This window comes from Ceratotherium simum, chromosome 20 (assembly GCF_057802395.1).
Source record: "Ceratotherium simum simum isolate JZ-2026a chromosome 20, ASM5780239v1, whole genome shotgun sequence".
Lineage (NCBI taxonomy): Eukaryota > Metazoa > Chordata > Mammalia > Perissodactyla > Rhinocerotidae > Ceratotherium > Ceratotherium simum.
The window spans coordinates 17,973,834-18,262,191 of record NC_141919.1 but is presented as its reverse complement, the minus strand read 5'-3'; the positions used below and the strand labels follow the sequence as shown (position 1 = coordinate 18,262,191).

At 38.7% G+C, this 288,358-nt stretch overlaps 1 protein-coding gene across 1 annotated transcript; it reads left to right on the top strand.

Moving 5' to 3' along the window:
• The first annotated feature begins 152,926 nt into the window (after positions 1–152,926).
• TMC1 (transmembrane channel like 1) lies at positions 152,927–270,053 on the top strand. Its single transcript, XM_004439650.2, has 21 exons — positions 152,927–153,059; positions 154,196–154,234; positions 157,505–157,552; positions 161,326–161,494; positions 167,316–167,438; positions 189,950–190,040; positions 195,599–195,680; positions 205,249–205,355; positions 208,657–208,755; positions 222,507–222,649; positions 229,762–229,906; positions 230,512–230,706; positions 233,254–233,433; positions 233,559–233,720; positions 240,684–240,812; positions 251,278–251,345; positions 256,248–256,487; positions 261,335–261,460; positions 264,908–264,986; positions 265,093–265,144; positions 269,260–270,053. The coding sequence occupies exons 1-21, from the start codon at positions 152,927–152,929 to the stop codon at positions 269,280–269,282; spliced, it is 2,433 nt and encodes an 810-aa protein (XP_004439707.1). The 3' UTR covers positions 269,283–270,053.
• Positions 270,054–288,358: the final 18,305 nt, after the last annotated feature.

Below are 288,358 nucleotides of genomic sequence, written 5' to 3'. Positions count from 1 at the left end.
ACATAACCTTTATTAGTGAATCTGTTAAAGAATAAATCGTGTGTATGTACATATCAAGAACAGTTTTGTTTAGAGTTCTGCTGAGAAACATAATGACTAGTCACCTTAAATCAGAACCTATGGTGACTTATAGCTATCTGTCAAATGCTTAACAATGAAATCAAATATTTACCAAATGTTTATTATGCTCAAGTCACTGTGCTTATCTGCAAGAATATAAAGGCAAATAAGATCTTAGCTCAGGCTTTAAGGAGCTCCTGAAATGCAAAAATATGACATCTAAATGTACATGTGGAATTACAAGCATATTTTCAATTACTCTTAGGCAGTAAATACCCTCAATAAAGGTAAGAGTTTTTTAAAATTGACAGATCTTCATTGTAGAATCCAAGAAAAATTTCTTGGGCTACTAATTTTTCCTGCTGTAAACATTGATTGATACTTGAGTTTTGGCTTCAAGATATATATGGCATTTCATGTAAAGGCTATGTGCAATCTTCGTAGAGATTTAGGTGGGTACTTATATCCAGAACAACCTATCCAGAGAATGCTCTAAATTCCTTCCTCTATTTTGCTTATTGTTATCTAACATATGTTTCATGAGAAAAATATAAAGGCTGAATATGCCAGAAACATAGGGGGCAGAAAGTCACGTAAGAGTTGGAAAGAGGTAAAATACTGTAGTAAAAACAGTACAGTCCTGGGAGTCAGGCAAGCCAGCCCTTCCACTTACTAACTAGCCAGCTTTAGTCATCCCTTGGCCTCTGAAAGTCTTGATTTTCTCCATTGTGTAACTGGAGTAATAACAATTCCTCCTCTATCTGTTTCACTGGGTTGCATAAGGCTCAAATGCAAAAATATTCTAAGTCCTGAAGTCCTACACAAGAATGAGTCATGATAGTTAAATGATGTTATAGGTTAGAGTAACTATCCTGGAAGATTTTCAAAGCTGTTGCTATTACTCTCTAAAAGTCTGAGTAGAAAAAGATAGTGTTCACATATTTTTATCTTTCAGATGGGTGTGGGGGTGAGGTGGGACAGAGGAGCTAGAGGAGAGAGTTCAAGTTGAATATGTGAAATTTATAACACACAATAAAATGCAGTGGACTAAAGGACTTTGAAAGGATTCACTACATTTTTTTTATCCCATAGTTCATGACATGCTTCCAACATATTTTCCCAAATTATCCCCAAAGCAAGCAAAGACACTGAGTGATCCAGGTGGATTTGAAAAATAACCTCTGAAAAAATTTAAAAATGCGTTAATGGCTGGTCTCTGGAAAGGAAATTTAATATAAAACAGACAACCATAGTGTATCTTCCATCACTTAAAATAGAGAGACTTGAACTATCCCATAACTTCAACCTTCATAGTAATCATAGCTGATAAGTAGGTTTGGAGAAAAACTAAATAAACTAAGATGTACTGCTCTCTATCCACACTCCTAAGAACAGAAAGTCTGAGTCATAAAATGAGGCCTTAGCCACTAATTAGAATTTAGGACTTGTCGTTTCTGTAGACTCAATTCTTAAACACGACGTATAAAAAAACTTTAGACATTTAATGCGTGATGTTTTTGAGGAATACATATGTGTATGTGTGTGGGTGTGTATTCTCACATGGTGAGGCTGTGTTTTTGGTGATTCTCCCTCCTAAAACATTTCAATCTTAATCAAAGTCACACACTCTACTATTTTCTGGCCTTGTTAAGTGAGGTAAAGCCAAAAAAACAAGTTATTTATTTATTTATCTTTTTACTGAGGAAGATTTGCCCTGAGCTAACATCTGTTGCCAATCTCTCTCTATTTTACATGTGAGCCACCACCAGAGCATGGCCACTGACGAGTGGCGTAGGTCCACGCCCGGGGAACTGGGCCCGGAAACTGGGCCGGGGCCACCGAAGCGGAGCGCGCCAAACTTAACTACTAGGCCACCTGTGCTGGCCCCCAAAACAAGTTAGTTTTGAGTGTGTGTCCTGTCCCAGCTCCTGAGTTTTCTACTTGATTGGTTAGTGGCTGGATTTTATTTACATGGCAACGAAAAGTCAAACATTACAAAAGTTTAATTGAAAGTTATCAGAGCAGATATTTATTGCTATTATTAAAAAATAAATATATATTTATTCAGATATAATCTGAATTATAGCGTAAATGCAGCTCTTTCACTAACCATGGGAGTCTGGAGCACTTGACCTTATGTGTGAAACACTTAAACTTTCCTTTACTTAACACCCTTAAGACTTACTAGTAAGGTTCTAGTATTTCTTCTTGTGAGGCCCCTCCTCCAAATAGTCTAAGAATCCCAGTTCAAAGATGGTGACAGTGGTGGCTATGGTGATGTGAGATATGACTATACTGCTATAGCTTCTTGCTGCTACCTCTGATAGACGCTACACTGTTGCTGTGATGGTCTGGTCCATCTGGGTCTTTGACCAGGCTTCATGTTGGGTCTTAAGGTAGAAAGTGTTCTGTTCCCAATTCCACTGTCGAGGGGAGTGTCCTCACACCACCAAGCAATTCTATAACACCAACTGGGTGTCCTACAATTCAACTCAATTCTGACACTGTCTATCCAGAGATAGCATCAGATTACTCAAGTTAAGGAGTCAGTCTCACAAGACTGGCCCCATCTGCCGTCATCATCACTTCAGATGCCAGTCACAAGTCCAGATTGTTCTCTGTGCTTCTGATCCACTGGCTGGCTATAGATTAGGGGGTCCTATGACCCTCTCCTTGAGCTTGATTAATTTGCTAGAGCAGCTCACAGAACTCAGAAAGACATTTTCCTTACTAGACTACTGTTTTATTAGAAAAAGATATAACGCAGGGACTGCCAGATGGAAGAGATGCATAGGGTAAGGTATGGGGAAAGGGAGCGGAGCTTCCATGCCCTCTCTAGGCAAACCACTCTTCCCAAATCTCCATGTGTTCACCAACCCGGAAGCTCTCTGAACCTTGTCCTTTTGAGTTTTTATGGAGGTTTCATTACAGAGGTATGATTGATTAAATCATTGGCCGTTGGCAATCAATTCAACCTGAAGCCCCTCTCTACTCTCCCCTCCCTAAACGTCAGTGTGGTGAGACTGAAAATTTCAACCCTACAATTACAGGGTTGGTTCCCTTGGCAACCAGCCCCCATCCTTAGGTGACCTAGGGGGCATTCAACAAGTTACCTCATTAGCATAACAAAGACACTTTGCTCTCTCTCACTGCTTAAATTCCAAGGGTTTTAGATGTTCTCTGCTGGAAATGGGGACAAAGACCAAATATACATTTCTTATTATAAATCACAATATCACACAGAGGAATCATACATTTCACTTCACACTCTCATGCTCAGTGACTATTCTCTGAAGTACAACTGCTGTGCTCAGGTGCCTAGGTTGGAAGAACTTCCAGCAGCAGTCATACTGCTCAAATGAGCCCTTCCTCATGAACGTTTAGGCACTAGTATAGGTTCTGCATCACCAGTTGCCACAGACACCCTGATTTTTTACTTTATTTTTTGTGATTAGAATTTTTTACTTTAAGTATCGGCTAGGGTTCAAGGGCTGGGATCTTTAGGCAGATTGGGCCGCCTCCATCCCAAGGAAAACCTCTGCTTATCAGGACATGGGCAAATTTACTTAGCTCCTGAAAGAAAACCCAAGGCCTTATACTCTTCTCCCAGGACGATGGGTGGATACTTGCTCTATATAGTTTTTTACCTGGAAGGGTCACTTGAGGGATTCCTTGCAGGTCAAAGAAGATTAAACAAACACAAACAAAAAACTTCACCCACTTCTACCCCACACAATTGTAATATCTGGAAGCATTTAGAAGAGAAAGATAAATACATATGCACTGAGGGCTACTGGCTTTCTATTGCTGTGTATGTCATTTTGATCTGACCTATAATGTCAAAGTGTAACCATACAAAATAAACTATTTAGTAAGTTCGATCATTGTAGATACCCAAACCGTATAATGAATGAAATTTTAGATACATTTGCTAGGAAATTGCTTTAGTGCTTTTTCCCATTCAGTCATCTGAAATATCTGACCTTTGTCTGATAATTTGTTCAAAGAGGAGATGCTGTTGCATTGCAAGACCAGAGAATTCAAAGCAGAGTGGTAAAGAGCCTCTCCCTAATTTGGGAACTGCACATACTCTATTTCTGACCTATTGAGTTATAAAAATTCAACAAGCTATTTTTATCTTCAATGAAATCTCATTGATACAACCAACATTAAAACTAGCTCTTGAAGTTAAAACTTGAATTTGTGGAGTATGTTGCATCACAGTCAATATTTACATGTGGCACAATTGCAGATGGAAATTGCTCAAACGAAAGCTGTCCATCAAAAACAGGGAAGTTCCTGTAATTATATTGGGTCTATAAGATTTGCTAAATAAACGAAGAAGGGAATGTGTTTTACTAGATGGAGAAAAACAAATGTTTTTGGTTTCCTGACTTCCTACCACTTTATTTTTCAATGAACGTCTAATTCAATTTCCAGCCATTTTTATGGGCATCATTTTCAGCAATATTCACTCTGTCAGTTTGAACTGAGTGATCCCGGATTTCTCTAAAGATGCAAATGCCAATAATTAAGATATTTCTTAAAACAATAGTTGTTGTCATGGAGGGAGTCATCTCTGATTCAAGGCTGAGTTTTGGATACTTAGGTGATGCAGAGTTAGAGGACACTCCTCTTCCTGGGAGTATATCCTTGTAATTACTGATTCCAAGAAGGTGTTGAGAAACTTTCCTGAAAGAAAAAATTAACAACTTAAGTGTAGTTCACAATCAGTGGTCAGATGCTGTCTGGCGTGTCTGGTGGATTTGAGGTTGGAGTGCGCACGTGTCCAAGGTAGGGGAACAAGGTGATAAATTTTATGAAGCCGGGTGGAGTCCCTGATACAGAATTCACCCATGAGGGAAATGTTCAGTGGAACAAGTCAGACTCAGGTGCAGGCCAAATGTCGGAGGGTGCGTGAGAATGAAAGAGATGTTGAAGTGTGGCAGCTGATACTAGAAATCAGCCCTTGTAAAAACATCCCATGTGTCAGTTGGAGAAAGAAAAAAAAAAGCTGTCTCACTATCTTTGCAACTCTGAGCCCCAGGACCCTGCTCCTTTTCACCTCCACCCACTGCTGAGCAGTGTTTCCAAGAGTCCACAAGGAAGGCATAACAAACAGGGCATGCTATTCCACCCACCACGCTCTATGAGCATTACTGCCTGGGGACAATCTTGGGGTGACAAAAAACAGTGGGAGGAGCATGGTCTGCAGAGTTCTGGCCTGGCCAACAGTGCCACCAATGTCGGGACCAGTGTGTGATGACCAAATCCTGAATGATTCTGACATACTGGGCAATGTGGGGAGGGAGAAGCACTCTGAAAGGGCCTGGAATTCCTTCAGGAGCACGTCTGAGTGTAACCGACAGTGTGACATTATTTGTACTCATGACTAAAAACGTCAAGAGACATTTGGGTGAATATTATTTGGTATCATATTATTAGAAGTTTTGGGATAACCTTTGTGGGACAGGTCTTGATCATCAAGACACGACTTACGCATAACTTCAGCTCATGCCTCCATTCTAAATTATGTAATAGCAATTGTGTGCATGCACACGCACACACACATATTCTTCTCAATAAGTGAGATGAGATGTTTCCATTGATTGTGTTATTTGCTAGCTGCCTTGGTGCTGTGCAACAAAGCCAATTGAATACTTATAAAAGAAAAGCAAAGCAAGAAGTTTTGTTGTGACACAAGATACAACAGAGGGAAAATATACATAGATATTGTAGGAAGATCATTTTTAATAAAAATTATAGCTATGAAAATATGGGGATGATTTTTCAAATATATATTATATGTCTACTTATAATTTAACAACATCAATACAACACTTAACATTTATCAGACATCTACTATATGCTTGAAACTGTCCTAGGGCCTGAGTTACAAAGATAATTAAGATACAGACTCTTCCGTGAAGGATTTCCCAACTTAAAAGAGAACAAACAACTACAATGAATAATATAATAACAAGCCTGGATGACACAGAGGAGAGTGAGTAACTGCTTTGGGGAAAGTGGTTTGGGACAACTTCTTAAAGAAAAGGCTCTCTCAGCCTGGGTTTGGAAGGTGAGTCAGGTAAGGAAGGCCATTTCAGTGAAGGGAAACTCTGTGTGTAAAAGCAAGGATGCATAAAGGATTTTTATTCACTGGATGGAAGTCTTGCAGTTTTTCCCCTGGCTATTCAGAAAGCCACAAGAAAGCTAGTATGACAAGAATTTAGTGAGCATTTTGTAGAGTGCTGAGGGCTAAAGTTGGAGAGGTGAGATTTCATCAAGTCATTGAGAGCTGTGGCAGGGGAGTTGGATTTTATATTGTAGGTAATGGGAAACCATTGAGGTGTTTAAGTAAAGAGTGACATATTCAGATTTATAAATTAAAAAATTAAAAACAGCACTGCAGGCATACTTTAAATGCCCCACTTCCAAACCTTCATCCCACTTCTTTGTGAAACCCTTTCTCATAGGCTCATTTGAATGGTACATGATCATCTTTTCTAAAATTTGTGATCATCTTAGCCCTTTGATATTATAGGTATTGATTGTCGAAGAATAGGTTACATTTCATGAGTCCATTCTTTTATTATATTGTTATAATGATTTTTGCCAAAATAAAAATGTTTTGAATTTAAAAGCTATGCATAGATTCTCATTTCTAAGATCATATTTGAAGTGGTGGAAATGTGGCTTGGTGGTGGAATCAAGTGTTTCACTATTTGTGGCGATAAATATGATCTCTTGGTTTTGCAAATACAGTGAGGACTGTTTGAGAGGAGAAAGGTTTTAAAGCTTTCCATTGTGGGAGGAAGATTCTAGATCTGGGTGAATTTACTGTGGCATGTGGGAATCCACAGCCCATTTTGGTTTTAGTATATTTTTAAACATACTAAATTCAGGAAACAATGTTAAAGACTATGTTTTGAAGAAGGCATAGCTTGCTTTATATTTGAAACACCAAACAGCAGAAATAAATGGGTACTTGAAGTAAATTAGCCTAGAATCACAAATTCCTACCCTAACTCAGAAAGTTTCTGATTTAGAGAGAGGTAACCTTATAAAAAGTGGTTACATTGACTATCATTTTTATGCTGACCACGATTTGAATAGTTATGTAGGAATTTTTGCCAGTATTGTGGACAAATTAAGGCCTCAAAATATCTGTTGTGTAGTTCCTGCATATAGTGGGCATTTAATAAACATTTAGTTGAATCGTAGCAATTCTCACCATAATAAATTTCTTAAGCTGGACACTTTTATTTAATACACACAATTTTTACAAGACCTTTGGAACTTGCTGATGATGGGGAAGTATTGCGGGCAGTTACTGTTCACTATTGTAAAGAAGATATTCATATTTTCTTAACAGACTCTTTTCACATCTAATGCTGTTCATATCCATAAATAAATCCCCTTAATGCTTCTAGAACTCATTTGGTTCCACATTTAGTTCAATAAACATTTATCCAGCCCCTGCTCTGTGCAAGGCACTGAGACATATGTAAAGAACACATTAATTGGCGCTGGGTTTATTGTTCTGTCTATACAGGTTTCTGTTGCTTGATACGTGAGTGCAGAGTCTTCCATGGTCTGAGAGCAGAGCTCATTTTTTTTTCTCATTTTCTTCCTTCCTTTTTTTCCCCTGCACTATCTTTTAACAAATTCTAGTATAGTGAATTCCAGTTGCATATCAAAAAATTGCAAGTCGCTTTTATTGAGAACACTTAGAAACCACAAGTAACTGGGGATTAGGTAAAGAGATGTGAGAAAAGGTGAATGATAGTCCAGCTTAGCGGCTCAGAGCTCTGCCTCTGGTGTCAGACTTGGGTTCGAATACTCCCTTTATCCCTCACTAGTTGTGTGACCTTAGATGAAATATTAAACCTCTAGAAACCTCCATTTCCTTATTCATAGAATGAGGATAATACTAATATCTGTCTATGAGGTGGTTTTAAGTGTTAAATGAAATAATGCCTACAAAACTTAGCACATTGTTATCACCCAATAGATGTTAGCAATCGCTGTTTAGAAATGAATCTGGAAGGAAGTTTTTCTCGTAAAACTTTGGAAGAAGTAAAGGAAGCTGAAGAAGCGACTCGTACCTTCATATCAGATTCTTTTATTTGAATGGTGAGAACTCAGATATGTTTCAGAGGGTCCTTTGGCCAGAATAACTTCTGGAAAGAGCCCAAGATATATTAACATGTATGTTAATAAAAAAGGTTTGCTCCTCAGTTGTGCAAAATAGGAGGGTGTATGGAGAGCCTTACGAGCATCCACTTTTAAACCTCTGTGTTCCTGAAATTGTAGTGTAAACGGAGACGATAGGAGTTAGAGCTCTAACAGAAAAGACCGGACACATTTAAACAATGCTACTTATCAGCAAGCAAGCTATTTGCAATAAAGCCACAATCTTATAATTTATGAATTATAAATTTAAAATTATAGTTCATAATTTCACTATTGAAACTTAGAGAAAGTGGTCTTCTGAAAAGTTCATAGTGAAGGAGGGATGAAAAAAATTACTTATATGGTATTCCATCTTATTAATTTAAGATGCCAAATGGCATCAACAATTTCTTTATTTCATCTGCTGTCTTTACTTTAGTAATGGTTAAAAAAAAGTCTGTGAAAGTTTTCTTAGAATTATCCACTAGCTCATGTAGCCAATAGATACATTTCTTCAATAAGGTCCCAATTTCCTCCTCTTTTACTACATTTCTTTTGTGAAGGAAGCTTAACGAAATTAATTCTTGCCCTTGGATATGGAAGAGGACACTACCATGCTTTCTGTGGGAGGTACTATTCTGTGTATTCGAGTACATTTCCCAAATATTCAGTAGGCGTGTGCGGCCCCACCAACGAACACGCGTGTATGTCCAGTGATCGCCTGAAAACCACCCCTATAAACATCTACTGGGTGATGTTAACAAACAGCAGTTACAAAGAGGCTGTGTACAAAAAAATGCATGCACTTCCATGTTTATTTAATCTGCTTGAAATTAAGCTTAGCATGTCTATAATATACAGCATAAAACATGTCAACTATTTTGAACTTATTAATGTGCATAATATATTCGTAAGCATTATAATTTTTTAATCATTTATTTTCAGGCCAAAGATTAAAAGTTTAAGATGCACAAAAATAGCTAACCTTCTGCAAGAACCCTTAGAAATGATTGAAGACATGCCAATGAGAGACTGCAGGAGAGAGCAAATAGCCTAGGAGACAAAACTAGAATTATAAGATGACATAGACAAAGAACATAGAAAAAAGAGAAGATTGATTGAAAATAGGGGGAAAAAAAGAAAACAATACAGGAATTATTAAAGAGAAGCATTGGATTTAAGTAACCAAAAGCTATAATCAAAGTAGAAGTTGACAGTATTTCGTTAGTCTTTGGGTGGTGAACATGATGTAATCTACAAAGAAATGGAAATATAATAATGTACATCTGAAGTTGACGTAATGTTATAAACCAATGTTACCTCAAAAAAAAAAAAGTTGACAGTATTTCAAATATGTATTATCCCTATGAGAAGTATAATTCTAGATATTAGGACCCTGAGTTTAACACATCAACAATATAATATTTTATTCCTAATTATAAAGATTTTCAAGAATGTTATGTTACTTATGATATATTTCAATACATAATTATGTTCCCCAAGGGCGCTGGGTATAATGGGTCTAACTAACTTATCTTTGAAAACTGAGCCCTTCCTCAGTTATAGGAATACATTGGAATAGTTTCTCCTCTCCTGCTTGCAGAAACCCACACTGGGATGGTGAACACTGGAAATTTATTGTTTTAGCCAAGTGAAGGATATGCCTTTTCAGGCAAGGAATTACTTGGCTGATTATCCTGAAGCAGCAGTTCTCAAAGTGTGGTCAAAAGACCAGCAGCAGAGGCAGCAGCACCCGAGAACTAGTTAGAAACGCAAATTCTCTGGTTCCACCCAACACCTACTGAATCAGAAACTCTGAGGGTCGGGGGCCGGCCTGGTGGCGCAAGCGGTTAAGTGCGCGCGCTCCGCTGCGGCGGCCCGGGGTTCGCTGGTTCAGATCCCGGGCGCGCACCGACACACTGCTTGGCAAGCCATGCTGTGGCGGCGTCCCATATAAAGTGGAGGAAGATGGGCACAGATGTTGGCCCAGGGCCAGTCTTCCTCGGCAAAAAAAGAGGAGGATTGGCGGATGTTAGCACAGGGCTGATCTCCTCACAAAAAAAAAAAAAAAGAAACTTTGAGGGTGGGCCCACCCAAATCTTAAGAATCATTGTCCTAAAGGTTCATACTTCCAGCTATGCTGGTCAGATGTCAGATAACGAAAGACAATATGATGACATGTGTGTGGCATATTTAAAACTCTTTATGAAACACGTGTGAAGACCCAAATCCCAGGCCTTCTCCTGGATGAAACATTCCCTGATCACATTAATGAAAATAAAACGATATTTCCTCTGTTCTATTGCTACAGAAATCTCTGTGGTTAGGATAGGCCCAGTTTCTTACACACTATGTTTTTTTTTGCAGTGCCCAACATGTCACCCTGTGGTTGATATGTTTAAAAATTAAAATTAAATTGAGTGGATGCCTAAGATAAACAAATGTGGGGCAATTTATTGCATTATATTCGAATTCCTATTTTACTGTGGAATTCAAATATGGCAGTAAAGGGGGGAAGAGAGTACATATATATAAGATAAAAAGGAGCAAAGGGAAGAAGTATGGAGAGAGCTAGATAGGAGGAAGTGTCAGGGAAAGATGGAGGGGCGTGACCTACCTTTACGCTGAGTATTGACTTTCCTTTGACTTGCAGAACATGCTCAAATTAGTTATTAGTTATTTCATAGAACTGTAGTAAGATGTTTTTCTATTAAATTTGAAAATTTAATTTTAAAATTGTTTGGATTCCTACTGAGCCCTGGGCACAGTGCCTGGAGCTGGTGGAACAGGAAGGGAACTCTGTCTGGCAGTTTCTCAGCCTCAGCACTATTGGCTGTGGGGCTGCATAAATCCTTTGCAGGCACTGTCCTGTGCATTGTGGGATGTTTAGCAACATCCCTGGCTCTACCCAGTAGATGCCAGTAGCACCACCCCCTTCTCCCAATCATGACAATCAAAAATGTCTCCAGACAAATGCTCCCAAGGGACAAAATCTCCTCCAGTTGACAACCACCGGGCTAGTGGAAAAAACAACAAAAGTACAGAAGTTTCTCACACACTGTGATAAGTGGCATGATGCCACAGGGCTGAGAGGAGGGCAGTGAAGGGACACCTCACAAAGACTGGGAAGGGACGAGGGAAATTAGGAATGACTTCGGGCAGGAAATGAAGTGGGGTGCAATCTTGAATACTGAGCATCAGGCTGTGGGAGAAGCGAAGGAGAAGGGAAGAGGAGGAGGAAGAAAGAAGGAAGAAGAGTGATGGGGAATTACTGGGCCAGGCTGAGGGCGTGGAATGAGAAAATGCACAGTGGTCTGAACCAGCATGTGATATTAAAGGAATATAGAAGCGGGTAAGTGCAGTGTTACTGAAGCATAAAGTGCGGAGGGGGGACAGTGGGCTTTGCAGCCACAAGGCTGCAGAACACATTTTTCATAGCCCAAGGTCAGTCTTCTATTACCCTTCACAGTGAGGTTATCATCATCCATTTTTCTCTTGTCACTGCTGGGGAGCCCATTAAATACTTGCCCCTGTACTTGGTCCTAACAGTTAATAGACTGTAGCATCTTTTATTTCTCCACCCAGCACTGAAATCAGGTGAGCTTTTGCAGAATCTTGGGTATATTTTTCTTCAGGTTTGGGGTTAGGACATTTAAAATGATGTGCAATACTTGAAAATAGAGAAGAAAATAGCTTTAGTAATTTGTTCGTTTATATGTAAACTTTTCATAAAGATAAAAAACAATTTTAAGGATAATTAAAATTTTTATCATTTTACTGAGCTCTTTGGATTTCCTGTGAGCCCTGGGAAGACAGGATCAGTGTCTTTTTAATGTTTAGCACAATGCCTGATACATAGAAGGTATTCGGCTAACGTTTACTGGGTAAATATATTTTCATTTATTATTAGTAATAGTAACAACATTTTGCCTTAGTCCATTCAGGCTGCTATAACAAAATATAGACTGGGTGGCTTAAAAACAACAGAAATTTATTTTTCACAGTTCCGGAGGCTGAGAAGTCTAAGACCAAGGTGCCAGGAGATTTGGTGTCTGATGATATCCTGCTTTCTGGTTCAGAGACAGCTGTCTTTTCGCTGTAACCTCACATGGCAGAAGGGGCAAGGGGTCTCAAGGGTCTCTTTTATGTGAGGCAGTAATCCCATTCATGAGGGCTCTGCTCTCACGACCTAAGCACCTCTCGAAGGTCCCATCTCCTAATACCACCATATTAGGGAATTACGTTTCAATGTATGAATTTTGAGGGCACACAAACATTCAGTCCATAGCACATTTCTGTAGAGCACAACACATGATAAACTTCTTAAGGATATGATCTCATTTGATGACTACAGCAACCCAATGAGGTAAGTAAGGAATTGTTTTATCTCCATTACAAGTTGTGTCTTATCCTTGATCTAATATCATCCAAGGCATATCTTCCTACCCCTACACTGAAAGAAAGTTGTTAACAGAAACATCTTGTATCTCATACAAGTGCTTATTCTTATGGTAGATATATGATGAAGAGGGTAGGCATTATAGGTGTACATTTCCAACATTCTTAAGGTCCTAGAATCATGAAACAATAAAGGAGGGAGGATCCTTAAGAGTGAACTTTTTGATTTCACAGGTGAGGAAACTGAGGTCCCATAGCTTCTTAGTGTAGAGCCAGGATTATAAGGCTGTGGTCTCTGGATTCTTATGTTTGGGTGGACACATCAGGATTTGCTAATAGGTGTGCTTACCTGAGAATTCCCTGTCTCTCTAAGGAGCAGGCCACCATACACCTGCACAGCAGAAGCCTGGATTGTGGAGGATTCTCTTGTGCAGTTTGCCTTCTCTAGATTGATATGTTCCAGAAGAAGGCTGACTTCAAGCACATAAGAAGTAGTGCACTCAAAAATTATACGTATGCCTATTCTTTCATACCGGTATTGAACAATGCTATCCAGGTGTCCAAACATAATAACGTGTCTGTCTTGTTTTTCCAAGAAGAGGAAGAAAGGGCCCAGACGAGTTACATTTTGCATAGGATTTTGTTAGCCAAGTCAACATCTGTGTGCTTACCAATGAGTCATCTCTATTCCTTATAAGTAGGGCAGGAGGGCAGCTGGAATTGCCCAGCTCACCCTTCAGTCATTGCTTCCTGTCTCTGCTGCTCCTTATCCTGCACGACACAACTTCATTGGCAAAAATAATGAAAGAGATACTAACCCAGGGTAGCTGCCTATACTGACTCAGATGCCTTGGGCTTGTGTTATGGTAAGTTTAGGGCAAAACAAATGTCTAACTTTACCAACAGTGTGAATAATTGAATCTCTTCCCAAGTTTTATTGCTCAATATTCCACCCAGAAAGGAACACTGATCATACTCAGTCTATCAAAGGCCTTTTGCAATTGACAAATGCAGAGCTTGTCATAGGTGACAAAGCTCAGTGGAAGGATCATTGCTGAAAGAAAGAAAAACATTTTGAGCTGTGTGCCTCTCTCCTTGTTCGCATAAAAGAACCAAAACACAAAACAATTTTTTTTTTTTTTGGGAGGAGATCAGACCTGTGCTAACATCTGCCAATCCTCTTCTTTTTTTTTTGCTGAGGAAGACTGGCCCTGGGCCAACATCCGTGCCCATCTTCCTCCACTTTATGTGGGGCGCCGCCACAAGCATGGCTTGCCAAGCGGTGCGTCGGTGCGCGCCCGGGATCCGAACCGGCAAACCCCGAGCCGCCGCAGTGGAGCGCGGGCACTTAACCGCTTGTGCCACCAGGCAGGCCCCCACAAAACAATTTTTAAAAGCAAAGACTAGACAAATATTGATGCACACAGTATCATTCACTAATCTTGCTTGTTCCTGAACCTTGAAAGCACTAGGCCCTCATTTAGGAGGGCGTGTGAGTGTGTGTGTCCCCCTCTAGAAGGCGGCAACCCTGAGAACAGAAAGAAAGGAACTTGTTGAAGATGCATTAAATTCCTATTGCAGTTAGCACTTCTGGAGCACTCACTTTAGTGCTTAAAATAACATACTCCCTTGCACAGCTGTTATTTTTGCATTCCACGTGTACAGCTTGAATTATCCGATGGCCTTGCTTTGAGGACATTCATCGTCTCTTATTGATCCTCTCATTGTCTAGGACAATAGAGAGCACAGGACAAATGCTCAACAGATACAACTTAAACTGAATTAACTCTATGAATTCAAAGTTTTAGGCTGCCACTTAATCATGCGAGCCTTGTTCTCCAAGGGAAAAATCAAGAGTTTGTAAAGTCACAGCAGGATTAAATTCTAGCATCCATTCATTTTATAACTGGCATTTTGACCCTAAGAGCTTTCTTTCCCTCTCTGTTTCTGTAAAACGAGACAAAACAAAAACTAAACTAAACAAACCCCCTGTGACTTCAAAAAAAGCGCCAAAAATAATGAGTAAGTCTCTAGTCTAGACCTGTAGATGTCCCTAATCTGTGGGCCCAGGGCACAAGTGCGGATGGAGGGAGAGAAGGGGGAGGCCCCCATCTCTTCCTACTGCTCCTGCCCCAGCATGAGAGGCTTGCAGAACACATGCAGTCAGCCAACTTGCAAGTCCAAGCTCCAAGCCCCTTGGCAACTACATGTTTGTGCCCCCCATGCAGGGTGGTCCACTGAGGGAACAGACCTGGGGAAGAGGTCCATCAGGCCCTGGAATTGGTCTCAATGTCATTTTGGCAGAAAATCCAAGGTCTTGGGTACCAGGAACATGGTTTGGGTGGGGGCTGCTTGTGCACTAGGTGGCAGGGGGTCCTGTTGAGCATGTTCCTTTGACCCCTAGGACACCCTGCCCCATAAGGAGCATGGCTCTCTAAATGTCAGGGTCCAGGGCAGGATTCCCAGTTCTCAGATCTATGGGCAGTATTACTTAAAAATTCCCTTAAGAACTTGTTTAAAATTCAAATTCTTAGATTCTTCTCCCAGGTATTCTGATATAGCAGTTCTGTGGTACGACCCAGGAATCTGCCTGTGCAAACAAAGGTGGAGATTCTGATGTTTCCCGGTTAGGTTCTGCTCATCTGGAGGATGTTTACCATCAGGAGAAAGGCCTCCTTCCTCTCCCCTCCTGCTCCCTCCTCCTCACGCCCTCCCCCAGGCCCTGAGTGACTCACACACTCCTCCTGTTGCTGGCCTCTCTTTGTTGTGGTTGCCAGCACCATTGCTGTGCCTTTTGCAGACGTTGCCGGCTCCGGTTCCCGTATGCTAGCACAGGATCTGTTTCCCTGCTGCCGCCACCCCTGTTGTTTGTTCTGTCCCTCACTTGTTGTGGGAGAACGTGTTATTTTTCCCATTGTCACTGCTATCAAGCTGCAACCACTAGGCTGTTTTTATTGCAAGAAGGGCCTTCTCTGCTATGCGTTCTTCCTCTATTAGCTAGACTTACCAACTCTGTCACTAAGTGACAATGGCACTATGGCACTTCCAAATATGGCCTCATGGTTCCCATCCCTCCATATAGTTCTTGTACCTGTTCTCTGAGACCTGAGAAAGGGCCCATGTCCTTCAGTATTCCCATTTTCTTGGGGTACTTTCCCCCCAGAACCTAGGGCAGCCCTTCTACCCTCCCAAAGTTTCTGAATCTGAGTACTCAAGATTTGGCTCTCTGTCCTAATGTCCTTCTCCTCTCTTCTTTCAGGGAGTCCATATTACTTCCTAAATTTCCCGGATTCCTGAGGTAGGTAGGCCTGCAAACCGAGCTTCACTATGACCTTTGCCACATTTACGTGATAAATTTCTTACGGGATTAAATAAACAACTGCAAAATCACTCCCTACTATTTTTGTGAGCTTACTTATAAAAGACTGGTGAGAAGCACGAAGACTGGACAAGGCCAAAAATTATATAATTATATATATATTTAAAAATATGTTAAAATATGGGCCCAGAACATCAAAAAGTTAGTGGGAAGACATTTAGGTACTGAACAAAAATTCACGACTTTACGAATAATAAATTCTGCTGTGGTAAACCTGTGCACATAAAATAATGTCTATATATTGTGTATATACATAGACATAATATAACATAATAAATATAATATAAAGGCATTTGTTAAAACTTCTGGCTTCACGTGTTATAAAATAATATTTTGAGATATTCATTCAAGTTTGTTCCCAGGTTGATTTTCTTCTTTCTATGCCTTTACTCTGTTTTATTCAATGGCATTCATTGCTTCTGGGAAGAAGTGACCCAGCAGAACACTTAACAGAGAATCAAATGGTTGTCCTTTGAGTAATAAATCCATTGGTCTGGTCATAAGAGAGAAAATTTGGAATAAAACTATCAGATTAAATCAGTTTTTCCCACCTGCAACTAGAGAAAAATTTCTAGGAGAAAAGAGAGAATTGGGAGAAAGTGAAGATTTGGATCCCTGGTAAGGGCTCTGCCCAAGTTCTGAAGATAAAGGAAAAGAGACACCCCCCAACCCCTCCCCACCATAGGTTTTTCTGAGTGAAGTTCAGAGGGACCCATAACATAAGGTCTGGGGAGCAAGGCAGAACTCAGAATTTCTACATGACTACCATAAAGTGGGAATAAAGAAAATGTTATTGAGGTGTATCTGGACAGGTGGGTATGAGACAGCCTCATGGAGTTTCTTCAGACCTCTCAGTAGCAGGAGAACAGCAGAATATTTTTTGTGGCTGAGCAATGTGTAGTCATGGAAGAGAGCTTCAGAGCTAAATAATCCTGCAGTAGAAAGCAAAGGATACAGCGGGGACAGTTGATTTTGTGTGGAGCAACAGCTGAAGATGAGATGAGAATGAGAATGTATAAGTGGATGCAGCCAGGATATATGATTGCCCACATCTGATGTTTCTTCCTTGATTCTTATAAATCATCTTGCAGTATGTATTTATGCAGCACAGTCTTGTCATAAATGCTATTTCATCAGTCCCAGAATAATCTCAACTATTGTTTCCTCAAATAATGCCTCCATCCCATTATCTGCCTGTCTTCTGAGATTCCAATTAAATGCATGTAAGATCTTCTCAACGTATTTTCTATCCCTCTTATTTCTTCTCTTGTATTTCTCATTTTTATATCTTTGTGTTTCATTCTGGATAATTTCTTGTGATCTATCTTCCAGTTCACTACTTCTTTTTTCAGCTGTGTCTAGTGTACTGTTAAGTCTATTTATTGAATTCTTGATTTCAATTATAAAAATTTTTTAGTTCTGAGATCTCTAATTTGCCACTTGTTTTCTGCCAGAATTTTTAAGTTTGACTTTTATCTCCTTGGACATAGCAAACACAGTTGTTTATATCTTTATTTAAAAATTCCAGTATCTGGAGCCTCTGGAGTCTATTTTTGTTGCCTGTGGTTTAGATTCATAGTGTCTAGTCTCCACTTATGCCTGGATACTTTGATTGTATGCTAGACTTTTTTGGGCAAATACTTTTCCAAACACAAAATGCACAAATAATTTGAAGTCTGGATTGATGTTTAGTCCACCAAAGAGGAAATTTAATTACTTTAGCCAGGTACCTGGATACACTAATAATTCAGAACAACTTAATCCAAGTTTCAGATTTGGTATTTTCCAGGCCACACAGTATATCTGTAGTTCATAAAAGGAATAGTTAACTTCTGGCTTACCCTTACTTCTAGGGTGCGGCTCTTTGGGCTACCAGTCCAAAGTGAGGGATAGTTTATGGAATTCCTACCTTGCCTGGCTCTAGACACTGATTTTTATCTTCCCAGCTCTGTGAAGGTACCAAAAGTATAGCTCAGCCTCTTGGCTGCCTCTCTCCAATTGGTAAATACCTCCAATTCAAAAGTGGCCCCAAGTACCATGCTCACCTAGCTGTATTCCCATTCCTTCTGCCTCTGGGAATGGTAATTCATCATATTCTATTGGCTTTTTGATGCTTCCAAGATTTTTTTCTCTTAAAATTTCATCCAGCTTTCTTAGTCATCTTTCATGAAAGGATTGGTTCACATTACCTAGTTTGCCAGCAGAAGCAAAAGTTTTGATTAAAAATGCTTTACCAGAGTTAAAGCCAAGACATCTTGAAGCTATGGCCATGACTCTGTGAAAAAAATTGGCGAGGTGGGATGAGGCAGACTCTCAGGAGCCGTGCTGATTTTGGACCACAGACCATAATGAGACTTTAAAAAGAGTACTGTAGTGTATTTTAATTTACTTAGGTTCAAATTAATCTTCAGAAATACAAAATGCAAATGTAGTCTTGTTAGAGCTTGCTGATGAGACCAAATTTTCTGAGAGTCTGAGGAATACCTAAGAAGGAAAAGGCAAAGCAAGCTATTTTTAATGACCCTATGGCTCTGAATTTCTAAATGGGAGTCTGTCTACCAGTCTGGGCTTGGGCCACTTGGCATAGAGGATCCTGTTTTTGTGACAAACTATCTCATCCCTTAATCCACATACATGTGGGAGTGGGGCTGGGGGTGAGGAGAAAGGGGGTGCTGTGCTTTGTAGGAGGAAGCCACATTCTATAGCAATGCCTTATTCTTCCCTGGCCTTGGAGGGGAGATGCTTATGAGATAGCTGCTGGATCAGCTCAAGTGCCCCTCTTCTTGCTTTGCCTAGCTGAAGCTGAGTACCTTGCTGTGGAGTGTACTCATGAAGAGAACTCCCACAGCTCATAATGCATAACGTGAGACAGGCTCGAGAGATCTTGAGGAACCCGAGAGATTTCTGGCTCTAGAAGAACTTTTGGGCAGCCAGAACAATTTACTTTTCCCCAGATAGATAATCCTGCTCCAGAGATTGGGGGATAAATTGAGGGAGGAAGAGGGCATGGCCTGGCAATCCACTGGTGTGAGCTGATGCATCAAGCAAAGACTGCTGCTGCTTCTCTTTGTTTTCTCCTGAACATACTCTACCAGAGCTATCTCTCAGCGACCGCCAGAGTTGGGACTGAGTAGACCCAGGCAATTGCGTGAGTCTGGGGTGGTACCAGCCACACAGCCTTGTACTGCCTGTCATGTGAGAGTTCTTGTTCCAGAGAGACAAACTCAGGGCAGAGGCCCATTTGAGGTGGCTAATGCAAACAATAAGAATTTATGATATGGATACAGACACTCACAACATCTAAGATAGAGAAACAGCTAAACCTCAGGAATAAACTGGACCAGAAACTTGAACATCTCTTCTCCTCTATGTGTCTGATTTCAGGCTTTTTTTCCCTCTCTCTCTGTGGTTTAGGTTTTTCTACTTTTCCATGCACAAATGGAAAAATACAAATGTATTTTCACAAATTGCTGAAAGTTACTGATGTTATATGTTCCACCTCCAGCTACCTGGAAAGAGACACCTGTCTCTCTTTCTCTTTCTTTTCCAATTCCAGATTCTGGAGTCAGATGTCTTCTCCTGGCCCAGCTGACTGTGGTCATGGGGTAGGGCAATGAAACAGAAGTAGGACATTAGGATTCATCCCTTTAATCATATGGATGGGCAGCAGTTCACAGGAAAGGTGGTTAGCATGTGGAGGGAGGTGCTGAACCGGTGTTATAAAAGGGCTCCACCAGAGAAAGCTCTTTGATATGATCCAATTTGTTTCATTTATGAACATTCTGGAAAAATTCTTTACTCATACAACCAAGAGCTGGTAAACAATGAATTAAAAGATTGTATCCAGGAAGAAATTATGACTGATTGGTTAATAGCTAATATAGATGTGGATTATGTAATTTCCTAAATTTGGGTTTAATATCTGAGTCTATATATTATTTTGGCATATACAGAAGAAAATCCCTAATACTTTGAAGGCCATCATCAGAAAAAATATTTATGAAAATATTAATGGAATCATATATATTTAGTTCCTGTGAGAATGTCCAGTTCAACTTCCTTACTTTACTGATGAAAAAACTGAGAACTCTAGTGACAAGATTGTAAAGATTTTTTTAAAGCTACTTTTAGGTTTTCATTCTAAATGCTTTAAAAATATCCCTGAAAATAGTGGTTAAGAAATAAAAAAATACCCAAGACCAATAATGTGGCTGACGGCTTGTTATAAAGATTTAGAGTATTCAGAGATATGGTGAAAGAAAAGGATTATTATTATTATTTTTTTATACCAGAGTAGAAATGGTTTATTTTCAGTATCACTGTTCTTGCTTCAGATGTGTATCTATTATCTGTTAAGCTGATTCCTGCAAATTGTTCCAATTCTTAGACAAAGGCAGTTGATTCATGGGTCTCTTAGAAAGAAAAACTAGTTGGGTGTGTTACAGCCACATAAATCATGTGGGATACTGTTTAAGCTGTATTTATCATGGATGAAAGAATGTTTTCAAGGGAAACTATGAGCCTACCTAAAATTACACGGTTCATCTCTGCTCTGAGGGACTCATCTTTTCAGTATGTTGTTGAATGTGCTTTTGTAAAAGTACCTTATAAACTGTTAGCACAGCAGGAATAAACTCTCTCAGAGTTGCTAGAAATCATCCTTGAAAGTTTGGACTGCCTCTGGAAGCTTGTGTTTCTATCATTGTCTTAACTTTTCTCGAATCCTATTGATGCCAAGTTACAAGTCTTCTTGCCTTGGCTGCATTTATTGCCTTTTGTCTCCCTCTAATCCAACCTATAAACCACAGTCAAGGGAGGGTACTTAATATGCCAATTGTGTCCTCTTACTTCTTGCCTCAAGAACCTTCAGTGACCCCATATTACCTCCCAGATTAGATTTCAGCCACTCATCCTGAATTTCCATGTTCCACAGTCTGACATACTTAGTTGGCCTTGTTTCTTCATACTTTTTAATACTTGTCCTTTACCTCATGAAGGAGATAGGAAGATGGGGTTCAGGGTGTGCCTTAAGCATTTGATACTCAGTCTCTAGTGTCAAATTTTATTCCGTTTATTTTTCTTTCAGATGCTGATATGACTCTTTGTTAAGACGCAAGGACAAAGGTAGCCACATGAGTAGTGAAATCAGAGGCAGCCAGACCAGCTTTCTGCCAGGAATCCGCCTCAAGGAGGCTTATCTTTAGCTTCACTTGCCCTATGACTGTCTTTTTTTTCTTTTAATCCCATCCCTTCTCCAAGCCAGGAGCTGTGTCTTTCCAGAACCTCTTCTCAATGTTTATCCTCATCCTTACTGTTTGGAAGCTGGCCCTTAGGGCCCCTTCTGTCTTTGCAATCTGACCCTGTCGCTGCAGTGACTTGTGGGTAGTCATTTATTCTTGTTTCTAGCCATCATTTCCAGACTTCGTCGTGGTCATTTTCATGCCCCTCCCTCTGACTGTTACAAACCACTAGCACTCATGTGAGAGTCCACATGGTCTAGTGGTTAAAGAGCACGGGCTCTATAACTGAACTATCTGGGCTTGAAATCCAGCACTACAATATGCTGGCTATGGGACTGAGGTAAGTTACACAACCACTCCATGCCTTAGTTTTCTTATCTGTAAAATGGAACTAGAATAGTAACTCCTTATAGGATTGTTAGGAGGCTTACTTGAGTTAATACAAGTATAGTGATTAGTTATTCTTCTCAACTTAGCCATTCTTTCTCCATTAATTCCAATCACTGATATTACTGCTTTTCCTTAAAACTTTCCTGACCCTTTTTTGGGCTTGGCCAGGCCCTGTGCTGGATTGGTTTTTCTCAGTTAAAATTTGCATCTGTCTTTCTTTTCAAAGCCAAACTGCTCTTTGATTTCCATCTCTAGCCCCATAATCTTTGATTTCTCTTACACACATTGATGGCCAACTTTTCTGAAATGTCACAGCCCTCACTGTACTAGCCACCCATTTTTGTGCCAAATCCTGTACTGACCAGCATTGTCACTTAACCAATTCTTACCTCTATATCTTAATCACTCCAATCAAATTTAAAACTTCTAGGTGTGAAAGATCAAAGATCATCCCTTTGAATCATTTGTAGCCTATAGAACAGTAGACACTGGATAAGTGTTCATCTGACTGAATTGTTTGAATAACTACACTTCTCTTAAAGAGCCTAGAAGCCTTCCAGAATGGTTTTGGGAGTATTAACCTTAGAAGACAAAGCTTGATGGATGAACATTTCCTGATTGTTAGTGTTCCATGTGCTTCTCAGGAATGAGGTATGGCTAGCCTGAAAGATCTGAAGGCAAGAAGAACCTTCTTAGCATCTGTCTATGCCTTTAGGAAGAAGTGAGTTCGTAGGCTGTGTTAGCAGACACAGCCTAAAAACTCAAAAAGGGTATAAAAGAAAAAGACTATGAAAAAAAAAATCCTAGGTGAAGTATTTAGAATACTAGAACCAAAGAATCTGACCAGGGAGATGACTTCTGATCCAGGCTCCGACTCATTGGAAAAGTCATCTTCCCCCTTTGGGCCTCAGCTTTCTAATGCGTAAAATGAAAATATGGACTAGATCCTGTCTTGGTGTTCTCTAATGAGGATTTTTTAAAAATGAGGGAGTAGCTTTACATTTTATCTTTATTTTTATACTTCATCTGTGAAGTTGCCTTTGAGCCTTGAGACAAGGATTTTCCTCACTAACCCACTTTCTCCCCCATCTCAACCCATGACACGGCCATCCACTAACTGTTTATGCCAGAAATCCGGGACTTCTTGATTTCTCCTCTTGTTTACTCCTCCCATCCACTCTGTGAGCAGATTCTATCAGTTCTGCCTCAAATATAGTTCCCAAATCTATTAGCCGGATCTCAGTTCTATCCACTTCTTTCTGTCTCTCTTGCCATCAACTTAATCTAAGCCACAATTTAGATTATTAAAATAATCTTCTTCTTGGTCTCCACATTTTCACTCTTGATCCTCGCCTGTCTATTGCACTGCAGCCAGAGCTATCGTGTAAAAACATAAATTTGATCACATCACTTTCCTGCTTAAAATACTTTAATATTTTCTTTTGTGCTTAAAATAAAATTTAAATTCATTGCCATAGCTGATAGTGTGCTATGTGATCTGGCCCCTGCTTGCTTCTCCAGGCACAACTCAAGACACTTTCTATTTTACACACTCTCCTTCAGCACATTTGCCTCATTTTAATTCCTCAAACACACCTTGTTTTTCATAACTCAAGGTCTTACCCTTGTTGTTCCTTCTACAGGGAATGATCTTAGCCCTGCCCTCCTTTGAATGGCTGGTTCTTTCTCATTCTTCAGGATTAGTCCTTTGTAATTATATTATTGTGTTTCTTAGAAAGGCAAAACAAACAAACAAACAAACAAAAAAACAAAACCCAGAAAAAACCACCTCCTTATGCTTATATATTGGTCTGTCATAATAATGTATGATAATATTACAATTTCTGTTTTCAAGCCTTACCTTGGCAAATTTATCAATGACTTTATTAAAATTGATCTTCTTTGAATATTCAGATTCAATAGACAGTATAACCAGATTTGTCAACCTGTCTTCACTCATAGTTAATCAAAGAATAATTTTTTTAATTTTAATTTCGAAAAGTTTCTTTTACATGAAACAACAGATATAAAAATAGTTCAGAAAAACTTAAACTGATACATTTGGCAGAATCATAAAAATACTATGCACAGTAATTTCCAGAAATTGTAAAACTGGCCATATCACTGCTTCTCCGAGATAGATTCTAGAGGCTTTCAAATGTCTCTTCACTCAAAAAAGTTTCACTGAAGTATCTTCACTAAAAATTCATTGTAAATTCATGTTACATTTGGTATGAACTTCTGAAGTTTTCTGTAAAAAGTCAGAGAAAATCAATGAATAATAGCAAACACTGACATTATTTAATCCATTGCTTTAGAACAAATGTTCAGTTCTTGGTAAAAATGATCAAGGCAGACAAACATTGCTCTTTTGATTTTGTGGTTGCTGCTGGTCTTCAGAATTTGATTCTTTTTTTCCATGTAAATGTCCATTTTCTTACATTTGTTGCTGTATATTTATTGGCCTTCTCCCCAATTTTTGTACACTGATCTTCCAGGAAAAATTTGACAAGCCTGGTGTTTCACACACATTGTTCAAAGCTGATTCTGTCTCTTTGCAAATGTGCTTGTCTGACTAATCTTATTTAAAAGTCCACTCCAGAAAAAAAGTTAACTCAGAAAAGAAAAATAGCCTCAGCAGAGAGGAAAATCTGACTGATCTTCCTGTGTCCGCATTTTCTTTTCGATTTTATAGTACTTCAAAGGTTGGGATTAACTTTTCAAAATTGGTCTTTACTCTGCGTTCAGCTTCAAAATGAACACACCATTGTGTCTGGGAAAGCCTTTCACTTAAAATCTGCAGCATTTCCCATCAATGACTCTTTTCAAAATTGATGAAAAGAAGGGAGAAATTTTTTTAAAGTTTCCCCAAATCATCATATGTGAAGAAAAACTTTCAAAATTGTGGACCCTTCAATGGTTTGGTGGGTGATTTGCACAAGGCACAGATAAGGACTGGGATTAACCTCTGATTTTATTTTTTTTAATAATTTTATTTATTTATTTATTTTTTCCCCCAAAGCCCCAGTAGATAGTTGGATGTCATAGCTGCACATCCTTCTAGTTGCTGTATGTGGGAAGCAGCCCCAGCATGGCCGGAGAAGCGGTGTGTTGGTGCGCGCCCGGGATCCGAACCCAGGCCGCCAGTAGCAGATTGCGCGCACTTAACCGCTAAGCCACAGGGCCGGCCCTAACCTCTGATTTTTTTACCCAAATGCCACAGTAATGGCCATAGTTGTAGCATCGTTATATCCTTGATCACAATAGAGGTTTATACCTAGTCCTTCACCACCCGGAAGAGTTGTGTTGCGACTTTTGTGTGAGTGCAGCAGCAGTTATCCCAGAAATAGGAAAGAAATCCAAGAATGAGTCCTTTCTTTCAAATTTGCCATCTGCACTATCGGCATAACCGAGAACTTCATGTTTGATCAGGGTGTGAAACATCGGGAAGATTAAGCGCTTTGAAAAAGAACCAAAGACTTGGAGACATGAACAGAAACCGAAGCTAACTCATATTGTTCTACACCCGTCACCGCAGCCCCCCCACCCCGAACCTAATGTAGAAACAAATGTGTATAGCTGTGTGTCTTAGCTCAGGCTGCTATAACAGAATACTGTAGACTGCGTTACTTAAACAACAAACATTTATTTCTCGTAGCTCTGGAAGCTGAGAAGTCCAACATCAAGGTGCTGGCAGATTTGGGTCTGGTGAGGGCCCACTTGGTGGTTTGCAGATGGCCATCTTCTTGTTGTATCCTCACATGGTGGAGAGTAGAGGGTGAACAGATCATCCCTCTCATATCTTTTCTTATGAGGGCACTAATCCCATTACGAGGGCTCCACCCTCATGACCTAATTACCTCCCAAAGACTCCATTGCTAAATACTACCACACTGGGGATTTGGGCTTCAACATGAATTTTGGGGGGCACAATTAACTTCCATGTAGACTTTGGTGTGTATTAAAGGATAAGTAATACAAATGTGCCAAATTATAGTTTACATATATATTATTAAAACTCCACAGTGACTGCAACAATTGTTTAGAACTTAGATCAACTGATCTTTTTTCCAGAAGTATTTTATCATTGACTCTGTTTAGAATTGTGAGTGCATAGTGATAATAAAAAGCAGATTGATTTTAGTCATTTTTATAACTGCTTTTAAACTTTCTAAAGAGTGTACTGCCCCAGCACTGGGTACACATGTGCTCCTGAGAGCAGTCTTCCTTAGGTTTAGTACTTATGCCTCCTTCCTTTAACCTCAATCTCCAAATTCTCTTTATCTCCCATAGAACATTTATAACACTTTGCAATTATATATTTGTTTGTTTATGTGAGATGTCTATTCTTCTACTAAATGGTAGTTTATATTCTCCATGATGGAAGAAACTACATCCCTTCTGGCCATCTTTATATTTAGAGCCTTCCACAGTGCCTGGCTTTGAAATAAATGTTACAGGCAGGCAATACATATTTGTGGAATAAATGAATGAAGGAAGATTTTAGCATAGGTCATAAGAAGCAATACAACCCCAGACTAGTGTTTTAAAGAAGCAACTTTACTCACAAACATCTCCTCTCAGTTTTATTACTCACTAGAAGTGTGTTGCAAGGCCTCATACGCTTGAGTGTATATGGCCTTACACAGTTATATGTTCCCATCAAAGGTGATGATTAGAAATTATGTTTCATTAAAGACTTTGACTGTGCTTTCTCTTCTTTAGTAAGTCCAACCATATTACATTTTAAATGGAGACAGAATATCAACTTGAATTTGCTGAGGGAGTGCAGGGCGATTAACCCTGATATCCTGACACAAAGGTGAAGCAAGACCTTTTTGTAATTTAGGATTTGAAATTATAGCTTCCAGTCCCAGGAAGTGAATACAGGGAGTAAAAATGATGGTGGGTGTGGTAGACAGAATAATGGCCTCCCTAAAATATCCTTTCCTAACCCTTGGAATCTATGAATACGTTAAGTGGAAAAGGAACTTTGCAGATGTCACTAAATTAAGGATTTTGAGATGGGAAGATTATCCTGGATTATTGGGTGGTCTTAATGTAATCATGTGGGTCCTTATAAAGGAAAGAGGGAGGCAGAAAAGTTGGAGAAGGAGATGTGGTGATGGAAACAGAGATCAGAGTCAGATTTAAAGATTCAATGAGATTTAAAGATGCTACATTGCTGCTGGCCTTGAAAATAGAGAAAGGGACCCTGAGCTAAGGAATGCAAGTGGCCTCCAGAAATTGGAAAAGGCAAGGAAACAGATTCTCCCCTAGAGGCACCAGAAGGAATGCAGTCCTGCTGACATCTTATTTTAGCTCAGTGAGATTGATTTTGGCCTTCTGACTTCTAGAACTGTAAGATCATAAATTTGTGTTATGTTAAGCCACTAAATTCTTGGTAATTTTTTATAGCAATAAGAAACTAATCTAGTGGGCTCTGGAACCAATCTGCTGAAGCTCTCCTGTGGCTGTTTATCTGAAACAAAAGAGCTGATTGCAGGGGGGGAAAAAAAAGCAACTCCTTGAGCTTGGGCCTGGGAAGAGCACTAAAAGCCCACGACTAAGCACATTACTGGGATGTCACCTTCCCTCATTGAATTGCCAGAACCCATGGAAGCAGATGGAGTAGAGGATTCAGTGTCTGCCACTGCTTTCTTGACTAGACCTTTGGGGAGAGCTTGGCTGGTGTGAACCAAGCTCTATGGCCTTCTAGCCACTGTTTTGAGGCATTTCAACCATAATGAGTGTTGAGGGTTGAATTGTGTCCCCCCAAAAATAGATTGTAGTCCCAGCCACAGTACCTCTGAATGTGATCTTATTTGGAAAGAGAATCTTTGCAGATGTAATCAAATTAGAATGGGGTCATACTGTATTAGAGTAGGCCCCTATACAATATGACGTGTATCATTATAAGAGGAGAAGAGTCACAGACACGTGGGGAGAAGGCCATGTGACGATGGACGCAGATTGGAGTGATGCACGTGTGAGCCAAGGAATTGCCAGAAACACCAGAAGCTAAGAGAAAGGCCTGTAGATTAGCTGCTGCAGGAATTCTGTGCTTTGGACAGATTTGCCCTTGCCTCCCAGACTGCAGTGTGTGTACTAAGAAAGGTCCAAGCTGGGAAGGAATTACCCCAGAGACTTGAAAGCATCAGGGACCTCTGGAGAACTAACAGGGAGGGGGTTAGACCCTCTGAACTTCTTGTTATTGCTTGAATGTTGGGAGAGGGGTGCAAATATTTTATTCAGGGGGTGTATCACAGATCCTCATTGGCACCTTAAACTGTGACCGGACACTCTGGTTATGCTATAACTTTGTTAACATGGAGCACAAGAGACCTGGAAAAGTAGTTTACATTAATCAGATTAGGATTAGCTAATTTTTCAATTAAAGAAACAGAGAATACTTCACAGCAAAGAAATGATAGTTACATTGAATTGCTGGCTATTTGCAAAACTAACCAACTAACTGTCTATATCGCTTGTACCAAGGTATGATAATAACTATATTTTAGCATATTATCATTAGTTCTGTTCTGATTTTTATGGTTGTTCTATTTATCATTAAAAAAAGGGATCAGGGTCAGCAAATCTCAGTGTTCTGTATCTTCTTTTTACAAACGATGAAATTTGTAAATATTAAAATTTAAATATTAAATATATGTGTAAATATACATATATATACACTCACATAATTCTCAACATTGCCTAGAATGTGCTTTTAAGGATTCAATTCTGTATATTTTACAACATAATGTTCCAAGATACAAAGCATATTCACGTATCAGTTGTCGTGCTATTGTGGGTTGTTTTTGCCATTTTAAACCACCGCAGGATGAAGAAAAGTGAATGTAGAATTAGACATCTCACTTAATGTCTACTCTATTCAAAAAGAAATCTGTTTATTTATGAAATAACCCAGTTATAGATTCTCTAATCTTCTCTATTGCTAGATTTTGGAAGGACAAAAAAGGAATAAAATGAAGCATGAGATAGAAGAGAAAGTAGAATTTATACCACGATAGCGTGCTCCTATTTTATCAGAGCTTGCCTATACTTCTGCTGATACATTCTTCCCCCATCTTGACATTTTAAAGGCTTGTTTTAAATTTATCTCTCCTGTATCAGGTGAGACGTGGCCGATTCAAGGTATAGAAACTACTATGGCTACTTTTATCTAGATTTTTCTTAAAGGTATTCGGGTTTCTGGGGCCCTAGACACAAAATGATTAGAAATCGTGCTACCGTTTCTATGTGGAGCCGTCTCAATTTATCCTTTCTACACATTTTTTTTGTGTGTGTGTCTAAGTACTGGTGTATTCCTACAGCTATTTGAAAATGAGTTCAGCTTTTAAGCTAACTGAATTTTATGCCTGAGTATTCCTTTTAACTTTTACAAATGGAAATCTTTTTAAAAAAATTCATTTACAATTGCTTTGCATTCTCAAAAATGTCAGAAAACACCCAACTTAATATTTCTTCATCATCCATAGCACACACACTCTTGACTTCTGATTCTTCAAAGTCTTGGTATTTTATAAGCATTAGTTCCCATTCTTTTTTTTCCATGCAAGGAACTGGCTGATACCATTGTATTGGGTGTTGTCTTTTGGTCTTTGGCTTTTCTCAGCTGAGCTCATTTGCTGCTGAATAATTAAGTACGGCTATTCCCTACCAAAAATACTTTTTAGGTTAAAATTTTTTTTCCTTGAATTTTTGCCCCAGGGTCCTTACGTCTGGATCCAGTGTTGTTCCAGCTTGTTGAGCATTCCAGAGGGCTGGTGTCCAAGTTAGCAAAGGTTTTAAAATGTTGACCATGTTGACCTGAATTCTTTCCAGATGCGTATTTGCATACTTTCAACAAGAGTGGTTATTTCTCATCGAAAGACCAAGATCTGGAAATAGTAGGACAAAACTATGCATTTTTCTCTCGGTGAGATCTTGATCTTAGCATTTTATTCTCCTTTCCCAGTTAGCAGCCTGACCTTTGGAATTAGAGGAGAATAATAGAAAATGGCACATGAGAAGCAATGGGGTATGGCAGAACAATCCCTGGAGTGAAAGTAGGGGAAGTTGGCATTAGGCTGGCATCGACCGCTAGCGAGCTTGAAGGACTTTGGTATATGACTTTCTGGGTACTGCTTTCTCATCTATGAAACAAAGGAGTTGGATCTGGTGATTTGTCAGGGGCTTCCTTGCTCTCTGATATTGGATGGTCTATGACAACAGTTAAAGGCTCCAGAGAGTAAAGGAAGTAGAAAATTCCTGAAATTTACTCAACTCTTTTGTTCCTAAACATTGTTAAACTCCAAGTTGGGATCTCTTGGATAAATGCCTTAAGCAACTAGATTTCCCTAGACTTAAGAGAAATGCACACAAGTTGACCTTTCTTAATTTAATTATTAGTGAAAGGCATATGAATGACATATTGGAATGTCAGGAAATCAATAGCTTCATTTTTCATGTGTATGAATGTTTCTTATCAAAATTAAAATGCTCCACAGATATTATCTCATCTGTCCTCACAATATTCGGATGAGGAAGATGGTAGTAGCAATCCCATGCAAATAAGTGGAGTCCCCTTAGGAACTGCTTCCTTGGGTCCTTTTGGCTTTGGGCCTGACTATTAGATGATGTTACTCAGGTAGATGAATTCATGACTAAGGTTAAAAAAAAGTGGGACTATTAGCGACATCCTATTTCATTGGGAAATTTTATAAAATCTAAGTGACTCATTTAGAGTCAGATAGGCCGTAGATTATTAATCAATGTCACCAAATGAACACTTCTATGCTTTGGGCATGACTCTGCCTGCTATATTATGCAACACAATGAAGATGGGGCAGGAAGCGGAGAGTGGATTTGAATAGGAGGAGTGAGGGTTATTAGGGAAGGATGCAAAGGATCTTAATGCTATTTGCATAAGTGTTCTCTAAGTTTTTCATTCATTCAAAAATATTTATTGAGCACCTGTGTACTATCTGCTGGGTATTGTAGGGAATAGGGATACAATACAGCAGCGAAGACAACAGACACATTCTGGTGGGGGATAGAGGAAAGAAAGATAATAAAAAGAAAACTAATAAATATGATTATTTTGCTTAAGCTATAACAATAAATACTATGAAGGCCATGAAACTGGGTAATATGATCCAGAGCGACTGAGGTGCAGGCAGGGGTGGCTCCATTATTAAGGTGGAACTCTCCCTGAAGAACTGACTTTGGTGATGAAACCTAAGTGATAAGAAGGAGCCAGGCACAGGAACATGGAGGAAGAACATTCCCGGCAGAGGAAAGGGCAAATGCAAAGACCCTGTGGGCAGAGTTTGGAATGTCTGAGAACAACCGTAGGGCCAGTGTGATTGGAGCAGAGGGTATGAGGGGCTGGCAAGACTTAAAGCCTTGTAGGCCAGAGCAAGGAATTTGTATTTTTAGTGTAATGGAAAGCCACAAGACGTTTTAAGCAGAAGAGTGGCATGGTCTGATTTACATATTAAAAAGATAAGAGCTCTGCGAAGAATGGATTATGGATTGTAGGGGAGCAAGAGTAGAAGCAGAGAGACTATTCCTTTAGTCCAGATGGAAGATGATGGGGGTTTGAATTTGAATAGAAAAAATCTCCAGGAGACAAATTTAGGGCTGATACTTAGATTAATGGGTCAGAACAAAGAGGGAAGAAAATGTACCCTAAATCACTGGATTATTGCCTTATAAAGACAGAAAACTAACAGGGAGCAGAAAAAAAGAAAAGCACTAGCTTCTGAAACACAAGAACTTCTGGGAATTTCTTGAGTGCCACTTAGCAGAAGGAGTGTAAGTTAAGAAAACCAGATTTTCTTTTAGTAAAATAGATCTGTCATCACCCACGAAACTGGCCTTTTTGGCCAGGGACGAGTGTGAAGAGCAGAGAAGAATCACATCTCATACTAGGAATGATAATTGAGTTGAAATTCAAAAGTCACAGACAAAGACAGTTTTGATTGTGTCCCATATATGTGACTATCAAGTAAGAATACAAGAATTATACAAAGAGAGCCAGCCCTGATGGCCTAGTGGTTCAAGTTTGGTGCTCTCACTGCTTCAGTGGCTTGGGTTCCTTTCCCTGTCACAAAACCCTGTCAGTTGCCATGTTGTGGCGTCGGCTCACATAGAAGAACTAGAAGGACTTAAAAAAAAGAAGATTGGCAACAGATGTTAGCTCAGGGTGACTTGTTCCCTGAAAAAAAAAATCAGACCAAGAGAAGAGTGGAAACATCAGTAGATCAGAAACTCGGTGGATCTGACCACAAATCCACTGTGTGACTTTGCACAAATCACTTCTCTATGAGCCTTCTCACTGGTGAAATGGAAGCTTAGACTAAGTTCTTCCTAAGGAATTTCCTAAAACTTTCCCATATATAAATCTCAAATTGACACTCTTGTGTTCCAAAAATATACTATCTGAAGCAGTTGTTCTCAATTGGGGCAATTTTGCTCCCCTGGTGGCATTTGATGATGTCTGGAGACATGTTGGGTTGTCACAATTGGAGGTGGAGGTGGAATGCTATGGGCATCTAGCAAGTAGAGGACCGGGATGCTGCTGAACATCCTACAATGCAGGTGACAGCCCCCCACATACCCACAACAATGAATTAAACTGTCCAAAATGTCAACAGTGTTGAGGTTGAGAAACCCTGGTCTCAAAGAAATGACAGAAGCGTTAACACATTGCTCCTGAAAGGGATTATGAGTGATTATTTTCCTGCTGTTTTAAAAAAGTTCTGTCCTTTCCAAATGTTTAATATTGAGCACTTATTTTATAATCATTAAATGAACAAACAATCACACAAAAAGTTTAACAACTGAAATGCCAACAATACCGCCACCAAACAAACATCTCCCCAGACCTAGGTCATGCGTCTCCTGATAGCAGACATCAGAGGCAACAGGCTTTACAGGCCTTGGCAATGTGAGTCATGGCCGGCAGCGGGAGCAGAGGCCTGAGATGTTTGATCTGGGATGCTGCAGAAGACCTTAGCAAACATTCAAGGTTTCCAGTGAGTCATTTGCCTGTGGCTTTCCTCTGCTTGCTCAAGTCCTCCTGTGTTTTGGTTCAAGAGAAGCTCAAGAGGAAAAACAAGCTGTTTTGCTTCTCTTTAATTTGCTCTGTCATTGAGCAATATGCAGAACTCCGGTTGGTGCCCCTTGTTCTGTGGGCCTCTACAGCCGGGCCAGTATGGAGGGCGTCAGAACCTGGAAGAAGAGTTGCTGGGAGTTAATTATTTTAATACTAATTTTTAATATTAACTTATTTAAATATTAAATACCATTTCAGGTCGTATTTACAGAGATTATATATGCTTCCCTAGCAGCGTAAGGGTAGCCAGGAGTAAAATAAAAATGCTTCTTCAGTGAGGAAAGTTGTCCAAACTGAAGACATAAGAAACATTTCTAACTTGCCAGTGTATTTAGTGAATACCTTTCTCTCTTAGCAAAATTCTCTATCACTCATTACTTCAGCCCAACCAGATGAGAATTGAATCTTTCCCCCTTCCTGTGGAAAACTAGCATCTTGGCGGCCCATCTCAGTAAAGCTAAACATAAAGTTATGAATTTGTTAAATAATTCAGGTTACATTGTTTTTGAGATCCCAGGGTCACAGGAAAATTATGAACTGAATTATTTGGATGGACAGTCACAATTGGGCACTGCTTTGTCTTTTCAAATTTGGCAAATGCCAAGCAGCAGTCATCCAACCGGTCAACCTGGACTCTAGCTCACACAGCAAAATAGAATTTCAGGCTCAGTGGTTTCTAATCTGTTACCACTTGCCATTTTCCATTGGAAGAGCGCAGATTGCTTCACTGATTTCTATTTCTATTTCATCTTTTGAAAAATTGGGTTGATAATGGTTATCTGGCATACATGGTTGTCAGGAGGAGTTATTTTAAAGCACTTTGCAAATATAAAAGTGCTTGACAAAATTGCAGAGTCATCCAGACACTGCACCTCCTGTCTCCTCTAGGAAATCCATCAAAATCCACACCCCTCCCCAGCAGACTTTCTGGTCCTTCTCTCCTGTTCTCTCTTTCATGAAAAGATATTTAGATTTCCTTTTAAAATGTTTACGTGTGTGTGTGTGTGAGATCAAAAAGAATTCTGCTAAAATACTAATATCTTGAAAATTGTTTATATGTTAAACCTTTTATTTTGAAAAGTTGTGTAATTTCCCTTTTCAACAGTTCTTTTGAATATAAAAAATCCAAATAAAGTGCACTTTTCTCTCCAAATGGAAGAGTCTACTCTGCAATCACAAGAATTCTTGTTTGAAAAACTGAAGGACTAAGGAAGTTGTGTAACTTTTCAGTTTGATGCCTTACTGAATTCAAATAAGCATATTTTAAGGAATGAGTTGAGAATCTTTTTCTTCTATAACTCTTTTAAAATGAACTTCATTTAGATTTGAGACACTAGAATGAAAACTAACAAATTTCCTTTAGAGGAAAACATTTCTTTTACAGAGGGCAAGCTGGAATAGACAATAGACTAGAGATAGACAATAGAATAAGAGATATAATTTTGTACAAACATGACTTCAATTTTATACCAGAAACTTTACACGACCCGCTTTTATCACTTCCTTAAGGAATCAACTCCAATACCACCTATTCCACAACACCCTCTGAGGACCAGGTCCTATTCTGCGCTCCATCAGCACTCAGCAGTTCTCATATGAAACCACAGTCATGGGTGATACTGCTTAGCAGCAGAGAATCCAGAAAGCAAAGAACAGGGCCTAGAAAAGAAACAAATTTTGGAATGGACAAAGAAGAATCCACAAAGCAGACACTAAACTCACAAAAATATGACATGATAGTGACCACAAAAAGAAAATGGTTAAATTTTGGAAAACTGAAATGAAGAAAAATCATTTATCCATAATCTAAATAAAAACACATGAAAAAAAGAATGGCTAAAGATAGAAGGTAGTGGTCAACCATGTCAAATGCTGTGTAGATTAAGAAGCATCCAGATGGATTTAACAAGAAGGAGGTCATTGATGCTGGATGCAAACACCAGACCTCAATTGTCTAGGAAGTATTCGTTATTTTGAAACATGCTGATTTCAGGTTGAATTTAAGGAAAAATCCCCTTCCCTGAAAGCTGTATTTGGCTGAGGAACATTAATTCTTTCTTAAACAAGTGTTTTAGAAGGAGCCTCTGGGTCTGATGTCTCCTTGATTATAAGGAAAATGAGTAATAGTTTTGTCTGATATCCATGACACATCACCCCACATTTGTTTCTAGCTTTCTACAGCTCAAAACATTGTTGAAAACACTAATTATTGAAATAACCCCAAGAGGCAGGTGTTAATACCTGCCATATGCAACTGTCAAACTCTGATGGTTGGATGGAAACAATTATGTCACGAGTCATATGTTACTACTACTTCCCGAGAGTCAAATTACACAGGTGTCTGACTGTTGAAGCAATGCATGGAAGTATCATGGAATTCCACATGCAAATATAAACATTTCTGGCCATTGATCTTTATCTAACTTTAATCAGATAAAAGTTAATGCACTCCTGTGTCCTTATATAACCTGACTCAGCCTTGTGCACCCGAACTTCACCCTAATGTATTCTCAATTTGTAAGTATCTTCGATAGAGTTGTTGTCATTTTTCCCCTCTGGGTGTTTATCTCCTCTCTGCTTCCCCAGGTGGTGTTTTGCGTGTTTCACAAGATCTGCTTGACTAAACTTCACTTTACCACCCAAGCAAACTTGATAATTATCGTTTTACTTTTCTGATTGCATTGGGCCTCTGTAGGGACACCGATCAGTGGTGCCATAAAACCCCCATAGTTACCGTTCTTCCACTTGGTTGCCCTTGCACATTGATTCACTGTTTGAGTTGCACTGCTTCCTGCCCTGACTATACCCTCTCATATACTCCAAGGCAAAAGTTTTGCAGGTTCTAATAAGAAAAAAGCACTTTTTCTTTGTCATGGGCTTTACATTACACCATTCTTTTTAAGCTCTTGTATGCACTCCATCCTATACTGAGTCATATGAACCTCTCAACTTGCTGTCTGACAGATATCATGGAAACAGTGCTTTTGTGTGATTTATATAATTTTTATGTAATTTACATTGTATCTATTTAGCAGTATACATTTGTGCCAGGGTATATTGTTTGAGAACCAATCTATTTTTCTGATAGTTGGAAGGTTAAGTGAGATTATACATGAAAATCACTCACATTTGTTATCACTAGGGGAGGGATAGTTAGTTTGATTCGCAAACATTGGAATACTCATTGTGCCAGACGTTGGATTAGGAGTTGGGAATACACGGAAGATACAACCTAATCTATCAAAGAGTTCCCTTGTAAAAAAGTAATCATAAAGGGATAATTGGTATAATAACAGTTTGTTAACTGTGGTATGGAAATACAGAGGAAAACCCAACTAAATCTTTGGGGATTATCAAAGAAGACATAACAGAGATGTGGCATTTGAGCTATCTTTCAGATTAAGAAGAAGGTTACCAGGTAGACAGTGGGAGTTCAGATGCAGGATTTATAAGCAGAAAGTACAGCATAGAGATATAACAGAATTATTATTTTTTTTTTTTTGGGAACAATGAGAACTTTGGGGGTGGTCAAAACTTCGACTGCATGGTTATGGTGGTGGTATGTGATGAGAGGAGGTTGGAAAGTGAATTGAGATTGGATTGGATTGAGAAAAGTCTGGATGAAAAAGATGAAAAATTTGGCCCTTATTTAGGCAACAGGGAGCCATAGAAACTTTTAGATCATCATTAGCTTTATATTTTACAATAGTCATTTGGCTTGCCATAAGAAACATGGATTTGAGGTTGATAGGAGCAGACTCCGAGGGACCAATTCATCAAACTCAAGTGCCAACAGTTCAAGACACAATAAAAGTCAGAATTAGCACAGTGACCATGGATTTCAGAGGCATTTCAGGGATTTCAAATATGGGCTTTAAGAGACCATATGGAATGGGAGAAAGATAGAAAATGAAGGAAGAAAAGGAGCTGATGTCTTCAATGATGGATGGTGCTTTTGCTAAGATTGGGAATACCGGAGGGAGAATAACTTGGGGGAGGAGAGAAAAATATAGAATTCTAATTTAAATGTATTGAGTTTGAGATGTTATTGGGACATCTGAGCACCTAGGTGCTCCTTGGTTGTCATTTCCTAGGTCATCATGTCAAAGTCCTGGGGAAAACTCCAATCACACATTTCAGTTGTGGGTAAGGAAGAAACTTTGATTCTTGTATACCAAGCCTTTACTCTGCCATTTAGAAAAATTGTATTTTTACCAATGCCAGTTTTTTTGTTGTTTGATGAGATCAGCTAAAACATTCCCTATATTTTCCTAATTATGGTAACCTAGGGAGAACATTAAATTGTGTTGATAAAATTGTTGGCTACAGTCTGGCTGTAATGATAATAGCTTAGAATCATGAAGCAGCAATATTCTAGCCCAAGAGAAAACAAACTTTACCCTGAACACATGTGTTCCTTTGCCTTTCTCATCTGATGTTGCTTGAAAATTTTATTTTTCCAGTTTGAATAGTGGATTCTGCCAACTGTTTTAAAAGTTTTTCTCCTTTTAGGGGAGGAGGGGAACAGTTTTTCCTCCCTTTTGTCTGATAGCTGAGGAGTGAAGATTTAATCGGTGAGAAAAATATACACACTACAAACCTCAGAATGTTCCTGCTGCTTTTAATGTTTGATCTGCCTGACAGATTACCCTTTCAAAACAGGATAATAGGATAGGTGGTGCTGGAAAAAAACTTTTCCATCCAAGGCAAAGCCTCATGGACATTGAAAAGAATTGATATTAGCCTAGACATGTGGGGAAGGTGGAGGCACCTCCTTGGGGCACAGCTTCTATAGTGAAACGATTCCATCTCTTTAAACACACACTCCATGCTCATTCCAGAAGGTATAATGGAAAGAACAATTGAGCAAGATTCAGTAGACTTGGCATCTATTTCTGACTCTCCCACTTTGTAGGACTGGGCAAATCTTACTCCTCTCTGTGCTTTAGCATCTCCATTTGCAAAAATTAATGGGTGCATTAGATAATTTCTGAATTTAACCAAAAATAAATGCAACATATTTTTGAACACCTGCTGTGTAACTACTTTCACTGATATTTTTGCACTCAATATAAATTGATTATGAAAAAAACCCAAAGAAACTCACATTACCCATCATTTACCGATGAGGAAACTAAGGCTCGGAGAAACTAAGAGATTTACTCAGTACCAGGCAGTTAGTGTGCATTTTTGAGGCAAGGTCTTATTTTCACCAGTGTCCTTTCCATAATATTGCACTGCTGCTATACAATTTCTATTATTCGACTCGAAGAATATGACATATAGGTACATCGGAAACAAAACTACCTACTATTCCTTACCTCAGGCAGAAACAGAATGAAGAGCAACTTTGACTAAGAATTTAATGAAGTCTTTAGGACAAGTAATCTCAAAGCTTTGAATAGGTGCTTGGATATCTAGAAAGTGACTGTGAAGGGCTTGTCAAGCCAGGCTGTGGCGGCGTCCCATATAAAGTGGAGGAAGATGGGCAACTTTGACTAAGAATTTAATGAAGTCTTTAGGACAAGTAATCTCAAAGCTTTGAATAGGTGCTTGGATATCTAGAAAGTGACTGTGAAGGGGTGTTATAACTCAGCAACAGGCCTTTCCTTTTTCCTGCCAAGACTGAAGAAGCACAATTTGAAAGCTAAGGAGGAAGTAAAACACTGAATCTATTGTGCGAGAGAGGCACCTTGTAAATTATGAAGTAGTTAGGAAAATGTTTAGCTTTTTCCTTATCATTTTATAGACTATATATCTTTGAGGATTACTATTTGTCCTTTGGGGGGGTGGGTCTGCATTCAAGCGTTTTGTGTGTGTGCTTGTACATGCATGTGGTTATTTCAATAGTGACCGATGGACCATCTGCAGAATAACTTAAGAGAAGGGACTGATTCGTACTCGAGGTGAAATCTTAGAAGAGACCAGTTTCCTGGAAATCCCTTCTCCACTGCTTCATCTGCCCTCAACACTTCTGAAGGTCCTGGGGAGTCAAGGGCTATCGCTGTCTTTTCTATGGAAGCCCTCAGGAAGCCACTCCATAATGAACATCTTAGGCTTTGAGACGTGTATAGTATTGGGGTGGGTGGGAAGGGGAGAGACCAACCCTCCGGATTGGGGGGCAGAGGATGGAAAGTAGACCACAGATGTTAAAAGAACACACCCTTTGTGGAAAGGGGAGATTCAACACTGATAGAATGTGAAGGCAGGAGAAACAGGAAGAGGCTATAAGGAGACCACACTGTGAATAACTGAACATTTTGTGGTCCTTGGACTCTGATAAGAAAGCTTATTCAGCATGCAGCTTTAGGTTCTTCTCCTTACCCTTGTTGATTCTGCCACAGACTTATCTTTCAAAATAATTCCATCTACTTCTGTCTAATCTACTGCCACTATTTTAGTCCAGGGACCCCCTCCTCCTTCCTGAGGTTACCACCACCAACTCCTACCTGACTTCCCAGGACCAAGTATCATTTTCAACTTTTAATACATTCCATATAATATAGCCAGAGAGATCTTTCTAAAAATACAAATCAGGGGGCCGGCCCGGTGGTACAAGCGGTTAAGTGCGCTGCTGTGGTGGTCTGGGGTTCGCCGGTTCAGATCCCAGGTGTGCACTGATGCACCGCTTGTCAAGCCAGGCTGTGGCGGCGTCCCATATAAAGTGGAGGAAGATGGGCATGGATGTTAGCCCAGGGCCAGTCTTCCTCAGCAAAAAGAGGAGGATTGGCAGATGTTAGCTCAGGGCCGATCTTCCTCACACACTAAAATAAATAAATAAAAATAAAATAAAATACAAATCAGATCTTGTAGCATCCCAATCTTGAACCCTGTCGTTGCCCTCCACTTTGCCCTCATGGTCAAGTTCAAGCTCTCTAGTGCGGGGACATAAGTCCCTTTGGGATTTTCCTGCTTATTTCTCCTGTCTCAGGCCTCACCACCCTCCACCTCACAGATGATGTCACAGCCATAAAGAGCTCCTAGCAGGACTTTGTTTCTCTTTCTTCTCTGGCCTTAAGGCTGTTCTCTCTGCTACGAGATTCTCTTTCCCCTTCCCATGACAACTCCCTGTAAACTTTTCCTGAATAACATGTATTAATCCTTCAGATTTCAGAGAAGATGTCACTTCCCCTGGGAACACTTCTGTGACTCCTCACTGCAAGCATATCACTCCTCTTTATGTTCCCCTGGCACCTGGTGATCACCCCATGGAAGGATTTATCACACCTTCTTGCAGTTGTCCGTGTGCTTGTCTGTATTCTCCACTATACTCCAGCTCCTTTTCTCAAATTTACTGCTTCCTCCTCCACCTCTTCTCAAACCACCAAGCTCAGCTTCCTTCTTCACCATGATCTTCTCTGCCCCAGACTCAATCACAAAGCTTTACCTATGGAGAAAATGTATTCCTTGACACAACAGAGGTAGGAACACCTACTCTAAACATGTTTCTTGAACTTTTGTCTTGATCTAAATTCTCCACTTTCCAAGTAAAATGGAAACTAGATTAGAATCATATTCTAGTGTGGATATGATCAGAACAAATAAAAGAAGAGGATAGCTTCGAGAACTTCTATTAATGTTGCAAGGAATCAACAACTATCAATTGAGCTGTGCTGTGAGTTGGGCACTGTGCTAGGCACTGCCGGTTCAAAGATGTAGAGAACATAGCCTCTTCCTCAAAGAAGCTCACACTGTAAGCTTCACAGTTATTATAAATAATTATTGCTGCATTACAATATTCTTGATCTGCATTCTTAAATATTTTGGGTCTTGAGAAATTTGTTTATTTCTCATTATTGTGCGATGTCTGTTAGCTCAGTGGATTCTAAAACAGTTGGCTAGCCTTCTGACCCAAGATAGCATACTGAACATTTGTATCTACTCATTGTAAGTATCCCACACCTCCCTGAAATAAAAGTGTAGATGTGCAAAATGAAATAAACCTGTACAGCAAAGGGAAAGGAAGGAGACATTATCAGCAGTTGAGAGATTCCCTCCAAAATTTTAGGAAATGAAAGATAATTGGGTAGTAAGACATAGAATTATCAGACATGTTTAGAAAACCAACAGCATGAACAAGACGATCCAAGAAAAACAAACTGACCCTTGTAGAAAATGGAAGTAATTTGAGAAATATAGACAGGAACTAAAATGTAAATAATTAAAACCAACAGCTTTTATTTAGTATACTCAGAAAGAATTGGGAAATCATTAAATGTATAAAATAAGAGTAGGGTGCAGTGAAAAAAGCTGGAGTCTGTGACCAACTGTGTGTGTGTTTGTGTGTGTTTGTGTGTGTGTGTTTGAGTATATGTGGGTAAGAAACAGGAAGATGTTGATAAAGGAAGTGCTGGGCTGAGTCTATTGGTAAATTAGATGTTCTGTTCTCCAGGTGGAGAGGGGCAGGGCATTTTAGGCAGAGGAAGCAACATAAACAAAACACTGGGTGAAGTCCAGGAAACTACAGGTAACTACAGAGAGCTTATAGGGCTGAACTGTGCATGGAAAGAGGTCAGCCTGGCAAGGTAGACGGGAGCTAGCTCATAGAGAGCTCCAGACTTTTTTTGTGTGTGTGAGAGGAAGATCAGCCCTGAGCTAATATCCATGCCAATCCTCCTCTTTTTGCTGAGGAAGACTGGCCTTGAGCTAACATCTATTGCCAATCCTCCTTTTATTTTTCCCTTTTTCTCCCCAAAACCTCAGTAGATAGTTGTATGTTATAATTGCACATCCTTCTAGTTGCTGTATGTGGGATGCCGCCTCAGCATGGCCGGACAAGCGGTGCGTCGGTGTGCACCCGGGACCCGAACCCGGGTCGCCAGTAGTGGAGCCTGTGCACTTAACTGCTAAGCCATGGGCCTGGCACCAAAGAGCTCCAGACTTTTGAAGCCATGCTAAAGAGTTGGTATTTTATGTTGTCAGTAATGAGAAATACGGACACATTTTGTGGAGATGATTGAGGAAGGGATTTATGATCAAATGTGCTTCAGGTTTATTGCTGTGAGCATGGTGTGCTACATGGATTTCAAGGGTTAAGGCCTGAGGCAGGAAGAAGAATTAATCAATGAGAGATTTTGAACTAAGGTTGTGGCATTGGGGCAAGAGTGGAGGGTGGTGGTGGAATTGATTGGACTTAATGAGCCTAGTAGCAACATTCCTGTAGACAGAGAATACAGGATGAGGAGCAGATTTCAGAGGAACATAATGAGCCCTTTTTTTAGCTCTTTGTGAATGTTCAGAAATGGCAGCTGGTGTTGCATAATTGTAAAATTGAGGCTTAGCTCGTTATTGGCTTCTAAGAACATAAACACATTCCTTTTTTCCTCTGGCCTACTCTTTGAAAATTGACTCCAAGGGGTGGGGCTCAAAGGGTGTTTTTGAGTAAGGACCTAAATGTAAATGTCTTTACATCTTTCTTTATCCCTTCTGCCCCTTTTCAACATGCTGGCTGGTTGTTCTGATTAGAATCATGGCAAAAGTTCAAACAAAACAAAACTGTGGAAAGTAGAGAATAAAATCCCTTAAGTATCTTTCCCAGAGACAACCATTATTAACAGTTTGGTCTACAGTCTTCTCAATTTTTTTTTACTGTATATCTTTTTATTTGATCGCTCATTATATTTATGGGATCTTGCTATAACACTGCTTTTTAATTAATTTCTTCCATTTTTAATTTGAAAAATTTCAAATATACAGAAAAGTAGAGAAAATAACATAACAACTCTATACCCAGTGCTTAGATTTAAGAGAAATCATGTTGCCAAATCTCCTTTTTTGTAAACAAAATTTTAGTGATAGTCAAGCCACCCAATTGCTATCATGTCTTTCTCTCTTTCTCTTTCTTCTCTCTTCCTTTCTATATCCCAGAAGTTTGCACTATCCTGAAGTTGGTGTGAATTAGCCTCTTGCATGCTTGTTTTTTAAATAACTTTCTAAATATGTATATATATATAACCAGAAATAATATATAGTAACATTTTCTACTATTCTATTATTTACATTAAATGTTTACAGTAGTCCCCCTTTATCTGTGGGGGATACATTCCAAGACCCCCCAGTAGATGCCTGAAACCTTGGATAGTATCGAACACTATATATAGTACTACGTTTTTTCCTATATGTACATATTTGAGGTGCGACGGGAAAACTAGCACAAATTTCTTTTTTGCTTCACCGCAATTTCACAGATAGAAAATTTGTTCTTACCATAGATCTTAGCAACCTCAGCATACGATTTTTTTTTTTCTTTATTAAGTGGAGAACTTTCACCTTTTCTCTTAAGGGAAGCACTTTATGGCTTCTCTCTGGCGTATCTGAATTGCCAGCATCACTACTCTTGCGCTTTGGGGCCATTATTAAGTGAAGTAAGGGTTACTTGAACACAAGAACTGTGATACCATGACAGTGGATCTGGTAACCAAGATGGCTACTAAGTGACTAAGAAGCAGGTAGCGTATACAGCATGGATTCACGTCCTAGGCGGGATGGCGAGAGATTTCATCATGCTACTCAGAACAGCATGCAATTTAAAACTTATGAATTGTTTATTTCTGGAATTTTCCATCTAATATTTTTGGACCTTGGTTGACCGTGGGTAACTGAAACCACAGAAAGTGAAACAATGAACAAGTCAGGACTGCTGTATGTTCATGGTATCATCTTGTATGTATCCTTTTTCAATTTGCTTTCTTTAAATGCAATGCTATATTTTGGAGATTTATCTAGTTGCTTCATATAGATTAATTTTACTTTTTAATCTATTCTATAATACACAATTCCACATTTCTTAATATTGTCAACAGTGTCATAAAGTGTATCTTTGAACATCTCTTCTTGTATAAATATAAAAGACTTGATAGAAGTGGGACTATGGAGGTGCCCATACTCAACTTTACTAGAGATTGACAAATGGCTTTCCAAAGGGGTGATGCCAGTTTACATTCCCACTACCAATTTGTATACTTTCCTAATTCCTTTCATTTCTTGGCAACACTTGTCTTTTTTTTAGATTTTAAGTTTTTGTCAATCTTCTTGTTAGAAAATAGTATCTGTGATGGTTAATTTTATGTGTCAACTTGACTGGGCCACAAGGTGCCCAGATATTTGGTTAAACATTATTATGAGTGTGTCTGTGAACCTGTTTCTGGATGAGATTAATATTTGAATTGGTAGACTGAGTAAGCCCCACCCCCTTATGGGTGGGCCTCATCCAATCCGTTGAAGGCCTGAGTAGAACAAAAAGGAGGAGTAAGGGAGAATTCTCTCTCTGTCTGACTGTCTTCAAGTGGGGATGTGGGTCTTCTTCCTTCATAACAGGACTTAAACTAGACTGTACACCATTGGCTCTCCTGGTTCTCAGGCCTCTGACTCAGACTGGAATTATACCCCTGGGTCTCCAGCTTGCTGAATACAGAGCTCGGGACTTAGCCTCCATGACTGCATAAGCCAGTTCCTTAATAATAAATAAATAAATAAATGAATAAATAAATAAATAAGTAAAATCTCCTATTCATTCTGTTTCTCTGGAGAACCCAGACTAATACAATATCTCATTATTGTTTAAATAGGCATTTCCCTTTATAACTGGTAAGGCTGAACATTATTTTTCACATATTTATTAGCCATTTGGATTTTTTCTCTCATGAATTTTCTCTTCATATACTTTGCCCACTTCATATGTGTTTAGTCACAGTCCATCTAACTGTTCTCTCTCTCAGATACTTCACTTTAGAGTGATCCTTTCCACCTTTACCCACCTATACCCAGAAATTTCATGTAGTATCTGTTTGAATATAAACTGAAGAAAATGAAGGCTAATTCAGAATAAAGAAGGCAGATGGATAGTGTGTCCTTCTATAAATGGGGGTTTTAGAATAAGAGGAGGTAGAATGAATGTGCAACCTCAAAATCCACCATCCACGAATGGCCTCATAGTACAAGATGACATTGATGTGCCGTGCCAGTACTTCTACCCACCACAATGACCCAGAACGAAGGATAAAAGGGATGCTATTGCTAAGTCCTATGTGTGGGCCTTGGAAGAAAACATACCTCACTCTAAGCCATTAAGGAAGCAGAGAATAGTTTTCCAAAATGGCGAGTCTTATTCTCCTTTGTATGGTTTATAATGATCGTAAATAACTCTCAGAAAAAAATCGCACTCGTTTCATCCTTTTTAATTAGGATTTCTGTTTCTGTAACATTTTAGTGGAATTTGTGTCAAATGTTTACTTTTCAGAATATCTTTCTTTTTCTGTATTTTTTTTTTCTGTTTTGATTAGGCTATACCATGCTCTGTGCTCCACATGAGTGTTCCTTGGAAACAAAGCATTTTTGAGATGGCAGGATTTGGACTAGTAAAATAGAACAGAAAGAGCTATAAGCAGAGTCTCCTCTAGTACAGATGGTTAAAGAGTATTGATAGGAGAGTGTGTTGAGTGACCTTCATTTAATGGGGTGCCCAAGCCATTGTATGCTCCAGCATGGGTGGCCATCCTGACTGACCTCTTGGCTCAAGAACTGCCATAGCAATATCAGGGATGCAAAACAAATATCTGAGTTATGCTGCACAGACTGCTTCCATTGCAGAGGTTGTACTCATTTGGACTGCTCTCCAGTTGAAAATTTTCCTTTGCTAAAGTCCCAATCAACCCAGATTAAGGCGATGATCCAATTTCTTTATTTTTTTTTTTATAATTTTATTTATTTATTATTTTTTCCCCCAAAGCCCCAGTAGATAGTTGTATGTCATAGCTGCACATCCTTCTAGTTGCTGTATGTGGGACATGGCCTCAGCATGGCCGGAGAAGCGGTGCGTTGGTGCGCGCCCAGGATCCGAACCTGGGCTGCCAGCAGCGGAGCACGCACTCAACCGCTAAGCCACGGGGTCGGCCCAATGATCCAATTTCAAAGACTGTTTCCTTTTACAAAAGGCATTTAACAACACTCTTTCCTCCAATAATATGGAATCAGTTTTGAAACTTGACTAGAGATCTTACCCATTCACAAGGAGATTGTAAAAGGCGACCTGCAAACTATAGGAAGCCCAGACTGATACAGAGTGCCAAGTTAATTTCAGATCACTTTCTGTACCTATCCTTGCTCTGCAATAGGGGTCATGAGAAGTATGATGCATGCCAAAAGTGAACCTTTAGAAGTCAACTCCTCTGAGGAGTATTCTCTGACCACTCACCCTTTCTACAGTGCCCACATATGCTCCCACATCTCCCTGTGTGTTAGGGTTTTCCAGAGAAATAAAACCAATAGGATTGGGGCCGGCCCTGTGGCTTAGCGGTTAAGTGCATGTGCTCTGCTACTGGAGGCCTGGGTTCAGATCCCGGGTGCGCACCAACGCACTGCTTGTCCGGCCATGCTGAGGCCACGTCCCACATACAGCAACTAGAATGATGTGCAACTATGACATACAGCTATCTACTGGGGCTTTAGGGAAAAAAAAGGAGGAGGATTGCAGTAGATGTTAGCTCAGAGCCGGTCTTCCTCAGCAAAAAGAGGAGGATTAGCATGGATGTTAGCTCAGGGCTGATCTCCCTCACAAAAACAAAACAAAACAAAACAAAACCCAATAGGATATATTGAGATATATATAAAAGGAGATTTATTATTAGAATTGGCTCACACGATTATGGAGGCCAAGAAGTCCCATGATCTGCTGCCTGCAAGACGGAGAACAGGAAAGCTGGTGGTGTAATTTAGTTAGAGTCCAAAGGCTTGAGAACCAGGGCAGCCAATGAACAAGGGAAGGAGAAGATGGATGTTCCAGCTCAAGCAGAGAGAGCAAACTTGCCCTTCCTCTGCCTTTTTGTTCTATGGAGGCCCTCAACAGGCGGGATAATTCCCACCTGCATTGACGAGGACAATCTTCTTCACTCAGTCTACCAATTCAAATGCTAATCTCTTCTAGAAACACCCTCACAAAACACGCAGCAGAGATAATGTTTTACCAGTTATCTGGGAATCTCTTGGGCTAGTCAAGTTGACACATAAAATTAACCATCATGTTGTGCTCACCCCCCATTGTTGGAATCACTCACTCATTGCAACTGTTCACTTATCTGTCTCCACCATGAAGCTTAGACTCCTAGAAAGTTAGGCCCAGTGCTGATTGTCCGATCCCTCAGACCTAGCACAGTGCCCCCATGTACTTGTGGACTGATTTTAGTGGCTAGAATTGAGTGTGGTGAGAGGAGCCCATTGTCAACTGTCATGAGGCTCTTGTACTTCTTTTGGTCAGGCTTTTCTTCCCAGCCCCTACCCTGACCTCCCTTTCACATCCTTAAAAGGAGATAAATAATCATACATTTTTACACGGGTTTACATGTATTGTCTCATTTGTATTATTATTCCAAAATAATAGATGTGGTTTAAAAACTAAATACCATGTTCTTAAATTTGCAAATCTCTGGACAGAGTACTGGGAACAATGACAACATTCTGAGCTCCCAGAAGGTAATAACTATGGGGAATTTTGTGGACATCTGAGAGAAGTACAGGCACAGATGGTTTGCCTTTTATTGGCCCATTCCTGCCCAGAAGGCAACACTAACTGAAACAAAGGAGCCTTATACCAGAAAGCTGTGGGGTCACAGCAGCCTTCAGGGTGGCCCTGTGTCCTTGCTTTGGTCTCTTTCTCTCTCTGATCTGTTCTGTATTGCTCATCTTGTTACTTCACAACCCAGGGCTTGTGACATTTTTTTTCTTTAGAGTGGAAATGACAGAGCTATAAAGCATTAGTTTCTGATTGATATCTCTGAGTCAGGCAAGAGGGCTGGGGTGATCAAAACTGGGCTCACACATATGTTCCCATCAGCTAAACAAGTGTTCGGAAGAACAGGAAGAAGTGGTTAGGGGAAGGCCCCAGGAAAATGTTTTCGGTGGTAAAGTCTGTGGAAATAAGGCAAGTTTTCTTTGTGCCTAAAGAGATGCACCACTCGAGCAGGAGCCTTGTGGCAGAATCTCCATTAAGATGTCAAAGCAAGCTGGATGAAATCGCTTCTAAAAAGTAGCTCAGATGCAAAAAGAAGCAAAGTCCAATTTCAAAGAGCAAGAACTGCGATCAAGAGTTGTGTCACTCAGCTCCCACAACTATAGCAGTTGGCCGGGAGGGTAAAAATACACTTGAACTCTGAGGATCCCCATAAATATCTTGGATAATCTCAGCTCGTGTGCCAAATGTGTCACGGTCTTGCCTCTCTCCTCTCGCTCCTCCTCTCCGTTCTCTCTTTTTTCTCTTTCCTCTCTGACCTCTCTTCTCTAGACTTTCCTCTGGACCCTCTTCTTCCTGTTCATTCCCTTCCCTCCTCTATCTTCTCAGATCTTCCCTTCCTCCTCTCCTTCAAATGCTCAGCGCCCTTTTGCTCCAAAACACATATACCAAACTCCTGCTTGTGTCAGTTACTGTGCTATGAGCTGGGGTGTCAAGATGAATCAGTGCTGTCTCCTGCCCGGCACCAAGGGATGGTTGGGTGGGTTTTGCTCAGCCCCTCCTAGTACCGCCAACTTCTACCTCCTGGAATGCTCCATTCACCAGCCTCGGCATTCTTATTCTGTAATAAGGATAACTGAGATTTTTCTCAATGTTCTCAAAATTATCCTCAGAGACACTTCACCTATAGCTATAGTTTTTTATGGACCTCTAGCATATAATCAAAGGATAAATAATGTGCTTACTGTGCAACCATCATTTCAAGTCAAGTCCCCTGAGTACAGCCTCCAACTGCTCTTTTCCAGTAACATCTCTGCCCTTTGCCCCTCCTCTTAGAAATTCTGGAACTACATTGCTGTTCCTGCCCTCAGGTGGCTCACCACCTACGGGAGCCACATTTAGATTAATTGCCTCAAAATTCTTTAATCACTGTGAGAATGGATATGAAAAGCAGGCGTAGCTGATTTAGAAACTCCCACCCTAGCAGACTGTTGTGCTTGGGCCCACGGGGATGGGTGAGCAAAGGAACGAGACGGCAAAAACTCTCAGGGCATTCACTGGGATTGTATAAAAGAGAGAAGTGTCAATTAACACTAGTACTGGCCAGAACACCTTGCAATGCCTCCATTTCTAGTCAGATCAAAAACAGTTTACCCTGTAAATAAATAATATCTTAGTGTCTGCAGCAGCCTGCTCGAGATCAGCTAACCTCCAGGTGGAGTGCACCTCTTCCTTGCTAAAGCTTTTTGCAAACTCTTTTCAGCTTTATGTGAGGGATTACGTTAACTGTTGCAAAACTGGTTCACCAGGAACAATGACTAAGTGGATTTTTTAAGAATCCAGCATATTGTGTCTGAGCAGATATAAATATATTTGCAAGCTGGAATTTCAAGCCTTGCTGGAAAACAAGCCAACTGAGTTACAGGCCTTCTCCCAGCTGGCATACTTGGTTTTCATCTTCACCTCTTGCAATTTTATTTTCTTTCTCAAGGACTTTGATTATGTCATTTTCTCTTTAACACTAATAATTTCTCTTCACCCTACTCTCGGGTGTGTGTGTGTGTGTGTGTGTGTGTGTGTTTGTGTGTTCTGATCTCACCACAGGGGAGTGGAGACTCCCACGCAGGTATGTCCATGTTATTAAATGTACTATCTGCTTATTAACCTCCACAGTGACGAAAGCCAACCGACAAACAAGCAATGCTCTTATCCCTCATTTTCAGGCGGTGAATCTGAAAGCCTAGAGAAGTTTTCTTTCAAACAGGAAGCGTTTCGGAGTCTGAACAACTCTGCATGTAGACAGTGAAGCTTTCAGTTCTGGATCTTGGCAATGGTGCAGGCAGAGGGTTTGCAAATACAGACTTTGCCATAGGGCAGTATTTCCTATGGCACGTTCCTAGGAGTTAGCGACAGGAGGGATGCTACAAACGCCTTTATTGAAATGGGGATTTCCAATAAGGGAGCTTTCTTAAAGTATTAAATATGCCAGTGCGCCTTGGGTATAGTCAAGGATGAGTTATAATATGTGTCGTTTTTCATATTTATCATTGAAACCACATCACCCGCAGCCTTTCTGTAAGCCTAGCCTTCTGAGAAACATGCTTTTGTGGTGCCTGAGGGCCTAGGGAAAGAATTGAATGAGTGAGGCATCCCAGAATAGAACAATCCTCGGTGGTAGTTCCTGTCGATGTTGGTCGGTGGATAATTTTCCTCTTTCCACAGTTGGAATTGATCTGAGGAGAGCAGACTTGAATTGGCGACTGCCGTTTGAGGATCCAAGCCTTCTGGAATTTTCCCAGTTCCTTTTTACTTCTTACCCTTCTTTGAAAAATCAACATAATCCATTTGATTACAGAGCTAGGCCCTTCTCCAGAGTGAGGGGTTGTAATCATGTGTATATTTAGGCATTATCTATAATCTGTTCATTATCAATAATCTGCCTTTTTTAAAGCTCAAGTCAAAGTTTGGTAACCTAAGCACACACTCAAACTGATCCTTTCACCACTCCCCTTTCTTCTCTGCAAGCTGCTTTCTCTGGTTTCTCCTAATTCCATTACTGCCCTTGAATTGACAACAGTGTCTGTCCAGTTCCCTGCATCACCTGTGTGGTCTCTGCTGTCCAGGACTCTTCTTGGAAGTCTCAGACTCACATTTCTCTATGTCACTGGGCTCAACTCTGGCTGGCCTCAGAATCACCCAGGCTCTTCGTCTGTCCCATTGAATCCACTTGGTCCTTTGACTCAAGAATGGGGCCCAGAAATCTCCACTCCTCAATGGCACTCCAGTTGATTTTGATCCCCATCCAGGATTGAGAAATGCTGCTCTAGATCCCGGGTTCATAGCCCCCTATCCTTTTTTCCTGGAGCCTCTCCTGGGTCAAGATTCCACTTCCCCTACCTCTGCCCTCAGAAGGGGTAGAATGGAAGTATTTGTAAAGTTGCTACTGTCCCAGGTGCCTTAAATTCGTTATTTCATTTACTCTTCACAACCCTCTTGTGAAGTATATAACATCATCTCTATTTTAAGGACGAGGAAACCAAGATGCAGAGAGTCTGGGTAATTCTCCCAAAGGCACACAATTAGGAAATGGCAGAGCAGGGGTTCAGACTCAGATCTGTCAGCATCTACAGTCTTGCTACCTAAAAAAGTGTGGTCCCTGGACCAGCAAAATCAGTGTGCCCTGGGATCTTGTTAGAAGTGCAACTACTTGGGTGCCATCTCAGACCTACTGAATCAATTTCTCTGGGGGTGGGGTCCAGAAATCTGTATTCTATCAAGCGCCCCCCAACCCCCAAGTAATTCTGGTGCTTCTTGAAGTTTAAGAAGCACGAACCTAGAATACCATGCATTTCCCCACTATATTGTCTTGTCTCTTTCTCCTTATTTCTTTGCTCGAAAGAATTGCCTTATTTCTCTCCCAGCAACCCTATTATCAGCTCACTGTGCAGTCTCACTCATATCTTTCTCAACCAGCAGTTTTATTATACACATCCTTCTCATTTCCTTTACAACATTCACGGTATCTGACTGAGTGAGTATGGGGACACAACCTGGCTTCTGGTTTTGCCCCATCTTGCCTCAGTCTCTCATTATCTTCTCTTGCACATTTCAGGGCATGGAAGACATTGACTTTCAACTCCACTTTTCTAAACCTGGGGTGCACATGTCCATGAGGGTCTACACCACACACACACACACACACAGGGTTAAGTTTGATCGCACCAACTGGCTACTTCACTAATTTATATACACCACAGCTGGCAAATCCCTTCTTGTGGTCGACTTCAAGCTTGGATTCCCAGACAGAGAACTGCAAACATCCAGTGGCCTTGGCAAGTTTCATTTAGCATTGAACTGTATCTCTTCAAAGTGAAGCAAGGGTGGGGAGATTTCTGAACATGGATCTGCTTGATAACATGGCACCTCCTCAAAACTATAATCTCATTCAGGGTTGGATGACATCCAAGTCAAACAAGAAACGCTCCCATTCTACTCTGTCCTTAGTCAGAGGTTTCAGGGTGGCAAACACCTCTTGCTGACTCTGCCTCTTTCTATATGTGCAGAAAGTCCAGGTTACTGGGCAAAAGTCTGATTACTCTGTACCCTAGTTTGATCCTAACTTCAAAAGAATTTTTATGCTATTTGGACTACATTTGAGAAATGAATTTATTTCAATATCTTTAGCCTCATAAATAACGCATAATGATTGGTGAAGGATTAGCATTTTGGAGTTCAAAATACATAAAGTTTCCTTGGATGGCTGATACATCATTATTAAATAGAATAAGGGGAACTAGAAGGTTGACAAGGAAAACTTAGTTTAGGGGCCTTTCGTTATTTATTTTTCTTCAGTTACATTTAGCTGCCAAGATTCTTTCTTCAATGCCACCTTAAACAAGAAAATTCCATGAATAAATATTAGGTTATATGTCTGGCTGTCTGTAATGGTCATGTTATTCTGTTCAATGGCTTGTTCATGGGATTGTATCCTAACTGGAATTGCAGTTGGTACACTGAGATGCATTGGCTACATTTATATTTTTCATTTTCCTTTCTAAATGGATTCTCATTGGATTAGAGCTCCTATCTGTGGGTACACTTAGGTCAGCTTAATGACTAAAAGAAGAATTACAGTTTCACCATACAGTGACCTTGCAACAAGTATCAATGCAGCTCGATTTCAAATTCTGCTTAAATTTCAATTTATTCTTGGTATACTTTGCTTAGCAGTTTATTTGCCTTCTCATCTCCAGTGTTTTTTCTGAGTAACAGCACAGAACTCTATAAATAAAACCCAATAATGGGGAGTGACTCAAGAGTCTGGTTATTTTTATTAGTAAACTATTTTAGGGGTGAACACTCCACATTTTAAATTCTCATGCTCCACAGCACTGTAAATAAGTCTGATTTTTTTTTCCCTTGGGTTCAAGAGAATATTTTGGAGATGATTGGTAGAAAACAGAATTAGCAGAACAGTGCTATCAATTTTCATGTTGAATAACTTTAGAGGGAATGATGACATCTTATACATAACAATAAACATACAAGGATTTGGAAAAGTTGGCAAACTAAGAAAAACACATTTAGAAAATTATGCTATGATTTAATGTTCTGGCTATACAGCTGATTTACTTGTTTTTTTTGCTAAATGTTTAAAATGAAATTTAAAGCACAGTTGATCTTGGCTTGGAGAGGCAGCCTGTATGTTAACTGGGGATTTAGTTAATATCCAAAGGCTGATTTCCTTCTGACAGTGATACCCAAATAGTCTCTTGAAGTTTCCAAAGAGGTTGACTAGTCTTTTTAAATCCTTCTTTTCCCCTTCTTGTTGGCCTCTGCCTTCTCTAGCTGTATGCTAATTTGCCACATAGAATTCTGATTTTCTGGAATTGCTGCCTCAGTGTATAGAGGGAAAACAAAATCTAATAAAACCCTTGATTTTGAAAATCTTGAGTTTTTCACATTAGATTTTTTTAGGGGAAATCATTTTAATTTATTTCTGTTTTAATAAACTCCATGGGTTAATGATTAAATGTAAGTTATTCAATATCGTTTTTTAATATCCTACTTGTTAACCCATGCTAAGCCTCAGAAATATTGAGTCAATGATCTACAATTCCCCACTGAAAATTTCCACAAAGCAGAAACATAAATGTCTTCACTGTTATTACAAACAAACAGACGAGCAAAACCAATGACAACAACAAAACAATTTTTACACCTACTTCTAGAATGCTATGTTAGGCTTTGCATGGGTTTTATTTATTCAACTTGTTCTAATTATCTTTGTTATTTAAGAGCAGATAAAATAACTTCACTATTTTAACTAATCTGTTTGGCTCTGCTTCTTACCACATGACCCTTCATTAACAGTCCCAAGAACAAATTATGCACCAAAATTCCAACTGACAGTCAATTGTTTGCCTAGTCAAGATCCCCTGTGAGAAATACAAGAGCTTTTGTTTTAGAACTAAGTGCCAGGAAAATTTTGCTTCCCCCAAGCAATGGCATGTTTTCTCCTTCTAGACAACGAGAACAACGCAATTGTACATATTTTCCTCTGTGCTTTGGCTGCCAGGAAGCTCAGAGCCGAATTTGTAGCCCAACTTTTATGGCTATATAGGATCCTATGGCCCACATATCTGGGCTCTTCCTTTCTCCTTCACGTTGATCTTCAATCCTGACTTTAGTTTACAAAATATGCCATTATAAAAAAATTGTATAAGTGTCTATAGGCTGCCTGAAATTATTATGGAATAAAGTAGGCTATAAATAAACCAATAAGTCAACTGCTTGAAAACCAATGCATTTTTGTAGGGAGTTAACTTTGTGAGTGGTCTTTAGGTTTTTAGTCCAACCCACAGAAGCCTATTTCATTTCAGTATACATTTCATGTGCATTTACCGTGTCCCAGACAGATGTGCTCCCAGCAGGGCGGTTTACAAGTGTTAACAGGGCTCAGCGTCTCAAGTGCCTTGGAGGCTCTGGGAGGAGAAACAAATACAAATAATGCAAGACGAAATGCAATAGGTGTTAAATAACAACAAAAGCAACTTGACATAACGGTACAGAGGAAGGCACAATTCACTCTGCAAGGGCTTAAAAGATAAAGAGGTTTTTCAAAGGCCAAAAATTGAGGGCAGCTCATATCAAGCCAAGGAGGCTGCGCGAAGAAAGCATCATGTCACTAAATTGCAGTGAGAAATGACAAACCATGTCGCTACAAAGCATTATTAATAAGCAATAGATTATCATTAAAACTGCTCCTTGAGGAAGACAGATTTATGTAGAGGTGAGTAGAATTCTTTAAAGGGGACTTCTGGGAGTTTCACTACGCTAGTCCTTGCCACATCTATTTCAATTTACGAATTATATTTCTCCTTCTTCTTGATAGAGAAGTATCACTGGGCCTTCTCTAATGTCTATCAATCATGATTGGGGCTATTTCTGAATTAATAGCCGTAATGAAGAAAGGAAGCAAAAGAGGAAAGGAGAGGACAATACAAGAAGAAAAGGGAAGGAGAAAATGATGACAGAGATTAACTGTATTTTCTGGAGGTAGAGGGAGGGCGTCAGGATAAAGAGCATATGGAAGTCCTCAAGAGAAAGAGTTTCTCTAGATTGGAATTGAACGGAATAGAGAAGGATGAAGTGAATATGGCATATGGCGACTTCTAGGCAAAGACGTCAGTGGAGAGGTCATTGGGTCAGATTGCTCTGCCGTCAGGCTGGAATCTGTGATGACTGACAAGCAACACAGTTTGATACAATGAAGCCACCGAGCATCATAATGTGTGCTGTGAAGGGATGGGGAGGTGGGTATGGAGTGGTCAGGGTGTAGGAGGAGGAGTAGGAGGAATCATATACCCTGGGGCTTGACCATATTGATGTTAGGCTTCCACTGACCATGGCCCCACTCTGCACTGTTTGACTTTGGTAGCTAATTTACAACATCAAAAGGAGCTGCTTGAGCAGAACCAGAGGGAAATTTCATAAACAGCAATTGCATTTGATTCCCCTTGGCTGTGTGCTTTTGGAAACAATTTACACAAGGGCTGATTTCAACATGCACTAATGTATACAGTTTAGCTGGCGTTTTACATGGAAACTTTAATAAATAGTTCTAATTGTTGCTTGATTTACATAAATTAGAGAGTTCCACAGGCCCACACATTAGGGCTTAGGGATTTTGGGTCACTTGATGTAGATGCCAGTTTGATTCAGATAAATAACCAATGTTAGGAAATCTTGCTAAAGTTTACCTGATACAAACTAGAGAGTCTTTTTTTTTTAATGTCCCATGTTATTTACGTAAGCAATGATTGTAATAGCAAAAGATTGGAGACAACTTAAATGCCCATTAATAAGAAATATATAAAGTATGTCTATCCGTAAAATTAAATATGTGCCTTTAAAATAATGAGACATGTAATGATAAGGCACACTGTCTAAGGTATATGTTTAAGTTAAAAAAGAAGATTCAGAACAATGTGTAGATTATGCTAACATTTGTGTCTTAAGAAGAGGAGAAGCCCTATATATACATATCACTTGTATATGCCTAGTATTCTTCTGGAAGGCCACAGAAGAAACTAATAACAGTGGCTGGCCCTGGGAGGGAATATGGGAGTCAGGAGTAGGAAGGAGACTTACCTTTTCACTGTCTTTCTTTTGAAACTAGACAGTCTTAACTTGAATTTCTTTTACTCACTCTTGTCTAGTGGCTTGAACTAGCTTTTCATCTCTTTCCAAGATTCAGGACAAAAGGAATCCCTGTGTGAACATCAGGCAGGAGAGCTTTGATTTTCCTAGTCCTGTTCTAGGTGGGTATATCCCAGATTCCTCCACAACCTGGGTCAGAGCAGTGCTGGCCTTGGTGTGAAAGTTTTTAAAAGACTCTTCTTCAGACAGATGAAGGAGAAAAACTCCCACCCTCCGTGTGGAGGTAACATACTGAGCAGAGCGGGATGAATCTCTGTCACCACTGTCCCTGTGGTTGGATACTGTTGTGCAGTCTGTGCACTGCACAGCCATTTGCGGTGGCCCTGAACTGGCTCACCTTTTTGGGAGACACTGTGAGTTCTAGCCACCTCAGCTGAAGCATCACTAATGGAAAACTCAAGGTCTAGGTAGATCACTGCACTGGCCCTACTTTTCCACCTGCTCTCACAGTCTTCAGAGTGACGGGGTCTGAGGAAGTAACTGTAATTCAGTGTAGTGAATGATGTAAGAGCTGTAGATGAGTGTCTGTGAAGGGCTTTCAGAGTGGGAAGAGGATGCAACTCGTTCTGCATGACGGTGGTTACATCAATTGGAGTCTTCCAGGTCAGTAGTTCTCAACAGGGGCCCCTTCTAGGGGATGTTTGGCAAAGTTTGGGGACCTTTTTGGTTGACTCAACCGGGAGTGGTGGTGCTACTAGTGTCTAGTGGGTGGAGGCCAGGGTTGCTGCTGAACATCCTACAATGCACAGGACAGTATGCCCCAACAATGAATGATCTAGCCCCAAATGTCAGTAGTGCTGCCATTTAGAAACCTGATCATATGCTGTGGTAACAAATAACTTTAAAACATCTCAGTGGCTTAACCCAACAGATAGTGATTTCCCCCTCATGCTGTATGTCCAGCATGGGTTGGCAATGCAGCCCTGCTCATCCTAGTCCCATCAGGGAGGCTGGCTGATGGAGATGCATTTCCCTGTGGGCTTCTACCATCACTGTGACAGGGGAAGGGAACATAGCGGATTGCACAGTAGATTTTAAAGCTTCTGCCCAGAATTGGCACATATCCTTTCCTACCACATTCCATTGGCCATAATCCTATCATATGACTGTGTCCAAATTCAAAGCAGGTGGGAAGTGCATTTTTGTCTTGTACCCAGATGGAGGAGAGAATGGGAACAATGGTGAACTGCCCTCATGACAATCACACTGATGGTAGTGGTGGTTGTGGTGTGGTGCGAGGATCTAAGGAAGGTTTCTGTTCTTGTTACCTGTTGCTGTATAATAAACCACCCCAAACTTAGGGGCTGGCGATAACAACAATCATTTAATTTGCCAATGAAGCTGAAATTTGGATAGGACTGGATGGGAACAGCTCTTCTCTATACCATGTGGCATCAGCTGGGGCAGCTCAAACATCGGGGGCCAGAATCATCTGGAAGCTTGACCACTCCCATGTCTGGCAGTTGATACTGGCTGTAGACTGAGACCTCAGCTGTGCCTGTCAGCTGGACCACCTACACATGGCCTCTACATGGGGTTGTTTGGCTTTCTCAACATAGTGGCTGGCTTCCAAAGCAGCAAGTAAATGCTGCCAGTTTCTTAAAGCCTGAATCTGGAAACTAGCATAGTGTCATTTCTGCCATAGTCTTTTCCTCGAGGAGTTACAGAGCCCAAATTTAAGAGGAGGAAACATAGACTATGTTCCAATAGAAGGAAGGTCAAAGAATCTGGGTGCCATGATATTTTTTAAAACTGCTTCCCAGGCCAGTGTCAGGGTTAAAGAAATGGCAAGATTTCTGTAGGTGGAGTTTGGGGAAGGAGCATTCTGGACAAATTAAACAGCATGAGCCAGGGCACATCAGAGCAAAATTCATCTGTTTTCTAGCTGATCCTGCCTCATAGCCACTCACTCCCAGTGCTGACATAAACCTTATGAAAATGTTTTGATCCAACTATAAAATATATATTCAATACATTGTGTTTCATGAATGTGAACTGCAATCTAGGTTTATTCTGATTTGTCTAAAATTATACACAAGTCGTAATGTAAACAAAGGAAATTATTAAAAAAACAAAAAAATCCCGCTATCAAATTGTTCTGTTATATGTTTATTTCTGTAATAATAGTTTAGTTTACCTCAGTTTGGGGATTTAGTAGATTAGTGGCATTCACTCTGCTTTGGATTTATTTTGCTTTGAACTTCATGGTTCAATTTAGACTTCAAAGCAGGCTGGACTTGACTTGAAGCAGTTTTTACCAGGAATCAGATGCAGGAGGGATTGAGGAATAGCACAAAGGGGCCATCTTTTCTCAGATTTTGAGAAGAGGATTATTATCAATATCCATGCGTGTTCCTATCTTTCTGGAGTCAATCCTAACAGTATTGGCTGCGGGTCATAAAACCATAGAATTTGAGAGCCGAGAGCATCGTTCAAGGTCATCTAAATTGAACTTCATCATTTTGCATATGAGGAAACTGAGAATCAAAGAGGCAAAGTGACCTCCTGGAGTTTCAACTCCCTCTTACGCTCGAAGAGGAAGGGCAGCTGGTACAAGTGGAGGGAACCGCTGATGAGCTGCAGGGAATTGAGTGTTTCCCCCTGGGTTGGTGTTGAGAGAGAAGCAGCTTCTTAGCTTCTGCCCCATTGGCTTCTCTTGTGACCTCTGTCCCAGCCCTTGGCTGCCACTCCTCCACGTCCCCAGGCTTGGCCCATTCCATCTGCCTCCTGATTATGCACTGACAGCTGCCTTTCCCCTCAGCCTTTGTTCTCACTCTTTTAAATCCAAGGGGGAGTTGCTCCACTGATAGCATCTGAAAGCAGCTCATGAAAAATTCTATAACAAGTATACTTGATTGTTTGATCTCCGGCTTCTCCCACACATTTGCCCTTTATACCCTGAGAGCCGCAAGCTTCATTTCCTTGGAGCAGATTGCAATTTCAATGGAAAGGAAATAACTGTGTAGCCTTCAAGCTGAGCTCAGTTCTAATAAAGACCAAGCAAAGCTCAATCCTGGGCTACTGTGGAAACTCAGGCGCTGAATCAGGCAGTGGGAGTCTCTCTGTAAGGACAGCCTCATGGTTACGACGTTGACAAATATCCGACCTAGGTTCAAATTCCAGCCTCACCATACCTGCTGTGTGATCTGGGCAAGATGCTTAAACACTCTAGACTCAGTTTCCCCTTATATAAGATGGCAGCGCTAATTAGTGCCCACTTCAAAAGGTTGTTCAATCACTCAACAAATATTTGTTAGTGTCAAACTCTTACAGTTTACAGTACAGTGAGGAAGATGGAAATAATCACAAATAAATATAAAATTATAAATAAATAAACCCATAAACTGTAAGTCCATAAGTCAGGACTTCCTGGGCAAACTGGGATATCTGGATCCTCCTCACCCCACCCCCACCCACCCCACCCTAATCATGATGAGGAAGGCTGGGAAAGACTTCCCCGGGGAAGGGAAGATGGAACTCAGATCTACAGAATAATTACTAGGAGGAGTACTTGGCACGAAGGGTAAGACAGAGCAACTTAGGCCAAGAGAGCAAGCAGCAAGTGCAAACCCCAAGGCAAGAGGAAGTATGGAGCCCACAAAGGACTGAAGACGTCAGTGTGGTAAAAGACCCCAGGGGTGTTGGCATTAAATGTAGGCGCTGGAGCATTTGCCTGTTTCATGGGTGTTAGGAAGGTGAGCTTGATCCTGGCTGGTTTTAAGTAGGGGAACTGCAAGACCACATTTGCATTTTTAAGAGCTCGGTCTGGCTGCAGAGTAGAACAGGTAAGAGTTGAGTAGTGGTTCTCAGTCTTGGCCTTCAAGGTGAAGCTTTTAAAAATGCCAAAGCCTAGGCCCCGCCCCCAGAGATTCAGATTTAGCTGGTTTAGAATGGATCTCACTAGATTATAATGCATGCCAGGGGTGAGATTTCCCCTAGAAGGAAGCTTTAGTGGATGTGGGGAAGAACAATTGTAAAGCTGCTGTAGTAGCCTCGTTAAGAAACGATGGAATAGGGCTGGCCCCGGTGGCCTAGTGGTTAAGTTTGGCATGCTCCACTTTGGAGAGCCGGGTTCAGCTCCTGGGTGTGGACCTACACCATTCATCTGTGAGTGGCCATGCTGTTGAGGCAGCCCTCACGTACAAAAAGAGGGGCGCGGATGTTAGCTCAGGGAGAATCTTCCTCAGCGGAAAAAAAAAAGAAATGATGGACTAGGTTAGAGCAGTGGCAGAGGGGCTGCAGGTGTAGGGCAGTGGACTTCCAATCCCCTGAAGGGTGCGTTAAAATGCAGATTTGATTCAGTAGGTCTGGAGTGGGGCCTGAGAATTTGCATTTCTGACAAGTTCCCTGGAGATGCTAATGCTTATTTGGAGACCACACTTGGAGTATCACTGATCTGGAGAAAAGTTATCAGATTTGGTAGACAAAATGAACAGGATTTGGTGGTAGATTGGCTGTGGAGCTAAGGGTGAAGGAAAATTCAAAGATTCTTTTTGGTTTTCTGAATTTTGCAACAGAATATATGGGTCATGCCCTTCTCTGATATTCAGGGAACAGCAATCAGACAGGAGAAGATCATGAGTTCAGTACTGCACATGTATCTGAGGGTGCCTTTGAAACAACTAAGTGGATATATCAAGTAGGGACATACGTATGGAACTTGGAAGAGAAGATGATTAGATACATAAACTTGGCGGCCACTATATAGATGGTCATTGAAGCCAGGTTGGGAAAGTATTGATACTGACGAATCAATAAGGATCACTCAATTCTCCTCTTCTCATTTGCTCTTATTCTCAGGTTCAAAGCTCTAGCTTCTCTTTTTCTTGGCCTTTCCAAAGCGCCATAATCCTTGCAGCCTCAGTGCCTTCTTACCCGTCCGTCCTTCTGTTTGGGAGAATGCTTCCCCTCCCCTCTTCCATAATTTAGCTCCTTTTGCTCTTTTGGATTCCATCCCTCAGGATGGTCGTGTGCGGCATTAGCAACCAGGTACCTCTGTTTCTTCTGGAGCACAAATCAGAGTTGGTGATGATGTGTTTATTTGTGTGATATTTGCTAAATGGCCATTTCCTCTACTAGATTCTAAGAGAACACCACGGCACTTAAAGGGCTTAGCTCAACAACAAACCCTCTGAGAGAGTTGCTCAGTGTCTAGCAGGTCAGTTACGGAGACGATAGTTGTTAAAACAATGGCAATTTCTCCGGAAGGGGGAGAAGCAGTTATCTCTGGAAGCAGTTGCTGGTCTTTTGTTCTGTAGAGATTACGTTTTGTAGGACACCGGGTGTGTGTACCAGCAACAGCGCCATCTGGTGGAAACAAATGATGCAACAACTATAATCTCAGACTGTATTCAGGGTTGTTGAAACAAATGTTGCTCTGAAAGAAAAGACTCCTTTTTTTACCCTTAAAAAATGAGAGTCAAATTTGACAGAGGGAAGATAGACTCTCTTTTGGAGAGAGCTAGTTGGAAAAATTGGATATTTATTGAAAATAGTGTTCAGTTTTCAAAGAAGAGAGACACCGTAATTACGAGGGGTTTATTAAAAGGACACGTGAGGAAATAAGGAAGTTAAGAGATCTCCCCCCAAAGCCAGCACCACAGAAAACGGGAACTGGCATATCGCTGGGCTTCTCTGACTGATTTGCATTTTAGAGCTGACTATCAGTGACGATATTGCTTCTCCAGCCAGTTGTCTTGTGACCCCCTCCGTGATAGGCGCGGGCCTCAGTTACTTTCTGAGCTGATGCTTCGCCATTAGGCGCCTCCCTCCTGCAAAGGCGTCGTGGCAGGGGCTGCGTGATACCACGGAGTGGGCGTATAAGAGTGGACTCATATTTTTTCTTTATTTCTAATTTCTCTCATTATGGGGAAGAAATGTGGCTTTTTAATTCTGTGATAGAAAACTAAAAGTGTGACTATATCCCACAATTTATGTGATTGATTTCATGTGCCATCATGTCTATTTCATATTCTATCACATTTTTCTAACTCATAATTTTTCAGTGGAATGCTGGAGAATTTAAGAAATGGTTTGGGGGCGTAAGATGATGTTGGTGGGAGAGGGGCATACTCCACAATCTCCCCTCCCCGTCTAGCTTGCAGCTCTCCTCTGCTTCTAATTCAGTTGCTCCTGCTGCTACCAGTAGACTCACTGCAGGACTTGAAGACTCAAATAGAGTGATTTTGGTGAATCACTTCCCTGGATATGTTGCCCCTATTGGACAGAGCTTTTCTATCTGGCTACTTCATAGAGCACTGCCCAGCCTGCATATTGGCTCAAGGGTCTGATGCCCTCTTGTTACCAAACCAAGTGGGCTCGCCTTGAGTTAAATAAGACTCTATATCAGTTGAAGATGTCTCACAAATTAAAGTGTATTTGCAACAAATAGGAGGCCATGAGGAATCATTTCCAAAGTCATGGGAGAATGCTTTCCCAGAGCAAAGGGAAGCAGGAAATTTTATTTCGGTTGGGGAATGAATATCGAAAAGGGAGAGGCAGGTATTCACTTGCACAGGCTCAGTTGGAGCACAGGCTTCGGCATAATGAGGCCTAAGCTCCTCCTGGAGAGATCTTTGCATTAAAAATAAGGCAGAGGTCATGGGCATAGCTCTTGTGCTGAGTCTTGGTCAGTTTCAGGATGGCTGGTGGTTATATCTCCCTTGAGTTTGTCGCTTGGTCAGTTTCAGGATGGTTGGTGGTTACATGTCCTTAACATACAAAAAGAAACAACTTGGAAAAAACAGTTAATTGCTTCCAAACCCACCTTTGAGTTTCTTGAGGCGCCTGGTCGGTGACACTCTCTTATTCCATTCAGATATTGCCATTGTTGGGAGTCACATAATATAGAACATAATCACTGTACCAGTTAGGTGGTTTTGATTCAAATAGGCTTAAATTATATGAGAATTTATTTCTTAAATATTTGGAAAGTCTGCCATTAAGATGACCTTCAGATAAGAGTTGATCCAGTGGTTCAAAGATGTCAAGAACCCGTTTCCCTTTCTACTGTGCTATCCACAGCGTTGGCTTCATCCGAAGGTTGTCTTCCCTTACAGCCATAGGTTTTATATCAGACAGGATAAACTACATTATGCTATAGTAGTGTTATAGATTGAATGCTTGTGTACCCCAGATCCATATGTTAAAGCCTTAATCCCCAATGTGACGGTGTTAGGAGGTGGGGCCTTTGGGAGGTAACTAGGTTTAGATGAGGACATGAGGTAGAGCTCCATGATGGGATTAGTGCCCTTATGAGAAGAGGCAGAGACGTCAGAGCTTCCTCTCTCTGTCACGTGAGGATTCAGAGAGAAGGCAGACATTGTCGGGAGCCTGGAAAGCGTTGCTACCAGACACTGAATCTATTAGCACTTTGGTTTTGGACTTCCCAACCTCCAGAACTGTGAAAAAATAAATATGTTATTTAAGCCACCCAATCTATAGTATTTTATCTGGCAGCCTGAGCAGCCTAATACAGAAATTGGTACCATAAAAGGGGGTGCTGCTGTAACAAATACATAAAAATGTGGGAGCGGCTTTGGAACTGGATAATGGACAGAAAATGGAAGAGTTTTATGGTGAATGCTAGAAAAGCTGAGATTACCATGAAGGGACTATTAAAAGTATTTCTGATGAGAGCTCAGAAAGAAAAGAGAAGAGCTGTAGAGAAAGCTTCCACCTTCTTAGAGAGTACATAAATAATCACGAACCGAATATTAGTAGAAATAGGAATGGTAAAGGCCGTTCTGATGGGATCTCAGAAGTCAATGAGGAACACGTTATTGAACAATGGAGAAAAGGTAATCCTTGTTATAAAGGGGCAAAGAACTTGACTGAATTTTGTTCATATTCTAGTGTTTTGTGGAAGGTAGAACTTTCAAGTGATGAAATTAGATATTTCACTGAGGAGAATTCTAAGCAAAGCATTGAAGGAGTGGCTTCGTTCCTCCTGACTGCTTATAGTAAAATTCAAGAAGAGAGAAGTGAATCGTAGAAGGAATTGTTAAGCAAAAAGGAACCGGAACTTAAAGATTTGGAAATTTCTCAGCCTATCTATATTGCAGAAAACACCAAGGGTGTGGTGGAACAACTGTTTGATAGGAAATTGGTATGGTGTGAACCATGAACCTAATCAGCCACTCCATCAGAAACGCTGCCAGTTTGAACTAAAGGTGGTGGTGATGGGATGAAATGAAGAAAGGCTGCCAAACTTCTTAGATCCTACAGGACTGGACCATAATGCTTTTCGGCTGTGAAAGTGTGCTGTTCTTTAAGACAAGGGAAGAATGACCCGAAAGGCCATTCAGAGATCATCAGAGCTACCTCCTTGGTTCTCTTCCCTTCCTTTCAGGCATTGTTTCCTCCTTCTCTGTAATATTCTTCTTTATGCAGATGAAAGGGATCAGATTCAGTCACTACAATAAACTAATTGCACTAAGGCATTGGTGCTACACCTACTTATCACTCTTTTCACTCTGTGGTCTACGTGGGAAAAGATAGCTGCTCACTCAGCTCTCCTTCTCTTCCTTTCTTTTCCTGCAGCTAGAAGCAGAATCAACAGTTGTTTTTCTGAGGCTATTCCCAGGATTTTCTGGTGAGGATGGAATAGTTAGTGTTAGAAACTTTTTTGAGTCACGGACATGGGGGTCCAACCGCATGGAGTCACGGTCCCCCTACCGATAGGGATACTGTCCTTTCTGATTCCTCCTCCAGGCCTCTCTCTTTCTATCCTTTTGCCTAAGGACACATAAGTTTTTCCTCCACTTCTTTCCAGGGCAATGAGGTGCTGATGACTCAAGAGCAATGCTTGTAATTACCTCTTTTTCAAGCCCCATCACCACAGAAACGGAGTGATAGTTTTTCCAGCCTCTAAAACATGAAGATAGTGTTCCCAGTAACTGTCATTGCTTTTTGGCACGTAGAAGACCTGTTAAAGAGTGGATGTAGGCCACAAATTGGACTTAGAAGAAATGGATAAATTTTTAGACTCATACAACCTCCCAAAACTGAATCAAAAAGAAATAGAGAATCTGAATAGTCTAGTCACAAGTAAAGAGATTGAAACAGTAATCAAAAAGCTCCCAAAAAACAAAAGTCCAGGACCAGATGGCTTCTCTGGAGAATTTTACCAAACATTCAAAGAAGATTTAATCCTATCCTTCTCAAACTATTCCAAAAAATTGAAGGAAGATGGAATTCTTCCTAGCTCATTCTAGGAGGCCAACATTACCCTGATACCAAAACCAGACAAGGACAACACAAAGAAGGAAAATTATGGGCCAATATCACTGATGAACATAGATGCCAATATCCTCAGCAAAATATTGGCAAGCTGAATACAGTAATACATTAAAAAGATCATACACCATGATCAAGTGGGATTTATTCCAGGGGTGCAGGGATGGTTCAACATTGACAAATCAATCAATGTGATATACACCACATTAACAAAATGAAGAATAAGAATCACATAATCATCTCAATAGATGCATAGAAAGCATTTGACAAGATCCAACATTCATTTATGATAAAAACTCTCAAGTGGGTATAGAAGGAAAGTATTTCAACATAATAAAGGTCACATATGACAGACCTACAGCCAACATCATACTTAATGGTGAAAAACTGAAAGCCATCCATCTGAGAACAAGAACAAGACATGGATGCCCACTCTCACCACTCATATTCAACATAGTACTGGTGGTCTTGGCCAGAGCAATCAGGCAAGAAAAAGAAATAAAAAGAACCTAAATTGGAAAAGAAGAAGTGAAACTCTCACTGTTTGCAGATGACATGATTCTATATATAGAAAATCCTAAAGAATCCATCAGAAAACTGTTAGAAATAATCAACAACTATAGCAAAGTTGCAGGGTACAAAATCAACTTACCAAAAACAGTTGCATTTCTATACACTAACAATGAACTAACAGAAAGAGAAATCGAGAATACAATTCCATTTATAATCGCAACAAAAAGAATAAAGTATCTAGGGATAAATTTAACCAAAGAGGTGAAAGACCTATACACTGAAAACTATAAGACATTGTTGAAAGAAATTAAAGAAGACATAAAGAAATGGAAAGATTTTCCATGCTCATGGGTCCAAAGAATCAACATAGTTAAAATGTTCATATTACCTAAAGCAATCTACAGATTCAATGCAATCCCAATCAAAATCCCCTTGACATTCTTCACAGAAATACAACAAAGAATCCTAAAATTTATATGGAACAAGAAAAGACACAAATAGCTAAAGCAATCCTGAGAAAAAAGAACAAAGCTGGAGGCATCACAATCCCTGACTTCAAAATATACTACAAAGCTATAGTAATCAAAACAACATGGTACTGGCACAAAAACAGACACACAGATCAATGAAACAGAATTGAAAGCCCAGAAATAAAACCACATGTCTATGGACAACTAATCTTCAACAAAGGAGCCAAGAACATACAATGGAGAAAGGAAAGTCTCTTCAATAAATGGTCTTGGGAAAACTGGACAGCCGCATACAAAAGAATGAAAGTAGACCATTATCTTGCACCATACCCAAAAATTAACTCAAAATGGATTAAAGACTTGAATGTAAGACCTGAAACCATAAAACTCCTAGAAGGAAATGTAGGCAGTACGCTATATGACATTGGTCTTAGCAGCATCTTTTCAACACCATGTCTACTAGGGCAAGGGAAACAAAAGAAAAAGTTGACAAATGGGACTACATCAGACTAAAAATCTTCTGCAAAGCAAAGGAATCTATGAACAAAACAAAAAGGCAACCCACCAACTGGGAGAAAATATTTGCAAATCATTTATCCAAAAAGGGGTTGATCTCCAAAATATGTAAAGAACTCATACAACTCAACAACAAAAAAAAAACAAACAACTTGATCAAAAAATGGGCAGAGGATATGAACTCACATTTTTCCAAAGAAAATATAAAGATGGCCAAAAGGCACATGAAAAGATGTTCAACATCACTAATCATCAGGGAAATGCAAATCAAAACTACAATGAGATATCACCTTACATGGGTCAGAATGGCTATAATTACCAAGACAAAAAACAACAAATGTTGGAGAGGATGTGGAGAAAAGGGAACTTTTATGCATTGCTGGTGGGAATGCAAACTGGTGCAGCCACTATGGAAAACAGTATGGAGATTTCTCAAAAAGCTAAAAATAGAAGTACCATACAACCCAGCTATCCCACTACTGAGTATTTATCCAAAGAACTTGAAACCAATGATCCAAAGAGATTTATGTACCTCTATGTTCACTGCAGCATTATTCACAATAGCCAACATGTGGAAACAACCCAAGCGCCCTTCTATGGATGAATGGATAAAGAAGGCGTGGTATATATATATACAATGGAATGTTACTCAGCCATAATAAAACCAAAATTGCCACATTTGCAACAACATGGATGGACCTTGAGGTATGATGTTAAGTGAAATAAGCCAGACAGAGAAAGACAAATACTGCGTGATTTTACTCATATGTGGAAGATAACAAATACGTGGACAAAGAGAACAGATTAGCAGTTACCAGAGGGAAGGGGGTTAGGGGGAGGGTGAAAGGAGTAAAGGGACACATATGTACAGTGATGGACAGTAATTAGGCTACTGGGGGTAAGCACAATGAAGTCTATCCAGAAACTGATCAACAATAATGTACTCCTGAAATTACCCAATGTTGTAAACCATTCTGATCTCAATAAAATTAATTTGGGGAAAAAAAAGTGTGGATGCAGGAATTCTCAGGAATCTCTTAAGCAGAGGCATCTGATGGGGCCAGGGTACAGATATGTGCTGCATTTAGTTACTCATGCAAGTGTTTATTTAATTTAATTTTGCCTACTAAAAGTGGAGACTAGTTTGTTTATTTTAAAGCAATATAGCTTAAATGCAATAAACAGCACAAATCTTAAGTGTACAGTTTGATGAGGTCTGCACATGTGCACATCTATGTAACTACCATGCAGAACAGATAGAGAGCACTCTAGTACCTTGGGGAGCTCCCTATGTCCCTTCTTGGTCAGAATATCCCCCAAGATATTTACATTTGAGAAGAATTATATTACAAATGTTTCAAACATGAAGTATGGAGGACAACAAAATGTACCCCCGTACATATATCATCCTTACACTTATCACCCAGACACAGCGACTCTCAAGATTTTGCCACACAATATTCATCTCTTCCCCTTCCCTTTATGTGTGTGTGTGTTGAGTATTTTAAGCAAATCCCAATATCATGTCATTCTATTCCAGCATGCTTCTCTAAAAAGATGGAGATTTTCTTACATAACCATAATACCACTATTATCCATAACTAAACAATAAATCCTTGGAATGATTCAACATACAGTACACATTCCTATCTCCCCCATTGACTTTGCATAATTTATTTTTTCAAACTGGGATCCAATCAAGGTCCAGAGTAGTTCTCTCTCTTTCTCTTTTTTTCCTTGTCATTGACTTGTTGAAGATACTAGTGAGTTGACCTGTAGAATGTCCTATGTTCTGGATTTGTCTGTTTCCTCGAGATGATGTTTTACTTGTTCGTCCAGCTGCCATTTTCTTTTTCAACTGGAAGTCAGCTCTAAAGGTTTGATCCAGTTCAGGTTCAGGTTTTTGCAAGAATATGAAGTTGTGTACTTCACATTGCATCACTTCAGGAGGCACATTATATCTGGCTGTTTCAATTTAATGATACAAATATTGATTCTTGAATTAAAGTATTCACCACCTGACCTTTCCATTTCTTTATCAACCTTTCATCTAATGGTTTCCACATTAGCTTTAAACATTTATTCTACAAATATTTATCAGAGCTTCTATTGAGTACCTTTTATATGAAAGATGCTGGGGTTACAATGAACATAGGAGTGTGTATATCTTTCAAATTAGTGTTTTCTTGTTCTTTGAATAAATACCAAGGGACTGCTGTGGTAATTCTATTTTTAATTTTTTCAGGACTCTCCATACTGTTTTTCATAGTGGCTGTGCCAATTTACATTCCCACTAGCAGTATGTTCATTGTAGCATTATTCACAATAGCCAAGACTTGAAAACAACCTAAGTGCCCATTGACTGATGAATGGATAAAGAAGATGTGGTATACATATTCAATGGAATACTATTTGGCCACAAAAAAAGATGAAATCTTGCCATTTGTGACAACATGGATGGAGCTTGAGGGTATTATACTAAGTGAAATAAGTCAGATGGAGAAAGACAAATACCATACAATTTCACTCATATGTGGAAGATAAACAAACAAACAAACAAACACATAGATGCAGAGAACAGATTGGTGGTTATCAGAAGGCAAGGGGTAGAGGGAGGGCAAAAGGGGTAAAGGGCCACAAGTGTAAGGTGATGGATGGCAACTAGACTTTTGATGGTGGACATGATGTAGGCTATATAGAAGTCTAAATATAATGATATACACCTGCAATTTATATAATGTTATAAACCAATGTGACCTCAATAAAGAAAAAAAAAGATACTAGGGTTTAGAAAGGTGGACAAAATAAACCCGTTGCTGACAAGTACAAAGACTCTTCATGTATCTTGAACCTATTAGTATACCCCCAAAATTTGTGGTTTCTATTTTTGGAGCAGATTTTCTAGCCAGAGAAAGATGTGAATGGAAAATGCGATGGGAGCCCGGAGCTTCCCTAATGTCTTAATCAATCCTGTTACCTTCCCTTCTTTCGTCTCTTCCTCATTCCATTCTTTTACCTTCCCCCTTCCATTTTCCATTATTATGCCCTTGCAGTGTGCTGAGTATAGTGAGGATAGGTGTTAGAGGTGTGGTGCACTAAATTATTCTTGTCTGTATGCCGTGGTGATTCGTGATGGAGCTAGCAGATCATGCAACTACCTAATTTTGTGAAAGAGAAAACTGAGATACAAAAACCTTGTTACTTACTCAAGTTTACACAATAATTGATCCTGATCGTAAAGGACTTCTTTATTGAAATTACCCGGTACCACACCTTCTGACAAGCAGCAGGGACTCTTCTAAGATGAAAGATAGTCAAAGTCACATAGTGTAAATCTACACCATAGCACACTCGATAAGGAATTGTATCCACTGTCCCCTCTGGAAACCCAGTATACTATGTATTTTACGTAGTTGCATTGGGCAGCTTAAAGTAGTTAAGAGTTGTGTATCAGTAGGCTTCCTTTGTGGAATTCAAATGTTAAAGGCTTTCATTCCACCTTGAAGAAAACACGTAACTAACTAGAGAAGTGAAAGTTTGAAAAGTAGGAAAAAAGAACAAAGAAAAAACCCTTAGAGTCTCTGGAAAGAAGTGTGTGAGATACCTGCTTGTTGGAGGCTTATATAGCATGCACCAAGAAAATCTCATGTTCCTACTTCATTTAGTGAGAATGTGGGGGGCACATCGACCCCCAGCAATCCTGGCAAATATTTGTGGATTTGAATCTCACAAATTGAAATACAGTCTGCTGAGGGCTTTGCTGCTAGCGTTACAGAGCTTTAGCCACTATGTCAAAAATGCCACATGGGAGACTTCTCAGATGACGAGATGTGGAATTCCTAATAAGAAAAGTTTATTAGAAGAGACTTTCTAATGCTGCCTCTTTAGAAAAACACAGTTTACCTTTGTATTGGGCCAAAGTGCTAGCCACTGAGTTTTCTTCCTGCACAGACAAGAAAGAATGACACAAGTGCTGTTCACATGGGGCAAGAGAACTGTTCTTGCCAAGTGGGTCAGCGGAACACGGGGACTGCATGCTTCCCAATAGTGCAGGTTGGCTCAGATTTAGTCAACTCTGTGGAGTTACAGGGCTCTGTGACAGATTTCACTTTCTGGAAAAAGAAGGGCCACCTTGAGGGCACCTGCTGTTCACTCTCCATTAGATTAAGATTGAAGAACCTTAGTAGCCGTTTGTAGCAACTGGCATGGGGTGATCCTGGCTACCCACGTGTCAGCCCCAGGAAATGGCCACATTTTCCAAGCTTCTCACCAGGTGGCCCTGAGTATGAACAAAAGTTAGTGCTTATTGGGGGCAGATAAAGGGTTGATAATGATACCTCTCACAAGTCCCTGGCCCAGATATAGGGACCACCTTTGATGTTACTGGGAGCTGTGCTGTGTGTGTTCTGGTTGACTCCCTTAATGGAGAATAATAAGAATAACAACAGTATTAATAGTAAAACCTAGATGTCAGTGCAGACTCTGTTTTCTGTCTTCTCAAGCTTTCTAAACATTCCCAGGAATGAATGTTGGTTCAGAACTGGCTCCTACTTCCCGCTTCTGGGAGAACTCATTCCCTATTCCTAGCTTCTCATCTCCCACGCACGTTCCCTTCTTTATCTCATGCTGAGCCAAATGCCATACTCATCCCCCCCCTTTTTTTTTAAAGATTTTATTTATTTATTTTTTCCCCCCAAAGCCACAGTAGATAGTTGTACGTCATAGCTGCACATCCTTCCAGTTGCTGCACGTGGGACACGGCCTCAGCATGGCCAGAGAAGCGGTGCATCAGTGCACACCCGGGATCCGAACCCGGGCCGCCAGCAGCGGAGCGCGCGCACTTAACGGCTAAGCCACAGGGCCGGCCCTCATCCCCTTTTCTTTGAATTACATGAAAAATATACCCTCATGGGGCATTTATGTGTAACGGTCTTTACTGCATGTTTGAGAACACAGATGGGAGTTTATATCCTAGCAGAGCAAACATCTTAAATAGAAAATGGAAAAAACAAAGTGCAAAAAACCAATCCTCAGCTTTCCTATTATCTTTTTGCTCCCTCCTTTATTTCTGTAGCTTCCTCCTCAGAAATAGAAGTAGACCATATCCTCAGTCTCTGCTCTGGGGATCTTCTTATAGATCCAAAGACAAATGAATGTGCTCTTGCTCTGCTAAACCATCTACTCTGGGTGTCCTTCTCACCCACCAGACTCTGCAATTGAAAAGGGGCAGCATAGAGATTTATTTTCCCAGTGACAGGAATTAATTCCTCCCCTTGTTCTTCCAATTTGGAAGGCACATTTGATTATGGTCAGTTTTAAGTTATTATTCCTCCAATAATAGAATAATGGAGCATTGTGAGGTGCTGATTGTTCTTTGTTTCATAATGTTATCTATCATAACTAGTATCCTTTTCTGCTCCCGGAGATTGCCGAATAGTGTAGCAAATACAGCAACACAGAGCCCTGATAAAATTACTGCATTCTCCAAGGCCGATGGTCTAGGTTTAGGTCATGAGATTCCTAATCCTTGCTTTTCTACTGTTGGAAAGGCTAAACTGGTTTCACAATCTTTATCAGTGTACCATATTGAAAGGGGACTGGGAGAGAGGAAGATGATGTCTTTTGGGAGAATGCAGAATTCATATTGTAGAAACTATTCTTCCCTACACTTCTTCTTGTAGGGAAGAGGGACTTTGGACTTTTTCCTCTCCTTTTCCTGTACATTTGGGGATGTCAGAGCCGTCTTATTCCTCCTCTCCACTTGGTTAGCTGCTGACAATGAGCTCTTGTCTTAAAGTTGCTTCCTATTGGACCAGCAGAGTGTTTGAAACTGATGGGTCTAGAAGAAAGTGGTAGGAGAGACTGGCTCAACTAGGAGAGGAAAAACCAGTGGACAGCTGCATTTCCCACCATTTTATTTGCAAAGACACTTGGATTTTCCTCCATTAGGTGGATATCAAAGAAGATGGTGGTATGAAAGCCTTCTTGCAGATATCTCCAGAAAGGGCTGACCAATGGGTGAGTGGATCCCAGTTACAAAACTTCTATAAGTTGAATTTCCCAAGGAAAGGGCTGGGGAGATGAGTGCCAGGAAGCCAAATCGAAGCTGGATTTTCCAAACCAGAGACTGTGCAGAGGAAAGCCCCTTTAGGATCCTCCAATGAACCAACAAATGCATGTCCAGTACCTGGACACCTGCCGTGCAGAGGAGAACAGTGGCCCTGACACGTTGGGGGAGAAGAAGCAGCAACAAGCACCAGAAAGGGATGTCAGGGTTGCCATCAGCGGCTTGAGGTTTCTCAAATAAGTCAACGTTGCCCCCTCCCTCATCGATTGCCTGAAGTTTTGGGGTAGACACAAGTTGGAGAATTGGAGAGGAGAAAGGGAGAAGGTAGCCATGAGAAAGTAGACCATGACTTCAGTGACATACTGGCAACAGTTCATACCTGATCATGAGACTAACTTTAAATTTTCAGATATTTTGCCAGTTGTTCATTGGTAGCTTGAGTCAGCCATGAAGGGAGTATTCAGTATAGCGCTCAATACACAGTGGAAATAAGCCAACACTACAAATTGGGGCTTTTAGATTTTCTCTTCCCTGGAGAGCAGGTTTACCAGCACGCCACTGCCTTCTTCCCACCTGCAGCAGGTGCCATCAGGAGACAGCAAGAGCCTGAGGTGGTAGCTGGGCTGACCGTTTTAATAATCAAAAGAGATTGAAAAATTTTAATGCTAGACTGAAACATAAGCAGTGATTCTTGCTCCCCAGCAAGAAAAGAGAGGTCAACAAAACAAAATTGTGTCAGTTATTAGAAAAACAAAATATCCTTCTATATTTTTACCACAGTGGGTTACTATGCCTTTGTAGGGGAGGAAAAATAATTTCCCTCTACCTTTCTGAGATATAGCTGACACTCTTATAATAATAGATAGATTAACAAGAGAAACACAAACAGGAGTTTATTAACATGTATACCTCATGTTTACATGAGAGATACCTAGAGAAAAATGAGTAACTCTCTGAGGTGGCTTAGAATTCAGACTTAAATACCATCTTAATAGGGAAAGGGCAGGGGGTATGTAGTCCTTTTCAAGGAGAGTAAATGATTTTTAGGAAAGATGAATGAGCCTTTAGAAGAATGAGCCCTTAGATGGGAGGTATGATAGTCTGTGACAAAGTTTGTCTGGGTGTGGTGTCGACTTCTAGTCTCCTCTCCTGTGATAGTCAGTCTTTTCTGGTTGATGAAACTCTCTGGAAGGGGATTTATGACAATTGAGTCCTTTTTGGAGGATCTGTCTTTAGGCAGATAAAGGGAGTTCAGAGAAAACCTCTGCCTACCTTTGCTGTTTTTCAAGTATCAATAGCTCAAAACAATCAATATACCAAAGTTGCATATTTTGGGATAACATGTCCTAGACTCCTACAGTCGTATTTTGGAGTGACATATTCTGTTACCCTTCACCTCTGTTATGGATTGAATGTGTCCCCCTACAAGATATGTTGAACTCCTAACTCCCAGTACCTCAGAATGTGACTTTATTTGGAAATAAGATATTTACAGAGGTAATAAAATTAATATGAGGTCATTAGGTCCTAATCCAATATGACTGGTGTTCTTATAAAAAGGAGACACAGAGACAGACACACACAGAGGGAAGATGATATGAAGACACATAGGGAGAAGATGGCCATCTGACTAGAATGATGCATCTATAAGCCAGGGAACCAAGGATTGCTGGCAACCGCCAGAAACTGGAAGAGATAAGGAAGGATTCTCTCCTAGAGGCATCAGAGAAAGCATGGTCCTGCCAACACCTTGATTTTGGACTTTTGGCCTCCAGAACTGTAAGATAATAAATCTCTGTGTTTTAAGCCAGGTTTTGGTACTTGTCATGACAGCCCTTGGAAACTAATACAGCCTCCAAAATCCAATTGCAATAATAACTACCATTTATTGATTATTTACAGGGTGTGTGGTGTGTGCCAACACTTTGCTTTTGATAAAAATAATAAGAGTAATAAGAAGTTTTCACATATTGAGGTATATGGGGAAGCCATTCTGGTTTAAATCTGATTCGGCCTAAAACTTGTTTTTCCCAGTGCAGCCTGACTTATGGCCCATCAAACATGCAATGCACTTCTGTTTCAGACATCTTCCCAAAGCAAGGAATGCACTCTTTAAAGATAGGGATGAATGTCTCCCTTTCTCTGATGCCTATACCACTACTTCCTTGAAGATAAGCTTTTGTTCCCAGAGATCTAAGGTCAAGTTGACCTGCTGTGTATGTGCTAACCTGCAGCAAAACATCCCCTTGTGACTTTGGGGGGAAAAAAGTATATTCTTCTGGTGCTCGATGTATGTTCTTTGTTCTGAAATAGTATACAACCATGCTGTAAACCATGCTTCCCCGAAGGGCTTTCTTCCCTGGTGGAGATAGTGCTTCTGGGCTAGTCCTCAGCTCAATATCATTCTTTCTTAACTGCAGATTGGTTATTGATTATTTGCATTGATTCTTTATTTATATTACCTAAATTAGTCCTTACATAAGCCCTGCAAGGAGGAGAAAACTGAAGCATCTATTGGTCGTTGCAAAATAACATCACAGAAGTTCCCAGGGAAGGAGGAGCCTCAGACATCTCAGAATCAGCAGCAGGGAATTGTCAGTAGATTTCTCAAGGCAGACAGGGAGGAGCCGGGTACTTACAGGGAGAGTTATCGTCATTCCATCTAAACTCACCCATTGCTCTAATTCACTTAAAAACTGGAATCTTTTGGCCTAAGGGACATGGCAGTAGACAGGGAGATGATCATAAACAACCAAACAAATAAGATATTCTCAAACAATTTGCAGTTAACTCAAGGTATTGTAACTCTGAAGCACTGAGGGCTCCAGGGAAGGAACTGGCTTAGATACTTGGTAGTGTATTCTGGCTACCCAGGGCCAAATGCTTCAGGCTGAATGATTTAGCAAGAGTAAAATACCAGGGGCACAGAGCAGAGCTGAGTTGAGAAGGGAAAGTATTCTAAAATGCCAATCTGAGAGGGTGTGAAATGGTAGCAAGGCTGTGAGGGAAATCAGATGCAGAGTGGTGAGTTGTGGATGAGCAACTTATTACCAGGGTCCCGGAGCCAGGAGGAGTACTCAGTAGGCCAGCAAATGCGGGGGCAGCTGCTTTTAAACTGCTACACCAAGCTCATTTTGCAGCTTTGACTTAAGTCTTCAAGCCATAAAGCTTATGATTTAGAGCTTGGGGTAAAAATGGAGAGTTTCAATCCAATATCACCTGATGTAGTAACTTTGGGGTTCAGAACGTCTTAAATGAAATGAGTTTTAGTGGCTGTCAGAAGAGAGTGGCCGGAGATGGGATGTTCTGTCTTGGAGGCTGTGTCTGCTAGAATGAGGATGACACCGGAACCTTGGAAGTGGCAGAGCTTTTTCTCAAAATTCAAAGATTTTGACGCTTATACAGGTGGAGGGAGGCTCCAGGCGATCACTGGGTTATCCTGGGCTGATCCTCTGACCCATGCATAGATATCACATTTTAGACCCACAGAAAGTCTGTATTTACTAAGTGTCTCTTTTGTGCTGGGTTTTATGCCAATTGCTGGGGACACAAAAATGAAAATGCACTTCTTGCTGTCAGTAAAAGTTAAGTACAAGTCTTGTCGAGAGACAGACATTCAAACTACAGTCATAATATGATGTGAAATTTACTACTAGAGGTCTGCACATGGTCATCAGGAAGCTTTGAGTTAGGAGAGACCCATTCCCTAGTGATGGGGGGGTGGGTCAGTGAGGAAGGCTCCATGAAGAAGGTGTCATAGAATTGGGGTCCGTGCAGTAGCCAGATTACAAGGGCTCTCATGTGTCAGGTTTAAGGGAGCCATTTAAGTCTTTTAAACCATACAGTGACATGATTAAATGTGTACTTCAGTAAAATCTCTATGGCAGCAGTGTGGAGGATGAAGAGATAAAAATATACATTTTGGATCACTTTGTTCTAAATGGCAATTTTACCTTTAGCTATGTATACATCTTATTGACTATATTCAAGCAACAAAATGCACAGACTTAGAAATCCTGAGTTATATGCCCGTGTCTAGCTTTGTCACTGATTCAGCATATGCCCATGCTCCAGTCTCACAGTCACACAATATCGTTTATGGAAATAGTTAAGATTAATGAGTAATAGGCTGTGTTCCAATGTACAATCTCATGATTATCACCAATACTGTAGGCTCTCCCTCCTTTACGTGAGTTTTTCCATTGTATCTTTGGCTTTACAAAATACATGAACACAATTCAATAATAGATCTCTTGGAACACAATTGTGTGGTGTGAAGTAGTCTATCTAGCAAAGTCAAAAATTAGATGGTAAGAATTATCCTACTGAAATCCTACTGTTCTCAAGCCATTGTTGGAATTCTTTTCCTCGTTATTTAGAAAAAATAAAATCAAGCATTCTCTCTCATTTAAATAGTCACAAAAAACACAAAAGTTCTTAGTAATGAATTTTAGAACTTATTTTGTGTTTTACCCTATATTCTATAAGCGTGATTCTCAAACTTCAGTGTGTATCAGAATTACCTGCCGGGCTTGTTAAAACAGAGTGCTGTGTCCTACTTCTAGAGTTTCTCATTCATTTGGTCTGGGGTGAGGCCCGAGAATTTGTATTTCTGACAAGTTCCCAGGTGATGTTGCTGCTGCTGGTCCAGGGACTACACGTTGAGAACTGTTGCTCTGAAATAATAATGACTAACTTTTATTAGGCACTTTCTATGTTCCAACTGTGTTCTGAATACCTTACTCGTATTAGCTCCTTTCACCTTCATGGCAATCCTATGATGCAGGCATTTTTAGTATCACATGGAAGGGTAACAGAATATGCTGGCCCAAAATACGCCTCTTGGGCATAAGGATTATTTTGAGCTGATTATTATAAGAAACAGCAGACACAGGAAAAGCTCTGAAAACAGAGTAGAAGTTCCCCTTTGTAAGGAAAATTACATTTATACAGGAAATCTCCATGTGTAAGGGTGGTTCCCTCTCTGTACCAGGAAGAGAAGGATGACTCTAAATCACAAGAGAATCTTAGTAATGGAGAAGGCACCAGACTTCTCTTATGAATCTTTTATTACAGGGGTCTCAGCTAGAACTCAGCTAGAAGAACTCAGCTTTTCCTCAGAAGAAAAATTATATTTCCTTCTCTACAAAATTATTGCAGATGGAGAAACGGAGACTTGAGAAAGTAAGGTAACTCATTGAATGTCACTCAGCCAATAAGTGATAGGCAAGGATTGAACCCAGAATTCTATATGAGAGTGAATTGCTGTGATTTTCCTGATGATGAATTCCTCTCTCCCAAGCATGCCACCCATCCAGAGACTATGGAACCCTGAGAACATTTTGTTGATGTGTATTGTGACTAATATTGCCTTGTTCTGGGATGAACATTGTTCTTAGTAAAAACATTCACATTTTTAGATAAAAATTTACTTTATCCCCAATGAACATTTCTGACTATAGAGAAATTGCCAAGCTTCCTGACTCAAAACAAAAATAAAGAGCATCTACTATTTACTTTATGACTTTTAGTTTTGGGAGGTGGTAGGAGAAAGAATAGATTGCCACCCACTATAAATCATTTTATTCAATGGTGTTTACAGTACTGTGCATGGAGGTGGTCTTGAGAGCTTTGTGGAGATTATTTTTTCAACAGTACAGATGGCTCTGCTAAATATTTAAGGGATCTTGGGGATGATACAAGAGTATGATCCTGACTCAGGGGAACTTGGTCATGTAAATCATTTTGTTTCAAGTGCTTTGGACTCTGAACATCTAAGATGGACACATACTTTGGTTTATTAACTCATTTGGTTTATTAACTCATTACTGGAGTCACTGCAGGCCCAAGTACAACTTCATGCCTGACCACACACCAAGGACTTTTTATTGCTTATTTTTCTGGCTCTTTGCCCATTCTCCTCTCTCTACTCATAACCATGTATGTATAATGTCCAGTAATCTCGCTGTCTCTCTCACATACACACACACACACACTGCATTTTTCATGGATATGTTAGGTCAGAAAAATATCCATGTTCTGAAGCTAACTATAAAACATATCCTCTGACCATGGTAATGTCATGTTTACTTTTAAAACTATTATTGTCTCAGAATATAATGGACACAAAGGCCATCAGCAGTTGGTGATAGTTTCCTATAATTACAATCTCATTATCAAGGAGAAAACATTGATACCCAATATGCTTTTAATTTTTATGCTAATTGAAGACATTTCAAGTATATACAATTCTTCTGCTGATAAACTCTCATTGTAATCTGAACATAACTGCAAAAAAGAACTACATGTTGAAATAAACCATGAAAATTAGCTTAAAAATGAATAGCACTGAAACAAGAATATACCCTCACCCCTGAAAGTTTACAAGATATACTAAAAATTATTAATATGGTATCATTTACAAGAGACTCCTCTACTTACCAGCCCAACATCCTCCCATTTCTACTCACCATCCAAAGGGAGTTGGTCGTGGCCAGAAATGTTTCTAAGTGTTGGTGTGTTATTTTTATGTGCTTATCACTATCCAGCATATTATATATTTTACTTATTTTTCTTGTTTATTGCTGTCTCTTTCCACAAGCTCCATGAGCAGAGATTTTCACCTGTTTCATTTACTGCTATATCCTCCTGTCCTATAAGAGTGCCTGATATACACTAGACATTAAGCACCTGCTGAATGAATGGATAATAAACAAATCAGTGAAGAGATGAAATATGTTGGTTTAATATTCATCATCAGAACTGAAAACCAGTTTAAAGACCCTCTATTAAGTTATGTAGAATGAACAGTGATAAGATTGGATAGAAACATTTCCTCTATCTCTGAGACTTTCCTTTCAAGAGGAAAATAGGATAAGAAGTGTTTACACATGCACTGTTAAATATCTAAAAAAGTAAGTCAGATAGAGAAAGACAAATACTGTATGATTTCACTTATATGTGGATCTAAAAAAGCCAAAGTCATAGAAACGAAGAGTAGAATGGTGGTTCCCAGGGGCTGGGGGGGGAGTGGGGGAATTGGGGAAATGTTGGTCAAAGGGTACAAATTTGCAGGTAGAAGATGCATAAGTTCTCGGGATCTCATGCACAGCATTGTGATTATAGTTAACAATACTGTATTATATATTTGAAAGTTGTTAAGAGACTAGATCATAAATGTTCTCACCACAAAAAAGAAATGACAATTATGTGATGTGATGGGGGTGTTAGCTAACGCAACTGTGGTTATCATGTTGCAATGTATAAGTGTATCAAATCAGCATATTATACACTTTAAACTTACACAGTATATGTCCATCATATCTCAATTTAAAAAAATAAGCAATAAATATTAAAGGGAAATTTTGTAAAATTATAGATTATTTTTAAGGTATGTATAGTTTAATCCATTGTTTATGTGCTATTTTCTTCCCTTTAAAATTAAATAATGTGGATGGAAAAAATAAACTCCATGCATAAATAGTTTCTGGGCAATTCAGACCAAAAAAAATTTGTCTGTAACATTTGCCAAAAACAATATGGCATTTAATTATAGAACAGATTTAGGAAGGCAAATCACTTGTCACCATACCACAAGGAATTTAAGCATTTAGGTCTTATCTATTTATCTTATCTTACTTATCTATTGCAGAATAAGAGATTACCCCCACATTTAACAGCTTAAAACAACAATCACTGATCATCTCACAGTTTCTGTGGGTCAGGAATCTAGGAGCAGCTTAGCTTGGTGATTCTGGCTCAGGAGGTCTGTACTGGTTTGCTAAAGCTGCCATAACAAAATACCACAGACTCAGTAGCTTAAACAACAGAAATTTGTTTTCTCACAGTTCTGGGGGCTAGAAGTCCAAGAGCAAGGTGCTGGCACGGTTGGCTTCCTCTGAAATCTCTCTCCTTGGCTTGCAACAGCTTGCCTCTCATGCCTCTTCATGTGATCATCCCTCTGTGCACACACTCACTGGTGTCTCTTTTTGAGTCCAAGTCTGCTTTTATAAGGACACTGGTCAGATTGGATTCTGGCCCACCTCAATAGCCTCATTTTAACTTTATCACCTCTTTGAAAGCCCTATCTCTAAATATAGTTACATTCAAAGGTAGTGGGAGTTAGGACTTCAACATATGAATTTGAGTGGGACACAATTAAGCCCATAACACTCTCTAATGAGGTTGTAGTCAGCTGTTGGTTGGGGCTGCAGTCTCATCTGATGAATTGATTGGGGAAGGATGATCTTCCAAGCTCACTCCTGTGATTATTAGTAGGCCTCAGTTCCTTACTGGCTAATGGCAGGAGACTTCAGTTCCTCCCGTGTGGGTTTCTCCATAGGCAGGCCAAGTGGCCTCATAACACAGCAGCTTGCTTCTCCCAGAGCTAGTGATCTAAGAAAGAGGGAGAGAAAGAGAGAGAGAGCATCCAAGATAGAATGTACAGTCTTTTTATAACTTAATTTTAGAAGTGACATACAATTACTTCTAATTACTTCTATATTCTATTGGTCACACAGACCAACCCTGGTAAAATGTGAGAGAGGACCATTCAAGAATACACATACCAAGAGACAAGATAATTGGTGGTCATCTTTCAGGCTGGCTGCTGCAATTGGATTTAAAATAAAAATTCGGACTGTAAAAATTTAAGTATTTATGTTACTTAAAATATTTTGACCAATTAGTGAAATATGACATTAAACTATTTTTAGCTACTCTGATAATTGAGTAGGAATTATACTTTCTGGGGCTGAGTTATTTTTACTAAAAAGACATTTGAAATTCTTTGTCAAACAAATTTATAAATGTTGCAAATATTAGTGCCTGCGAGTGTATTCTTCTAAACAAAAAACATTGGGAATTAGCATAGTTTTGACTCCAGTCTCTGGTGGTAGAATGCCAAGGTTTTTTTGTCTATTTGTTTTTTTTTGTTTGTGTTAATAAATTTAAATCAACTTTATTGGGGTATAATTTCCATATAATAAATTGCATCTATTTAAAAAGTGCAATTCGATGAGTTTTGACAAATGTATAGTCTATGGAACTGCTGCCGCAATCAATATACAGAACATTTCTATCACTCCCAAAAGTCATCTCTACCCCTTTCTAAGGGGCTTTAACCCCAGGCCACAACTGATTTGCTTCCTGCCAGTATAGGTTTGTTTACATTTTCTAGAACTTCATATAATGGACTCACACATTATATGCTTTTCTGCCACTACTTTATTTCACTTAGTGTTATGCTTTTGAGATTCATCTACGTTGTTACATGTATCAGTAGTTCGTTCCTTTTCTTTGCTGAGTAATATCCCATAAAATCCATTTTCTTGTTGAAGGACATTTGGATTGTCTCCAGTTCTTGGCCATTAGGAATAATTGCCAATATATTGAATATATTTTGAATACATTTTTATTGACTTAGGAAGTAAGGCTTAGCTAACAGATGAGAAGGTGGGGGAGGGGTTGTTCTCTTCAAAGAACCTCCTCTTGCATAAGAAATGTATAGACTGCCTGGGTTTGAATATTGACTCTGATATTTAAAGTTGTGAGAACTTGGGCGATTTATTCCATCTCTGTTCTTCAGTTTTCTCATATGTAAAATGGGAGAAACAAATAGCATCTGCTTCATATGGCTGTCGTGAAGATTAAACAAGTTAATACATATAAAATTCTTAGACTAGGGCCTGGCACAAAAGGCATGCTAAAAAAATATTAGTTGTTTCTCCTCCTCCTCCTCATTACTACTACTACTATTATCATTATCATCATCATTATCCAGAACCTGGTGTAATGCCCAATACATTGTAGCTACTCAATAAATATTTTTGTATGAGCCATGGACATGGCTCATAAGGAATTTACAATAGCATTCACACCAAAAGGTGGTAGATGGTAGGTACCATGGGAGCATTAAAAACTGATGACCATATGAATTTAAAAGAAAAACATATTGATTTCTTTGTCATTTAAGCTAAAGCTTAAGGCTATGAAGAGTATCAGTATGTTAAGATTATGAGATAAATTATTCCAAGAATAAGAAACAATACGAGCAAAAGTTCTTTCTTCCCCTCTTCAATGGAGCTAGCACATGAGGCATGAGAGGTGAAGTGAGAGAGAGCAAGCATGGATGGGATTGAGTTGGTGTCAGGTAACGAAATAACTTTAACATCAGACCATGAGTTGAGATTTCATTGTGTGGTCACTAAGGAGGTTTTTAAGCAATCAAAATGATGCCTTAGGAAGACTAATCTGGTGCAATTGTGAAAAATAAATTGAAGGAGAAGCTTCAGCTTTGGCTTGAACCGGGATTCAAATAATATCACCAAGATGCATCTCTCAGCTCTGCTTTCTCTGGGTTGGCTCTGCCTGGGGCTCCTTATGAAGCACAGAGAAAAGAGAAATGTCTCTTAAACAGAAAAATGAAAGAGCTTCATTTCTAGAGGGGGAAAACACCTTCTTGTATCTCATTGAGCTGAGTTCGGTCATGTTCCTATTTCTTAACTAAACATCATGTCCAGGATATAGAATGGCTGCTTGGAATAAGGCACTGTGGTCCCATGCCCACAATAGGAAATGGATCAAGCTCAGTCAAATTCCCTTCTACCACTTCAAGATTTCATGTCTAGACGGATGGAGAGAATGACGTTATCATTAGGAGAAATAACCGTAGTGTTTAAGCAATGATCCACATAGATTAGTCCTTGAATTGTCCTGTCGTTTAAATAGGGCAAATTCGAAATAACTGAAATGCAACTATTTTTCTTACATCATAAGGAGGTCATCAAGTCCCTCAGTAATCATTCTTTAAATAGGTATTTTTTCCTTCTTCCATCCATTGCCCTTATCAATGTAGTTACTGTCTCCGACAGTTTTATTCCCATATAAAAACAAAAACACTACCACCAAGAAAAAAACAAAAATTGAATACCTGCTAACCCTAATCTTTTTTACCTTCTAATCCTCCCTCCCTCCCTCCCTTCCATTAAAAAGCCCAAAAACTGGATTGACAAGGCAGGATCTCCTTGGAAGGCAAGGAAGGGGAAGGAACTAAAAAGTTATACCGAAACTGTTTCTAACAGACACATAGAGGAAAAAATTGGGAACCTGTATACTTCAATAATTTTATTCTCATCATACTTGGAAATCATAATTAACTCTTGCTATTCTTGAACACCTAACTACTTTAATTTCCACAGCTATTTCATTGACTTCCTTTGTATGTGTTTTTTACTTTGCTGGAAATATTTCTCTCTATCAAATCATCCTACCTGTCCACCAGGTGACCCTTGCCCCACCAAGCCTTACTCCTCAGGGAGTCTTTCCTAGTAGCAGCCCCCCAACTCAGACAGTGTACTTCATGCCCTCTGGACTATCACTTTGCCTTGCACATTTCTATTATGGTGCTTGTCACAGGGAATTGTGACTTTTATTTTTTGTAACATATCTGTTGACTCTGCTACTCAATAAATTGAGGCCAGAACCTCAATTTACATACCTAGCACATAGTAGACATTCCATAAGTGCTTATTGAGTGAATAAGTCAATGGGTGAATAAAATGGAAAAAAATTACATTTTGCATTTATTGAGTTGGAGCTCCCTACAATACACCCTGTTGGAGATTTAAGCTCAGTTTTGAGAATATTGGACTAGAGCTCAAAAGAAGACTGTATTAATCAGGGTTTTCCAGAGAAACAGAACCAATTATATACATACGATTTATTTCAAGGAATTGGCTCACACAATTATGGAGGTTGGTAAGTCCCAAGATCTGCAGTTGGCAAGCTGGAGACCCAGGAGAGCTGATGGTATAGTTCCAGTGCAAAGGCTGGCAGTCTCAAGACCCAGAAAGAGTTGATGTTTCAGTTTGAGTCTGAAGACAGGAAAGAAGCCACGTCCCAGCTCAAAGGCAGTCTGGCAGAAGAAATTCTCTCTTACTCAGCCTTTTTGTGCTATTTGGACCTTCAACTGGTTGGATGAGTTCCACTCACGTTAGAGAGGGCACTCTGCTTTACTCAGCCTACCAATTTAAATGTTAATCTCATCCAGACACACCCTCACAGGCACACCCAGATTAATGTTTGACCAAATGTCTGGGCACCCTGTATTCCAGTTAAGTTGACACAAAATTAACTATCACAAAGACTAAAACCTGTAGATGAAGATCTGGTAGGACTTCACAGAGGGGAGAGTTAAAACTATTATAAGATCACTAAGGCCAAGAGGGAAAGGCTAATAAAAGGAGTGGCTGGAATATTCCCTTAGAACATTATTTGAATGCAAAGGAGATGGCAAGTTAATGTTCTCATCCATAGAATGATGGAATTGAGGCAGATGATTTTGAAGATCCTTCCAGTTTTAAAACATCTATTCTCTCCTCACTTTGAGGTTTCAGGACTGGGTAAATGGGAACATTAAAAGAAATGCATAATGTAAGAAGATTTTGGAGGGAAATCATATCTTGTTATTTACCAGTTGCACAGAAACTAATTATTCATAAGATTCTTAGTTTTCCAGAAAATGTTATTGGCATTCTACAAGATGTAGCATTCTGAAACTCTACTCATTTTATTTGCTTTAATTGTATTATTGGGGTTATCATTTATTATTAGGTCCTTTGGAGAAAATTCTTTCCCTCAATTAGAAGCACCTGTAAAGGATGCAAAGAGGAGCTGGTCAAAGAAGCAGGAAAAAAATCCCCTAGAATATATGGTGCTATGGAAGCCAGAGGAAGAAGTAAATCAGGAGGGAAGGAATAATGGCAAGATCTTTGCTGCAGAGAGGTTAAGACTGCTAAAGTTTTGGGAAAAGGCTATCAGATTCAGTCATTAGGATATTCAGGGCAGTTTTAGTAAAGGCTGAAAGTCATGGGAAACTGAGCAAGCAGTTATGACCCTGTTGTTGTCTGATATTATGAAACTGTGTTGGATTCAGTAATCAGGGTATTTAAAATTTTTCTATCAATGTTTAGCAGCTTGAGGACATGAGCAGAAAAGGTAGAGAGCAGGGAGGGATGCGGGCATGTCTGGTACATGGGTTTGAAGGTTTGAATGGTGGGAATGGGTTTAAGTACTGTAGTTTGTTAGAAAAGACACCACTGAAATATCTGACTATAGGATTTTGTTTCAGAAAAGAGATAAATGAGGTCAGAAGGCCAGAAGAGGATTTAGGACAGAATTTTCAAACTGTGTTCCATATTTCAACCTGGATCAGTGAGTCAGAGAAAAGGCCAGTCTGTGCTGATCTCAGCATGTTCTCCTACTAACATCACAGAAGCTTTGCTTTGATCAGTTTCAGATATTGGGGCTCCATGCTGGGTGTCTTCTGTTTGCCCCCAGATCCACTCTCCACCCTTCTACACTCTGCTCTGTGACCCAGGAGCCTGACCTATAAGGACCACATCAATGGGTAATCTTGCCCTCTTGCTTCTGTTTGGATTTGGTCATTGGTGATCACTAGCGTGAGATTGGGATGGGGAATGTGAGGGAGGTATTCATTCCTCTGGCCCCCTTCCTACAGGGTTATCTTAGTCCTCTCCCCTTCAGGGCTAGAGATGGTAATACAGTAATGGCCAGCTTTCTTAGCTCTTTGTGATTTCTTTATATTCTGCCATACCTTTGAAATTGCCTAGAAAAATTATTCCACATATGCTTTACTTCTTCAAATTACTCAAGTTGAATGTTCCATCTGGACCCTGTCTGACACAAGTTTTATGTAAGACTTCATTATAAAAAATTGTCATCACTAAAAAAATGTTTGAAACCAGTAGACTAGGACAAGGGTTGGCAAACATTTTTTCTAAAGAGCCAGATAGTAAATATTTTTGGTCTTACGGGTCATACAATATCTATCACCACTCCTCCACTCTGCTGTTTTAGTGAGAAAGCAGCCATAAATGATAAGTAAATGAACGAGTGTGGCTGTGTTCCAATAAAACTTTATTTACAAAGACAGACAGTGGCTTTTTCTTTTGGTCTATTGGCTGAGTTTACTGACTCCAAATCTAGGACAAGTCTTCAGTTTAATCTATGAGAGTGGTTCTCAATCTGGGAAGATTTTGCCCCCTAGGGGATGTTTGGAGATGTCTGGAGACATTTTCGATGATCACAACTGGAGGAGAGGTGCTACCGGCATCTAGTGGGTAGAGGCCAGGGGCACCACTAAACATTCTACAATGCACAGGGCAGCCCCCACAACAAAGAAATATCCTGCCTAAAATATTAATACTACCGCAGTTGAGAAATGCTGGTCTTGAAGAGGTTAAAGAGATTGTCAGTTTGCTTACCATGTCACTGTGACTTTGTGAAAAGAGTCACAGAATTAATTTTACAGCTGTTAGGACTGGTAGAGTTGTTACTCTTCTAGCTCTAATTTTAACATTATTTTACAGTACTTAGAAAAGTGGGATATGATACACTTATTAGGAAATGTGATCATCTCCTCACCAATTTTTTCATCCCTCAAGTCATTAGTCGTATTAGTCTACCTTAATTTACTCTTTTTGTCCCCTAAGTATCTTTTGGATGGATAGTGAAAGTGTTCATTCCTCTTTTAATAAAATTATGTCTGTCTGGCATCCTGAAGCTCTGTCTTCTTGGATTTCCTTGTCTTGCTGGTTAAGATGAAGGACTACCTGGTGAAAGAATTACATTTGGTCCAATGGAATAAACACAAATATGGTATAGGTGTGGGTGGTGGGTGCTGAGGGGGTGGGGGATGAAGAGCTGAACTTGAGAAACATTAGAATACTGAAAAGAAGTGTGTTTTCTTTGTGTGTATGGCAGCAAGGTGGACTAGTGTAGATAGACAGGATTAATGAAGATGTCAAAAGTTGGGAGGCTGGGGACCTTTTATTAATAGGGAGAGGGCAAAAGAAGGAGTGCTGGGAAAATGAATGGTTAGAAAATGTGTGCTGGGGAATGTGCCGCTGAGCTAGTTCTTTTGATTATAATCTTCTGGGGCTCTGTGTTTATGATCGGCCACCTTAACATTTCAGAAGGGGAAGGAGAGGAGTGGATAACACGGAAATGGGTTATTGTACTATGAGTTTTAAATGAACTTATATATTATCCTAAAACTATTGAACCAAAGCAAAACTACAACATTTGTATTCCCAGAACTGATACTTCCTTTGACTAATGTCCTTGCTTAATGAGGAGACCATGTCTCGCTCTCCATATTGTTAATTAGTGGACAAGTTGAAGAGCAAGGACATGTGAAAGTCTGTGTCTGGATGACATCATAATTTTGATCAACTGAACAGCCTGGCAGTGGCCTTGAGGAGATGCTTAACTTTTGGAAATCACTTCTTTATTGCAACCAAAGCTGTTAAGTTTAAAGGTCCATAAAGATGAGATAAACAGTCGTAAAGGCCTTTTGAAATTATACACAGTGTGTTAAATGGATTTAATCACTGTCAGTTAAATATGGTGATGTTAAAGCAATGTCCATCCACTGGGAAAAATCAAATCATTGACTGCTTAATGGGGGACAAAAATTTTGAGAAATGCAGTGGATGAAATGTTACTTAAATACAATTTCTGATTCATTTTTGCAAGGTTTTAAGGGAATAACTTGACCTTAGTGTACTGCAGTGGAAAATAGCTCTATACTTGGGTCCATCCTTCTTAAAAATAATTTTAGAGTTCATTTTTCCTAGTGGACACTTTTATCATACTCTAACTCATAGACTGACAATCCTTGAAAGATCATTTTAGAATAATTCTGATCCTGAATACCAGTGAAAAAAGTGCAGTTGAAATATTAAACCAAATTTAGCCAATTCAATGCACAGTCTAATCTTAATGCTAGCTAATATCATTTCCTGTATGCCAAGCAACATACTAAATAGTTTACATGGATTACTATTTTAGTTCTCTGATAAACTAGAGGTATGTGCAATTATTGTCACCCTCATTTTACAGAAGAAGAGACATGAAGAGGTTATATAATTGGCTCAAAATCACACAGTAAGCGGTGCTGCTGGAATTTGCGCCCAGGCAATTTAATTTCACAGCCTATACTTAACCAGTCTCTTATACTGCTTTCTTTTTCTGTATTTTTCGTGGTGAATATGAGAAAATAATTTTGAGGGCGTTATCGTATGTTAGATCTCAATAACTCAGATAATAAATCTGTCTGTAATACAAACAAGCTGTGTGGTCTGGGGAAATCACATAACTTGCATCAGTAAAATGAGAGATTGTACTGAGTGATTTCTAAACGTCTTTTCTATTCCAACCTGGTGATTCCAAGATAGAGTATAGCTTTTTTAAACTATATCATTCAATCAAATAGTCATCCTTTTAGCATTAAATTACTTGGAATAGACATTTCCCAAATTTGCAGAATAATATCCCAGTCCTTCTTTGACGCCATTGGTTGATGCTTACATGGAAATTCCACAGCAAAAAGGGAGAATGCTGCTTAAGTCATTCCTCTGTCATATATGGAATGTTTTGCCAGTATAGAAAACTCACAGAATTTTAGAACTGTAAAGGGCCCTAGCCATGATCTTATCCAGCCCTCTCACATTACAGATGAGGAAGCTGAAATCCAGAGAAGTTCAGGAACACGTCCTAATTCACGAAGCTAGTAGTAGAGCTGGGCTACAGTTACCTGGATTCAGATCCCAGGGCTCTCCCAATGACCCACATCCACTTCCACCCTCACTTCCCCAAGTCATGAAAAACCACTGGCCTCTTCTAGTTTGGTGGTTTGGTGGAACAGAAAGGCCTGGGTTTGAATCTCAGCTCTAGTGCTTACTAGATGTGAAACTTTGGGAAAAATTAAAATGAAAATGTGTATATGTGTGTGTGTGTGTATACATATATTCATGTACATTCCTATATGTATATATGTAATGTTCAGGGTCATCAGACTGAACCTAAGTCTAGTACTGACGTGGTGGGGGTCGTGTTAGCGTAAGCGGTGTATCTGCAATTGTCAAATAGGAACATATGGGAACAGAGGTCAACCTAATTTATAGTAATTGAGGCCAAGTGATGGAATGGGGCTGGTGTGCTGCAGTTTTCACAGTCATTTGAATAGAGTTAAGTGATGAGAGAATCAAACCATGAACAGGGCACAGAAGGACGGCGAACTAAATCCCAAAGAACCTGCCCTTCCCTCCTCCTGAATCAGTACAATGCTCACAATGAAGGGGATGGCTCCACTCTGTGAAGGCCATTATCATCTGTGAAGTTAAATTTGTGCTGTTGCTTGGAATGTTATTAGCATTGTAGATCTGTTTGCTTTGAGTTTGTAAAGTTGTTTAGTCTTGTTATTATATAAGAACTGTAATCCTAAGTAGTTTATATCTCATTTTGTGTTAATAGTTAATTAACATTCTTATAATATGCAAAATTAAGTAAAAAATTAGAGAGAGAGAGGATTTTTTTTTCTTCAAGAACTATTCATACAACTGGACAGGTTGACTATACAAGGCTTGGGAAGAGTACTACAAGAACATGGATCAAGCCATGTCTGCTCCTACTGGTGCTTCACCAGGTGGTCAGCCAGATTATGGTGCAGCCTGGGCTGAGTACGTTAGACAACAAGCAGCCTACTATGCCGGACAAGTCCCCAGGGAATGTCTCAGCATCCTCCAGTATCTCAGGGCCAATAATAACAAGTAGACAATACAGTATTTGCTTCAATGTGTGTGTGGGGGAAACCTTTGTTAAATATATGGATGCAGACGACTTGATGATCTTAATTTTGTTTTTGGTTTAAAATAGTGTTTTTTCTAAACGTACAAAATATCTATCACTACTGATAAGAGGTTAATATTTCTGTGTAGAAATGAAAATTGGTTTGTTTTTAGTATTTAGTGTAGATGTACACATTCCAGCAAATGTATTTGCAACTATTATGTGGTCAATGCTTTGTGATATAAATTACTTTTTCAATGTATATTTTCACTTCTAAAATGCCTATTTTGTGCTTAACAATAAATGATAGAAAATCTAAAAAAAAAAAACAGGACTATTCATATGTTTTATTCTGGGCATGAAAAATGCTTGATAATCCAGTCTGAGGATGCCTTTTATTTTATTATTATTATTTTTTTTTGTGAGGAAGATCAGCCCTGAGCTAACATCCATGCTAAACCTCCTCTTTTTGCTGAGGAAGACTGGCTCTGAGCTAACATCTATTGGCAATCCTCCTCCTTTTTTTCCCCAAAGCCCCAGTAGATAGTTGTATGTCACAGTTGCACATCCTTCTAGTTGCTGTATGTGGGACGCAGCCTCAGTGTGGCTGGACAAGCAGTGTGTTGGTGCGCGCCCGGGATCCGAACCCCGGCTGCCAGTAGCGGAGCGCGCGCACTTAACCGCTAAGCCATGGGGCTGGCCCGAGGATGCCTTTTAAATGTTAGAGATTCTCTTAGACTCTCACATGATGGCAGCTACGTGTTTCAAAGACATTAACTGACACAATACCAAAGGGTAAAAGACCACTGTGATTTGAGTAATGTTCCAAAATAATTTCATTCCTCACACAGGCATTTACATGCATTTTACAAAATGATAGCACATGAAAATAGTTACATGCAAGGCTATTCACTGTAGCCTGATTTGTAAGAGCGAAAGAGTGAAAACAACTCAAATGTCCACCAATAGGGACGGTGGGAACCCATGATGTTACATCCACATAATGGAAGACCACGCAGTTGAAAGACGGAAAAAGGACTACTTCTATACAATGCCAGGAGTAATTTCCAGGATAGATTGTTAAGTGAAAAAGCAAGACAGAGAAAACATGAATCCTAAACTACCATTTATCTAAGAAGAGTATGTGTGTATGTGTGTGTTTGTGTACATATATATACAAACATATGTATATAAATATATATGTGTATGTGTGATGGTTAATTTTGTGTCTACTTGGCTAGGCTACAGTGCCCAGTCATTTGGTCAAACACTAGTTTAGATGTTGTTGTGAAGTTACTTTTTAGAAGTGGTTAACGTTTAAGTCAGTAGACTTGGAATAAGGCAGATTACCCTTCGTAATGTGAGTGGGCCTCATCCCATCAGTTGAAGGCCTTAAGAGCAAGCCCTGAGGTTTCCCAAAGAAGAAGGAATTTGGCCTTAAGACTGCAACATCAGCTCTCACCTGAATCTCCAGCTTGCTGGCTTATCTTACAAATTTCAGACTTGCCAGTCTCCACAATTGCTTGAGCCAATTCCTTAAAAATCACCCCCACCCCTGTCTCTTTTCTCTCTCTTCCTCTGTCCCTCTGTTTCTCTGTTTCTGTCTCTCTCTCTTTCTCTGCCTCTGTCTCTCTCCATATATATGTGAATGGAGATAAAGGTGACAGGGATAGAGGCAGGACTTCTGTGGGTATAGCTTTTTAGTCAATTTGACTTTGAAACCAAGTTAATATTTTTATAATTAGAAAAAAAGGGCAAAATGAAAAGGAAAATTTCTAAAGAGAAAGTAACAATAAGCATATTAACCTAACTGTGAATCAAGTTGGTGGCAAAACCACACAAAAGAAATTATTACAAGTGATTTTAAAACATAGTAATTTAACTACACATCCCTAGTGAGATATCAACAAGGGCAAAAGAACTGCAACAATCAGAGTTTTCAACAATTACACTGTTGGGGCCAGCCCGGCAGTGTAGTGGTTAAGTGTGCACACTCCGCTGTGGAGGCCCGGGGTTCAGATCCCTGGTGCGCACCGACCCACAGCTTGTCAAGCCATGCTGTGGCGGCATCCCATATAAAATGCAGGAAGATGGGCACAGATGTTAGCTCAGGGCTGATCTTCCTCACACACACACAAAAAAACCAAAAAACAATTACACTGTTAATGTTGATATTGTTATTCTAAAGCTATTATATATGTTACATATATTAACATATCATGTTTTGCTTTATCTTAAGTTGTGGATGTATAGATATTAGAATGAAGCATAAACACGATTATGTTTATATCATCAGGGATCAAGATTTTCAGAGTAAGCAAAAAGAGATGCAAACATAAAATTAAAGAAATTAGTAAAAACCTTATTATCATAAGTTGGGATTTGAAACATCACTGTAAACTCATAATGCTTTTTTTCTTAAAAAATTATTTTCTAAATAATTCTAGGTCTAGGTTCTAGGTCTTCTGAAAAGACCTAGCAACAATTGGCAAGCCAGGAGCAGTAGCAATAAGCTCCTCTCCTGCCCAGATGGTGCTCTCTAAATACCATTTCCACTAAAAGGGATGAGGGCTCTTTGGAGAATTGGCTGATTTCAGGTACAGGGCACAACACATGCAAATGGTGCCTGGAATATCGATCATACTGGAAAGCAGGGAAGCTATGAAAGACTCTAGGGGTTGTCTCAAACCAAGTCAGGAGCCACCACGAAGAGGCTCCTGTCGTCCTGAGATGGAATAATTTCAGCATTGATAAGAATAACAATTCTAAATATCACAGATGTTCATTGCAGTATTGTTAAAAATAATGAAATATTAGAAACAATCTAAATATTCAAAAATAACGATATGTACTCAGATATAGGACTGTCATTTAAACCTTATAGAGAAATAGTTTATGATTTAGGAAAATATTTATGATATATTATGAAGTAAAAAAACAAGTTATAAAATATCATGCCTAGAGTATATTTCAATTTACTAAAAATAATATACGTATAAATATGCATAAAAAGAAAACTTGATGAATATATAGTGAAATGTGAATAGTCACTATGTCTGTGTGGCAGGATCATAGGTGATTTTATTTTATCTTCTCTATTTTCCAATTTTCTAGAGTAAGCATGTATAATATTGTATTTTTTTATACAAAAGATGCTGTTTAACAAATATTTATTAGAATAAAAACAAAATTAAGAATTCAAATTTTAAACAAATGATAGCATATGAATGGCAAGATATTTTATTTTTCAGACTATAGATGATGCTTGTGCTTGTGTTCAGAAATTCAATATCCTGGGTAGGAAACTACTGATCTAGATCAACATTTTTCATCTTAAATATGAGCAAAGAAGACCCCAGAAAAGTGAGGTGACTTGCCCAAAGCCATCTTTACCAAGCAAAGAAAAGAAAAAAGTGAAAAGTAGAAAATATGGCTATAGTTTTAAAATTACATTTGCATTATTTTGAAGTTAACCTGGATCCTTCATTTGTGCACAAAGCCTTGTACTTATCTCCTAAACCTAGAGAAAAATGGCCAAATTTGTACAAGTGAATTTATCATGGACTGATAAACAAGTGACTAAAAGATTGACCTCCAAGGATCTCAAGATCTGGCCAGTGTAGATTTGTAATGATTACGTTGCACCTCAAGAGGTATTTTCAGTGCATTGGTGTAACTAGCTGGTAATTCACCATTTTGGAGAAATTCGGCCTTGGAGAGGGATCCTTCTCCCAAGTACCTCATGTGGTTCCCAAGGGGACTGACCCCATCAATCAACAATCCCAGTGCAGCCAAGGAAAGTGCTCTGGCACAAGAGGGCGTGTGCAAGGGTTTACACCAGACCTATGAAACTCGTTTCCAGCTGACTCTAAGCATAAAGCAAAAGCATTTATGGGGGCAACAGAATATAGTCAACCACAATTTAGGGCCCAAAGAAAAGAAACATCCAAAGGAGAATAGAAAAGAAACCTCAGTAGGGAGAGTATCTCACTAGGCTGTCAAGTTTATTGTATTTAAAAAAAAAGGTGCAATTTAGAACATATCTGTCTTAAAAATAATTGAACAAAAAAACTAGATAGAATAAAGTAAAATGCAGCTAAAAACTGAAAGAATAGGAGACCTGTCACGTCTTTTAAGTCTGGGGTTGGTTGATGGGCCCTTTAGCCAGACTGAGGAAAGCAAAGAGCTTTGTCGCTAGCTTTCCCTCCAATCCTAACCTTGAATCTGCAGAGCTCGACAGAGAGTTTTATTCTGCCTAACTCTGTGCTCTGTTTGCTCACCTTATCAGATGAGTTCTGCTCTGATTTTCTCTGGATGTTGGCTGGACTGAGCGTGCAAGAAAAAGCAAAAATAAAGGTCTCACAGATAGCAAATTAGTGGTTGCCAGGGGCTGGGGAGAGGGGTGTGGGGAGTGCCTGCTTAGTAGATAGGGTCTCCTTTTGGGGCGATGAAAATGTTCTGGAACTAGATAGTGGTGACGGTTGTAAATCTTTGTGAATGTACTAAATGCCACTGAATTTTACTCTCTGAAATAGTTAAAATGGTGTATTTTATGTTACGTGAGTTTTACCACAATAAAAAAATAAAGGCTTCAAATGTAGAGCATTGGAGACAATGATCAGAGGAAGAATGGGGAGGTGTTGGCATCATGGAAGCCAAAGGGAGACAGAGAGAGCGTGAGGGGCTGTAGAGATTGAGCTAGAATCGGTGGAACTTCTGGCTCGGACCTGATTCCTGATTTTCTTTGGTTAATCCATTTTTAGATCTTTCTTAGCAGTACTTCAGGTTCTAATTCAGTTTATCCAAGAATTATGCAGAAATCTCAAGTGGGCCATCTTATAGTCTAATGTAGCTTGTAGATTTTTTCCCTAGGAGTATGTTTTGTTTTACCTTATTATTTTATTTTGTATAAAATGTCTTTAGATGGGGGACACTTTCTCCAATTTTTTATGCCTCCCAAGGATTCCTATCATTTTAAATGATTCCTGCTTCATTAATTTATGATGCATGCCCGGCCCATGAAAGCATTTGTATTTGCAACCCCCGATTTTTAAGGAACTTATCCATGCTAGGCACAATGCTAGATATAGTTTACTTCAAATAGGCTCTTGCTTCACAGCGTCTTCTTAGGATGAAGACACAATGTAAATGGCTTATTACAACATATGCAGGATAAGTGCCCAAATGGTAATACAAATTAAGTGTTTTAGGAACAAAGACAAATGCAAAGATTATATAATATCTGATTCCCTTCCACTTCTCTCATTGTCTTGAGATTTTATTGCAGTGAAAGCAGTTAAAGAAGACAAATGGTGTTTGTTAGGAAGCTGGGAAGAAATGCCATCAAATCTGTAACTACTAGTCATCACGGCATAACGCTTTACTGTAACACACTTTTAGCTTGGGCATGAGGAGCATATTTACATCCTTAGTGAAAAAAACTTTGCCAAAATGAAAAATATATATTTGAAAAATATATATGCTTGGACCCTTAGCAATTTAGCAACAAAGCTCTCAAGAAATAAAGCTACTATTCATTGACTCCTCCTGTGTACCTTATATATGTTATTACTGATCCTCACAACAACTCTGCAAGTTAGTGTGTTAGAGGAGAAGCTTGACATTAATGAGGGACGTCTCAAGTCCTCAATTCCAAAATGTGGACGTGGCTCTTGCTTTCCGGAATCACATTTCTTTCAAGAATGAGATGTTGCTTGAGAATATTCTCGTGTTTCATTTAAAAAAATTTTTTTCAACTATTAGAACTTTAGTTTTATCTTTGCTTTGATAGACATTTTAACAAACAGACAAACAAAAATCACCTTAGAGAAAGACTCCACAGAAAACAAGTAGAGAGCAGGAGCTGGCTAAGCCAGGCAGTCAGCTAAGATTACTCGCTCTCTAAGGATTTGTTCTAGCGCATCAGCCTCTTAGAACTGCCCACAGGGTGCTTATCCTTCATATATTCATATTCTGCTGGAGCAAACATAAATTTGCACAGCATAATGGAGAAGTTTTATTACTATATATCCAAAGCTTCAAAAATGTTTGAATCTTTGGACTTGGTAATTCCACTTCTCAGAATTTATCCTAAGGAAAATAATCTTAAAATAGCCACAAAGAATTATGTGAAGGTAGATAATAGTTTTAGTTCTAACAATGCAGACTTGCAAGGTGCCAGTTATCAGTTTATTGACTCAGCTCCAAATCCACCCTTCTTGGCCCTGCTTTGAGTTACTGTAGCTGGGTCCTATAACCATTTCTTTTGCCAGCTGGTGGTATACTCAGTTTCATCAATAGAGGGCGCTACAGTGCACTAGTGTCAGGAAGAGACTTCTCTTCCAGGTTCCAGTCCTCCATAGATATGTGGTGAGAGACCAGCAGCCATAAGGTGGAGCCTGAACTGCACCCTCAGTCCATCTCTCCCTATCAGCAGCCACTTTACAGCAGCTTCAACCTGTCTCTATGCACCAGCAATGGTTGGCCAATTCTATAGACCAACTCTGGCCCACCCACAGCACCCAGCAAAGGCAAGTCACTCCTGCAGACCAGCTTTTGCCCACCCACACCCACCAGCAATGATGAGCTGCTTTACAGACCAGGGCCAGCCTGTACTCTCAGTCACGTGTCTTTGCCACTGCAGGCTGCCTGTGGTAGCTACTCTCTCTTGGAAGGTGTTTGAATCTCAGCCTTGGGGCAGGGAGGTCCTCTCCTAGTCCTTAGTTCCTTTATTGTCTCTCTTTCTTAGCTCTTAATTTGTGATGCCTGGGCCTCTTAGAGTCCTATTTTACCTCTTTTAGTAGGTAATTTTGGGGGCATTAAATTTTCCCCTTTCAAATAACTGTTGTGGTTTCTGTCTCTCAACTAGACCTTGACTGATAAAGAAGCTGAAGACTCAATAATAAAGGACTAATTAAATAAATGAGGATACATCCATATAATGGAATAATATTGTTTTGTTTATATATTGTTTGCTTGTTTGAGAGGGTCTTTTCTACCTTGTTCTTGTTGGCTCACAGTTGCTATGATTGACCATTTGCCAGTATCACGGGACACAGAAGTACCAAGAGGTGCCTCAGTGAATCCCCTGGGTTTTAGACATGATCTTCCTTGCTCCTATTGAAGCGTAATTTTAGCTCCTCAAGGAAATCATGATCTATGACCTCTGCCAATACATTAATTCCTTTCTTTGTATGCTGGTTCATTCATTTGAAGAACCCAATGTAACCAGTTGATAATTGCATCTTCATGTTCAATGGGGACATTAATATGTTCCTTGGTAGAAATATCACTCTATATAGGGGCCAATCCCATATTTACCGCTTAGTTCCTGGACCCATATAGTCTAGCTATTGGAGAGAAAATCATATATCAGTCATTATCTTTGTGCATATATCATATCCTGAAGGACAGTACTCAGCTCCACAAGATTTTGTCCCCACTCTGGTGCCTTAACTGAGCCTTTAACAGACTATTCCATCATTCTAGGAGTTTTTGGCCATGGGGTAAATGGTAAGAGCAGTGACTCCTGTGGTGAAGAGCACATTACTGCATTTCTTTTACTGTAAAATGTAACTTGATTTTAGGCAATATTGTAAGGGACACTATGTTGATGAATCGAGTATTTTGTAAGCCCTTGGATAGTGGCGCTTGTGGAAGCACTGCAGAAGGAGAAGGCAGATGCATATCCAGAGTGTGTGTTGATTCTGGAAAGCAGAAATTGTTATCTTCTCTAAGATAGCTGGTTCTGATATAATTAATATTCTACCAGGTGCCTTAGCTAGTTTTCCTGAGGAATGGTACTATATCAAAGGCTTGGCTTCAGACTCTGCTGCTGACAACTTGGGAACTCAACAGTGGAAGTAGCTAGATCATCTTTGTGAGAGGGAGCCCATATTGCTAGACTATTAATAGCCTCTATTGCAGTGCTACAGACACTGGTTATGGGCTTGCTGCACAGGCACTGGGGTGGCTGAAGATAGGGGTTGACTAAGGGTCACAGGATGGATCATCCTGTGCACAAGGTCATTGAAAGTCTCCTTTACAGTAGATACCCTTTGGTGGGCATTAATGTGAGATCTGTTTTGTGTTCATGCCCAAAGATTCACCCATATACGTCTTTTCTAGACTTTCTTTTCTCTGATATTCACATCTTTTTTTCTTCCAAGTTCTTGTCCAAATGGTCAAGCCATTCACTACTGCTTAAAAGCAAGTGTATATTTGAGGATCAGGTCTCTTCTTCCATTGGTTGGAACTGGAAAACCAAGTGTGTTGCTCATAGTTTTGACCACTTGGAAGATCTCCCTTCACCTTTCTTCTTCAGGGCCACCCCAAGTGGAAATGTAATGCAATAGTAGTCTATTTCTGGTTATAGTTAATATATCACACCAACTCAGTTATGAAACAAGCCTGAGTTTTTTCTCCACCATTATTTGTTTGTAGGTAGCAGTTATGGCTGCTCCCAATGCACCACACAGAGCAGACACAGGTGGCACAGCTGCCCAAATCCATCACTCATCTGCAGTGGGTTCTGACAATGGCACCTATGTGTGGCTCAAGGACATCTACCCTAAAAGACCAACTTGGTAAAGAATGAGATGGCTGGACAGCAGTGAGGATGACCTGGAGAGGAAGAGGCTAAATCCTGGGGACAGGTGGGACTGAGTGAATGTTGGTGAAAGGCACGTAAACAGGGGAATAGGTCATGAGTTCAATATGGGAAATGATGGCTATTGAATCCCTGTGGGGTATCTGCATATAGATATTGTGATGGTTTTAAAATATGTTTGCAAATTCTTTGACATTCCTTCTATCAAGAGGTAGAGTCTTTGTGTGCTCTCCTTGAATTTGGACAGGACTTTGTGACAGTCTTGACAAATAGAATGCAGCAGAAGTGATGTTGTGTGATGTACAAGGCTAGTTTAGAAAGGCCGTGCTGGTTTCTCTGGAGGCACTGTTCTGGGAGCTATCAGTGCCCATCAACCAAAGCCCACCAGAAATACCTTGTAGTTAAACAAGTTGGCTTTATTATTCGTAGCAAGGGAGAATGCACATCATGGGGAACCATGGCACGTCTTAGTGAGAAGGTATTAGAAAGAACTTATTATAGGATTTGGGCTTTGGTTGAGTGATTTGGGGGAAGGTTTAAGGAAGCAGGGGTTTGGTCTAGATTCAATGCTGTCAGAAAGTGGGGGTAAATTCTATAGTTGGATATTTTGTGGATACCATAGGTGACTTGTTTTGGTCTGTGCGTCCACAAATTATGAAGCAGACTTGTTTTGTTTCATTTTGTGGTGCTCTCAGAGTAACCCTGTCTGTGACTGGTAATCTTGAGAGCGTTTATGTCCAACAGGAGAATAACCTGGCCTGGCTGTGAATGTCAGATCTGTTCTGACCATGAGAGACTGCTTTTTTTCTTTTTGAGAGCTTTCAGCTGTCATGTAAGAAGTCTGACCGCCCTGAGGCCACCACGTGGAGTGACTACCTACATACATATATAGGTGGCCCAGAGTTCAAGTCTCCAGCTAAGTAAGTCTTCTACCCCAAGTGACAGATATTTGAATGAAGAAGACTTTGAGATGATCTCAGCCTCAGCCAGTGTCTGACCACAACTGCATGAGAAAGACACCTTTACGCAATGAGAACTGTCTAGCTGAGCCCCATTCACCTCCAGATTCATGAGTAAAATAAATAATTGTCATTGATTTGAGTCACTATTTTGTGTGGTTTATTGTGTAGTAATAGATAACTTATACAGACATCTAGTAAGCAATTGGCTCTATTGGTCTGGAGCTCAGGAGAGAGATGTGGCCTTCCTATAGATTAGGAAGTCTTTAGCCAGGAGAAAGCACTTGAAGTCATTTGAAAGGATGAAGTCACCAGGGAGATAATGTACACTGAGAAAGAAAAAAAGGAACCTACAGTAGCACCTTTAGTAACAACACTGAAGGGATCAAGAAGAAAGAAGCATTTGCAAAGAGACTGAGAAGGAGTGTACAAGGTGATCAGATAACATCCCGGAGAGATGATGTCAAGGACGCCAAGAATGAGAGTACACAGAGAGAAGGGGGTTTTCCACAGAGTCAAATGCTGTGCAGGAGGGAGATCAAGTAAGACAGACTGAAAAGTGTTCTTTGGATTTAGCAATGATGAGTTTACATTGTTGACAAAGCAGTCTCAGGGAAATTGGGGGCTAGGCTGTGATGGGGCTAGAAGCCAGATTACAGAGTTAAGGAGAGAAGAAAAGATGAGAAGGAGGGTACCAAAGCTTGTGCTGTTTTATTGCATCATGTTGCCTTTCTCCATACTATTTGTCTGTATATAATTCTTTTTCTACAATTCCAATAACCCATAAAAAAAAAAATCACACCATGTCATGAACGCTGCAATGCCACAATAGCATGGATAGATTATCTCCTGGTGTATATTTAGTGTTACACTTTAACCTGTAGTTTCCCGTTATAAATGTGTAATTCTGTGTGTGTGTGTGTATGAGTGTGTATGTGTTTGTCTGTCATTATAATCACTTTAAATCTCTTATTGTTTATTTCTCTTGCAATTAAAATAGTTCATCATTTAAAATAGAACTCAGTGTTCAGTCTTCATTGGTGCCTTGTAATTACTTCAGAAAAACAATCTCAGTTTACAAGTTATAAACTCTTGAGGCATCTCTGCAGGAGGAAGGGCTTACTTTTGCCAGAGAATTCTGGAGAAAATTATCGTAGTCATAGTCTGCTAATTCATTGGCCTGATTGCCAGGGATCTCATTCCAGTTCACCCTCCTGGGAGGCTGGTGTGGGACTCTGCTTATCCAAGAGTGAGGGGTGAGGGGTGAGGGGGTCAGGACTGGGGGGTGGGAGGTGTCAAGGCCTCCTTAGTGACAGTGAATGCGTTGCCAGGAGATTGTGGAGAGAAATTCCTCTCAGTTCAACCTGTAAGTAGATCTTGCTATAACGGCCTCATTTGGTTCCTTCAAGCCTCTTTTTTCTACCTCTTTTCAGGGCAAATCTTACCCCATCTCCTTGATTATTTGCTTGTGGTTTCCTTGCCAAAGAATCGTGGAGGCAAGCACTATGGTGAGGATGGGAGTAAGGCCTTTTAAATGAAGAGTTTACATTTCAAAGGACTTGAAATTTATATTTCAAATGTCACTTCCAAATGAGGCTTTACACACAGACAAAAACATGATTAACAGATTTGGAAGATGACAAGTAACATGCATCATAAACTCCTGTTGTCTTCCTGGGCTACACTGGCTGGAGCATCTTTTTACAAATCCTATAGTTCCCTTGTAAATATCACAATGGAGTATACTGCATTTTGAAGCATTCTTTCTTTCCATGTAAAAGTTTAAAATGTAGTATTATTTTTGAAAATCTGTTTTGGCATTTCTTCATATTTTCAGAAGCCAGAAACCTCTAAAATGGAGAATTCCTGGGCATTTCTCAGCATCTGAGAAGCCCTGCTGGGGGCAATAAGTGTGATCCTCTGTGGAAGGAACTGTGAGATGCGGAGGATGATCCTGCGAGTGCTCAGAGGGATTTGGAGAGGTAGAAATCAAACACTTACGTATCGAGCACATTTTTGTGCTGATCACTACACTATAGGCTTCACATCCTACGTTTAGTCATGTAGAATTGCACGGAATGAGGCCTGAGAAGGCGAAGTCCTGGGGCAGATGGTCAGAGCTGTCATTAGAAGGGAAACGGCAGCATGTGAGACTTAAAAACAGCTTGAGATGGGGTTTTAGGTAAGGGTAGAAGGAAAAAGATCTTGGCAAATTTATTCTGCACAAATACTTGTGTCACCCTCATTTGCGTAGTCTTTGTGATTTTTTTCTCTGGATTTATCTGGTTGGCAGATGGATGCAAACGCCTTTTGGCCTCAAGGAAGGCACACAGAAGGCACGTATGGATTACAGCTGTGTGATAAGCAGAAGCCGAGCCTCAGAAGGCGTCTGGTGTGTGCGCGTACTCGTGTTTGTGTGCGTGCGCGCGTGGGTGCACGCGCTCGTGCTGAACGTACCACCGGTTTAAGTCTGATTTTCAACTGGGAAGGTTTCACATGCTTCTCTAGTGTGTCCCAAGTGAATATATTTTTAGAAATGAAAAGTAGAGCATGTTCCCAAAGTTCTTTTCTTTTGACATCAGGGATAGCAGTACTTTTATTTATAGTAATTTCAGGTCTCCAAATACCTTCAACAATATTAATAGGGCAAACAAAAAAAAAAATTAAGTGGTAGATGATTAGATCATGTGTTGTTTTACAGAGAACTTTATTTGTCTTGCCTTTGGAAAATGTAGGCCTTCTTTTCTCAACTGTGATTATAACTAATTCTTTTCTAAGGTTCACTTAAAAGGAGTATTCTTGCCCAGGCAGCAACAATATGGGCAGTACAATTGGCTTTGTTTCTTGGCCTTGAGGATTCAAAGGAAAATAATAACATAAGAATCAGATCCTTTGAATTTGTTACTATTTGTTATAATGGAAGTATACATGGAACGGAAATATGCAGCAATAACTAGAAAAATGTCTGCTATTTATTGAGCCACCACTATGTGCCAGATTCTTTACATATATTAATTACCTCATTTGCACTCAAATAATGCTATAAGGTATGTTTTATGATCACCATTTGTTCCAATAAAGTCTCAAAAATATTAGGTAATTATTCCAAGGACACTGAGCCAATTAGTGGCAGAGCTGGGAGTTCGAACCTAGGTTTGGGTGACTCTGAAGCTTATATTCTTTCCACTCAAACAAGCTGCCCCTCAAAGTCATGCAATTACTGGGAATGACACTCAGTTCTACGGTCAGGAAGGCAACTGTGTTTATTATTCAAGGCTGTCCATATTCAAAGAACCATTTACTGAGCTTCTACTTTCTTCCAGGCACGACGATAAATGATGTGGAATCGAGAGATCACAGATGAGGTGTCCCTGGCCTCATGGAACCTGCAGGCTAGTGGGAAAGTCTAAAACGAATATTAATGATTATGATGCAGGACATTAGGTGCTATGAGAAAGGACACAACAAGGTACTCTTGGAGCCTGGGAAGGGCCACAGGCTCTGTGTGTGTATATGTGTGTATGTGTGTGTGTGTGTGTGTGCGTGTGTGTGTGTGTTTGAGGGAAGGTAAAGGACATTCCAGGCAAGGGAACAGCATGTGCAAAGTGATGGGGTTGAGAGCACATGGATTATATGAGAAACTGCAAATTGCTTGGTTTAACTGGAAAATAGTGGTTATGGGTGGCAGAGTGATGAGAAATGAGAATAAAAGGCTCTGAGAATGGTGAAACCAGGAATTTGACTTTGTGTAATGACCATAAACTTTCAAAATTGTCTTGGTAAGATAAATAATGTTCATTTTTCTTTTGAGTATCTATCTTTCGAAAACACACTCTTGTATTTTCCCAAAGAGGAAATGCAATTAGTACACAAATATATGGAGAGAATAGTTTTATTGGTAATCAATATAAAAAAAAATTTAACCCAACCAAAGCATAAAACTAATGAAAATATCTGATATTGGTAAAGACAAGATGAGATAGGCATATTCATGTTTTGCTGATTGGCCTATAAATTGGTTCTGTACTGTTGTAAAGCTATGTATAATACATACTAAGATACTTTAAATGTTTATGCCCTTTGATTCAATAACACTAGTTTTGGAACTCTGTAATAATAAAATTATTACAAATATTTGTTTCAAGTTTCTTTAATGGTGAATCATTAGAATCAGCCAAAGTAGCTATGGTACATCACTTTGATGGAACTTATTGCCGTTAAAAATTATGTTTACGAATAACATTTAAAATGCATTTGATATAGTTCTAGTTGTAAAAGTAGGATACTGAGATATATGTATCTCGCCTCCCCAACTCCCCCTCACCCTAAAAAAAGAAACTGGAAAGAAATCTACAGAATGTTAATGGTGGTAGTTGTGTTTGGATGGTAGGACTATGGATAATTTTTTCTTTCTACTTTTATGCATTTTCTACATTTTCTTTAGTCACTTTTTAACTTTTATAAAATAAATATTTGTGTTAATGAACAAGAAAAGATGCCAGTCTCATTTATTTATAGTCCAGTTTTATTTTATGTTTCCTGATGTCTGGTAAACTATTTCCAGATCTATAGCTGGGCAGCAGGTGGATAATTCTTTTTAAAAATTCCCAGTATTGGCAAACTTTCTCTTGGGAAAGATTTGCTGAATTCAAATGAGATATTTTCCCCTCAAGCCATTTACCTTTTTGACTTTCTGGAAAGATGGAACTCATGAAAAATTACAATGCACAATCTACAAATTACTGTGTACTACAGGGTCTATTAAACAGTATGACGTTTATTTTGTGAACTGTATCTCCCAGGAGACAGTGCGCATGGCTAGTCTCTCATCAAATACAACCTTCTTGAATAGTCATTTTCTCAGAGCTCCTATCTCTTTAGAAAGTAAGTTGTTGGGAGAAGCATGGACAGCAATCTGGTGGCTCTGAAAACGTCAGCCATCCACACACTCTGCCTATTTGAAAACCCCAAATCTGAACATGTGCTCTTTGTTGAGAATGAACAATCAGGGGCTGGCCCCATGGAGTAGTGGTTAAGTTCAACATGCTCTGCTTCAGTGGCCCAGGCTTACAGGTTTGGATACTGGGCACGGACCTACACCACACGTCATCCATGCTGTGGTGGCGACCCACACATAAAGTGGAGGAAGATTGGCACAGATGTTAGCTCAGGGCTAATCTTCCTCAGGAAAAAAAAAAGGAATGAACAATCACAAAAGGCATCAATGAAGCCTATAAAAATAAGAATAGGATGCAAGAAAACATGACTTATGAAACAAGAGCACAAAGCCATTAAGAGAGAGCAAGCCAAGATGAAAAGACGTGAGGTGAGATTGAAATAGACATGAGAGAGATGGTAAAGAGTGGTAAGGAACTAAAGCAAAACAAGAACATAAAATTTCCATGCTGAGGGAGTAAAGAGTACACTCACACTGCAGATACTCACGTGGAGAACCAACTTGAGAAGTTTTTCTAGAACAGAGTAAAACGACAAGAAGATGGAAAAGGAAAGGTCATGGGCACGGAGGGCAGAAAATGGAGTTACAAACTGAAGCTAAGAACTGTAAGTACTCCTAAGGAACCAACAAAGATAACGTAAACTGAATAAATATTAAAAATGTAATGGAAGAAAATGACCCTCTGTTGAAAGAAGTCCAAGTATGTGGATTGGAAAGGCTCACAAATTCTAATAAAAAGCATTAAAAAAAAGCTGCAAAGCCCCGTCTTAAAATGTATCAATTATGAGGTTTTTAAACAATAAGCACTCAGATAGTAGAAAAAAGTCTGCCAATAAAGGAACCAAAATTAAAGTAAACTCTAACTTTTCTTACGTAACACTATATTCCAGAAGAACTTGGAGATGTATCTGCAAGCTCTGCAAGGGAACTAGTTTATGATGTAGGTATTTAAAATTAGACAAACCCTCTTTCATTGATAAAGGCAATAAATAGATGTATTTTCTTTTTTTGTTTAATTTTTTGTTTATTGCAGTAACATTGGTTTATGACATTGTAAAAATTTCAGGTGTACATCATTGTACTTCTATTTCTGCATAGATTACATCATGTTCACCACCCAAATACTAATTACAACCCATCACCACACACATGTACCGAATTATCCCTTTCACCCTCCTCCCTCCCCCCTTCCCCTCTGGTAACCACCAATCCAATCTCTGTCCCTATGTGTTTGTTTATTGTTGTTATTATCTACTACTTAATGAAGGAAATCATGCGGTATTTGACCTTCTCCCTCTGACTTATTTCACTTTGCATAATACCCTCAATGTCCATCCATGTTGTCACAAATGGCTGGATTTCATCGTTTCTTATGGCTGAGTAGTATTCCATTGTGTATATATACCACATGTTCTTTATCCATTCGTCCCTTGATGGGCACTTAGGTTGCTTCCAAGTCTTGGCTATTGTGAATAACGCTGCAATGAACACAGGGGTGCATGTACCTTTACAAATTGGTGTTTTCAAGTTCTTTGGATAAATACCCAGCAGTGGAATAGCTGGATCATATGGTAGAACTCTCATACACTGCTGGTGGGAGTGCAAACTGGTGCAGCCACTGTGGAAAACAGTATGGAGATTCCTCAAAAAATCAAAAATAGATGTATTTTCGAAGTAGAAGCTCTCTAACTTCTACTTGTCTGCCAAATGGTCTTGAGAGTATACATTAATCACTGAGAGATGATTTCAAAAAACAATTTAATAATAAGAATGTTAACATTTAAAAGGATGTGTGAAGTTTTTCCTTATCCAGGTTGTTCAACAAAATCGTGGAGCCAGTATAACCCGATATATTTTGTTCCTTAAAGGGAAAGCTTATCTCTACTTTTTGTGGTTTTGCCCCTTTCATGGTACAGAAAATACAGTTTTGTTAACCAATTATTCACTTCACATTTAAGGTCACCTTTGTTGCTATGTTGAATGGCTACTGTAAGTCAAATGTAGTCTCCTACCTCATGCCCACACCACTTTAAATGATGTGACTCTGCCCTCAGTTCCTGCTATAGGGACCACACTCTTCATCCTACCCAGGCACAGCCAAAATTGGACCATGGTGGGCACCTAGCCCATGGCCATCAAATTATAGGTGCTTAAGAGCATGGGAGCTGAGTCAGACTGTCTGGGTCCAAATCCAAAGTTTGCCACTTGACTTTGATCTTCATTTTCTTCTTCCATAAAATGAGCTTAATGATTATTCCTATTTGATTTGTTTGAAGTGATGATTAAATGATTTAATACATACAACACTCTTTGGTGCATGACACATAATCCTGTTGCATGTTATTACTATTATTACTATTATTTGAAAAGATGGGATAAGTCAATCATATTCTCTCTCCTTGTGAATTTGATTTGGGAAACTCAGAATCAGGCAGCTAGAGATGGGAACAGGAGTTTAAAGCATGCCTAGAGAGAGGCTAAGAGATAGAGTAGGGTTCAAGGGGTGATGGTTCGCTGGAGTTTGGAGATAGTACAAACTGTGATTAAGCAGATCATGTTATTAGGTAAGTCTGGTATAAACCCAGAAATAGTCACATCACCTCACTGAGTGCGTGCCCTAAAACACTTGTTTTAGCACAGATACATTCATCCCCTAGGGATGGTTTGTCCCTTCTGTGACCATTGGACCTTATAGCTCCACTAAATAGGATGGTTCCTTGTTATGGACCGAATGTTTGTGTCCCTCCAAAATTCTTCTGCTCAAATCCTAAATCATAATATGATGACATTAGGAAGTCGGTGTCTTTGAGAGGTAATTAGATCCTGAGGGTGGAGCCCTCATGAATGGGATTAGTGACCTTATAAAAGGATACCAAGGAGCTCTCAAGTCCTCTTTCTGCCCTGTCAGGACACAAAGAAAAGATTGCGGTCTGCAACCGGAAGATGGCTCTCACCAAACCTGACCATGCTGGCCCCCTGATCTCTGACTGACAGACTAAGACAATCCCTGTATAGAGAGAAATCTGCCAGAGTTAAGGTAAGAAAAAAGAATCTGGGATCCAGAATGGGGTTGAAGTGATCTTCTACCCTTCTTGTGATTTGTAGACTGCATTCTGCCTCTTCCAATCAATAGAATAAAGACCAAGCTTCTACCCATAGCAGGTAAGGCCTGATCTGATCTGAGGATGGTCCAGCTTGAAGGAACCTTTCTAAGTATGTATGGTCAAGAAACTTGTGCACATTTCAATTAGTAACATCTCTATATTGCTTGGACCTGGACAAGTCTAAGAATAATTATGAAAATTGAGGTAGCTCAGAAGACTCGTTTCCCAAGGTTTTAATATATAATTAGCAACGTGGTACGGAATAAAATAAAATGGCTCAGTTTGGGGGTTGGTGCCTTATATCTTTCTGTCCCAGATCTTTCCTATGTTTTAAATACTTTCACTAATAAACAATCCAGCAACTTGTGCCTCTTTGATTCTATGGTAGATAGGAACACATCACCCTAAAGCAGTGGTTCTTAACCAGGAATGATTTCGTCCGATAGGGGCATTCATCAATGTCTGAAGACAATTTTGGTTGTCATAACTTGGGGGCTGGTGGGATTGGCATCTAGTGGGCAGAGGCCAGGGGTGTATTTGTAGGCTAAATGTCCTACGATTCAGAGGCCAGCTCCCCACAAGAAGAATTATTTGGTCCAATATATCCAAAGGTCCAAGATTGAGAAACGCTTCCCTAGAGAAGAAGCCTAGAACTTCTAATGAATGTTTTTTTCCAAATAACTAATGAGAAGAAATATGGGCAAGACAAGCAAAAATGTCAGCAGCCTTTCATGGTGTTCAGAGTCCCTTAGGTCTGGATCATTTCAGACATTTGCTGTTCACCAGTGTCAGCCAATTTGTTTATTTTCTGTGGTTTAGAGATTTCACGGGAACATATTATTAAAATGCCTATTATTTTCTCTTTTCGTAAGTCTATTTTAATTGCCTAGTATGGAGATGACTGATATAGAGATCCCTTTGTTCTGTGTCCTGGATCCTTTTTCACTTACTCAAGACTTTCTTTGTCAATACTTCTTTCACCCTGATAATCCAAGAAGTATGAATCCACTCCACGGTTCTGCCCTGCCCCTATCCACAGTTGGTGGGTTTTCCACAATGATAGAGTAGATAGATATATAGATATAGTATATATAGCTATAGTATATATAGATATATTGTAGATAGATATATAGATACATAGTTAGATATAGTAGCTCCTAACAGTTTCACAGTTAGAACACCCTATTCCTCTGAGCAGGTCAATTTTTAAAATTAATGTCTCTGTAGTTAACCATAAACATTTAACTCTTAATCATTCTTCTAGTGTCAGTATAGAAAACTAAACTATTACAATATTAGAAGACATTCTCAAAGACCAAGAAAGCCTCATGGATATCCACTATAGTAAACATAGTCTATTTCCTATCAGTATCCAATAGGATCAGATATATAGCTTGAATATTTTCCAGATAAATAAGTTGACAAATAATATTGCTAAAGAATCCTAGAAAGTAGTGGCAAAATCTCTTCTATTCTAAGTTGTTCCGGGTGCATTCTTGGATGTAGAGGATTCTGCATGAACATCTTTGTAATCGGAAAAGTACAAGAGAATGAGTATTCCAATAATAAGGAATCTTCGATTTTTTAAAATAAAGATAGTCTTGCACAGGAATGGCTACCTAGTAAATTTTGAAGTGAAATCTGAGGGAAATTTTTTGAATTGCTGTAATTTTCAGAGTTTTGTCCCAAAGTAGTGTAGAAGATGATCATGTCCTCCATTCTGGAGACCTCGTTTAGGTCTCAACTCAAATGCAACTTCTCAGAAAGTCCCTTCTTGGTCACCTGTTTAAAACATATGCCTTCTCTCATCCCCTATCACCTGTGCGTGTTATCCCAATCTCTCTCTATCCTATTGATCTTATTTTCTATCTAAAACAGTCTTATTTATTTGCTTATGCATTAATCATTTATTGGTCCCCTTACGCTATAATGTCTGCTTTCATTTCATGAGCACAGGAGCCTGGGAGTTATTTTTGAATCCTCCTTTTCCTTGCTCTTTCCCACAATTCTTCTGTTTCATCAGCTAGCCTTAACTGTTCTAATTCCAACTATGTCTTGAACTTGTCTGCCTCTCTCAGTGTCTGCTGCCGTCGCTCTAGTCCAAGGCCGCCATCCACCCTCGCTGCACTGTAGCAGCCTCCTGCCTGCTGCCTGACTTGACTGTACCCCTCTCTAATCTATCCGCACAGAGGAGCTGGAGAGTTAATAAAAATACAGGCTGTGTGGTGCACTGTCGAGCTGGAACAGAGACTGGCACATGTGGCTTCTCAATAGTATTGGCTGAAGGAATGAACAGAAAGAAAGAAATGAGCACAGAGAATGAATTGACAGAAAGTCTCCTTCTGTCTTACCTTACAGAGAGGGCTAGTGACACTTGGTTAAAGACACCGAGCTACTACATGTCAGACTTGGGACTGAAACCCATTTTTTCTAAGAATAGTCAAGGGTTTATTTATAGAAAATACACTGCCTTATCACCTCAATCCTTCTTACTCCCATCAAATTAGTAGCATTCTATTTTACTTACTGCACAAGCATTGTTCATCTTGATTGGAAAATTGATACCCATTTACTGTAAAAGTTGTTAAATTACTGAAGAGTAGAAAGAAATTAAGAACTAATTCATAATCTCTCCATGCAGGTAATTTTTATTCATCTTTATACTTTTCTTCGTTATTATTTTTTTTACCATATGTATGCATTTATTTTTATAATCAGAAAATATATAGAATTATATCAATGTGTAAAGAATTTCATTCCTGGGAAATAACTGCTGGTGATATTTTAATGTAATTTATTCTAAAATTTGGTGGGTTTGTTTGCAATTTGTGTGATATGAATTTCCATAATATGTAGAAAGATAATTTAAAGAATGCTAACCATAAGTTTAAGAGAGTAGACTTCATAATTTAAGCATAGTCTACACAATTAATAAATATAAGAAATTTAGCACACTACCTCTAATCTCTTGAGTTTTTATAACTGTCTTTAAGAACTGCAAAATGTTCAGTTTTAGAAACCTAATTATTTCTTAGAAAAATCCTTGGAGAAAGGGAAAATAAATTTACAGCCTTTTTATTAGGTAATGATAGCAACAGCATAACTCTACCTATGTATTTATATTTATCTATGGAAGCCACATTGATGTATATAAATACTTGACATTTTCTCAAGGGTCTTCTTCTTTTTTTTTTTTTTTGTGAGCAAGATCGGCCCTGAGCTAAGATCTGCCAATCCTCCTCTTTTTGCTGAGGAAGACTGGCCCTGGGCTAACATCCATGCCCGTCTTCCTCCACTTTATATGGGACACTGTCACAGCATGGCTTGCCAAGCAGTGTGTCAGTGGGCGCCCAGGATCCGAACCGGTGAACCCCGGGCCGCTGCAGCGGAGTGCACGCACCCAACTGCTTGCGCCACCAGACAGGCCCCTCAAGGATCTTCTTTACAGAAGAGTTTTTGGATTTATGTATAAAGACCTGAAGTAATTTATAAATTTCATCACTGGTTCCACATATGTTGGCAGAGTCACTCATGTGAAATATGTGCTTGAAATTTGTTTAATTACTCTGACATTTGTTATTAAAATAAACATTCTTACCTAATACATAAGGGAATAAGTTAAAGGAACTTTAACACCAAAGCTATCCTTTCTTAATTAAACAAGAAAGACTGTATTTTAAAATTACATATCATATTCAAGCTGCTCTCAAATGTAATTTAATTTTCCATTATCTACATTTTAAAATGACTATTGAATTTTCATTTCTCATCTCTCAATTCTTTAGGCGCTATCCCTCTCCCTACTCCAACAACCAAAATTAATTCCAATTTGCATCAAAATAATTTAAAATAGACCAAAGAACCAATTTCATAGCCTGATTTTCAAAAGCATTATGCATCTATATATACTATCCAAAAAATGTATATCTGATGTTTTCTGTCTAAAATTAAAAAATAAAATTAAGTACTTAACATAGTGCCTGGCACAGAAAAAGCACTTGATACACGTATGGTAATGTCTTTGTGTCATTTTTATTGATGATGTATATCGAGACTACACAAGATTAATGGGATGCCTGCATTATGCGTGATAATATTATAGTTAGGGTGACTCTGTGTCATAGCTGGCCTAGCAGAATCAAGGTTTAGGTCCGTTGTCCCAGTGTCCTCTCCAGCTTAACATTTTAGCACTCTTAAAAGTGTCCTGATTTGGATGGTCAATTGTATGGTCACCAACTTAAGTGCAAAAGTAACTGTGATGAGAAGGCCCCAGGGCAGTCATCACTCCCCTCTTGATTTGAGCTTCATTCTATCACACCTAGTGAGAGCCAGAGTAGCCTGAATGACAGTCAGCTTTCCAAAGGTAGGGAGATATATTTAAGATTAATATACTCATTCCAGTGCCTATCTCCTCTTATATTTTGTAGATGAAGAATCAGACAACTTTTAAAAGACTGAGACCACAAGCCTTTACCTCTCTTCACCCTTCCTGTCAAAGTACATTTTAGTTGGGATTTGGTTTTGGATGAAAATTTAAAGAAATTTCTTAGACATGTCTATATTTTCATTTGGCAGACAAGGTGGACTAGAATTGTGGTGGTCACAATTATGTTTGTGGATATGGCCCAAACCAGTACACTTGAGTGTCAGTCTTTTCCATACAGCTATTTGGGATTTATTTTGAGATTGTAGGCATTACCTCCATTCTTGCTTTTTTTTTTTCTGTCTTCAGTGGCCGTCTAATCTGTCAACTCGAAAATAACCATGTAGTCTGATTGCCTCCCTCCAGTTGGTCTATCTGTTGCTGCTGTGGTTTGTCAACACACTCAATTAGGTCTTATAACTTGAAACTGTGCTTCCCTCTGTCTCTTAGATCTTTATGACAATGTCAAATGGAGGTACCATGTCAAAAGCACTCCTCTTCACTGTCCTCTAATAGAGAAAGCTCAGTGATGGCTCCAGAAGCTCCTGGATTTAGTACTCGCTACATAATTTGTGGGGCATAGTGCAAAATGGAAATGTAGGGTCTCTTGGTCAGAAATTGTTAAGAATTTCAAGATGGCGGTAGCAGAACATTGAATTCAGCATGGGGCCCTTCTATTCCCGGGGTCCTTGTGACGGCACAGATGTTGCACCCATGCAGTCGGCCCTACTTGGATCTTTCATCTTTTAGTTGTCTTCATTTTCCTTCCAACAATTATGGACCACTTATTATGTATGAAGCGCTATGCTTGTTACCGAAAATAAAAGTATGCTTACTTTTAGATTCTAATATCCCTACTATTATATTCTGGTGATTAAGACCTCCATGAGATAGATGAAATAGCACCCAAATTGTGGCTGTACTTTTGTCTCCTTCAGATCAAATCCTCAGATGTAATTTCCTATATATCAGTCTTAAGTTACAAATCCTCTCCTTCAGGTTTTTATGATCAACGTACTAACTATGTGATCCCAGCAGTCCCCAGCTACCTGGATCTCTTACCATCCTACCGTTGCCTGTTCCATTGCTACAGGTCAATTTTATTCGTGGCTAGGTAACAGATCGTGCTCATAAAGGTGTTAGTTGAAATGAGTTTAAGTCAGGGGCTTAAACACTGATGTTTCTGGGGACTGGGCAGGTAATATGCCATGAACAGTAAAACCACCAGGCAGAGATTGACTCATGACTGCAGAGAAAAGAGCAGGCTACTTAGCTGCAGAGGGTTATTGCCATGTAAGAATGTGGTCACAGTGTTGTCAAATCTTTTCAAAGAAAAGTTAGAATTCCAAAAAATTATATGAAATGTTCTTTTTCTGTTGTCAGTTGATTTCATTTTTAAAAAGGACTCCATATAGGCAGAGAAAAATAACAGCAGCCCAAAGTTAACCCAAGAGGTATCAGTTTCTAATTTTTCTTTTTGGTCATATTTATTGAGATATAATTCATATATAATAAATTCACTCTTTTAAGTGTATAGTTCTATGAGTTTTGAAAAACACCTACATTTGTGTAACAACCGCCACAGGCAAGATATACAATAGTTCTACCATCCAGAAAAATTCCCTTGTGCCTCTTTGTGGTCAATTCCTCCAGCTCCCAACAACCACTGATGTGTTTTCTGCCTCTATAGTTTTGCCTTTTCCAGAATGTCGTATAAATGGAATCGTACAGTATGTGGCCTTTGGAGACAGGCTTCTTTCACTTAGCATAAAGTATTTGAGGTTTACCCATGTTGTTGTGTGTATTTGGATTTTTTCTATCTTTTTAAATGTATTTTTTTGTTCCTTGAAGTCTTGAAGTTAGCTGGTGTAAGTCCTCTAACTATTTTCTTCTTTTTCAAAGTTGTTTTTCCTCTTCTAAGTTATTTACATTTATATGTAAATTTTTGGAATCACAGCTTGTCAATTTGTTCACTTTTATTGCCACATAACATTCTGTTTTGTAAATACCCCATAATTTTTATATTCTATAATGTATACATTTATATATTTTTCAATGTTTTGTTATTATCCTATTATGAACAGTGCTGATAATATGAATAGTATTTGCCTCTTCATAAACATGTGCAAGAGTTTCTTGTGTATATTCTTAGTGGTAAATTTGCTTAGTCATAAGTTTAGCAAAAATTCATGTCTAAGAATATTACTGGATTGTTTTCCAAAGTAGATGAACTAATTTCTACTCCCATAAGCCATATATAAACCCTATTTATCCTAATTCTCCAAGATCTGGTATTGTCAGACTTATTGATTTTGCCAAATGGGTGAAAGTTGATACCCTGTTGGAGAAGGTCATCGAGAGAACATGACTGGCGGTTGACCCATGAGCTGGGCCTGAGCAATCAGAGGCTTCTTACTCACTCCTTTCTCCTTGGAATGTGCGTTCCACCCATCATTCTCATCGCTGGAGCCATTTCAAGGGCATAGCCTTGAGAGAGTAAGATGTTGTTGAGACCATGGGGACTGATTGCGTGACTGAACCCAGTTAAAGCCTCTATATAAACTCTTAAGATTCTGGAGTGCAGGTGTAGAGATCTACTTGTCTTGTGGCCACCCAAGACAAGCCTCACATGTAAGTTTCCTTATTTATTAAAACTGCCATCTACCAATCTGAAGTGGTCTGCCTCTTTTTTCGGTCTCCCTTTGCCTTCCGTGCATAGGTGCCAGTTTCAAATTTCACCCAGGGAACTCTCAAGGCTGTGAACCAACAGTTGGCAAGCCAGGCAGGAGACTGAAGAAACGGATCCTGGGAAAGAGGCATCTGTGGGGAAAATCTCAGGTTGGCCATTGACCTGTATGCAGGGAAGGGTGGCCCATATATTAGATGCTTGTAGATCACTGCATGAGTATGGTGACGCCCCAAAAAACACCTGCTGGTTTAATACATTTGTTTGAAGAACTGCATGTAGCCCACTGTGGCAAAGAAGAGAAATGAATGGCTGCTGCAATGGGCTGGTCTCTACTGTGGCCACCAATGTCCAACTAGAGGCTGAAGCTTGAGTCAGAAACTTGGAAGAAGAGCTGAGGTTAGAAAAGGACATGTGGGTGTCCACCACTCTGCTAGCTAGCAGACATGGTGGGAGAGCAAGATAATAAGTCGGAGACTTTAGCACGCCATTTTGCAAAGCCAGGAGGGTGCAAGCTGCCTTGGATTAAGGACCCAGTACTTGTGACAAAGCCTGGATTGGAACGCTAAGAGGTGGAATTTCTCCTTAAGGCCAGATGGGCATGTTTTATTGTCCACTGATACCATCATCTGTCCGCTGTTTCTCTTCCCTACATTGGCCCAGAGGACATCATAGCACACATAGAAGCCCTTACTAAATTCACCCAGCAAGCCTTAAATGATAGCCAGCAAAGCCTGTCCTTACTGAACACTGAAATGTCTCTAATGAGAAAAGCCATTCTCCAAAGCAGGGTGGTATTGGGCATTATTACTGCCCCACAAGGAGGAACCTGTGCCGTTATCTGAGCAGAATGTTGTATGTTCATACCTCATGAGCCTGCTAATGTATCACCTTTATTAAAACACATGAGGATACACGTGGATGCCCTGAGTGGTCTGACCCCAAGCCTAGGGGACTTAATAAATCAGTGGTCTGGATTACTGGGCTCTTGACAGAAAAAATTGCTACCTACTTTGGGAATCATGATCTTAGTCTGTGTTTTCTCTTGTGTGTACCTATATTGTTACTGTGGTATCTGCCTGCAGTGCAGCCATATAGCCGCCAAATGAGCCACCTCTGTGCTAATGAAACCATTTACTGACCGCTCAGGGCACACTGTGGAAGAGGGGGAGCATGTAAGATTATAAGGGTCAGTCACGAGGGGTGGAGTGTTGGAGGAGGTCATCCAGAGAACATGACTGCTGGTTGACTGTCAAGCTGGACCCAGGCAATCGGAGGCTACTCACCCACTCGCCGGTCCTTGCCTGCCTTTCCCGCACCAGAAGCTGCCTCAAGGATGCAGCGTAGAGAGAGTAATGTGTTGTTGAGACCATCTGGATGGTATACACAACTGAACCCTGTCAAGGCCTCTATATAAACTTTTAAGATTCTGGTGGACAGGTGCAGAGAACTACTCGTCTTGAGGCAGCTCAAGACAAGCCTCCTAAGTAAGTTTCTTTGCTTATTAAAACCACCACCTACCAATCTGGAGTGATCTGCCTCTTTCTTTGTTCTCTCCTTGCCCTCCATGTATGAGGGCCAATTTCAAATTTCACCCAGGGAACTCTCAAGGTCGCAAATCAACATACTTATACCACTAGTGGCCTTGATTTGCATTTCTCTAGATGAGATTGGGCCTTTCCTTATATGTCTATTGGCTATGTGCTTCATCTGTGAAATTACTGTTCATGTTTTTGTTCATTTTTTATTGGGTTACAGGCAGTTTTATATCTTTATGTGTGAAGTATTTGTTCAACTATTTTGCCACATTTTTTTCTTTTGGGGTGCTTCTCTTCTTGTTGATAGGTAAAAGTTTTTTATTTTTTATACTGTAATGAAGTGCTATGTGAGTTGTAAATATCTTCTACTTTTCTTTAGTTTCGGTGAAACATCTTTTGATGAATAGAAATTTTTTTTCTATTTAATGTTGTTTAATGTCTGTTTAATGTTGAATTCATGCATTTTTTTCTTTTATGGCTTCTGTCTTTAATATTTTATTTAGTATTTTTTAAATAATTTTCTGGATACAAGGAGTGCAGAACATCTTTTGCTAATTTATTCATATGTTTATTATGGTTTTTGTCAGAATTGTATTTAGAGTTATTTAATATATTTATATTTAAGTTAATATAAATTAAATTGTACATTGTTCTCACTCTAGATTATAGGTCCAATGATTTGCAACAAAATTTCTTAATCTCTTTATAAATTTCCAAGTTAAAGAACCACTCTGGGTATCTTTAAATATAGGTACTTGTATCAGCTATATCCTATTTTACTATTACAGTTAAGATCTACTGTCCGGAGGGAAAAGCTAAGTGAACATTACCTTTACAGAACTTTGTTTTAAGCCATAATTCTGAGTGTGCTACACACTACTTTGACTAGAATCTATGTACTAGTTTTATATTCTCGAAGGGTCAGATCTGTGTACAAACCCATTTGTGAAGCCAAAAATTGCTCTGGTGTAAATGTGTCACCAGGATCTATTTCAAAACACCGCTTCCTCTTGCCAAGGTCAGTGGCTATCACCGAGGTAACCAGAGAATGTCAGTGTCCCCACTCTCAAAACGGCAGCCTCTTCTGCAGTGTTAAATTCTAGCACTTTTTGTCCCTTTCTCTCTTTTCAAAGATGGAAATCTTTTTTGTTTATCATTTTAAAGCAAAGATTACTACCTTCTTATGAGAAGTTTTGACAGAGAGAAAAAAAGGTTTTAAAATTTTGCCCAGAAAATAGCAATTTCCTCTTATAGCAAGTTTTATTTTCAGAAAAGTTGAGAAAATGAATACAATGTCTCCAGGTTTCCCCACAATGGAGATGATTACTAAGGTGAATGCTCTATAGCTTTGCTGCTTAAACCCGAACTCCAGGTGTAAGAGTATCTTCTTTATTTACTCATTTAATTTACCAAGTATACTCAGGGGTCAGTATTTCTCACCTCTCTAAGAGTCCACTCACATTGTCCTCAGTATATGTAATTAGGATAAAGCCCTAGCGTGGAAGGCGTTTAAAATGAGGCAGGCAAGCACATACGGAGTGGGAGGAAGCCAGATTCGCTTTAAGTAGGACTTACACGATCAGTTTAGCTTTATTTCAAACATAAGCACCAAATACAACCCTTTTGACCGGAGTACTCCATCCCTAAATGGCAAACTAAACATTCATGAAAATTTAATGGTGAGGAAATTAGTACCTTCTTAAGTTTCAGACTGTGAAATGGCACCAGGGAGCACTTTCAGCAAGAGGCAGAAGTGTGTGGATGTGCTGGACCAAACCTGAAACATTTGCCCCTTCAACCTGCCACCCTTCCCCAAGTCAGCCGGCAGCTGAGACGCTCTGACAGGACACCCCAGGATGCCGCCCAAGAAAGGTATTTCAAAGTAAAGACCTGGTTATAAAATACTCTACCTTTCTTCGGGATTGGGCACTTTGAAAAGTTTGTTTTCACAATTTTTGTTCCCTCTTTGGGGCTTTCCCCTTTCTACTTTTCTGTATTTAGAGTCCCTTTGTTTCTTTTGAAGTTGCGAAGTGTTCAACATTTCTTCACCTTCTTTTCTTTAATACATGTATGATTTCACCAATTGGTAAGGGCTTGAACTTACTTTTTTGTCATTTAGGAAGACAATGGGGGAAGGCAAAACACACTGAGATTCCAGTGCAGCAACTCCGACTCAGGATTCGGTCCGTAGCAGTGACTGTTGTCTGACTGCTGTGTGGGACAGCTGTGTGAAGGAGACCTGTCCTGCTTCAGTGTGTAAATTAAATGCAGTTCTGAACCGAGTAAAGTTAAAGAAAAGAGGAAAGCGGATTGAGGCAGGGAAAGCAAAGAAATGAGACATATCCTATTGGAGAGGTATTTGGGTGAAGGGATGAGCAATATGATGAAACACGCTTTTGGGTGCTGTGACCTGGCAGGGGTGCATTGTCGGTACCGTGGAGATAATGTGTGGCATGTTCAGCTGTCATCCTGTGATGCTTACGTAGCTTGTGTTTGGATCTGTCGTTAGCCTCATTTTAGTCCTCAAAAGACAAACTGGTAGGATTTTCCATCGGGAAAACCTGGAAATGTTTGCTTTTCAGTATAGAACTTCTAATCCAGATGGCCTTGGTAGTCATCATTCCTTTAGCTGATGTATTTAATCTTAGGATGAAAAGTGGTGACAGAGACCTCAAAGACAATCCATTAAAGTCATCCAGCTTTGGGCCTGTGTCTTGAGAATCTGAACAGTATCCTATTTAACAGTTTCCATCATTTTATTGACTTCAAACATCTGGACAGTCTTAGGAATATCATTGTCAAGTAGGTCATTGCTTTCAGAAAACAAAAACAAAAACAACCACTTCTTGTGAGGCTCTCCACATTTTCCAAAGAAGCTATTGGAAATGGCCCAGAGTTGTGTAACAGCTTTTAACAAGGTGGGGTTGGTTTTCCATTAGTAAGGGCAGAGTTCAAATCTTATGTAAGATGTTCGACTTCAACACCTTTAGGATTTCCCAACCTGGGATCCTCAACCTCCTGAGGCTATTTCAGTAGTTATGGTATTTTCAGACATTTTAGATCTCCAACAATTCTTAAAAAACTCACAATAAGTCCACCCAGGCTATGTTAAATGCCAATCATCTCATTAAACAAGTAAGATTGGAATTGATTCCTCTTGCTGTTTATTAATGCTCTCTATTAATTATCACTTATATCATTTATTAATATTATTATTTATCATTTATTAATCATTTTTTGTTATGAATAGAATATGTTATTGCAGAAAATGTTTAAATTTTAGAAAGCTATATTAAATGATGACACTAACAAAAACACAGAATCCCACCACAAAATATCACCATTGACATTTGGGTATCTTCTTCCAGATTTTTTCTATGAAAGTTATGTTTTGTTTATATTTAATAAAATGGATACAAATGAATTAATACATAACAAATGTAGCTTCTTACACGATGTTGGGGCTTCATAAGAAGGGAAAAGAACAATAGCATTGCCTATTTTGGTTACATAATATCATAGTATCACAACAATAGCTTCCATTATTGAGTGCATATCACATGCCAGGCTCTGTACAATGTGCAGTGATGAGTTACCATAATGGCTAGATGTGAAGCAACAAGTGATATCTTACTGTGGTGGTTACCACTTTCAACAAGCCATGAAGGGCCATGGCAGTTCAACTGGTAGGTGCATTGCTCAGCATGTTGAACTTCTCCAGATAGGATACAAGGAAAAACTGTGCCTAGGGGTAGCCCATGAATAGATGAAGGAAGGCAAATTTATCTGCCTGGTCCCTGATGTCTCCTGTTTTCACCCCAGGGAGACATAACACAACACACTTCTGAGTTGTTTTACCCAGCCCCTTCAACAGGGCATCGCTGTAAGTTGCCAGATACCATCCCTTGGATGGTGTGGTGCTCCATCCAAGTCTGAAAGTGACAGAGACCCTAAGATCTGGGCTTGCAGGTGGTCGGCTCTGCTGTGTGCTTGGCACTTCAAGAGCAAGTGATTCATTGAGGCTGGGGTGCTGTTGGAGCTGAAGGAAGGAGTTTGATGAGGTAATAAGGTTCGCGTCTGATACAGAAAGGAAAAACTCCAAAAACATTTGGAATATAGAAATACTAGTACCTGGTGAAATTGAATGCAGGAAGATGAGGGAGAGGAAGTTGTCTAGAATGATTGCCAAGTTTCTGGCTTGGTCAACTGAGTAGAGGAAAATTCCAGTAGATAAAACAGAGAGGCAGCAGCAAAAAAAGGTTTGTTTGGAGTATGACTTGATGTCTGCAAGGTATTTTCTGGAGCTCAGGAGAGAGGTGGGTGTTGGTGACAGAAATGTCAACATCATCTGAAAATTGAAGATACCAAAATCATGTGGCTTCCCGGGAAGAGTACATATATAGAATGACAAGAAAGGATAGCCAATAATGGCACCCTGGGCAACGTCAGCATTTAGTGGTGGGTGGAAAAGGATAAACCCATAGAAGAAACAGAAAGGATGGTTCAGAGGGATAAGAGGAGATCCTGGAGAAAGAAAGTCACAGAAGCTAAGGGAGCAGAGTTTCCAGAAGGAGGGCTGACGGTCAGTTAAGAACAGTAATACATTTCAAAGAAATATCTTGCAATGTAAACTAACTACCATTAATGGTAAACTAGTTTTACAAACTACCATTTGTAAAAATTATAATTCTGACCTGTAATTTAAAATGTAATCATGTTGAGATTGCTCTCTCTCACTATTGTTTAAAACAGATTAGCAAAGCGTAAACTAGAAAAGTCCTTGGAAATTTTCCTTCAGTGCATCAATAGATTCTGTGATCTATAGATAGAAACTGCCTATTGGTAAAGTAGTCCTCCCAAATGGCTTAAATGAGTTAATGCTTGTAAAGCCATTTGTAAACTCTGAAATGACATACAAAATAAAGGTGGCAATCATCACCATGTTGTATATGTATACTATTGTTTGACCATATGATTTTTCAAAATGCAAAATAAACCTCATCCCGGCTTGTACAAATTCTTCAAAATTCTAAACTTTTGGTGCTCAACTGAATGATGTTTTACTATACCTAAAGATGAATAGATAGCATTTCTTATAAGAAATAAATAGTATATAGAGATGTGTTGGGATTACAAATTCTCGTAGAAATTCATTATATTCATTCATTTGGTCACTTATTAGTGCATTCAACAAATAATTCATTTGATTCTTTTTATGTGCTCTGGGAAGAAAGTGATGTGACACAGTCCTTCTTCTTAAGGAGTTTATAGATTAATGTGTTTGGGGCAGTATTAAAAAATTATCAGAACAAAACCAGAGTCAGAAACATTGCTTTGCAAGCTATAGAGGGCCTTTAAAAATTAGGAACATTGATGCATTTGTTTCTAACTTGGCCCGTGCTTTCAGAATTTCTCTGAAGTGGACAGCACTTCTTGGGTTTGAAATGTCCAGAAGTGATGACTAAGGGACAGTATTCCTCTGACTGATAAAATGTTGGCACTACTTTATTTCCATTTCTTTCATTCCACTTTTAAAAACATCCTTATTGAGGTATAATTTATGCACAGTAAATTGTACACATTTAAGATGTACAATTTGACAAGTTTTGACAAAGGCATACATGCCATAATGACCACTGCAATCAAGATTTCCACTTCCTCCAAATGTTCCTTATGCCTCTTTGGCATAAATCTACACATTCCACCCCTACCTCCCATATACTCCATCCCTGGACCCAAGCAACTCCTAATCTGCTATTTGTCGCTATTGATTAGTTTGCATTTTCTAGAATTTCCTGTAAATGGGAATATACAGTAAGTACTCTTTTGTGTCTGGCTTCTTACATTTAGCGTAATACTTTTGAGATTCATTCACCTTATTAGGTGTATCAATAGTTTGCTTCTTTTTATTGCTGAGTAGTATTCCATTGTATGGGTGTACTGCATTTTATTTATCCATCCACCTATCGATGAACATTTGAGTTTTTTTCCAATTTGGGGCTATTATGAATAAAATTGCTATGAACATTTGGGTACATATGTGTCTTTGTGTGAATGTGTCAATTGGAATTGCTGGGTTGTATGGTAAACATTTGACTAACTTCATAAGAATCTACCAAATTACTTTCCAAAGCGCCTACATAGTTGTGTATTTTCACCAGCAGTGTATGAGAGTTCTAGTGATCTATGTCCTCACCAAAAATTGATATTACAAGTGAATCTTTTCAATTTTAGCCTTTGGGAAAGGGTGTAGTACTATCTCATTGCGGCTTTCATTTGCATTTCCTTAATGACTACTAATGCAAAATATGTTTTTGTACTATTTTCTTTCTCTGGTCCCATCTATTCTTTGTTCTTTATTCTCTTTTCTTATCTTATTTTGGATTAAGTATTTTTTTATTCCATTGTATCTCCACTATTGGTATATTAGCTCTACTTTTTTTTTTGCTGTTACTCTATTTTAGTGGGTTTACATATACACCATTAACTTATCACATTCTACCTTCAAATACTGGTATACCACTTTACATATATTTTAAGAATCTTACTATAGTATAATTTCATTCTTCCCTCCTGTACTTATTGTTTTTGTACATTTTCCTTCCACATATATTATAAATTCCACATCTATCATTATTATTTTTGCTTTAAACATTCAATTATCTTTAAAAGAAATTTTGAAAAATAAAAAAAAGTCTTTCACATTTATCCTCATATTTACCATTTCCAGTGTTTTTTCTCCCATATTTCAGATCCAAATTTCCATCTGGTATCATTTTCCTTCTGCATGAATAACTTCCTTTAATGTTTCTTGTAGAACAGGTCTGTTGGCAATGAATTCTCTCAATTCTTGCATGTCTGAAAGAATCTGCCTTAAGTTTTGAAAAATATTTTTGGATGAAATTGAATTCTAGTTTGATAGATTTTTCTTTCCTTTTAGTGCTTTAAAGGTTTCTCTCTTTCATAGTTTCTGATGAGAAGTCTGTGATCATTTTTATCTTTGCATCATTTTTCCCGGGCTCCCTTTAAGATGTTCTCAGTATTACCGATCATTTTAGCAATTTGTTTATGCCACGCCTTAGTATAGTTTTATTAATCTCTTTTCCTGCTTAGAATTCACTGAACTTTTTGGATTTTTGGTTTCTAGCTGCTATCAAATTTAAAACAATTTTGGCCATTGTTTCCTGTTTTTGTTCTGACTCCCCCTCTGAGACTCCAATTACGTGTATTTTAGACTGTTTAATATCATCCCACAGGTCACAGATGCTCTTTTTATTTTTTAATCTTATTTTTCTTCTATGGTTCATTTTGGATAAAATCTATGTCTTCAAGTTTGGTGCTCTTTTCTTCATCAACCTCTAATCCACTGTTTATTCCATCCAGTGTAATTTCTCATTTCACATATTGTGTTTTTCATCTCTAGAGTTTGATATGTATTTTTAAAATATTTTTTATTTTTCTCATTATGTTCTTAAACATATGGAGTATATTTATAACAGCTGTTTTACTGTTGTTGTCTGCTAATTCTATCACACGTGTCATTTCTGGGTCTTTTTCTATTGATTCATTTGATTGCCCTCCTGGTTGAGAGGCATTATTTTCTTGACTTCTTTGCTTACCTAGTAATTTTTTATTCACTGTTGGAAATGTTGAATTTAACATTTTGGGGCCCTAGATTTTTCTGTATTCCTTTAAATATTGTTGCATGATTTTCTGGGATGCAGTTATGTTACTTCAAATTAGCTAGATGCTTTTGAGATTTGCTTTTAAGCTTAGTTAGGGTGGGATCAGAGCAGGGCTAATTTAGTCTGGGCAATAACCTTCTGAGGACTCTAATCAATCCTCCATGAATTAGGAGGTCTCTCCTCTCTGACTGCTGGAAAACCTGAACTGTTCCTGACTCTGGTGAGCTCCAGAAACAATTCTGCCCACTCCTTCTGGCGTTCTTTCCCTGGCCTTGGTAGCGACCATACATCTATGCATGCATCAACCAAAGTTTGAAAAGATTTGTCTGCAGATCTCTAGAGAGCTCTCTCTGTGTAGCTCCTTTCTTTCTGGTACTGCACCCCACAAATTCCGGCTGCCCTGGACTCCCTGAAATCAGAACCTTGTCTCCTCAACTCAGGGAGACCACAGGCCTCTGTTTGGGCTACCCCCCCACCCCCCCATTTGCAGCCTAGAAACTCTCCTCAGGCAAAATGATCAGACAATGTCAGGGCTCCTCTCATTTGCCTCCCTTCGTTCAGGGATCACTGTCTTGGACTGTCCGTTGAGCAATGTCTGAAAAGAGATATTTCATATATTTTGAGTGGCCTTCTCGTTGCTTAAGGACAGAGGGTTAATGCATTCCTAGTTACTTCATTGTGGCTGGAAGCAAGATTTCAATACTGTGTTTGTAGTATGTTTTGGCTTAAGTGTTTGAGGATTCCCTTCAGTTATCATAACTTTTAGATGATGTAAGGAGGTAAATATCTTCGAAATATATTTTTCTACTTTGGGGTAACTCTCACAGGCCTTATTTGTACTAAAGATATAGATTTTTAGTTTCTGGGTTCCATATGCCAATATTCATAAATATTAGGTGTATGCATATAGTATGTTACAATGGGGGGAAAAAGATGAAATTCCACTCTCATCTGATGTCTTCATAGTTCTTGGAGATATTGAAGAATGGGCTCCTCTCATTTGAGGTCCATAATTCTTTCTCAAGTGGGACATTAAAAGGATCCAAACCAAAATTGTCCTAGACAACGAAAACTATTTCTATGAAGAAGCTGAATCTCTAATGCTTTTCTTCCAGTGACACATTCTACAACAGTTGCTTCAATTTGGAAATTTATCCCTAACACTAATTTAAATATCTCATATTAGTATGTGAGAATTCTTCCTCCTCTTCTCATTGTGGTATGGGAAAAGTCAGTTCCCATCAATGTAGAGATTCATATTTACCAGTACTATTATTAAATTATCCTCTTATTCCCTTGTGTTTGAACAAGCTGTGTACCTTTAATTTTAATTCAACTCAATATTTATTGATTATTGAATAGAATGAATAGTATAATAGATACAACTTCACTTCAAGAAGCTCATAACCTATCTGAGGAGATGAGACAAAGACATAGAAAATATTAAAAAGCAGTATAAGACCATAATGACAAGAATGTTTGGCTCCAGGATATGAAGTATCAACTGAATTGCAGAGGCAATATATACTATGTGCTTTTTCTCATTTCCAACTCCTTAATCTTCTTCTACGGGTCTCTAGTGAACATTCTTCAGTTTATCCAGATCATCCCTTAGATACAAAGATGAAACATTCAGCAGATATGAATCTGATCCATTCTGAATATGTTTGGATGATTACCTTAAAGTTCTGAGTGCTACAGTTCTGCTTATGCATCCCAGACCTGGTCTTGTACTTGTACCCACACCATATCATTATCTCTTGTCAGTGTGAGTAGTGGGACACATGTTGGAATCATGCAGACCTGGTTTGAATCCTGCTTCACTTCTTGCAAGCTTTAGATATTGAGTGGGGGTATTAGTTAAGGGCAATTTGGTTAAAGACAACCTATACCAGCTTAGCTAGTCTAAGCTAAAAGATAGCAGGGGGGGACTCATGAAACTCAAAGGCAAGAATGAAGTTGAGTCTCAGGCTCAGCTAGACCCAGAGATGGAAGCACTGTGGCAAATCCAGAAAATTCTTTGTCTCTTTCCTCTGCAGATCCTCTTCATTCTTCTTTCTGGCTACATATGATTTTCCCTCTTTTATAAGTAGATGTGACAGGTAAGCCTGAGGCTAAGAGTGCCTACAGCTTTGTTTTTCTCAGCCAGTGGGTGAATAAATGTGTGTATGTTTATGTCAGTGCACAGTTTACAGAAAATGTTGGGGAGGTGATAGAAAAGTTCCCATAAAAGCAGGGTAACTGGGATAGTAAAATGATGGTTGTTCACTGTAATTAATCATTTCATCTTTTAGTCCAACCTATATGCATGAGGCCCTCCAAAAATATGAACTCTCTTTTCCCTTACTTCTTTTCTAGCGAATTTTCACTGTCTGTCCTAGGCAATTTTTCTACTAAGAGTATACAATATGTGCTATCCACGAACAGGAATATGTCTTGATTTGAAATTATTGAAATATTATTGAATTATTGAAAACAGCTTACATTTCCATAATTTATCAAGGCAAGTAGTCATATATATTCCTCCTGGGCCAGGTAGTTGCAGTGGAAAGTAACAGAGATTGAATGATTTTAGAGTCATCACCTAAGAAGGTTGCTTGCTGGGGTTAGGATTGTTCAGATATAGAGGCTGCCTGTGGGGTGACCTATTTGGGTAGTACCTATGGAAGTGTTGCAAAAGGCCCTCAGGTGAAAGCATTAACCAAGTCTAGAAACCATAGTGTGAGAGTTCCCTCAGGGAAAAAGGGATGGTTCTGAAGAACTCACAAACTTTCCCACGCAACAGCACTGTGTGGGCCACAACAAGGCATGGTAGCCACCCAGTGCGAGCAAAGATGCTTCACTTTTTGCCCTTCTAATACTCAGTCTACTATTGTAGGCCATGCAAGAACCAGAAGTCACATAGTAGTGGAGAAGGAGGCATAAGTCAGGAGAAACAGTCAAAGATATGCCTCCATTCCCTTCCCCATTACGTCTCCATGCGTGAATTCTTGGCATGAGTTGGGGAGAAGCTTAGAATGGGATGTGCGATTGCAGTTTTAATTTAGATTGGACTGGATATTTTAATACCTTAATACCAGAAAATTAGTATGAATTATCAAAGTGAGGTGGTTCTTATAACTGTAAACGATCAGAAAGCTACAGGATCTGCCTGAAATGTTATCCAGTGCTGGGAAAGTGAAATACGATGGAGCCTATTAAAGGCAGCATTTATTTATCCTTTAAGCAAATGATCTACACTTACTGAAGTGAATTATAGTTGTAGTTAACAGGGCACACAGTAGATTTTGATATAAATATCAAGTTCTTGCTCTTAAGGGAACTAGTTAGAACCTTTAAGCAAGAGAGCTACAGAATTTCTTATGGAGTGGTGTGGCTCATCCACCAGCTGTGTGCTCCATTCTGATCTTGGTCTGATCTTAGCTGGGATCTCTATTTGTGATTTCTGCACCTTAATTACCTAAGACAGAGAGTTCACAATCTTTGCTTTCTAACTCTGAGTATGGCCACATGATGGTACAAATCTTTTTCTACTCCTGAGGACTAATGATCTATCTGTCTTATTGCTCATGTCTGTCCTTTCCCCTTGAGGAGAGGTTGTCTACACACTGTGTAGATTGAAGAGGCATTCCTATGCCCTTATGTTAATGCAACCTTCTGCTTAAAGTCTAAACTGAAAATGGGTGCCTCATTTATGCAGCACCATGACACTTCCCGGGTAACAAATAAATAGCCTTCCCAACAGTAGTAGCTGGTTTTTTTTGTTGTTGTTGTTCTTGTTTTTCACTTCATGGCCAATATTGGGTGCAAGTTAAACTTGCAACTAGCCCAAGGCCTCACATATGGTGATTTTGTGAAATAGAATTCTCTACTTCAATTATAGTTCCTTTTCCTTGAACTTATTGAATTATATTCAAGTCAATTCTCCAGTTCTTAAATATCTGGTTTTTGCGAGGTAATGACAAATGCAATAGCATCTTCTCCCCCAGTTCTATCTGCTTTTGAAAATATATATATATATATATTTTCTGCTGAGGAAGATTTGCCTTGGGCTAACATCCATTGCCAATCTTCCTCTTTTTTGCTTGAGCAATATTCGTCCTGAGCTAACATCTGTGCCAGTCTTCCTCTATTTTGTATGTGGGTTGTCGCCACAGCATGCCCACCGACCAGTAGTGTAGGTCCATGCCTGGGAAGGGAGTCTGGGCCACCGAAGAGGAGCGAGCCCCACTTAACCACTAGGCCATGGGGCTGACCCCTTGAAAAAATATTTTTGACTCAAAGAAGAAAAGTTTTTCTTCCCTTCTACTTCTGTTCCAACTCCCTAATTACATTAACAGTTTTTCAGAGTTCCAGAGTTTCTCTGACTCCACACAAAATATTTTGCGTATAGATACATATTGTCAATACTAACCTTCCACTGAACACTTAGAATATAAATGTATTCTAGTTTTCAATGTCTTCATGGCAATATGAATAGACAAGGTTTTTCTTCCAAAAACATCTCCTTGGACCCTGCAGGAGATGCTTGCAAGTTTCAGTCAAAATTATACAGTATTTGTGTCTTCCTGTGGCTCCTCCATATTGTAATAATACCATTGCGATCTAGGATCTGGTGCTCCAAAGCTCTCAGTCCTCCACTTTTCATTTTAGCTTGGTTTCATCCAGGTACCCGGGTGGAAAATATCAACACATTATTTTTATACTAGAATGTAAATTATTGGTAGTTAAAGGTGTACTTTTTAGTTTTCAGCCATAGCTCATATTTTTTCAGACTGCCTAATTCCTAGAGTATCATTCAATTACGTCTCCTCCTTCATCAGAAAGCTTAGATGGTTTTGCATCGCTGCCAGGTGACATAAAGACTCTCCAAAGTGGTATCTCATTGTCTTCTGCCATTTGAATTTTGTGTTACTTTAAGTTCATATCTAATCTTTTTGATCTACTCTCCATTCCCTGTGTGTCCAGCACAATTTCCAACCTCTATATTTTATTTTATTGAAGTAATCACCTTAGCCTTTCTCAATCTTTGCTTATCCTCACCCTGTCCATCTTCAAGGCTCATCTGATTACCACTTCTTCTGTGATGCTTTCCTGGATTTCCTCAGTAAGACATAATTTCTTCCTCTTGATACTTCCTGTGGCATTAAGTATGCATTATTTACATGTCACTCTTCTCCAAGTGCTTTGGAATGATGTTATTTATGTCCCTTATATGGATAGTGACCACTTTTTCCAGATCAACTATTGAGACACTTGGCCAGATATTTTTATCCCAATTTGTGAGATTATTTATATAAAATATATATTTTTTTACCAACTTATGAAATTAAATTACATTTTGTTAGGTTGTGAGCCTGAAAAAGTCCAAGGATGTGAGCTTGAAAAAGTCCAAGGATGAGTCCAATTGGCTAGTTGCTAAGCTCACTGATGATTCGTGTCTGCTGGCCAGCACATTATTGCCCTTGAGGAAATCTATATGGAGACCAGATCATAATGCAAACATTGCTTGGAGAGCCCATAATCAAAGCCAAGATAGATTGATAGACTTAAGGGATATTTTGCCAGGTCTGATGGAACATTCCAGTTTTGCCAGCAGGAAAAAAACATTGGAATGACTTGTCTTCTCCAGAATCTGGATCTCTTTAACTGGATCATGGTTAGTAAACACTAACATCACTTTCTCTTTGGCTTCTCATTTTCTGTGCTTGTTTTTCTGACCACTTCCTCTCTTCCTACACCTTTGTTTTTCTAGTGTATCAATGTCATCATTTTGGCTACTTATTCTGCCTTGGTTGTCATTCTGTCCCTTTAGGAAGCCTTTGCATGTGTCAGGTCTCATCTTTAATAGCATTTCATGTTTAATAGCATTCAAAAGTTTTATTTTGTTTTTTAATGCTATGAGAGGAAGTGTGCTCATTTAATAAGCTCTATATTCAATAATTTGTTAATTTTTTAATAAAGAAAAATAAAAAATTCTGCAACAATATGTTAGAGCTAGCAAAATATTTGTAATCAGGACTCATCCAGAAATTTCAGGGTGTGTCATTATATCACTGAGTACATTGGAAGATCTGGGAAAGCAGGGATGTGGCTAACTTTCAATACTATGTATCCCCTACTGCCACAAGAATAGAATAGATAAGATGTAGTAAATATTTGTTGAGTGAATGGTAGACTGTATGAATATGTAGATGGAAAATGAGTGGAGTGAAACTAGGTTTTATTAGACACCTCCTGAGACCTGCTTTCCAGTGGGCATTCTAGGAAATTCTAGTCAAGGGCCCTACTCCTTGTTCTTAGTTCCTGCTTGCAGGGGGTGTTAGAAAAGGAGGTTTGCCTCTGATACTATTTTCTTTGGTAGATTATATGGGATCAAAGGCAGAACTTAAGGAAGTACATCTGTTTTTAGACTTGGTGACTTATTTAGGTAGATTGCTATAGAAAGTGGTGCAAAGATACTTTACACATAGAATATCATCACATCCAGGGTGCTTTAACGCAGCATTCAAATGACCTGGGACGGGATGGGTGGAAGTGTCTGCACACTGAAATAAGTCACTGCAAGCCCCTCTTTGGAATGCACAAGTCTGGCAACTGGTGACTCAGACTGTGGGTCAGGAGACCCGAATGTTATGTCTGGCACCGTGATGCCACCTTAGTTTATAGACTTGGAGATTAATCTAACAAACTTCAATAGTTTGCTTCATTAAAAAAATCTGTTTAGCTTTTTGTTCCCCTCTAAATTTCTCCTGGTCTATGTCTAGATGTAGGTGAGGGCGCTGGATGCTTGTGAGCTGTCAGTACCAACTGTTAGGAGGAAAAATGATCCCACTCCTGAGCGAGTGACATTTGCTTTCTCTATGAAGAGGAATGATCTGCATTATGACATTTAGAAGTGGGGAACATAGCTTGCAGTCCCCTGCCGTGGTTCCTGTCAATTCTGCGGTGGTTGCACCTCCTCTGAATGGAGCAAGCCTGGGTTATGTGAGGGGCAGAGCTGTCAGGCTGCATGAATGCAGTAGTGAGAAGATGGAGAATTAAAATATCAGAAAGTTCAAGAGGAAAGGTTTATAATAGCTCCATTAAAAATGCTTTGATATTGAGAGGTATGAGAGATGTAGTTAAGGAAAATATAGGGTCTTCTTTATGGAAATTAGAGAAGAGCCCTGAAGAAGCAGAGTCCTAACCTACTCTGGCAAATCTCTACTTTATTCCCTCCATGGCCTGTGCCTCCTTCCATGTGACTTTGCTCATGATCTTCCTTCCTCTTGGAAAATTTCGTATACTAATCCAAAGACCCCAAGACTCAGGAGAAAATGTGGTAAGTCTGAGACTAGAAGGAAGTTACCGTGTAATATCCCTATTGTTCATTGATGGATTGGTTCATTCATACATTCATTCATTCACTCATTCATATCACAAATATTTACTGAGTGCTTATTATTTGCCAGGCACTAGGACAGAGTTGAAGATCAACAAAGGTCCTGTCTTTCTGGAGCTTACTTGTTTGTGGGGAAAACAAACAGTGGATCAATTAACAAATAACTAGATAACATAATGTCAGGTGGTGACAGTGCTATAAAGAAAACTAAAGCAGGGTGGGAGAACTAGTGATAACTGGTAGTTTTTGGTTTCTGCGTCTGTCTGGATGCTCTTGCACCCCGGTGAGGTGGAGTGGCAAAGGAAACTTCCAATGTTGGCTTTCAGGTGAGGGCAGTTTTCTATCCCACGTCTCACCTCTACCCTTTCCTTCCAGCCTCTAAGATCTGACCCCTGGATTCCGGTAAGTGAGCTTCCTTCCTCTTGATTGCCACCTCACTACATTCCTCTGCCTAGATAAACCAGAAACCTCTTCTCTGTTTTCTCATTTTTCCAATGTTGTAGAAATCTCTCATCTGCTGATGTTCTTTCTTTCCTTTTGTCTTGTGGGTTTGTAGCTTTTAAAATTCCTTCACTACAATATGTAGTTGGGCCATGAGAAGTACTGACGACAAACACATATATACAATCCACTATATTTCAATGGACTTGTCCACTTAGTCTGTTTAAAATTGAGATAACACAACCATCACTCAGTTTTCTCTGTGGACCCTGGGAATTTTTAATCCTTGCAGTTTTAAAATTGTTTAGCAGTAACATGGTCATGTAACAGCACTCGTTGTTATAAATTCACCCACCCTTCTTTTACCCCAGTAGGGCTGTCCTTCCTCTCTACCAATTCTACTTCTTTTTTAGAGATTTGGTTTTACCTCTCAGAATTGTCCACATGGAACCTCCAGCAATTCATTAATTACACTTCAGATTTTGCTACCCAGGACTAGTTTCCGCAGAGCAGAGGTTTCTGCTTGTGGATTTCTGCTCCAGTTAAGTTGTGATTCTCTGTGTCTGCCTGTCTGTCTCTCCAATCTGGGGGCAGTGGTTTGTCTTGTGACCTGAATTCTCTGACAGATCTAAGAAGAGTTGTTGATTTTCAGTTTGTTCAGCTTTTTTCTTGTTGTTAGGATGGGAGTGATGACTTGAATGGATTAAAAATTGCATTGTTATAGAGCTAGAAAAAAATTTATGTATCAAAAATGATAATAGCCTTATACTGAGTACAAATAATACTTAAAAGCATGTGAAGATTTAATCATTTGTGATGTTACTTGTAAAAAAAAAAAGAATAGGGGCCAGCCCAGTGGCATAGTGGGTAAGTTAGTGCACTCCACTTTGCTGGCCTGGGGTGTGCGGGTTCAGATCCTGGGCGTGGACTTAAACACACTGCTCATCAAGTCATGCTGTGGCGGCATCCTACATACAAAATAGAGGAAGATTGACAACAGATGTTAGCTCAGGGCCAATCTTCCTCACAAAAAAGGAGAATATAAACATATCTCTTGAAGTGTTGAAAGGAAAATAATACTTTACATTCTTTATCATATTACTTTTTGTAAGCATTGAATATATTCCTGTTTATTTTTCTATGTTCTATTTTGTAGCCTTAAGAAGTATTTCAAACATATCTAAATGTATAAAATAAGAGTAAATGCCCTACATGGTGGGATGCTGTGTTATACATAAAGCTGTGTGCATATATTTAAAAAAAGCTCCTTACATCTAGAGACTCGGTTTAACCTTACCTCTTTCACGCAGCTTGCTCTGAACATTTCAGCTCCCTGGGATGTCTCCTCTCTCTTAGTTCCTATCCTCGACATTAAATATTAGGATACTTAATTATATTTCACCTTACACCAACAGTTTTATTTGTGCATATCTTATCTTCTAGCTAGATGAGGACCGCCTGGAATGAAAGGAAAATACCATATTCACTTTATGGCTCCCCAGATCTCATTACATTAGTATAGATTTGAGTGCTTCTATATACCAGACACTGCCACATATATTTTACTTCTTTATTTATCACAGCGCTCCTATGAGATTATTTTTCTTGATCTGTTGAAATGGAAGCTGATGCTCAGAGAGGTTGAAAGTTACCTGTGGTCACATTTTCTGAAGTGACAGTGCTAGGTTTTGAACTCAGGTCTGTCCGATTCTGAGGACATGATGGTACTCCATCTAAGCCACACAGTCCTTCTTAGTGCTCTGTCTCCATAGACACTGTGGAGTCTTGTTCATTGTATTCTTGTTGATTGAATGAATTAATGAATGAATTTTCTGGACCTCCCTTCACTACTGTTCTCTTCTCTGTAAAGTGACGATAGTGGCAAGAACCTGACCTAAGAATAAAATAGTCAACTGAGGTCTCTTAATTTGGCAACTAAAAGAAAGTAGAGTTAATTAACTAAAACTGTCTCCCATTACTTCTCTTTAAACTTCCAGAATGTTCCAGAAGCAATTTTCTGAGCTCCATTACAAGGTGGAACATTTTAGCCACTACTGAAGAAAGCACTATTAACATTTTATGAGTTGGCTCCTTTCTTCCTAACAATGTAGGAATAAAATGTTGTTTGCTAAATTCTGGCTGCTTTATTCCCATTTTTTTCATGATGTTTTATAATCCAGGCCTTCTTTATAGGGACACAGGGGGTATGTTTTATAACTGCAAAAGTCAAGCAAATAAGAGTTTGCGTGAGATCCTAGGAAACTTAGCTAAGCAGTAACCTCTGACCTTCTGTAGCTTTCCCCCCAAATTTTCCCTCACTTTTTGTCTCTCTAAATCTCATTCTTAAAAAACAAAAACAAAACACAATTTTGCCTTTTTATAGATAATATTCATCTACTTTTTTAGATGATTTATAGATAATATTCATCTTTCCAAATTATTATTTCCAACAATAATAATTTTGAAAATACAGGAAAGGTCTAAAGAAGAAGAAAATAACTTCTCACAATCTCATCCTCCAGATATGGCTGCTAACATTTTGGCATATTTCATCTCAGTGCCCTCCCCCCACTTTTTTTTGCATGAGGCGTTTATTTCAAATATCTTATATCCTATAATATATAGAATTTTCGTAATCTTTTTGCATGATATATATCATAAATATTTCTGCGTGTCATTTAAATATTTATAATCATTATTTATATTTAATGGGTGCATAGTTAATTGATGTAACCATTTCCTTAAACTTGGTAATTCCATGTGGATTGGATGTGAAACAAAAAAGAAAGGGGTGAGAGGCAGCCACCCCTCTTGACTCATGTTTTTTCCCATGCGACTGGAAAAAAAGAACTCAACTTAGAGACTTTTAGAACATTTAGCATGAATAGATTTCTCATTTGGTCAAGATGGAGTACAGATACTAATTTTACTCTTGTATCTGAAACAAAAAACTGTACAAAATATATGAAGCAACAGTTTTCAAGACATTATATCTCAGACAGCAAAGGATAATGACCTCTGAGAGATGGAAAACGAATGAAGTGAACCGCGTGATTTCCCTAGCTGACTGTCTGGAGAGAGTCTCCAGGCCACGGTGCAGGGAGGGGGCATGTAAAGGGAGACTAGTGAGCTCTCTGAATTGAAGAGAAAGAGCTGAGAGTCTGGGAAGACTAAGGCAGCTAAAATTTACAGAGAAGACTCCCAGAAAAGAGAAAGCTGAGCAGAGAGAGAGAGAGTTCTAGAGATCAGCAGAATCTTCCTACTGACTCTTCAATTGAGTAATGATCCACCATGCACGTGGCTGGGAAAAGAACCACCCAAAAGGATCAGAGGGAACAATCCCTAAAGCTCACACATGTCTTGGAATAGTCCCTCTTTGCACTAGCAAGAGTATAAAACCTCATAATTCATGGGATACCACGTAGATTACTCAGAAGGGTTTGCCGCAGCAGTAGGGAAAAATTAGACCTAGACTAAAGGTTGTTCTGGTGCAACCTAACATAGCTTAAAAGTGAGACCATAAAGTATAAAACTGTTTTGAGGTAATTTAAATGTGTACCAGAAGAAAACTGAAGAATATTTATAGACATATGGAAATATCTAGCATCCAATTAGAAAAATTCATAACATCTATCATGCAATCAAATATTAACATGAATATAAACAAGCATGAAAGTACCCATAATTAGCAAAAAAATCAATTAAACATAATTGCCCCATAAATAACACTGGTGATGTAATTAGCAGACAAACAGTTGTTATAACTGCATTACACATATTCAAGAGGCTAATGGAAAAATTAAGTAGTGACATAGATGAAGTTAAAAAGACAAAATTAAACTTCTACAGATGGAAATTACGATGTCTGAGATAAAGCATATGTTGCATGGGATTAACGGCAGATTAGACATTGCAGAAGAAAAGATTAGTGAACTTCAAAACATGTATGACAAGAGTTGCACAAAATCTGGAAGGGAAGAAATGGAAACATATTGGTGTGAGGTTTTACACTATACATCAAATGGTATAATATCACTTGAAGGTAGAGTATGACTAGCTAATACCGCTTTACCCTAAACCAACCACTTACTATAGAAAGAGTTACAGATAATAAGCCCTAAAACGTGATAAAATAGAATCATTGGAACAGTTAATTCATCTTTTCAAAAGAAGGAGGGAAGCAGAAACAAAGAAAAAATGGGACAAATAAAAATTAAATAGCTGGGAAGGCCCCATGGTCTAGTGGTTAAGTTTGGAATGCTCCACTTTGGTGGCCTGGGTTTGGTTCCTGGGCACAGATCTACACCACTCATTGGTGGCCATGCTGTGGCAGCAACCCACACACAAAATAGAGAAAGATTGGCACAGATGTCAGCTCAGGGAGAATCTTCCTCAACAAAAGAAAAAAAAAGTTAAAATTAAATAGCAAAAGGATAGCTTTAAACCCAAACATGTAGACATGTACATTAAATACAAATGGTTTAAATACCCAAATTAAAAGTTAGAAATTGTCAGATTGGATTAAAAAAAACACAATATCCAACTATATGTTGCCTGTAAGAAACCCACACTCAGTGTAAAGATACAAATAGGTTAAAGGTAAAAGGATGGAAAAAGACATACTATATTAAACTAATCCAACAAGCTGGAGTGGCCATATTAATATTGGGTAAGTTTGATTTCAGAGCAAAGAATATTATTAGGAATATAGAATGCCATTTCATAATGATAGAGATAATTTTTTCAAAAGGAAATAACAAATGTAAACAGTTATACACCTAATAATAGAACTTCAAAATACATAAAGCAAATACTTATAGAATTGCATGGAAAAATAGACAAATCCAGTATTATAGTCAGATTTCAGCACCTTTTTCTCAATAATTGATAGAATAAACAACAAAAAAAAATCAGCAAGCATATGGAAGACCTATACAACACTATCAACCATCTGGCACTAACTGACATTTATATAACTCCACCTAAGAACAGCAGGATGCATATTCTCTTCAAGTGCACGTAGAACATTTAGCAAGATACATCCTGTGCTAGGATGTAAAATAAATCTCAATAAATTTAAAAGAATTCAAATTATACAAAGTATATTCTCTGACTACAGTGGAATTAAATTAGAAATCAATAACAAAAGATAGCTGGAAAATCCAAAAATATTTGGAAACTAAATACTACACTTCTAAATGACTCATGGGCCAACAAGAAATCAAAAGAGAAATTAGAAATTGTTTTGAACTGAACTAAAATAAGCACACAACATTTTTACATTTTTGAGATGCAGCTAAAGCAGTATTCAGAGGAAAATTTGTAGTGTTATACTCCTATATTAGACAAAAAGGAAAGATCTCAAATCAGTGATTTCAGTTTGTATCTTAAGAAACTAAAAAAAGAAGAGTAAATAAAACCCAAAATAAGCAGAAGAAAGTAAATAGTAAAGGCCAGAGCTGAAATCAATAGAAAATGGAAAAACAATAGAGAAAGTGACATCAAAAACTTGTTCTTTGATGGGGCCGGCCCCGTGGCTTAGCAGTTAAGTGCACGTGCTCTTCTGCTGCCGGCCCAGGTTCGGATCCCGGGCGTGCACTGAAGCACCGCTTGTCCGGCCATGCTGAGGCTGTGTCCCACATACAGCAACTAGAAGGATGTGCAGCTATGACATACAACTATCTACTGGAACTTTGGGGGGAAAAATAAATTAAAAAAAAAAAAAAAAAACTTGTTCTTTGAGAAGATCGGTAAAGTTGATAAACCACCGGCCAGACTAAGCAGGAATTTATCAAGAGGAAAAACAATTTTAATTAAACATTTATCCACCTAATAACAGAAGACAGAAAGGAGAGAGGTGGCATCACTACAAATTCTAGACACTAAAAGGATAATAAGGCAATATTATGAACAACTCATGCTAGTAAATTTGACACGTAGATAAATTGTGCAAATTACTTGTATGATAACCTACCAAAGCTCACTCAAGAAGAAATAGAAAACTCTAATAGCCTTACATATATCAAAGAAATTGAATTTATAGTTAAAAACTATCCCACAAAGAATATGTCAACCTCTGACTGCTTTCCCTGAAGAATTCTACCAAATATTCAAGGAAGAAGTAATTTTGATTCTGCACAGACTTTTCTAGGAATTGAAGATGCGAGAATATTTCCCAACTTTCTCTGAGACCAGCATTACTCTGACACCAAAATCAAAGACATTCCAAGAAAACAAAACCACAGACCAATGTGCAAAAACAACAATCAGAAATCAAAATTTTAAAAATATCATTTATAATATCATAAAAAAAATTGCAAAGCACTTAGGAACAAATCTGACCAAAGTGGTGCAAGACCTGAACTCTGAAAACTATAAAACATTGCTGAAAGAAGCGAAAGAAGGCCTAAATAAATGGATATACCTCACTTGTGGGTTGGAAGATTCAATATTATTAAGACATCAATTCTCCCCAAATTGATCTATAGATTCAACACACTTCCAATCAATATCCCAGTAGGCTTTTTAAAATTTTTGCAGAAAATTGACAAGCTGACTCTAAAATTTATATAGAAATGCAAAGGGCCTAGAAGAGGCAAAACATCTTCGAAAAAGAACACAGTTGGAAGGCATATACTTGCCCTTAAGGCTCATTATGAAGCTACAGTAATCAAGAAAATGTGAGATTGGCATAAAGATGGACAACCAAAGAAAGACAATTTCTAGGTCATGAGAGTTATGTTTCCTAAAAGAAGGTGGCAGGTGCTTCTTAACAGGAGCCTTACAGTAGTGGTTCCTAAAGTGTGGTTTGAAGACGAGTAGCATTAGCATCACCTTGAAGTTTTTTAGAAAAGCCAATTATTGGGGCAATGCCAGACCTACTGAATCAGCATGTTTGTAGATAAGGCCCAGGAATATGTATTTTCACAAGCTCTCCTGGTGATTCTGATGCACATTAAAGTTTTACAAGCACTGCCTAGGCCTCTCCTGCTAGAAATCCTCCAGGGTTTGGGGGAATGGGGTGAAGGGGTTTGGAGACAGTGGCATAATTCAATGTTACAGAATGAGGAAAACTGATGGCCTTTGACCATGGAATCCATTAAGATATACTCTCAGTGCTGCTAGGCTGAGCTGGTGAATAAAATATAAGCTAATCTTATTTCTAGCAATTAGGCTATTGATGATAATTGGGCTTCAAGGTGAGCAAACAGCTTTACCAAGCACAGGCAATTGACAGAAGTTGTCATTTGGAACTAAATTATTGTTAAAGTAGGTGGTTAAGATGAATGCAGAGGCTGTGAAGAGAAATCCAAGATTCTGGGATCTTTCCTTAAGTTTTTAAAAATTCTCTCTTTCTTTTAAAATTCTCACATGGACAAAGATGACAGATTAATGGTTACCAGAGGGGAAGGGGGTGAGAAAAAGGGGTAAAGGGGCACATGTATATGGTGACAGATAAAAATTAGACTAGTGGTGGTGAGCATGATGCATTCTATACAGAAACTGATAAATAATATTGTACACCTGAAATTTCACAGTTATAAACCATTATGACCTCAATAAAATTTTTAAAAAAGACAAAAAATCTCTCTCTCTCTTTCTCTCTCTCTCTCACACACACCCACACACCCACACACATCCATGCACACACATGAGCATATGCATGTGCACATGTGAATTCACAGTGAGATTTCATGACACTTGAGGCAGGATGTGGAACTGAATAGTTCTGATGAATATCTGAGTGATAAGATCACCTTGAAGAGCCAGACCTGAAAGTCTATTCTAGCTAGGTATGACCTGGGAACTAGTTTCTTGGGGACTATTTGATTACATTAGGGAGGGTGAGTAGCTTCAAAGGCTGCCATCAGAATTTTAGTCCTACCTTTAATCGTCTGAAAAATATACTATATTGGCTTAGGGAACTGATTGTAATGTAGTGTGGTTCTACTTTCTGGAATTAGAAATAACCAAAGTAATTCTGTCTCATGGACAGGAAAGGAAGGGATAATGGGGAATTAAAAATATAATGAGCACCTGAACTTATTTGTTGCTCCTTTAATGGGATCTCTCTTTATCAGCATCAGCTTTCTTTCCTATCTCCCACCTGGCTGTCAGAGAACTAGGTTTAGATCTTAGTATTTGACAATTGCTCTTCTCTGCAGGACATAATAGTTACAATTACAGTCCTAAACTTCTGGCATTTAATCAAAATGAAATTGATTACCTTTAACTGAAAACAAAAAATCACTTCTAATCAGGATACCACTATATTAGCAAAGACAAGGTCCTGACTTTTAGTGGACTTGGCAGACTGTCAGGCTCTTACTAAGCACTTCCCACCCTACACCTCTTTTTTCTGTTGCCACACAGTCACAATAATTTGTCTTCTGGGTGCCAGAGTACTGTCAAGAAAAGGGATTTGGAAGCTGGTCGTGGGAGAACATACAAATCTCTCATTCCAGAGTCCACTGACTTGTGTTTCTTTGTATGGAACTAATTTTATAATTTCTGTGGCACTAAAAGATGATTACTTGCGATGGCTGTCGGTCCCTTGTTTATTGGTCAACCTAAACCTGTGCTACAATTGCTCCTCCAATGCTAACAGGTAAGAATCAGATGATTAAGCTGACCATTGGCTCAGGCAGCATGACTTTCAACATTGGTTGGCATCATAAACAGGCACAGGGAGGAGGAGCTAAGAGGACCAAGAGACAAAGTTCAGAGTAATATTTTATTCCTTGTCTTTATCTTTTGGTGAAATGGCTTTTCATATAATCTCAGACTGAATTATTATGGCAATTTTCCTACTTGCAGAGTCCAAAGTATTAAGGTGACGGTCAAAGTAGATGTATCTTCCTTATCTTCCGAGAATTTTAGGTGAAAGATGTCAAAATTGTGTGTGTAGGTATGTGTTAAAGCATTTGAACATCCCTTGTAGATTATTTTAATCTTTGCTATGTTCCAGGCACTATATTATGTACATTGCATGTGCTGGGGAAGAGGGAGAATCCCGCTCCACCCCTTCCCTTAAGGTTCTTGAGGCTGACCAAGTAATTAAAAGACAGGTTAGCAGGAGAAAATCAAACATAGTCTAATAACATGTATACATGGGAGAAACTCAGAAAGAGAACTGAGCAACTCGTCGTTCTGACTAAGCTGCTCGCTTAAGTATTTTTAGCTAAAGGTGTGGAGGGTATTGAGGGGGTAGTGGTTTGGGATTTCAAAGAGGAAGAAGACAATTCACATGGAAATGGAAATGCAAATGTTTTTCCAGTTGCATTTCCTGACAACTCTTTTCAGGGCCACCTAGAGAATGTGGCTGGGGAGAGACAGAGTTTTTGATAAGATGGGCTTGGTGCCTTTCCTATCTTTTCTATGGCAGCATCTATTTTACGTTATACTACAGTCATCATATGGTAGTGGCTCCTTCCTGGAACAGGTCTTCTATGTTAAATTCTTTAGGCAGTTTGGGGGAGGTCAAATGTCCGTCAGAGAAAATAATCAAGGTAAAGAGACATATTTCAGGGTGGCCAATTTTGATCTCCCACACATACATTATTAATACACTTAGTTCTCACAGTAACCTTGTATGATAGTTAATGTCCCTTCCTTTCACTAAGGCATAGAGAATTTAAATAAATTATCCAAAGTTATAAGATGGCATAAAATTGTGGCAGAGCCAAAACTCAAATATGAGTCTGACTCAAAAACTCAGAATCTTTCTACTAAGCCAGTTGCCAGCTTGAAAGCTCTGAGCTGTCTTTTCTAGTTCTATGGTATGAATGCAATAGTCTTAGGGACCCAGAGGAGCAAAAGTCTTTTCTTCCTCATATTTCTCAGTACCAGTTTAGTCATGGAAATAAATTTTGTTCTTCATGGCCATGGTCTTGAAGGAATCAGTATTAATCCAAAGGAAAACATATGTTTATTTATATTGATTAGTCTGCTGCCTGTTTTCAGAAATATTTGTAGAAATGTAAGAGAAAGAAAATATCCTGAAACTCCTTAATGAATGTGGTCTTGCTCTCTCTCTTATGGACTCTAACAGAACTTTTGCTTGTATTTCTTGATGGAACATGTCAAATTATATCTTATGTTATTGTTTCTAGTATTTGTCTGATTCCATCAAGGTAATCTTGAAGGCCGAGACTGTATATTATTCAGGGTTCTCCAGAGAAACAGACCAATAGTTTAAACATCTCTGTGTCTATCTGACTATATCTATCTCCCTATATCTATCTATCTCTCATCTATCGAGAGATTTATTATAAGGAATTTTATTTATTTATTATTTTATGGTTGTTTTAAAACATTTATATTTATTATTTTAAAAATAATTTATTTTGTTAGTTATTTATTATAAGGAATTATAATATATACAATATCATATTATAATAATTTATCTGCCCTTAGGATATAAATTAACACATATACCACATTCTATGTGAACCATTTTAATAAAATTACAGATCATATACAAATTGCTTATAGGTTTAGTCTAATTGAATATTATAAATTGAGTCTATAAGAAAAAAAATTGGAATGGGTGGATGGGTGGTCACAATTCTTATAAACTCATGAGGACACCTAGAATTCAATTCCTTTTCATTAACTGACAACGATGTTAAGTAATATTCCTAGTTGGGTAGCAAATCCTACAAAATGTGATTTTTCCCAAACAATGAAAGAACAGAAAAAAGAATGATTCATTTTAGTTAATAACTTGCTTTTTCTTTTTCTCTCTTTTTTTTTTAGAAAAAAATGTACTAAATCATATCATTCTTCTTGATGCTGTTACTATTTTTCCAGGAAGACAGGTCTTCCAAACCTCAGGACACTACAAATTCAAGTCCTAAGCCATTCTTCATTTTCTTTTTCCCTTGGCCTGCCTTCTGTTGCAGCAGAGTTGTCTCTCACCACTCGGCCTTTGTCCTGACTCTACCCTGCCCCACATTGCCTTTTGTCCTTTAGAAGACACTCATTAACATTTGCTAATGTATACTAATAAGCAATAATTAGCATCTTCTTTGCAAACAAAAGCGGTGCTAGGAAGGAAGGGTAAAGACTGTACAGAGCTCTGCCAGCCTTGCCTCATGCTTCTTTATGTTCTAGGAACAATCATCTGCTTTCAGTTGTTGCACAATTCTTTATTATTTTTTGTTTGTTTGTTTTATTTTGTTTGTTTATCCATGAATCCTGACGACCATTCTTCTCCGTGACTTGGAATATTGCAGCAACGCTTTGGGGGACAGAAAGATTCCTTTTTATTCTAAGCAATCCAAGGATATAAGCCTAGCCACCAAGGGTTTATCACACATTATTTTCATCTGGTTGTTATTTTGGTCTCCTATTAGTATAAAAGAGTTCAGCCACAAAATCTCACACAAGAGAATGGGTTTTTGTTTCAGCACACTTATTTACAGGGGTTGCCCTTTATGGTGGTAATTGCAATGTGAGAACACACTCTGAATATGTGTAATGACAGCATGGTTAAATAAGAAATGTCCCCTCCCCGCGAATAATCTAAATGCAAAGAAAAAGCAAGACACAACACTTACTTTTTTTGTAACCACAGAGAGCTCTAAATGTCTTTGTAAACAGCTATTTATTTATTGAATATGTATAGTTAAAAAGAAAAAAGCCAACCCTCCAAACCACGTAGAATAAGAGAGGTTTTTGTTCTTTCTGTAGACTAATGGTATCATGAAATATCTAATTACAGTTTCTCACAAATACTCCAGTGTATAATTCGAGACTTGAAGAGCTATGCTTCAGTGTTTCCTATTTACTCCTCCAGTTCAGGAGCGGTAGAATTTGGTAACATACCAGCTACCCACTTCACTCAGCCTGCGTTCAATTGTAATTTCATGTACAACAAAAACAGAAGAAAAAAGTGCAAAAAAAATTTGGTGTGCATCCCCTTCCTCTCCTTCTTAAGCATACAAAAAAGATTTATTTTCATTGTAAAAGGATAGAAGGGATTAAGTGGATCTTCTTTTTTTTCTCTCTGTTCTTCTCAGGGTTAGCCATTCTCTCTCGGGGACTTCATAGTAAAATGTTTCCCTACAGAATACATCCTGTTCCATATGACAACTACAATATATTATATTGTGTTTTTAATAAAGCAGACATCAGCAGCTATTTATTCCCTACTTTTTAAGGGCCCCAGAGCCTCAAAAAATAAACAGAATCTAGAAGGAAAAACATTGGAGAATGACGGCTTCTATAGCAGTTTTATTTCTTGTCTGTTCCCCTTTTTGGGTGAGTCTTACTAAAAGACAAAATTATTATTCTTTTTGTAATTTTATAACGATAGTGATTTAAAATAACTATATAGTATCTCCAAGATATTATAATGTTTGAAAATATGACTAGCCTTGTGGCATTTATTATACAATTTTCCGTTAGAGTGTTTTTAAATTGTGTGCACATGGTTTGTTTTCTCAATGGTCTTAATGGAGATAAGAAAGATGCTGGGACATAGACAGAATTTCAGCCTAGGTCTGTCAAATTAAACCTTTTTTCCCAGATACTTGGATGATATTTAAGTGTAATGATCTCATTCGGTTTTTCCCACTCCAGAGGATTTTTTAAATGCCCTATGGTTTACAGGTTTATTAAGGTATTTGATTGATATAAGAACTAAATAATTCTTCTCTTTACTCAATAGCTTCCGAAATATCATGCTTAATTCCATCATTTGAAGGACTTGGGATTGTTATAAACGAATGTCATGAGCATCTTCCTGTCTTTACCTAAGTGGCAAAAATGAAGGGAGCTGCTGAGTTAAACTGAAGCAGATTTAATGTCTTGGGTAGATATTATTATTGGGGAAGAAGAATCACAACCCATCATTTTCATTCAATTTTGCAAACAGTGGCTCCTGTTCCCTACTTCACAGCCACCAATAATAGTATGATCATAAATGAATGGAAGCAGAACACAGTGGTGTTCCCTACAGGGAAGATGATACTTCAATATGGTTTAGTGACCTAATCTAGCATCCAAGTGGCTCACCATTGGGAAATTCTTCTTTATGCCCAACTACTCATTCCTCTTGAAATTTAAATTGGCTTACCTTCCATTTGGTTTTTAGAAAAGCAGAATATCTAAATGCTGTTCTTGGCTGTAATTTTCTCCATATCATAATCTGCATCACCATCATTATCATTGCTATAATCAAAAATTAGTAATTTAAGCAGCTACTGGATGGTATCAGGCCTAGAATTTTCTTCAGAGCATAAAATTCACAGTGTCTATTTATAAGTATGCTACATTTAAAAGAGATTTTTTTTTAATTGTAGCTTTTTTTAATAGTTTCACTAGTCTGTCTTCTCTCTCTTTTCTTTTTTTTTTTCACTTGAGGGGAGAGATTTCATGTTTTTGTTAAGGGGCTCGTAACTCTCATTCCTTATAGAACAGGGCAAATTTTACTTTGGAATATACTATCTTAAGAAAAAAGATACCTTTATTTTGTTCACATGTTTTAGCTCCTTAAACTTCAAGTTCTTGTTAAAGAAAAGTAATGATAGGAGAAATAGCTGAAGATGGTCTAGTTTTTGTTAACTTGAGGTATTTATAAAATATAGAATAGGTATGTGAATTTAGAATTTATAATATTTTATGTTTATAATATTTATTTATATAAACATAAATATACAATTCTATTTATTTATGACAGGTAGCAAAGACAACATGCAATTTTTTGCTTTATATTTATACTTTTCCCCTATGATTTACTGTAATTCTCACCCCATCTTTAATCTTCTTTTTGTGTGTGTGAGGAAGATCAGCCCTGAGCCAACATCTGATGCCAATCCTCCTCTTTTTGCTGAGGAAGACTGGTCCTGGGCTAACATCCGTGCCCATCTTCCTCTACTTTATATGTGGGATGCTGCCACAGCATGGCTTGACAGGTGGTGCGTCAGTGTGCGCCCAGGATCCGAACCCCAGGCCACTGCAGCAGAGTGCGCGCACTTAACCACTACGCCACTGAGCCAGCCCCCCCATCTTCACTCTTTTACCTTCCTTTCTTTGCTATATTCTTCCCTTCCTCTCCTTACCCCTCTATACTTTTCCCCACCTCTACCTACTTCCTACTCCTTGCCTTTTCTCTCTCTTTTCTTCTGCCTTCCCCATCCTTTGGTCACACACTTTCAAATTGCTGTACACTATACATAAGCAAGGAGTATAATAGTAAGTTGCCCAGTCTCTTAACAAAGTCTCAGTCAGAGATGCACACAGCCCAGTAACAAAACCAAAAGTGATATCAATGAAATAAAAGAATTCATAGTCTAATATGTGTTTGAGTTAACATTATGGAGGGTGCATTTCATGACCTACATCATCAATTTCTCATTCTCATTGGATCTTTCCTATCAACATTTAAGAACATTCTAGCTAGGACAACTAGCTGTCTCCTATTCCTCACTGCCTATTCTCTCTCTCTTTCCTTTTTTTTTTTTTTTTGCTTTCTATGTTTTTTTAATTTAATTTAATTAATTTACTTATTTTTATTTTATTTTTTTATTGAGGTAACATTGGTTTATCACATTATGTAATTTTCAGGTGTGCATCATTATATTTTGATTCTGTACAGACTATATAATGTTCACCACCCAAAGATTAATTACCATCCATCACATGTGCCCTATTACCCCTTTTGCCCTTCTCCCTCTCTCCTTCCCCTCTGGTAACTACCCATCTAATCTCTGTGTCTAGGTATTTGTTTGATCTTGTTGTTGTAGTTTTTACCTTCCACTTATGAGGGAAATCATATGATATTTCGACATCTGACTTACCTTGTTTAGCATAATACACTCAAGGTCCATCCATGTTGTTGCAAACGGCAAGATTTCATCTTTTTTGTCTGGATGGTATTCCATTGTTTATGTATACTACATCTTCTTTATCCACTCATCCATTGATGGTACTTAAGTTGTTTCCAAATCTTGGTTATTGTGAACAATGCTGCAGTGAACATAGGTGAAACTATCTTTTTGCATTCATGTTTTCATGTTTGGATAAATACCCAGAAGTAGAATAGCTGTATCATCTGCTAGTTCTATTCTTAGTTTTTTGAGGAATCTCCATACTGTTTTCCATAGTGGCTGCACCAGTTTGCACTCCTACCTGCAGTGTATGAAGGTTCCCTTTTCCCCACATCCTCTCCAACCTTTTATTTCTTGCCTTGTTAATTATAGCCATTCTGATGGGTATGAGGTGATATCTCATTGTGATTTTGATTTGTATTTCCCTAATAATTAGTGATGTTGAACAAGTAAAGCCATCTTTATATGTTCTTTGGAAAAATGTTCAGATCCTTTGCCCATTTTTTAATCAGGTTGTTCTTTGTTGTTGTTCTTGAGCTGTATGAGTTCTTTATATATTTTTAGATATTAACCTCTTATCAGATATATGATTTTCAAATATCTTCTTCCAATTGTTAAGTTATCTTTTCGTTTTGGTGATGGTTACCTTTGCTGTGCAGAAGCTTTTTAGTTTGATGTAGTCCCATGTGTTTATTTTCTCTTTTGTTTCCCTTGCCTGGTGAGACATGGTATTCAAAAAGATACTGCTAAGACTGATGTCAAAGATTGTACTGCCTATGTTTTTTTCTAGAAGTTTTATGGTTTCAGGTCTTAACATTCAAGTATTTAATCCATTTTGAGTTAATTTTTATGTGAGTTATAAGACAATGGTCTACTTTCATTCTTTTGCATGTGACTGTCCAGTTTTCCCACCACTATTTGTTGAAGAGACTTTCCTGTCTCCATTGTATGTTCTTGGCTTCTTTGTCAAAAAGTAGCTGTCCATAAATGTGTGGGTTTGTTTCTGGGTTCTCGATTTTGTTCCATTGAGCTGTGTGTCTGTTTTTGTGCCAGTATCAAGCTGTTTTGATTACTATAGCTTTGTGGTATATTTTGAAATCAGAGAGTGTGATGCCTCTAGCTTTGTTCTTTTTTCTCAGGATTCCTTTGGCTATTTGGTGTCTTTTGTGGTTTCATATAAATTTTAGGAGTCGTTGTTCTATTTCCATGAAAAATGTCATTGGGACATTGATAAGGATTGCACTGACTCTGTAGATTGCTTTAGGAAGTATGGACATTTTAACCCGTAATTCTTCCAATCCATGAACACAGAATATCTTTCCATTTCTTTGTGTCTTCTTCAATTTTTTTCAACAATGTTTTGTAGTTTTCAGTGCACAAGTCTTTTACCTCTTTGGTTAAATTTATTCCTAGGTATTTTATTCTTTTTATTGTGATTGTAAATGGGATTGTATTCTTAATTTCTCTTTCTGCTATTTTGTTGTTAGTGTATAGAAGCACAACTGATTTTTTATGTTGATTTTGTACCCTGCAACTTTACTGTATTCGTTTATAATTTCTAATAGTTTTTTGGTGGATTCTTTATGGTTACATAAAATCATATATATAAAATCATATATATATAGTACCATGTCATCTGCAAATAGTGACAGCTTTACTTCTTCCTTTCCAATTTGGAACATTTTTATTTCTTTTTCTTGCCTGATTCCTCTGGCTAGGACTTCCAATACTAAGTGAAATAAGAGTGGCAAAAGTGGGCATCCTTGTCTTGTTCCTGTTTTTAAAGGGATAGCTATTAGTTTTTCACTGTTGGGTATGATATTAGCTGTTGGTTTGTCATATATAGCCTTTGTTATGTTGAGGTTCTTTCCTTCTATATCCATTTCATTCAGAGTTTTTATCATAAATGGATGCTGTAACTTGTCAAATGCTTTCTGTGCATCTATTGAGATGATCATGTGATTTTTATTCTTCATTTTCTTAGTGTGGTGTATCATGTTGATTGATTTGTGGAGGTTGAACCATCTTGCATCCCTGGAATAAATCCCACTTGATCATGGTATATGATCATTTTAATGTATTGTTGTATTCAATTTGCTGGTATTTTTTGAGGGTTTTTGTATCTATGGTCATTAGTGATATTGGCTTGTAATTTTCTTTTTTCGCATTGTCCTTGGTTGGTTTTAGTACCAGTGTAATGTTGGCCTTGTAGAATGAGTTAGGAAGTGTCCCCTTCTCTTCAACTTTCTGAAGGAATTTGAGAAAGATAGGCAGTAAGTCTTTGAATGTTTGGTGGAATTCACTGGGGAAGCCATCTGATCCTGAACTTTTGTTTTCTGGGAGGTTTTTGATTACTGTTTTGATCTCCTTACTAGTGATCTGCCTATTCAGCTTCTCTATTTCTTCTTGATTCAGTTTTGGAAGGTCTTATGATTCTAAGAATTTATCCATTTCTTCTAGATTATCCAATTTGCAGGAATATAGCTTTCTTGGTATTCTCTTATGACCCTTTGTATTTCTGTGATGTCTGTTGTAATTTCTCCTCTTTCATTTCTGATTTTATTTGACCCTTCTCTCTTTTTTTCTTGGTGAGTCTAGCTAAAGGTTTGTCAAATTTGTTTATCTTTTCAAAGAACCAGCTCTTAGTTTCATTGATTTTTTTTCTATGTTTTTTTAGTCTCTATTTCATTTATTTCTGCTCTAATTTTTATTATTTCCTTCCTTCTATTGATTTTAGCCTTTGTTTCTTCTTTTTCTAGTTCCTTCAGGTGTACTGTTAGATTGTTTATTTGAGATTTTTCTTGTTTCTTGAGGTAGGCCTGTATTGCTGTAAACTTCCCTCTTGGTACCACTTTTGCTGTATCCCCTAAATTTTGGCATGTCATATTTTCATTTTCATTTGACTCCAGATATTTTTTGATTTCTCCTTCAATTTCTTTGTTGACCCAATGCTTGTTCAGTAGCATTTTGTTTAATCTCCACATATTTGTGGCTTTTCCAGTTTTCTTTTTGTAGTTGATTTCTAGTTTCATACCATTGTAGTCAGAAAAGATGCTTCATATTATTTCAATCCTCTTAAATTTATTGAGACTTGTTTTTGGCCTAATATGTGATCTATCCTGGAGAATGTTCCATGTGAATTAGAAAAGAATATGTATTCTACAGTTTTTGGATGGAATGTTCTATATATATCTACTAAATCCACCTGGTCTAATATGTCACTTAGGCCAATATTTCCCTACTGATCTTCTGTTTGGATGATCCATCCATGGATATAAGTGGAGTATTAAAGTTTTCTACTAATATTGTATTACTGTCAATTTTTCCTTTTATATCTGTTAATAATTGCTTTATATATTTAGGTGCTCCTATGTCGTGTGTGTAGGTATTTACAAGTATTTATGTCCTCTTGTTGGATTGTTCCCTTTATCACTATGTAGTGCCCTTCTTTGTCTCTTGTTACAGTTTTTGTTTTAAAGTCTATTTTGTCTGATAGAAAGATTGCTACCCCAGCTTTCTTTTCATTGCCATTTGCATGGAGTATCTTTTGCCATCCTTCCACTTTCAGTTGGTAAGTGTCTTTAGGTCTGAAGTGTGTCTTTTGTATGCAGCATATAATCCATTCAGCCATCCTATGTCTTTTGATTGGAGCATTAGTCCACTGACGTTTAAAGTAGCTGTTGATAAGTATGTACTTACTGCCATTTTGCTACTTTTTTCCTGTGTGTTTAGTAGTTCTTCTCTGTTCCTTTCTTCTTCTCTTGTTTTCTTCCCTTGTGATTTGATGGCTTTCTTTAGTATTATGTTTGGCTTCCTTTCTCTTTTTTTTTTGTGTATTTACCATAGGTTTCTGGTTTGTGATTACCGTGAGGTTCATATACAATAACCTATATAAATAGCAATCTATCTTAAGTTGATGGTCTCTTAAGTTTGACCTCTTACTGAAAACCCTACACTTTTACTCCCCTCCTCTTATATTTTATGTTTTTGATATCATATTTAACCTCTTTTTGTGTGTGTGTGTATTTCTTAAAACTTTTGGAAATAGATATTTTAGTACTTTTATCTTTTGACCTTCATATTAGCTTTATAGGTGGCTGATGCACTACGTTTCCTGTGTGTTTGCCTTTACCAGTGATTGTTTTCCTTTGATAATTTTCTTGTTCCTATTTGTGGTCTTCTTTTCCACTTAAATAAGTCCCTGTAAGGCCATTTCTTGTAAGGCCAGTTTATTGGTAATACCCTCCTGTAGTGTTTGCTTGTCTAGAAAACTCTTTATCTCTCCTAACCTTGCTGAGTAGAGTATTCTTGGCTATAGGTTTTTTCCTTTCAGTACTTTGAATATATCATGCCACTCCCTTCTAGCCTGTAAGGCTTCTGCTGAGAAGTCAGCTGATAACCTTATGGGGTTTCCTTTGTATGTAACTTGTTGCCTTTCTCTTGCAGCTTTTAGGATTCTCTCTTTATCTTTAATTCTTGACATTTTAATTATAATCTATCTTAGTGTGGGCCTCTTTGGGTTCATCTTGTTTGGTGCTCTCTGTGCTTCTGGAGTACCTGGATGTCTGTCTCCTTCCTCAGGTTAGGGAAGTTTTCAGCTGTTATTTCTTCAAATAGATTCTCTGCCCCTTTGTCTCTCTGTTATCCCTCTGGGACATCTATAAGACAGATGTTAGTATGCTTGGTATTGTCCCAGAGGTCCCTTAGACTGTCCTCATTCTTTTTAATACTTTTTTCTTCTTTCTGTTCAGCTTGGGTGATTTCCTCTACTCATTCATCCAGATAACTGATCCATTTTTCCATGTCATCTATTCTGCTGTTGATTCCTTGTAGTGAATTTTTCATTTCCATTGTTGTATTCTTCAGTTCTGATTGGTTCTTTTTTATATTTTCAAGTTCTTTGTTGAAGTTCTCACTGAATTCATCCACTCTTTTCTCAAGATCAATGACCATCCTCATGACTATTAGTTTGTACTCTTTATCAGGTAGATTGTTTATCTCTGTTTCATTTAGTTCTTTTTCTGAGGTTGTCCTGGTCCCTTGTTTGTAACATATTCCTTTGTCTCCCCATTTTGCCCACTTCTGTGTGCTTATATCTATGAATTAGGTAGATCAGCTACATCTTCTGATCTTGAAAATGTGGCCTTATATAAGAGATGCCTTATGGGGCCCAGCAATGGGCTTCCCTCTTGTCACCTGTTCCAAATGTTCCAGAAGTGTCCCCTGAGTCAGTTACATTTGCCCTTCTGTTGTGGAGGGGTTGCTCTTGCTTTGGGCATGTGGGTAGTCTAGGCTGGCCCCTGGACTGGCTGGTTGTAAGGCTCAGTCATGTGCAGTTGCTACAGTCACTGTAGTCACTTTGTTGGGCAGGACATGCCCCTGAATGGCTGGTTGCAAGGTGTAATAGCACACCACTGCTGCTATTTTGCTATTAATTGAGTCAGGCCCTCAGCAGGACTGGTTGCTAGGCTCAGGGGTTCACAATTGTTACAGGCCTCCAGTGAGGCTCCCTGTGGTGCCAGGCTGTTGTCAGCTCTCTCAGGATTGCAGATGGGTGGGTCTGGCCCCAGGTGTGACAGCACACAATTGTTTCAGGTGTTAGCAGGTGGAACAGATACCCTGGGTGGCTGTTTGAGATGGCCAGCTGCACAAGTCTGCCGTGGCCAACATGCACCACCACCCATGGGTCCACACACCCTGCCAGTGCAGGTCTGCTCACATGCATGCCCCACTGAGGCAGACCCACTCATTCCACTGCAGAGATCCCACACACCCTGCCTATGCAGGCTCACAAGTTCACCGCGGGCTTGCTGGTGCATGGGGCCAGTTCCTAGGGGGGCTGCCTGTCTCGGCTGTGCTGTTTAAATCAGTGCTCTAGTGGGCAGGGCAAACCTCTGCACTAGTAGGCAAGAGGAAGAAGTCCAATGGTGTCTGCCATCATCTGTGTCAGCATAACTGCTCTAGGTCACAATAATGGCTATGTCAGTGTCTCAGTCTCTGGGGGAGACTGGGCCCAGTTGTCTCCTGCCTCTTTGAAATATGCTCAGAGCTTAGCAAGTGAGTCTCTTTTACTAAAGGATTATGCATCTTTCCTTCCGGTGTTTTTGTGTTGCTTTCTGGAATGGGTGAATCTGTGTGTGGGCTCTTTAAGAGCAGGCTTTTCTTTCTTTGAAGTTTGATAGTTTTTCTGGGGGTATTCCTCATTGGTTTTAAAAGCCAGCAAAGCCAGGTATTATGGGAACTCATCTGGGTTGTGCTGAATTCAAAGGCTGGGATGTCTACTGTGGCATAAATCTCCTGCTCAGATCCCCCTGCTCCTCTGGAAAAAGCTTTGTACCTTTAAGATTGCTCCCAGCCATGAAGTGACACAGCTAGGATGTGGTTTTCTCCTCAGTAGAGGTGTATTTCTGCCTCTCCCACCCCTGTCAGTGTTGTCCCTTGTTGTGGGATTCTTTTTATCCAGTTTCCAGATCTCTCTCAGAGGTAATTGTTCCACAGGTAGTTGTAGATTTGTTGGGTCCATGGGACGAGGTGAGTTCAGAGTCCTCCTACTCTACCATCTTTCCAGAATCCTGTCTATTCTCTCTTAAAGACACTCAAATTCAGGCTTTTTCTTATACCACTTCACAAAATCTATGCTTATCTAAGTCATCATTGACCTCTACATTGCAAAATCCAATGGTCAATTTTCAGTCTTCATTAGACTTGACTTACAAGCCTATGACACATCTCTGTGTTGCATATCACTTGCCTTCCACAATTTCTCATTTTCCTTCTGCTTCACTGATTGCTCATTTTCAGTCGGTTCAGTTGGTTCTTCTTCTCCTCCCTGTCCTCTCAATCTTGGAGTCTTCTTTTCCTGTTTTGTTTACATTCATTTTCCTGGTGATCTCACTTGGTCTTAGGGCTTTAAATAGTATCCATATGCTAATAATTCCCAAATTTATATTTCTAGCCCAGACTTTTCGTCTGAATTCTAGACTCAAATATCCAACTGCCTACCCAACTCATGCTTGGATGTCTAATAGGCATCTCAAATCCAACGTGTCAAATTAGACTCCTGATCTTCAAACCCTCCCACCTACACTATTCTCCCTACAGCCTTTCCATCCCCTTTTCTTGCAACTCTATCCTGGCAGTTGCCCAAGCCAAAAACCTTGTGATTGTCCTTGATTCTTTTCTTCCTCTCACAGCCCACATCACACCCCATACTGATGACATGGGTTTTTCAGGTAAGATTTGGAAATGTCCTTGTTACGGCAAAGACTAATATCCCTCTTAGGGCAACTTAGTCTGAGGCAAAATTTACCCCATCTACATGTGAGTGGCCAATGTCAACATTTTCTCACACACAAAAAGGAACCCTGAAAAGAAATACACAAAAAAGCCTAATAAATGTAACTAATACATTGCTGCTATAACCCAGTAAGCTGGATGAGATACTCATACCTACTCTTGGATCTCATTATTATAAAGTTATTCTTTTGCATAAAATAGCAAGACTCCTTACAGGCAGTGATATTTTCTTCTACCCTACAAACTCCCGCCCCAGAGCATTTTGCTCTGTACTCCCTGTGAGCGCACAAGAAATGCTAATTGAATAAATGAACTTTCACTTCCAAAGTAATAACCTGGTGCTACAAACATCCCTTAAATAGCTAAATACGGGTCAGAGGAACAGGCAACACCATTCAACTCTTCCAGCTACTTGGCCACTCTGATCCTGAAGAATCGTAAAATATTTTCAGTGCTATAGATTGAAAAAGACAGCCTGGAACAGCATCCACTTTCCGAACAATTCCAATGCCTCTGAAATGTGACATTTTACTGTTGTCTCCTTTTACTGTTTTTAATTACTGGTCTATTTGCATGAAATGAGGATCTGGGTTGCCTAGGAGTTCATCTGCTCCTATTGCATATTCGTCTCTTAAATAAGCATCATTCAGTGAGTTTGGATTGCTGCCTCCAGCATTTTGACAGGACTCCCCCCTCCTCTCCTTTCACTGTCCTCCTCTCACTCCCCAGGAGAGAGTATATTTTTAAAGTACATAATCAATAGGCTTTCGGAAGCAGCCAAAGCATGAGGGGGTCATATGATTGGGAGTAAGCTACCAAGGATTGCTGAGAGAAGGGATGGCAACAGACCATGCCAAAAATTGTCTGAGAAGGGAAAGAGAGTCCGTAGCTCCCATTTAAGTGTTCTGAGTTATTCTTTTGCACAGGCTTTTGTCTTGGAGGGGTTTCCCAGCTTGGTTCTTTAGCATCACTTTGAGTTATAGGAGATACAGGCTAGTATTGACAGCTGCTTTTCAGGCCAAATAATGTCCCGTTAAAATCAAGCTGGGTCTGAGGTTCTTGGTGGAATCTTAAATCTCCTGGTCATAAGTGCTGCTGTTGAGTTCTTGATGCTGAGGATTTGAATCAAAAACAAACCAATTATTATCTCAATAGCTATAAAAACAACTATTCCACGCCCCCTGACTCATCTGCCAGATAAAGGAATGCTGTTGAGGAAAGAAGGCACCTGATGAGAATGTGCAGATGATCACGCACAGATGAGTGTCACAGTTGGAAAGTCATCTCAACAGAGGGCAGGAGCTATTTCTGCAATACCCTCCATTACATCATTTAGAAACAGTAGCTCTTTTTTAGTTCTCTGCTTGCAACCGCAGAGATGTCTCCTTTTATGGATTTTTAGGTTTTACTTAATGGTCATTTATAACTATCCTTCCTGTACCTGAGAAGATAATCCATTCCTCCAGCTTTGCTTTTTCTCTCCCTGGTTATCACAGGAAATTGATTTTTTGCTCATTTCCTTGTTTTGGGACATTTCATTCTGCTGCTTTTATTTAATATATGATCCTTCCTAAAGGTTTTCTTATATTTTTGTTTGTTTAGCATTATTTTCTATTTCATTATTTAACTTTATTTAATCATGTCTAGTGAGTTGGTTATTACAAATCAGTATAATATTGTGTGTGAATTTTTGCTTTGGCTATGCATGTTGCAGAAGAGGCCGTGTGTCAGCCTTTGTTGTTTGTCCTCAGCTGTATCTATATTACCCACACTGATCAGACTCTGCTCCAAGGCTAATCTTATATCATTAAAATGCCTTCCTGGGGAATTCTTCTTTGACTGAAGAAGCTTGGTGGCGGCATTAATTGCAAATAAAAGACCACGTCCTATTGTTGAATGTAGAATATTTTCTAAGAAGTGTCTGCCCTCACCATTGTGAACTCTCAGCAGTGACATAAAGATCTTTGTCCTGTGCGGATCCAGTTACAGCCAGTGACAGAAGGCGTATGTCCACTGTGAACAAAAGAACACTTATTTTCACATTCTGTGGCTGATGTTGAATGATAACATTTTTGCATATCCTAAAAATTTTTATGCAGATGCTGTTTAAAGGCAAAAATGCTTTTACAATAATCTTCTTTTCGAATGGAATTTAAACTCTTGGTATGTGTTGCCTTTTCAATATGCCTGTCAAGTTCTGAATAATAACCTTTGACAGTGTGTGAGCAGAAACAAAACCAGAGGTTGTTTCCTCTGTTTGCAGCAACGTTGTTTGTCATCTGTGCTTTTTTGGACTTATGCCCATCCATGTTAAATAAAAATAAGGTAAAATTAATATTTTATAAGCAAGTTACTGGACTATGGTTCTAAAGAAAGTCTACTGTAATTTTTACCACGGCAAGTTGCAGATCTTTGTCTCTGGCTGACTAAACCTGTGATAAATGAACAGTAGTTGACAAGGGGAAAAATCTGCCAATTAATACATTTTCCCATCTTACTGTACCATTACAAATTTCATAAAACCTTCATATGCCTTTATAAAAATGGAGCAAAACTAAAAACAAGACGCTGTCTGAATATGGGGTGAGAAATAAGCAGAAGATATGTTCTTTGTCTTGGAAAGAACTATAGAATCACCTGTCTCCATATTGTCAAGGTAAATTATATATAGGGAAATTTAGGCTGTATCCATATAATACCTATACAAATAATTGAAATAGGAAATAAAGCCTTTAAGTATTTTTTTGAAAGGCTCTTTGACACTGGGTAGCTGGTTAGAATGAAATATTCTCTATTTCAATAAGGTAATTTCGTTATAATAACCAAATTGTTTGTGCATGTGGATATAGCTTTACTATAGAATATAGTAAATATTATAGAATGAAATAACCCAAAAAACCTCAAGTCTACTTACTGCAATACAGAATTTATTTTGGTTGAAGTTATTTTGAATTGAGCTGACAGGCTTATAATTGATATGTTTTGCAAATCCTTGAAGGCAATGAAGCAGAGAAGTCTTTGCATAGCACTGTACAAGATGCTGTAGCTGTATATCTTTAGCAAAGAATGCTTTTTGACAGATTTATTGGAAAATGTTTTTATTAACTGCACAAAAAACTTTATGATGAAAATAGTAGCAGAAAAAACCAGTTACTAACAATTGTACTGTCATTTAAAGAATTGCTATATTTCTTCTTCTTCAACAGTACAAATCCAAGTGGAGGAAAAAGAAGATGATACTGAGGAAAATTCAAGTAAGCGGGGCTGGACCCACTTGGGATATGTTTCCTGTGAAATAGCATGAATTCAGGGGATTCATCCTCTCATCTTGGGGGATTTTGCTACCACGTGTAAGCAGAGGAGCATGTGTGGATGACTTTTGATGGTCTCACAGAAGAGATCAAGTCCAGCAAATAGAATCTCCTTTCTAGATTCCATTAAACTGGCACACACACATTCCACCCAATTTGTAAGTTACTCGTGATCAAGTAGATGGTAGTCCAGAAAAATTGGCTTTTTTATTTCTCTACCATTTTCCCTGTTAAAGTCTTTGTTCTAAAAGCTTTTCTCTAAGGCTGAATCTATTACAATAGGGCAGATTGGTCATTTTGACTGAACTGATCAGGTGGTTCAATTAAAATGAATAAGCACATTTTTAATACTGAATTCATGGGTATTTTGTCCAAATAGCTCTGTTGTTTTTACTTTGTTTAGGTTCAGCTCAAGAGCCTGGACCGTGATCCCTTTCCAGACACACAGGCCACTCATGGACTGGAACATGAGAAAGATCATTACATGAGCAAAAGCTTTGCATTTAGCAAAACTGAAAAAAAGAACAACATCTCGAGAAGAGGTCAATAAGAGAATATATCAACACCATCAATCTAACAACCTGAGCACAAAATGGCAGCCAGTGAATGTTCATGATGCCAATTGTTTTCACTAATTTGGTGTATTCTGTGTGAAAACAGCTCAGAGTCTCACACAGATCCTGAATGCCATGGCTTGAATACTGTAGGGGAGGGAAAATAATTTTCCCTCTACTCTTCTGAGTTCTTAACTGAGACTCCTGTAATATACGACAGTTTACAAGAGAAGAAAACAAATAGAAGTTTATTAACACGTATACCGCATGTATACACAGGAGATACAAGGAAAAATGAGTAACTCTCTGAGGTAGCTTGGAATTTAGACTTAAATGCCATCTTAATAGGGAAAAGCCAGGGGGACGTAGGCCTTTTAGGAGAGGAAAAAATGATTAAAAATTTTTTTTTAAATTTTTTTTTTTTAATTTAATTTTTTTTGAAGAAGGTTAGCCCCGAGCTAACATCTGTTGCCAATCCTTTTCTTTTTCACTGAGGAAGATTAGCCCTGGGCTAACATCCGTGCCCATCTTCCTCTACTGTTTATGGGACGCTGCCACAGCATGGCTTGATAAGCGGTGTGTTGGTCCACGGGAATCCCGGGCCGCCAAAGCAGAGTGTGTGAACTTAATGGCTACGTCACTAGGCAGGCCCTGAAAAAATGATTTTTAGAAAAGATGAATGGGCCCTTAGAAGAATAGATAGGAGGCATGGTAGTTTGTGACAAAGTTTGTCTAGATGCGGCAGACAAACTAGTCTCCTCTCCTGTGCTGAGTCAATCTTCCCTGGCCATGAAGCTCCCGAGGAGGGGATTTATGACAATTGAGCTCCTTTTGGAGCATCTGTCTTTAGGCAGATAAAGGGAGTTCAGAGGTAGCCCCTTCCTACATTTGTTATTTTTCAAGTGCCTACAGCTCAGAATAATGGATATACCAAAGTGGCATATTTTAAGGTGGTATATTCTGAACTCCTGCAGTCATATTTTGAGGTGGAATATTCTGCTATCCTTCAATACTGAATGGAGCCGACTCCAAAAGGTAACATTGTAAGCAAATCTTATTAAGTAGGCAACCGTAAAATATTCATTTTTTTTTTTAGAACTTGAATATTTAGAAACTAGTTAAAGCACTAAAGACTGCCTTTTTGTTCCTAAGAGGTAAAAGATAAATCTAATGATACACTTTTCATCCATAGTAAAACTCTGCAAGTTTAATAGTTTAGTCTTTTTTTCTCTCTCTTTTTTTCTTCTCTCTCTCTCTCTTTTTTTTTTGTGAGGGAGATCAGCCCTGCGCTAACATCTGTTGCCAATCCTCCTCTTTTTGCTGAGGAAGACTGGCCCTGGGCTAACATCCGTGCCCATCTTGCTCTACTTTATATGGGATGCCGCCACAGCATGGCTTGACAAGCGGTGTGTGTCGGTGCGAGCCCAGGATCCGAACCCTGGGGCTGCGCAGCGGAGCGTTCGCACTTAACCGCCACGCCATGGGGCCGGCCCAATAGTTTAGTCTTAATACAAAATATACTAAAATGCAGAGTACTAAGTGGCTGCTTGAGTTTATGAGTTACTTGTGGGTGAAATTGTTTCTCAATCCCTGTCAAGCTCTTGTCCTTTCTATAATTAATGACTAATGTGACTAATAAAGGCTGGGTAAGTTTTCAGAATGCCAAATGGCATTCAAATATCACACAACACTTGCCACAATATTTAAGAAATGGAAACTCATTCTTGGTTTTGATTACAGAGTATAGTTTTCAAAACCTAGTTAGAGAAGTTAGCCTCCTGTTTCTCTCTGCTAGCCAAACTTTAGTAATATAGGTGATATTTAGATCTTAGATTTGAAATGTCAATAAAAAAGTTTTAATAAGTAACGTGAAACGATAATTTTCACAAAAAGATAAAATCAGGACATTCACATACGTAAAAATGAACATATGTAACTAATTAATGAGGACTTTGGTGATGTGTTATAGCCAGTTCAAAAAAGAATCCAAAGGACAGATACATTTATGGATCAGGAATATTGAAATGATCATGCAAATGGAGGCATAACTGTTTTGTGGTTTTTTTTTCTTTTGGTGGCAGAGGATCGTCTCTCCACTGGACAGAGTTCATTTGCATGCCTACCGACAAGAATTATTTTTGCATTGCTATCCAGTTATCTATGTCTTACAGAGTTACAAATAGCTCCCATAGAATCAGAATCAGATAACGTAGAAGGGTATGCTACAGACAATTCATAGTTTTCCATTGAAGTATAGATTTTTTCCTATCGTAGCTTCTATTTAAGAGGATAGTGATAATTATGGGTAATGTTTGATTTTCTTAATAATAGTTGATTCTCAACATCAGAAGTTAAGAAGCAACAAAAATGAAAGAGAAGTAGGGATTGTATGTTATAAATTGTGAAGGAAGGAGCTGAATTCTCTCTCTACTCTTTACCTGGAAGCTTCCTAAAAAGTTTGGACATATGAGACATTAATTGTTAGTTGATGAATAAAATAATGTAATTTCTCTCAGTTCTGCATTAAAATGATATTTACAAGTTATCTACTTCCATTCATAAGGATAGAATGATCAAGAAAATGTATTTATTATCAATTTCTTTTAAGAAAGGGAAAGAAATATTCAGGAAAAAGACAGAAGGTATATTGGAATCAAGAATGAGGATAATTTGAATTGGGAGGAATCTCAAGCAATGAATTAATTTTTTCAAAATTACTCTAGTTTGTAGCATTTCCTTGTCATTCTTGTCCTTTGTTCTAAGATATAAGTACCAGTAAACACATAGTGGTTAATCACTCAACCTTTATGTGTTGGATTGGTAACTCTAAACTTGGTCTTAGAGGTCATGGTATGACATTCAATTTCAAGTCATCTAGTTACCCAAGTAAATGAAGACTAGAATTCTAAGGATTATTAAAATGTGGGGATCCGTATTCACACACTTGAGTAAATGAACCACAAAAGAAATGAGAATCTAGGTGAATGTGTTTAAACGGCAGGCTATGAAATATATATGGCATGGTGCATCTTGTGACGTGGAGAATTGCTGGATTGCGGTCTCAGAGGTGTTACAATGATAATTAAAAAGTAAGAATACATTTGGTAGAGGGACAGAGCACTTGCAGAGACGGCTCACTGAGGCATTAACTCCTGTGTTTAGGTGAAGAGGAAGAGGAGGAAGATAAACTACCTAGAAGAGAAAGTTTGAGACCAAAGAGGAAACGGACCAGAGATGTTATCAAGGAGGATGACCCAGAACCTGAACGAGAGGATGAAGAAACACGGAAGGCCAGAGAAAAAGAGAGAAGGAGGAAGTTGAAGAGAGGAGCGTAAGTTAGCTCTGATCTGTAACTGAAATTGTTGCTCATTCAGAAGTGCCTAACTCTGAAAGAAAACCACTCCCTTTAGACACTCTCTGGCCTTAAACTTGGTAATTAAAACCACTTTTAGAAAGACAGGCTTAATCTGATGCTGCCATTTGACTCCACTTAGTTAAATGCACTTTAATATTAAAATAGAATTTAAAAATGAATATATATTAAGATGGACTATGAGAATTTCCCTTATAAAGAATCTAAATTGTCATAGGTCATTAACATACTATAGTTAATTCAAATATTTTAACGTTATCCCATTAATTATATACATTGTTATCAAAGTTAAGTGGAAAACTCCTTAACGATGAGCCCAAATGTCTTTATCTTACAGAGGAGTGGTTGGCAAACTACGGTTAATTCCAGTCCAAGAGCCAGGAATGGTTCTTATAGTTTTAAAGTTATTAATAAAAAAACAAAGATGAATATGGGACAGAGATGTATGTAGTACTCATACTAAAATTGTAGCTATCTGTCCCTTTACAGAAAAAAAATGTTCTGGTCCCTGTTACAGAGGATTGGGGTTGTCATTTCTTTTTTAATACAATCTTGCACTTTCAGTTCAACCAGGCCAAGATTTTACTGAGTGCTGACTTTACGTGGAATGATATATTAAGCACTGTTTAGGGAAAATTCAAGAAAATAATTTTCTGGTGTTTAGTTTCTGGAAACTTGCAGATGGCAGGCAGGTAGGAAAAGTGTGCATCTAATAATAGGAAACCTAGACCTCTTAGAAAGGATTTAAGAGAATGGCTCTTCTGCCACTCTCAAGTAGCAGGGCCATGGGAATCAACACGAGGTAATGGAATCTCCTCCAAAACGCTCCTAGGACTTGACATGATGAGGAACTTTCTCAGACGTCCTCTCAAGAAGACACATTCCAGTATTCAATAACTAGCTATTATTTTTTTCCTCATAAATAATTAGAATTAAATACAACTGTATGAAAATTTTATCAGGTAGAGAAGCTTAGCGTTAATAGACAATGGTTCCCTTTAAAATAAAAGAGTAATTCCACCTACTTCTTCCTTATATTTTTGTTGCTTTAGGGTTTTTGTGTTTTTTTTGCTGAAGAAGATTTTCCCTGAGCTAAAATCTGTTGCCAGTCTTCCTCTTTTTTTTTTTTGCTGAGGAAGATTAGCTCCAAACTAACATCTGTTGCCAATCTTCATCTATTTTGTGTGAGCCACCACCAAAGCATGGCCACTGACAGACGACTGGTGTAGGTCCACACCTGGGAACCAAACCCGGGCCGCCAAAGCAGAGCACACCAAACGTAACCACTAGGCCACCAGGGCTGGCCCTTGATTTAGGTTTTTAAATCTTCCTTCTACTCCTCTTTCTCTTCCTCTTCCTTTATCTCCTTCTCCTCCCCAAGGTCCTCCTCTTCCTTTCATCTTCGAATACCAAGACATCAACTGTTTTAAATTTTGACTCTAGTATTTTTTATTTGTATTTTCTTTTCAAGTATCTTTATGCTTTGTTCCTTTAAAAAACAAGGTGCCTCACAATTCTAAGTTCCATATCTTATTGCGACTGTTATTACCATTATTAAGTAGTAATATTTTCTATTAGCAAAGCTTATGCTCTCTGACAGTGGTATTTCACTGAGAATACGTCATCAGTAGAGGTATGCATGATATAGATTGCATTCCAGGATTTGCTTTTCCTCTCCACTTGTGCCTCAGAGAGGTCATTTTAAAAAGGTGAGTCGGGTGGGAATTCCTCTGCTCTCTTGGTCTCCTTAAGGCCCTCGTGTTGACTACTCAGCCTCTAGGAATAGGAATACATGAATCAGCTGGGTCTTGACTCCTGCTGCCTGAGGGAATCTTGTCCCTGTGACGGTGTCTGTTCTTAGCTGGTCCCGCTCATCCTGATTCTGAGAAGCCCACAAGACCCCTGTTTCCCCACAAGCACCCCTACCTCTCCACTCCTCCATAGAGCCAAACTTGGCTAAAACGGACTTTGTCTCCATAAGTTTTTCAAATTATATTATTACTGCCATAACTTGTGCAAGTTATCTAAATAGTATCATAAATTGTTTTTTTTTTTTTTTTTGTGAGGAGATCAGCCCTGTACTAACATCTGCCAATCCTCCTCTCTTTTTGCTGAGGAAGACTGGTCCTAGGCTAACATCCATGCCCATCTTCCTCCACTTTATATGGGACGCCGCCACAGCATGGCTTGCCCAGCAGTGCCTCTGTGTGTGCCAGGGATCTGAACCGGCGAACCCCGGGCCGCTGCAGCGGAGCACATGCTATTAACCGCTTGCGCCACCGGGCTGGACCCTCATAAATTATTTGTGATGATTTATAGTTCTGATCTCTATTTTAGAGTCCATTTTCTATTGTTTCCTTTGAGATAATCATTTTTTTAAAAGAAAATGTATTAGCAAGTATATTTTGTGAAAGATTAGTAGGCAAATCAGGGCACGTTTATTTAGGTTAATTAATTCATGATCTTTTTTTTATTTAAATGTTTAAGCGAAACACCTTAGGGAATTTCCCTTGCGCTGACAAAACGTTTGAAAACAACTAAAACCAAGGTTGTAAAGCTAACTATCTTTGGAGATGGTAAAAAAACACTGCCTTGTTAGACATTTTGGGATATTTCTAATAATATTACATGCTTTTCCTGACCCAGTTTTAAGTGAATAAGTAATATGTTCATAGCAATGAGAAATTCAGCACATTATGCCTCTTTTTTCCTAACAACTGTTGTTTAAATAAATCAAACTTAAGATAGAAAGTCATTCTTGCATAGATTAGCCCTAAAATTTTAGAAGATGAGGTGTGTCTATGCTATATCCCTTCAATGTGTTTAGCACTTTCTTTGAGTGGTTCCTAGAAAAGCAGTTTCCCTGTAATGTACTGGTGAGCAATATTTTAATTACCTGCATATTTGAAGGCAACTTATCCAATAACAACTATACCTTGTAGCACAGCATGATCCTCCTGGAAAAATCAGCAATTAAGAACAAAGACTTTAAAAATATACTAGTCTAGAATCACTTAGTATAGGAATACATGTCTTTCCCTACTACACTAATCTTGGAGGACGTTGTTATATTTTACTGTACTTCAAGCTCTGTGTTCATGATGATAACCATGTCATCCAGAAAAATTCTGTACATAAACATTATTCAATAAATATTTATCCAGCTCCACTTCTGTGGAAGATAATTTGCTAATTTTGGGGGAAGACATGGATATGAATATGCAATTTCCTGCATTCTCTAGAAGTTCACAATCTAGTAAGGGAGAGGCCATGTAGACGCAAATTATTACGAAACGAGACAATATAAACATACCAGAGAAAGAAAGTACAAAGTGGTTTGGAGTCTTAGAGAAAACTGTTCTCATAGGGATAATGAGAAAAGGGGTTATTAAAGACATTTCATATGGGTTTTGAAGGAATCTTAGAATTTGGATAGGTTAAACATATAAAGTATGTTTAAGAGAGCAAGAAAGTATACAATTAGTGTCAGGAAGGTTTCCATTAAGTGGTTTCTAAAAAATGGCATGTGAAGAAATAAGCTTTAGTTACATGGTAAATCCACAGCTCAAATAGATCATTCTTTTATTCTTTGAAGATGCTGGATTAAACGAGATGCTGTTTTATATATGATTCTTAATGGAAGTTTAGTAATGTAAAAGTTTAAGGTACTTACATGTAAATATCATGAATTATTTTGGAAGGATGGGCGAGTTAAAGGTTTAAATATCAAGCAATTGAATTATTAATCTTAATTCTTTTTTTTGTTGTTTTCCAATTAACTCCATTCTTGATAGTTTCTGGACTTACATTTTCTTTTCTTTTTGCCAGCTTCCATATAGATTTCAGTAAAGCAATTATCTATGTAATTTAGATTTTGTCTACATCTACATGGAAACAATTTCAATCATTTTTACTAAAATGTATTTCCCTCCTAAGACAATCCAACTGACATATTATTCTAATTGGCCAATTAAACAAACTGTGCACATAGTTGTAGCAAAAAAATCCTCAAGTATTTTATGTTGTGGTTGTACAGCACCATAGGTTTTTATATAATAAACATTGAGTAATTAAAACAGAAGCAACCTAATGGCAATCAGAGTTGTATCTTAGTAGAGTGTACTTCCATGGTTCTCCTGAACCAGGGTTACTATTCCAAGCAAAATATCTGAAAGTGTTATTTTAGAGGGTAATATGAATTTCTGTTTCAGAAATCATGACATGATTAAAAACTATGGATTGGTAGGAAAGAAAAGAGATTGCAAAGTCATTTTGTAGGGTGGGCTGTAAAACCATGCATGTGTCCTCCTGTTCCTCAGGTGGAACTTTCAAAAACAACTTTGCCACAGTGCTGCTGTGTGTAGTCATGAGTTTAGTGAACAATAAAATGTTTCTGAATGACAGTCAGATTACAATTTCTTTGTCAGTCAGGGTCTAGTTAGGAGAAAGAAACTTACACAATTAATTGAACAGAGAGCATTTAATAAGAGAACTGTTTAGTAAGTACAAATAATTGTTAACTAGGTTACTGGAAAGGTGAAAAGAGAACACTAAGGTGTCATGGTGACAGCAACTCTAGGAAGCAGCTACCAACCCAAGGACTGGAGGGACAATGAAAGGGGTTGAAATGAAAACTTAGAAGCATAGAGGAGAGACCCATGGAGCTGAGACCCAGACTTCTGCAGAGGTCTAGTGGTGCTGGTGTCTATGGGTGCGACGATGAAGCTGCTTCTGCTAGTGTTGGAAAAATTGGCAAACTAGATTCACCTGTGGCTATGGGAAGGCCTTGCAGCTCCTGGGATGAAGAAGCATTGCTAAAGAAGAAGTGCCATCCAGGAAGCAAACAAGAAACCAAAGGAAAGACAGGTCCCTTATTAGTATCTCCTATTGGCCTCCTAATATTGAGCCAGCTGACATAGCAGATATGTGCCCTACAGAGTCCCAGCCCCAGCGTCACAGTATTAAGTACAGAAGGGTAAGTTTGAAGTTGAACAACAATTGCTTAATAACCAAAACAATCTATTACAAAAAAAATTGATCTGCACAATAGGACATCACATTCTTCTGTTTAAAATCATGTTGCTCATGTTTAGATTTTGTTTTCTTTGAGTTCTGAACCCTGGAGTATTTCTCAATACTAGGAACATAAAAGAGAAAGATTCATCTCATTTGCTCAGCAAGAAACTGAATGCCTTTGAAGATCTCTTCAAAGGATTCACTTTCACCAAATATACTTCAAGTTGAATTTTATCAATTGAAGTTTTGAATTTAATTAACAGATTAAGTTACCTTTGAGAAATAGATTTTTTATTTTTCCCTAGTTCAATTTTTCTCTTTCTCTTGAGACAGGACTAACTTAAAATTTTTAAGGGCACTTCAAAACATCTTTCATCTCTAATTTACTATCCTTATTGAAAAATAAAGCTTTTAAATGAAATGTAGAATTGGTGGGGAATGTGTATAAGGCAACAAAGAAGAGAGAAAAATATCTTCATAGATTGGTAACTATTCTTTCTACAGATTTTCTATTTCTGAGAGTTTGAGGCTGTGGACTATACAGTTTCAGGACACCAAAACATAAACACTATTATTTAAAGTTATAATAATTCCATAAATCCTGCATCAGTGTTCAGATACAAGCTCTAATGCTGATGGATCTTAGCATCCACTATGTATAGCCAAGTTGATATACATGGACTGAATTTCTGATAGCATTCTTAAGTTTGGAAGTCAAGCAAAAGTAACTTTATTAAGGTTTTTTTTTTTTTTTATTTTAAAGAGAAGAAGAAATTGATGAAGAGGAATTGGAAAGATTGAAGGCAGAGTTGGATGAGAAAAGACAAATGATTGCTACTGTCAAATGCAAGCCTTGGAAAATGGAGAAGAAAATTGAAGTTCTCAAGTATGTTGCTACTTTCCATAATTAGAAACATGTTACCTGATACTTATCTCCTAAATCCTCTATTACCAATATTTTGTAGATGATACTAATATTATATATATATAATACTCATATTATATATACAATGCTCACAATCTATTCATATATAATATATCATACATATATTTCATATCACTAGAGAAGCTGGACTAATGATTATAAATTAAAAAGAACTGTAAGCAAATTCATTGTTTGGAGTCTTATAACCTCTGTGGTCACCTTTAACCATGTATTCCTCGAACTGAGAGTTTCCTTAGTTTAATACATTCATCATCATCTCTCTGAAAGAGACAACATATTTGAATTTTACATGTTTGCGTGGATTGCATACTCCTGCTTCTCTGCGGGGTCCCAGCCTCAAATGATATTTTCATGTGACAGCTCTCATTAAAGCGTAGGGAGGATGATATGCCATGAGAACAGTGAATAGAATTCCGATTAAGGGTCATGCTACTAACTATTCCCTAGTAACATGTCAGTGACCGAATTTCAGTCTAATGTGGATGCTGATGGGAGTGCAAACACACTCAGAGGCACACATATTTACAAACTCCCGATAGGAAAAGTCAAATGATCATCCTTTCCTGGGGGTTGGAAGCAGATTCCCCTCTGAAGATCACACTATATTTCCTCGCCATGGTGATTGGAGGAGGCAGGGTGTGAAAAAAGGGAACATGTCTGTGATAATAGCCATGTTTGCATCTCTCAGTTGTTCTACAGATTGCATTTTTCCACAGAACCATTTTTTAAATAGTGGTAAATTTCCAAAGCTATCCCTTCACAAGCCTATTTAACTAATAATCTTAAATATTATAGTATACATATAATAAAGTTAAAATTATAGTATAATGTTATTTTCTCTAAACTGAAGTAGCTATCAAGACAATTCATTTCTTGACTTGGCTCTGCAAAAGCTTGTGTGTCATTTAAGGAAACTGCCTAACCTCCTGTGGCCTCAGTTATCTCATATCCAAAACAGAACAAGATAGTCTAGATCTACCCTGTGAGGTGGGAACCTAGCCATCATTTATAACGGTGTTGTTTTGCTTTGCGGAGTAAGATTTTCCGTGTTCCAAACGGTGGTCTCCCCAGCACACTTTTGCAACACCACTCAGTTGCAGGCTTGGAACTCCTTGTGTGGGTGCATGTACTCACCCGCCATGAATGAAGGCAAAGGGAGGCAGCATCCTGGTTCCATGGAGCAACTAATGTGTGTGCACCTGCATATGCATGTGTGTGTGTGTGTGTGTGGGTGGGTGGGTGGGTGCGTGGGTGTGCATGTGCACATGCGCTTATGTGTGTCTGCATGTCTCTTTAAACTGTTTTGATTCAGTGAAGTAATAACGATGCTAAATGATAGGTTTAGAAATATCCTGGGGCTGGCCTGGTGGTGTAGTGGTTAAGTTCGTGCATTCTGCTTCAGCGGCGTGGTGTTCCCTGGTTCAGATCCTGGGCGCAGACTTACTGCTCATCAAGCCGTGCTGAGACGGCATCCCACGTAGACGAGCTACAACTCTACAACTATGATACACAGCTACGTACTGGGGCTTTGGAGAGAAAAAAAAGAAAAAGTGGAAGATTGGCAACAGATGTTAGCACAGGGCCAATCTTCCTCAAAAAAAAAAAAAAAGAGGTCAAGTTAATTAAAAAAAAAATCCTTACTTGGCAAAACAGAAGTTCAGTAACCTTATGTTGGCTCCCAATATACATTTTGAAATATTACTGGCCATGAAATCCCCAAACCTGGGAACCACAGGTAATTGTACATACAAAGTTATAAAATTGGAAAGCGATAATATTGTGAACTTTCAAAGCACGGTGTGAAATTGAGTAAGAATGCAAAGGAGTATATCCTCCCTTTCCACCTTCATGGAGGTGTAGAAATACATCCACCCCTCTCCCTTGCCTGCATCTTCCATGGCATGGCTTCAGACTTGAGTTTCAATCTCAGATCTTCCATTTAATAGCTGTACAAATTTGAATGTATTATGTAGTCCTCTGATCTCAGGTTCCTTATGAAATTAAACTAATTTACAAGGTTATTGGAATCATAAAGTGAGATCATTCATTTCAAGTACTTAGCATGGTGCTGGAACACAGCGCACAGCTGAGAAATACAATCTGTAATTATTATTTCATCTCAGGACCTACCTAATGTTGCCTGATTCCCTGTCGTGTGACAGGAGAGATGGAGAGGGTATGGGACCCAACAGGGCTAGGTGGAAGCAGACCTAGCCACTGATAACCCCAGGAGCCTTGGGGGATGGTAACACAATGGTTGCAGTCTGGAAGGACAAAAAGATTTTGACACTCCAACAAAGGAAGTGGGGTATCTTGACAATTTGGCAGAATCCAGGGCCAGATCACTCTCAGGATTTTCAAAATGTACCCTCAGCGTTGTCTTGTGGCAGATTCCAGGACCTGGGGCTTCGGGCTGGAGTCCAGGGATTAAGCCATTTTTAGAAGTGGGGAGATATAGGGATTGAGATGGAAGGAAGGGCAACAGCAGACTCTATTACTAGGGTAGAGGTTGAAAGTGGGGAGTCTGCAGCTGAGTCTAGACTATAGGTGGTTTTTATTTGGTCCACATGCTTTTTCTTTTTCTTTTATTACTTTTTTATTGTAGCAAAATATACATAACATGAAATTTACCGTTTTAACCATTTGGAGATGTATTTTTCTCTAATAATATTTTTTCTTTGTTGTCAAACTTTTAAACGTGGAAGTTTTCACATAAAAGGAATCTGGATGTCCAGTTTCTCATGGACAAGGGAAAGATCTGGTCCAAGATTCCTACATGAAAGTAACAGCTGGGGCTAAGCAATAGCTGCCGCCTACAAATAGGGCCTTCACTCTTCAGTGTGCACAGTTGCCAAACCATCCCCGTCACTTGTTCATGCTACTTTGCTGGACCTTGTAGGCGTTCGAGTTTGCTGCTTCCTACCTGTGCAGCTGCGGAGCAAGTTAGGCATGTTACCAAGACAGTGATTCAGAGCATCAAAGCCAAAGCCAGCTCACAGAATGGAAGCACAAATTTAGCTCCAGAGAAGAAATAACTGTAGCTTTCACCCATCAGCAATGCTCATTGTCTTGCAACAATTCTCCATGGCCAGAAATGGCTCCTGCTTTGTGACATCGCAATTCTCTGCACAGCTGGTGCCAATGGCCATGGTCAGCCTGATTATCTTGGTTTCAGCCTCTGTGATGAAGTCGTTGGTACTATAGTGCTCGACTTGTCTCCCTTGGTAGGTTTCTGAATGCTGTATTGAACTTCTCTTCCATGGATCCCAATCACATTAGAACAAGTGGTCAATGCTTCACAGTACCTGTAGGTAAAGGCTTCTCTGCCCAAAGTTATCATGGGAGTCAGGCAGCTTTCCTCCCACCCTTTATTTCTTTCAGAACATCTGTCTCTGAAAGAGTGTTTCTAATGATTATGTTATTCCCAGAATTAACCTTCACTCATCACTCCTGGCTAAGTCTATGGAATCCAAGACACTAGGCTTAATATAACTGGAGCGGATATCTTGATCACAGGTTTGGATGTGTGTCTACATTTCAAGGCTTCCCATCTGGCTCTGGACTCTGAAAAATGTGTGGAACAGATTTTAGAGAAGGTCAGGGTTTCAAGATATGTTTTAGAATAAAGCGTCTGGAATGGTGGCTTGTGGTGCTGAGGATGTTGTGAGAGACTCAGGGATAGTTCCCACATTTTCAAAAAATATCTACCACTAGGAACATGAGCATCCTCAGGGCTTAAGGTCAAAAGATGGTTAACATAAGCAATTAATAAAGAGACAAGAAGCTCTAAGAATGGGTTCTAAATCCATACAAACTCTTAAATATGGCTCAGGAATTGGAGGTTGGCATTTTGAAGGCAGCAGAATTGGCTCTTTAGGGCTGAAGAGAAGCTGCGTCCTTTCCACCATCACTGTGGAATGGTGGTTTTCAATGTATGTTTTCCTGTGTATTAATACAGTTTCGTACATTCATGTAGCCTTAAACCTATTGAATAAGAATCTCCGAGTGAAAGGACAGGTGTGTCTTGCCCAGACCAGGAATGTGTATTTTTATTTTTCACTCTAAAAGTCATCGATATATGGTCAGAATTGAGAGCCCCTGTCTTCAACTCTGAGAAACAGAACACTTCATTAAGCAGAACATTCTACTCTGTGGACTGTTTATTGAATGGGTGAGAATATGTGTGTGGGGGTGCTGAGGAAAGGGAAATGGTATATTTTCCAGTGATTTGAAAGTCTATTCCTATTTTTTATTAGTTACCTAACTAAGAAATATCCAACAGTGAGGATTTTAAGCATAATCTGTTTTTAAGTTGTTAATAGGTTTAACTCAGAAGTTGGATGACTAGATCTTTCCTACCGGTAAGAGGTGGTCGCACTATCCTGGCAGCAGCCACCACAGGTGAAATAAAATAGCTGGTGGAAAATAATGGGTCCACTTATTACTCACCCTGAAACCTAAAACCTCCAGAACATTCTTGGTGGTAGAGTAAAAGCCCTCATGACTAAACCTAAATAAACAACCACCATATTTTGTTATACTAGAGTAGGTTTTGGATTGAAAATTAAGAGATTTGGACTCCAGTCTAAGCTCTACCTCTAAATTCACCTCTCTGAGCCTCAGTTTATTTATTTATAAAAAGAGAGGATCAGATTGTAGTCCATGGTTTTCAAACTGCTGTCCTCAGAATTCAAGTGTTTTGGTGAACTCCTTTCAGGGCAAGGGTGGCTGAGCTATGAGGGAGGGCTGCTCGGCCACAATGCCAGCTTCAAGCAGAGGAGACCTGTGGTTTCTCTCTTCTACACAATGTATTTCCATGTAAAGCATTCATTTGAAGAAAAATGCTTCTGTGCCTATTAACGTGATAAATAGTTTAAAAAATCCCACTTAACTAGATATTTAAAGAAACTTATTTTGGGGAGGGAGCAGTTTTAACATTTTATAAGTCTACAAGTTAGGGTATGGGAATACTCTGTAGGGGAGGAAGACAATTCCGCTACCCTCTAGGTCCTTCTGGCTGGTCTAAGAATCAAATTGACATGAGACAGAATAACAGGAGAAAAACAAACAAAGCTTTATAACATGTATATGTGGGAGAAACTCAGGAAAACTGAGTAACTCTCCAGAATAGCCAAACCCACTGCCTTAAATACCATTTTCAGCTAAAGACAAGGTAGGATGTTGGGGGTAGTAGTTTGGAGCTTCAAAGGGGAGGAAGGCAATTCACATGGAGATGGAAAAGCAAATGTTTGGTGGACAGAGCTTTGATAAGAATGGGCTTAGCAAGGACCCTCATAGTCTACTGATACCCAGAGTTATATATGGTGAGGGCCTGTCCTGAGGACAGGCCTTCTATCTTAAATTCCTTTAGCCAGCTAGGGGGGAGGTCAAAATTTCTTTCGGATTCTCTTGTCCTTAACCAAAGAGACACATTTTGGGGTGGCCAATTGTGATCCCCCACAACTCCAATATGCTTTTGCATGGAAATGGCTCTAGGGTAGAAGCCATTTTAAAATTATTTATTTTGATAACAAAAATGTTTACTTAGCTATTGTACTGACTGCTTTAATTTCTGAACTTTGTAGCACCCTGACCCAATGTTTCCGGGAGTTGTCCATTAGCTGACCAGGCCTGGTGATTTATTGATGAAATACCCAGTAAAGTCAAGAAAGTTATTATTAGGATTTTGTTTACATTTTAATAGGTGCTTGAAACTGTCAGCTGGTCCTTAAGGTAATATTCTTCCTTACTTAATCTCCCTTCATCCTCTCACACTTCTTTTTGTTTTTTATTTTATTCTACTTTTTGGTTGGGGGAACTAATATATTCCTATGAAAGTGAGAATAGACCAGAGTTGATTTCCTCTGTTGCAACCATCTGGGAAAACTACCCCTTTGTCTCCCATTCTCACCTCTTTCTCTCAAGTTTCCTTGGAGCTTAAGATTTTCATAGGTAAGAATCATGATTTCTACTTTGGTTCACAAAGGCCTTTCCTTCATCCATCATTGTGAAGGAATGAGGGATTCCACACAAGAGGACTTTTAAGCATGGGTACACACCCACTAACACACACTTCAACCATTTGGGCTTCTTTTTAACCAATAACTCAACCAAAGCATAGGTCTTCAGTTCCTATACATTACAGGTATCTTGGGCATATAGATTTTCTCATCCAAAGAATGGAGAGTCTATAGGCAATCAGTACATCTGAATTTTGTTGATCAAAATGTGACATTGACATCTGAAGGGGGAGGAAGAGTATCCTCTACCCACTCTGGGTCCTTTCTGGCTGGGCTACAAGTTAAATTGACATGAGACCGAATAGCAGGAGAAAATCAAACAAAATTTAGTAACATGTATACATAGGAGAAACCAGGGAAACTGAGTTTCTCAACAAAAGGTGGAACTTTTCACCTTAAATAGATTTAGATAAAGACAAAGGAGGATGTTGGGGGTGGGGGATGAGACAGCTGTGGGAGATTACTAGAAAGCACAGCAATCAAGAGTATGCAGATTTAAGTCCTCTCCTTCCATACTGATAAGAGTTTCCAGAGATAAGGTCATTCCCCCTCGTTCCAGCACAGAGGGGGAGATACCTTTACAAATGTAAATGTTTGGTAAACAGAGCTTTGACAAGAATGGGCTTAGCTAGCACCCTGCCAGTCTAGCCAAAACAGAGCTTTGATAAGAATGGGCTTAGCTAGCACCCTGCCAGTCTAGCCATACCCAGAGTTAAATTTGTTTAGGCAGTTAGTGGGGGAGGTCAAATGTCCATCAGAGAAAATAATCAAGGTAAAGAGACATATTTTGAGGTGGCCAATTTTGACCTTGCACACATCCAATTTTTCTACTATTTAATAAGTGCCTACTAGGTATCAAGCATTATACTGTGACCTTTGGCAAGTTTCTTAACCTCTGCATCCTTGAGTTGCCTCACTTATAAATGGGGATAAAAGTAGTACTACTTCATAGAGTTATTGAGAAGATTAAATCAGTTAATAGATCTAAAGCACTTAGAATGGTGACTGGCGCATGGTAATCATACATGTTAGCTACTATTGTTTTACTATCATAATTTCATTTATCACTCTCAACCATCCTTCAAGGTAGATATTGTTATTTTGGCTTTGCATATAAAAAACCCAAAGCTCTGAGAGGATAAGTAATTGTTTATGTTCAGATAATTATTAAATAGTAGAGCCATGATTTGAATTTGTGTAGAAAATTACCATGATATGATGGAAGTCTCTAAGTATACTACCAGGCAATCTCTCCCAGAGGTCATGGTACTGAAAGGTTCACAGACCAAATTAACATGCTCAAATAACATGGTTTATTAAGTCAATTTAAAGCATAGTGAGAAGTGAGGGCAAAGAGATGGGATAAATTAACATGCTGGGCATAGAATGGCAATAAAGTGGTACAGTAGACCACAGAATCACACTTAAGGAATCCTGGGTTTCTCAAAGTTCATATGCCCTGTCTCTTTCATCCTACTGACGGTGTGATTAAGAGGACGGAGTTTCCAAAGGAGCCCATGGAATGAAGATGTCTTGGGCCAAGGATAGGCATTTACTCTATCAGAATGATACAGGGCCAAGTACGTCTCACCATAGCAGTACCTAGTCAATTAGCCTGTTGAAATGCCATGAGTTAGAGCTGCTTTTCTTGAGCAGAACACATGTGGGGGAAAAGAACCATATTGGATGTCACCAATGGGTGGTAAATTTAGCAATGACAGATATCAGTCTCAAAGTGACAAGACCACCACTGGTCTTTCCATCCCTTTCTAACTATAATATTCTTATTTGTTCATCATATTTTCTATCTATTTTCTGTCTTTCTTTGGAAGGTATTACAGGTTACTAACTTACTATCCTGTATTGGAGCACATCTTATAAATTAGGCCTATGTGTCACATGCTGCAAGTCTGTTTATTAGCTATACTTAACACATCTTATGTGCGAGACCTGTAGCAAAATGAAATGCAAGAACTCTTGTTAAAAAATAATTAAGAATTTAAAAATGGCAATGGTAGAACATTAAATTAAGCACTGGGCCCATGTGAGTGTGGGGCCCCGTGTGACTACACAGGCCACAGGCCCAGAAATTGACCCTGCCTATGAGTTTCACGTGAATATTATGAGCCAAGAGCTTTCTTATTATCTATGCTTAATACTTCTTGTGAGTTCCATCCATTCCAACTGTAGAATTCAATAGTCTCAAATAATTCAGCAAACTCACATTACAGAATTCAAGCCTATATAACTCCAAAGACAGTGCACTATAGCCAGGGTATTCTTTTTAAACACCACTTTGAACATTTCGTCTCCATGTTCAAAGCCTTCAACGTCTGCCCAGTAATTAACAAAGTTTAAAAGCTTTTGCTTAAAAAAATTAGTGAGCTCCACAATCTGAATTCACAATCTGAATTCCAGCTCTCTTTCCAAATCATAGGTTTTTGATGATGATGATCATGAGAGTTTGGAGATGGACAAAACCATCTCCAAATTTTTCTGAGTGTCTACAACATAGATTCTGTGCTAGGTGATATTGCACACATTAACTCATTTAATCCTCATAAGAACCTTGAAAATGGAAAGTTATCCCCATTTTACAGATGAGAAAACTTTATAGAGGTCAAGTAGCCTCACACAACTGATAACTGTCAAGGTGAAGATTCATATCCAGATTTCTCCATCTCCAAAACCTCATGGTTTTTCTATTGTGCCACACTACTTCTCATTTGAATCATGTTTTCCAGTGAAATGAATTTAATCTCTAGAATTCCGTGTAGATTTTCTCACTTCGCTCAGGTCTCTTCTCTACTTTTCTGTATCCTATGCTTCCTCTAGGCCTGAGTTCTATGTCCTCCATGAATTATTGTCTCCTCCCTGTGGTCCTTTCTCTGCCACTCCTATAGAAATAGGACTCAAACAGACTTTCTGTTATTCAGTTGGTTCTGTTGTTATGCTGCATTGTTTTGCATTTTTAAATTTGTATGTAAATCTCCTTTCTTTCAGAGTAGATTTTGAGCTCCTCACGATGGGAAAGCTGTCTTCCAGGTCTTTATTTCCCTGAGGCCTAGCATCGTGATCCGTACATCCTAAGCGTTCAATTACTGTTTCCTGTGTGGCTGACAGTGTTAATGGTGATTTCTTTTGTTGTTGGGCACTCATTCCCAAGACAAGAGAATCGTTAACATGACTGACATCTTTTAAGGGCCTGGATGCATATGTGAGTAAAAGGAAGAAATGTGCTGGTAAAAAGCCTTGATTTGTAGTGTTTGCCGATTTACATGGAGTAAATACTCCCACTATGATCAATTTCAAGCTACCAACAATTTAAAACCAGCTCACAAAACTCCTGAAAATTTAACAATCAGTGGTTGAGTCAGCTCCAGTGGGGGATCTAGTAATGCCCTTTGATTAACTAAATTTATGTTAGAGGGACCTTAATCTGGAATAGTTGAGAGCAGAGGCTAAAGAAAGAACTGTTTGTTATGCTATCACATATTTTCTTTATTTAATCTATAATCAACAATGAAATGCTTGAATTAGAACTGCCCGCGAGAGGGACAAGCTTTATTCTATGATTTCACAACTCCACATAAAGTCCAAAGTGCATTAAGAACCTCTCATCCTAGTTTTTTATCTTAACATCCTGCTAAATGTCTTTCATTTTATATTCTAAAATTTCTTCTCAAATATGTTAGCATGCACAGAGAGTTTCAATCTTTCCCCTTATCCTCCTCCTATTCTGCTCCTTTTTCTTGGATTAAAATTCATCTTAAGAGAAAAAAATTTCATTTAAGAGTAATCAATTCTTGATTGAGATCAGAAATCTCTTCTGGTTTATTCACATTAGAGTACATCTGGCACAATTGCATTGTCGTTTTCAGTGCATTAGAAGGATTCTTTCCGTATTAAATAAGAACAACGTCCCTGACAATTCTTTTTGTCTCGGGATTCAGCCTGTTAATATTTGGTGTATTATTATTATGAGTGCTTAGAAAATTATTGTGGTTAGTTTTAATAATGCTTTTCAAATCATATTTTAAAATTCTTACTTAAAGGATACTGAAAGGAACTAAATAAGAAACTTGTTTTTTCTTGGAACTTAATGTGTTTTGGAAAATTTTTAAATTGTTAAGGAAGTCAGCTCTGAAGCATTTGGGATAAATATACTTTTGTCTACCTAGAATTTTCCTTCTTTATTTGTTTTATGATCCATTTGATCTCTCTTATCTACACTGTACCATTTTACCACTGAACCTGGAGATGTTCCATTTTTCACCTTGGTTTGGCAGGCTTTTCAGGTTGCCCACTGGGCTACTGCTCCTATATCTTTTGGAGAGATGTGAAGGCATTTATGGCTCTTGTACTTACCACAAAATCTCAAGCACACAGCCTCGTTAAATCAGCCTGAGATTCTGCCCAGATGGTTGGTGGAAGGATATTAGTCATTGGGACAATGGATCTGAAAAAATGTTAATATTCGAGGATGCTTTCCAAGATTCTGGGCAATCGATCTTATTTGCTACCTTCCAGAAACACTTACTTATCCAGAATTCAAATAACCCCAAAGTTCAAATAAACAGGGATTTTTTTTACAGTACACTATAATTATAATAAAAAATATATATAGCATATATATTGTATTGTATATATTGTATAGATATATAATTGTGTATATATAATTGTAATAAAAAATAAATATTAGACATAAGAAAGTTCTAAAGTTTTCTTCTAGATAGTTGAAGTGTGGATATTATCATCTTCTTCTTAATTGCATTTCATCATACCCTATTTCCTAGAGCATTATCAGTCAACGTATTATATATGATAAGACACTCTGAATCAGTTTTCTCAGCTTGTCAGAGCATCCTACCTTCCAACAATTTTTGATAAATAGCAATTTACGTAATTTACACTCTTTAGAATTTCAGCTATCAATGACAGCTAATTTTCACAATTTGTTATTAGACTATCCATAAATATACTATCTTTGAAAAGTGATTAAAAGGAGAAATTCATTAATTATCACTTAAAAATTATCTAGAAATGCTTTCAAATATATTTGACATAATACATTAACAGTAAAAGGAAAGAAAATATGCACTTGATAAGTACAAAATAAGATTAATTTGAGAAAGGTGTCCTTATTGTTTCGGGGAAGTGTCATCCAGATCCCAGATAAGGTACTAATTGGGAAGACAATTCTTTACTTTATCAGGTTTATAATAATAGAATAGCCACAGCCTTTTTAAGGACGTCTTTATGTACATAACCAAAGAATGGCCAATGGAATACTACTTTGGAGGGCTTAAATAAACTTGTTATTTTAGGATAAAAAGGGTTAAGCCTTAGTAAAAAGCATATACTAAAAGTAAATGTTTGAAGAACATTATATTAGAATATCATAACAAATTAGACGAGAGGAAGAAAGGAGAATAGTTTTATATATCTAATATAATGTGTCAAGATTCTCTTCTGCAAATTAGAAATCCTGAAAATTAAAAATTTTTAAATAATATAAATCACTTGTTTTAAATAATTGTGTTAATTATGCTTTTGCAGTGTGTATGCATGAGTTTACATATATACACGTATATATATGTATATATTATTACACATATACACTTAGATATCTGCGTAAAGATACACGACTCTTTTGATGAATTGTTATATTTTACGCATACACTATTATAGTATTTCTTGACCAGTTCTTGGTCACAGGGATCAGGAAAGGTTAGAAGAGTGGCTATGGAAGGAAACTGTGAAATATTAAGACTGCAAGTCCACTTGGCAGAAGGACTAATTCACATAGGAGCACCATGTGCTGTGTGGCTGACCTCACCTAAGTTGTGTTGTCAAGCACTTAGGGCAGATCTCCAGATTTAAGTTTGTCACGTGGCAAGCAATCCGATTTATCAGATCGTCTTGATTATTTGCAGAGCTCACTGAACTGCCATCATTTTAAATTTCTTGCCCACTCGTGGATCGAAAGGCAAAACACACTTTTCCAACAGAAAACTAAGGCTTTTCAGCTCTCCTAAATATCACCAAACATTTAAAAAAAAATTTTAGTAATACTTAGAAATGTTTACCAGGGTATAAATATGAACACACAGGTATTATGCAGAAACATTTCAGCCATACTTTCAAAGCAGAATGGCTCCTCTCTCTCTAAGGCAGCACCCTGTGAATTCTTCTGTTTCACAGTATTCAGAAATCACTAAATGTGCTTGATGAGAATGCAGACAAACCAAGCAAAATTAACACAATCTTTCTATCAGCTCCTGTAAATTGTTCTGTGAAGAGCTCAATGTTCGTATATCTAAGAATATGAGATTATGTATGAGATTCATGGTGGAAATATTTCCTTTGTTAGGGAAATTCCTGCAAACTGATGCCTAGAATGCCTTTCTCTGCCTACTGAAATTCTATCAGGCCTTTAATGTCCAGTTTAATTTGTTTTCAACAAGCTCTCAAACCACCACTCTCCCCCTTTTCACTTCTTGGCTGTCTAGCACCGCTATGTAACAATGCTACGGGCGTATATCTCATTTTTCTTAATAGAGTTGAAGCTTCAGAAAGGAATCTACATGTGCCTTTTATATCTTTCAAAGCACTTAGCACATTCCTAAGAACATAAAACACAATAAATACTTAGAAAAAATGGTCAAGTAAAAGACAGGATGAAAGAAAGATAGAAATAAAGTAAATTTGCTTATTGGCCAGAATTTCAGATGAGTCCCTTTTGCAACTATATATAGCAATCTATATTTTCAGTGCTATTTCTACCTACTTCTGAGAATAATTTTCCCACAGTAAAGAAGGGGAGAGGAAACACCTCCATTTTGCAAATCTTTAGTGATGAAAGTGGTTGAGGTAAGGTTTTACACTTAGCTTTTCTTATCACTCTTGGGATCCTGTCCTTAAGGAGTCATTTGTGGCTTTAAGAACACATTCTCTCCAAATCTCATTTCTGCTCAAAAACCAAAGCAATAGAACTAAGCTGGGATCCGCCTAGATGTCTTAGGGATATGGCCGAGAATTCTGCAATCCACATAATACCACCCCTACTTTAGGTATGTGTTGCTAATTTCATGCTTAATTGATTTATTAAAACAAAAGACAAAAAAATTAAAATAAAACAAGACATCCTTGATATAGAGCTTAATAAGAAGATTCAGAGAGATCTTTATAAAGTTACTATTATAGACTGCTTTGCACTGAGAAACAATTCTTTACAGCAACTTACTTGTACATTGTCTCTGCTGATGAGGTTACAATTTTAACATTTTTTGGTGTTCTTCTGTGGAGGAAAGCCAATTTACCTGTGATCAATATCTAAAACTCAACATAAGCTTTTAGCTCCTGGGGAAAACTGTATGGTCTCTCCCCTGCTATTATAATATGAAGGATTTTTTTTTGTTCATGAATTGAATCTTAAATTAACCAAATAGAGAGCAGAATTAGGAAAAGACTTAGCGAGTAGGAAGAGGATCTACTATGCTGCTTCTTCTTCTTATTATAATTATTATTACTGTTAAACAACTAAAGCCCAGCTATGCCGTTTCTCCCTTGATTTATCTAAAATCACTCTAAGATGTCTGACTGACTTTTAGGGTATGACTAAAATGTGTTTGAGCCTTTGACATTTACACTAGCAGTGAAAATTAGTACTGACTCATAGCCCCAGGGAACAAAGAAGTCATCCTAGGTCTGAAGAATTTTTATAGGTAGTAACTTTGAACTTAATACACGTTTGACCTGCCCGATCTTTGCTTTTTCGTTATTCACCAACACCAGCGGCTGGTTTTGACACGTCTCCATGAATGTCAAGAGCCAGTGAGAAAATTGCCTAAGAACTCTTTGTGCACAGATCACTCTAATGTTTACTGCTGATAAAAATTTTAGAGGTCTTGGTAACCTCTCCCTATGTGTATATATTTTTAATCTGTGAAGTGGTGCTATCTAAAAGGAAGCACACCGAAATAAGCCAGACATATAGGCTAAGAGGTTCTATGAATGCACACACCACTTTTCAGCTTACTGTGTTTGTTGTTTGTTTTCGGATGGTCATTTAGTCAGTTACCCTTTAGGGATATAAGATGAAGAGTGAGCTAGGAACATGAAAAATAAAGTTATTCATCAAAGGAAATTTATCCAGTTTCAAAATGTGTACAGTACTGCCAGTCCAAGGGGACACCAAAACAATTTTATGTGATATAGTAGCTTTTTAGCCCAAACCTCCAACAACTGCTTGATCAATGTAAAGACTTCTTAAATTTAGTAGTCCCTGCAAAAGAATATTGGTTTAGTTCAAAATTTGGCCTCCAAATTGTTGCATATCGGAATCATTTAAGGAGCTTAAAAAATACTAATGCCTCTGTCCCATCTCTAGAGATTGTGACTTAAGTGGTTTTGGAGTGGGGAGACTTGGGCTTTGGAATTTTTAAAAATTCCCACCGGTGATTCTCAGGTATAGGCAGTTTAGGAGCCACTGGCCTGACTGTCATCCAGTGTTCTTAAAGGTGTTCATTCATTCAGTTAGCATTTGTTGAAACTCACTTCTGTGCCAGGTGCTATATTAAGCACTGGGAAATTAGAACAAAAGACACAGATCTTGCCTTCAGGCAATCGCAGTGCAATGGTGAAAATGGACCATGCGGTAACTACTACATAAAGGACAGAGGTTAAATCACGCTGACCTGGGTTGGGAGGAGAGTGTTGGAAAGAATCAGGAAAGGCCTTATGGAGGAGCTGTAGTGTTGGCCTGACTCTTGACCTGAAAATGAAGAAAAGGAAGAAAACAGGTAGAGAAGAAGGGAAAGGCCATTCCAGAAAGAGGAAACAAACTATATAAAAGCATTAGAAATCAAGGTGCATCCAGCCTCTCATTTCATTTTCCCCTACTTCATCTGGCATATCATTGTTGCAGCGTTTTTAATACAGCACTGTATACTGTACTGCACTTAACACTTTCCTGCTCAAAAACACTCATGGGTCTTGACTGACATCAGAATGAATTCTACACTGCTGAACCTGGCATTAGGGCATGTCAACTCCTTCTGTAAAGCATTTAGACTGTCTTCATCGTCCACCTGAAGACCCCAGGTACATTTCCATCTCTCCACCGTCGCTCACACCATTTCTCTGTGCTGAAATGTGCTTCCTGTTCCCTTGAACTTGTAGCTGAATCATCCCTCCCTTTGTTTAGGCTTCCTTCTAACCACCCTACTCTCTCCTCTGAATCTTATCGCATTTACTTTTACTGGTAGTAATTAGATGATACCCTAAATATTTTTCTATATCTTGGCTTCCTAATAAGATTGTAAATTCTTTACAGAAAGGTGTAGGACCACCTTCTCTCTTATTTTTTCCCCTCTTCGTATGGCACAGTGCCTTGAAACAAATAAACAAAAATCTCTCTTTTTATTACTGTGAACAACACTGTATGACAGTATTATAAGTTTGGAAAATAGACGAATCAATCATTTGCGTAATTGCCTAGTCTTTGGTCATTGACTCACGCTATTTTTATATAGTTATAAAGAGAGTGTAAAAATTGTTCTTTATTCAGAAGTTTTATCTGACATATCATCAACATTTACCCAGCAAAATAATAAAGATCTTTTTTTTTTTTTTTTTTTTAAAGATTTTATTTATTCAGTTTTTTCCCCCCAAAGCCCCAGTAGATAGTTGTATGTCATAGATTCACATCCTTCTAGTTGCTGTACGTGGGACTCGGCCTCGCGTTGGACGGAGAAGTGGTGCCTCGGGGCGCTCCCGGGATCCGAACCCGGGTCGCCAGCATCAGAGCGTGCGCACTTAACCGCCAAGCCACAGAGCCGGCCCATAAAGATCTTTGAGTAATAATCAACAGTACCATTTACCCATGATGTGCCAAGTACTGCCTTGCTTATGTTATCTCAACTTTTATGTATCCTTTTAGCAATCCCACGAGGTAAATCCTGGTGTTATTCTGGGGAAACTGAGCTCAAATCTCAGCCAAGCTGAGCCACTTTCTCTTTCGGTAAACTTGGGCACTTATTTTACCAATTTAATCCTCAATTTCCTCATTTCTGCGATGGGGATAATAACAGTTCCCACCTTGCAGGATTTTGTGGGGTTTAAAGGAGATGATGGACATAAACAGTGCCGGGCATATGGCAAACACTCGGTATATGTCAGCTGTTGCTGCTGTGACTGTTGCTGATCACATTTTACAAGAATGCTTGGGATCAACATCACCCCAAGAGCACACAGCTAGTGTGTGACAGAGCCAGGATTCAAATCCGTGTCTCATTTGTAAGATACAGGACACCAAATTGAATAGAACGAAGTCCTATTCAAGGGAGAGAGATCCCTTTTTGCCTCTTGTCACAGAGACACCCACGTGTCCTGAGCTCTCCGCAGCGGCACGGCGTGGCTGGAGCAGGACTTGGGTGCGAATCCACGTCTGCATCCTCCTGGGCTGCATCATAACTGCGGCTTCTGCAGCCCGACTCCTGGGCCCTCTCATCGGGTTTCAAATGTGGGGCTGAATCCTCTCCTGCACATTTAGTAACAAGAACAATTCCCACTATTCCCACATCTCATTAGGGTGACAATCTGAGGGGAAATGGACTGGCTTGCTGTGGGATTTTGCCTGGAAGTATCCAGTCCTTTCTCAACTTTATAATTTGGAGACTCAGCATAAAAGTTGAAGTCAGCCCTATTAGTATTTTGCTATTAATAGTAGTTACTATTTATAGTGCTCTGTTTGCTGCGGACACATTACATACATTATTTCCTATAAAGCATGCTAAAACCCTACAGAATAGCTGTTATTGTCTCTATTTTATAGATGAAGCTACTGAGCATCTTAACCATTACAACTACTGCCTCCAACATCCACTTTAAGAAACATGTCTTGAATCATCACTTCCAATAATAGGATGATTTTAAATAATTCTACCAATCTAATTATAAAGTTACATTATCTAGGAGGCCTACAGTCCTTATTTTCAATGTCTGCACATTAGAATAGCTTCTTACCTCTGCACCTTTCTTTCAATTCCTCAGTAATATTTTAGGAAAAGTCAGAGTTCTGACTTTTAGTCAGTTTAAACGGTCAAATTTTTTAAAATGACAGTACTTGTTAGGAAAAGACTTCTCAGTCGTCTCGTCCCTTTGCTGGGAAGTGTTCGTGAGTATAAGTTTTCATTACAGCTGCCTTAAAGAACAGTTTTGAAATGTCTTTCATTTGCTTAAGCAATAAATTGGTTGCTCAACTATAGTATCAAACTGAAAACAAGAGGAAAGAAAAGTCAACCTAACCCAAACAGGGAACATGTTTCCTGGAATGAGAATGTGTCAAAGGCAGCATAGCATGTCCTAATTCCCCTGTGTCGTCAGAGTTGCATCATGTGTTACGGGTAAATTATCTATTTTGTAAGTTAGGCCAAAGTGTGCTCCTTCAACTGACTGTGAAAGCATTCTTGAAAGTTCATGAAACCTTATTATTCTAATTACCAACACAAGGAGTTGATAAATGAGTTATGAGGCCAGGTATTATTATCATTAAATAGACCTCACTCAATTATTTATCCCTGAGCCTAGTGTTACAGCTCAGAGAGCTGTGCGTATTGTACCGGGGCTTGCTTGAGCTCTGAGATCTGGAGATCGGATTACAGTCTTGGCAGGTATCTTTTGTTGAATGCAATTTAAGGGCTTGACACACATTTTTTGGTCAGACATTTGGATGGTTTGAGGCCAATAGATATTTAAAGTGTATCCACAAAAGCCTATTTCATTTTAGCTGTGTAGGAAAATCCCTTTAAATTATCCAGATAAATACAAATGGGTAGGAAAATGGATTAACTATAGGAAAAATATGAAGACATTTTCCTGCTTTTTAGTTTTCGAAGACTCAGCTCTTTATTTTCTTGCATTCTGATATCTGTCCTGGGCACCTTAGTGTAATAAGTATTAGTTAGGGTTTATCTCCATACTGGATGCTTTCTTTTTGTACCTTGTCTCTAGTAACACAATGAAAGATGTTGACTTCCAGTTAAGAAATCTGTTATCAGGGGCTGACCCGGTGGCGTAATGGTTGGATTCACATGCCCTGCTTCGGAGGTCCGGGGTTCGTGGGTTCGGATGCTGAGTGCAGACTTACACACTGCTCGTCAAGCCATGCTGTGGTAGCATTCCCACATACAAAATAGAGCAAGATTGGCACAGATGTTAGCTCAGGGACAATCTTCCTCAAGCAAAAAAAGGAGGATTGGCAACAGAAGTTAGCTCAGGGTCAATCTCCCTTACCAAAAATATAAATAAATAAAAGAAAAAAAAGAATTCTGTTATCAGGGAGGATGGGATTGGGTGACGCTAGTTTTCTTCCATCCTGAAATCATGCCAGCTCATTGCAAAGGTCAACCCTGAACATGAGGTTAAGGCCTGACCTCTTCCAGCCCATTGCCCCTTCTTCTAGGCCTGCAAACTGCAGGAGTGCATCTTTACATCCCAAGAACATCAGATTAGGGGGATCAAGCATCTGTTATTGCTAAACAGTTATTCTCTGCTATCCCATGGCTTTGTTGTAAAGTCATCCCCAGATTTCTTATGAGTGGAGTCTAGTAGTAATTTTGGCCAGGGTGAGCAGTGGGGAGCAGGAGGAGCCAGAATGGCTGTTCAGTGTTCTTTTTAGCATGAAACTTGGGGGAGATCTCTCGGAGAATGGAGGAGGGGGTAGGGAATTAGGAAAGAGAAGAAATTCACACCTGAGATTATGTGGACTAGAGTGAAGTCTAGACTTTTGTCTGAAAATCAAAGTCAGGGTATGTATGTGGATGGGTGGGTGGAACAGTAGTTGGGAGAGAAATATGAAACTATGCCTAGCATCAGGGAAAACTTGGCGACTGAAGAGACAAACAACAAAAACTTGTTTAGGTTGTTCAAAGGAAAATTATATTTATAATAACTGACAAAAACCTTATGAATGCCATGTAAATAGGTTTTTATAATGTTAAATGAATTTATAATTAATTTTGTGGTGATTTTCGTTTGGTTATAACTCTGACTTCCCTCTCTCTCTCCTAAATCTTGCAAGTTTAATGTTCCTGTAATATAATCATCAGCTCACAAAATTAAAAATCTTGTCAGAAATATGGAGTAGAATGACTATTTCTTTATACTTCTAACTGATTAGAGCAGTCAAGTTTTCTAATTGGCCACTGATCCGGAAAGTTAAATAACTCTAATAGGCCAAACTGAGTGTCTTCTAAATTATCTGCTAAATATCTAGAGCAGTGGATATGCCCGTAAAGTAGACACTTATTACACTTGAAAAATAAATTTTAATTTTACTACTAAGAAGAATTTTTGATTCCTTATTTATATGTGTTTATTATAACAGAGAATAATGTGATAATTTCTATGTATACTTGGTTTTATGAATTTCAAATTTCTTGATGTCAAATAATTGAATTAGAGTCACTTCTGCTATAACACGATGTATGGGCTCCTAAAAATTAACACAATGTGTAAAATTGGGAAATGAAAACCACAGGGTTTATATAAAAATGGTGAAGGGGCACAATATTCAGAAACGTCATCAGTGACACATTAAAAAAAGATAGAAATTTAATAAGATGGCAGCAACATTTTACAAATGTAAAATGGTTAAGAAATACATAAATACTGCAATAAATATGGCATTTCCCTTGAAAAATACCTGAAGTCTGCTTCTGGAAATGCCCTTCAGCAGTTTTGCAATTTGTGATGTATTATGAAGTGTGGCAAGAGGGTCATTGTAGCACCAGCTGTGAATGGATGTGGTTTTTCTAACACGTGTGGTGCAGTGAGGTAGCTGGTCGATGAGGTGTGTGCCCTTTTGTGTATTCCTGTATACACTGTTAGGTTTAGCTGGATGCAGTTTTCTGCATTCACCTCGCATTTCTTGTAGATAAGATCGCACATAAGCAAACACAAAATTTGTGTTATGCTTAAATTGTTCCATAATCTATCAATCATGTTAGAACAAATCTTCAGTTTCAAAACAAATGTTATGGGAGAATCAACTGTGTAATAATTCTTTCAACACTTTCATATTTACGATCTCACCTTATTCTCGCCACCAGCTTATTCCCGGCAGGCAGGGAAGCAATTGTCCACCCATTTGTTTGTTGGGAAATTCTGACCTATTAAAGGCCACATAGTAACTGAAGGAACATAGGCCAGAACTTGCTCAGGTGTATGCGAGTCCTGGGTAAGTGCGCTTTCCTCTGAGAAGCAGGACACTCCTGAACGTGTACAGAGAGCATCAAAAACGTGGGCAAGGTCAGAGAGGCTGGGTTAGAACTCAAGTTACCTGACTTTCAGTTTAGATCAGTTTAACGTTTTATAAATGTCTGCTAGGTGCCCTACTCACTCCTGTCTTACCGTCTCCATAACGCCTTGTTAGTACTTAAATGTGATGTGTTTTCTTGATTGCATGGATCTAAAAACCCAGCCATGAGAACTCAGTTTATACTTTTTGATATGTCTTTATTGAACACTTTTAAATGTGTAGAATGTTTTAGAAACCATTTTTTAATTAATCTTCACAACCCAGAGTCACACCAAATTGACAACAAGGCTACTCTAGTAACTGTTCCTCATTTCCAAGAGTCTCTCTATTAAGTTACTCAAAAGACTGATGAAGAAGGGTGCAATCACAAAGTCTAGGAATGACTTTGCTTTTGAGCATTAATTGATGTGGAAAATACGATTATTAGATACTCGCCTATTTACATCTACCCTGAGTTATACTGTTCAGCTCTATTTCCAGAAGGTTTAGGCTTATTGAGCACCTCCTATACTCAACGTAGTGGTCGATGCTGTGGGAGATACAAAAGGACAAGACATTGTCCCTGCCATCAAGTAACTGATTTGGGGGGTCTGTTTGATGACTAAAGAGAATCTTCTCTATTGTGCTTGTATTTTTATGGCAGAATATGGATGGGTGCAAGTGCACAGGTGAGTAATGAGGCACCATCTCTAGCAATCAGCTAAGTCAACAAGTGTGTGTTGTGTTTTGATCACTGGGTGTTATAAAATCATGAGTTTAGCCCTGACACTAAGGAACATCTTACAAAAAAATCCTTCACCAGCTTTTCATTTTTTTAAGATTTATTTTGCGTGTTAATAACTTTCTTTATAATCAGGTGTCAAAAGGTCTTGTCTGTAAACCCCACATCCCAGGGGCCATCCAACTGATGACAGCACTGCACCTGTAGAACCACAGCCCAGGTTTGGGTTTTCCCTTGGATTCTCTTGGGTTCTGCCCTCTACAGCCTCTGAGGGGTCAAGACAAGCCTGGTCTACTTCTATTTTCTAATTTCTTTTCATATATCAAATGACCAACAATAGTAAAAATGACCAAACAAGGTTACAAAATTATAGTATATTTAACATGTTCACATTATCCAGTTTGATGAATTAATGCTTTTTCACACACAAAGACACTACTGTGACTACTGTAAATGTATAAATGTTTGGGAATAAAGTTAAAGTTTAAATTTGAAGCTCTTTCTGAATGCAAGCCCAAAAGATATTCTTTCCCTTTTCCCTCTTTCCTCAACCCCATTCATTTCACATAGTATAATTTTTCTGTTTTAAGTCTTAATTGCTTTTACGAGATTAAATACTGGGTCAATAAACGTGTTCTATGTCAGTTTGACCTAAACTCTCTGACCCATTTATAAAAAAAAAAAGTAATCCTTAAAAAAGAAAGAAAGAAAATATTTTAAAATAAACATTTTGACTGCCAGAATCTGATGTAAACTTCAGATTCAATTTTATTGAAATGAGAACTAGGGTTCTCTATTTTTATTTTTTTATTTTTTATTTTTTTGAGGAAGATCAGCCCTGAGCTAACATCCATGCTACTCCTCCTCTTTTTGCTGAGGAAGACTGGCTCTGAGCTAACATCTATTGCCAATCCTCCTCCTTTTTTGTTCCCCCAAAGCCCCAGTAGATAGTTGTATGTCATAGCTGCACACCCTTCTAGTTGCTGTATGTGAGACGCGGCCTTGCTGCCGGAGAAGCGGTTTGTCGGTGCACGCCCAGGATCCGAACCCTGGGCCGCCAGTAGCGGAGTGTGCACACTTAACCGCTAAGCCACGGTGCCAGCCCTGGGTTTTCTATTTTGATACAGCATAAATTCCTTGCTTTTCAATGACTCCAGCTGATTAATAAATAAGAATAAAATACGTATCTTATTCTCCCTGGCCAGAATTTAAAAACTTAAACATCCATTATAAATTCCTAGGTTGTGAAATTCAGTTTAGATTCACTTGTTAAGGGTCTGGAATAAAAAGATAGCAGATCTAATAAAATTAAATGTCCACTACTACCTCTATATTCTATTAATTTCAATCCACCACCCCCACCCCTTATTTTGTTTTATTTTTTCAGGGAAGCAAAAAATTTTGTGAGTGAAAATGAAGGAGCTCTTGGGAAAGGAAAAGGAAAACGGTGGTTTGCATTTAAGATGATGATGGCCAAGGTAAGTATTTCGTAAGTCAGTTTGGTTGACACCATGTATTCTCAACGGAAGGCATATTGCCCCCAAGGGTGAGAAAATTGGTTCCGTTCTGAGGGAGTGAAAAAAATCTTCTACTTTATATGTAAAAAGCACAGATACATATGTAGGACATACACAGCATATCTGTGGTATTAAAATTTGGGGCAGGGGGCAATTCAGAAAAAAAAAATTGTCAAAAAATGCTCCTTAGAGGAGTTAACATGAAAAATAAGTTGAGAAACCTTGATTTATGGCAAAAGACTGACATGTGTGATTTTGTCACTTCCAAATGTAAGATTGTGCCCCTTTCATTTTCATTTCCTGGTAGTTAAGGGGTTCTGGGCCAAGGTTTCTTTCTCAAAATGTCTGCAGGTTACAGGGATGTATAGCTCTTCTCTACCAGGAACATCAACTATAAATTGGATAGAAAATAAGAAAAAAACAAATGATATACCAATATAAATACAAGTTTTTGGAAAAGATAGAAAAGAACTAACATTTATTTAGTATTTACTATATGCCAAGCACTGAATTGAATCCTTCTATAAAGTTACCATATTTAATTCTCAAAGCAAAATACATACGTAGGTACTATTATCCCCTCTTTACAAATGTTATGCCACCTGTAAGCTAACTGTATTCCCATAAAGATGGAGTTTTGTGAATAAAGTTTATATAGCTTAAAAATGAAATATATGTAGATAGACACATCTATGATATATTTATATATCTGATTAGTTTTGCCTGTTTTTACAATTTAAATAAATTGAATCATGTAGTATTTATGCTTTTATTTCTGGCTTCTTTGATGAAATATTATGTTCATGAGATATATCCATGGTGTGGGAGTTATAGTTCATTTTTATTGGTGTGTTGTATTCCACTGCATGCAGATATCACAATTTATTTATCCATCCTATTGTAGATGGACATTTGGATTGCTTCTAGTTTGGGTAATCTTCTGAACTTCAGACTTACCTCGTATTATTATTATTTTTTAAATTTTTTTGTTTATTGCAGTTTATAACATTGGTTTATAACATTGTATAAATTTCAGGTGTACATCATTATACTTCTATTTCTGCATAGATTACATCATGTTCACCACCCAAATACTAATTACAACCCATCACCACACACATGTGCCAAATTATCCCTTTCACCCTCCTCCCTCCCCCCTTCCCCTCTGATAACCACCAATCCAATCTCTGTCTCTATGTGTTTGTTTATTGTTGTTATTATCTACTACTTAATGAAGGAAATCATACGGTATTTGACCTTCTCCCTCTGACTTATTTCACTTTGCATAACACCCTCAATGTCCATCCGTGTTGTCATAAATGGCTGGATTTCATTGTTGCTTATGGCTGAGTAGTATTCCATTGTGTACATATACCACATCTTCTTTATCCATTCGTCCCTTGATGGGCACTTAGGTTGCTTCCAAGTCTTGGCTATTGTGAATAACGCTGCAATGAGCACAGGGGTGCATGTATCTTTACGCATTGGTGTTTTCAAGTTCTTTGGATAAATACCCAGCTGTGGAATAGCTGGACCATATGGTAGTTCTATCCTTGATTTTTTGAGGAATCTCCATACTGTTTTCCATAGTGGCTGCACCAGTTTGCACTCCCACCAGCAGTGTATGAGAGTTCCCTTCTCTCCACATCATCTCCAACACTTGTTGTTTCCTGTCTTGTTAATTATAGCCATTCTGACGGGCATGAGGTGATATCTCATTGTAGTTTTGATTTGCATTTCCCTGATAGTTAATGATTTTGAACATCTTTTCATGTGTCTGTTGGCCATCTGTATATCTTCTTTGGAGAAATATCTGTTCAGGTCTTTTGCCCATTTTTTAATTGGGCTGGTAGTTTTTTTGTTGTTGAGATGCATGAGTTCTTTATATATTTTGGAGATTAACCCCTTATCAGATGTATGGTTTGCAAATATCTTCTCCCAATTGTTAGGTTGTCTTTTCGTTTTGTTGATGGTTTCCTTTGCTGTGCAGAAGCTTTTTAGTTTGATGTAGTCCCATTTGTTTATTTTTTCTATTGTTTCTCTTGCCCGGTCAGGCATGGTGCTTGAAAATATGTTGCTAAGACCGATGTCGAAGAGCGTACTGCCTATGTTTTCTTCTAGAAGTCTCATAGTTTCAGGTCTTACATTCAAGTCTTTAATCCATTTGGAGTTAATTTTTGTGTATGGTGTAAGGTAAGGGTCTACTTTCATTGTTTTGCATGTGGCTATCCAGTTTTCCCAACACCATTTATTGAAGAGACTTTCTTTTCTCCATTGTATGTTCTTGGCTCCTTTGTCAAAGATTAGCTGTCCATAGACGTGTGGGTTTATTTCTGGGCTTTTGATTCTATTCCATTGATCTGTGTGTCTGTTTTTGTGCCAGTACCATGCTGTTTTGGTTACTATAGCTTTGTAGCATATTTTGAAATCAGGGAGTGTGATACCTCCAGCTTTGTTCTTCTTTCTCAGGATTCCTTTAGCTATTCCAGGTCTTTTGTTTTTCCATATACATTTTAGGATTCTTTGTTCTATTTCTGTGAAAAATGTTGTTGGAACTTTGATAGGGATTGCATTGAATCTATAGATGGCTTTAGGAAGTATGGACATCTTAACTATGTTAATTCTTCCAATCCAAGAGCACGGAATATCTTTCCATTTCTTTGTGTCGTCTTCAATTTCTTTCAGCAATGTTTTATAGTTTTCGGTGTACAGATCTTTCACCTCTTTGGTTAAGTTTATTCCTAGGTATTTTATTCTTTTTGTTGCAATTATAAATGGGATTGTACTCTTAATTTCTCTTTCTGCTACTTCGTTGTTAGTGTATAGAAATGCAATTGATTTTTGTATGTTGATTTTGTATCCTGCAACTTTACTATATTCATTTATTACTTCTAAAAATTTTATGGTGGATTCTTTAGGGTTTTCTATATATAAAATCATGTCATCTGCAAATAGTGACAGTTTCACTTATTCCTTTCCAATTTGGATCCCTTTTATTTCTTTTTCTTGCCTGATTGCTCTGGCTAGGACTTCCAGCATTATGTTAAAGAGGAGTGGTGAGAGTGGGCATCCTTGTCTGGTTCCTGTTCTTACAGGGATAGGTTTCAGTTTTTCACCATTGAGGATGATATAAGCTGTGGGTTTGTCATATATGGCCTTTATTATGTTAAGGTACTTTCCTTCTATACCCATTTTATTCAAGGTTTTTGTCATGAATGGATGCTGTATCTTGTCAAATGCTTTCTCTGCGTCTATTGAGATGATCATGTGATTTTTATTCTTCATTTTATTAATGTGGTGTATTACGTTGATTGATTTGTGAATGTTGAACCATCCCTGCATACCTGGAATAAATCCCACTTGATCATGGTGTATAATCTTTTTAACGTATTGTTGTATGCGATTTGCTAGTATTTTGTTGAGGATTTTTGCATCAATGTTCATCAATGATATTGGCTTGTAATTTTCTTTTTTTGTGTTGTCCTTGTCTGGTTTTGGTATCGGGTAATGTCGGCTTCGTAGAATGAGTTAGGGAGCTTCCCCCAGTCCTCAATTTTTTGGAAGAGTTTGAGAAGGATAGGTATTAAGTCTTCTTTGAATGTTTGGTAGAATTCACCAAGGAAGCTATCTGGTCCTGGACTTTTATTTTTGGGGAGGTTTTTGATTACTGTTTCGATCTCCTTACTGGTGATTGGTCTATTCAAATTCTCTACTTCTTCTTGATCCAGTTTTGGAAGGTTGTATGAGTCTAAGAATTTATCCATTTCTTCCAGATTGTCGAATTGGTTGGCATATAGCTTTTCATAGTATTCTCTTATAATCTTTTGTATTTCTGAGGTATCTGTTGTAATTTCTCCTCTTTCATTTCTGATTTTACTTATTTGTGCCTTCTCTCTTTTTTTCTTGGTGAGTCTAGCTAAAGATTTGTCAATTTTGTTTATCTTTTCAAAGAACCAGCTCTTGGTTTTATTAATTTTTTCTATTGTTCTTTTAGTCTCTATTTCATTTATTTCTGCTCTGATTTTTATGATTTCCCTTCTTCTACTGATTTTGGGCTTTGTTTGTTCTTCTTTTTCGAGTTCCTTTAGGTGCATTGTTAGATTGTTTATTTGAGATTTTTCTTGTTTGTTGAGATAGGCCTGTATTGCTATAAACGTCCCTCTTAGAACCGCTTTTGCTGTATCCCATAAATTCTGGCATGTCATATTTTCATTTTCATTTGTCTCCAGGTATTTTTTGATTTCTTCTTTGATTTCTTGGTTGACCTAGTCATTGTTCAGTAGCATTTTGTTTAATCTCCACGTATTTGTGGCTTTTCTGATTTTCTTCCTATAGTTGATTTCCTGTTTCATAACGTTGTGGTCAGAAAAGATGCTTGGTATTATTTCAATCTTCTTAAATTTATGGAGACTTTGTTTTGTGGCCTAATATGTGATCAGTCCTGGAGAATGTTCCGTGTGCATTTGAAAAGAACGTGTATTCTTCGGTTTTTGGATGGAATGCTCCTGGCTCAGGGCCCTGCTCCTCTAGGGAGGGCTGCGCACCTTTGGGTTGCTCCCTGGCGGCTGTGAGGCGCTGCGACTTGTGAAGCCGGTGTTTTTTCTCTCCAGAAGGGAGTTTCTGCGTCTTCCACCTCAGTTAGGATTGTCTGTTGTTGCAGGAGTTCCTCTTATCCAGTTTTCAGTTCTGTCTCAGGGGTAATTTTTCCACGAGTAGTTGTAAATTGGCTGTGTCCGCGGGAGGAGGTGAGTTCAGAGTCTGCTTACGCCACCATCTTGACTTCTCTACCCACATTGTATCATTGTATTTCTCTCATATTATTATTTAGGCTCTACGTGCCTGTCCAGCTCCCACATTATCCCAGCAGAATGTGCACATATGCAAAGTTATCTGCCTCGTTCCCATTCTTCCTAGTGGTCCGCTTGACCATGGATTTCCCAATAATGTGGAGTAATATGGAAGCAAGAACTTTATAAAAACTAGTTTATGATACTTTCTCTTCTTTCCTTTCCTATGACACCAGACCTTTCCATTTAGCTGACTGCTCTACCTCTACCAGAATGAAAACTGTGCCATCATCGCACTTACCATCCCGTATTGAAGTTACCTGTTTGCGTACAGTCTACTCTAGTAGACCCAAAAGCCCTTCAAGGCAGGAACTATGTCTTACTCATATTTCATTAATTCCTTCATCATGAATATTAAACACATACCATTTGCTGATCACCTTATTAGGTGCTAACTCAGTCTCCCCAGAATAAACAGATCTTTCTTGGTGGTCATTATTTTTACTGTGAAACAAGGAGTCAATAAACATTTGAATTGAATTGGTCTAGGGGTGGGTGGGGAACAGGGAGGCAAGTGAAACCTACTTTTTACTTTTTTCCAAAAAGCAATATGTGGTGCCAGAGAGATCTTTCCAAGCTCATTGTCTTGAGATATTTTGGGATGGGGTGGGGGATAAATATCTTGACGAACAAGAAGTTGGGTTTTACTGTTGCACTTGGCTTCCTTTTCAGAAATGGGCAAAATTTCTCCGTGATTTTGAGAACTTCAAAGCTGCTTGTGTCCCATGGGAAAACAAAATCAAGGCCATTGAAAGTAAGTGCTCATCAGCTCTCATTAGATGGAGAAGGTTGTCTTAGACAAATGTCTCACAGGCTTATCAGATGTCTTTCTCAGTTTCTGTATTATTGGAAGATTAAAAACAAGAAAACAAATAAATCAACAAAAACATTTTTTATATCCTCTTTGCTCACTGTGAAGATTTGCTAGCACTTATCAATCACAGCACTGGAGATGCCACTTTCTCTCTCTATGTTAGATCAAAATATTCTCATTTTGACCTGTTTTATCCCCTACACAGGGAAGTCAGTATTGTGCACAATGACACTGAGTCATATCATTGGGAAGGCAGAGATTTTATTTTGGCAATAACATGACATTGAAAATATATACTCTCATGAATGATAGACATAATCAAAATGAACAATGTCTAAAAACAGTGAATAAATCTTCAAGCCTCATTTTCAAACCTCTGAAGTAGAATAAGCAATAATCATCTAGGAACTTGCTATGAATATCGTATTGTGCCTTCATTTTTTACAATATTCATAGTGTACAGAGAAGGTGGGAGAATATACTCAATCAAAAACCTATCGAGTACAATGTTCTAGGCTTAGAAGAAGGCAAATAAAAATGTCAAAATATTGTAAATATAAGTAAATCATTTTTAAAAATAATAAAGAAGGTAAAGAAAAAGAGATAACATTTATAACAGTTTTGAGCAAATCTTGCCATATTCTGGTTTCTAAGAGTTGTGACTGGGATCTGATTTTCCTCCAGGCCACTCTAGATCGCGAGGCAGGTTTTCCTGCTGGTTAAATGTGGCGTTGCGTAATTAAAATGGAGGCTCCATAGGGAGCTAACACAGTTGAGGGATATTGCACTGACATGATCGGGCAGGTTTCAGGAGTGACTATCACTCAGTCCTCTGTCTCTCAAAACAAATAGCAATGAATTAAAATACATCAACTCATTAACTGCACTTCTTCCCACATATTTCTGTACTATCCCTTTCCTGCTTTGTTTTCCTCCTTAACACTTACCACTATCCAAAATACTATATTTTTAATTAAATTTAGTTAAAAATATTTTGGTTTATTTTCCAGTTTTATTGAGAAATAATTGACATACATCACTGTATAAGTTTAAGGCGTACAGCATGATGGCTTGATTTACATAATTTGTGAAATTATTACCACAATATGTTCAGCTAACATCTGTCTTCTCATATAGATACAATAAAAAGAAAAGAAAGAAAAAAAAATTTTCCTTGTGATGAGAACTCCTAGGATTTACTCTCTTAACAACTTTCCTATACATCATACAGCAGTGTTAGCTATACGTAGTCATCACGTTATACGTTACACCCCTAGTACTTGTTTATCTGATAACTGGAAGTTTGTACCTTTTGATCACCTTCCTCCAGTTCCCCCTCCGCCCTCCTCAGCCTCTGGTAACCACAAGTCTGATCTTTCTTTCTATGAGTTTGGTTTTTTTCTTTTTTTAGATTCTACATATAAGTGAAATCATAAAGTATTTGTCTTTGTCTGATTTATTTCATTTAGCATAATGCCTTCAAGGTCCATCCATCCAAGGTCACAAATGGTTGGACTGTAATTTCATTTCATTTTATTTTGTGTTCATTTCTTCCAATGGACATGAAAGCAGAGATTTTGTTTTGTTCATTCCTGGATCCCCAGGCCTAAAACACACTTAGCCTTAATAAGCATCTCAAATAAAATTAAATAGTAGAGGGGCCGGCCCAGTGGCACAGTAGTTAGGTGCACGCGCTCTGCTTTGGCAGCCCAGTGTTCACAGGTTCAGATCCCAGGCACGCACCAATGCACTGCTTGTCAAGCCATGCTGTGGCGGCGTCCCATATAAAAAGTAGAGGTAGATAGGCATGGATGTTAGCCCAGGGCCAATCTTCCTCAGCAAAAAGGAGGAGGATTGGCATCGGATGTTAGCTGAGGGTGGATCTTCCTCACACACACACACACACACACAAAATTAAATAGTAGATACCCTCCAAGTGTCTACCATTCTAGGAAATGGAAAAAGGAATTTAGACACATCAAAAACGAATAGGCATCATGGAATTCTTAGGTTTCAACTGTGCAGCTGAAATATGGTACCTTGAGAGGCATTGAGGAACATGAGGCCATTTGGAGCATTAAGATCCTCATACAATTTGTGTGGGAAGAACTCTTGATTTGGTTCTTACTTTGCCACAGATTAGCTGTTGACTTTGAGCCATCATTGAATCTCTCTGGGCCTCAGTCTACTCGTTTGTAAATGGTAGGGTTGAATCTCCAGTTAAGAGATGTATCCCAAGAAATTTGTAATCAATGATATTTAAAATATATACATTTAAAAATTATTTATTTTTAAGGTACACTACAGCAGGTTCCAGCCTATCTCAATAATAATGTCATGCTCACTTATGTTACAATAGCATATTCTGAGTGGGATAGAAACAGATGGGATTATTTTTACTGCCAAAAATTGCACACAGGAATGATAATTGCTGTGTTTGTGATTGCACACAGGTAATAATTTCACAAATTATGTAAATCAAGCCATCATGCTGTACGCCTTAAACTTATACAGTGATGTATGTCAATTATTTCTCAATAAAACTGGAAAATAAACCAAATGACCACAATAGATCATGTGTGTCACAGTGAGAAAGACAGATTGAGAGCTATTCAATAATACTTTCAGTTATCTTCCCTCTTCCCCTTGTCCCTCAGAAAATTTGGAACAGTCAAGCTGAAGAATTCAAGCAAATGTAGATTATTTACCCTTCCATGTGTAATTTCTTATTTGATTAGGTTGTCCTGATTTTTTCACCTTTAATGGTGTTTTGCCTCACTAGGTAGAATTGACCCTTGTTTTCTATTCTATCAACAATCACCACAACCACCATTTATTGAGTGCCACCATGAGTCAGACACTCTACAAACATTATTTCACTTAACACTCTACAAACATTATTTCATTTAATCTTCAACGCGCCTGCAATGTGCACATTAGCCTTCCTATTTTAGAGTTGTGGTTACATAACTGTACCAGAATTAGTTAGTAGAGGGGCCGAGATATAAGGTGAAGTCTGTCTGGGCCCAAAGCTTGTGCTTTTCTCAGTGTGGCATGCTGATTTTTACTTTGAGGAAGATTTTATAAACATTTTCGTTTGCACCAGGTCCTAGAGAGGATTCTACCAGGCTAATGGCAAGATGAGTAGTTGTAGATTTCCTTGATAGTTATCCTGTTTGCAAAATTATTTCCCATTTTCTTATGTATTTGTTTTTGAATAAGTTATTTGTTTAATTATATATTTCATATTCTATATGATGCTTAAGATGCTTAATATACTAAGATTTTTGTGATAATCATAAGCACACCATATGATTTTGGACTATTGTGTCAGTTGAAAAGTATGAAACCTATGTAAGAGTGTATTAGCAGAGTCATTGGGTCAGACTAACCATCTCATAGAAAGCACTCTACCGAAGATAGGGAAAGAGTGATGATCTCTGAAGCTGGACTGAAGGGAGAGGGGGAAGAAATGGGACATGAAATTGGTTTTCTAAAAGTCAAGATCTTTTTGCCCCTCACTGGTTCCATAGTTTGGGCAATCCTTTTACACCTTTGGCCTTCTGTTTCTACGTTTGGAGTTTCCACAAAATTCGGAGTTTAACTAGTTACAACACAAGGCCATTTCCAACCCAACATTCTATGATTTATAAATTACCATCAGTTTTAAATGTATATGTAAGCAAGTGAAGTTCTTTACTTTATCCTTTTGAGGGATAAATTATTAAAACAGTTAAATGGAAACATTTATACTGAGAGACCTGCATAATTTACATTCTCTGCAAATTCTTTTCAGAAAAAAGTAGGTTAAACATGTATCCTATTTATAAAATACATATTTTATATTATAAAATGAATGTAACTGCTTTTCTCTTAAAGAAATAATCTTACAAAATTTTCAGAAATATTGTTATATTCCTTTTGAAAGTCAGAATCGTCTAACATATATCTCATTTAATCTTCAGAATAAACTTGATTAATTAATTGAGCAAATACGTACTGAATGCATACCATTTATTAGGCATGTTTCCAGGCATTGGGGATGCCGTGCTGATGAAGAAAGGCAAGGACTCTGCCCTCATTGATCTTACATCCAAATGTGTTAATGTGTGTGTGGAAGGGTAAGGTGGGTGGAGAAGACACATTATAAGATATAAGCAATTAAATAAAGAAGATGATTATGGGTTGTGGTAAGGTGCATATTCAATAGAGGAGCAGTTGATCTCCATTCCCAATGGTCTGTCTAATGCACCTAACCCTCACTCTCTGCTCAATCTCTAAATAAATGCTAAACAAATATTTTTAAAATGTCGTTTTAAAGGAGTCCCAAATTGTCAGGCTTCACTAAATTTCCACAAAGCTCTGCCCAATCATTGGCAGAATCAAGAGTGGAACTCAAGTCAGAGTCTAATACTCATGCTGTTTCCATCTTGAGTCCAGTAATTCCTGGAGCCTTTTACTCTTGTGGACCAAGTATTCACCTGATGACTCCCAACTTTTTTTCACATAGAAAATAGATCTGATAATTCCTGCCACACAGAGATGCTGTGAAGTTCTACATCACATGGGGATGCTGTTGAGTTTTACTGTCCTGCCAGCCTTGTGAAGGGGTCACACCTAAAACCTTGGGGTTGCCCGCAAGAATGCACCTTATTTAACCACATTGTATTGCATATTTTGCTGAAGAAGCTGTATATTTGTACTCACAGGAAATATAATCTATACCCATTGTGGCACCAGCATTACTGTTAAAACCATGAATTAAATCGTTGAATGTCTTTCTAAGCTGGAGATTACAAACCTTTCTCAGAATTGAAATCCACTTCTTTCTAATAGTATATTACAGCATCAAAATTAAAGTGTGAGAGACCTATTTTTATGACTGGAAAGATCTTCAGCTAGGTAACCCTAAGCATGGAGTTTAAACTTCATGTTTCTTTATTGGCTTAAGGGCTCCAGAAAATACAAATCAAATTTGCCACACTTAATGCCTTATCCCTAGACCAGGCTGAAAGAAACTACTTCACGTCTTAGCCTCACAAGACGGTGTTTATATTGTACTCATACAGCAGGTGAATTAATCGATCTTTTCCCATTTAGAAATGTTTATGTTTATCTGCTTGTCTCATTACCCATCTGTTCAAGAGGAAATTATACATGATGACAGATTACAAATTACTTTGCCTTAATAATAAATAACCGGGGGGAGAGGTGAAACTTCAATCTTAATTTAAAAGAAACACAAGAAAATTCGGGAGCAAGAATATTGCATAAGCTTAAGGCCTCACATTAATACAAACCAAAGACTCTGTTTTAATATATTAATAATTCACGATGGAGCCAGCATTTATTAGTTAGATTAAAGAAAAAAAGAATTGGTCATTTATGGGCACTGTAAATTTGTGAATTTGACCAGCATTAGCTGATTGATGGATATTATCTGTATCTATTCTTTCAGACACACACATTCATTGCATATTTATTCTATATAGCATAGTTTTTTAAAGAAATTAATTTAACTATGACTCTACTTGAAGGGCAATATTATAGCATTGTGGTTAAGGGAGATCTGGATTTGGAGTCAAACCTCTATAGATCAAGACTACCTGGTATAGAACCCTGGCTCCATCATTTACTAGCTATGCAACCTATGGAATTAAGTCTGTAAAATGGGAGTACAATAGACTCCCTGGCAGGGATTTGAGAGTTAAATGAATTAATACAGAGAGATCAAAATAGGTGTCTGAAAGATTCATTAAATGTTAGCTATTATTACTATTAATCAAGTCTTAGATCAGTCAACTGCTATATTCAAGTTTTTGATTCCCCATCCACACAGTGGGACTAATAATACTTAACCAGGTTCTAGAGGCAGTAAAATGAGTTGATTCCAGTAAAGTTCTTAATATACGTGATTGACCATCAAGATACTTTAGTTATTATTATTATTACCCATTATTGTTCTTTTCAAGAATGAATCGATTTTATCTGATGGACTAAGCACAAGGCAATGACTGTTGTTTTCATTTATGATCTTTCAGCCACACTGTACTAAGGTTTCTGTTTTTGGTGAACACCAGTTTCAGTCAACAACCTTTGGAAGGATAGAACCGCTGGAATAAATGGGTGTGAAGAAGGAAGATTTCTTTTTTTCATTTTTGTGTTGAGGCAGAGAAAGGTCCCATGGAGCTTTGATGTCAACCAGTTTTTCTCTCCCTTAAGCTCTTTGTTTTGTTATTGTTCTCTCCTCTCTGCCACTGCTAGGTGTGATGTAGAAGAAATTGTCTTCTGGATTCCTCAGTCCCTTTCACCTGTTTCCGGATCTCTCTTATAATCACTCTAATTTTAATGAAATCTGTTTTGCTACAATTCATTTTCTTTACACTTAGGATTCTGCAAAGGAAAGGTTTAGCCATCACTTCTCTACCTCCAAATAAAATAGTTGTGAAGCCACTTTCAAGTCAAAAAACTGGAGTTTGGAAGCTTTGGGCTCTAAAGTATATTTCATCCATAATGAATATGAATTATATATGGGGAGGGGATACTTTCTGAAACATTTTAATTTGCTCCTCTTTTTTGCCTTTAGGTATATTTACACTCTAGACTCAATGTAAGGAACTCATTTGCCAGGGGTTGTGAATAGGGGGCTGGGAGAGGGTGAGCTGTGGTGCTGATTAGAAAAGCAAAACTAAAAAGCCAGGAAGGAAGGAAGGGAGAAAGGAAGGAAGGAAGAAAGGAAGAAGGGAAGGAAGGAGGAAGGGAAGGCAAGAAGGAAGTGTGGGTCAGTATCCTGTGCTTGGGACTCTATACCAGATGGTCTCGTGTGTTTCCAAGGAAAAATTTACCCTGGATACCTAGAGAGAGACGTTCTCCTCCAGTTAATGAGTAACTGTAATGGCTAATAAGCTGGAAGGCCACTGCCTTCAATAAAATATGACGAGTGAACCTGGCTGAGGCAGTCCTCAGGTAGTCGTTACCAGAGAACATAGATAACAGCCATGACATGACATGAAATCACTGGAAGCCGGGTGGATGATCAGATGTCCTAGCTGGGGTGGATCTGCTTATCATTTCTGCAGATAGACCATTGCATCTGGTTACAGCACCTGGGGGCGGGGGGTGTTTATCAAAACCATACGCTTCTAGAAATGTTGTAGAACTCTGCACCCCTCCACAAAGTGAAATGAATTGAGGTCTTTCTTTTGAGCATAAAGAAAAACAAATATTCAGACTTCAAAATAATTGATTTCTTTCAAAATGTCCAATTAAACATTGACTTCCTTCTAAATTTCTGTAAAAACTGTTGCTGTGTTATGGGAATAGGTAAGATGGTACCTAAAGAACAGACTAAGTTCCAGAAATAGAGGGATGACTCGCGTGTGAGATCAGCCTCACGTTAGTAAGCAGAAGCTGCAATTTGCTCCACAACAACCTCCCTCCTCCTGAAATAATGTTTCCCCACCGGGAATGTTTCAAAGCCAGAAAGCCCAAGAAAACCATTGGTCTCCAGTACACTGGAGGTACTTTGCTGAACGGTCAGGACAAAGGGGTTGATGCAGCGGGTTGCTGAGGATGTTTATGGTTTCTTCTTGGGCAACTGAGAATGGAAATTGGGCAGATTAGGAAAACTATCAACTTGATGTTGAACCTTAAGTGATTATCAAAGAACCTTTGGCTTTTGTTAATCTGCGAAATCTCGACCTGAGACTTCAAATTCCTGTTTGTTTTGCCTCTTCTAGTCTCTGATTTAAGAAAATGTTGTTTTTTTCCCTCAATCAATAAGAATTGGACAGATCACTTCTCTTTTCACTGGGGTGAGTGCGAGTTGACAGCACATCCTTGCCTATCCCCTCTCAATTCACTCCCCAAAGCTGAAGTGATTTTCAAGGTCACGTTCCACCCCACCCCCCACCCCCACTGCTTAACACCTGTCAATGACTTATCACATGTAAAATAAAATCCTCACTTTTTCCCTTTCCTTGAGAGGCCCTGACAATGTGGTTTGGCATCTGTCTTCATGCTCATCTGTCACCACGTTCCCTTCTTCCCTGTCCTCCAACCACACAGGCCTTAGTTGTATTCCTCAATTGTCTCAAGCTCCTGCCTCCCTCACAGTATTTGTTCCTGCTCTTTCCTCTGCTTGAGCTGCTCTTCCCCAGCTCTGGGCATTGCTGCCTCTTCCTCCAACTTCCAATCTCTGCTCAGATGTCGCCTTCTCTGATACACGTTCCTCAACAAACCTATCTAAAGTCAGTCCTTTCGGGGGCCGGCCCCATGGCTTAGAGGTTAAGTGCTTGCGCTCCGCTGCTGGCGGCCAGGGTTCAGATCCGGGCGCACACCGACACACCACCTCTCTGGCCATGCTGAGGCCGCATCCCACATACAGCAACTAGAAGGATGTGCAGCTATGACATACAACTATCAACTGGGGCTTTGGGGGAAAAAATAAATAAATAAAATTAAAGCTGGATAGCTCCTTTAAAGTCAGTCCTTTCGATATTTTATCTTCCTCCCTCCAGGACTTATCTGGCTATAATGATTATATATATATAATTTTTATAATAATATAATTCTATGTAATATTATATATCATATATATACAATATATATTATATACAACATGCATATATAATATGCAATATATAATATGTATACATGCAGTATTACATATCATATATGGTATAATATACCATGTTTAATATATATATGATATATATCACAATAACATGCATATATAATATAAAAAGTACATACATATAATATGCATAATATATAATATTACACATAATATCATACACCCATATAATATGTGATATATTTTTATTTTTTATTTTTTAATTCCTGCATATTTATTGTTTCTACCCCTCACTAAAATGTAAGTTGTGTTAGGGCAGCATCCCTGTCTGTGACATTGTGTTTCACATCCAAGATAATTCCTGACAGAAGATACTTTAAGTATGTGAAGAGTGAATGAGTGAACTTCAGCTTCTATGCTGTCCCTGTAGAATGCCTGTTATGCAGGGAAACAGCACAGGATGGTCTGTAGGATAATCAGTCAGAAAGAATGAGGTCAACTTTTTTGAGGAAAGTATTGTTGCCTGAGAAAAAGGAGGAAGAAGTACAGTAATTATAGTGATAATGATAGCTAACTACTGGCCAGGCACTGTAGTAACCACTTTACATATATTTGCTTGCTTAACTGTATTAACTCAAGGAACAAAATGGGCTCTTCAAATAGCAACTCTACCTGTTAAGCAAAAGGCAGCTTTCCCTGGATGGACTCTAGAAGCATGGGTCACAGTCATTCTATACAACTACATCTACATAGCAGAGAGGACTTTCATCTGATTAACAGTTTCTCTTCCTGGTTAGAAAAAGAATACTACACACTGTAAATGTGGAGAGAACCAATGTGTGGCAATGAGCAGATTTGTTTTGGAAGGCACCAAGTCATGGCTTTTGTTTTGTTTTGATCTCTCTTTCAACCTTTTTATTTTCTTTTTAATAGGTCAGTTTGGCTCATCAGTGGCGTCATACTTCCTCTTCTTGAGATGGATGTATGGAGTAAATATGGTTATGTTTATCCTGACATTCAGCCTTATCATGTTGCCAGAGGTGAGATTCTGACTTCCAGTACAAACCATGCTGAAACAAGTGTCTCATGCTATCACTCTCTTAGAACAGTTCTTTTCTCTTCTTTAAGTGTAGAATGACTGGCTACATTCACTCTTAGAGTCACAGTGTTTGTTAACAAGGTTAATGTTCAAAATGGTGCCCATGGGCCAAAGGTCCTAATCCTTGCTCCAAAGGGTATGTGAGCCTCTTGAAATCATATATAAAATGTCATGTGTATGTTTAAATATACATTTTTATGTGGAAAGGTTCATGGCTTCTATCAGATTCCCAAGGTGGTCCCTGTGCCCAAATGTTAATTGCTCAAGAGGAAGGTTTTGACACCTTGTGAGTTGTATTTATTTATTTTGCCAAGTTTGCTTTGAAATAAATGCTTCTTAACACAACTCAAGACATCCAGCTGTTCTGTCTGAAGAAACACAAAGTGAGCAAATTTTTTTCAGATATAAAGTAAGATAACCCAGACAGACAGACAGACACACACACACACACAGAGTGGGGTGGCATGGGGTGGGGTGGTGTGGGGTGAGGTCTCTTTCGACCAAGGTCAGAGAGGAGAATAAAACAGATAGTGGGTCCAGATGGAAGAAGAAGGCAAAGCTTTGAGCTGTTTTAGGGAAAAGAGTCAACCAGCTAAGGCCAAGAAGAAAGACTGAGGTTGGGGTCTTCACCCATTAGAAGTTAAATGACTCTGACCTCCATGGATGCTTAGCATGCAAAAGTTGGGTTAGGTATGATTTAAGCTACAAAGGGTCTTTTCAGGTATCAGTATTTCAAAGCCAATTTGTTCGATACAGCATTGGCAACGGCCAAAACGAAGTGTTTTGAGTGACTTTTTATCCCCATGGTTTCATATCAGGGCCAGTTTCTGGATCAAGCCTCCACAGGAGCATAATAATACTAACAGTGCCTTACATTCATAAAGAGTTTTAGCTTTTAATAGTGCAAGGCACTTTCGTTTCTTTTATGTACTGAGCCTTACAACAAACTTATGAAGTAGACCATAGAAGAGTTTTTTTTCCCTTATTTTAAAAATGTGGAAACTGAGTCACATAATGCTTATTGGACTTAGTGTTACCACACAAAGGGCATGATCTGCTTACCGCGAGACAAAAGCAGTTTGTCAAGAGGCAAGATGGTGGAAAAGAAAGGGCAGTTTATTACAGCTTGCTAGCAAGGGGGAAGATGGTTGACTAAAGTCTCAAAGAACCACCTTAAGGGGGCACAAAATCTTACAGCAGTTATATAGGCTGGTGGGTGATAGGGGAGGGGTTTAGGAATGTTGACCCTCTGGTGTTACAGACTGGGAGTCGCCAGATCTTTCAGTTTTCACTGATGATGGCTATCAGCATAGACTCTCTGTTCGGGGGTCATCACATTCCTAAGGAGCTCAAAAGAACAAAGTTATCATCTCATCACAGCTGGGAGGTACATGCACAAGCAGTGGTTGTAAAATCTACAGAGCAGTTAGATCTCCTGGAGGGTGCATATCCAGCTGGGTTAGTTTGTCAGAGGTCATTCCAAGTTAAATAGGGTTTCTTTTCTACAATATGGTTTCCCTTATGTCAACCTTGTCTTGAGCCGGTATCATTAGCTAATGTCTCCAAGTGAGTTTTGTTTTTTGTTTTAAGCCGATCTGAAACTACGACTCATGATTCCATCTTTTGTCCCAAGATTTTGCACCCTAATCCACTAGTTTTACAATCCTTGAGATAATTCCTGGGGTTCTAGGGCTATAGGGCTCATAGAAGACTTAAATCAGAGGTCCTGTATAGTTTATTTCCTAAGCAAAAACTTTCAGGCAATGCAGCAGAATGCATGTATTTCATCTATTTCAAATTAACTCCAGCTTTATTTTTGCTCTTCTCTCTAAGGAAACCTGAAACTCCACCACCAGCTACTATGATGCTCCTTAGTGTCAGACGCAGGGTATAGTGGAGTTTTATCAGCTGCACTTAGTCTTTCCCCCACACCATGCTGCCTCCATGTGGAGGAAATGAAAGGCTGTAGCTAATTTGTTCCAACTGTACGAAATTGCAGAATGCCTAATGCGTAGTGGAGGGAGCTGATATGTGTCCGATTGGATGTATTCCTACAGGTTGTGTTAGATGCTGAGGGGCATCCTGTTTTCTGGGCAATGATTACCAACTCCAGTGAAAGAACAAAAGAGGATGGGCACTCTGTATGCTATCTTTACAGAACCACCACAGGGCAGGACTGGTCACCTTCTGGCAACAAGGCTACATGTTTCAGCCGCCTCCACCCAGCAGCCTCACTAAGCATTTCTCTGATGTCTTTGCCCTTTTGCCCAAAGTAACTATGTCCCTGGACAAGCCTGAGACCCTAATCTCCTCTGTCCTCTGTGGTCCACAACTTTGGGGTGAGATAGCATGGGTAGAACCCACTCTCTGTTCTGTTCAGTTCCAAGAAGCCAGGAGGCTGCCCCGACAGCCATGGGGCTTGTATCAGGGGAAGGAGTAGGGGCTGATTTCCAGCCCTTGCCCAGTCAGGCTCTGCACCCAGGCTTCCATCCACACTCATCCTCCACCCCCCAGCCCCAAAGAAAGGAAGTTTTCATCTCACAGAAGCAGCAGCATCTGCTTGGCAAGCCATATGCCTGCCCTGGGTACTTTTTCCATTTCTCACCATGGCACCTAGTATGACCCTATTCTTTGCCCTCACTAGCTGGCTCTGCCCCTAATAACTTCTCTTTTAATCTGGAGCACAAGATCAGGGCAGTGAACCTGAACTAGTGGTGAAGCAGATATCATAATCAGGGCGCAGGCTTCCCTCCTACTTGACACCCTCACATTCTGTGAGTGAGTCTCTTGAGTCCTCTCTTCCTTGACAGGAGGGAGGAAATCTCCCTCCATCCCCACCCCTAAGGGGTGTTCCCATATAAAGACGTGGGTAGGACAGTTTTCTCGAACACTATAGTCCCTCAAAAGGCCACCTCTTTCCTTTCCAGACCTCCCCTAAATGAGACCAGTTTGGAGGTGGTGGTGGGTACTGGCTGGGGCTTCTCAGCAAGCCTCTGGGCAATGTGGTTGGCCCAATTGCTGGTAGTCTGTCCAGTGAACTTGGAATGCAGGGTCCTTAGCACTCCCTTTGTTCTTAACCCAGGATTTTGTAGTCGATTCCCAGAAAATGGGACCCCACGTGGAGACCCACAGAGTCCCTATGAAAAAGTTTCAGAAGTGCTTTTAAACAAAACCATTTGTGATCACGTGTGGCTCAGATTTTGTTTCCAATTGTTAACTGCTTTCTTTGCTTCTCCATGTAGTACCTCTGGGGTTTGCCATATGGCAGTTTACCTAGAAAAACGGTTCCCAGAGCTGAAGAGGCATCTGCAGCGAACTTTGGAGTGTTGTACGACTTCAATGTGAGTGTCCACACGGCTCTGCTGGTAGGAGGACGGATATTTCCTTACTCTCTGAAAGCCCATGGCCTCCTTTTCCAGGGCTGGATGAAGGTCTTAAGAGAGATGTCCCTGCCTTCTATTTAAAAAAAGAAAGAAAGGAAAAGAAAAAAAAAGTGAATTCGGGTTTAGGAATATGATAATATGATTAAATGGAAATATAGATTACTGAGTGAAGGTGACCTCAGAGTTCAAAGACTTGAAGCAAATATTCTTATCTCTAACTTTGGAAAAGAGCAAAGGAAGTTTGCGAATGCGCCTTTTGGAAAATCTTGTTAGATTCTTAGGGAATTAGAACTTTTACATTTCATGTTAACCTCTTCACTTCCTCAGCGGTTCTAGCTAGTATTACCAAATAGTCAATACCAAGTAAAGCTAAATACTAAATACTAAACAATCCTATATTCTAACTTCTAAATAATACTCTAAATATGAGTATCACTCAATTGTGGTACCCAAATGAGCATTACTCCACTGTAATGCTAAAATAAGTATTACTCTCTGAGCTGCCCTGTGTGGGGATTATTGTTATGGCAGAGACTCATTCCTGCCCATTGAAAAATCATTTCGGAGCATGATGCAAGTCTGTGACAACTATTCAATTCCACACATTGTTTTTAAATAGTAACCAGACTAGAAATATTTGAAAGTGTATGGAATGAGAAAGTAGCAAGGTGGAGATCGGGGAAATGATATTCAAAGAATTTTTGAAGAGTAGCAAATGAGCATAAAATCTTATGTAGACTGGGGAATGAAGGAAGGACAGAAAAAGAATACATAGTTTTCACATTCACAGTGTTAATATATATATTTCACAGATGTTTTGAATTCTACCTTCCACTCCCCTAAATTGTGAGCTTCCTAAAGAGAGGATAGCATCTGCTACATCTTCTTTGAAACCTCTAATATACCCAACCGGTAGAGGCTTAAAGAATCTTGTTGACCGACAATCCAGAGTAAGGCGGAGGATTTGGAGAGCCTTGAGATAAGAACCATAGAAATTAATTTGTGTGAGCAGTATCAGAAAATGTCCATTTTAAGAAAGGTTCCCAGTCAAGCTATCTCATAAGCAGAAGGCATGATGGCAGCTCTGACTTTGTGGCATTTGGAATCTTAAAACACCCCTGCCTTTCATTTCAATTCGGCATTTATTTATTGAATGTAAACATGCGCTGGCTTTATAAAGATGAATGTGACATGATTCTTGACCTCAAGGTACTCATGACAGAAGAGAGATACATAGGCAAATAGTATACAATACATCGTGCACTAAGATAGCAAAATGAAAAAAAAAATCATGGGCAGCCATGAGAAAGTGGTTGTTAATTTTGCTTGGGAGGGTCTGGGTTTCATCGAGGAGATGGCCGTTGAGTTAGATTTTACTTCTTACCTTTTGTTTCGCCTTTCTATCACTTCTTACTTCTTCCATCTCTCTCTCTCCCTCTCCCTCCCACTCTCATTTAAATTTCAAATAATTTATTGCTATGTCCTTTGAAACTATTTTTATTTCTAATTCTCTTCCTTTAATTAGCAACATAATAAACTTCCAGGCTGGTTAATAAGAACAAGAACTAATAATATATCATTGACATTTTCTGATATTTTAGTCATACCAGAGGAAGGAAGAACTAAAAATATGAACAAAAGGCCTTTGGATTTTTAAATATATATTTCTAATGTTTAAGCATTTATAAATTGGTCAACTAACTGAAATAAAAAGTTTTGGAAAAAAATGTCCATTTGAGATTTGAAAGATATTAATCAGTGGAGGAAGATGAAGAGGAAGCTAGGGGAAAGGGAAAGCTAAGCACAGTAAGTGAGCTCACCAAGAGTTTATTACTGCCCTCGACAGCTCTCTCATGTCCGGTTTGATGAAATACTACTTATAGGTGGATAGAGGAAGACAGAAACCAGAGTATCCTATGATATTCATTTTTCTTTATAATTTTAGGCTTGCCTGACAAACAATTCTAAGGTGATGAGAGAATATTAAAAGGCCAAGAAAAAGTAAGAAAGTCATTAAAATGATATTATTCACTTATAGCCTTTCTTAATTTTTCTGCACACTGTAACCACTCAATTATTTGGCATGTATCACAAAATAAGAGATTTTTAGAGGTAGAAGTGCTTTTAGAAATCTTCCATCCCATGTCCCACATTAGAAAGTTAGGGAAACTTTGAGTCACAGAAGCATGTTTAGGGTCTTATGGCTAATAAGTAGCTCCTAGTCTAGTGCTCTTTCTATGTCCTATATCACATCAGTAATTTTCCTGTCACAATTTCCAACATCCTTCTCACTGACTATTTCTGGAATGCACACTGATTCCACTTAATGCTATGTCTATCTCACAATGGGGGAAGGAGTTGAAAAAGTTGAATCCCATTTTCACCTTTCATAATAAACATGCAATTCCCAAATTAGCTTCTCAAATAGAAAGGTTTGATATTTACTCTTGCCTGAGTTCTTTACTTGATCCTCTGAACAATTACCTCATAGGGGCACCCACTCTGTATTATAAGATGATCTAAGTGGACAGCCCAGTGTTTCGTCTATCATGGAACCATGGAGGAAACCATTGACCAAATGTCCTTGACGTCCCTGAAAACTCAGAATTCTGCACTTCCGTGACTGGTGCCTGGACCATCTAATTGGGCCATGGGTTGGTTTGTTGCATCTAAAAAGGTTAATGCGCCAGCTTAGCTAAGCAATCCCATATAGATACAAGTGAAGGAAGGCAGAAAGAAATTTATAGAACATTGTAAAATAGATGCAAGCATGACCTCTTGTGGCAGAGGAGCCTCTAGGATGGGAAGGCTCAGAGAACCTTTGGGGTGGAGGTGGGGCAGGTTGTGAGGAGCTGCTTCTCTGTTGAGTTTCATGCTGGAACCTCATAACTTCCCTTTGGACCCCCCTGGAAATACTTTCCTGGATCTCAGTGTTCTATCACTTACAAGCATGTATCACAACTCATCCAAATTCCCTTTAATTAATAGTAGTCAATTACCATTTAATATATGCAAAATCAGCCAGTCATATGGCATCTCAAAGTCACCATGTACAAAGCACCATATTTTTGATCCTTTTATTGAGTACCTAGTGATGGGTCTTACTCATTAGGAGGGAAATATATTTTGCTAAAATAGTAAGAAATTGGGAGATTGTCTAGTATGTATGCTATGAATCAAATTGGCAGAAATGGTGTTATTTGAAACAGTAGAATTAGGAAAATGAGTTTTAAGTCAGTAAGAAGAGGATGTCTTCGTTGGCAAGATACTTGGAGACACAAGAATGATGTAGGAATGATAAAGAGGAAGAGACGCTATGGTTTTGATATTCTTGTAAGGGAGAGAGGGAGGAACTGAGGTGGAATTTGGAAGGAGCTTGAGATGATATCAGATGGTGAGATCATATGGGTGAAGATGAAAAGGTAATGCATTTAGCTTTCCAGCTTCAGGGCATCTTGTACATTGTATGTGGATAAATGGTGAGTCAAATTTGCCTCCCCTTTTCTGCTGGTCCTCATAGATGTGGGAGGAGGGGGAAGCCCTAGAAGGGGCAGGAGAGGAGAGGGAACACCTTTTGTGGGTTAAGCAGGCATATACATTAAATTTTATCTTCATAATAACCCTTCAAGATGAACATCAATAATCTCTTTTGTTTTTGTTTTGTTTTTGGTTTTTTGTGAGGAAGATTGGCCCTGAGGTAACATCTCTATTTTGTACGTGGGACGCCACCACAGCATGGCTTGATGAGCGGTGTGTAGGATCCGAACCTGTGAACTCTGGGCCACCAAAGCGGAGCATGCGAACTTAACCAGTACACCACTGGGCCAGCCCCAATAATCTTTTTTATAGTTGAGGGAATTGGGACTCAGAGAGGTTAGTTAATTTGCCAAAGACAGTACAGATAACTAGAGGAGGCACTGAAATTCAAGCTAAAATGTGGCTGACTGTAATGTCAAATTGTTTGTTTTACTCTAAAATATCATCCCAAGCCTACTACTCTGCCCTGCCCACTTTTGCCACATCTTGTCCTTGAGAATAGACTGTCTCAAGGAGACTATCACAGATATTCTGAATTTTAACAAACAGCACTTCAGTTCCTTGTTTTACCAGCATCAGCAGTTCTTTTAAGTAATAATCTTCCAAAGTAACAATGTCTCCTCTCAGACTTATCTCAGTTCTCTCAAGTTCCTTCATCTCTATTGTACTGGCCACATTTAGAAGAGATATTTTTGGATTCACATATGGAATAACACATCTTTTCTTTAGGTTATTTTAGTAGTTTAAATACATCTTTATTTTCAAGGATCCCTTAGGAAGGGTGAATCATTTTAGGTTTCCTGAGAAGTAGACACCAAAACAATATTAGATGCAGGAGAAATTTGGGGGTAAATGCCTATAAATGAGAAAGAGGAGAAGGAGCAGGAGTAGGTGGGGAGAGTCTTCAGACGGCAAAGCAGGTCTGATACCTGTGAAGGGAGCGAGGGAAGAAATATTGAGGAAGAAGAGTCTCAGATTACAGTACAGTTCTGAAAACATCTTGGTCAGGCTAATGGTGAGTTTCCAAGCAAGAATGTCCACTGGAAGATTCCCATATCACTCAGGAACAACCTGGCTCTAGTATTCCTCACCATGCTCAGTCATTGGGGGTCGCCTGGGGAGATGTGGTCTCAGGATGAACACATGACGATCCATTCTGGTGAATCCAAAGTGGTGGCAGCTGAAGGCTGTCTTTTGAAGGAGATCTGAGCAGCACACCTGTATGGCTGCTATAGGGGGTCTGTTGGCTCTGAAAATGTGACTTGGCTTCTCTACTTTAGATCAGAACTGTTGCTGTTGCTGTTGTTGTTTAGTTTCAACAAGCTTCAAATACACTAGCATGACCTCTTTGCCACAGCCATTGCCTCAGCCTAGCCTAGGCTGGTTCAGCAGAGACTGAACTCCTAGATCATAAATAAGCCCTTGGTGAGGGCAAAAGTAAGACCCCAAGCCAGACTGCTAAGCCTCTTGGGGGCAAAGCTAGGCTTGTAGATTCCCGATTCCACCCAGAGATATGATTCTACCCTGGAATGGAGATGATGAGACTGGAAAGGGTGAGGATCTTCTCAGCTGAATACATAGTAAGACTCCTTTGAAGACTTGACTGAGCAGAGGTGGGTGCTGCTCAGGCACAGGGCACTGGGATTGGCAGCATCTAAGGGCTGTCCACCCTTGGCTTCTATATTTGCTTCACTTCCTCAGTGTCCAGTGCAGGTCCCTCTGGCTGAATAGGCTCATGAGGTTTGATGAAAAGAAGAGGCATCTCATATTCTGTTCTCAGTCATAGGTTCTTTCTCTTGCTTCACAGGCTTTTTAACCTGCTACTCCAGGACTTCTGAATGTCACAGCTATAGCTTGTGATAGGAGAGATCGCTGGGTCTGCTTTTAGCTTTCTTGGTATCCTTTTGTCCTCCTAAACTTGGAGAACCGATAATCTGCAGTCTTATCAGTGCTTTCTTTGCTCAGCAACAACTTTCAGTTTTCAGCACCTCCCTCAAGCTGCACCTGACCAAACCAAAGATGAGCTTTCTTTTTGCAAAAGTTTGGGGTACCTATGACCCTGATGCAAGACTCACAACACGAAAACAGCATCCTTTCTTTGGATGTGATCACAGAAACGAGTCTTCTTTTCGTGAATTCAGTGAGCATTCATTGACCATTTGGCGGGAGCCAGGTAGTGTCAGGCATTAAGCAAAGGTGAGCAAAATCCAACAAGGTCTCTGCCCTCAGAAACTTACAGTAGAGCAATCAAATAATCACAGAAACGAATGTAACTGGAACTGTGCCAAGTGCTTGAAAGAAAGGTAAATAGTATTAAGAGGATGTATAGCAGAGAACCTGACCTGGTTTGTGGCCTAAGGGAGGTGGATAACAGAAGTTTTTCTGAGAAAGTAATATTTGAACTGGGCTCTGAAGAGTCAGTACAGCTCCCCATTTGAGAGAAGGAAGAGGCATTCTAGGTAATGAGAACAGCAAGTGCAAAGGCCCTGTGGTGAGAGAGGGCTGCTTTACTCAAGGGACCAAATGACAGCCAGTGAAACTAGAGCTCAGAATGTGAAGGGATATCAAGGGGAGATGGCATTGGAGAGATAGAAGTGTATCAAACCAGGTGGGACCTTCTAGAATCTAGGCCATGATACTTATTTTTTTCTCAGAGCAATTGAAAGTAATTTAAGTGGATGGTGGGTAGGTAGTGGCATTGTCAGACTTGGATTTTGAAAAGGTCAACATATTGGAAAAGGGCAAGATGAAGGTGAGGAGACCAAGTAAGACTCTATCAGTATGTCTAGGTGAGAGGCTAAGATTGTTTGGGAGCCCTCAATTTACCTAGTAGGAATTTGCTGATATCTAAATACAGCCAACCTAATAGATTAAAGCTGAGCCATTGAGTTAGGTTAAAACCTCATGACCTGTGAAATTATAGTCTGTAATACAAATAAACGTCACCAAATTATGGGTCTAACACATCTGCTGTGACAAATAGATTATTAAAATTTACAAACATTTGAAAGCAATTCAGTAAAAACTCTATCTTATGTTCCGGCATCATATATCTCCAGTAGATATTATTTGCTTATAAATTGTACTTTAAATTAATTACATTCATTAATCTTAAATACTAGAAGTAAAATGTATACTGCTCATATGGGATTGAAAATTTCTGAACTCAATTCATTTTTTCCAAGTAGTTTCAGTATTTTCTCTACCTTTTTTTTTTGTATTTTTATTTATTAAAAATCTCCTTTTTAAATAGATAATACTAAAGTAATTCCCAGTACAGGCTATGTCCAGATAACCACACACATCTCTTTTCATGTATGAATTCACAAATCCAGAAGTCAATTGAAAAACAAAACTCCATAATATACTGCTTTTAATCTCTACCTTGTGAAACAAAAAAACCATTTTTATGTGTGAAGAAATCATACATAGCAGCTCATTTAATAGCACTGAGATTATCTCATTTTGTAAGAGTTTTAGACAATTAGACAGTAGAAAAATTAAGACATTTTGCCAGCTTTGGTGTCTCTCAGACACTTTCTTGGTGTTTTGATTCATTAAATCCCAACATAGATTGTTATTGTCATGTTACTGTCTTGAGTGATTCACTCTATTTTATTAAAATGGGTAGAAGACAGCAAAAAAATAGAAAAGGGTGGTTTAGATGATAATTTGAAGGAGCTTAATCTAACTGAGGATTGCTAACAACCAGCAGAAGCAGTTTCTCTGTTCCTTCAGTCATTCCACAAACACAAATTGAATGTGAGATGCTAGGAATACAAAGATAACTAATATGTATTCCCGGCCCACAGAGACCTTGTGGTCTAATTGGATGTGCAGACATACAATTGCCATACCATGTGACAATCTCAAGCTAACAGATATATGTCCTAGGCCCACAGAGGCATAATGGAGGGAAGGTTCAGTGTTGGAGTTTACTGCAGTTTAGTTTCTGGGAATCCTGAGAGGACCCAGTAAACAGTCACTCTATTTCCCATCTGAGTTCTGTTTTGATAATTTGTTTGAAAGGAGAGGCAAATGGGCACCAAAATCCCACATTCATTGCTAATAGAGGCCAAATTGGAGGGCCAACCTGGGACTCTTAGCCAAATGGCCTTGCTAATATGGAACCCCAAATTAGTCCAACTTACAGCTTATTTCCTATAGAAAGAAAGTTATACTCGGGCTAGGCAAGCCCAGTGAATTCGTTCCAAATTTACAGATCAGGGAAGTCACTATACCTCCCCTGGGGCAGAATGAGTAAAGGAAAGGAGGAGGGCTGAGGAGTAGTCCATCTAGTGGAGCTTCGTGCACCAGAAGGAAATCACCAATTATTCCCCCGTAACAACTGGCTCTGGTCTAGACATTAGTAAAGGCTTTACAGAGGTATCTTGAACTAGTTTTAAAGTAAGATTAGGAATAAACTAGGCTCTGAAATGGGGAGGATAACTGGGAGCAGTGTTCCAAGCAGAGGGATCAGTATGCACAAAGGCATGGAGGCACAAAATGGTGCTCTGCATCCAATACCCACGAGTGATTCAGCAAAGCTGGTATTTGGAGAGAGTAGAGTAGTGAAAGATGAGTGTGTCATCCAAAGAAAGGGGTCTAACCAGGAAGGACAATTTCGTTCATTATGCTAAGGAGTAACTTTATTCTGTAGGCAGTGGAGAGCTCCAAGTGTTGAAGCAGGATGGAAATATGGTCAGAGTTACCCTTTAGGAGATTCTTTGTGAACATGGTATGGGCTTGGTTGGACTTGGTGTGAGATGGAGGCAGAGAGGCCTGTAAATGGCAGTGGTGTGCAGAGAAGGGATCAGTAGCAGAAATGATAATGAGGCAGAAACCACAGGACTCAGCAAGTGGCTGTACATGGCTTATGGGTGAAAATGGGAAGATAATGAAAATACCCAGGATTCTGGCTGAGGTGACTGGCTGGTGTTGGTGGTGTCATTCCACCAGATAAGAGGAAGAAGCAGGTTTGGGGCAACTTTTTAAGTGTGCTGAGTTCAAGGTTCCGGAGGGACACCCAAGTGGAGTGAGATGTATAGTGGGCATTGGGCACAGGATCTAGAATTCCCACCATTAGTGTCAGTTGTGGACCGGGGCACAAGAGGCAGTGCTCTTTACAGAAGCCAGCATAGTTAACAATACAGTGTGGCATGATGAAAAGAACTCAGTCATGGGATTTAGAGACTTACATTTGAATCCTGCCACATACTCCCTGTGAGACATTAGACAACCACTCTGGGCCTCTTAACTGTCATGTGTGAAATAGTAGTATTAATACCTACCCAGCAGGCTGGTGTAAAAAATAAATGAGATTGTGTGTGTAAAGTGTTAGCACAATGCCTGGCACATGGTAGATGTTTAATAAATGGTTCTTTCTTCAAATGCCCACTGAGGATATTTAGCTCATGAAAAATGCCCATTTCTTGGAGGGACAAGAAAACAGGAAGAGGGAGCCCTGACAGTGAGACATGGTATCCACAAGCCAGACGGGGGAACGGGGCACCAGCTGGCTGGGAAGGAGGCAGAGGGACAAGGGCATTGATTTATGGATGGGCACCGGAAGAAACTGTCTATTTCACAGCGTTTGGAGGGCCAGAGCTCACTGTCTCAGTCCTATAGACAGGTAGAAGTTTATTCCCTCTACTGAAATTAGATCTGCTAAGGCTCAGCCTAGCTTCCTCTGTAATCTACATGCTAAGAGCCATGGAGAGTCAGTTTCATAACTCTAGATCTGGGTTGTAGCAAAAGGAAAGGAAACTCAGAGGTGAACCAAGCATTGGGTGGAAGCTTGGCAAGTCTGGTTGGAGAGAAGGAGGGTGGCCATGGGCTGGATCTCAGCGTGTACCCCACAAGTGCCAGGCTGACTGCTGTCCTTGTGAAGTTAAGCGAGGTTTGGTCAGGGTAGTGTTAGCCTTGTGACTCCTTGCTTCCCTCCTGTGTCCCATGCTATCAGATATTAAGTGATGTCATTCCCTGTCTTTCATCCACACTCGAAACTTTCTTTAACTTGAAGGTAGAAATGATAACAGCTCAGAGAAAAGTAGAAACATACCCCAACTAGTGTGGTACCACTTCTCCTTCACATACTCTCAGCAGGCGTGGTTCAGAAATTATATCTTTCTTTCTCACCAGTTTTGACTTCATGATTTTTTTCAAAATAATGGGTCTGACAATTACCACAAACTAAAAAGAATTTCTACGGATGGTGAAACTCCTTTATCATCCTGGGGATAGAATGTTATCTTTCACAGTGAGTATTTATTTATAGTCATGAGAAACACAAAGGGATGGAGTTCTAATATAATTTCAGGTGACAAACACTTATGAAGGGGATATTTTGCATGCAGAACTTTTTTATGAGGACTCTGTAATCCAGTCTCCTACTCCATCTATGCATAGTATTTGGCAAATAGTAAGTTCTCAATAAAAGTTAGTTAGATAAATAAACATATGAGTTGATTCCTAGCAACCACAGATCAAAACATTCTCTTTCTTGTGGAAATGTGTCAGTGACTATGGACTAGACCAGCAGCAGCATTTAAACAGAAGTTAGAGTCTTAACAGATGATGCGCAAGCATGGAACCCAGAGTTGAATGAGAATTTTCTGTGCTCATTTGAGACTTGGCTCTGACTGTGGTTTCTCTGTCACAGATTTTGGAGAGGGAGAGTGCTCCCACGGGGAAGGCCATGCGTGCTGACATGGAAACCAAATAGAACCATGGCTAGGCTAGGAGTCATTGCTATTTTAGTCACTTCCAGATTCTGCTGTGGAGTTTTAAGGGAAAGGGAACGATACGTGGAGTGCAGTGGGCCAACTGGGTGGAATGGGAGGGGTGTTCCTCTTTTAAGCCTTTCAACTAGTTTTTAAAGCCACCCTTCAATATGCTACCAAGATGGATTGGATAAAGCTTTTTTAAAATTGTGCTCTTCGGGCCGGCCCCGTGGCTTGGTGGTTGGGTGAGCGCGCTCCGCTGCTGGCGACCCGGGTTCGGATCCCGGGCGCGCACCGACGCGCTGCTTCTCCGGCCATGCTGAGGCCGCGTCCCACATACAGCAGCTAGAAGGATGTGCAGCTATGACACACAACTATCTACTGGGGCTTTGGGGGGAAAAAATAAATAAATAAAATCTTTAAAAAAAAAAAAAAATTGTGCTCTTCAATAGTACCTCTTTCATTTACATGCTTGACTGCATGTGTAGTGATAGGCAAACTGAAGAAACCTTTGTGAAATAGTCAGGATTTAAAAAAAAAAAAGGACCTTTATCCCTTTTGGTTACAATCTAATATTTATGAAGGGTCAGCCATTGAACATACATTGAACGGTGCATACACCAGATGAGCTAAGATGCTCCAGTAGCTACTGTGCTAACCTAACAAGCTCACCAGATGCTTGTTATATATCTACATTCTCCTTTCACGTTATTTTGGAGGTGTCTTTTAATCCCAATACTGTCATTATGAATTAGAAAAAGATGTCAGGTTATAATGTTTGTGTATGTGGAGACGAGTCCCTTTGAAATCTTTTCAAAAGGAGTGGTCAGGTCCTTTCCAAGAGGTCCTGGTACCACCATGGACCAATCCAGAAGTATAAGTCTAAAGGCCCTGCTGGGTTGGTTGGGTTTTTCATTTCTTTGTTTTACTGGGAAGGTAGGGCGTCAGCACGATACAAGGCCTGGTAGGCAAAGAATGCATAGGAGAAACAGTATAGCACAGCTGTCGAGGACATGAATTTGAAATGGACAGAGCCAGTTCAAGTTCACATTCTGTCACTTACTAGCTATGTAAATGTGGGCAAATTATTTCACCTCTCTAAAGCTCAGTTTCTCCATCTGTAAAATAGGTGTAGGGCTAGCAGCTATCAAGTCTTTGTTGGGCAGCGGAGTCATGGTAAATAACACCCCCTACCTTGTCCAACTGGGTCGTGAGCTCACCAGAAGTAAGACAAAGGGTTAGACAGATGAAGGTCAACATGTCACCCTTCCTGTTGATATTAAAGAATGTGGCCTCTTTTTCTGGGCAAGTGGGCTTCACAGCCAGACCTTTCTACCCAGCAGCCCTAGACCAGGACAGGACTCCCCCTGCAGGGACAGAGCACAGCATGCGCTCTTTCAGGAGGAGGAAGAAAGGTGAGCCACATTGTCCCCATTTCTTCATCCATGCTCTACTATCAGAGTAGTTTCTCCTCCCTGGGGCTAGGGTGAGGTAGTGGAGAGAGGCTGGGAGTGTTACATTTGTAGATCTTCTCCACATAGAAGGAAACATCAAGTGGAGGAAAACAATTGCCCCTAACAGTTGCAACTTCACAGGTTCTTGGGGGATTCTGTGAGATGAAGTAGCGTGTTCAGTAAATGCTAAATGCTCAACAAAATTTACTGATTGATATTATTACTGCAAACGTGATCACCAAGTATCAGGATGGTGGCAAGGAAATGGGGCAAAGTTCAGTCGCAGGGAAAAATAGAGGAATTTGGAAAATATGTGTTGTACTCATGGGAAAAAAATAAGCAGTTCAGGATCTCTTTAAACCAGACAAGAGGGCAAGTACCTATACTTACCAGGTTCTGTTATTGTTACCCTGGGACAGGAGGGCCAGTCTGAGGGTTTGGGACAGAATAGAAGGAGACTGGATTGAAATAGCTGAGAGGAAGCAGAGACCTTAACTAGATAAGTGTCAAACAAGATGTCATGGAACCTGGTGCAGGGAAATCCTGCCAATGATGATTCTCCTGGGATGATTTCTGGGTCTTGGGCAGTTGGCCAATCCACATCTATTTGGTTTCCTATCATGGACACAAGATTAGTCCACTTGCTTCCCCTATTTGTGGTTTCTACCAGTTGTTTAGCCCAAAATTTTCTTTTGGGTTGAAAAATGCAAATATAGGTAGGTGAGGTGCTCGGAAGCACTTCGGTTTTTACCTACACCCCTCTCGTACCATCCTGATACTACTTAAGCCCATGAGCTCTTCTAAGATTTTCTGGAAATTTTTTTCTTGCTAATTCTTACAGGCTATTAAAATATAAATATGCTGCAAATTTTGAAACCAATAGTTTTCCCAGATCTCCATTGGCCTCTGATTTGAGCTAGGTATGATCTTTGTTTAAAACAATTTTCTAAATTACTTCTCTGAACTCTTCCTCTGGAAATTAGCCTCGAGGGCACCTCCTCCTCTTCCTCGTCCACCCATCCTCCCCCAATTCTTTTCCTCCCTTCTTCAGTAATGGGCGTCAAAGTCCCTGGCTTGGTATAAATGAAGTTCAAGGCAGCCAATTGGATTTTGTAAGATTAAAGGGTGACTCCCTTGACCTCAAGAGGAAGCCTCACATTGGCAAGTTATCTTCTCACTTCACAAAACATAGTAAATTTAAGTTATCGCTAGAGAGATGAAGTCAGAGAGAAGCTGGGAAAGTGGATATATAGTAATAGGAAACAGTGCTTCAATGCTGAGGGTGAAAAACACAGTGAATACGAGAGAGAGAAAGCTGAAGAATGTTACAGGGAGGCCGCATCAGAAGACGCCACTGTTCTGTGTGCAAAGAGAGGTTACACAGGGGGCTTTGGGAGATGGTGATTCCAACCCTGGCAGATAATTTTTAGGAAAGAGCTTATTATTGGAGAATGCTATAACAGCCTTGATGAATAGAAGGTTGTGTAGATTGGTTCCAGTTAATCTCACCTGCTCTTTGTTTTTGCTAAGTGTGAGCCGAGACACGGCCTCTGTGGTTTAAGGAGAACCAATGTAACTGTGGCTCAGGTGACTGGAAGTGGAAACCTGCCGTAGCACTTTGAGGAAACACGTTTCAGATCCTCCCCCTGATATTAAGCAAGCTCTTCAAATTGTAAATCTAAGGACACCATGAAGTGTGTTTTGATGTTTAAATCAATTGGCATTTCACGGTAATGGCTCCACAGCTGAGCAAGCCTGTATTTGGTTACAAATTTGGTCTATTAAGAAGCCCCTGAATTTCCAGTAAACTGAGAGGCTGCCAATCAATGTAGCAGCTGAAATATCCACTCTATGAAATAACACAATAGGGCTCATGTCAGAGCCATCTCCCAAGTTTGAAAATCAATGTCATTCTGTTATTCTTTTTAAGAGTTGATCTTTTTCTTTGAGTTGCTCTTCACAGCATCTGCTAAGTGGCTTTGTTGTTGGATTTCAGGGCTTGGCTCAATATTCCGTCCTCTTTTATGGCTATTACGACAATAAACGAACGATCGGATGGATGAATTTCAGGCTGCCGCTCTCCTATTTTCTGGTGGGGCTTATGTGCATTGGATACAGCTTTCTGGTTGTCCTGAGAGCGTAAGTTTCATTTGTCTCTTGGGAAGCAAGCAGTGATTTCTGGAATCAAATGGGGAAATTGAGAATTGGATATAATATTGTTTTCTGTTTTATGTCTAGAGGATGCAGAGTCTGTAAGAGATAAAATGCATTTTAATACCAACGCTAATGTTAGACTATGACAGCCCCCAAACAAAAGGGTTGAACATGCTTGTCCTATCTAAGCATACTTTTAAAACATGCCTTTTTGTACTTTAAGGTGTGAATCAATGTCTTAAACAAAACAGGGAAACAGCTACCAACCCCTCTTTTTGTGCAGAGAGGTTTGCGACTTGCAGAATCAGGTCGATCAGCAGAATCTGTTGTTCTCTGTTCTTTTTTTTTTTTTTTAACAGAATAGTCACTCATCCAAAACATTTAAGCTGTGTAAGACAGCAAAAACGAATGGCCCCCGATGAGACCATCATGATCAACTGTATAAGCATGGTTTGTCTTGGAAAAGGATTGATGAAAGCGTGGGGAAGAATTTCACTTGGGAACTGATGGAACTGCAGTTCATTTCTTACCCCTGCTTGAGGCAAATGTGTAATACTCCGCTTGACGACACTGCGGGAACCTAGCACAGTCACTTGGGGCTATGAATAATCCATCTCTTAGCTAATTTTATGAACTAGTTTAGAAGTGTTGAAACATCTCAATTAATGTCCCCACCCTTTTATTTGACTATGAACTAGTTGAATTGGCCTTTTGCCTCATTGCCGGGAAGGATCTCTGACTGAGGGTCCAAGAGGGATAAAGTGCACAGTGACCCTGAACAAGAGCTCTCTGGAACAGTCTGTGACAAGCCTTGTGTCCTGTCCCTGCCCAACTTACTGGTTCCTCCAGAGAAAACTGTCATATTTAGTTTTTAAGCCCTTTCAGGACTTGAAAAAAGCTTAATGGTGATCCTACATCCAAAATCTTTATCTATTTGTCCAAGCATAATCAGAGATCCTAAATAAAAGGTGTCTGTCTAGCTGATAGACTACCACATTCCAAAAATCTAAGATATTTCTAGTCTTTTGACCATTTTGATTTGGCAGAACTAAAGCCAAGAGTACCAGTTACATTACAGAGGCCTCATGAGTATCATGTCTGTATTGGTCCTTCAGTCTCCACAGTCCCTGGGGAGGCACATTTTTGTATGTCCAGTTTCTCAGCTTTTCAGTGACTCTGCAAAGGCTGTGTAACCTAGTGGGCTCTCAAGCTGTTCTGCATGGATTCAAACCTCAACTCTACCATGTACTAAAAGACCTTTGACAAACTGCTCAGCTCCTCTGTTCTTGTATGTCCCCTCTCTAACACAGGTGTAATAACATCTTCGTTTTAGTATGACCATGAGGACTAAACGAGTTAATATATACAAAGCATTTAGAACATGCCTGACATACAGGAAGTGATTGACAAATGCTAACATTTTATTAGGATTATAATTCATAGGCTTATTGAAGAACTAAACAAAGCCAGCATGATTGGAGTTGACGTCACATGATAGCCCTAACAACAAGGCAGTCACATATGGCAATGCAGTTGCACATTAATAGACTTGTGTATTTATTATGACAATTTTCTGGCAGATGAATTTAAAGTATCTAGAACAGCATTGTGCAAAGAAATACGAGATGAGCCACATATATAATTTAAAATTTTCTAGCAGCTATATTAAACAAATACCTGGGTAAAATTAATTTTAATAATTTCATTTAACTCAATATATCAAAAGTATTGTTTCAACATATAATCAATCTAAAATTATTAATGAGATATTTTCTCTCTTTTTTGGTACTAAGTCTTTGAAATCTTGTGTGTATTTTACACTAGTCACATTTCAAGTGCTCAGTAACTACAAGTTGCTGGTGGCGACCATATTGGATAGTACAGCTCTAGCAGAAATGGCAGCTGTTTCAAATTAGCTCACAGATGCCAATTAGGATAGCTGCAGGGCACCAACTCCACATTTTCCCCCTCAAAGTCATCCACGTTATGCCAACCAAACCAGCTTGGCTTTGGTCCCTCCCTCCGGCATGGACCTTTAATTCCTTGTTACCTGACTGGCAAGTGGTTTAAGCTCCTTGGCTTGTATAGCAAGAAAATTCCAAAGCAATACATGACTCTAACTCTACTTCCAGTCGTGGAGACAAGCCTTGGTAGAAAAAGAACTTACAAGATATAAATGATTGTAGAGAATCATTTATCATCTCTTCCTCTTCCCTGCCCCAATCAAATATATTCTTGGATTAACGAGAGTGGCTTAATGGGATACATTACTCAAATCAAGCAGAAGGGAAGCACAGTTTTAAAATCAACTAGGCTACTGATGGACTTTGTCATCTTGCCCATACTGTTTGTCTCAGCATCCTCATCCACAAAATGGGGGCAAATATCTATTTTTAATTACCTAATAGGGAAATTGGAAGGTAAAATGAGATAGAAACTCAAGAACGTACTTTGAGGTTTTAAGACAGAGTGTCTAACTGTGTTGACCCATTACACGCCTGGTTTTAGCACTGAAAATCTTGTGTTCTGGAAACCCAGTCAGTCCTTGGCAAACCAAGATGGTTGGTCACCCTAGTTTTAGGCTGGCCCTTCCTTCCTTGCTTCCTTCCTTCCTCCCTTCCTTCTTTCCTTCCTTCCTCTTCCTTCTTTCCAGGGCAGTATACATTATTAACCACATCAGAAGCTTAGAGATCTTCCTTGTAAATAGTTATATAAATATTAAAAGCAAATTAATACAGTATAATGTAAAGTTACATAATACGGAGACCGTTAGCTCCTTCATATGTCGTCCTCACCAGTTTGAAGTTTCGTATCCCAAAGTAAATGTGGTTTGGTTTCAAGACCTAATTGTTCCTATTAAAAGCAGTTCTCTAAGCTAAAACTTCTGGTATATTTCACAGCAGCAAACTTCTGGGAACAGCTGAATCATTCAGGACAGGCATGCCTTAATGAGAAACTCCTTACTGTCTATGTTATCCCAATAGGTTTTTCCAAGACTTTCCCCTATTGCAGAGTTCTTTGGGATTAGATATACTTCTTTTTCTGTTTATGAGTCTGACCATAATAATACTCATAGAATAGGCTAACAAGCATATCATTGAATACCTAAATAATGTGCCATGTATAACCCTCAAATGGTGTTAAAAATTTTGTCCATATGGACTATCCTATATTTACCATAAACTTACATATACCACAAACCAGCCTCAAAACATGCATATAAATATTTTTAAATTTAGCAAAATGGGAATATATTCATCCACAATTCTGGATCTGTAACAATAACCATAATTTATATTTGGAATAATAATAATTAACATTCCCATCTACCATGCATCAGTTTAAATTACAGTATCTTTAAACATTACAAAATAGGGGTTTGTTTCACCATTTTACAAATAATGAAATAAATATTAGAGATACTCAATGACCTGCCCGAAGCCATTTGACTGTAGGACCTCTTTGCACCTCTATTTTTCTAGTTCAAAAGGCATTTTCTACCCAGTATACCTCGTGACCTCTGTGCTTCTCCATACACAGGCTAATTTGTTCCTTCCATCAATCTTCTATACTTGGTTGAGCAGATATTACTTATCCCTGTTATATAGATGGAGAAATTAAGGTTCAGCAGAGTTTGATGATTTGACTAAGCTCAAATATCCAGTAAGTTGCAGAACTGAGCTTTGAACATCACCCTCTAATTCCAGCATTTTCCCCCTAATCACTGAGGATACATCTATGGTGATGAGGACAAGGAAATGCCTCTATTTTGACCGGGGTAACCTTTTAAATTCTATATTAAAATTGTTTCTTATCTGTTGCCAAATTCTTTAGGAGTTATATAGACGTGATTTAACTCCTGTGGTCGAAAATTTTGTAAAAAGAACAAAATTATACCCATCAAGACTATGTCTTTGTCTTACAAGATTACATTAAAATCATGGCCAACCTCACACAACATTTCTAAATAAGTGAAAATTTATTTTCTCCCTTCTACCTTGATTTCTAGTGTCTTTATGTACTTTCACATCTTTTATACCCACTTACCCAGCCAGCTGTTACTTTCCTGATTCCCTACCCAAAAGTCTTTTACGTCTCTTGACACCCACACACAGGATCTTAGCCTCAAAGTTGTTTCTCCTTCCTCTTCCCAACTCAACTTTTCTTTGCTGTAGGAATCTCTCTTAGCTAGCTGTCTCAGAGAAAAGCTCAGAGAGAAAAGCTCAGAGAAAAAAATCAGAACCCATCATAGACTTTAGTCTTATATGTTACTTCTGAGATATTTTTGCTGGAGATAACAATGTTGAAGTCTCTAATGATGGATTTCAGACCCCCCAGCAGGCCATGGAAGAGTAAATGGGGCTGGCCTATGGAACAAGAAGTCCTGGTAAATCCCACAAAGCACCATTGTCTACTCTTCCTCACGCTATGGTTGACCTTGTTTCAAAAGTGTCAGAATTTTCTGCTTCAAGCAGAAAAGTGGTGAAGTATGAGAAACTTGAAGTCACCACGTTCCATTTCTTATTACAGCTTAATGAACTACATCTAGGATTATGAAATGCAACTTGAAAAATTCTTCTCTTGTAAGCATGGACTTGGGATAGTAGTGGTCCAGGATGAGTGGCAACCATTTATGGAGATGATGTTGTCAAAACCTATCATGATGACAAAGACAGAACTGAATAACAATAGCATAAGGAGCATATGATACGTATTGTACCATGTGAAAGCTTTTTATGCTGTATGTATTTATTTGGTGAGGCTCTTTCAAGTTCTAAATTTACTTCCAGAATTACAATTCATGTATTTGTTCATTCATTTAATAACTATAGAGCACTTACTGTGGGCATTCTGTGGGGCTATCTAGTGTCTGAGGCTAATAGTGAACAGAACAAAGTCCCTGTCCTCATGGTGCTCAGTTGGGGAAACAGACTGTAAACTAAGGAACAACCACTGGTGTGGCCAATATATTATGAATTTATATTTTTGTGTTATTCTTTACAGTCAAATATTTGCTGCAGTTTCTTCTTTCTTAAGAATGTAACACAAGGACTATAGCATAGTCCTTGCTATAATTTTCTCTTCCTTGTGTAGTGGTCTTATTCTATGAGCTTCTAGAGAGTTGCTTCCTACCTCCCTCTCAATCCCCTTCCTTTCATTTTAGCAGAGGATACATTATAGCGACCTTTGTTGGCTTAGGCTTTGTGAAGGCATGTTTGATTTATTACAAACCTCCACATGCACCCATAAAATGACCAAATGACCCCAATGCATAAATGGAGATGTAAACTTGTGGTCCAAGGCAAAAGTTCAGTATTAAACCCGAGACAAAGGCATAAATACAACAATTGCTTCCCACAACTTCTCAGCAAAGCAAATGATATGTTGAGGTTGCTTTTCATAGATACAGCAGTTCAGAACTGTAGCCTCCTTCACAAAGGAAGAATTTTCATAAGTAGGTACTTTTCCTCTCTAGGCAAGGGACAGAGATGTCCATGGAACATTTTATAGATCTTAGGGCCATCTCTCAGCAAAAAGGTAATGTGAGCAGTTTGCCTTCGACATCCTCCCCTACTTCTTTCGGTATTCAACTTCCTTTCTTGTCCATTCCCACACGCAGAATGTTCCCAGTTTGCTTGTCCAGCTAGAGCTCTCTTCTCTGGGAGGCTGTCTACAACTACAGAATTTTGCCAGTGATTAAGCTCCGTCCAAAACTTACTTGTCAAGTGGCCATTTTTACTTGAGGCCCTGCCCTTTGCTCAGTGACAGTACAAAAATGGATGATGGCGTCGTAACAAATGAATAATTTTCTCCCTAGGTTAAACCATCTTAAATATTTGATTTCAACCCTTTTTGGCCTACAAAAAGGCACTTTAAATGGTTTAACATATCTCATGGTGTCCTAGCTTGGGCACCAGAATCAAGTCAGAAAACCTAAGCCCTTGACCTACCTCTGTGGTTGACTGCTGGGTAATGTCCAGCAAATCACTTCATAATTTTAACCCTCAGCTTTCCCATCTGTAAAAAGAATAATATTAACTACCTTGATCTGTTGCTAAGTTTTTGAGGACAAATATGATAATACACATAAACACCATTTGCAAAGGGTAAAGTGGTAAACTGATGTAACCAATTATTTTTGGTTATTATTTATAACACATTAGCCCATTTAAAATATATAAACCTCTATAAGGAGTGGGACTAACAGAGGGGGAATTTAGATGACCTTAAAGTTGCCTACCAACCTATAATGTCAGCTTTATGTCATTCTAATCCTTTTTTTTTCAGTTTCACATCACCATTTAATTTTAGAAACCAAAACCCTATGGGAACATTTTATAATGTGTATCACATGAAAGTTTAATTTTGCTATTTATAGTGATAAAGGAAAAAAAGGAAGTGGAGTAAGTGGAATATAGATCTCTAACCACTGAAATACACCTGTAAGTAAAGGCATTTTAAACTCTCCAACCAAAAAAATATTTTAAAAAAATCACTGATTAGATATACGTAACTACTTAGCATCAAGGGTGTGTAAAAATCTCGAGTTTTGGTCAAAAGTTGTAGAGTATGGAGAAATTTCAGGCATTCAGTGTAATCACTCTTTAGGAAGAGATTCTAGGAGGAACTGAAATCTACGCAGAAATTTCCTGACCCGGGTTAGTCCATCCCTAGGCTTCAAGGTGTCTGGAAACCAATTCAAGTTGTGTAGAACAGCTCAAGAGTCTATACATAGTTTCTTTCCTGGGGAGGGACCCAATGATTTTCATCAGATTCTTAAAGAGATCCTTATTCCACCAAAGGTTAAGAACCAAGTATATGACTTTAAGAAGACAAAAAAATATGTATTTTTATATAACTTGTTAAAATCATGACTACTTAGTAGTCTTTCAATCTTGAAGGCCTGGAAAATGAAGAGTTTAAAAAAATTTTAAAATAAACTTTTATTTTCTGGTTATTAGAACAAACGTTTGAAAATATATGTCTTTTAGATATTGCTTCTCCAATTTGCCTGTAATTATGATGTTTTGAAACTCCCTACCCTCCCTCTTTCTTTTTGTATTCTGGCTGCTGGGTTAAACTCTCTGTTTTTACAGGATGACCAAAAATATTGGTGATGATGGAGGTGGTGATGACAACACTTTCAACTTCAGCTGGAAGGTGTTCACCAGCTGGGACTACCTGATTGGCAATCCTGAGACAGCAGACAACAAATTCAATTCTATCACCATGAACTTTAAGGTAAAGACTCCAACTTCAAGAGACTTTTCTTTGTATCTCTGAGAGTAAAATTGGAGCCATTCCATATGGTCTAGTAGCGAAGCATCTTGACAATTAAAAGAAAGATTAACTCATCAGTTCTGCCTACCAGGATCTGGACAGGGTTTTGATCCTGACTGGAAAATATCTGATGACCCATGAAAGCACTATTTCTTCTCTAAATTTGGTAATAAAACAATGCCATTGGCTTGAAACAAGAGACCATTAGTAATCAGAATCAGATATTTTAAATAATAGAGCAATGCTCACTAATTATTTACAGGAATAAGTTAGCTCAGTATTTAAAATGACTCTAAAGTATTATTTTGTAGCTTTCTTTTTAAACCCTATTGGAAGAGATTAGAATGAAGACTATCCTAGTACTAAATCAATCAGAGTTTGTAAGAATTCTTCCTTCTTTCTCTCATTTGTTCTCACTTGCTGGCAATATTCACCTGGTTTATGGAATCCCAGATTTAGTTTACATATTCATTCCTCATATTCTAATGTTTGCAAAAATAATTCTTGAGTTCCTGATATTTTCTGTAACTCAGATATTCCTTTTTTTCTGTTTTGCTTGGGTACAGGAAGCTATAATAGAAGAAAGAGCGGCCCAAGTGGAAGAAAACATCCACTTGATCAGATTCCTGAGGTTTCTTGCTAACTTCTTCGTGTTTCTGACACTTGGCGGGAGTGGATACCTCATCTTTTGGGCTGTGAAGCGATCCCAGGAATTTGCACAGCAAGATCCTGACACCCTTGGGTGGTGGGAAAAAAATGAAGTTCGTCTCTGCCTGCTTTTTATGCGATTAGAACATGACATTTGTGATTTTGTGGATTGCGTCTATGGTGGAATGTTAAATAAGGGCACTCTTGACCTATCCCCTCCATCCTGCCCTGAGAGTTAACCAACCCTGCTGCACATTTTCCACTCTTTTCCAGCCTTATTTCCAAATCTGTCTGTCCATCTGTTTTTCATTTTGTGACATTATGGAAAGTTAGAGTTGGAAGAGGAATTAGAACGCATGTATTCCAACCAGTACATTTTACAGGTGGGGGTAATAAAACTCAGGAGATTAGGTGATGTGTTCACAGTCATAGAACTGTGGAGAAGAGTGCGAGTTAAAACCTAGGAATCTTGATTTCAAGCCCAACACTCTTTCCATGACTTAGAGTTGTTTTCTCCATAGATCCTGCACCTGTTGTTGAAAGATCCAATTGTTGCCTGAATTCTTTGAAGCAGCGATGAGAAAGCCCTTGGTTCTTATGTTTATCTCACTGGAAACATTCAGATTGCACCCCTTTCCCCTGCTTTGGGCAAGTCTGGGCTTCTCTCTGTTTTCACAAGCAGCCTAACTGCACGTCTCCAGCTGCTCCTCCCACTGCTGTATTTCCTCCCCCTCCAAGTGCTATTCAAATGAGGAAGGCCAGCTCTTTGCCAGGAATTAAATATTATGATTGTGATTTTTCTTCAGGGTATCTGCCCATTTAGCAGGTCAGAGAAAAGAGGTCAGAAGTGGGTATGTAGAATCAGGAAATCATTGATCATGTGTTGTTTCTAGGGCCTGCTCCCTTTCATAAAATGTTCTGGCATACAATGTGGTATCATTTTGAACTTTGGCATTTTCAAAGTATGTGTAGATTTAGGCTGTGGGAAGTCTAGATTTCCCACACTGAATCTTCTGCAGAGCCTTGTAAACCAAAAAGATTAATAAAGTCTTCATAACTGTACAATTTTCTAGAAAAATCTTGGACAGAAAATGATATAACCTACTTACAACAAAAGGCTCCAAATAAAAATATTCTAGGTTTTTCAGTAACACTGGAGATGAGAGATCATACATTCAACACAGACATTTCGTGGAAAACTGTAAAGCAGAAAGTCATTAGATAGAGAGATTTCATTTATTTAAAACAAAGGAGAACCTCAAAGCATTTCCTAAGTTTGCTGTCAAATTCTCTCGTATAGTTGTAATAGTATTTACAGGCAAAATTATCACGCCACTTTGGTCCATGGTTCATATTGATCATATTTTTTGTATAAATGAACTATATTAAAGTACGGGTAGTTGATTATCACTAAAAGAGTCACTCTTTCTAAGAACCTGTTTAACATCCATTTTAGGGGACCCTGAGCCTTAGGGGCCAAAGGTAATAATGGGGATTCAAGAATAACTTTACAAATTTGATGAAAAAGAATTTAAATTTACCTTATATAAGATTGCACAGGATCTGCTAAGTTTTTACTTTAGCCTGAAATTGTATCATGCTGACTTTATATTATGTCATGCTGATTTTTGCTCCTGTTAGTCATGCTTATATAATGTTCTTAATAAAAATGGAAAAAACACATTCACAATTATTTTCTAAATATAGTCGGGTAGTTCTCATCATTCAAAACATGGAGTCCACAGGAGGAAATAGGAAATGTTTAGTGGTGACAATTTGAGCCAGATATTTAGGAAAGACAGTTGCCAATGTTACCTGAAAATTTTATTTAAAGGAGGCTTTTTCCCCATCATAAAGTGGTACACGAACTGGACTCTTTTCTGTGACTTAATTTAGCCTAATAATATAGTCATAAGGGTGCCAGTCAGTCTGGAGATAAGGACCACACATCTCTTTCTTTTCACATTTTCGTTCTCTCTCTCTCTCTCTCTCATCATTCTCTAGCCTTTGGCATTATAAACCAGTTCTTCTTTTTTGAAACTTTCCTACCTTGGCTTCAATAACATTATGCCACGTGTTCTTCTTTTGTTTCTCTGAATGGCCTCTGTTTTCTTTGATAACACTCATTCCTTTCTTTTGTTTGCTTGTTTTTTTGCCTCCAGCAGTTTGCCTTCTCCAGAATTCAGTATTTAGTATGTCTCAGGGAGTTCGTCTATTCTAACTCATTAACCTAACCCATATGCTGATGATTGTCCAATTAGTGTTTCCAGTTTGGATCTTGTTCCTCAAGCAGCTCATTTTCCATTTCCTTTAGAAATCTTGTTGTGCAGCGTATCACCATACCAGAATCGGTTACCATGTAGAACAATATGTGTTTTTTGGATAGAGAGTGACGTAAATCACATCCTTCCTTATACTAGAAAACAGACTGTAATTTTTGCCACATACACAAGCTCTTACACAAGCACACCTTGAGAATGTGAGTTGAATGTTGTCTTTGGTGTTTTATTAAGAACAAATTTAAAAAATGCATGAGATAATCTTCTTTAGTCTTACAAAAGATCAAAGGAACCTAGCTGGAATCTTGCAAAATTCTGGAGGAAAGCAGTAATAATTTTTAAACACCAGTAACCTAGTTCATCCCTTGTGTCTCCTTGTAGATGAACATGGTCATGTCCCTCCTGGGGATGTTCTGTCCAACACTGTTTGACTTATTTGCTGAATTGGAAGATTACCACCCCCTCATTGCTCTGAAATGGCTACTGGGACGCATTTTTGCTCTTCTGTTAGGCAACTTGTATGTATTTATTCTTGCCTTGATGGATGAGATTAACAACAAGGTAAGTCTTACGTCTGGATTGTCCTTGCCATCAGCATGTTGTTACATTCTCAGTCTCAAGATTGCCAGAAATGTCTTTCAAATCTGTGTTCTCTTCATTTTTGTTTCCATTGCTTTGCTTTCTAGATCGAAGAGGAGAAGCTAGTAAAGGCTAATATTACTTTATGGGAAGCCAACATGATCAAGGCCTACAATGCATCCCTTACAGGAAATACCACTGGGCCACCCTTTTATGTGCATCCTGCAGATGTACCTCGAGGGCCCTGCTGGGAAACAATGGTGGGACAGGTAATGGCACAAACAGACGTGCATGACGATTAATGTATTAAAAAAGAGCAGAATCAACGTTTCTTCCATAAATGTGGCCTATTTTTTTATTGCTCATTGATATAAAATAGCTAACATTTATGGTTTGCTTACCATGTGCTGGCTGTGAATTTCATATATATTATCTCATGCAGTCCTCACATCCATTCATTGAGGGAAGTACTACTTTTACACCCCTTTTACAGTTGCCTATAAAGGAAGGATATTTTCAAATGGTGTGAGGAGATGTTTACTATCTATTTGTGTTGTAATAAAGTACCTAGATTTAGATACAGACCCAAGTGAATATTTAAATGGAACTCTATTTAGTGTAATCTGTTTGTCATAAAAAAATAGATTCTTTTGGGAGCATACACCAATAGTAATTTCAGTAATGTCAATTTTTGTCAAATAATTGTCCCTTAAGCATTAAAGGAAATACTGTTTTAGGTTAGTTGCTTTCATGGTGATTGTGTAAATGGCCCTAAGCCAACACTAGCGGTATTTTATCAGAGAAAAGAAATAATGTTTCTTATGGCTGTCTGTCCAATAAGGAAAACCAAACCAAACAAAAACAACAAAAAACCCTACTTCAGTTCTCTTATTTCTATAAAGATCCAATTTATATTTTGAAAACCTTTAATTTTGTCTCACTAGAATTGACATTTCTAGTGTGCATTTCATAATCTAATTTTGGCCTTTGGTTCATCAGTGATGAACAGTTATTTCTAAATATGTCATAGTACTTCTGTCTGTTAGACAATAGTTCAGTTTCAGAAGTAATGTGATCTTTGTGAAAATTAGTAAGTTTTTACTGTGTATTTATTTTTGTAAGATAAAAGGAAAATTGAAAGATAATATTAGTCTTATAAAATTAATATAATTTAAACAAAGATGGATATGATTAAATGTCCTCAGGCCTCAATCAGGTGCTCATTGGACTTAAGCCAATCAACTGTGATTTCAATTGTGGAAAAATAAATAAGGAAAATGTTAAATGCTAGACATACATCATTGAAGACTAAGTCCGAAAAGTATGATATAATTAAGGATTTTCTTTTACTTTATTTTTTAAGCTTTCAGGGCCGAGATAAACCCCTCTCTTCCCAGTTACATGTTATTAAATACTTGATGTTCAGCCATGCACATTTCATGCATGTTAATAGGAAGGTATTATGTATGAAATAACAAATGAAATGGAATGAAAGCTGCCTGCGTTTAGTGGAGAGGGGCTTGTGATCCACAGTGTGATGGAGAGAATGCCAGCTCCTCAAAGATGTGCACGTTCTAACCTCTGTAACCTGTGACTGTGCTACCTTACACGGAAAAAGGGACTTTGCTGATGTGATTAATTTAAGGATATTGGGATAGGAAAATTATCCTGGGTTATGTGGGTGGGCCTATTGAAATCATAAGCGAAGACAAAAGAGTCAAAGTTAGAAAAACTAGATGTGACAGTGCAACCAGAGTTGGGAGTGATATGCTTTAAAGATGAAAGAAGAGGACCATGAGCCAAGGAATGCAGGCGGCCTCTAGAAGCTGAAACAGGCCAGGAAACAGATTCATCCCTGATGCCTGCACCTTGATTTTAAACATCTGACCTCCAGAACTGTATGAAAATAAATTTGTGTTGTTTTAGGCTGCTAAATTTGTGGCAATTTGTTACCATAGCAATAGGAAATGAATACACAGGAGTACATGGGTTTCCATATCTCAAAGCTCCTTGAAGCAAAATATGATCATGGTGCTTAACACAAGTCTGTTTTATCACATAGCCCTGAATCTTCAGCAAAAGTTGAGCTAAATTAAAAATATGAAGTAGAGTTTTCACAAACTCAAAGAGTTTGAGACATTCTCTTCTGTACATCCTAGAATGCAGGATGGCATGAGGGCTAAGAAATTTACCCTTTAATAGGCAAATACCTATTAAACAGGATGGATAGAATTAACTGTAAAGAATAAGATTGGGGCTGCTCACTTCTGAGAAGGAGGAAATGTTTAATAGTTATGAATGCCAATGCAGTCTAGGAGAATACTTAGGTTTCTGATTTTGCAGAAGCCTCTGTGTTAGTCCCACAACACTCACTTAAAGTAAAGGAAAAGTCACTTATTTAATTCTTCTTGGAAGCCCTTGGACCATGCTACTTGTCTTGTCCTTTTTTTAAAAGACTCCTGTGTGTAGTGCTTTTCCTTGCTTCATCATCTTTCCTTACTGCCGTTCGTAGTTGGGTTACCCCCTTCTCTTTCACCTTTTCTCTGAAGGACCATTCAGCTCTTGTGGGAAAGCAGGCAGAAGCTGACCAGAGGGAAGGGGTTGTGTTCTGAATGGAATGTTGATGAGGGAGGTGAAATCCATGGGAACAAAGAGAACACAGGGGACATAAAAACCCTGAGTTCTGGGAAGGTCTGGCCCTTCAGACACCAATCTCTGTATCCATGCACCTGGAAACATTTCTTTTAGCCACTTAAAACAAAGTCACTCCAGAAGAAATAGTAAAGGCAGCTGCTTTGCAAGTAGTGTTAAAGATGCACCCCAAAGACTTTCATTGTTCTATGAGAACATTCCAAATGTTCCCTCTTCTCCTCCATGGATGCCCTCTGCTTCGTTTTTCCTCAAGCATGCTGTGGGACTCAAAGCTCTCTTTGAATATAAATATAAGATAACTTGGTGGCTCCTTTATCTCTCCAGAGAATCTCAAGATATAGTCATTTAGTCTCATCTCCAATGGTATCTGATAGGTAAGCAACAGAGTCATTCTTGAGAGATTGCTATTTGAAGCTATATACTGAGGTCTGCATTTCGGGGAAGGAGAGAAAGCAGCCAACGGCTGAAGATAACAACAATGGCTAACATTTATTGAATACTTCTAGCGTGCCAAGCATTACTTCCTTGGATTTTTCAATTACCCTCCGAGATAAGTTATATTATTATCTCTATTTTATAGATAAGGAGACTATGACTCAGAAAGGCTCAAGACCTCAAAGGAAGTCAATGTGAGGAGCCCAAATTTAATCTACAGTCTGATTAGAGTTTGTCTCCTTGTCCATAGTGCTGAATTATCCCCCAGAAACATAATCAGCATCAACACATACTCTGCAGACTCCTGCCATGGAATATCTACAGTCTGTGGCCCATTGTGATGTCTCTTGACTATTGTTTTCTCTTTACCTGCTAATCATTCTCTTAGGTTTACTGATCAAAGCTGCCCAGATGTTTTAACTAAATGTCATGAGTGTAAAGTCGTTAGGCATGGAGTGCAGTGCTCAACAGGAGGCTTGTGTGGAGATCGTGCTCCCATCCTGACTAGCACGCTAGGCACTCAGATTGCATGATGTCCCCGAGATGGGCTGGGCCACCTTTCTTATAAAGCAGTGTATTCTGCCTATGGTGTGTGAATAAACCTTTTTACATTTCCATATAAAGTTTGAATCCTGGTATTTTATGTGAAAGTTATGACACTGCTTGGGAAAAACAGAATTTCAACCATTGAGATGAGGATGCTTAGAAAGACATGGAGGACTTCAAAACCACTCTGAAATTTTCTTTCACCTGAGGCAGTCTTCCTGACCTGGCAGTGGAAACCTAAAAATAGCCCTCATAGCCTACCTCTAATTGATGCTGGTTATTAGAATCTGAACTCAAATTGCTGGGGGAATGAAAATGAGAATAAGAGTAGGGAAGAGAAAAGTTATGGCCAGAAATAACTACAAGAATTTACTATCATTCATTCATTCATTCCATGTTTATTGAGTGCATGCTCAGTGCCGGGCATTGTGCTAGATACTAGAGGTACAACAGGTACAATAGTGCTGCCCTTGTGAAAATTACAATCTCTTTGGGGAACAAAGCCATTAATTAAATAATTATGCAAAAATTGCAAATTTACAATAACAACAAAGCACTACAAGAATGAAATGCATGGAATCTGAGAACTTCTAGGAGAGCTTGCTCTTTTCAGTGAGGTGAGAGAGGCTTCTCTAAGTTAGTGATTCTGCAGTGATGTATACTAGTTGGAGTAAACTGAGTCAAGAGGTGAAGTAAGAGTGATTGAGTAAAGTGAAGATCACATGCAAAGGCCCTGTGGCATGAAAAAGTATGGAGTTTGGGGTTCTGAAAGAAAACCAATGGGGCTGGAAAGGAGAAGACAAAGAGAAGAGCAAACACAAGAATAACTTGGAGAGCTAGAGTCAGATTATACTGAAACTTTCAGATTATGCAGAAACCTCACACTCCTGGCCCACCATTTGAGTCTAGCTGTTGCTGCAGCAAATAACTGCATGCAGCTGTTACCTAATAGCATCTCAACTGAGCTGTGCACATAGTCTCACCTTTATCCCAGAGGCTCTCTGCTGTCACCAAGCGAGTTGTTAATGTCACATGGCGCCATCTTTGACTAATGGGAATGGGAGCTAGTGGATCAATACTTCCTTTTTCTGTCTCTTGAGTGGGTAATTCTGAGGCTCATTATCTATGGCTACTGAGTGGGTCCCCGGAAGAATCAAGACCATTTGCCCCAGTAGTGATAGCTTTGAACACATCCTTGGGTTAAGATTTTCTCTCCTTTCCTGTTTCATTCTTCCCAATCCCCACTCTGTTCTTTGACAACACTTCCCACAATGCACTACTTGCTTACAAGCCCTTGTCACAGGTGCTACTTTTGGTGAGAACTAATGCTGAGATAATCTTTTAAATCTATATTTTTAAGTTTTCAATATAATATTTTTTGCCTTTATTATATTTATGTTACAGTTAATTTCTACTCATGGCATGTGATATATACCTTCTATTTAAAATAGTAGCAGTTATCTTTTAAAAACAAGTATATTAAAGTTAAAAGAAATATTAAGTAAATAATATTTCAGATAGTACTTGGACATGACAAGAATCGTGACGGTGGTACATGACTACTCGGAGTTTAGGAAGCATTGCTCTGAATTATGAGGCTAGAAATCAACCTAATGACTGCTAGTCAAATGTCCCTTTGTCCTATGAGATAATTCTTTCTCACTAGTTATTATAGAAGGGAGATTATATAGGTAGCTGGAAATAAAAACCAAAAGTCTCCTCATATTATGGAAGAACACTAGTATTTCTGGAAAAATATATCTTAGATATTCAGTGTATTCAGTCTTAGGGCACAAATATTTTGGAAGGAACAGAAAGGGAAGAGTGGAAGTGACTATCATGATGAAAATTTATAATTATATATGTCTGTTCTTATATTTATTGCCCATGGTCATACAAGTCCCATGAGGAAATAGTGAACTTCCTCTCCAACCCACAGCACACACACTTTGCACAGAAATTCAAGTCCACACCACCGAGGTAACCAGTTTCTAATTTTTCAAACCTTTTCTATGCATATATCTATACATATTATACATATACATGTACGTATATATACATAGGGTTTTTTGTTAACAAATGACAACATATCACATATCCTGTTCATAAATTTTTAAAACCCTGTTTCTTATTAGACCATAGCATTTTAGCACTTTTTAAACAACTTCATTGAGACATAATTCACATAGGGTACATTTCACCCATTCAAAGTACAGTCCTCCCTCAGTATCAGCGGTGGATTGGTTCCAGGACCCGCCAGGCACCCAAATCACCCACGTTCAAGTCGCTTATGTAAAATGGTGTAATACAGTGAATACAGTCAGTCCTCCGCATCCACAGGTTTTGCATTTGCAGATGCAATTCAATTCCTCTGTATCAGCGAAATTTTGATCTGTGGTTGGTTGAATCTGCGGATGTGAAACCTACGGATATAGAGGGCCGGCTGTGTATAATTCAGTGGTTTCTAGTTATATGTTTGCATAGTTGTGCATCCATAACCACAATAGCAGTTTTTTTTTGAGAGCTCACAATATTCCGTTGTGTGGACACCCTGTTTTATTTAATTTATCTCCTCCTGAGCACACTTAAATTATTTCCAATTTTTATCTGGAAGAAGCGATACTCCCATAATTATACATATAGATTTGTGCACTTGTGTTAATATTACTGTAGGAAATATTTCTAGAAGTGAATTTCCTTGATCAAACTCCACATAATTTAAAATGTGCTGGATATTCACAAATTTCCCCCCAAATGTTGCACTAGTTTAACTTCCCCATCAGTTTATGACGGTGCCTGTGTCACCTCACTCTCACCACTATGAAGAAGCACGGATTTTCAAATATTTATCACTCTGTGAAGCAACAGCTCACTGTCTTAATTTTCATTTTTATTAGTGGGGTTTAAGTATTTTTGAATGTTTTAATTGTATATTTTCTTCTGTGAATTTCTTATTTGTTCCATGTACCATATTTTTTCATTATTGGATTGCCCGTCTTTTGTCATACTGATTCATAAAATTTTGAATGCGTTAAAAAACCCAATCCTCTATCATATCTGCTACAAATTCTTTCCAAGTTTTTCTTTTAACTTTATAAATAGTGCTGTTGGCCAGATTAAAGTTTTAAACTCTGTATGGTCAATGTTTTCCTGTCTTGGGTTCTTGTGTCATGCTTATTTAAGTTTCCCGGTAAGAAGGCTTTTGATACAGTGATTTTGGAACAGGAAATAATTATTTTAAACTAATAAAATAGGGCTGAAACATTCTTCATTTGCTAAATATGGCTAGCTACTTTCTTTACTATGAATTGAAGTTTCCAAGCTGATACTATTTAGAAACGACAAATTTGATGTTAACAGAGAGAAATGTACTTTTTTCTTTTCTTTTTGCTGAGGAAGATTCACCCTAAGATAACGACTGGGCCAATCTTCCTCTATTTTGTATGTGGGATGCCTCTATAGCATGGCTGATGAGTGGAGTAGGTCTGCTCCTGGGATTGGAACCCGCTGCCACACTGGCACACGCGGAACTTTAACCACTCAGCCATGGGGCTGGCCCCCGAGAAATGCACGTTTTAATGCAGATAATATCTCAATAGGAATTTGTGCGGCTGACCGTTTCTGATGTTCTGACCACCTATGTCACAATCCTCATCGGGGACTTTCTCCGGGCATGTTTTGTGAGATTTTGCAATTACTGCTGGTGCTGGGATTTGGAATATGGATATGTAAGTAAGATATTCATTTTTCTCTTATCAGATTATTCTTTTATAGTTCATCACTTACACACACCATGCAAGAGGAAGACACGTCAGAATTTAGGGGGTGAGATCACCTTTGTAGATGTCAGTAAATGAAGATCAATGAGTACTGTTTTAATTCAGAGAGAGTCAGACTTGAGTATCATGGCTTACAGTATTCTCATAAAATTAGCATAGGATAAGCAGTGGATCTTAACCTGTCAGTTAAAATGGTGAACTCAGTAAATCTTGGACCCCTCGTCAGCTCCCTCCCCATAAAGCTTGCTGGCTTTTCTAGAAGCAGTGCAAGATGGATAGGATCAACTGCACATTCTATTAATTCCTTTGAATCCTACTAAACAAACTCTGGGACACTTATCATATATCAGTCACTGTGCAGTACATTGGGGACAAAAGGAGTCAATAAATAGGGTGCTTGCTTCATAAAGCTCACAGTCTGATAAGAGCTCAGCAGAGACACAAGCAGGGAGCTATAGAAGTTTCAGGGAACACCCCGTTTGCTGATAGGGCTCTGGCAAGTAGTGGAGCTGATTTCCAGCAAGATGGCTTCCTTTCCCACAACAACAGCACAAGTTTCTCTGAGCCCCACTGGTGTGTTGACCCCATCACCAGCTCAACCTCTGTGCTCAACCCCAGGCTCCCCCACAAAGTTTGAGGCAGCAGTAGAATACACATCACTCTGTGGTCTAACACATTGCCGGGTGTCCACTGTCCCTCTTTCGCAAATGAAAGTGTCATCTTGGGAAATATGATCTGAGGAGTCGATAGTACTTATTTGCTTAAAATCTTCCAGTGGCTTCGTAAGTACTTAGAATGAATTCTAAATCCCTTTCCAGGGCCTGCAACATTCTATAGGACCTGCTGCTTTTCCTTCTCTCTGAGCTCATTTCCTCCTAGTTCTGCTCTTGTTTTGTAAAGTCTACAAATATTGAGATTCTTCCTTATGCTGAAACACAGGATGGTCCTTGCATTTGCCCTAGCTGTTCCTCCCTCTAGGGGTGCTGTTTCCTAGAATTTGGCATGGCTGATTCCTGCTTGTCATTAAGGACTCAGCTAATATGTTACCTCCTTAGAGCTCTTCTCTGACCTTCCAATCTAATGTGGCCCATCAGGCAATCTCTATTTTAGCACACTGTTCTATTTTCTTTATACAGGGTATAACTCTTTGACATGCCTTTTGTAAACATGCTTATTATCTGTCTCTCTCTGTTAGTATGAAGGCTCTATGAAAACAGAGGCCTTGACCTCTGTACTTAGAACTGTGCTTGTCACATGGCAGATATGTGTTGACTGGCTGATTCAATGCTGAACCTCCACATTCTAGCACCATCAAGGCAACACCATCTATTGACAGAATTTTGCCTGCTTCCAAGAATGTGCCCATGCAGTCAATTCTGGCTTAGTATTCTTCAGCCAATGATGTTTGTCTCCTCACCAGTGAAGGGATATCCTTTACTCCTGCTCTCCCTCCTGTCTCATGTCCTCTAGTCTCTGGAGAAGTCCTACATTCAAAACTGTTTTCAAGACTCCAGGCCAGATCCTCTGCCTGGCTATCTGACTTTGAGATCGTACCTTTCCTTAGGTTATCTCTATCAACCTCACTGAAAGTGACTCTCAGAGGAGCCAAAAGCAGTTATGTAATGCTGTTTGGTGAACGACAGTGAGGTAATGCTATAGATCCAGGATGCTGTTGTGTTGCTTTTCCATTCCCTGCTATGAGGTATTCAGCTGGCTTGGTTTCATTTCTATTTTCCTTGCCTGATTCAGCTCTTCTGAAGCAGATATAAAAATTACCATTTCTTTCTTAGACCATCTCTTGGCTTATGCTTGCCTTTTATCCCTTGCTGCTTTCTTCTTAAGTGCTAGAAAATTTTGCTTCAAATGTGAAGTCAATATAACATGACCTGGATGCATAAAAGCTGTAATTAAATGACTATAATTTATTATTTATTGAGTGCTGACAGTGCTCTTGGGTTAGTACCAAGTACAGGAAAAAAGACAAGTTCCTGTTTTAGGTCATAGGAGTGAATTTTATTCCATGTTACCTTTGGAAGGCTCTTTAGAGAGAAAATCAGCATCGAAACAAGTTTTAAAACACTAAGGTTGAGTGATAGATCTTTGCTGTGGATCCTATTATCACTGACCCACCAAGTGGAGAGCTTACATAGTTGAATGCCTACTAGGTGCAAATCATATGAGCAAACTTCTGCAGTGGGTGGTAAGGGGATACAGAGATATAAAAGATGTAAGCCTAAAAAGTGGTTGCCAACTTGGGCCTGCAGGCTACATTCAGCTTATAGATATTTTTTCCTTTGATCTGCAGAGTGTTTTGTTTGTTTGTTTTTTAATGAGCTAATATTTTAAAACTGGGAATTTTACATTAAAAACATATGGATTTCTTACTTTTCTTGACATATTGGAAGGCCTGGCAATATTAGACCCATAGTCCCACTCCGGAGAAATTGGCTGGAACTGAGAAATCACTGCCCTCCTCAGATGGAATGTTCATTCACCAGTTCCTCAGTCTTCACTACTCCTTAATCTGGCAAGCTCCCATTGTAAATACAGAGCAAAAAATGTAAATGCCAGAGGAGAAACCAATTGCTATGTGACTTTGGGACAGAGAGAGTGAGAGAGATCAGAAATTCAGACCTAATGGAGGAAGAGACATTTGAACTAAGTCTTGAAGGTGGATCAGAATTTCAAAAGATTGAGATGGAAGAAAGCGTTCTCAGTGAAGGGACCAATGTAAGACAAGCCTCATCAGCTGGAAAGTGTGGGCAGTGCAGGCAGAGATGCAGAAACCCAAAAGGGGGCCGTTTGAGAGAAGAAGCAGATGAGAATGTTTCTTTGATACTCTCCTGGACTTACTAAGTGATGAGTCCAAAAAGTACCTGTCATAAAGCAAAGGAGAATCTGAAATAGGCAGAGAAGATACTTTTGAGAATCCTTTCAGGAATGAAAGAGAAAAATGTGTCCATTTTTGCCAACAACAAAAAAATTTTTTTTCTTTTTTTTTCTGAACTCTAAAAATAATACCAATTCATTGTAGAAAATCCAGAAAATCCAGTATAAGCTAAATATGAAAATAAAAATCACAGGTAATCCTACCACTCATGGCATTATTATTTGGATTATTTGAATTGTATAGTATTTGTATTTATTTATATGTAGATAAACAAGTACTATAGATTTATATCTGGTATTATAGAGTTTTATAAATATATATACATATTTGTGTATGTGTATGTTTATACACTTATTGACTTGTTACCTGTTATTTTCACCTAATAGTGACCATTTCCCTGTGTTCTTTTATAATATAGTTTTTAAATGGCTGTGTAATATTTTATATATGAATGTACTATAATTAATTTAGTTTTATTTGTCATCAGTTAAACTACATCTAATTTTTATTACAATAAATATTCTATTTACATTTATTTATATCCACATGGATAAATATTTTCATAGATAAATCATAGTGGTATGCACAAGTTATTTCCTTATGAGAAATTTTTCTAAGTTGAATTGCTCAGTCATAGAGAAGCTACCTCTTAAACAGTCCGTTCACTTTTATTACAACAACCTTGATAAAAACTAAGCTCTACTCCAGCATTAGATTCAGAGACCCATAGAATGTTAATGTTGGGTGGAATTTTGACATAATTAATCATAATGTCTTCATTTTACCTATGAAAAATTGAGAGTATGAATTGAAGTGAGTTGCCTAGGTTTATGTGGCCAGGGAATAAATAAGGGCAATGAAGTGTCCTTCTGGACAAAGCCACTATGTTAGATATACTGAATTATATACTTGTTACAACTGAGAAAATTGGGTTAAAAGTGACCCTGTATATTTTTCCAGTTCTAAATTTATGGCCAAAGTATTATCACAACAAATCTATGAAGATGACCTGAGGTGGGGAAATTCCTGCCTGGGAGCAAACTGTTAGACCATGTAATGTAAGCTAATCTTTCCCAAGGCTTTTCTGAGCACAGCAGAGAGTTCTCAGTGTTTCTAAAAAGCTCACTGACTCAGAGTGAGTGGAATGGTGTGCTCCCAGGAGGGATTTTAACCACCCTGATTCAGCACAACTGCCCTAAGTCCTCTCTTATAAACTCTTTGGGTTTTCTGCAATAGTTCAACACAGAATGCTTTTACTTTCACCTTAATTTGTGACCATTCTTACCATTTATCAATAATGTAGATAAAGAATATCTAAGAAGAAATAGAATCTAATGCATGGCATGGGATAAGAACATGTTCAAACAAATTAAAACCTCAGAATCTTATTTAAAGTTATATTTTTGAGGTGGTCCTTGTTAAATTTACATAAATAGAAAATATGGGAGATTTCCCTGAGAGCTGATGAAAGGGCTCAAATAAGAGGCATATGATTGACAGACCATCAGAGTAGAGTCCTAATCATACTATATTGCATTATATTTTTATGTTGTGCTTATTATGTCAGAACTTCTACAAAATATTTTACATATATTATTCTGTGTATTCATACCAGCAATGCTATGATGTAAATTATTATTTTTCCTGCTTTACAGTAAACTGAGGTTTAGAGGATGGTTAATAATTTGCTCAAAAACATATAGCTGGTAAGTGGTGGAGCGAGGATTCAAACTCATGTCTGATGGACTTCAAAGCCGTTAACCAGATTTCCATCATGTTGAATTTTCACTATAATGCTTAACTCTAGAAATTTGAAAGACTCTGCCAAATCATGACTAATTCATGAACCCCAATCTACAGCATTTGTAATTCAAGGTACTCCCTTGCAGCAGAATGGAGTTAGCAAGATGGGCTGGAATATAGAATTGGAAGATAAACTGATGTTCTCTAGCTGGGAATGAGATATTATTTAGCAGTTCAGGAAGATGGCATGATAAAGAGTCAGTAAGAAGTCATGCATATCCTGCGAAGGGCTGAGAACATAGGAAGAGGGACAGCATAGGCTGGATTTGAAGTTCCATATGAATATTGGTCCAGAGTCTGTCTGCAGGGAACCAGGGGTGCAGTGCAAAGCCCAAGGTGCTGAATCATCCTAGTAGATGAGGCTGGGATTTGTCCTAGATCAGTGGTTCTCAGATTTGAGCATACATCAGAATCCCCTGAGGGCATGTGAAAGCACAGTGTTTCTGATTCTGTAGGTCTGGGGCAGGGCCCAAGAATTTACTTTACTAACCAGTTCCTAGATGCTGCTGCTGCTTCTGGTCTGGGGACCACACTTGAGAACCACTGCCTCAGAGCCACAGGCCAGGCCAGCCTGCAGCTCTTAGTGATTCCAGCTGTGGGAAATGAGATTTGTGTGGAAAAAGTCAGGCAGGTCATTGCAATGAAAGAATTCTCTCTGAGATCCTGAATTGCATTTCCCAATACCCACAGGTTGATGATCTACCCCAAATAACTAAACTTGCAGATGGAGGATGGGTTTTCCCAGGCTCTTTAATCCAGTGAGCACCATATGTCTTCCCTCTGGGTAGATGACTGACGCTAGCCCACAACAAACAAAGATCCAAAAATAAAACAAGATAATTTTCAATCCCTTGACTATTATGGACCTCAACCCAAATCCAAATGGGTTCCTCTGTTGCTGGCCCCTAAAAGTCTTATCAGGGATGAGCGACCCTTAGTGAGTTTATTATACTTATCTCATTTGAATCATTTCACTGTCTCAGGTTTCAAGACAAGCTGTTTTTTTCCAAGCATTATTTACTTTTACGTTTTTTTATATTTTAGAGGCAATTAAACAAACATATTGCAAATTGATTTACACTTACATTATTAAAGTATTGCTTTAAAAAATTTAAACTAGAGTATAATCTCGTATGTTAAAAAAATCTACCTCTAAAAGAATGAGGCTTGAATTTAAACTATGTGTGTGGTGGGGGGGAGGTTGCCTTCTTACATTTATTTCAGGTTTAGAATGCGGGTTTCTGAGTTTAATGCATACATTATTAAATTCCATTTCTAAGGTATTTACAGAAAAGCAATTTTTTAATAACTGGGTCTAATTTTCAACCAAATACAGATTTTAGATTAGAAAAGGATCTTAGAAATTATCTAGTTCAGAAGTAGGCAAATTTTCTCTGTAAAGGTCTGGATAGTAAGTATTTTCACTTTTGCAGGTGTGATATTGTGATGTAATAAGAAATATATATTTTGGTCTTCATTTCTGGTTCCTGGCTAGAGCTCCTAAAACCTTTGTAACTTCCTAAGCAATTGAGGTGCTAGGAACATCTCTTGATCTAATATTTTGTCTTTGATCCTGGTTTCTGACTCAGAGCTCCTAAATTCCTTGGAATATCTTGGGTGATAGGAGTATTTTTTGGTGGGCAATTCTTGGTGGACTCCTGGATAGCTTCAGGATGCAGGCTGGTCAGCAGAAAGACCCAACCACGATTAGAAGCTCGGAACATTCAACCCCACCCCGCCCTTATATTCCAGGGAAAGGAGAGAGGCTGGAAACTTAGTTGATAATTGATTATGCCTACGTGATGAAGTCTCCATAAAAACCCCTGAACTATGGGATTCAGAGAGCTTCCAGATTGCTGAACACATGGAGGTACTGGGAGGGGAGTTCACCACCTCTGCACCCCTTCCACTATTCCTTGCCCTACGCATCTCTTCCATCTGGCTCTTCTTGAGTTGTACCTTTTTATAATAAACCAGCAAGCTAGTAAATATATGTTTTCCTGAGTTCTGTGAGCCATTCTAGTAAATTATTAAACCTGAGGAGGAAGTCGTGAGAATCGCTGATTTATAGCCAGTCAGTCAACATAGATGACAACCTGAACTTGGGATTGACATCCGAAGTAGGGCAGTCAGTTAGGGGACTAAGCCCTTAACCTGTGGGATCTGTACACACTCCAGACAGTTAGTGTCAGAATTGAGTTAAATTGTAGGGCGTCCAGTTTATGTCCACAGGGAATTAGGAAATTGCTTGGTGTGGGGGGAAAACCCACACATCTGTGTCAGAAGTATTGTGAGTAGAGTGTGGTAGTAGAGGAAAGCAAGGGGTTTTCCTTTCAGTGGCCATATGGTCTCTCTTGTAACTACTAGACTTTCCTATTTTAGTCCCAAACAGCCATAGACAACACATAAATGAATGAATGTAGTTGTATTCTAATAAAACTTTATTTACAAAAACAGGTGGTGGTCCCGACTTGGCTCGTGGACCATATTGTGCCAACCCCTGACCTAGCGCATGTTAGGTGTAGGTTTAAGAGAGAAGTTACTCCCACCAGCAGTGTATGAGAGTTCCCTTCTCTCCACATCCTCTCAACACATGTTGTTTCCTGTCTTGTTAATTATAGCCATTCTGACGGGCGTGAGGTGATATCTCATTGTAGTTTTGATTTGCATTTCCCTGATAGTTAGTGATTTTGAACATCTTTTCAGCCAATATGGAAAACAGTATGGAGATTCCTCAAAAAATCAAGGATAGAACTACCATATGATCCAGCTATTCCACTGTTGGGTATTTATCCAAAGAACTTGAAAACACCAATTTACAAAGGTACATGCACCCCTGTGTTCATTGCAGCATTATTCACAATAGCCAAGACTTGGAAGCAACCTAAGTGCCCATCAAGGGACGAATGGATAAAGAAGCTGTGGTATATATGCACAATGGAATACTACTCAGCCATAAGAAACGATGAAATCCAGCCATTTGTGACAACATGGATGGACATTGAGGGTATAATGCAAAGTGAAATAAGTCAGAGGGAGAAGGTCAAATACCGTATGATTTCCTTCATTAAGTAGTAGATAATAACAACAATAAACAAACACATAGGGACAGAGATTGGATTGGTGGTTACCAGAGGGGAAGGGGGGAGGGAGGAGGGTGAAAGGGATAATTCGGTACATGTGTGTGGTGATGGGTTGTAATTAGTATTTTGGTGGTGAACATGATGTAATCTATGCAGAAATAAAGTACAATGATGTACACCTGAAACTTTTACAATGTTATAAACCAATGTTACTGCAATAAACAAAAAATTAAAAAAAAAAAAAAAGAGAGAAGTTACTGGCCCAGCTCACCCAGATAGGAAACGGCAGGTCAAATATTCAGATCTGAATCCCAGGTGAGCGTCTGTACCACAAAAGGGCTGCCGTATACCCTTTCTCCGCCTCAGGTCAATATACACATCAAAGATTTTATTCCCCCAGCTGCCCCTGCTGCAAGCACAGTATGAGGCCAGGGGTTCCTAGTGTGTCCTTAGTGTTTTTCTCATCACCTACTTATAAAAATTTCTCATCTCAAATGGTCTTTAAGAGGTTTATGTGCTTGTGAGAGTAAATGTACTTGGCAAAGTTTGAATTTTTTTTGTTTTCCATAGTTTGGTGGGCTAAATCATGACACTCTTCTAAAGAGGCCAAGGTTGAAGGTTTGATTCCTGAACTGACACAGAGAAGAGCTGTTCCAAGGCCACAGATAGTGCGGGCCACCCGACTGAGCATTTATCAGAGGTGTACTGTGATCTCACAGGGCTCCAGGAGAAAAGAATAGATGATCCAGAGCAAAGCACTCCCATGGAAGAGGAAAGACTCAGAATTAACAGAATTAACATTTCTCTGGATTAGAAGCAATTTATTTTTTCCATCGAGGACATATTTTTTTCATTGTTGATTTTAGAACAAAACTGTCAACCAAACATCTTTGCATCTTGGGCACGTTATGCTTCTAGATAATTTGCAAACAGTGAAACACTTTGTGTATCCTTTAGCAGTATCTTGAGTGAATTGATGTTGAAAGCATCAGGTCATCTTTGTCCTGTTTAATATAACAGGGCCACGTATTATCTTATTATGTATCGTCTTATCATTTTATCTTGTTATTTAACCATTCTTGTTATGCCATTCTTGCTGTTTACTCCCTGAATCTGTTACAAGGCACATTGCCTGTATCTTTCAGTTGACTAGGAGAGGACTAAAGCCTTTTGGGAAAGTGATGAAGTTGAGGCCTGTATTCAAGAGCTCTTGAGGCAAAGCATTCCAAAGTTGTGATAGTTTTGTTGGGTTTCCAAATCTGAGACCTGTTCTGTCTTCTTACAAATATATTTTTGGGTTCTTGGTTTTGAGAAAAACAGAGACGCTCTCAGGTCATCTTATTGTGTGTGCGTCTGTCTGTGTATATGTGTGAGCATGGGTGCCTGTGCTGTGCGTGTATGTGTGTGCTGGGGAGGGAGTTATTATGAGGATACATAGTCTGAAGCCACTCCTGCAGATATCAGGATCCGGGGCAGTAATAGGGAGCTGCCACTCTATCAGTCTCTCTTTCATGCTCTTCTTGATCTTCTCACTTCATATTTTTTGCTATTCTCTTTTTCTCTTTTTACCAATTAGTCAGTTTCCTGACTGATTATTCTCTATCTCAAATTAAATAGGAGTCAGTTTTGTTGCCTTTGCTAATTAGCATTACTCCCATTTATAGAAGCTTTCCTTCTAGGATGTCTATTGTGTCACCAGGAAGCATTTGGATGGGCCACCTAGAACAAATGCCCACCTCACTTCCTATTGGTGTACCCTCTGCACAAACACCAGCCTGCTGGTGCTACTCTAAGCAGGATGGTATTATCTAGGAGACAAACACTGGACATTGACTTGAATAATTTCTTAAACTTTTGTTGTATTTCTCTATATTTATTTTATTGTAAAAAAAAATCACATTTTTTGTTGAAAAATATTTTAAAATATACAAAAATTAAGGAAGAAAATAAAAACCATGATCCATCACCCACACATAACAACTATTAATTTTGCTGATTACTTTCAAGTCTTTTCTTTATGCATAATTTCATATCGAGTTGACAAAAATAATGAATGTGTGATTTTATAGATTTTTTTGTTGAACATTAGAGCATAGTTTTCTCTTGTGTATGTAAATATTCTTCCAACAATGATTTTAATGAGCTGCAATATATATCATAATATAGATATACTGGATTTACTTAACCGATGTTGGACATTTAGATGGTTTCATCTCTGCTTCTTAAAATTTGTCAGCATTTAGGATTACTTTGTTAAAACAAATTCCTAGAAGTAGACTTACAGGGTCAAAGACAACGAGGTTTTTAAAGCTTTTAATATGTATTGTCAAATTGTTTTTCTAAAAGTTTGCTCCAATTTTTACTTTTACCATCAGGGTATGAAAGCCCATCTTGCCATAGTTTCATGACATTGAATGACAGCATTTTAAAATGAGTCTTACTATGTTAAAAAGGGTGCTTTATTATTGTATTTATCACTAATTATTTATTATATTGATTATTCTGCTGCAGTTGATTATTGTTGGTGCAAGAAAGCAGTTGAGAGCCTAGCCCATACCTATGCAGAAACATGAAACATTTGCCTTTCAATTTTAACCACTTAAGATGCTAATCCAAGGACTGTCTGTGTCTCCTCTAGCCTTCATACACCGAATTTGACATCAGTGGCAATGTCCTCGCTCTGATCTTCAACCAAGGCATGATCTGGTAGGCCAGCTGTTAGACAGTTTATCACTTGTAGAAAAGCCTCCGAGATCATTATTGCATAAAGCATTGTAGTCTGGGGTCAGAGGAGTCCACGATCTAACTCAACATTTGCCTTGTGAAGTGGATGGCTATGAAGAGTTTATATATATATATATATAATTATTATCTTATGTCTTAAATCTTGGTCCTCAAAGGCATCTGCCTGTTTTGCAGAGCACTTCTTCATCAAACACTGGGAGTCCATGTTCTGGTTCATAGATTATTTGAAGGCTTTTTATATTTTTATATCCTGTGACACTAGGATCTAACAGTGGAACATTAATGATCCCATTACCACATATTAAGTATGAAATAAATTAATGTAAGGTATTACTGAGAAATTGATTTTATTTTGTCATCACTATTGAATATATTTAAAATACAACTTACAGCTACTTTTAAAAATAATTTCTTACCAAATTCAATAGTATATAGAGATGAAACACGTTTTAGGAAGGTCAAGTTAAAAATATGATCTATATGTTGTAACTTGTTTCATAGGGCCATTTATAAATCAGAATCATTTCTTTTGATGTAAAAAGGACTGTCATGTATTTTATTAAGTGAAAGTACTCTCACTGTAAACTTTGACAGGTTAAGATGAGTTGATACAGTAGAAGCTATTTTTGAGTTTAAAAATTGAATCACAGAATGCAATTCATCTGGGGACCATATGTCTTGGAAATCTGTTACTCTTAACTAAGAACACCCCAACTCACAAGCAGTTACAATTAAGCTTCTTTATCCTATTGACACATCTAATATAATATTGTGTCACCAACCACACCATGTCCAACGTACAAGCACCAGTAACTAGCTTCAGTTTTTGCACAGTTTCCTATATTACACAACTCCTTCAACCATAGCTGGCCTGAATTATTAAACCTTTGTGAGACTGGACCTCTGCAAATGTTAAAACCATCTTGCATCAGTAATACAAAGACCACAGTCAGTGGCCCCATCGTCCTGCCATGAGGTCTGTCAATTTCCTGTGCCTCACTAGGTCAATCAATATGAAGAAAAGACTGTAAAAAGATTATCTTTTACATTGTCAGATATGCTTAAAAATGTATTTCCTGTCCCCTCATTTTCTAAATTTTGCAAGTTATGGCTCATGTGTCCAGAGAGCCATTAAGGAGTGAAATACACCCTTTATTCTCTAAACAGGGAGGAAAGTCAAGGTGGCCTGACGTGTGACTATCAACAGAGATAGTAAAGGGAGCAGCCTCTATGGGTTCTGGATCTTTCATTTCCTGGAGGGGATTCTGCTGTCATGGCAGAAAATGGCTAACACTGCTATTGGAGAAATGAGAAACCACTGCTTTGTATTAGTTTTAAAAATCCCTGGCTCTTACACCGAGCGCCATAAATCCCTCAGGCCTCGTGGGTGCCATTTGTGCAGTCATATGCTGCATGTCTATTTCTTGTTCTTTCAGAGTTAAGACAACAGATTGGCCTCAAAATTTATTTTCATTGTCAGAAAAGCTGTTGTAATGGCTGTCCTGATTGTTTTCACTTGTAATTTTGCAACTATTTAGTCCACTATTGTTTATATTGAAATTCTTAAATATCTAAAAATCTTCTCCAGTTCTCTCATGGGCAGATCTATTATCAAAATCTCTGCACTATTATTACACTATCACTTTCTATGTGTTCATCTTTTAGATATTGGTCAAGCCTGGCTTCTGGTTAGTTTGAAGAGGAATTTAGAAAGTCTTTTTTTTTTTTTTTTTTTTGAGTATACAAAGGTATTCACACATTACCCCGAGTTCCAGAAGCAAAAGAACTATTATTCACCTTCAGGTCAACCCTTTGTACAAATAATCCTTTCCTAATTCCTGGAAGTTGGTAAGGCAGTAGGGGTGTGGTGTGCGGGGGAAGGTGTGTGGAGTGTAAATCTAAATTTAGTAGGCTCCCCCTGCACCAGGCTGCTCACACATGGTTATCCACTATTTGATGAGGCATGAGGATCTGATACCTGAGTTGGCCGTTTTCTACAGAAACAATCAAAAGAATATGGGGATTTTGTATTCAATCCTAATGGTTTGTGACTGGAAACATTCAATTACTACTTTAGGAGTTTCTGAGTAGCAGAGGCTGTTTATGCTCATGTTATTAAAAGCAAACAATTATAGGTAAAATCCATTTTGTTATGAATTGGCTGAAATGATCCATAAACCTTTATATTACACATTTATTTTTAAATTAGACAGCGTAGGTTTTTGTAATCATGTTTTTAAATGATGAAAGCACATCATATCTCTACTCTGTCATAGCAGGATGTAGAGGCAGCAGAGAAGACACAGTGAGAGAGAAGGTGGGTCTGGACATTGATCCCAAACTGTCTCATTGTGTGCTGTCCCATCAGTCTCCTCACCTTTTGCTAGCTCATTTTCTCAGTTGATCAAATGTGAATAATTTAACTGACATGTGCCATGTCACTGGAGTAACAAGAAGAGCTAAATAAAAGAAGCTTTCATTTGCTTTGATCTTCTTGGAAGAAAAACATTTTATAAGGCTAAGGTATTACAATGATCTTTAACTAACAGATGATGGGATCAAGTCTGGCTAAGGAACTTAGTGAGCCAAGCTGATTAGTGAGTCTCAAATAAGATAGGATGAACACTAAGGTTCAGATATCACTGTGCCAGGACCTGTTTTTCTAGGTTATGGTTCTTGAGTCATTTGCTCAAAATGCCTATGTGATATTTATTTTGAAATTTGTTTGTCTATAGATGTGCATCCATATCATGTGCATGTACATATATATGCATACAGACAAATGATGCACATAATACGTGTAGGTACAAATATATGTGGTTTTAGGCAAGTCTGAGTCTTGAATTATTTACAAAATTGTGTCTTAGGATAGACTATGTTGAACAGCAATGAAACACAACCCCAAAATCTTAATGGCTTACACAAGGAAAAGTATTTCTTGTTTACTCTGCATGTCCAGTGGCTGTTGGTAGAGGCTCTTCTCCTGTAAGTTACCCTTACTGTGGAGTCCTAGACACTGACAGACTAGGATCCACCTGGAACATCACTGGTCAGAGTAGCAGAGGAAGAAGAGACCAAAAAACCCCACAGGGCCCTTACAATTTCCACCCAGCAGTGCGACACCTCATTTTTATTTCTATTTTGTTGGCCAAAACAAATCACATGACCAAGCCTGACTTTCAGAAGGGGGAGAGCATCATCATGCACAATCATATTACGTTACAAATGTTGGCATCTGGGAATATAATCTAGTGCTTTGTAATTCTGACCCCTCGGCTGGGACTGTCCCTCACTCATTTGCTCATGTTTTTGGGGTTCCAGGTTTTCTCTTGCTATGCTATAACCAAGATACACTGTGTTGTTCCCAAATCTGTTCTCTCATTTTTTTTTTAATTAATAAAGTTTATACCGTAGAGAAGTTTTAGGTTCACAGCAAAACTGAGTAGAAAGTAAAGAGTTCCCATATACCCCCCACACATGCACAGCCTCCCCCACTATCGACATCCCCCACCACAGTGGTACATTTGTTGCAACTGATGAACCTACATGGACACGTTATTGCCCAAAGTTCATACCATTTTTTTTTTAATGGTTTGACTTCCTACAAAGTCTCTGGTCAGTTCAGTACGTTGAAACATCATTCAGATTTGTTGTGTGGAATCCTATTGACAAAATAACCCAAACTGTGACAAGATTTCACTTTTCAATGAAACAATTTAACGTTGGCTTGCACAAGGTCAATTATAGCAGAAACTAATTTCTTCATCTAACTCAACACCGCCCCCCCCACCATAATATACCAAACTTACATTGGCTTGGTTAAAACAACAGCACTACGTATTCAGGAAATATAAAATGCTAACCCAAACTAGAAATGCTGAGGATTTTATTATAGTGGGATAATTTAAAAGATAGGACTCTGCTTAAACTTGTAAAATGAGTAACTTCTAAAACCTTTTTTGGTTTTGGACTAATTAATTGCTATTCATATGGTTTTATGGTGCTCGTGGATTTTCTCATAAAAGAAAATTAAATTTATTTTGTTGAAATAAACGATGACGCCATAAAGTAAAAGTGACCTCATCTAAGTGGTTCCTGTTTAAAAATGGCATTTAAAAACACATTTAAAAAATTAGATGTACAAAGTGGTGAATTTCCAGGACAAGGTAAAGTAATAAAGTAAACAGATAAACTAAATTACATGGATTTGTTGAATTTTCATCTCAAAAACACATAAAGCTTGCTATAGGATATCAACAAAGCATAGTATATTATTAGACATAAATACATCATTCCCATCAGCTCTAAAACACCATAGCAGCCACAAATAGAAAATAACATCAGGAAAAAAAGCTTATTTTAATTTTTTCCCTTTCATTAAGCAAAAATTAATTAGCCATGACAAAAGTAATTAATCCTAATGTGCAGTTTATTTGAATAGAATGAGTGGTTTTAAGGGTCAATTATTTTAAAAAGTTAATTTTTTAGCTATATTAATCATTGATGTGAGTATTAGGGGAAATGAAGTCTATTTTAGAAGCAGAAGAGGGAAGAAAAACAAATGTAATATATTGTTTACTGTGTTGTAGTTTAAATGTACTAATGATAGCAGATATGGTTAGTGAACAGCATAATTTCTGTGAAAGAATCATGTGTACAATACCTACAATAATGAGGGAGATGGTAAAATGTATATAGAAGATGAAATAGATTAGTCACTTATTTATAAAAAGTTTGTGAGGTTGAAAGTGATGATACATTTTCTGCCTTTGGCAAATAAGCATGAGGTGAAATAAACAGGTGCTGTGTGACCTGGTTATGGAGAGAAGAGTGGAACTGAGCAGGTTCTGTTTTTCTTTCTAGGATGGGCTCCTTCTTTGCTCCCAGCCTCCCAGGCATCAATATCCTTCGGCTCCACACATCCATGTACTTCCAGTGCTGGGCCGTGATGTGCTGCAACGTTCCTGAGGCCAGGGTCTTCAAAGCGTCCAGATCGAACAATTTCTACCTGGGCATGCTCTTGCTCATCCTCTTCCTGTCCACCATGCCCGTCCTGTACATGATTGTATCCCTCCCGCCATCTTTTGATTGTGGCCCCTTCAGGTTCTTGTCTTTGAAATTCCATTTGGGCATAGTTTTCTTTTAGGGATGGAGATGGGAATGGTCACTCATTGTATGAGCTATTTTTTTTTTTTCCTCCAAACAATGGCATTTTGGTCTGTAGAAATGAGATCTTTTCGGTATTCAGGCTCATTATATGACATGGAGATGCTTACGCAGGTTCCATCTATTTTTGCACTGGAGAATTGTAAGAGGGAAAATGATTTAACTGCTCCAGGCTCTGCCTGGGTAAAATACTGACAATGAACCTGAGCTCTTTCCGTATAAAGAGATAGCAAACAGCAAGGTTTGGCAACACTAGTCTGGATGTGAAAGTTTTCCTGATGCTAGACCTTCACATCCAGACATCAGAAGCTATTGCCATGTCTCACGTGGACCACCAAACTGAATAAATAATAAATAAAGTAGATCATCTCACAAGCTACCTCAGAAATGGGATCATTAGTAGACAATAATGACTATAAAGAGGGTCACACTATTTATAATCCAAAATGTTACATGCTAGTAAAAAAATAAGGATGTTCCTCATGTATTTTCTCCCCAAATAACAGGGATATATCACTCAAGTTAGTAGTAGAGTCAGGAAGGCTCTTTGATCCAAGTTGAAATGTACTTTTCTCCAGTTCTCCACAACAGAATTCTCTCTATCAAGTATCTTGATACTTATCAAGAAAGCAAAGTCCCGTGGAATTGAGGGAGGATTGAGATTTCATTCCGTAAGGGGCCTGAGAAATGAATCTGCCTCAAGCTCCTCCGAGACTCCCTGCGTGTTACGTCACTGGTCTGCATGCATTGAGTTATTTCTCCTTTTCAGAGAAGGAAATGCGAGTGTGAAAGGCCATTTGAGTGACAAGCATGATGCAATAATTGACGCACATAATTTCCCCTTCAGGCTGTCAGACCCGAATTATTAAGTCAACGGTTTGTTGCCCGCAGACTTAAGTAAAAAAAAGGCTTTTTCACTCTGACGATAGTCTGAGTTATTGTTGCTTTACTGGAAAAGAAAGAAAGAAAATGTTAAGCCAGCTGATAGGGCAAAAACAGCTGGAGTTCTGTCATACTTAGGAAGCTGATGTTGACAAGTCCTAGTCATCACTCCGCCCCCACCCCCGCCACGAGCTGACATAAATAATGCAGACAGTGCCATCTGGAGGCTAAATATGAAATTGCACTCTTGAAGGAGAGAGTGGTCTTAATAAATCCTTAATAAATCTCAGCGTACAAAGTTCAACAGATAAGCCATTCAAAGACTTTAGTTAATTGCAAATTACCCACACAACTAGATATCCATGATAAATTTTAGATATGCTTTTAACTTTTTAATTGGAAGTTAATCCTTAGAAAACATCAAAGGAGCTTAGCTATCTACAAGGGGAGCCCCCACAATGTCAACACAGAGCCTGGTGGTGGTTACAGAGGTGCATTCGTATTAAAAATATCATTGAGCTAGACACATACAATGACTGCACAGTTTTAGCTTTTTGAGCCCTAACTCCTCTGCCTCCCTTTATATCACACTGAGTTACTATAATTTTAATGAAAAAAATTTGTCTGTATCTAAGGCATAGTATCTGATTTTGACCAAATGTTTCCTAATGGGCAAACTTAGGCAAAATTACTGCATATGTAGCACAGCTTTGAGACAAAGGAAATTTAAATATTTTCAGTAGAGTATCAGGAGAGGCATATCTCTATCCTATTTAAATAGTTTATTTTTCCTGCCGGTTTCCTCATTTTGGAGCAAAAGAATGTATACTCTGTTTATTTGTTTGAACTTAAAAGTTTAAAAGAGTTGTTCTGCCCTAGAAATGAGGAGAAAACAATATCAGTAGGAGCCTCATGGCTTGCCATTCCTAGGGACCCTGAGTCTGAGACGGTTTGCTCAGCCTGCCTAGTGAAGGGTGCCTGCCTCTACTTGGCACCTGGGTAGGCAGCAAATTTGCAGACATGCGTTTGAGGTGGGTTAATGGAGACCCCACAGCGAAGGCCAGTTGCTCCAGGTGGAGGTATGTTTTCAGGTAAGGTGACTACAATACCTTAGGAGACCCATTTTGCAAAGCAATTTGATGAGATATTCTAGCTTGTTCTGGTTTCATAAGATCTGGCTAGGGAGGGTGAATTTTCCAGAAATTATTCCAATAGACTATTAAGTGGATTTACCTTAAACAGTTCGACAATTTAAAAACTATTACTTTGGTGTCCAGATGAAGAAAATTCTTCTAATTGCTCCACCACATTTCCTGTCTCTTGATGTTTCTCCTCCCATTCCCTTGCTAATAATTCTGAGCAATTTCTAGTTCTCTAGGTTCTTACATACCTCCCTGCTAACATTATGGTAATTATATTTTTACGTATTTTCGTCTTACTGCAAAGGTAATATGTGTTGATCCTAGAAAACCTGGAAATTGTAGAAACAGTTTCACTTGGAAATAAACACTACCCATAACGCCAAAGACCTGAAATAACAACTCTCAACATTTTGGCATTTTGTATTCTTGTTTTCTTTTCATGCAGATTTTTTAAATAACTGAGATCATTAAATGTACAGGTTTATATTATATTGTGACACTGCTATTACATTACTCATTTGCAATTACACTTTATGTGTCTATTTTTATTAATAGTGTAGCTGACTTCTAGAGCTTGAGGACAGAATATTTTCATCTCCATGAATCTAAACACAGTAGAGTGTTGGCCAATAATTTGAAATAATGAATGAATAATGACTGCTTATTGTGCACTAAGCCCTAGAGGAGATGTAGGGGCAAATTGGGCATAGATTCTGGTCCAGAGGAGCTTTCTGAGCTGGAAAGACAGGCCTCATAGACTGTTCTAGTCTAGGGTGGATGGAGCTATGCCCACAGGAGAACTATAGGTTAAGTGCAGTACCATTTCACTTGACTGTATAATCACTGCAGACTGGAAAAGACTTCTGGGAATATCACGAAGTGGCATGCTTGGGCTAACCTGTCAGAAAAAGAGAATGCTAAGTATCTGTAGATGCCTCTATAGTTTGTGCATAATTAAGAGGGCTGGACTCTTGGTAAGAGACCTGACCTGGAAAAGGCACCCGAGAATCCCCAGAGATGCTAATTTGGGACGCACTGGATGCAAAGGAATCCTTTGGGGGTAGGTCTACTTTGTAAAATTCTAGTCCTCCCATTCTAACTACATTTATCAGCCACAGCCTGAGAGGCTGGCGAAAGGGAGGGTGGATTGTCTTATCTTCTCTCACCCCCCTTGCCTACCTCCTTCCTCTAGCTGTATTCTGTACGGCTGGGGGAAGCTTAGAATGGATGATGAAGAAGAAACCTTAGTGGAATAAATTGGTATAATCTTAAATTGTCGGTAAAACTTTATTCCCTCTTATGTATCATAGGTCTTGCTAAGTGGGTAGATATATAATTTGTGAATCAAAACTTACACCTCTATAGTCCAGCAACTCCCGACAGGATACTTAGAGTCACTCTCAGTCTATTGAAAGATATTATTAGTTAGATTAGGAGAAAAAAATTCTTTTTTTTTTTTTGTAAGGAAGATCAGCCCTGAGCTAACATCCATGCCAATCCTCTTCTTTTTGCTGAGGAAGACCAGCCCTGAGCTAACATCTATTGCCAATCCTCCTCCTTTTTTTTTCCTCCCCAAAGCGCCATTAGATAGTTGTATGTGGTAGTTGCACATCCTGCTAGTTGCTGTATGTGGGATGCGGCCTCAGCATGGCCGGAGAAGCGGTGTGTCGGTGCGCGCCCGGGATCCGAACCCAGGCCGCCAGTAGCAGAGCACGTGCACTTAACTGCTAAGCCATGGGGCCGCCCCCAGGAGAAAAAAATTTTTGATCTGGAACTTGTGGGTCATGTTCATTTAGCAGTTGAGAATGTTTAAAGATCAAAAACACAAACCTGAAACCAAAATATTAAGTGTTATACCAACCTTTGTTCTGACGATACATACAACTTGGTGATAAACAACCTAGTATCTTTTCTAAAAATTACATCTTTTCATAGTAGAATCAATATGCATACACAGAAAAAAATAGCTTGCCATGATGGATATTACTTTCTAATTCTGAATATTATGTAGTAAATTAAGATTGACATTCTGCTCTCCCTTTTCCAGTTTTTAGGGGCTGACTCTTTCCTGAATGGGTTGAGAACAGACCCATTTCAAGCAGATAGCTGTGAAAACCCATTAAGGACGTTTGCTTTTTAGGTTTATTTTCCTTCTCTTCCCATTTTCTGTTCTTAGCTGTGGAACTAAGCTTGTCCTCTTTAGGGCCTCTGCACAAGAAAAACTGAGAGAGAAAGGACTTACCGTTCAGTGTGGTTACCTATTAATAGCTCTGATGAAGGAAGTCTGGTGGAAAATGAGATAGAAGCTATTGCATGGAAAGAGATATTGGATTATTTATTTTATTCCTTTAAGCTGTTCCTTATGCTCATTTCCAAGGCTAATTAAAAAACTGAGTGCAGTCTTCAGTCCAAAGAGAGTGTTCTCCTAGAAGGACAGCTGGCTTAGGGGTAGACTTATGTGCTATTTATAAAATATATTTCAATCAAAATCTTAGAAATACAGCTTTAAGAAATCTCCTAACGCTGTGGTTAATTTCCTAACTGCTTTGACTGTGTACTGTGTTGGGATAACGTTTCCCCTATCTTACCCATATGTTGACAAGATGAGGTGCAAGTATCAGGAGTAATAGCTAAACATCAGATTCCTAACCTGAAAAAGTATTTAGGTAGTGTTTGAGAAAGATTTCTAGTTTTCTTGCTGTAACCATGGTTTTTCCATATGTTTTAAATAAACTTCTCTTTCCTTTTTTTTCCCCCCAGTGGTAAAAATAGGATGTTCGAAGTCATTGGAGAAACACTGGAGCACGATTTCCCAAGCTGGATGGCAAAGATCTTGAGACAGCTTTCTAATCCTGGACTGGTCATCGCTGTCGTTTTGGTTATGGCGTATGTTTTCCCTCCTCACAGAAAGAGGCTTTGTAATGTCTTCCTGGCTCCTTTTAAGTTCCAGCTTTTTCAGCTCTCTCTCTCTCTCTAAGGGTTGTGCTGTAACCTAACCAAATTCAGCGCTGATTACATGGTGGTGAGAGACTAAAATTCATGAGCCATTTTCTGATCCTAGTGGATGTAATTCACAACCATCTGCATCTGTCTCTGCCTGCCTAGGATTATAAGATTTGTTCCCAAGTAACCAAAATAATGATCAGTAAACAGCTAAAGCAAGGGAAGCATAAATGCTAAATGCTAAATCTAATCAGCACATTGAGCGTCCCCCATCCCCGGCCCCCACCTCTTACTCCATGAAGCAGATGGCTGTGAAAACACAGAAATGATGAGCCTCTAAATTAATATTCCCCTTGGAGGCCCTAGAGGCTGTATTTTAGGGCTAATAGCTTAAGGGGCCTTAAAACCACCCTGCCCTTGTTCCTAGAAGGCCTTTGGTAACTGTGTGCCCATAGTAATAGAATCAGAGGACCAGAAGGATCTTGGAAAGGTCACTTAGTCCATCCCTTCAAAGTCAGAGGTGATATCCAGAGGGGAACTTGGGATGGGGCTTTTGTTCCATATTACTTTCATTGGCTTCTGACTCTTGGCCACCACAGATAAACTTGCATTCTAAGTAAAAATATATGCTTGCTATGGAAGAGCTATGACAAGTGCCCTACCCCTTCCTCTCAACCCCTGAGGCCCTCCTAAATGGAAAGTCTGGAACTGCCACTGCTCTCAGTCAAGGAGGGCAAGTACGAAGCCAGCCTCAGGGATGCTTTAGAAACACCGCCGACACAAAGGGTTGGATTTGTTTAAATAAAGGTAAAACTAGGAAATCTCGGGGAGAGAACTCCCAATGATTTGAAGTAAAAGAGCTGGGTTCTGGGCCAAGTCATCTTTGTGTCCTCTTTGGGATGGTCACGATCACGAGCCACATCAGCAAGGGCAGGTGTCATCTTCAATTTTATTGATTAAGAAACCAACTTAGAGAGGTGAAGTGATTTTCCCTAGGTGAGAATATAGCAAAATGGTAGTGGTAGGATTTTGAACAGCAAAGCCAACACTCTCCCCTTTACACCATGACACCCTCTTCAAGGGAGAGCTAATAGCCAATAGGGATGATTAAACAGTAAAACAGATTACTATGATATATTACAGAACCTTGATTGTGCAGTGGCATTAAGACTCTGATAGTAAATCTCTGGTGCAGACGTGTTAGGAAATGACCTGCTGGAGGCTGCATGTTTCACCAGATGGCCCTTGAAGGGATTTTCCTTCTCCACGTTTTCATGATCTAGTGGCTTCTGAGAGCAGGTTAAGTATCCGGTAGCCTTTAAGAGTCAAGATCATTCAGTGGTATGAATGAGATCTTATTTTAAAAAAATCCACAAAACTTAATGTCAGATTTTATGACTATATTCTTAACTTATTGAGAGACAGGTTTAGTTTTAGGCAAAGGAGCAACCTTGTTCTAATGCCACTAATTCAAGATTTCATAAGCTGTCTTGGGAGTGTGGAAGAGGAACTAACACTGCCTTTGTTCCAGGCATTGACTGTATATGCATTTAATTTCCATAATAACCTTAAGAAGATGGCCTCATTAATCATATTATTGATAGCACATGGCAGATCTGCCCAAAGCAAGTGGCTAATAAGTAAAATCAAACCCATGTCTTCTTATTTCCCACCTCTTATTCCCTCCCACTCATTTGCAGCACCAAACACTGAGTCTAGGATGAGTGCGAATGTTTAGAAGGGCTGGAAGCCACTTGTCAGGGATGGTCTACACCCAGGGCCAGCACACTTTTTCTTAAAGGGCCAGATAGTAAATATTTTAAGCTTTGTGGGGCAAGAGACATTATGAAGTACTTATATAACTATTTAAAAATGTAAAAACCCCATTCTCAGTGCATCAGCCATACAAAACAGGCTGGCAGTCAGATTTGCCCAGGAGACCATAGTTTGCCAACCCCTGATAGAGACTGTCTAGAGAAAGCTGGCAGGATTTAAGTCAAATAGATGACCTGCAAAGTTGATTTTAGTTCCAAGCTTCTGGTTTAAAACCCGAATTTCAGTTTATCGCTGATTTGATTTTTCAGATCCCGAGTTCTCATCTTCCACTTTATGAGGCCCATACAATTGGCTGGGCTTTTTATTACGTTTAATTAGAGAATGTTACATGTTACAAGCATTTTGAATTCCCCTGATGGATCATATTAAATCAGCATGGAGGGTTTTTGGGTAAATGAGTAGAGTTCAGGTTAGTTTTCTGCAGACAGTTTCATTTCTTTGGAGACTAGAAAATAATTTATGAGGAATACTCATTTAGGTGCATCACAAGGCAGAAAAGACGATGAATGGAGAATTCCAGAACTGCAAATGACTTGTGAGGTCTTTGAGTTCATTCTCCAAATCCACACACTTTTCTAAGAAAATCCTTATCTCACACACACACACATGCACACACACACACTCTCACACATTTATTGAGCACCTGATTCATGCCAGATATTATACCAGATGTTTTCATGTGTGTAATTTCATTCAAACTCCTATCACTTGTATAAGAGATAAACAAATCCAGCTAAACCATATCAATAATTGTGTTGCTAGCACCAGATGGCTTATAAAGGATATATTCTGGCATGTTGGTGAGCAGAGGAAATGTGTTCAGTATCCAGTTATTTGCAACAAAGAGCAATGCCAGTTACCTTTTTTACTGCATTATTTCTTTGTTTGTTTGTTGTGCTTCAAGTGAAGATCAACATATTTATTTTTGCACAAATTTTTGGCTGGAATTTGCTCTTTCTAGAAATGTAAATGTCACTTAAAAGCCAAGAATATTTCTTTATAAAACATTTTCGTTTTGAAGGAGGGAGAAATGCACACAATACATCCTATGGGGAAAAAAAATCCATGTTAATTAACTATGACTATAAAGAGTACATCCTTAGTTGTAAAAGCCAAAGGGTGGAATTTAAAGTGGAAAATCAGTTTCGTTTTTATTCAGCACATTCCCTAAGCTTTAGTAAATTTTCCATTCTCCTGGATGCTGTTGGCATCAATTTAAAATGCTATTTTCAATTATAATTTAAACTGGTGTTAATTCATTTCCAAGAAGAAGCTACAATTAGGCAGCGAGGTATAGTGGACAGAGCCCTGGGCTGCGGAGGAGGAGCCTTGAGGCCCAACTTCCCAGCTCCACCCCTAGTGTCTGTGTAAGTCTGAGTGCGCTCTTTACCTCTCTGTACCTCAGTCTTTTATCTACAAAATAAGACATTTAGAGTAGACAATATCTTAAAGTCCACTCCAATGCCAACATTTTATGATTTAGTTAATGTAAATTTAAAAACAATCTTGAGAAACTGAAAAATACCATACATTTTATTATTTTTCAATATTTAGTTTGACCATCTATTATCTCAATGCTACTGCAAAGGGCCAGAAGGCAGCAAATATGGATCTAAAAAAGAAAATGAAACAGGTAGGATGCAATTTACTTCATGGTAATATTTGTCTTTATTAATGTCAAGTAGTAGAAAACACCAGGAAATCTCATGTTCTTCTTCTTCCCTTTTTTTATTGTGTAGCAAGCTTTGGAGAACAAAATGCGAAACAAGAAAATGGCAGCTGCACGAGCAGGTTGGAGATAAGTTTATGTTTGCAATTTTTTTCCCCTAAAAACAGTATGCTCTTCTTTTTTTATTTTCTCCAAATGGGGCATTTGATACAGAGTGGCAGTATTGCCCTAAGCAAGTCACTCCACAGTCCTTACTATCCACCTTTTTAGACCCTCTCAGGCATCATATACAGAGGATTTGGTTGTTCCCCAGTGGGAGAAAGAGAAAGAAAAATTCAGAAATGTAAACTTAACAGTAGTGATAGAAAGGTGACTTTGCAAATTGACAGAAGATGAAGAAAATACCCATATAGTCATATACAAATAACAGATATAAATGCAGAATCTCTCCTGCCCGTTTTGACTATTTTTATACATAAAAGGATACACTGGGAAGATACCAACAGGGTCCACTGAGCTCACTGCCGTTAATTGTCAAAGCCTTTTCTAATTCGTTAGCCTCTCTTGCTTTTTTTTTTTTTTTTTGGTGAGGAAGATTGGCCTTGACCTAAAATCTGTGCCCATCTTCCTCTATTTTTTACATGTGGGACACCACCACCGCATGGCTTAATGAATGGTGCGAAGATCCACACCTGGGATCCAAACCTGCTAACCCTGGGCTGCCGAAGCGGAGCATGTGAACTTAACCACTATGCCACTGGGCTGGCCCCAACCTCTCTTTCTATTTTTTCTTTTTTTTTTCTGAGGAAGATTTGCCCTGAACTAACATTTATTGCCAATCTTCCTCTTTTTGCTTGAGGAAGATTCACCTTGACTTAAAATCTGTGCCGGTCTTCCTCTATTTTGTATGTGGGTTGCCGCCACAGCATGGCCACCGACAAGTGGTGTAAATCTGCACCCAGGAACCAAACCCACAAGTTTGGGCTGCTGAAGCAGAGTGCACTGAACTTAACCACTAGGACCCGGGGCTGGCCCAACCTGTCTTTCTTTTTAATCTCACTTATTTTTAAAATATTAGAATAAGGCATACTCCTGTTTGCCAAAATTACTGATATGCTTTGAGTTCCTCATGGAAAACTGATACCTAAGAAGTTCAGTGAAAATCTTTTCCAACTTGTCCCTCATTCATAACTTTAAAAATCTTTAGATTAGTAGGGCTTTTTCCTCCCCTATTAAGAAATAAAACACTCAACCCAAATTGGTTTAAGTAGGAAAAAAAGAAATTTATTAGTCCACACAAATGAACAGGAGAGTGGTATGTATGATTTCAGGCCACGTGGTACCCTAAGTTTAGAAGCAGTCAGGGCTGAGCCCCGTTTCTCATGGTTCTTTCAACACTGCTCTCCTCTCATGCTGGCTGACCTTTATGGCAGCAGGAGTGGACGCAGCAACTTCCAATGCTGTGTCCTCAGATTACATTTGTCTTAGATTTTTTTTCCATCATTAAGCTACTTTTTTATTAATTTTATTTTTAAAATTTTTTCAGCTTTATTGAAGTATAATTGACAAAATTGTAATACATTTAAAGTGTACAATGTGATGATTTGATATGTGTATACATCATGAAAGAATTCTTACCATTGAGTTAATTAACACATCCATCAGCTCACATATTTACTTTTATTTTTTTGGCCATAACACAAGTACTACCCTCCCAGTGAATTTCAATTATACAATACAGTGTTATCAACTACAGTCATTGTGTTATGCATTACATCCTTAGTTAGACCTTATTCACCTTGCAGCTGAAAGTCTGTACCCTTTTACCAACCTCCCCTATTTCCCCCACCCCCCAACCCCAGGTAACCACCACTCTACTTTGTTTCTATGAGTTCAACTTTTTTTTGTAGATTCCACTTATAAGTGATACTATGTAGTGTTTGTCTTTCTTTGTCTGGCTCTTTTCACTTAGCATAATGCCTCCCAGATTCGTCCATATTGTCACAAATGGCAGGACTTCATTCTTTTATAAGGCTGAGTAATATTCCATTGTATATATATATACCACATTTTCTTTATCTATTCGTCCATAGACAGACTCTTAGGTTGTTTTCATACCTTGGCTATTGTGAATAATGCTACAATGACCATGGGAATACAGATTAATTTCATTTTGTTTGGATATATTTCCAGAAGTGGAAAGGCTGGATCATATGGTAGTTCTATTTTTCATTTCTTGAGGAACCTCCATACTATTTTCTATAGAGGCTGCACCAGTTTACATTCCCACCAACAGTGCAAGGGGTTCCCTTTCCTCCACATCCTCACAGCATTTGTTATCTTTTGCCTTTTTGATAATAGACATCCTAAAGGGTTTGAGCTGATATCTCACTGTGGTTTTGATGTGCATTTCCCTGGTGATTAGTGATGTTGAGCACCTTTTCATGTACCTATTGGCCATCTATTTGTCTTCTTTGGAAAAATGTCTATTCAGATCTTTGCCCATTTTAAATTGGGTTATTTGGTTTTTTTGCTATTGGATTGTATAAGTTCCTTGTATATTTTGGATGTTAACCCCTTAACATATATGTGGTTTGCAAATATTTTCTCCCATCCCATAGGTTGCCTATTTATTTTATTAATGGTTTCCTTTGCTGTGTAGAAGCTTTTTAGTTTGATGTAGTCCCACTTGCTTATTTTTGCTTTGGCTGCCTTTGCTTTTGGTGTCAAATCCAAAAAATTATTGGCAAGATCAACATCAAGGAGTTTTTCCCTGTGTTTTCTTCTAGGAGTTTTACAGTTTAAGGTCTTACATTCAAGTCTTTAATCACTTTGAGTTTATTTTTTTGAAGATAGGGGTTCAGTATCATTCTTTTGCATGTGGATATCCAGTTTCCCCAACACCATTTATTGAAAAGACTATCCTTTCCCCTTCATATATTCTTGGCACCTTGTCAAAAATTAATTGACCATATATGTGTGTGTTTACTTCTAGACTCTCTATACTGTTCCATTGATCTTTGTGTCTGTTTTTATGCCAATACCATACTGTTTTGATTACGATATCTTTGTAATATAGTTTGAAATCAGGGAGTGTGATGCCTCCAGCTTTGTTCTTCTTTCTCAAGATTGATTTGGCTATTTGGGGGTCATTTGTGATTCTGTATGAATTTTAGGATTGTTTTTTCTATTTCTGTAACAAATGCCATTGGAATTTTGAAAGGGATTGGACTGAATCTATAGATTGCTTTGGGTAGTATGGACACCTTCACAATATTAATTCTTCTAATCCATGAGCACAGAATATCTTTCCAGTTATTTGTGTCTTGTTCAATCATTTATTGAAGACATTTATTTCAAGACATTTATTTGTGTCTTCCTCAATCATTATATAATGACCTTCTTTGTCTCTTGTTAAAGTTTTTGGCTTAAAATCTATTTTGTCTGATATAACTATAGCTACCCCTACTTTTGGGTTCCAATTGCATGGACTGTCTTTTTCCATCCCTTCACTTTCAGTCTGTGTGTGTCCCTAAAGCTGAAGTGAGTCTCTTGTGGGCATCATAGAGTTGGAAGCATGTATGTCACATGTATCTGCAGGGCTTTCATATTTCCTCCAGATTGTGACGATAACTTAATATCATCAAATTAGTATTTAAAATGGTGAGTGAAAAGTTCTGACTTCTAAGATCTGAATTCTAGGCAAGGTTTATTGTCAATTTTATTGCTTAAAATAATGATATAATGCTATAGCATGCTACTCATCTGATATTTTCCTATAATTTGTACTTAAAAAATATGTATGACCTTTGTGAAGGCAGAGACTGTACCTTATCATAGTTGTTTCCTCAGGACTTAATACAGAACTTTATACACACAGTCACTCAATAAATACCTACTGAATATCTACTGGACCATGAGGAATTTTTTATCAGAAAAATTGGAAAGGAATACATTTCTATATTAATTACATAAGCAGTAATAAGTAAATATTACAAAAAGAGAAGAACTTTCATTCTCCCATCTTTAGAATTAGTGAGGATTTTGTAAAATAAAAATTATAGAAACATTTTGAATATAAAAATGCTAAATATTATGGCAACGTGGAGCACATTTGAAAGATACGGATTTCAGGCCGCCTCATTCAGAACCATTAAGCACACTGAAAGCTACATTTTCATTTGCTTCTTCTTTATCTCTCTCTCTCTCTTATTTTTATTATTATTTTTTTGAACAGCTGCAGCTGCTGGTGGCCAGTAAGTTTCACGGATACGCTGGGGGCCCAGAAGGACTCCTCGCCTCGCTGTTTAAAAGCACTGACATATGTAAAGGCCCGAAGAACAAGCATTGTAGAGTTGCTCTTCTCTGTTCAAACCCTGATGGATTATCAAGGTCATGCTGGTCTCTCGAAGAGCGGTCCTCATTCTGCAAGAAAGATCTCCACCTGATTCCAAATGAAGGATTTGTTCCTGCACCACCACTTTCTCCCCTGACCCATTTCCCTCACATTTTCTCTACCAGATTGAGTTTAAAAGTGGATGTGATCCAGCAACACAAATTACTAGTTTACTCGTTGCGTTCATTTAAAAATCTTTTGCTCATGTGGACTTTCATTTTATACATTTCTTCTGCCTTAGTTTTCTTGGCTTGGGAACAGGGATATTTCACCCTCTTTTTCCTCTAAGGTCAGAAATATCATCAAAAGCTATTCATTGTGATCATTCGTTAACTCACTTTTTGAAATGAACATCTTGTTTTCCCTTTTTTTCCGTCTTCCCATCCATAACCCCCACAAATATACACCCAAGACCTTTTTATTTGCTGCTGGATTCAGTATGAGCAGGAATGGGCTTTTTATAAGAAAAATCCTATGAATTAGGGGCCTGATCAGCACCGGGTTGAAGGTCTCTCACCTTGAGGAGGTACATGGGTCTTCGACATCCCAACTCTTTATGGGTTTAAAAAAAATGATACCATAAGTGATTGCTGTTCCATCACAGTCTGATCATTTGACCTCCAATGATCATATCTCCTGAGTTCAAATTCTCATATTCTATAATTTGTCTTTGCTTTTTTGTTAAGGTCAGGGAAACACACACTTTTATGGGGGGCATTAGTTTATAGATGTCTTTAAGCATTATTATTTATTTAAAGTTTGAATTGACTTTGACTAGTAACAATTGATGCTCTCAGCCAGCCTTGTTGTATGACTTCAGTACTCTCCTAACTCACAGTGTCCTCTTCCAGAGCTAAGCCTATTTGCCTGCCATTCCCTGCAATTGACTTGCCGATTTTTACTAGCCGGTCTTTGAGTTTCTCCTTCTTTTCAGTCTTCTACTGGCCATAGAATGATCGCCCTGTTCTCCTGCCAATCCATGTGCTCATTGTTTCCATCATACTAAATTCAAGACTTACTTCCTCTGGTCAAGTTTTGCAGATTAGCCTCCATTTTCAATATGCCACTCCTTGACAGTCTTCCTCTGTACTCTTGTGTCTTTAATTCAGAGTCTATTATTTTATTGATTTTCCTGTGATTTATAATGGTCTTTATTGTTTCTTGTATGCATGGGTCATCTTTCCTATTCAGATTGTAAGCTCCCTATGAGCAGGGATCCTGTCTTCTAACTGTTTTGTATGCCTAGTATAGTGCTGTGCACAGGTAGGCACTGAATAAATGCTTGTTAATTAAATTGAATCAATTTAACTTACAGCAGTTGCACTGTGAAACAAAAGCTTCTGTTATCTGCATGAAAAATGTTACTACAATGTAAGAAATGGATTATCTGTTGATATGCTGAATTTATTATCTCATTAGATTATAATGCAGATGAGTAAATAAAGCTCGTGTTTATTTCTACTTGGATCATTTTTGCAGTGTAGTAATAAGATGAGAGAATTGGTTTATGTGTGGTGCCAAATTTACAGTGTGGGTGACATGCCCTTGCTCTTGACCTACTTCCTAAGGAAGATGATGAGAGATTACAAACCATCCCCAAGGCCTTCATGTCCTAAAGGCAATGTATTTGTCAAACAAATGCTCATGGTATAAGCATTTGGACATAATATGCTAAGTTTCAGCCTTTCTATAATTTAAAAAATAAATTGGATTTTTATAGCACCTAAATACCCACCTGATTTAAGTTAAACATTTTTAGAAATTTTAATCCTTTCAATTTCCAGAGAGCTACTGAAAATATTTCTCTACTACTACATGGACAAACAGTGAGTGCACTTCCAAACCTGTTTACAGCTATTCAGAGAATAGCCTTGCACTGGGCGGGCTCTGATTGCTATGGTTTATTTCTATATCGTTATTTGCATATCTAATAATCAAAGCCATAGGAAAAATTTAGAAAGCAAACAGACAAACAAACAAAGAGGACTGCACCTTTTATTCTTTCTGAGGGGAATAAAAAATAAATTCTGATAAATATATGCAAAAACTAATTTACTTATCTGAAGAGCTTTAACATTCATTGAAAAACTGGAAAACTGCATTTTAGCACATTCTTGGAATTATCTTGTTTGGCTTCTGAGAGGAGCCACATCAAGGGGTTTATATTAAGAAAACTTTGACTTGAACTATGTTTTCGCATCCTGATGGATCCCTACAAGTACCAGAACTAGAGTCCATCCTGGCCAAGTCTGGAAATATACTGGTGACTCAAAACTTATTGTGTGGTTTCTCTAGTTGCTTTGGGGGTTCAGCCTTTGCTATCTTCATTCTTCAGTGGATGAGTCAATAAGAAGGGGTTTTGCATCAGTTTCCCTGCCTAATACTGCAGTGTACTTTGTGGACTGGAGCCCTGCCTTTAATCCAGTCACTTGACTGGAACTTGGACTATTTCAGTTTGCTTTACAAGCCCCTTTCCCAAAGAGCATGTGCAGATTGCGAGGGAATGGGCTTGTAATAGACACCGGGACCACACTGTGTGCGTGATCACTAGGAACCACAGTGAGGCCACTGCATCTTCATCCGTTTGCTAAACATTTATCAAACACTATGTGTCAAACATTTATCAAACATTATGTATCTCAAGTACCACCTTCTCTCTAAATTGTCTTCCACTGTTTTGCCCCGCCTGCCATATTGATCTTGGTCTTCAGCATCTTCCAGAATACTAGATATTAGAACTTGCAAAGCTGTTTTGGGATTGAACAAAATTAATGATACCTTCCCATTCAGAGCAATGGGAAGGTCCCTTTCTTCACAATGGCACAGATATTATAGTACACTATCAAACAGAAATTGGAAAAGAGCTTTACTTTCTCTTACTCTCCATCAAGTGCAATGTCAAACAAAATCCAGATATTATCCTTGTTTTTTTCAGCCCTCTTTCGAGGTTAGGATTTTTTGGTAACCCTAGACCTTAGAATTGGCATCACATGCTTAGCGAATGGGATACGAACAAATAAGTTTAGCCTGCAATGGAAAAACCAAGTTGTTGTGGGGAAAAACAACGAAGTGTTTCAGCAGAAGGAAAGTGATGAAATGAGAGTGAGACGGGAGTCTGATGAATTTTATTTCCTCCTTGGAGTCAAAAATATGGACCTGGATAATATCCAATCATAACTTTCTTTTGCCTTGTTTGGTTTACAAAGGTAAAAGTGTCTCCACAATTTATTTGTAAAGAAATATATAAGAATGGAATTGGCAGGTGTTCTCAGCTCTCAATGCAGATATACACTTGCGTTTTTGGAAGAGACATTGAGACCTAAGCATAATTTTTTTTGATGAACTACAGTTATAGCCTTTATTCATATCTACTTCCTGCAAGAAGGAAATGGCATTATAAGATGGTGTCAGGAGTTCTCAAGCACCTATATGAGATTTCTTCTTCTCAAAGTTCTCTTGTAATGGATAGCCTTGGATACCTGGACTTGGATTTTCCAGCTGCTTTGGCCAGGATGGGTCTTGGTGACTTAACAATTACGAATAATGGAAAAATGTGTACATGAAACACTTGACCTCTTCTGGGAACTTTGATAGTCTATATAACACACATCTTCATACACACCAAGAAGTTTTTATACAAAGCCTCATGGTTATTTAAAAACTTACAACAGTGGTACAAGTTCATTGCAGCAAATTTAGAAATTTTTAATAGAATAAAAAAGTAAAAGAACGCCGTAATTCCACCACCCAGAATAACTTCTGTTAATATTTTGGTGTATTTCTTTTTCTTTTCTTTCTTTCTTTTTTTTTTTTTTCGGTGAGGAAGATTGGCCCTGAGCTAACATCTGTTGCCAATCTTCCTCTTTTTGCTTGAGGAAGATTGTTCCTGAGCTAACATCTGTGACAATCTTCCTCTATTTTGTATGTGGGACGCCGCCACAGCATGGCTTGACAAGTGGTGTGTAGATCCGTGCCTGGGATCTGAACCCATGAACCCCAGGCTGCTGAAGTGGAGCACATGAACTTAACCACCACACCACCAGGCCAGCCCCTATTTTTTTTTTTTTAGACTCACACACAAACAGACTCAATAAAATATTTTGGATCATAAGATATATTTAGTTTTCATCCTATTTTCTTATTTAACATTTTCCCATGTCCTAAAAATTTCAAGACATTTTTTAATAGCTATAAAATATTCTTTCATATTATAGCACAATTAGTTTAACTATTCTACTGTTGTACATTTAGTTTGATTATTTAAAGATTAAATATTCTTTAAATTTTAGAACACATTTTTGTACAAAAGCATTAATTTGTTAGTATAGACTTTTAAATCAATATATATGCATTTGAAGACAGTTTTGGTCAACTTATTGATACAATTATGTTACGTTCCATTACTTTTCTAATTCAGAGCAATTAGCCTTAAATGTCACTAAATTTTCTCTTGATACTGTTTTGCTTATGGGTATATAAAAGCTCTTTTTAGGAACTATTTCATTCTTTTTTAGGAGTTTTAAGTTTAAGGAAAATATTTTAAATCATTTTTTTGGAAGCCAAATCTCCCATGCTGCACCAAATTAAGTATCATCCATATGATACTTGATATGATAGTCCATCCAAAGTGCCATCTGGGAAATCAACGTTTTTCCTATTTTGTTTGGTTTACTAAAAGCTTAGTCACAGTTATTGCATTTATGTTTTTATTTTTGTTATTAAAAGTACCTCGTCCAAAATGATCTCTCCAAATCAAAGAATATCAGTTAGAGTTCCTGATATTTTATTGGAAGTTTAATTTTTGTGTTGCTGCTGTTGATGAGGGCCATGTTTCTCAGGTTACCATCACTATTCAAAGGAAAAGCCTGGATGCATGACCTTGGCATCTTATCCATTGCTGGAAGGATACCAATCAAATTCCTTCTGCATCACTCACTCTGTGTTGCATGTAGACTAACAGAAACTCCCTAGATCTAAATGAAGTGATACAATATTCCATAATGTAGCAAATTAGTAACTGGTCATGTCAAGTGGATCATGGCATATCCAAATGTATTCAGCTTGAATTTAGAGGGTGATTTAGGTTCTGAAAGCCCTGACTGACCATCTGAAGACTTCATCAACAATTTCAGGGGAAAAATATCATCCTTAAAGTGGATTAAAATACCCATGCTCCCCGTAAAACTCTAAAATTGTAACTCTCCATAAACCACCTGAGGGTAACTAATTAGGTTCATCAATTACTTTCTCATCACCAAAGCCATTATTCAGAGCAGGCTCTTACCTGTGGATAAGGGTGGATTAAAAAGGTCTGGACATTATAAGACACCATTATTCTAGTTCATCTTCCGAGTTTAGCTTTCCTTTGTAAACAAAAATATTCTGCACCAGCCAACACATTGTGCTTAAGAGAGTGATGCGGATGAACTGGAAAGAGTAAATAAGAGATAATTTAGTGTTTCAGACAGGAAAACACATTCACCAATTTGCCAGATAATTATTAGTAGCTATTTTAGATGCCTTGATCTTCAAAGAGAAAGCAAAGTTCTAACTTTCTGATCTCCATTGAGAGAGAGTACAATTGTGCTCCTTTTATACAGGAAGAAAAGGAGGCAGGCACAAATTAGGTGACCTGGCCATTACTGCAGGTGGAAACACCATGGATCAGAATCTGGAGGGTCCTAGAGTTACTTTCAGCTCAGCTCCTGGAGGGGAGGATGAGACTGTGCTCAACAGAGCACTGGACGTAAAGAGAGAACCCTCCAGCTTTATTCTTTGTGCTGTATTGTTTCTACTGAAAACAGAAATACATTATTTGCAACTAAAAAAGAAAATTGGCTAATACAACTGCTGAAATCTTTGAAAAACTTTGGCTATTTTGGAGCTAGATTCTGTCGAAACACAGCTGGCTCATTCTGACTTAGCTTTGGTTCACACTTATGTATCTGGTTGGCCCACCTGGGCTTGGGGCTCAGTGCTGGCCCACGATAATAGTGAGAATGTGTTTAAATGGAGCCACAAAAGGCATCTGTTGCTTTTCTTCAATACTGCAGATTAGAAACCACCAAAATGTTACTCATTCTGTTACTCATTTGTCTTTTCCTTTATTCAGCAGTTATGCCTTGATTTTTTTGTTTATCAGTTAGTCAACCAAACATTCCCAAATACGAATGGTCATGCTCATTTAAAACAGGCAAAAATTGACATACGTCATGTGACTTTAAGGCAATTGTTCAACCTCTCAAAATGTCATATTTCTCATCTCTAAAAATGGGAATAATAAGACCCCTACTCTAGAAAGGTTCTATTTGGGATTAAAAGAGATAAAGCCTGCATAGAACATAGCACTGCGCCTGGGACATAGTTAGTGCTCAGTAATAGCCATGGTTGTCATCCTTGTTTTTATGGAGTTCTAAATATTTGTGTTGTGGTATAATTAATTTTTCTGCTCGATTATACATATAAACTCTGTGAAGTAATTGAGAACACCATTGAAAAGAGAATTAGCCAGAGCCTGATCCGATCATGATTTTTACAGGAATGTAACAGTGAAAATATGGTGATCTCTAATATCAAATCTTACATAAAAACAAGATTAGTTTTAAAACACTAAACTTACATGCGTGATAAAGTCAGAGGCTTCTTTCTGAAAATAATAAATCCTGCTTTGTTGGTTTTCTAAACACTTGTTTACTTGTTCTATCATGGATTCCAGCCATGGAATTAGCCATCTGTAAGGCTGACGTGCTTACAAATTAGAGTGTAAGGCCTTATAGGCATGGTTACTATCTTGCAGGAATTTTATAAATGGGCCAAATGCATAAGGATTGTGAGTCAACAGGAGCAGAGAGTGTGACTGAATTGAATGCTAAAATCATAAAACGCTTTTTTTTTCTTTTAGGATCGAACATTTTTCCCTTATGACTATTACTCAGATTTGATGATAGAAGTAAATGGGAGAAATGGATTCGGTACAAATTTTTAGAAATGAATCTATGTGTTAAGGCAGATCAAACTGAATGACATTAATTAAGAGAGATTTTATGTGAACGTCATATTGTTGTGCATGACGTGAGGATGAGCCTGAGAAAGATCATAGGTAGAATAACAGGTCTGAAGGGCAAGGTACTTGGGTCGTTGACTTTGGCATTAATAAATACATTTGTAGTGGAATTCAAAATGGCATAAATGGCTATGGAGTAGCCCATCAGCAGAGGATAATTAGCCTGCAGCAAAGGGAGACCTGGGGTGGAATTACAACTGATCTCAGTTGAATGTGGAGTGAGTGGATTCCGTGGGAAAAGCCTGTCCCTAGAGGAACAATAGACAAGATCTAGTGCAAGTGCCCAGCCTTTTGGACCTGTATCACAGAAGAGGTTCTCAACTCAAGAGACTACTAGATAATTGTGGGGGCTGAGTGGTGGCGTGAAGGAGCTCTGGCCTACGAGTTGGCCAAGGTTGGAGTTCAAGTTCTGTTCATAAAAGTGCTGCTCCCTGGCCCTGCGCTTTCTTTATTGTCATTATTAGTTTTTGACCCGGGCTAATTAACTTACTCTCACTAAGCTCAATTTCCTCATCTTTAAAAAGGATTGTAATCATCTCCACTTGAGTTGCTGCAGAGATTGCGGGATGCTGTGAAAAACCCTAAGCACCAGGCTTTGCACGTAGTTAAGAGCTGGGTAAATATTACCCATGATTCTCCTTTTTTGTCACTCAAATTTTTTTTTTTAATTTTATTTATTTATTTATTTTCCCTCAAAGCCCCAGTAGACAGTTGTATGTCATAGCTGCAGATCCTTCTAGTTGCTGTATGTGGGACGCGGCCTCAGCATGGCCGGAGAAGCAGTGCGTCGGTGCGCGCCCGGGATCCGAACCCGGGCAGCCAGCAGTGGAGCACATGCACTTAACTGCTAAGCCATGGGGCCGGCCCTCAAATATTTTTATTTGAAACATTTAGTTATGTTGTAGCTAAAAATCTAGAATGATTTTAATTGATCCTGTTCAGAGAGTTATTCATCAAAAACCAATTGCAAAGCAGGATTTACTCAATTGGAAAAACCTAATCTTTTATAGGCCCAATAAAAATAATTGTCCAGATTGTTCTGGCATAGTCTGAGTTATTTTTTAGATGAAAATTTTTTAGAAGCAGAGTGGCTTAACAAATTTAAGGTAAGCAGCATTTAGTGAATAAAAATGCATGAGAGTGAGCATTAGGTCCCCGTGTTCTAGTCCTGTCCCTGCTACTGATTAGCTGTTTGACTTGCTGGAAATCATGTAACCTCCCCAAGTCCCATTTGCAAGATAAGGGGGTTGTGCAGTGTGATTGTGAAAATTCTCCCCTATGCTCTGAAGCTGAGCTGCCCAGTACAGTAGCCACAAGCCACATGGGACTCTTGAGCACTTCCAACATGACTGGAAATTGAGGAGTGCCATAAATGTAAACTACACGCCAGATTTCAAAGATTCTGTATGAAAAAGCTAATGTAAAAGGTCTCATTAATGATTTTTTTCATTTTGATTTGTGTGGGAAAGATATTATTTTGGATATATTTGGTTAAATAAATTAGTAAAATTACTTTCACTTTTTTTTCCCTTTATCGTGGCTACTAGGAAATTTTAAATGACACGTGGCTTGCATTTGTGACTGCATTCCATTCCTATTGGACAGTGCTACTCTAAAAACCTGAGTTTACGAAATAAATTTTAACAAAAGTTTCAATTAAACTGTACACAGAACTGGGCTTCAGATCTACCAGCACATTTTCGATAAGCTGATAGAGCTGGTGGCTCCCTTCCACGTGATTGAAGAAGTTGATTTGCATGGGGGACGGGGGTGCCACCTTAGAGGAAGTGGGTGAAAGGAATGGGAACGGATTAGATTAGAGTCCAGTGGAGACAGACGAGACTGCAGACAGGACTCGGTGTGGCGGTTGGTGGAGGGAGGATTCCGGGACAGTGGGGTACACGTGATGCTCCGCTAATGGTCAGGGAATAGCACCCAACACACAGAAAGAGAGAGAGACGTTCGCTCACCTGTGAATGGAGCATGACATCACTGTGGTGCCACCATCGACTGGCAGCCTGGGGAGCACAGGAAATGGTCTACATGAAAGGATTCTGGTGTCCTCACGGCAGACAGCCATGACAGGTACTTCTCCGGTATTGGTGTGAAGGACTGGGGAAGCAAAATAAGAGCACAGATCAAGTCTCACGGGGAAGGAGACTGACGGATCGGTTCATAAACTATGGAATGACAGACATAAACAGGTGGCACTCCGCGGAGTACTAATGTGTATGTCCCAAAACGTGGGTCTAAAAACATTTTGGATCTTAATAAATATCTCCTTTGGAGCTAAGGCTGGTAAGGTCCAGGGACGTTTTTTAGCTAAGCAGCAATAATAACCTTTTAAAAATAGAAGTCTCTTGAAAGCAATGACACGTCAGGGTTTCCGTACTGTGGCAAAAAGAAGGCAGCATGCTTGCAGTGTCTTGCCCAGGGTGTCTTGGGGTGTAGGCGGGCAGCGAGAAGAGGAAGGAGGTGTTGACAGACATACACTTGGCCACTTTTGTGTTGTCTTTTCTGTTGCTTTATAGCCAGTTGGGTATAAATGAGGTCACAGAGCTTCCTTTTCTGGGACACAGGGATAATATTCTTGAGGCAATGGCAAGGTTAAGTGCTAAGTGGCACCATTTCCCAAGCCAATAAATAAAAGAAAAATTCAAATTATCGCTTTGTGACAAGTGTTTGTGTTTAATTTTTCTTATACATGTTTGTCACATGACTATCGCTTGGTTCTCCCTTGTCTCCTCTCCCTGGAGATAACACATGAAACTATATAGCACCAGCTAGTGTTCAGAATAGGTTGGGAAGCACCACTCTATAAGGCGCACAGATCTTTATGGGGCAGTTAGTGCCAGGCGCTGTACTAGGCTCTGGAAGCCAGCACTGAACACGGCAGATCTCTTTCCATAAGGAAGATACAGAAAATAAAGCATTACAAAAGCAAGTAAACCAAGTAAGTGAAAGAGTAGCTTAACAACGACTTCTGCTGCTGCTAATGGCTACGAAAAAGGGAAAACAGGGTGGATCTGAGAGGGTGGCTGCAGCACTGCTGTTGCAGGGTGAGCAGGGAAGCTTGCTTGAGAAGGTGACAGTGGCGTTGAGACGAAACTGATGAGAAAGAGACAACCAGAGGACACCGCTTTGAATGTTTTTGATGACTTAAGACCTCTTGGGGAGGGGGAGGGACCTCATGAAAAGTGTTGAAATTACTGTGAACTGGGTAGTTGGAAGCTCGACCATAATTTGCTTGCTTTAGAGAAATGAACGTTACTTAAAAAAAATAGTGTCGTAGACTATAATCCATACATGCTCTACATACTCTATTTTTTACTCTATTTAGTAAAAAAAAAAGCCCAGCAGGATGAGTATAAGAAATGATGAGAATACAGAGGCTTAAAGATACAGGTTGTTTTTGCCCAGTGACCCAGTCAGGAGGTGAAAAAGCCAGGAACCAGAAGAATCCTTTATTCCATGTTTTGTGCTCTTTCAACAACATTGGAGCCTCTTTTCTATGCACTTCCTGCTTTAAGGGATCACAAACCCAGAAGCCAACAGCAGCCAAGAGAGCAACACAATAAGTGCTATTGTCTAGTGGGACTATGGTGAGATGAGGAGCACTGTCCTATCTTTAGGCAGCGTTGACTCAGTTTTAGCTAATTATTGCAGACTCAAACCAGATCTCTGATTTTTAAAGAGAAGCTGGAAACCTGGATCATTATGCCATGTATCAATATATTTTATGTTAGTAATTAGCACAAATTAATACACACAGACGCTCCATCTGTCGGCAGGATGCTGTCCAAGGGCCATCAGTGTACCCTCTGATATTTCTGATATCAGAAGTCCTTTAAATAAACAGCCCTCTTTGGCACATTCTGAAGCCATTTTTCAGAACTTTCCTGGTCTTTCTCTTATTTGAAAAAAATGCAGTTTCTGTCCTGGCTCGCTAAGATTTATCCATGCTTTTCTTGCACGAAGAATCTGGGGTTTGAGTTCAGCTCTTCAAATGTACTACCACAAGGGGGCGCGCCACCTTTTTTTTTTTTTTTTTTTTTTTACATGAAGTTAACATTAGTTAATGAACTGAAACTATTATCCCGTCACATTTTAGGTTACCACTTCCTGCTGAGATTGCCTACATGGGTGATTTTGTTACGAATTGTTTCACTAACTGTAAAAACAGACAGCAAACAAACCCTCCTAAAACCCATCATAAGAGCATTTCAGCCTAATTTTTATTTTTATTTTACTGTTTTTATTGTATATATTTAATTTAATTTGTTTTACCATGATATGTGCTCCAGGCAGAGGTAAAGGAGCAAGACGAATATAGACTTTGGAACCATTGGGGTTCTATATGCTCACAATTCAAATTTTAAATTTAAAATAGAAAAAAAAATCCGGGATTCTCTGAGACAAGAAATATGTTTTTGTTTAGATAAAGGGAAATCAGTGGTTAGTCCCTACGCGCTGAGGGACCTACGGACGTCTCCCCCTTAGCACCTGGTCCTTTCTCAGGTTTCCAGCTTGATTTCCTCTGATTCCCGTGGAATCTCCGAGAACCTCCCTCTCCTAACACATCAGTCCCACACCCCGCCCTGAACTGAGATGTCGTTGGTTGGTTTGTTGTTTCGTTTCCTGGTTGCTTCTGCGTCTGGAAGGTGCTTTGTCGGGGGCATCCAGACTCTAGTTGCTTTTTGTTTTTCAAACAACTCTTGTTTCAAGGCTCAGCTGGAATCTAAAGCTCTCCAAGAAGTCTTTCCAGACCTTCTCAGTTCCCTTTAATAACCTACTCTCCCCTCATCGTAATGATATTAATACAGGGTCCGAGCACCTCGCGTGGGTTCACGCATGCAGTCCTCACACCGGAGGTTGTGTGAGGGGTCTCCTGGCCTTGCCAATAGGGCCGTGAAGGCAGAGAGGCTGCGTGGATAAGGATAACGGCGCTGGAGCTGGGTCGTTCTCATCCGCGAGGTGATGCCAGATGGGTACAGCACAGGCTTCACGGCCTTAGCGTTTCTAACTTCTCCTCCTCCTCCTGCACATCACCATCTTCATCACAGCTGCTTACTTATGTGTCTATTTACCCCATTAGAGTTTGAGCTCTTGAAGACCAGAAGCTAAGTCTTGTCACTGTTCAAAACTTGGCTGTCCCCAAAGCATAGCGGGAGGCGCACAGATAGATCCCTGGTGAAGAGAATGAGCTCTGAGTTCAAGGTCCAGGTGGCTTCCCAGCTCTGCCACGTGTTAACCACGTGACTTGGGGAAACACATGTTGTCTTGTAGCCTTAGTGTTCTTCCCTGTAAAGTGGAAAATAATAGAAGAATAGCACTTCCCCCATGAGGCTTTGTGAGGGGTGCTTGAGTTCAAGTCTGTGAAGGGCTCAGTGTAGGGTCTGGCGCGTGGAACGCCAAATGTGCTGGGAATTATTATAACAGACTTTTGATAGAGACGAATCGTGTTGAATTGACATTCCTGGAATTCAAACTGTGACATAGCTCATGGTTTTCAAGACAGTTTTTTAAGCTTAAAAGAAGAATTCTAGCTAAATTATTAATATTTTACTCCCAATTATCTTTAGAATAAAAAAAGTTTAAGAACTAGTTGGTGACTAGCAGTGATAACACAGGCCTTGACTTTGATTTACATTTCTTTTTTTTTTTTTTTTTTTTTTTTTTTAAAGATTTTATTTATTCATTTTTTTCCCCCCAAAGCCCCAGTAGATAGCTGTATGTCATAGGTTCACATCCTTCTAGTTGCTGCACGTGGGACTCGGCCTCGCGTTGGACGGAGAGGCGGTGCCCTGGGGCGCGCCCGGGATCCGAACCCGGGCCGCCAGCATCAGAGCGCGCGCACTTAACCGCTAAGCCATGGAGCCGGCCCTGATTTACATTTCTAATCCTGGAAAATCCTCTTGATGAGCAGCACACAAAACACACAGATTTTGAATAACTGGATCCCGATTTTATATGCAGTATATGTAGTATAGTATAGATTCAATTTTTTTTTTTTTTGTGAGGAAGATTGTCCCTGAGCTGACATCTGTTGCCAATCTTCCTCTTTTTGCTTGAGGAAGATTGTCACTGAGCTAACATCTGTGCCAATCTCCCTTTATTTTGTATGTGGACACTGCCACAGCACAGGTTTATGAGCATAGTAGGTCCATGCCTGGGATCTGAACCTGCAAACCCTGGGCCGCCAAAGTGGCACACGTGAACTTAAACCACTATGGCACCAGGCCCACTCCACTATGAATCCAATTTTATATGCGTATTAGCAGGTACATTTACAATGAGAAAACAGAACTATTAACCTTGGTCTGTTTTTCTTACATCTGATGAATATCTCAGTCTCCTATTAACTTCTGCTAAGATAATTCTTACAATACACCTGAAGAAATTTTAAATTTCCTATTAAAGCTGATTCTTCACTCTCTAATTGATTGAAGTGTAAAAAGATAATAAATGTGTGTAGTTATTTTATAAAATGTATATCAGGGTCATGAAAGAGAATCTAATCTTCAATTACAACATATTCTTTATGGGAGATTTGATTGAGTTTGCATCATTTTGACTTACAGGAAAGCGGTCAGTCCCAAGTAAAAGCATTCTCTGTTCCTCTGTGAATTGTATTATCCACTAATTTATTTAATGTATATTTACTGAGTGCCTATTATGTGCCAGACACTGTTCTAGTCACTGGTATGCTTCTCACTTTGAAAACAAAAGAGACCACAATACTTATATTTTCTTTATAAACAATTAAAATCAAGTGAAAAGATAAATAATCAGAATAGGTAAATGAAGGCATTTGACAGTTTCAATGTCTTAATAGTTTACAAAGAAACTAAGGAGAGTTAGTCTAAGAGGCTCCTGAGTGTGGGACCCCTCATGTTCTCTTTGGCCTTATCCAGTCTCAGACCTAGGCGCTCATACTCACTGCTGCCACCTGGTGGCAACCTGCTGTCTCCTTAACACTGCTGCATGGGGTGAGTGGAGGCCCTAAGAGTGACTGACTGGGTGGGCCTGTTCACCTGTGCCCCATCTACCTCCTGTCTTTCACCACTTCTGAGTGTGGATTATTATAGGTTTCCAAATTCCCAAAATATATTAATCTTTGGGATTTGAGAACGAAGAATCAGAATTCCCAGGAATTCTCAGGAATTCTGAAGTGATGTTATTCTGTACATTAAAAAATTATTTAAATATTTTTAATTAGTAGTGAGTTATAATAATAAACAGTAAATCATTTTCTCCCATAGGGTTTACTAAAAGTTCAGAGATTTTCTTTATTACTATTATGAACTGATATATTGGAACAAAATTATATAGTTTAATGACATTAAAATGATTTCTACCTGATGTTGATGTTTATAATAGAAAACATTGAAATAAGGGAACATAAAAACAAAACAAATGTAAAATAAAAATCATTTAAAAATCTAAAGATTATGTCATATATATTTAATGTTTAAAAGTTAACATTCTTGAATTTTAAGATACACAAAGAATTAGTTGCCCTATCTGATAGTCTTGATTTATGTTTCCCGACAAAAATTCCTTTTATTTTGCATTGACATTTCTTCGCTCATCCAAAACCATCTTCAATTTGGGTATTAGGGGACATATTGCTACATGTAAGCTTATTTCCTTTTTAAAAAATTTTGGCTTTTTTGTTGAAATCAATATTGCATTTGCACGTTCAGGTTTTACATTGGTTTCTGATTTCCCAAGGGAGTATTTTTCAATAATATTCACACCTTCTTCTTGTGATTCCTCTCTTTAGGTATTTACAAAGAACTGGAGCCTAGAGTAAATATTCAGATGCTGGAAAACGCCAGAAAATATCGTTGGGCATTATTTGAGTAACGTCACCTTAGGATGTGCCAGCAAAGCTCACAGTCCTGCCCAGAATCACTAGCTGAAGTGCTTAAAGCACTTATTTGACTTTCCAAACTAGTTATTTCTTGGCACACCCTTCATAGGATTTGTTTAAAGGATGCCATGAGAATAAAATCATTGATATTTGTACTATTTGCAAGAATAACTTACTGTTAGCAGCAGACAGGGCCATAAATCCCCATTTATAATATGACAACAACAGCAGCAAGACTGATTAGATGCTTCCTGCTCCTCTCCTCCTCCTTTCCAGGTTCCTTTCCAGGTTCCTGGACACGTCGGCGTTCACATTCAGGCCCCAAATGCCTTACTTTCAACCAGATATCAGTGAATTCCTTGGAACCAGCAACGCCTCCATGTTGATTGCTAGCCTCACGGAAGATTTAGGTAGTTTTTCCCTTTTCCTTAATCTCTCTTGAGATTCTGAGAAACGTACATTTCCCACAACACACTGGGAGAGTTTCCACAGTGCAGAATACCCTGGGTGCTGTTCCCACCTTTTCTGCTGGGACTTTCTCTTGTTCTGTGAGTTTCTGCTGGAACTGCTGGAACATTTCTCTTGTTCTATGAGTTTCCTCACAAAGCCAACATGCTGAATTTCTTACAATTTCTTATCTACTATATTTCTTTTAAAAAATTTTTCAGTATGGCTAAATATCCTTTAAAATACGTTTTCTGTTATTTCTGGGGGTTTGGTGTGAGAGGGAAAGAGTGTGTCCTTTCTACAGTCCTGAAATGAAAGTTTAGCATTTTCATTTTCAGGCTTAATCACTGCAGTAAAGAGATAAGTAGATCCCCTTTATAAATACAGTGTTGGAGGTGAAGGAGAGGCAGGATTCGACCTGCTTTAGAGACAAAGGGTGCTGTATTGAGCTGTTCATATAGGCAGTGCCTGGGAGGTAAGTAATTTGATCTGCAGAGGTTTGATTCTTATTTTTTAATGTCTATTAAAATGAACCCTTCTCGAAAGTACCTCAACATAATAAAGGCCATATATGACAAACCCACAGCTAACATCATACTCAACGGGGAAAGACTGAAAACCATTCCTCTGAGAACAGGAACGAGGCAGGGCTGCCCACTCTCACCACTCCTGTTCAACATAGTACTGGAGGTTTTGGCCGAGCAATTAGGCAAGAAAAAGGAATAAAAGGAATCCAAATAGGTAACGAAGAAGTGAAACTCTCACTATTTGCAGATGACATGATTGTATATATAGAAAACCCAAAAGAATCTGTTGGAAAACTGTTAGAAACAATCAACAACTACAGCAAAGTTGCAGGGTACAAAATCAATCTACAAAAATCAGTTGCATTTCTATATGCTAATAATGAACTAACAGAAAGAGAGCTCAAAAAGATAATACCATTTACAATTGCATCAAACAGAATAAAATACCTAGGAATAAATCTTACCAAGGAGGTGAAGGACCTATACAATGAGAACTACAAGACATTGTTGAGGGAAATCCATGATGACATAAAGAAATGGAAAGATATCCCATGCACGTGGATTGGAAGAATAAACATAGTTAAAATGTCTATATTACCTAAAGCAATCTACAGATTCAATGCAATCCCAATTAGAATCCCAATGACATTCTTCACAGAAATAGAAAAAAGAATACTAAAATTTATATGGGGCAACAAAAGACCCCGAATAGCTAAAGAAATCCTAAAGAAAAAGAACAAAGCAGGAGGCATCACAATTCCTGACTTCAAAACATACTACAAAGCAATAGTAATCAAAACGGCATGGTACTGGTACAAAAACAGACACACAGATCAATGGAACAGAATTGAAAGCCCAGAAATAAAACCACACATATACGGACAGCTAATTTTCGACAAAGGTGCTAAGAACATGCAATGGAGAAAGGAAAGTCTCTTCAATAAATGGTGTTGGGAAAACTGGACAACCACATGCAAAAGAATGAAAGTGGACCATGTGCTATCGCCATTCACAAAAATTAACTCAAAATGGATCAAAGACCTGAAGGTGAGACCTGAAACTATAAAACTCATAGAAGAAAATATAGGCAACACACTATTTGACATTGGTTTTAAAGGAATCTTTTCGGATGACATGCCTACCCAGACTAGGGAAACTAAAGAAAAAATAAACAAGTGGGACTTTATCAGATTAAAGAGCTTTTATAAGACAAATGAAACCAGAATCAAGATGAACAACCAACCAACCAGCTGGGAGAGAATATTTGCAAAACATACATCTGACAAGGGGTTGATCTCCATAATATATAAAGAACTCACACAATTGAACAACAAAAAAACAAACAACCTGATCAAAAAATGGGCAGAGGAAATGAACAGACACTTCTCCAAGGAAGATATACATATGGCCAATAGGCACATGAAAAGATGCTCAACATCACTAATCATCAGGGAAATGCAAATCAAAACAACACTAAGATACCACCTCACGCCTGTTAGAATGGCTATAATCACCAAGACAAAAAACAACAAATGTTGGAGAGGATGTGGAGAAACAGGAACCCTCATACACACAGCTGGTGGGAATGCAAATTGGTGCAAGCCTCTATGGAAAATGGTATGGAGATTCCTCAAAGAATTAAAAATAGAGATGCCCTATGATCCAGCCATCCCACTACTGGGAATCTATCCAACGCACCTAGAAATCAACAATCCAAAGAGGCTTATGCACCCCTATGTTCATTGCAGCATTATTCACCATAGCCAAGAAGTGGAAGCTTAACCTAAATGTCCTCACTGACGATTGGATTAAGAAAATGTGGTATATATATACAATGGAATACTACTCAGCCATAAAAAAAGACAAAATCGTCCCATTTGCAACAACATGGATGGGCCTGGAGAGTATTATGTTAAGTGAAATAAGCCAGAAAGAGAAAGACAAACACTGTATGATCTCACTCATATGTGGAATATAAACCAACACATGGACAGAGAAAACTGGACTGTGGTTACCAGGGCAGTGGGGGTGGGGGGTGGGCACAAGGGGTGAAGGGAGTCATATATGTGGTGATGGACAAACAAAAATGTACAACCCAAAATTTCACAATGTTAGAAACCATTAAAACATCAATTAAAAAAAAAAAGAACCCTTCTCACTGCAATAATTGCTTTAATATATTAATCAGTGCTTTCTGATTAAATGCTATATTCCATTATACTGTGCTATTGAAATGACAGGCTGTGTGATTAGAGACAACTTTCCTATAATGAGCAAACCTGGCTTCATATCTGTTAACTGCTCACACCTGACCTCCTCACGACCAGACCGCTCTAATTAACAGGTGATTGTTAGAATATTCAAGGTTGGCTTCAATCCTAATGCTCTTTATGATGCCCATTTCTTTGTTATTCTGTTTTTATTTGTATCATGAAGGCTTTACAGATAAAGGAGCAGAATTATTGAGAGAGAGACAAGAATCTCCCTCCACGCCTCTGCCTCTCCCCACAGCAGTTTCCATCAGCCTCAGTTTAACAGCAGGCGAAGGAGAGGGGATGAATTAGCTCCCTCCTGGGAGAGGACACGGAGCACCCAAGTCCTGGCCTGTAGTATGTTCATAGTGGAATTTCATACAATTGAAAAATGAGCATTGCAAGCCACCAATTTGTAGTGCTGCCTGCAACTCAACATTTTAATTTGACCCAGGCAATATTTGTACACTGAGGATCAAACAACTGAACAAGAAATAGGGCATTTTTAATCTTATTTTATTAAAAAATTACAAATTGGGGGCCGGCCCCGTGGCTTAGCGGTTGAGTGCGCGCGCTCCACTGCTGGAGGCCTGGGTTCGGATCCCGGGCGCTTCTCCGGCCATGCTGAGGCCGCGTCCCACATACAGCAACTAGAAGGATGTGCAACTATGATGCACAACAACCTACTGGGGCTTTGGGGGGAAAAAATAAATAAATAAAATCTTTAAAAAAAAAAATTACAAATTGGGAAATTGAAAAAAACAGGTAACAATGC

Excerpts from the sequence above, each read along its gene's own strand:
- TMC1 (XM_004439650.2), top strand. The coding sequence starts at position 152,927 with ATGGTGTCTGCCATCATCTGTGTCAGCATAACTGCTCTAGGTCACAAT. Across the intron at positions 208,756-222,506 it reads GAGTGTTGTACGACTTCAAT|GGCTTGGCTCAATATTCCGT; the intron begins GTGAGTGTCCAC and ends GTTGGATTTCAG. Across the intron at positions 222,650-229,761 it reads TTTCTGGTTGTCCTGAGAGC|GATGACCAAAAATATTGGTG; the intron begins GTAAGTTTCATT and ends CTGTTTTTACAG.